Raw genomic sequence first — 257,897 nt, 5'->3', positions numbered from 1 at the left:
ATCTTTTTTGTTTTAAATAGGAGTCTACAGTTGGCTAGCAGCTCTGTGAAGCTTTGTGTAAAGACAAAGCAGTATTTCTAACTACAATCTAACGGCAGCATGCGAACATGAGGCTGGTGAGAATGTCATTAGTTTTGCAGGTCTTTGGTCATAAACCAAAGTATTAGTCAAACTGAATGTTTTACACGATGATGGCGCTAGAGGAATAGTCAAAGTACCACCAAAGTTATTCATCATGAGAGTGACGTGAATGTCTGAACCAAATTTCATGGCAACCCATCCAATAGTTGTTGAGGCGTTTCTGACCGAAGTTGGAAACCGACCATCCGACACAGTCGTCCATAGAGAAATGCAGCTTTATTAATCTAATTATCTTTCAGCAGTTAAGTATTATGCGCTGATACAAACAAGGTGACAAACTGACAAGGCGTCAACATTAATATTCGTGTTTCACACCTAACAACCACACCTCCATTCATAAGGTTGATCTGCGCTCAATCCACCTGCCTTCTCAGCGCTGCCTGGTGTGTGTGATAATAATGGCGCAAGATATGGATGACAGGATCTGTCCCATTCTGGCTTAGTGTATCGAAAGCTTTCTTTGTATTGACCTGGGCTTTATTACACGGCGAGGGACAACAGATAACGCTTGAAACACTGGTTGGTATTTTAGCTAATCAATTCTTTTAATGCTGAGTGAGATCATCATCAGCAGGGAAAGGTCAGCAGCAGCCGATGAGGTGGAGTTTTTTGTGAAATGAGCACAGGTCATTTGAATATTACAAAGAAACAGGTCTGATCAGCATCAATTATAAAAGCTTCAACTCACTTTTATCTCTATGGCCATGTTGGTCTGTCTGCAGGCCACCACTTTGGGCTGCACTAAACCTATCTATCAAAGTGAACTTTCACATGGGTTGCTAACAGCTAGCCTAATTTATTTTATGACTTATCATCTGCAAAAACTATTTTACATTCCCATCAGCCTCAGCTGTACTTTGTGTTTAGTGCTGATCAGCAAACTTTAAACTAAGATGATGATAATGCAAAAAATACACCTACGTAGATTCAGAGTGTTAGCATTACAGTGTGAACATGTTAGCATCATGGAGGGGGTTAGCCTGCTGACGTCAGCATCTAGCTCAGAGCACCACTGTGTGTCTAAGTCATACCTGTCAACATTGGAATTTCAAAATAAGGGAAATCTTTTGGTGGACTCCGCCCATATTTTAACAGCTCTCAGCCACCCAGCCCCCATATAATGTAAATGTAAACAGATAAAGGATGGGTATATACATTCAGGAAATACATGTTTATTTAAAGTATGTATTACTTGTACAGACATGTTTATAAAATGTATGTATTTTATTTATTAGTTAATATCATCAATGTATTTGATGATGGATGAGTTGTGTGGCTTTTGTTTTCCCCGACGAGGACTTCCTTGCGATGGTAGAGTCGGGAAACATGTCTGCGTCACTGCGACTGAAATCAACACAGAAGCTGAAGGCGACATTATTTTTGGCCCAAAGCATCGACATCTTTCCCTCAGCTTTGGTCACTTGGTCTGCCTCCGACACAGTTCTTGTCACAAATGAAGTCATTGACAATGTATGTTTTTGTGCCTCTTGGGCGTGCTTGTGCTTGGACGTTTATTCCATCGTGTGCGATGCTAACATCTGAATGGCACACTTTACAAAAAGCACGAGTTTGCCCGACTCTACTTTTTATTAAATAAGGGCAGGTCCCCTCCCATTTGTCAGGTGCTTACACAAAGTTTTAACTTTTTTGGCAGGTACAACTGCGTCTCCATCTATATCCCGTTCACTGTGACTCTCATCCATCTCTTTTTGTCTTCTTCTTCTGTGTTATTCTGTCTGTTTTCCTGTGTGTTTACTGGTGGATAACATTTTTCAGCTCATGTTAAACATAATACTGTCACCTGCTCTACCGGAGGCCATTTTACACTTTTTTTAATTAAGCCTTTTTTTTTTTAAGGTTAAAAATACAGGATAATCCCGGGAAAAACGGGAGGGTTGACAGGTATGGTCTAAGTACAGATTCACAGAGATGAGTAGAGATGGGGAGCCAGCGTTAGCCGGCTGCTGATGGCGGCTGACGCTGGCTCCCCATCTCTACTCATCCTCCTGGATCTGACTGCAGTGTTCAACACGGTCGACCGTCAGATCCTCCTTCAGCGCCTCCACTACACCATCAGACTCTCTGACTCCGCCCTGATCTGGTTCCAGTCCGACCTCTCGGTAAGAACAGAATATGTATCCTTGGGAGGTTCCAAGTTTCCAGATACACCCAGTAACCTGTGGTGTCCCTCAAGGGTCGGTTCTCGGCCCCACTCTGTTCACCCTCTACACTCTGCCCCTTGGCCGTGTCATCAGCCAGCATGGAATACCATTCCATTGCTACGCTGATGACACACAGCTATACATAAAAACCGACCCGATGCCCCACTGTCGACATCTTCATCATCATCAACATCATTAAACACCTGCCTTGAGGAGATAAAGGCTTGGATGAAAGAACATTTCCTTCAACTAAATAGCTCAAAAACAGAGGCAATTTTTTGTTGGCACACCACACCAGGTCCAGTCTTCCCTCATAACCCACATCACAGACATACCCCTATCACCATCAGTCACCAACCTGGGTGTAAGATTTGACCCTCATCTGACCTTTGACACACACATCAAACATCTGTGCAAGACCTCCTTCTACCACCTCAGGAACTTTGCAAAACTCCGCCTCACACTTTCTCTGTCAGATGCTGAACAACTCGTCCACGCCTTTGTCTCCTCGAGGTTGGACTACTGCAACGCTCTCCTCATCGGGATTCCAAGCGGGAGCCTTCAGAAGCTCCAATATATCCAGAACAGCGCCGCTAGGATCCTGATGAGAGAGTGAAAATATAATCACATCACACTCATTCTCCACTCCCTCCTCTGGCTTCCTGTCGCATTCAGGATTGAATACAAAATCTCCCTACTCACCCATCAGTGCATACATGGAAATGCTCCTCCGTACCTCAAGGAACTCCTCCCTCAACAAACCTCCACACGCAGCCTCCGCTCCTCTAAAAAAACTTTGCTCCACTTATTATTATTATTATTATTATTATTATTATTATTATTATTATTTTCTGCCATAAACTTTCTCTGTTGCAGTTTCATTGGAATATTGTGATTATGTTTGTTTTTTAGTATCATTGAGAGCATGCATGATATACTTCTTTTTGGCTGGCACACTTACTTTGAGACTTCCCGTGAACATAACCTCCATCTCACCTGCGGGGATTGTCTGATCTTATTTCAGGATGTTCACTGAACAACATCATACGGCATCCTCCTTTTTGTTATCTGCTGGGATTTCAGGTTCACAGAAGAGTTGCTTGACATTGACTTGTCTCCCCTGGGGGCCAATAAAAGAAATCAGGAGTAGTGAATGTTATCTTTCTGTGGTGCCTGCAGTATATGTGCATCATGTAGGGCGCAAAGTTGACAAGACAAGCAAAGAGTCAGACAAGTGAAGAGACAAGACTACAAGTATTGGAGGGATTATGAAATCTGGAATCTATATGGAATTTGGGTTACTGCTCTGATAACATAAACACAACACTGTGTTTGTGCGCTCTCGCTCTCCTCTTAACTCTTGCTAAATTTAGCCACAGAACAAGATACATCTCAAACTCTCTGTATGTGACAGCAGCAAAATGAGTAATCAAAGCTTGCCAGATGATGTCCTGTCTGCCAGGAAGCACACACACTGGGAAAAGAACCGATTCAGTAGCTATGCCCGTTTATCCTTGAGGGTCACAAGGGTGCTGGAGCCACTCCCATGTGATATTGGTAAAGCAGGAAGCTGGGAAGGCAGCGAGAGAGCGGGAGAAAGTCGGCTTCTGACTAACTCTGCGTTAGTGCTCAGCGCTCATGAGGCCTCTTAATACTCAGAGATAAGCACATTCGGTTGCTTTGGGAGAGTCAATTCATTTGCATGATGGACTTTTGAGGATATGGGAGTGACTGCAACTGAATAGGCTATGACCTGAGAAAAATAGGGCCACTCACAAAAGTGTTGATTGAAAATCTTCAAAGTCTTCCCCTAAACCAACTAAAAGTATCTTGGAAATGAAACCACTTCAGAGAGTATGGTTCTGCTTTGAAAGATTAAATGAAGCTCAGCACAGGTTCAATCAGGAAGTCTACCTTTATGCTTCATGTATTCTCCGTTCTCTCCCTCACTCCTCCAGCCGCTTCTAATCTGCTCGTTACGGGCGTCCACCAACTAGATTTTGCCACGATCCCCAACAGCCAATTGTGGCGCTGCTGTCAAACCCCGTCCACTTCCAGTCATTATTTCCAGTTCCCAGGTTGAGCTCATCAGAAGTTCACTCCTCATCCCATCACCTTCACCACCCCAAGGGGGGGGGGGGGGTTCCTATTCTACTTACGTCTTCACCTTCCCCCTAAAATATATGATGTCACGGTGGGGTCTAATTGCCAGAGACTATTCACATTTCTCATCATCTTGTGCACGTGTTAATACATTTTTCGTTCACTCAGAAATAAGTCTCTCCTGATTTAATTAGTTATGGCTCAAGTAAATTGTGTTTTGGTGAGTTTGTGAAAAAAGAAGAAAGTATATTTTTATTCTAGTTTATAGTGGATGTGGTCTAACTTGTTTTCAGATACTTTCACCAACAGCCTCCTTGTGCTCTGATTTCTAATTGTTAACTAATGAGCACCCCACACCTCCTGCATATAGCAGCTCTCAGATCTCTCACATAAAATCCTCTTTATTTTATACTGTCTTTTTATATTGCCTTCTCAATGCCTTTCTCTCTCTTATGTAAAGCACCTTGACTTGCCTTGTTGATAAAAGATGCTATACAAATAAACTTGCTTTGTTTTGCTTTGCATGAGGGGCCTTACATTCATAGTTAATCAATGTAGCTATGTGTGGTATCCTTCTCTTCAGGAGCTTTTGATGGAAACCATGTGACATTTACGAGCTATGAGCCATGTGACATTTACGAGCTATGCGTCTCAGCTTCTTCCAAAAAAAACCCATCGTGTTTGAAAAAGTCCCCCCTGTCTACGTGTGTATCGCTAATGAGAGTCAATTAAATATTTCAGAGATCCAAGAGTCGTCAGGCTATCATTAGGCATTTGAGAAAGATCAGCGTCAAGGGTTCTTATGAAAGAAAGATAAGGGATGACTGAGCTGCTCAGGGCAGAGAGTGCCGTGTGAAAGAAAACTTTGTATTCTCTTTTCCATCTCTGGCTGCTGTCTAGGGATAAAGGACCTCACATAAATGCTAAACAGTTTTTCTCGACATGGCACTTGTTCATTATCATTTTATGAGCTTTGCATGCTGAGTATTCATTGCAGGCCATTTGGCAGTTGGCCAGAGGGCCTGTCAGTTGTTATTGAAACAAGGCTAACCCTGAGGCTAACTGTATTCTGTGGCTCGCCCAGCAGGGTTTACAGGATTCACATGCTGAAACTACAAATCACAGTTGTGAAGGTATGAGTAATTGCAAAAGCGATCCTCCACAGCTGAGAGTGAAAACAATTCACCAAGAGTATAAATATAAACCCCCTGTTTGATCACGGAGTAGCAGCAATGATTTTAGTTCTCCCCTCTCCTTTCCTCCACTCTGTCTCCGACTGTAGGTGTGTGTCGGCACACTTCGTGAAGTACAGAAGAGGAGGGAATGTGAATGGCAAAGAAAAAAAAAAAACTTTAATTTTTTTAATTAATTAATTTAATTGCTTTATCTACAAACTATTTTGCGACCCCCCCCCCTGCAGTACCTCCGCGGACCCCCTGGGGGTCGTGAACCCCCTGTTGAAGACCTATAATATATAACATTCCCAGTAAGCGCTGTTATTTTAGAATCCATGTCCTGCATAAGGAAGGCCCCTGGGATTCAGAGTAAACGGTGTTATGAGAATAACATGAGTTGTGTACCAGCTTACCTTTAAACGTAGCACACACAACAGAATACCAATGGAATATTCATGTTGATTATATTTTCCCTACAGCCCCAGAAACCAAATATTCCATTATCATTTCTAACCAAATAAATATCACCCCGAGTACACTTTCACTCAGGAGGTCTGATTGAAAGTAAAAATCTAATTCTCAGAGGGGACTGAGAAAAAAACAATTCCCTATATCTGACAGCTGTTCTTGATCACAGCACTTTTCTCAGCGTCTTTTTTTGATAGATTATTTGTGCCGGTGCAATTCTGATGTTTTTAGTGATTGAAGAAATGCTGTGCAAACACAGCATGAGAAAATATGATCTCATTCCTAAAAGAAACAGAGGAGCAGGTCTCTGTTTATCAATGGTCACCATTCGTTTATTTAAACTCTGCTGCCTCATTCATCTCCACATGCATATGATCTAAATTGTAAATTGCAAAAGTATCAAGTGTAGAGCTTTTACTTCATCGAAACATTCAAATGAAACAAATGTTTTATAAAAAGGATCATGATTTTGTATGTGCTCCTTCAACAACCGGAGAGGTTAGTGTTAACATCAATAAACTGTCCAGGAATAAATGCTTCATTTGTATATATGGCCTGATTTAAATATGCTGCAAAGATACACAAATCTGAATATATAATGTAAGTTCTAAATTATTAATAATGTTGTTCAATGTTACTCATCAACAGCAAAGAGAAAACTGCACCAATTTATTTTTCATGTGTGTTTGTGATAAATAATAAGCATAAATATGTGTGTGTGTATAATACAGTATATGTGCTCAGCTCATGCGTGAGTAGTGTAAGATATGTTGCAAAGGAGTATGAATGTAATTTTAATCACCTCAACAACGACAAGATTTATTTTAAACTCGCTTTAGTGAACACTTTGAAGTATTGTGTCATATTGTCTTACCTTAAAAAAGAAGGAAAGTTTTCATTGTCAAGTATATAACATTAGGTTTTTCAATGACTTGACTTTTTCAATGAATTCCTGAACGCACTGGGAATTCCCCTCATTACTCATATTCCATTCATGTTTCTTTCTGGGGTTTTTTAAAACATCTTGGCCAGGATTTACTTCGGTTTTCTCCAAGAAAATCCTCAATTCACAGTCAGAGTGTTTGATCAGTTAGTTATTCTCATGTGCTGTGAGACCGATGCTGAGGCAAATCTTAATTGAGGTTGAGCTCAACTCAGACAAGTGAGTGCTGCAACAATCTACAGGGCTCAATCTCATATATCATTAATACTATAATTAGTAATGAACAAATACTATACTATGCAGTCAAGCAACCTCATTTGCTTCAGCATTGTCTCTAAAACTGCACGTGCAACAATATTTAAATATCACTAATAGACACGTAAAAAAAAATGTTTTATTGTGGGGTGCACGTTTTGCTGATTGACATCTATACACACAATACACAATTACTAGAGAGCAGCACACATATTGTCTGTCAGAGAGAGAGAGAGAGAGAAGAGAAAGAGAAAGAGAGAGAGAGAGAGAGGAGAGAGAGAGAGAGAGAGAGAGAGAGAGAGAGAGAGAGAGAGAGAGAGAGAGAGAGAGAGAGAGAGAGAGAGAGAGAGAGCGAGAGAGAGAGAGAGAGAGAGAGAGAGAGAGAGAGAGAGAGAACAAGTACAAGTATTTTCTGAGTGAATCTTGAAACACACAGTAAAAGTGGGGCACATCCTATACAGGCAGCTTTCACTTATTTACTTTGTGAGTTCGTCTTTCACTCTTTAAACTCCTCTGACACAGAAAGCCTTTCATCCAAGTCAGACATCCATTTGGACCAGCACCAGAACAGTCGGCGCCTCGGCTACTTTGGCTTTGCGACGCAGCAGATGAGTCAGGCTCCTGAAGGACGGCCTGGCATGGAGGAGAAGTCCCTTGAGACCTGCTCGAAACTCTTTGCGAATCAAGCAGTAGAGCACAGGGTTGAGGCAGCTGTTGGTGTGTGCCAAACACACAGTCAGAGGGAAGGCGTAGGCCTGCACATTGTAGAAGGCCTTGCTGAAGGGCACAAGGTCAAACTTTATGAGCACTCCCCACAGAGTCAGCGCCTGATTGGGAAGCCAGCACAGAAAGAAGGACAGAACCACGATGACGATGGATTTGGTCACTTTGGAGCGACGCCTTTGCCGGCCCTGCTCAATCTCTGGGTTCCCTGTACCTGCCATGCGTCGGCTGAGGATGAAGCGCACTAGCAGCAGGTAGCAGACAGTGATTATGATCAGAGGAATAAGGAAGCCCAGCAGAACCTTTTGCAGCTGGTAGAGACCCAAAAGAAGCTGTGGATCCCAGCTGCCTGAGTCTGGGAAGCGCACCAGGCAGAGCTCCTCATCAGACACCTTGAAGCTGGTGGAGTAGATGGCATGAGGCAAAGTGGCCAGCAGAGAGACTGTCCAGATGCCCAGGCTCGTCCACTTTGCTCTAGTAGTTGCCGCCCGCCGGCTGTGCATCTTCATCGCGGAGGAAATAGAGTAATAACGTGCCACGCTCATAGCTGTGAGGAAGTATACACTGGCGTACATGTTCATGGTGGTGACAGAGCTGATGATTTTGCACATCACACGGCCAAATGGCCAGCGGAAATCTAGAGCTGTGTCCACTGCCCAGAAAGGTAAAGTCAGAACAAACTGCAGGTCTGTGATAGCCAGTCCCATCACAAAGCAATTGATGGATGATTGCTTCTGCTTGTAACGGGAGTGCAGCAGAAACAGAGACAGTGAGTTTCCTACCAGCCCGAGTGCACAGACTATGGAGTAGACACAAGCTATCATCATACGCACCACAAGACTGGAGTTGTCCACTTGAAATTCCAGGATAGATTCCTTGGTGAGGAGCTGCAGCCAGCAGTGCAGTGACAGGTTGCTGGTGGAACCTCCGCTACAGTTTCCAGTGATGTCCTCCTGTAGTATCTGCGTCTCACATGGCTCTGGAGCCAGTGTTTGAACTCCAGTCTCATTCAGCTGCATGGCTGGACTCTCCTGCTCACATGCCACCTTGAACATCAAAGTTACAGACAGCTGTGTGTTTCAAAAGAGAGATTAAAAAAAAGTTTGTGATGATGGCATTTTGAGCATTCCTGTGTCAGGTTATCTTCCACTGCGCTAAAAATGATATTCTCTCTCACGATTATCCTCTTCTTCTCTCTCCAGACTACTCACAGCTCTGCGCGCCACGTCCGTTTATAGGTTCCACGTGAACGCGCAGAGCTCAGTCGCGCGGTCGACGCTCATCTCCTCACCAGCCAGATTATTGGACCAGAGCAAATTCACACCCTGATAGAAGGAAGCCACATCAAAGTCTCCTACGCATCCGCCGGAGGAGAGATCCAAATGCATATTGACACCGGCACCTTCCACATAATCATGTCTGTGCTGCGCCGCTTTCACGTATAAGGAGTTTGAGAGACGTGGAAACAATGGTGGGCGTAAAATATGCAAATATATGAGATAATTACGGTTGTACTTAAACACAGACATGATGAGGAGGTGCAGGAGAAGGCTTAAAGTTAGAACATGACGCCAAAGGGAACCTTACTGTACGCTTTTGAAAAAGAGCCTCTCTGTATGAGCATGCATATAGATTACATGATAAAGCTGTTTTGCTCATTCCTTGTATTATGTATGCGCTTTCCACAAATCTCCCGGCTCTTGCAACCTCTAAAAGGAGAAAGGAAACGAGGCCAGGAGCGTCTTTTATTGTAATAATAATAAATAAACCTCGTTTCTTAAAAACGAACTGAAAATAAAGATGCTATTGCCAATACAACAACAACAACAACAACAACAACAACAACAACAACAGCTACTACTACCACTACTACTACTACTACTACTACTACTACTACTAATAATAATAATAATAATAATAATAATAATAATAATAATAACGTACAATCTTGCACTTTTTGAAACATTACAATCTCATCTAAACATATGTTAAAATGTTCATTTCTTCAGCTTTGCAATAGTTCAATTGAGGAATTGTATTTTTTTTTATCAATTCAGAAAAGTGAATAGTGTTTTGAAGAATTACCCAGCACAAATCACTATAATAACAATAATTAAAAAAAAGAAATACTGTTTTCTGCCTCAGAATTGATTTTCTCTGCATCCTGCTTGTTAGAATAACTATCTGTGTTTTTTCTCTCTCTCTCCAAATTGTAATATTATGTTTGCTTTACCACATGATGTGCTGCCAAAGTTACTTAATATCAAAGTTGTAATCAATTGAACTTTTCCTCACTTCCTGTTGAAGCTGATGTCATATTTCCAAACAGCAAACTCCAGTTAGACTTCAGAATAAGGATAGAAACAAGATGGTGTTGTCCAAAGATTACAACTAATATTACTGGTGCACCTGTAACACCTTGTCTGTAAATTAACTTTTCAGCAAATTAAAAAGACATAACTGGATGAATTTTTAATCTGCACTGTTTTAATCCGCTCTGACCCAGTTCTTGACATTTTGACAACCCTTAAACCTCCACATGCACGCGCACTGACAGTATGTCAGGTTTAATATTCTAAGCTAATCTGTGATGTGATGAATTCTGTTGAATAAATCTGCACGGGCTGCTTACTAAGCACCTAACAGTCCAGGTTGCATACCAAACCATTTTCCAAGTTATCATGCAGCTGTGAAGGACACCTCACATTAACTTTGTGATCGAAATGTAGATAAAGCCACCAGTAACGCCAGGGGTTGATGTAGTGTAGCCTACTTAGCATATCAGAAAATAAATGTTGGTTCATTTGAGTAACGTTTGTTCTTTGTATTCCTAGTTTATTACCCCAGGCAGAGCCCTTTATCAGGCTCTGTAGGCTTGCCAAGCTACTTCTGCAGATTCTGCACATTGAATTATGAATGAACTGGTTTGGCTAATCAGAATGAACCGTCCATATCCCCCCGTTTACATAAACCCGGCACACGCAAGGTCGGCAACTTGAGGAATGGCACCATCTGTGCTTATATGATATGAGGTGTGACGTGAGGCGAAGCATTATGAGTTAGCAAATGAGGGGGGATTGACCAGCAATGTGAGAAATTGTAGGGTGAAACTACATGCAAAGGATCGGAAATAAGTTGTGTATAAATGTCTGTGGAGGAGAAGATCATGACTGGAGTTTTTGGTTTCTGTCTTGCCTCAAAGATGACATTAAAACAAAATGAAGCACTGCTTAGCACAAAGAGTTGTGTCTCCTTTGGAGGCACAGACAACAATGGCAGAACATTTAATCTTAAAGGGAGGGAACATGAAGTCTGAAACGAGTGGACCAGGAAAAAGCACTTTTTAGAAACAAAGCAAGTGCAATTAAACAAGGATGAGCAGAAAGTGTCAAAATAAGCATAGGACGCATTGTAGACCATAATGCCACCGCACTGATGTCTTCCAGCAAAGAGAGCTGTTTAAGCAACAAGTCGGCATCGCTGACAAACATGAAGTCGTGAATCAACAGAAGTATTCTCTTGTCGGGACAGTCTGGTGCTTAAGACAAGTCTGGAGGGATAGAGTCACTTCTAAAGAGAAGACAAGGACCACAGTTAAATGTCTCCTTTATTCGCTGAAAGGAAGTGAATGTGAAGTGAGTGTACAGACGGTTCAGTGGAGGGAAGTTGTTGAGGCTGTCTGTGAGAGAGAATGATTAGAACTATATGTTTTGATGTCTATTTGCCTGGAGTGCTGAATGTCTCTTCTGAATTATAAGTGTAATATCTTGTTCCAGTGTGTGTGTGTGTGGGGGTGGGAGGGTAAAGAGATAACACATTTTGATGACATGAAAATCAAATGTTGGTACGTGTGGTTTCCATCCTTCATTCAGAACATGTAAAGGTAAGATTACTTGTATGATTCTGCTGCGATTACATCTCTCTGCACAGATTGCAATACTATTACTACTTTCAGCATTTGTAAACACTGATGTGAAAAGTGTGTGACACAAATAATTTATGGAGCTTTTTAGTTTGAATGCCAAGTAGAAGCACCAGCAGTGAGACAGGTGCCTAGTTTATGAAACATTAGTTTGTTTGCACTGTGTGTGTGTGTGTGTGTGTGTGTGTGTGTGTTGACTCACCCTCACCACCACCACCCACTACAACTCCATGCAAGTTCACCTTTGTCAAGCTGAATCTGAGCTGACTGGCCTGAGGTCTGCTTTGTTTGTAATGATTCATTTGCCCACAGGAAAGATACAAATCTGGATGGTCTACTACTTAACAGATCATCGCTAAATGGGGATGATCTAAAAAAATCCCACAGAAGTTGTTGTCTAGGACATATAAGTTAAGTACCTTATGGAATTAGAATATTACAACTATAGCAAGAAGTAAACTAAACTAAATTAGAATTGTATTTGCATGTCATTAACCTGTCCAAATCCCAGAAGCAATAGGATCTGGTTGGTTAAAGTTGCAAATATACTTTATATACTTTTGACATGTTGATGTGAGTTAGACTTTCAGGAACAAAACTTTATTGAATTACCTCCTTAAGTCTGGAGTGTAGTATTCGTCTTAACTGCCAAACATCTTCATAAGGTGACTGGATCCAAAGCTGATTTAAAATGCTTCCTATTGGAGGTGTTTTTACAGCCCTGACTTCACTCCTGACACACTCTGATTAGAGGCAACGATTAGAAGTACTGTAACTGAAGTGACTTCCAGACATCTTCAGGTTGCCCGTGCCTATCTTTTAGATTTCTCCATCCGAGCCAATCACAGCAGCTGTGTGTCTTCTTGTTGGCTACAGTCCAACAGCTGGTGTCAGGAGTAAAACATTATTTTTCAATAAAACATTGGCAACCAAACAGCCTCACCAACTGTTTGTCGAGAAATGATAAAGAAAAGCTTAGAATATTTCTGGCACAATCGCTGTTGTGACTTTTTTACATTTCTGTGGGTAATGATTTGTATTTCGTTCATCCCTGGATGCTTGTCCTTACTGTTAGCTTATTTGTCAGACTGAAAAACGGCTTTAACAGCTGTTAAAACTGAGAGTCCAAAGTCAGTCTGTTAAGCTCACAAAATTACAGTCAATTAAAGAGACACGCAAGAGAGAAATAGGATCTGTGCGCCGGCTGTTTCATAGTGAAGAACTCAATCATGCAGAAATGTTTAACTCACTTATCCGGCTATTTATTTTAATAAGGCTGCAAAGATTCACGTGCACATAAATCAGCACAAATTAAGTTCAAAGATTAATAAATAAAATCCAGATCCCCATCCCATTCATTTACTTGAATGAGCACAAAGCAATTAACTGGTGCGCAGTGCTTTTGATTTGAATTATTGTTCAGCAGCCAAATGATTTTAGATGAGTCAACACATTGCCTGGAGCAGTTTGCCACGGTCACTACCTGGCTCGTAGGGCCATGGCAAAGTGGGAGACACACCATTTTAACAAAAGTCGAATGAAGTAAATGATTAAACAGATTTAGATTAATTAAATGCACAACAAAGGCACAACAAGCTCATGGGGAGAGGAGGTCAGCGGAATCAGCAGTGAGTGTGGAGATAGTGTGAGAGGGTTGTGAATGTAATGAAGAGACGAAAGAACCGAAGAAGAAGTAAAGTTGCAACGTGACCTGATGAGCCTGCAGGGAAGGAGAGAGAAGCTGTTCGTGGCTTTAGGCTTGTAACACGTGTACGATCCAGCTGGCTAATCATCCCTGCCAGCAGGACTGTGTTCCAATAGTCAAAAGAAAAATACGTCCTTTGTCATTTCCCAACCACTTTTTCTTGACCTCGATGGAAAACGTTATGATGTCAAGGACAGACTTAAGACTCCGACTGCGCTTACACAACAGTAGATGGATGTTTTATTTATTTAGCAACTTCATTTTTATAACACATATAAAATGGGTAGGCTACAGTTACACAGTAAATGCTGTTTAATTCAAATTAGATTTCCTGTCCAAGACAGAATTACACCTCCTGAGAAGGATGTTTTTAATTTACCCATACAGTAGTGTACAATTAAACGGTGCGTCACTTTAAGTGCTGCTGCCGGCATTATCTCATATCCTATCGTAAAGAATGGTCAAGTGTATCCTAGGAGATAAGAAAGGAAGCATTGAAGCGCCTTTCCTTAGCATTTAAAGAAGCTTTTATCGTGACACTTGGATATTTCTGGGTCATTCAACTAAGTTAGGAACCTTCCTAAGCAAAAGGGGCAATTCCTCCAGAGCTCAGGTATCTGAAAAACAACCAGACAACTGACAGCGTGTCGGAGAAGGGCAGAGGTCGTCACACCACACACTGCAAGATGGATAGCAATCAAAGGCCCTGTACACCCACACAGGTGTTTTCAGTTCTGATTAGACCTCTTCTCAGGACTGTGTGGACATGTGTAGACTAAGTCAGTGACTTCTTCCTGAATCTCCTGTTAGGGTGGGACATATTACACCTTCAATCTTCTTATTGGTAGATGAAGATTTAGTGCATTCCTGTTTTTATTTGATTGGTATTGTATTACATTATTGAATTAGAACAAGCCAAAGTGTGAGTGTGAACCATAAATTTAAGCTAAACTAATGTAAATTTACACTGAATCTAACAAGTGACTGATCTGTTTCAAAGCTTTGAAACTGCATGTATGGCTTCTTTAATACCACCATTTAATTCATACTTTAATTAAAATAAATTCTAGTTCACACAATTAATCAATGCCAAAACATAATGTGCAAATATATTAAGTCCTTATCACAATTGAGTGGTGACAAAGTACTCGAAAGCCTCATTTCCTTTTCCATGAAGAAATGTCTGATGCGTGCGTATTTCATAATCTCGTGCAAGAACTCATTACATCACTTATATTATGTCATACACCTTTACTATAAACTGTTGTAAACAGATTACGTTCACTGTTTGAATGAATTACATGCAGCTCCTCATTTCTGGGTATAAAGTAAATGATATTCACAGAGATTTATTTCCAGACAGTTAATCTATGTCGGGGCAATGTCACTGATCATTTCCTGAGCTGACGTGTGACTTGGGTCGAGTGTCCACGGCTAATATTTGAACAGATTACGGTGTGTAGTAAAAATGGAAATGAGTGGCATTAAGAGACTTCAGAAAAATGAGTAGCTGTTAATACCAGCTTTAAAGTAATACTATAAACTTTAAACGCGTGTAAAATACAATATTCCTTATCCTGCGGGTGTAATGACAACCAGTGTACACAACACTTTATAATAACCATCATTAATACATGGTACATTCATAGTTAATTACATTTTAGTTACTAGTTATTTTTCTGTTAATTACATAATAATGAATAATGTTATTAGTAATTTTATTTTGTGTAAAATAAAATTATTTTATTTATTAGTTTATAAATTATATTGTGTCATAGCGATAAGAGACAATTACATTCTAACTGCATTAGTTGATTATTTATTAATAATACAATTATATTATATAAAAATAATATTAAGAGATTAATGATTATTTGTACTTAAGAAATCATCTATCATCTATAAACATTACATAATAATTATCTAACTAAACAATGATTATATATATTTACAAAGCATTTAATGCAAATTTGACACGGTATTGTCAATTGTTGTAAGCTGTTCAGACAACTTAATCATTAATATTAAAACATATTATATCAAATGTTATAATGTGTGCAACAATAAACTGTTAAAGTAACGTGTTTAGCAAACGTTATTAATTAAAATTGCATTGTTTGTGCTGCAATTCTTGTATGAAAGGTGCTATACAAATAAAGCTTATTGTTATTATTATTATTATTATTATTATTATTATTATTATTATTATTATTATTAACTGTTGCTACCCAAGTGTTACCCAGATGGACGCTGCATTAGCACATCGCACCACAAACACATAAGACAGGTATGTATGAGGTTATCAATTCCCTCCTTCTTCATTTAAAGTTGTATAAAATTGTTAATAAGAACGTTTTGGAGGTTAGGGTTAGAAGGTTACAAGGTTTAGAAATCTCATTGACACCCTTAAAGTGCATCTGGATCAGCATCACACCTTGAAAGAGAAAGCCTATTTTGTGGATTGAAAAAGAAGATGAGGACACTTCCCATCATTCCCTCATGGCTATCGCACTGAGTGGGAGCCAATCTATGTGAGAGGCCTCACTGCTGCGTATAGATTTGGAGAATCAAAGGGAGGTGCTGATTAGAGACAACGGTGGTCAAGAGACTTTCACCCTGATTGGAGAAAACAAAACAAAAACAAAAACAGAATCATGTAAAAAAAGAAAAGGGAGGTCAGAGATAGAGACGACGAGTCAATGAGCTCACACATCATCAGTCCAGGCCGACACAGAGTTGTGTGACATGTGTTTCTTACTTTCATATAACATAACTAATAATATAAATTTAACACTGTGATTTAAATTAACACAGTTATTGTCAGTTTTACTTTGGTAGTTTTATAGAATACACAATCTTCTGCAGATAGTTGATACTTATTAGTATGCAAATCTAAATCCTGACACAAGCCCAGAGCAAAGTCAGCCGATAATAAACTGAATGGTGACAATTAATTGCTTTTGCAGTAATTGGAGGAATGAAACCCTCTGGTCACATAGAATAATCCTTCATTAATCTCACCTAAACACCTAAGAAACATGAGAATTCAATGTCCAGAACGTCCACAAAAGATAAAGTATTAAGAGTCGCTACTTGTTTGAGTCTCCTTAAGACTGAGGTGAAGTATGCACAAAAAAACTAGTTTGTAGACGTTACAAATATGTAAAAAGGGACCTCGAGAGAGAACTCAAAACATGGCTGTAGACTCTTAGCATGTGTCCTAAATCCCTCCCCTGAATTACTAATCTATATACAATGATTAGTTAGGCTATTAGTGAGCACTAATAGCCTAACACTTGGGAATTATTGTGATTGTGCGTCTACACATCTCTCTTTTGGCTCCATGTATCACCTCCATGGAGAGAGTTACTGAAAAGCTAATAAAGTGTTGTTAAATTCCCTTTCATGTAATGCCCATCATGAAAGTTTTGATACATTAAAGACAGATCTATTCTTAAAAACCTTTCCATTATTTAAGTTTCCGTTGTTTGAGGTGTTTAAAAAAGAATTTGAGCCTTTATGACTTTTTTTTTTAGCCAATGTCAACGTTTTCTGTGCCTTCAAGGAACGAGAATAAATCAAATAAGAATATTATTCTGTTCAGTCAAAAAGTGAGCGGTCAGCTTCTACAGTGGCTCATTTAATCTCCGTTGCTCCCTTGAAGCGAAGTCTGGCTGACCACAGAAAATGTCAACCTGAGCATGTCAGACCTTTAGATCTGGCCCAAGTGGCAGCGAGGACACGAACACTTTCCTGCCATCAATGTGTCGTCTGACAAGCAAGACACGGACAGGGCTGTGGACATGAGCCTGTCTTTAAGTAAATATATCGACATGTTGATTATCCAGTATAAGTCTGAGTCATGAGATTAAAGGGTCATCTGATCCACCTTTGGCCCAGTTATCCGCTGTCTCCTTCTCCGTCTCGATTGACATCAAACCTACTGTACTCGCCCTTTTGAGAGACGGCTCGTCTAGACATTGGATCATATCATTTCAGGCATTGTTCGGTGAAATATAATTACTTTTATCACAAGTATTAGAGCTCTAAAAACTTGAGAGAACCAACTAATCTCATTTTGACATGTTTTATTTGAGGAGAGTTTTATCCTGGAATTAATCCAAACAGTTCTAATTAATTCTTCAATAAAATCCTTCAACATTTTACAAATTATCCATCAAGATCCAAACGTTACACAACTTCACAGCTCTGTCAGTTTTTTTGATAAACACTTATATTTATACTGGCATTTTATCAAAGCCGAAGGATACAAAGTTCATTTTGACATGCAATTTCATTGTAAGATTCAAATCTATTTACTAATATAAAACTGTATCACAAATAACTAAAAGACAGACTGAATATATATATTAAAGACAAAACAGGGATGATTAAAACCTAATTTCCCTGTCTGTGTAAACAGCAGCTGATAATTCCCTGCTCTACTATTAGGAAGAGGATTTAGGGAATTCATGTAGGGATCATTTATTCATTTCTTTTACATGTCATCAGCGTGTGGTCGCAGCCGGGCAGAGCGGTGGGGATCCAAGGTCAAAGTAGCTATGTGACCAGTAATGGGGTCTACATGGAAATGACCCGTTCTTTCTTCCTGACTGCTGTTTTGAGACATGGCTTCCAAATTGGACTGGTCTTGGTTCACGTCCAGCTTTCCCATCATGGCAGTAATATCTTCCAAACCCCGGTCTTCTGTGGGATGCCGTTGCAGAGGCTCTGACTGATCCTCAGCAGAGAATGGGGATTCAACGACATGCAGCACACGGGAAGCCTGTATGTTCTGCAGGGACCGTGACTGGACTGTGAGAATAAGACACAGAGAGGGGGAAAAACAAGATCAAGCCTCTAGACTTGCAGCTCTGCTTATTATTATTAGTTTTCCATTCTGGCTCCCGAGTAAAGCAAGTGTGTGCAGGACTTTGTAGGCCACTTCAAATTCAAACCTAAAGACCTTAAAGACTCTAAAAACATAGAACTTAGCCTTCAGCATTTAGGGAAAGTGCAGCATCAACTGTTTTGCCAAGCTGTCAAACTGCTTATGAAAACAAATGACACCTTGTTGCTCGGCAAATCCTGACCTTGCCTCATGATTAAAAATCGACAATTTTGGAATTTTGTGCCAACAAATCTAATCATGTAATGACGAATAGCAATTCATCAGAAGCTGTGGACAGAGCCATACCTTCATAACCGTAATGATAATACATGGCCTTGGTGCATTGGCTCTAATCTTTCAATTTTAAGTCGAAAGCAAAGCCTCAGACAGGCGGAGCCCGCTGTGACAGTCTGCAGGTGAGAACCTTCCAGCACCGAGTGAGACTGCAGATCTAACAGGCTCCACAGATGCGACGGAGAGATACTGGATTAGTTGGTAGGCAGGCGAACAAAGCTATTTGGTGATGAATGTTACTCACTTCTGACTGGACTGAAGTCTTCTTGGCTGACCTTTGTATCAGAGAAGGGCTTCAGGTTGGGGAACAGGATTAGTGAGAAGGACAGCAGAAGCACCTAAGAATGTGATATAAATGCAAAGGATGGGTAAAAAAAAAAGATAGACACAGGATGACAGAAAAGTTGTACTTTAAACTCTTTGTGTTCTACATTGGCGAGGGATTTGGATACTCCCTCTGTGAATATTACAAAGAATTCTGGGACTGGGAACTGAGACTCATTCATATTTATAGATTCAAAGTCACAAAATGATTGCCTCAGGTCTTGCACTTTATTCTATTGGAGTGATCAAATGCAATAAATGGCTTCTATTCAGACAGGGGGGATAGGGGACTGTCCCTTTCTATGTCTTTTGTGCCGTTTTGCACAGTGTGTATTGTGCCTTTCTCAATCAATCCAGCAATAACGGTTGTTGCTTTTTGACTCGCTACGAGAAAACATTTTTACCAATCTATTATTTTTTTTTTACCAAAACACATGTCCCCGTCTGGGCTGGCTTGTTAGATGAATTCATGACCATAGCCTGCAGCCTGCGCAACTGTTCCATCAGTGTCCTGCAGAGAGGATTGCACAAAGGGAATCCAAAGAGAAAAGAGAAGTGGGGGGGAAAAAAGGAAAATACAGAGAAAAATAATTGGATCAACAAGGGTTTGAGGGAACAAGAGGGTTAAATGCTAAAGGAAGTTTCTGAGTGATAGAAATGTGTCACGACCTCGGACACAGGGAAGGAAGGCTCAAACGCACGATGCCAGAAACAAATGTAAAGTGTAAAAAAAAACAAGACTTCACTTCAAAAATCAGATCATCAAACTCAAAACCCTCATTAGGAGGATCTACAAAATAACACTTCTTGATACACTGGTTCATTGCACATGATATAACGAGACGAACTGGCACAAGACGAGGGGAGACAGGACTGTTTGTACAAGAGGTGAGTGGGAACAGGTGGAAACAATCAGGGGCGGGGCAGACGCTGACGATGGCGGGAAACCACACAAAGACAGGAAGTAAAGGGATCTGGATTGAGAAACAAGAGGTAGGTACAAAATCAAACAGGAAGTGACATGACAGACAGTGACTGACAAGACAACAGGAACAAACTCGACAAACTCGACGAGACATGACAAAATGTCATAACAAACATTATCTGGATATGGACATTTTTTTAAATCGCTCACATGTTGCATTTCTGCAGCTGGGACACCTTCCTCTGCAGCTCCTGGTTGTGTGCATTACAGGCAGCCATCCTAGAGAAGATGATACAGGGGGGAGCAAGACATGGTGAAGAGTTTTAAAAGCGGCCCCTCTCATTCACAAAGTGATTTAAACGAGCGTACAGGTGGTTTCACACATTCTAGTCCAATATTTACAAATTGCATCCACTTTGCATTACCGCCACATACTTTCCAATAAATTAGATTGGTACCTGCACTCCAGCCCATCGATGTACTCCTTCTTCTTCTTCCTGCTCTCCTGAGCAGACTGCTTGTTGCGAATCTTCCTGCGTATTTTCTTCAGTATCCTTTCTTCGTACTAGATTGACAGAGGAATGAACATTTTAATTTTGAACCTCTACAAGATTAACTCTGGGAGAATATAATTGTTTTCATTGTCGAGGTGTTGATAGCAGTTTACCTTTGTGAGAGGGAGTTGGTTGGGTAGAGTCACCCCCTCCTTTGCCAAAAGCTTCTTCTCATCTTCATTGAGAATCAACTCTTGAATGGACTGTTGGGATGGGTGTGGGGCCTGGTGGGCAGATATGAATACTAATATTTAAAACTTAATCTCTGCTGTGTGATTACATTTTTCTCTCTTCACGCACACCTCCTTCACCCGACTCACTTTCACCTCCAATCTTACAAGAAGTAGTTAAATGAGTGCAGAGTAGGCCACTTTTATCACTCTTATTTCATGGCTACCTCAAAGCAATTACAGTGTGAGAACCGTTGTTGCATTCTGCCTCTTTCTCTATCTTATCAAACTGCTCTGCGAAGATGTGATCAATACCCAGAGTGGACTGAATTACACATGACTGCACACCCTCAAGTTTGAGAAGCACAAACACAGTAATACCTCCACCCAAGAATGTTTGTGGTTCAGTTTGTTTGTCTGTTTGTCAGAAGAATTACAGAAAAACTTTGTAAAAGGGTGTGTCAGCCAAGAGAGAACCTCGATGCAGATCTGCAGTATTTCTCCCTCAAGGAAAGGCCTTGGTGGAGGTTTGTGCTCTTTGAGTACACAGTAATGTTCTCTTTGGGTAATAGCATGGTTGGGACAAATGTTATTTAATATGGGGCACGATGGGGCAGCACAGTGGTGCAGTGGTTAGCACAGAGAAAAAAAAGGTTCTGGGTGAATAAGTGTCGAAGCTAATGGATAGTACAGTTAGGGTAGGGTTAAAGTAAAGTAAAGGAGGTCATATCTACATATATATTAAAGGAACTCACAAAGTATGGAGAAGTTTAAGAAAAATATCACCTTCAACCAAATACCAGCTAACGTTCCTCTGCGTAATCCTCCTCTATGTATCAGCATACAAACCTGCTGCTGAGAAGATTCTTCTTGCTCAGCAAACCTTCCTAGAAATAAACGTTTTAAAATAGGAATATCATTTGTAATTCCAAAGGCCTCATCCTCTGGTGAATCCATAATTTCAGCGAGTGTCGTCATCCACATGCACACACACACACACACACACACACATGCACACTGACTCAAAGGTAAACAACAGGTGCTGTGTGTGAGTCAAGCAGCCACAGAAAGATTCACAAACACCCGTTAGACACTCTCTCTCCAAACCTACCACTACTGTGCCATCCCTACCGAGAAACTCCCACCACAACGAGGAAACACTCTCTCACTTACGGGCTCTGGTGTACCCGACAGCAGCAGATCTTTGACAGTTAGCGGGAAACCAGAGGACAGCTGCGACCTGTGTACATCAGAAGGATATTGTGTAATCCTCGTCCTGCCCGTTGGGAATCCAGGCTCGCAGCCATCTGCATCCACACAGACACAAGGATACACATAAAGCATGTGCCAACAAAGAGAAAGAGGACATACTACTGTCCTTTGGATTCTGTGATAAGCATTTAAAACATTAGAAATTACATTTGGAGCCTAAATGTTACACAAATACAAATTATTCAGTTTGGTTCCCAACATGTGTGATTTTCATCACCAATAACATTTCAATACTAATGATGTGTGTGATCCCGTCTGCGGAACAGGAGATCACTATTTAATATATAAATATTTATATATATATATAATAATAAATAATTAATATAAACTGATATATATATATCAGAATAAAATGATGATGTTATTAGTCGATTCACAGAAAATTAATTGTAAATCTACTAAACAAGAAAATAACCTCAAGGGGGAAAATATAAGTGAGTTTTTATATTATTTATCAAAAGAAAATTGCGTAGTTTAGCATAAATGTGTGTGATTTGGTTAAAGAGACAGTTCAGAGATACAGTCGTTTTCAGGAATTTTATATTTTTCCTACTTTCCCGGAGTCAGAAACTTTTTTAATGTATTTAACTTAACCTTGGCTCAAATGTTGAGTGTCTATAGGATCAAATAATATAATTATGATCCCATAAGCATCCTAGAATTCAGTGAAACTAAGCGAGTAAACTAAAGCTTTGTCTCAGACTTTGAAAACCCTGCTCTAGATTAATTGATAATGAACGTAATCATGAGTTGCAGCCGTAGACTTATAATCTGTCGCATTATAAATGTCTTTCGTTTGGATAGTTGAGACTCACTCAGATCAATCGTGACAATGGCTTCAAGGTCTGCCTTGGTTTGTGGCCTCGTAACAAAATACTGAGCGTCCCCAGGGGGGCTCTCGGGGCGCTGAGGGCTGTCCATCTGGTCTGAGGGGGGGTCCTCACTGATCCCACTGTCGCTGGGTGAAGGGGACCAGAGAGGCGAGTCTGACACAGAATCCTTTCCACTCAGGAGGGCATTGATGAAGTCATCATCTGCCTGTTCAGCAGGCTGCAGCATCTGCTGGGTGAAAAGTGCGTTCATTAGTCTGCCTGGCGAGAGATGGGACCAGACAAAGACCCTGCAGAGCACGTCAAGGAGGGTCCACACAAGGCAAACAGCTATATGTAGCATGCGTCAGTGACATTAGAGATCCCACAGTCTCACGTACATCTGCGTCCTGGACTGGCCAGGTGTGATGATTGCCATGGCGTCCCGTTTCCACATGACGGAGAATTCCATCTTTTTGGTCAAACAGCCAATCGAGCAGTTCAATGCCATCACAATTCTGAAATGAGATGAAGACGTTTAATCACAACACAAAGTACTTTGTCCTCCATGCTTTAATAAGCAAAGAGAACGACACTATAAAGGTTTCATATGCTGCCACAGCTGGGGACCTTCCAACCGTTCACCATGATCATCCCTGAACACACTGTGCTGTGTAATATGTTTTCCCAACCTGCCTATATATGTGTCGGCCTCTGTGACAGTTTGTAATAGTTGTCCGATCTAAAGCCGACATTTCTCCGCAGATTACAGATTTTGATGTACGCTACGTAATTTACTCTTAAATCTGAACTTTGCTCTTAGGGCTTCCCCCAGTAACTCATAAATGGAAAACTACAATGTAATAAAAAGGGTAAAATGAGGTTATTTACCTGATCTGGGTAGTGCTCCATAGTTCCCTTGCTTGGTTGGAATGTCAAAGAAGCCCCCAAGAAAACAGAGGCCTAGTCAAAACATATAATCTACTGTGTTGCGGAGAAGTTTCGTCTCCGCAACGAGCCTCCACTGTATCTCTCGGCTCTTCTTCTCTGGTCCAAAGTTTAAACTCCAACCCAACACACCCAGTCAACCAGCTTGCTGTGTCCCCATTGGCTACGAAGAGATATAATCTGATTGGAAACCAAAGAGTACACAACTAAGGAAATTCACAAGTTGGTCTATCTGGAGACGGAGGACATGAAGTCTCCACTAAAATGCAAAACACCACGAGGGTCAAAGTCTGTTGTTTCTTTTCCTCTTATTTTTTGGATAGCTTATTGACATAAGGATAGCTCTGACCTTTGGCATACAATCACACTGGACATACAAACAGCTGTTTATTAGATTGTTACACACACACTCATGTAAGTGTCGACAAATCATATTGTTTAATTGAAGACGCATATTAGTGTGTTATGGTAGTCCTTGAGGAAACTGTTCATGGGACTAAAACAAAGTCACCGATCAGCCTCTAAGGTGGCTTAAAAACATCAATGTACTGCAAAGGAGGAAAACATAAGAATCTATATTATAGAATCTAATTACTTTTTTCACAAAGGCTTCAAAACCCAGAGTGTACCTCAACAAGTATACAAACAAAACAATTCATCACAGAGGAATTGGAAAACTGGAGAAAACAGGCTCTGTTCAAAGATAACACAATCGGTCAAATGTAAAAGTATGAAACTCTCTCTTTCAGCGTGACCCTTACAAATGACCTGTGAGAAATGATCTTGCCGGAGTACAATCACCACTTCTTGCCATTTCCACCAACATGTCACCCTTCACATCCTCTCTGAGCTCACTGCCATGCACAAAGGTAGAATGAAGTCAACGCCTGTAACCATCATTTTATCAGACTTCCTGATGTACTGCATTGCAGTTGGAGATGGCGACACGTTTATTTGACTGTTGGATCTGCTGTTGGGAAGGCTCCCTGCTGCAGCGGTACAGCATAACGTATGATAAATAATGTGGAGGGAGCATTGCATACACTTGTCCAATCTTAGCAAAACAACCTCAGCAGGAAGGATAACACAGAGCCAGAGGAGGCGGAGGCTGTGATAGGGGAGACGTTTGTAAAGCAGCAGCAGCAAAGCAGTGTCAGTGAATACGAGCGCTGAGATTTGATTGGTATGATAAGGTAGCTGTCAGCTGACACAGCACTGAGTTACAGCGTCTTGCTGGGATTAGTTTATTGGGTTTTCATAAAAGAAGCATTACGTAATCGTTATTGCTTCATTATCTGATGCAGGAAGGTTCCAAAGGGCAAAGGCTCTTTAATTACTCCACAGCTCTTTCAGAAGACATGCTCAATACAAACACAGAGGGACTTTCATGCTCCCAACTGCATATTGGTTAATTAACAGCATTGTCAGATAGAGACAATTGTGTTTCTTGTGACACCAGTGTGTATAGTTCTTCCCACTTTTCTCTCACTGTGTGTGTGTGTGTGTGTGTGTGTGTGTGTGTGTGTGTGTGTGTGTGTGTGTGTGTGTGTGTGTGTGTCTTCACTCTAGGAATGTCACTCATCAGTCAAAGGGAGTTCTTGCTTTTATTTTTAATTGACCAGCAGCAGAAAAGCAGCAGTAATTGCTCAGTAGTGTGAGCAAAGACAAATATTATGTAAACCTTAAGGTGTGTTAGGAGATACTGCATTAAATGTGGAAACAAGTGAAGCTAGCTCTGCTAGTGACGTGTCCTCCAGGAACCTCCTTTGGTCAGAGAGAAATATCTTAACAACTATTGGACAAATTGTTCTGACATTTTATACAGAGTTCATGCTTCCCCCGGGGATAAACCCTACCTGACTTGTTCTGTAGCTCCATCTTTTTCTAAACCTTAACCAAGTAGTTGTGTTGCCTGAACAGATCCTGCACTGCAGGGGCTTCCACAGCAGCACCTGAAGTGATCGCCCGCGTGGCTCGACTCGCTCGAAGGAAAACGCACGACAAATGACAAATCAACTTTTCTTAAGATATCATACGAACCTTAATATTTACATACATATTTAATGTTAGAATGTTATTACGATAAACTAAGAGGTTGAACATGGTAAACCTCACCTGTTATCAGCACCTTCGCATTGTCATTGTGAGCATGTTAGCATTTAGCTCAAAGCACCGCTGTCCTTAACTCTTTGTCTTATCTATTGTTATATGTTAAGTTAGATAAAGTCATGTTGAATAAGAAGTCATAAGACAATATTCATTAGAGGTTATAATACATAATGTCGCAGTAAAATTTAATTTCCATCTGCCCCTACACAGATATTACAAAAACTCCACAGACAAGACATGGGATCTTGTAAAAATTTTAAAAGAGTTTGAACTAAATTATTTATTCCTGGCTGAATCTTTGCTTGTTGGAACTGCACGCTCCGGATCAATCCATCTGTAAGGCAAAAAACAAACAAACTCAAACAATGACAAGTGACCTCCCTCCAAAAGCATATTTTATTGTATTGAATAATTAGCAACCCGACAGAATACACTCACATTTTCCTGCTAAATCTGTCGCCTGTGGGTGTGAAGTGGTTGTTTAGCAGGGATGCATAAATACCAAGAGCATACTGTATTGCCATGAACATGTCTTCCCCTGTGCCTCAGGAGACACTGCCTTCAAACTTTAAGGTCAGCAGTCTGACAGCACTGTGAAATATTCATTTGGAGGCGTCTGCATGGATCCAGTTAGGCTCTTGACTTACTGTTACTACACCTGCTTTTTTTTATTAATCGACTGTATGTCAGACAATTTCAATTCCAATTCCTGAAGGGCATTTTTATTAAAGTCCTTGATGTCCTTAAAGTACTGTTATTTTCCCTGCAGGGGAAATAACAGCTAAACATGCATAATGAATGAATGAATTCATGCCTGTTGATATGACATTTGAACGCTATTAATTCCCCATTTGAACGCTACTCTCCACTGTGTTTTATATTCGAGAAATCTGAAATGAGGGTCAGATGACATATTCCTAATAGAGACTTGTGGGGGTAGAAATATGGTAATGAGCCTCTGAAAACAACAACGTACTGAGATATACAGATGCTGTCAACCAAATGCCAATCGTTACAGTAAATGCCAGTCTGACAAGAGCTGTGAGGCTGCAGGACCCCACAAGTGTTGTGCATAATTTAAAATAGAAATCCCACAAAACACTCATTTCCATTGGTATGTTTCAGTCATAGATTGGTACACGTTTGATGAAGTGTGCTGTGTTGCTGCATCAACACTGATTGTATCTCTGTTTACAACCATTAGAATAGTTCGTCATATCATTTCTTCATACAATATATTACAAAATGTTTTCAGACAGCAGAGCTCATCTTGCTTCTACTCTTGACTGTTCTAAAAATGATCTTGATAAAGCATTTTGATTTTGCATATCACCACGCTGCCAAATAAAGGAGAACAATTAAGTTGCACAATACATCACATAGGCAGCTAATACTGCAGCTACCAGACATACAGGGTTAGGGTTAGAGGCGATTAGCATATCAGATCAGCGATGTGACAAGAGGCTCATTTGCATCAACTCCTTTAAGGTCTCCATCAAGGTTGTATCTGAGGTCTGTGTGATGTCATTGTCAGAGGCTTTTATACTCTCAGAGAAATGATTCTTATTTTGCAAGGACAAAACAGCTGCAAGTATTACTGAAAATAAGCTCTACTTGCCAGTAGCACTAAAATGATTAGTAAACTATTAGATCAACAGATAAATAATGAAACACAGTTGTGACAATCGTTTATAGTCATTGTTAAAAGCATTTATCAAGTGAAGGTCGCAAAACTTTGCTGGTTTAAACTTTTGAAATGTTTATATTTGCTTACTTCTCTTTGTTTATTATTATTATTATCACCATTTATATGACTTTCCTTTGCAGTGATGATCACATCTGGTTATTTCTGATGGACATTTATGAAAATATATGGACTGCATCATTCTTAAATGATAAAAGTTTGCTACAAAAGCACGGTCAAGAAATGTCTTGAGAAATAAAAGCTAGTGACCCAGAATCTCAACCATGAAATTGCATCAGCTCTCTGATGCATTTCTTCTGAATAAAGAGTTTGTCTTCCACAAACAATAATCCGCAGCCTTGTGTTTGTCTGCCACCACACATTCACTGTGATGTGATTAATGCAAACACACTTTCATGGCACTGGCTTTAATAAACAGTATCAGCATACACAATGAACACGGTATCAGCAAAGTTAGCGATTGTGTAATCCCTGCACCGGCCATATAAACAGCTGATATCACACAAGTATCGCAGTTTATAGCAGGATATCACTAAAGTTTCAGTTCACCATTGAAATGCATCACATTTAAAACAGAGGACTGTTTCATGGTGAAATTATACAAACATAGACGATGATTGTTACATGTTAGTTGTTAATAGCGTGTTGTTAGAGTTGAGTTTACAACCCACGCGTAGCAGCCTGAAGAACATCCTTCTTCAGGTGACCCTGAAGCACTATTTGTACTTCTTTGGTCATAGATGTGAGGTTACCTGGGAAACACGGACCTCTGCCACCTCTGGCACTCCTTCAGGGCTGTTAGTGTCGCTACGCACGAGTTGTTAAAACAGCTCTGTTTATGATGCATTGTCTATGTTTATATATTTCACCATATAATAGCCATCTGATTGGAGGCTATTAAAAAAAACTTTTTGGAAGAAGAGTTCATTGCACCTTTCTTTTCTTTTCTTTTTACTCTGAAAGACCGCAAACAATTTGAACTTCCAGGCACTCAGATCCTTTTCCTTTCTGAAGAAATCACATTTACTTGAGTACAAACGACTCCAGCTCAGTAATCTGATGGGAACACATCAGTTTAACAACAAGGAGACGTCCATTCTGCACCTTAAAATAGCTTTAAAGTAAATCTGTTAAATAGCTTTAATAGAAGAATTAACTTGGATTTAATTCATCCAGGATATGAAGATAAGGACACACAAAGTTACTGTAACTCAGGCGATGTTTTCTTTTACCCATGTCTGCATTTCCTCTGGCTGCTCTTGTCTCCTCTCACAGTCAAAAGAGATGCAAGTCAGGTGAATGTGAAATGCTAAATCTCACTTGGTTGTGTTTGTTGCTCTGTGTGGCCAGCGTGTGCCCTGGGATAGGGTTAAGAAAACAATAGATAAATGGAGAAGTCTGTATAAACCTTCAACATTAACTCTGCCCTGCAGACTTTTTTGCATTCTGCAGACACTCACTTGAGCTTTTCTCTTTACTCGCCGCAAGCAGCACTGCAACCCAAAGCAGCTGATCTTCTCAAAGAAAAAGCTGAGCACCATGTGTGGTATGTTTGAAAATGAAAATGTAGGCTAGTTTCTGCTGAGGTTGCCAATTGTGGTTTCAGCCGCTAATTTGTTTTTGCAGGTTGTGATAACATTTAATTCCTTCAAAGCCAAAGAACCTGAGTTTCTCAGAGCCTTAGCCTTGTCAATAAACCTATTTCAGCTCTTTTATTGTGGCTCACTGGTCTGTTTGCACTCGGTCGAGTGAAAATTGGATTAGCTAGAGCCAAAGTAGGCAGGGGACTGGTGAAGAGAGCCGTCTAGAAAGCTACAATGCCCAAAGGAGAATCAAAGCTAAAAGGGGAGTAAATTATTGCACATCAGGTATGAGAAACACGCATCCAATGTGTTGTTGTTGTTGCTTTTTGTCCGCTGAATGTTAAGGCAATGTTTTGCTAATATGTTAGTTATGAGAACACAAGATTTGGTTGTATCAGAGCTATAACTTATCCGACAAACAAGTATTTGACCCAGAGCAAGTGTCACAAATAACATGAATGAGTTCACCTGTGCACTGTTTCGTGTAAGTAGTACATGCACAATAGTGAGGCCTTGGAAATACAACAATGACGCTTCAAAATATTGTGTTTTGCCAAAGGTCTATGTATTTTCTTCTATGTCCTCCTTCTGTGTGTGTCTCTGTTTACCCAAAGACATGCTGTGAATCACAGGTCTTTCCATGGATGCATCTCATCGCAGGTCGTTTTGTTGAATTGATTTTTGGGCGCATCACCATGTGCACTCACGCTCTATTGGCGTTCAAAACAAAGAGTTCTGTGACTTGTTATGTTTTAACATAATGAGGCTGCTTCACAATAGTTTCTACTTAAAAGGTTGTTAAAACTCAAACAGAGTCTGTCAGGTTCTTCTGTTCATACACCAACGTTAGCCAGCCACTGTTGCCCAGCAACCTCAACCATGTGCAAGTGTTTGCGTTTGATGACTAGAAATAATTTGCATTAATCATTTATTATTATCATTTACAGATGAATACACATCTGTGTGCTTTTGTATTATTTAATATTTCTTGAGACTTCAGATGCTTTGAAGATCAAGTTCTCTCCAGCTTCACACGTGTCTTCTGACAGGACAGAGTCTCTGCCTGCGGAGAGGAGTCCCAGCTTCAGGCGGCTCCTCAAACATGCTGCAAGGACTTCTCCCACCTGAGTGAGAGCACCTGGGAGCCTGAGGTGCTCTGGGCTGCTCTCTTGTCACGAGTGGCTTGTGTGCCAATACAATGGATGAATTGTTGATTTTTGTTTGTTTTGCATTTCCTTAATCTAGTTAATTACATGCTTTGCGATTAATTAATCTAAATGAATCGCATATATCAATATTTGCTGTGAAAATTCAAATGGAGTTTGGAAGATGAGCGAATCAATGAGTAGCATTATAAACTGTCAACATGTCTTTTATTTTAATACTATTTCTCCAATATCTTGTTTGTCACAATTATCTTAGACAACAGTTTGAGATAAAGTGCCATTTAAAATCTGGCCTAACATCTTTCATTGCACAATAAACAATATGTTTAAAAGTTGTGTCATTTCAATCATCTGTAAAGCCTCCGCTAGCCCCCTGTCCTCCACCACCTGCAGTACATTGCAATACATTTCGTGATGGAGTTGTTAATGCGTCTCAAGGTAGACCGACTCATGCTGCGTCCTGAACGCCTGATCGAGAGATGACGAGACGGGTCGCTCACTTTAGCATCAGCGGCGGTGCTAGTTAGCTCGGTGCTAGTTAGCTCGGTGCTAGTTAGCTCGGAGCTAGGAGCTAGTTAGCTCGGAGCTAGCTGCTAAGTGCTTTGCATTGAGGTGATACTTCAGCTTGAAGTTCTCCGATGGTTCGAACATTCTTTGCTGCAGGAATAGCACAGAACGGAGCATCAACAGTTACATCTGGGAGTTTATTAATGTGAACTTTCCATTCTGCGTTAATCTTTTTGTCGCGTTATTTTTTCTGTGATTAAGTAATCGAAGTTAACGCACTAATTTGACAGCCCTAATTAATATTGCTGTCTTTATTCAAGTCATAGACTGTAGAATGTTTAAATATTAAGGCCTGGTCGTAGTGGAAGACACTGAACACGCTGTGCTAAATTAGATGATCAAGTACGTTGTATTTAGAGTTTTGTTGCAACCCTGTGTTACGCTACTTTCCCATCTGCTTCACGTTGCTGTGAGTCGTCTGAGCTACAATGAAATCCATCCCTCGCTTGAAGAGTTGAAAGAAAATAAAGGATGCACAAAGTTTCAAACCACAAGTTGGCCTCAAACGTGGCACATCCATGTATGTCACCTGCCTGCAGCTGCTTCATAGTAACTCCTTCTACTCTTCCTGTCCGGAATCTTACTTAGATATATAGATATGTTGTCCTGCTCATTTAAATTGCGATGGACATAATGTAGGTACACCTTTTCAAATGATGCACTTAAATACAACACCACCATTAAAAACAAACTTAAAATCACCATAGAGATGAATTATTACGTCTGAGAAACTGCACATGAATCCAAAAGATACACATTATGCTTTAATTCAATCTTGCAGGTCAATTATCAAAGTAATTAAGAATAAATTCAGAATATTACTGGCCTAAAAATATGGCTACAAGCAAAAAAACAACTTCTTTGATAGTGTGAACTGAATAAAATTGTGAAGCGATATAAACAATAATTATCATTGAAGGGAACACGCCACCTCATGCTGTGGTACATCGTTGGAAAGTGTGTGTGAGTCACCAGAGACGGCTGCCAAACAAAGTGCAAATCAGAACTTCCAATTTAAATCAAAAGAGAAGAAAGGTCCAAGGCACTCTTGCGAATAGTAAACAACCTTTAATCAGAGGATTATTTTCATTTTTATGTTCACTTGTTTGTGAGTCAATAATCTCGTCCCATTGTAGAGAAAACAACATCTCTCAATACTCTGGGGAGTGGCATGTTGTGTTTATTTTCTGTGTACTGTTATGCTTTCTAGATCCTGACTTTTATTCACTTTTTTAATGTGTTTATTTATTTTTGCTTTTTTCCAAGTTTGTTGCACCTCAAGGCAAAGCCACTGTAATCATATGTATCATATCATGCAGGTATAACAGTAGTCACCAATACAATTTCCTCAGTGACCCACAGATTGTACAGAAATAATGAGTGTTACCTTTCCTCAATGACTCCTTGAGGCCAAAACTATGCAAAATAGAGGCCTTCCTATACGTGCACTTTTAAGTTTCCCATTGATTTTTATTAACATGCATACACTGTGCCAAAGCAGAGAGATAACAAGCCAAATATCTAAAGCTGTGTACTAAACCCTGCTCGTCTGGCTGGCAGTTTCTGCATGAGAAGGATTTCTGTTGATATGGATTATTATCCACAAATGTGATATTTAAGACACAGCTTTAGGGGAACTGGCAAGCATATACAACCGTTTAGTCACTATTTACACAGTGTATTTACATGAGTGGTAGAATTGGAGAGGAAACCACAGTGGCACAGCTTCCATCTGGTGGTTAGAACATGTAAGTACAAATTAAAGCTTTGATCGACAGTCACTGGTTTCTTCTTATGTACTGATGTGCTGTAGTGGCGGGAACATAGCAGGTCCCAGATGATCCAGATAATCAAGGAAACCCCTTTCTTTGCATGTATTTTTTTAACGGTGTAGATTATAATATATGTATTGTTGTTTTCATTGTGCGCTTTCCACTATTTTGGTACTGATTTGCTTTCACTATTACAAAAAATCTAGAAATATAAAGCCGATTTTGCAGCAGGGAACATTGTGTTTGATGTTTTAAACACCTGAAACATCACATCTCTATTCTGCATCTTCTGTTCAGCCATAAATCGTTTGCATGATATGAAAGACAAATGCACACATTTGAGCCAGGGATGCAGGAAGGGACCCGGGAGTTTGAACATCACGTACTCTGTCGCTATCATATAAATACCAAAACAGCAGCAGTCCAGACATTCCTGAAATTGAGGTAGTTGTAGAGGCAACTCAGATCACAGCGGTGACTTAGATTTGAAGAGAGAAAAGATTGCTCTGCAGCCAGACCACTTCTCTCTCTCTCTCATACAACAGACGATGATCAAATTAATCTTCAATTTGTCAAAATTGGCACATTATTTCCAATCATTCCTGCCCTCCTCTAATCCTGCAATCCATGTGCTGCACAGCAAGAGAGCCAATACAGGAGGAAGGTGTCTGCTGCACGGCCCTCCATGCACCCAGAACATCCTGGATGTGGGTACAAGCTCCAGCCAAATCAACGTAGTGGAAGAATTACTTTACTTAAGTAAAAGTAACAAAACCTCAGGGAATACATACTCTCAGTAAAAGTCCTGCTTTCAAAATGACTTGCTTATAAATATACATGAAGTACCAAAGTACACATTATGCAGAATAACCCATTTTAGGTTTTATATAATTATAATTATTGATTAAGCATCACTTTTATGATAATTAAAATTATTTTGCATACTGCTTGTTAGATTGTGAATTTCCCCTGGGGTTCAATAAAGTTTTATGTTATCTTAACCTATAATAACACATCATAATGAATGTGTTGTTTATAGTTTGTATAGTAAGTAACTAGTAACTAAAATGATCAAATACATGTAGAAGAGTAAAAAGTACAATAAGTAGATATAAAGTAGCATAAACTAGAATTACTACAGTATTTGAGTAAATGTACTGAGTTAGTGTTTGCTAGTGCAAATCAGCCATCTGCCGTAAACCTAAACATATCTAAAGTAGGCTTTAATAACTTGAGAAATGTTTTTAATTACATTTTAATCCGTAACACTGAGAGATTATTGGATATATTTAGGTACATGTTAAGAAAGCTGTTTTTTTGTATTCCTCTGGTGCAGTTCAAGTCCAAGATTTCCATACAGCATAAATGATTTAGTCTATAGTTGAAACAAGGTCAGTGTAATCCAGCTCATGATTATTAAGACAGCTAGTTGCAGTGAACTGAAACGCAAGAACCAGCTATCTTCCCTTTCTCGCCTAATTAAAAACATTAGATTAGGGTGCTCAAATGCTTAAATAGCTAATGTGCTTTTAAATTCACATCTGTGTGCTGATTATTTACACTCCACAAAAAGTGAATTCATACACATATTACACGTATATATTCTTGATTGCAAAAGGAAAACAGCAGGAAGGAAATGCTGAATGGAGGGAAATGGCTCTGATGGATAATGAAGAGACCCGGGGCCGAAGGCCTGAAGAGAAAGGTGCGACACAATTACTCCACAGTTCAGCCGGCTCTTATCACATCTCATCCGCCTGTTAGGTCGTTGGTCCATAAAACTGTCTCCAGTGTGATGCGGCATCATCACATCACACCCTAATTTTCTTGAACAACACCTTACAGTCGAACGAGCATGCTTTGCAATGCATAACCAGAGAGCGATGGTGAATCAGGCACCAGGGGACACCTCTGACTCTTATCGCTTATTAAACCTCAACTACACTTTCAGAACTTCAGCGTGTCAGCCCAAGCAGAGAAGAAGCTTCCCCTTAACAGCAAAGCGTTGCACATATTGTTTTGTTGAGTTCCTCATTCACTGACTGACTTCAACTCCTAACTAGATGGCATATGGCAAGTTAAATTGTGTTTGCTCGTATTCACTGTCTGCTATTTCTGCATATGTGCATTGCTGTGTTTGCACAATATGCAAGTGAGTTACTGGATGAGGGGAATAATGTTGAATTTTAGTAATTAGGAAGTGTGTGTGTGTGTGCGTGTGTGTGAGCGTGTCTGCCGGCCTGTCTTGACTGTATGTCTACAAGTGCACACAGAATGCAAATTGACTCCCTTAGCTGCCTTCGTCTCCCTCTGGGCCTTCCAGACTTCCCAAGCTGAACAGATCAAGCCAGGCTGCCTCCCTCTCAGGGTTCAGACTGGTTAACAAGCAGCAGAGTAAACGGCAGCCAGTTAAATTGTATGTAACTTTTTAGTTTCCACTAATAGTGTGACCTTTATTGATTTCTTGTCTCTGCCTTCAGCTTGGCGAAACACTAATGGCGTTGGTCAATAAAAAAACCATGAGGTGGAAGTTCTCAATACCCCTCGCCCCGTGTTGACCACATCCCTAAAAATAGCCACTCAACCTCCCTCAGTGTCCGGGCGAGCCAGTGCCATGACAGCTCAGTGCTCTCGTTCAATAACATCTGCACTGCATCCATGTTTTATTCCTCTAGACAGACTAAAGAGGGCTAACACGCTGAGCCATCCGCCAAACACATGTACTTTGACCCATTCAGATGGCCGGCCACATTCAGCGAGCACCCTGCCTATTTGAATCAATACATTTATAACACGATGAGCAGAGCATAAAGTTACGCTGCGACTTGGGCGCGCAAATCGAAAACAAACAGCAGTTTCAGCAACTCTATCTCGCACGGCACTCTGGGACCTACAGCTTCAAAGACATTCAAAAACAAGTTTACAATAAAAAAAAATAGAAAATTCTCCGTGTCTACCACCCACTGTTTTATTGACTGACAATGTCAATGTGTACCCCTGCCTGCTGATGTCTTTCCCTCTACTCTTGGCACTTATTGAGTTTTGCAGGAAGAAATATTATGAGCATGAGTTCAATGGAGCTGAAATTATCCCCACTTCTCTCGCAATGAAAACAACCATCTACTCCGGAAAGCCAATGTCTTTCTCCAAACTTCTCAACACTGAACTTTGTTGACAATCTGTTTCTACTGCACACCGAGGCTCTTTGGATGTGAGGCTTTTTGTTTGCTTTACAGGTATTCTGTTGAATGTAACAGGGGCAGCTGAAGGCGATTCTGTCACACAGCGATGCAGCCATTCGTAAGTCAAATTCTGTGAGGGGACCCCTGTGGTGCTGCTCCACCACAGTAAGAGAAGCAGCAGCAGCCAGCAGCTCGTATTGATTCACCTTGCAGCCTTTAGCCGGCTGTCACAGACAGTAAATATCACTTTATTTAATCCACTGTTAAATGGGCTTTAATTCGAAATGTGTCCAGCGGATGTGTTTTAGTTAAAGGCTGGTTTGCGGCTAAGTTGCAAGTCAAACTGTTCTGCCTGTTGTGTATCAGTTTGTCATTGTTGTTCTCCTTGCAGTAGCAGTTAAATGATCGTTTTATTTTAATGATGGATTTGGATCTGAGTGCGATTGAGTGTCTGCAAAGAGAGGGCACATGATACAAATAAACGCTCTCTGGGGGGATTAGTCCGCTCGCTATTTGAAAAGTACTTACAGTAAGTCTGCTAATTGTGGTTAATAGTTGCTGCTCCCTTGACTCAATCTAATGAAAGATAGCAATGCAACTCACTTAGAAATAGTGCACGTATTACTTGTAGCAGCATTTACTGTACACAGTAAAATCTGTTAACTACTGTATGTGTGCTGTTAAACCAGCACACATACAGTACACTTTATTGTTGTTGTTGTGCTCTTTAAAACTTTGAAATGCATGCTCACCTGTTAAAAAACAACAACTAATAAACAGCTGTTGAATTCCATAAGGAGATTTCTAATTCACATACTTAGAGTAAAGCGTGAACCTATAAAGTTACGTGTCATTTGTAAACACAAGCTTCTTGGTAGACATGTAGTTGAGCAGTTGCCTCATTTCTGTGAGACTAATCTTCTATATTTCATACATTTATAGTTGGATTTTGACATCTATATGGCAGAGTTTCTATCATTAAAACCTGCTGATGGATTAGGACTTGCAGACTTGCAGACTTGCAGACCTGCACAGTCGAGGTACTTTTACCTTTGAGAGACTTTTTCTCCACCACATTTCAGACGGCACTATTTTACTTCATTTATCTACAAAGTTTCAATTGAGTTTTATCCAACCACTGCAATCACTTTGTAGAACTTTACTTTACAATACGTCAGCATTTTTTACTTTACTTGGCTACACTGTCAGACTCAGCACGACCCATACAACTTACATTGAAATACTGCTGTCACATTAACACATCAATTACTCTGAAAGTGCGTCGTATTACTTATGTTCACGTGACTGCCAACACTTTAATTTATTTCTGGTACAATTTTAAATGAAGGGCTTTTACTTATGCCTTTTCATGGAATACATTTGACAATGCACAGGTGTAAACATTAAGCTTAATGATGGCTGTCATGACACTTAAATAGAAAGGAGCCATTGTTAATGTTATTGCTAACATCTGTGCTTTCCCTGCTATGACAAGTCAAAATGTCTGCTGTGGAATGAGCCCAATGAATATTTTCCATTGTGCCACATTAACTAAAGTACATGATTTGCAGTAGGACTTCTTCTCTCACTATGTACAACTGAAAAGTGTTTTACAAACATGCTCAGTCATGTCCAAAAAAAACCTGGTCAACAATACTTGCTACCTTTCCTAAGATGAAGTACCTCACAGCTGCCGCTGGGTGTCGCTCCAGAGCGTCTAATATCGCTCCTGTGCGCCTATTCCGCCACTCTCACCCCCTCTGCCTGCCTTGTACTGTGTGTGCGTGTGTGTTTTGTGTCGGATAGAAAGTCAGCCTGCTTTCCAGCTGAGTGCTTGCTCTCTCACAGTGTGTGTATGTGTGTGTGTGTGTTGTCATTATTATCCACTCTGCTCCCAGCTCAGAATGGCCAGATTCACTCAGACTGAAACAAGAAGGCAGCACCATCCACAGCAGCCCCAGCCCGCTCACTCCAGCCTGGTTTTCACCGGACCGGGGGCACCACCGACCCAACAACCACTACTACTTATCCCACATCAGCACCAGTACCCTCAGATCACATTTCCGAAACCCATGAACGGGACAGAACCCATTTCAATTCATCCGGAGAGCGGCAACATGAAAGACCAAGATGCCATTAAGCTGTTTATCGGGCAGATACCGCGGAACTTGGAAGAAAAAGACCTGAAACCCCTGTTTGAACAGTTTGGGAAAATCCACGAACTGACAGTTCTCAAGGACCGATACACCGGCATGCACAAAGGTAACGTGTCGCCGCTTAAATGGCTGCGAGGCCCATATAAAGCTGTGTAATTGTTTATTATTTCCTGCACATTTTGAACTCATTTGTGTTGAAACAATAACGCAAAAAAAAAAAAAATACGGTTATTTGTCACTTTTATTCATTTAATCTTAACCTAGATATCAGTCTACTATTCTAAACAATTCATCATGTGCATCATTGCTTGCATGCTTTCATCTAACATTCATGAGGTTTGTTATTTTGTCTCAGATATGATTGCTTATAAAGTTATTTTTATCTAATATTTTAGAGCATTTCTATTTCCATTTAGATAATTCCACATTTTTGATTACACGGATATGGGAGATTTACAAATATTAGGAGCGCTTGCAGTATCACTAAGGATAGGGTGACAAACTGTTCTTGCCCATGTTCTGAATTTCATCCAAATATTCCTAACATGGTCTTAAGTGGGGCAGAGGCGCTTGGAAAGGATGCATTTTTAAAGAGCCCTCCCTTGCCAGTCCCGTCTTTTTGCGGAGGGGCGGCATCATTTATTCATCCCGTACGCTTTCTTTAACATCTCTCCCCATGTGCGAATGGGGCTGGGTGCAAACACGACACCCAGCGAAATCAGTTGAATACCACAATGTCTCCAAAGGGCGCAAGAACTGTCGCAAGATGACGGACGTCGCCACGGAGAGTGGGCAGTGATGCTGCGCTGCTTGTGGAAGGCTGAGGGAGGCGGAGGGTGTACATCCGCTCACACAGGGACAACTTCCACCTTCCATAATGAAGTTGGTATTAAAGATATGCGTGTAGATCTCTTCCTGGGTGGGGGAAAAAAAAACATTTCTCAATATGTGTCGTCGTCGTCGTCGTCGTCCCACCTCACAGTCGATCCACGCAGTGTAGACGTCATCATCACCATCATCATCACCACCATCATCATCATCATCATCATCATCGTCACCACTTTCAACCAACTTTTATTTTGTTCAATACGTTTTTATTTGCACTCATCTATGTTGGACGTGAAACATAACCTCTCTATGTGATAATTATTATTTTCATTATAGTCATAATTTGAACACATAGGTCTACAACACCATATTCATGAATCAAAGACAGAGAAACCAACACTGTCCAAACACCACACGCTTTATTCTTTTTGCATAACGTCACTGGGTTATTATGTGCGTTCATGTCTGTGTTTCTAAATACAATGTAACCTGACCAAAAGCACGACTATCGTTTTGACACAGTATTTCTAAATTGAATTCCCCTTCCTTTGGATTCCCCATCTTGCTCTCCTGCACAGCAGATGTTGATATGTGAGGGATGTTAGTACAGGAGATAAGCCTTTTATTGCAGTGACATTTAGAAAAGACAAATGACAATCTGTGACAGTAATGTAAATGCCATTTGCAAACAATGTCTTCTATGATATATAGAATCACTAACTAAATATATTACATTTGCCACCATTACAATGGTTGTCCACAACTGTGTCAAAAGCCTTGTATTGAGGCCGTTGCAAAAACAGACAGATATTAGTTTTTTGCCATATATATTAATTCTTAGATTATGATAAGTGACGTTAAAGTAACAGAAACAAAGGAAATGAATTTAAAATTAGCAACTAGCAGGAGATCTCAAAAATCTCCTCGAATCTGTGTGATCACGTTTGGATAAAAAACAAATGGTGTCTTTAGGTTTATGAAGGTTTCATACTGGATGCATCACAATATGTTGCTTCCATTAGCAACATATTGTATGAAGCAACATGCTGGGTGGCTAACGCTACAGTTGATATTCTTAGTGTGTAGAAAGGAAGACATCTCTTCAGTGTGGCACTCATTTGGCATTCATTGGTATGTGTGTGCACGTGTGTGCGTGCATATTCTAAAATGTCATTGCCCTGTGTTGCATAATGATTGCAGTATATAGCTCCTGAGTGATTGTCACCCGATGATGGTGTCAGGAAAAGACATTATTTCACAAATGTTAGCTTGTTTATTACGCAGCTAGATGAGGTCAACTCTCTGCTCTGCGTAAACTATTAGAACAACTTAATCCAAAATGTTATTCTTGAAACAACAAATTAATTAGAATTTTAAACAAGTGCTGTTCAATCAAATTAAATGTCTCAGAATGTAATGAATCCAGGCGACACAATTCACAATACATAATCAAATCGCTAATGTGTCAATGATCTCTGATGAAGTTATTTTATAGTTAATCATGAGAAGGATTATGAGTATGGACCCTGGTGGAAACACTGGAACAGCAGCCTCAAACAGGCACATTCAGACTGACACATAATGGACTGTGTGCACACACGCACACACACACACACGCACACACACACACACACACTCATCATTCTAAGGGTTGTGCATTTGTAATCACTGCACTTATTCAGTCATTTTGATTTTAATTTCATCCGCTTTGTGTGTTTATTATTTCTTTCCCTTCTTATGCAACTATTTTTTCTCCTTGGCAAACCATGAGGGAAAACATGGAATTAGTTTGTAAAGCGTGATAATAATGCTTGGCCATAATAACTTGACTCAAGAGGATTAGCAAATGTGCATTGTCTGAAGCAGCAGTCTCTGGGGTGATCAGCTGGTTGCTTCCCTAAACAGTGGCTGCCTCTGCCAATTAAAAATTCAGTCTAGTCTGCCTCTTCAAATGATTAATTCTGCCCACGCTGTCGATGGCCTGCCAATTATTGTCGCCCAATTGGTATTAATAGGTAGAGGATTTCCTGATGTTGAATTTATCACAGACTGTGAAAACTTCTCACTTTGGCTCTAATTAGCTTCCACTTATAGCACATGCAAAACACACACGCTTATGCACATGCATATATGCAAAACCAAGGCTTCAGTCTTATCATCAGCTCCGCCAAAGAGGTTATCTTTTCAGTTTTGGTTTGTTTCTTTGTCTGTTTGTCTGCAGGATTATGGAAAAACTACCGGCCCAAATTTCCAGAAACTTTGTTGAAAGGCTTATTTTCTGGATTTTCTTTTGTTCATTTTTTGTGTTCGAATTGACAAAGTGGACGTATATGCAAAGCACTTACACCAATGCTTCATCTGTTTCAGTGTAGATTTTTGTTGAATTGCTCTATTTGTCTGGTTGAGACTCACTCACTAATCTTCCATCGTGCAGTAAAGTAATACGAGCTCAAAGAGAAGGAAGAAAGAAATGTTTCTCTGCAGGTGTGATTCAGCACAGCAGACAGACAACACATCCCTACACTGCTTCAATCTGCCCGCCAACTCAGCCCGGGTATCAATATTAAACTAGTCTCGGGTGTCAATGTGTTAATGCATTTATAAATGGACCAAAGATATTGCCGTAGACCCCAGCCAAGCAGAAGCACATTAAATCACAGAATAATCTAATGAAATATTTATTCAAGTTTATGTTTTTTCTCTCCCTCTGAGCTAGTCTGATGGATAGCGTTCCTCTGTGGGTTGCCCTCCCAATAAAAAAGAGAAAATGAAGGAAACAGGAATAGTTGGAACATAGAATATGCATCAAACCAAAATATGATATGATATTACTATGAGACGGCAGTTTTCATATATGAAGTGATGCCTGAAGTGCAGGAGCATTAATGAAACTAAGCACTGGTTTGTTAAAGCCTCTCTCTCATCTTCGACGTGATGGAAGTGAGAGCGCATCTACACGTCTCCGTATTGTGTGCGCCTTATGGAAAGTGTCAAAGATCACGGCTCTGCTGTAGGACAGCGTCCCCCCTGGGGAAACAGATGGGATAAATTCACTTACAGACTCTAAACAGAGCTGTAGAAGTGATATGGACGGTACATACACAACACTCTGGGATGATATTACTGATTTACTGTAACAGACAGCAGTGGTTTCAGGATGAGGAGCGCTGCCTCCGTCGCTCTGTTCCTCTTTTCTGTTGGTTTTCCAAGGAGATTGCCAATCTCAGATGCGGACAAGGCCGCACTCTGCCTGGAGGTTAGTGTCCGCTCACCAAACTCACCTGGCTCTTAGTCTGTCTCCGCTTCGTTCTCCTTAATTCCTGCCCAAGAGAGCCTTTTCAAATGGATTGATTTCCTGCGCAAATGCAACATTCATTATGGCTTGCAGTATATCATGCTTTCAGTATGTCGGAAGTGCCGTTATTCCTTGACCTTTCTGGAATATGTTTGCTCTTAATAGGTGCCTGGAGCAGGGACTGATATGGGAAGATGTTGTTTGAGGTCTAAGGGAAAACATGGAGCTTTTTCATCGCAGTTTATGAAACTATACACTACATCTGCATTTCATTAAATGGACTAAATGAAGCTCTGTGGTGGTTTGTTTTAGAGCGTGGACAGCGTCATGTTTGCAGGCATGCTTATAATGGCAAAGGGTGTTAAGGGTTAAAGACACTTTAAAAGGTTTTTCATCCCATGGCTACCTGGAAGTAAACCCATTAGTTTTTCTGTCATGGTGTTTGCTTACGCGTCCCAGAGTTTGTTGATACAAATCTTTTAATGATATGATTGTTGTTGGGATATAATAAAGTCATAAATTATGTTTCAAAAAGAAAAGCTTTCTATTATACATTTATTCGAGAAATAATACTAATTCATTTGCTACAACAAGAAAAGAGGTACATTTTCAGAGTAGACTTTTGAAATTTAGTTTGAATTATTTTATATTGGTTTTGTGTTGTAGGTCACATTTCTCTTCTGAGAGTCTTTAGAGACGTACAGCCTTCTTGTTCATGCACAAAGGTCACAACAGCTATTTCCTTAGTCTTAATAGAGGGACAGAAGCATATCTATTTTGTATGGGTAGCTTAGCAGAGAGTGCCATTGCCTACAGAGCAGAGTGTGCTCTTATGGGAGGGGGGTATAAAGGCACAGAGGGGGAAAAAAAGAGGGAGCGAGGGAGGTGGGGGTTGGCGGTTTCTGTTAGAATAGCTCTTTAATGTTGTGTTTGAGCCTGGCTGGGCAGAGATTCATTTTAGATGGAAAATGAAATAACAAGGGAGAGGAGAGAGAGGAGATTTTAATGCAATGTTTTGTGATAATCCCTCTCCATTTTGGAATGGTTCAGGAGAACTCAAGCGATAAAGCCTTGTACAAGCCTGGAAAATAATAAGTTATTTGTCTTGCCTTATAGTACTGTGCCCTTGGAGGGCTCGCTAACCCCCATGTTTTGGCCAAAAAACAATCACAGATTAGTCAAGCTGTCACATCTCTCTGAATGCCAAATGGTTGAGCCCTTGATGCTGGTGTAAATGAACAATGCATTAATGTTGTACATGTATCTGCCTGGGAGTGCACGCAGACACAAAGCTGTGTGGTTATGACTTAGCTCTGTCACTCGAGCGAATTGGACAGGGAGGATGGCACATGCATGCAGCGCGGCCCACAAGGCAAATGGCAGACAGACACATGAGCACAGAACAATGGATGAATGGACAGATGGATAAGTGGAGGGGAAAAGATGAAGTGTTTGTCAGAGATGCAGAAACAAATAGTTGCTTTCATCTCAAGGCAGTGGGAGAGTAGAGTGATGGCTCAGCTTGGGACGTGGAGGAAACCCTCTGACAGGTTGAGAGCCGCTTGGACACCGGAGGGCGGGGCGGATGGAGGCTGGAGGGTGGAGGAGCAGGAGCAGAGGCCAAGTTTGGCGGATGTATAAAATAATCACTTGAAATCTGTTAACATGAGAAAATCTCTCTTGTAACACGAGTAATACTTATTCTAATGTTACTGCTGCTGCTGCTAGTGCAACTACGACGACTTTTACAACTGGTCTTAGAGGCGATTTATGATTTTATGGCTGTTAATGTTCCTAAATGACCAATGTAAGCAAAAATAAAAATGCTTATATTCGCTGTAACAACAATTAAAATGAATAACAGACATAACACCTCCCTAAATGGTAATTATGACATCACTATAAGCATCAACACCTTTTTTTCCTGCAGATCCCCAATTTGTGACGAAGACACATTTTAGAAAATGGAAAATGTCTATGACTGCTCAGGTCCGTGAGGGATGTGTGAAGATACATGCTGCTCAGCACAGTTATAAATAGAAATTCTGTGGTATTTCCGAAAATAGGTTAAGCTGCCATCGCTGCACTGCTGGCATGACATCACTGATTGCCTGCCAGCCTCCCCCAAAAGACTGCTCCCATACTGTGCTCAAAAGGAGGGAGCGAACGAGGCAGAGACAGAGGCAGCATCTGTGGGCGACTGGAGGGCCGTGTCCCCATCATTTCCATCGCTGGCCCCCCTACTCTCCTCACACCCCATCCCTTACATCACACAGCCATCTCTTCCCTCACCGCTTCCATCTATCTTTCCCGCTGAAGCGGCGACGCTGTAGCTAACAGTCTCTGTGCTTTATCGCCAGAGACACAAACTGGTCAGGAGCTTTGTGCTGGAGATGTGTTTTTTGTTTGTTAGCGTGATGCAAGCAAATTATGTGCCAAATAGTGCAGAAGACACAGATGAGAGATTGAATTTGTGTTTGCTTTTTGATGATCAAATGTTGACGTGGTTGAGTGAGCAGCGTATGCAGACTTTATATGGGTTTCCAACATGGCATCCGCTCTGTGCTTCACTATTCAACGGAGGATCTGGCTTAATTAAAAAAGACTACTTAAATTAATTAATGGCTGATGGGCTCTCATATCTGTTTCGTCTGCTCTTCGGGTTCACTTCAGAGCTCTTTCTTTGCCATTCTTCTGATGTATAGCTGGAAGGAAAGATAGATTCATTAGCAGAACTCTATTTTATATTTACATTTATAGGAAATATACGTCAATGCAGTTAACACCCTCGTGCATGCTTGTTAGTCAGACCATTAGTGTCAATTTTCACTCTTCTCCAGCTCAGTGGTGACATGAGATAAAAAAAGAAAGAAAGAAAGAATTCAGTACATGCATTGAATGGAAATAACAAATATAAGATGCAGAGTACTCATTACATGCTTGTTTAAAAAGACAAGCAATCTTTCTTCTCAAGGTGGCCTCGCAGTAAAACAAAGAAGAATGCGTGTGTGTGTGTGCGTGTGCGTGTGTGTGCGTGTGTGTGTGCGTGTGTGTGTGTGTGTGTGTGTGTGTGTGTGTGTGTGTGGTTTTTCTGCCCCTCACATGTCTTTCTTCCTCATTCCTCTTTCAATCTCTCCATCTGAGAAAACTCTGGGCCTTTGAAGCGTTGTCTTTAAAGGTATCTTTCAATTTGTAAAATCAAAGTGACTGAGAACCTGATCCGTCTCTTAGTCCACAGCCAGTCAGTTTGCAGCTGCCAGTCATCTGTGATTGCGGCTTAATCCTATGATCAATTGATCTGTCTCAAAGGTTTAAATGCCTTTCACTTTTCAAAAGAGGACAAGCATTGTTAGAAATATTGCATCAAATATGTCAATTAGGTTCATTAAGTGGAAGCATATTGTGCACTGTGGCAGCAGGCAATGGGCGTGAGCCAAGTGAAAGTGATTTTATTATTTCCTCTTGCCTGGTCCTGTTTGTTTTTCCTAGAGTTTGTTATGGTACATGAAAAGAAGGAAATGCACTTTTCTGACTTTGAATGGGGGGGGGCTCAGAGAAACTTCTATTGATTTCTGTGTAAATCCCTTTGCCGGAGCAGACTTGGCTGGGGGAGGGAGGCAGAAACGAAGGGTTGGAGCGACAGGACTTGGCAGGTAAACTCGTGTTGCCCTCCCAGAAGTAACACGGCAGGAGGCAGTAAGTGTGAACCTACACATTATTTACAGCTCTGTGAAACTCCATCCATTAACAGTGTCAATTAGCTAGCTCATCAGGGATGCAGGCCACTAGATGTATTTATAGATCGTGCCCAGAAGAGGGATGAAGTACACAGATAGTCTACAAAATCCAAGGCTTACTTTAAAGACCTCAGTGCGGCGGTGGCCAAAGTGTCATATCCTAAGTGTTATTCAGAACCGCACATTGAAATAGTTCTGGCCAACTTGGGAATGGGTGGCCAGTTGCAATCTATCACATCACCCCTTGGAACGGCACACACCACCAAAGAGCATTATCTCAGGAACTTTATCAGGAACTAGTTGGAACTGTATTACTGTTTTCAGCCCTGCTAATGCTGCTACGCCTACACGATATAGCCCTGTGTCAGCTTCTGATAGAAATACTTTACAGTCTGATTATATATGAAGAACCACTTGTGCCCTGAGAGAACTATTTAACCTCAGTCGATTGTGAGCGTGAAAGTGTCTCTCTCTCTCTTCATTGTTATGACGGCTTCTTTATTCCCAGTAATGAACCTGAGACATACACACAGCCTTTCAGAAGCAATTAATCGTCACACTCATTCGACAATGCACGCCATGAGACGTGCATGTATGTGTTTTGTAAATTCACACTTTCACACGCGTACACACACACACACAGGCAGTCCTTCAGGATGTGCTGCCTATAGATCTGTTTGACTGCAGAGTGGAGGCTTTAGTGTAGTCTATGTGAGCCAGTAGCAACAAATCAATTGCTGAGGTCTCCTACTCAGGGGTCAGAGAGGATACGAGGGAGGGTCCGGGGACTATTTCTTGCCCTCATGATGGACATCGATGCTCCTCTGCGCTCTGCGACGCTCATCCTCCCCCAGCCATTTCTCAAGGTGAAGGGATGATGGGAGGGGTAGTGAAAGGAGAAATGGAAGAGCATTTGGAGCTGGATGTAGCAGAGATGGAGGGATGGAATGATTGATGAAGGAGTGATGGAAGAGTGTAGTCAGCTTCAGGATCATGAGATGGTGACTGAGCACAGGCGCTGGCTCCCTTTAAGGTGGCTGTCTGACTTAATTAAGGTTTACAGGTTACGCTAGGCTACTGCTTATATTACAGTGCTCATTACAAGCCCATTAGGCCTGAGCAGAGAAAATATTGTTGTCAGAACAATGAATGAGAGCATTTTGGAAAGCCCCTGCCAACTCTATGCTCCAGCTCTTCTTTATTATACCTCTCTGTCTGTCCCCCCTCAATCTGCCCGCCCTGAACATTGGCATGATGGTTTGAGTGTGTGAACAGACCGAGGGTCTTTTTTTCAAAGGTGAGGGAGTGATTATATGAGTTAAAAGCTTCTCCGAGACCAGACTGATTACCCCCCTCACGGTCAATCTGCGCCACTGAGCCTCCTGCCTCCCTGGCTGGCAATGATTCAGGTCATAATCACATTGTATCAGTGCTGATGATGTGTGTTTCAGCTTCCGACCCCTCTGAAAGGCTATCAGTTCCCCGGGAGCCCCACATGGCAGTAAATGAAGTAAGCAAGTAATCTCCCCACAGTGATAGCATTTTCCAAAGAGTGCAAATGATGTGTGAGGGAGCAGGCGAGACTGGTGCCAGAACTGGCTTGGTTTCTGCTACCTTCACACTTTCTGGCCAAGAAAATGCCACATTGAGGGCAAGTTCACACTTTTTCATATCACTGAGGCTGTTTAGCTCCTTTGGGGCAAGGAGATGGAGGAAAGGGAGCAAAGAGGCTGAGTGAAAAGAGAGACGTGGTTAAAACCAACTCAGTCCCGATGGAATTGCATTCCTATTTGGCGGTTCTGCAGTACACGATTTATGCCCAGTGCCAATGTAGGAGTAGGATTTTATATTGAGCTCCTCCTGTCGATGTCAAAGCTTCTAGCTGTAAGTTGCTACAGTGGCACAAATGAATCTCTTCATGGTCCTACCAGCAATATCATTGAACCTACGATGGTCTTGTGGTACATTTCTGCCAATAGATCCCCCTAAATCCTACACACTGTTCCTTTACCGGCCAAGGTAGATAGTTTTTTGTAAAATTTCATCAAAGGAAATGTCAACACACAGAAAGAAAAGCACAAATACAATCAAACTTAAATTGATATGGATAGGGAAAACAAAACAAAAGGACCATTATTTAAAGTTAGGAGCCCATGGCTTTGAAGTAACTAATTTTAATATAATAATAATATTCTTTAGGCATAATAATTAAAGAAAGTCTTGCTATAAACACATTTCTCTATGTCTTGTTGTTGTTATCTTGTAAATATCTACTTTGTTTTCGAGTGTAAAAAGTAATTATTCAGCAATTTCAAAGATGCTCTATGTAACATGTAATTTAGCTTTCTTGCCAATAAAGCTAATTTGAATTAGTCAATCACATGACACCTGCCTGCGAACGTCGCGAGCGCTTTGCGCTTTGCGTCAGAAATTAATGCCGTTGTGTAGCGACGAACTGTAGCCGAACGATATGAAAGTAACGTAAATGTTGATAAAAATAGTTCGTTTTCAATGAAAATATGCGGATCTGTTCACCAAAATACGTCGTCGTGTGAAAGCTTGTCGAAGTTGGTGGGTCATGACGAGGTCGGTATCCTAAATTAATTGTACGCCATTAGGGGGCAATGCTAAAGTGTCTGGCTAGGAAAGTGAGCAGTGCAGTTAGCTAGCTTCAAGGTAGTGAATGCTATGCTAATTTTCATTATGCTATATAACTGCTGTGTGTGCAATTACTCAGGTATGGTTAGTTGGTAAACATGTTTGCCATAGTATGGTGATTAGAAAAGATAAAAGTCAAATACTGTTTTATCATCAACGTATGTGTATTAATTCAGTTTGTAGATTGTAGTGTATTTTGAAAGCTAATTATATTAAGGGTGTTTGTATTGATATATTGTTTTTTAAAGGGAATTAATCTTATGCTTATATTCCGGTAATTTATGAATGATATTAAATTCTGGCTTTGATTTATGTAAGACAGGTTTGATTGATGTTTATAATGAGCCTGCCCCTGCTTTCCCTTACCACTGTGACGGGACATCCCAGCAGTTATACACTGGATTATTATTTATGGTATTGAATGAGAGACTGGAATGTGTATACATTGGTGGACACAATATATGTAGTTTTAAACAGTTTTTTTGTACCGTGCATTGTGCAAAAGTTGAATAACAGTCATGAGCCCATGATTCCCAATAACAATAACAACATGGTAAACATGGTTTGTCTAAAAAGCACTATTCCCCTTTGTCATTACAAGTACAAATATAATTAGTCGAGGAAAAGTAAGTGTTGGCTGTATTTTACTGTAACTGATAATGATTTTTCTGTAAGAGCTGAGTTTCATTTTCATAGCCGTGACCATGTCTTAACAATATTTGCAGGGCATATTTGTAAGATTTTTTGCAGAGTTGTCCAATATTGATCTGTTTGGTGAATAGCTTTCTTAAACAGAGGTGATTGAGGCATGTTTTTCATCAGCGGTTGGGTCTTTGTGTGTGTGTGTGTGTGTGTGTGAGCGCAGTGAAACCTAATAGGTGGAGTAATATCTGTTCATATTTGTTGTTGTATGCATGTTCATTTGTATACAAAGATCTCATGTTTATATGTATCTGGTCATGTGACAGCTGGGTAGGTAGGTAAAAGCTGGGTGCCAATTCTAATCTTTATTAAATTGCCATTTTAAACAGGTTTTGATTATGTAGTGGATGACAAAATGTCAGTTTGCATTCAAAATCAACTTGAGTTTTGACTGCAGTGTTTATGAATGATATTGTCATCGCTACAGAAAAACTAATGATGGATGGGCATTTTGTAAAATTTGGTATTAAATCTTTGTAGAAACATTTTACTCTCACTTATAATTTAAATAGTTAGTCTTAGTACAAAACAGTATATGAGGATTTGTTGTAAACTCACAACCCAAATGATAAATTCTATAGAATACACACTGTCTAGTCTTTTATTTATTATATATATATATATATATATATATATATATATATATATATTTTTTTTTTTTACATATATATATATATATATATATATATATATATATATATATATATACATTATATATATATATAGATATATATATATATATATATATATATATATATATATATATATATCTACATATATATATATATATATATATATATATATATTTGTGAATTAATTGAATAAGTGTGCCTGAAACCAATGCTTCCACACGGTTAGAGGATCAGCTGTGTGTTTAAGTATGCATGCATTTGATCAACAGGACATACAGCTGTACAGTACCCTCCGCTACTAGCTACTAACTCTCTCTGGTGTTGTCTCTCTGTCTCACCCACTCACTCGCTCTTCTCCATGTAAGACTCTTTAATTACTCGGAATTCAACACCGTGGAGATGGAGAGACTCAGCCCTATTACCCAGTACACACCGCGCACACAGAAATGTATCATTAAGAAATAGGATACCAGACTAGTGCAGTTGGCGTTGACAAAGCGCAGGGAAAGGGAGCAAAGAGGAGGAATTTCTGTTCTTTGGAGCTAAAATCAATGTGTGAGATAAGGCTGTTTTAGGTTCCTATCAGATGATGCAAAGGATCATCGCCTCACAATGGGAAGGCTTCCCCCATTGCTGTGTCAGCAGGCTCTGATTACAGCGGATTTTTGTTGCGTTTCAAACTATTTCATCATGCCCCCCCCCCCCCCCCACACACACACTTTTGCACTTGGTATGCAATGCAGCACTGGCAATTTGTACGTGTTTGGATTCCAATTATGGAGTTGTTAAAGCTTTTTCGCCTGTGGCCTGCAAATTCTTATTAAGCCATACATTAAAGAGCACAGAGTTACATTTAAATGGAGTTCATGTTTCTCTTTTGTTTGCTAGTCTTGTGGTTGTTATTAATTTATTCTCAATGCCCTATGCATTACACATTAACAAATAAATGGTGTTTGTGATTGTAATGCAAAGTACTTGTTTCTTATTCAGAGATAAGGCCAGCGTTTGTCAAGTAAACCAACAACAACAACAAGCCCAGAGAGAGCGAAAAAAAAAAAAGAGAGAAAAACAACCACCAAAAATGGAGCCATTCCCTCCTATTACCCTCAACCATGTGAGAAACAAACAAACCTAAAACAACAATGACATTTTCAGAGAAGAGACACGCAGAAGAGAGAAAGGGAATTATACAGCAGTGTGCGTGATTGAATGATTTGCTCGGTGGCCATTGGAAATCATTAGGTTAGGGTTGCTGGGACTAGGGAGTCTAAGGGGAGGGCTGTACCGTGACACCAGTGTTACAGTCAGCCACCTCAAAGGTCACAACCCTGGACGGACTCCGTCACTATCTGTCTTTCTCATACTGAAAAGCATGGCAGGGTGCAGACTGACTGTCCCAAACAAAAGGAGGAGCTTTATAACATGGAACAGAAATAATTGAATGGGATTTAGATAAGAGTGGTCAAACGCTGTCTGTATAAAGGCAGGTGTGTGTGCAGGGACACACACACACACACACACACATGTGCTGACACCTTAGAGCAGCAAGGCAAAACAGGTTACAGGTCGATCAATGGATCAATCACTGACATAGCGTTTTAACCCTCCTACTGATGCAGTCCTGTGGAGGTTACAGTGGAGACGTCACCAAAGCACAACAGCATGAGCACACGACAGAAATGGATGGTGAATGTTTAGATGGGTAAAAGTGATCTCATATTACGCAACAAGACTACAGATTGGAATATTGTCCGTGTAAAGACGCTTAATACATCACCACCCACTGAATACATTTGGCTGTTGAAATGAGATCCAAAATAAATAATAAACCATGGTCAGAGTGGCAGAAATATGATGCATGGTAACCCATATGAACCTCATTAATAGAACACAAGCAAATCTATTTATTCAGACAGTCAAGGGGAAAATGATTGCCTCAATACTCCATCTGGTTTCTCTCCGTCTCGTCCTCCCTGCCTTTTCTCTTTTCTTTTCTCCTCTTCTCTTCTTTATGCATTCAGTGATTTTGACAGATGTTGTGTGTGTGTGCACGCATGGCAGAATTCACCCTGGAGAGTTTTAACACCACATCCTGTCCTCTCATCTTCTCTGTCAGTATCTCCCTCCTTCCTCCATCCCAACACTGATCCCGTCCCTTCTTCTTCTCCTCTTCTAACCCCCAATACTCTCCTGCAGTCCTATTTCTTTTGTCTCCGCTGCTGTCACAACCATTCAGAGTGGGGACGCTGGCCAGGCTGCTAGGAGCTTTTGACAGGACATGGCACAAGGGATGGGGAGGCTGGACAGGCCTGGCAATTCTTAAAAAGAATTCTCAGCTCATCTCTAAACTTTTTATTTTATTGCGGTTTTGTTTATTCTCCTTTCGCCTTTGCCACCTGTGAAAAAGTGTACACATGTAGCTTAGTGTATTGCACGGCTGCCTGTTTTCATTAACTTGCTCTGTTTATTCCAAGAAATGTTTACAAGGAGTTTTGTCTTTCCACTAACTCATTAGACCCCCGACACAGATTTGGTTTCTTAATTGCTCAGTATCTGGTCATAAGAACTCATTATATTCAAACAAGCCAAACATCTTTATTTCCTAATTTTCCAAATGCTTTGTGATTTCATCACTGCCCTAATATTCTTTGTTGATATTTCTTTTATTAACCTGCTGCATCGTTTTAAAATGTGTAATTCTAATTACATTAATATGTGGTCTCCTCTGTTGCAGGTTGTGCATTCCTCACCTATTGCGCCCGAGAGTCTGCCATCAAAGCCCAGAACGCCCTCCATGAACAGAAAACACTGCCCGGGGTAAGTGTCTGTCTCTCTATCTTTTTCTCCCCCCCTCCTTTTTCTCACTCCCTCTCTTTTCTCTCTCTATGGTGGTCAACCATGCCATCTGCACCCGGCTGCACACCAGCCGGCATTCTCCTCGTGTAGTCCCAGAGATGAAAAACACTTTGGAAAGCAATTCAATCAATAGCTCAGCCTTTTAAAGGCCTGGTTTCAACTTTTCCATGTGTCTATTCTCTCGGGGATATTGCCAGCATTGATCAGACCCACTCTGACTCACACACTTTGAAGCAACAGCGCAGAATGACAGTTTTTGGGGGACAAAGCTCTGCATTTCTCCAAATTTGCTATCAACAGAAAGCGGTTCAGTGTTTCCAACAGAATTAGATTCTAGTTATGGGTGGTGTCAGCCAACCTCGGGATGGGGGGAAGGGGGGTTCTCGGGACAACAACTGCCAGCTCTGGATGGGAATGAACCTTGTGTGTGCCTAATGTGTCACTAGAAACCTGTCAGACCGAGGAATTACACAGCTCGCAGCACACTGTACGTTACAGTGTGAACATCATGTGCGGTGCTGCAGCATGTCAGGCCGTAGTCCCGCGTCAGGTCCAGCCTCGCCAGCTAAAGGCAGCGGTGCCCGAAGCTGCATCCTGCCGCCACTCGGTGATCGGTTGCGGATGGCATCCCTCTTTCAGACGGATAACATTTTTTAATAAAATAAAAAGCTAAAATAGGTCGCCAAATATACTTGGGCGGCAGTTAATCTACCTGGGCGGCCCCCCAAATGAAGTCTACGTGCGGGAAGCACTGCAGACAAACAGAGCTTAGATTAATGATATTGAAATAATGAATTTGATAAACAGAAAATCACTCTACTACATGTTCAATTGGGCTTATGGTATTTGTATTTACTTGCAGTTATCTTTCGCTCATTGTTTTGGTGATTATGCATTTGGTATCTGTGAGAAAAAGAATGTCAGTAAGAGACGGGAGGACGGAGCGGTGGGTAGAAGTGGCTCCCCACAGAGGCAGCGTGGCTTAACATGGTCAGATCAAGCGTGCACCAGGGAGAAACATCCGCACATCCCTCCCCTTCCCCCAAAACACCCCGTTTGATAGAAGACAAAGAGGCAGAGAAACCCGGCCTAAAGGCACATGTTCCAGGTAAACATTGCAATGCAAATACCACAAACTTTGAACATTTTTCTGGTGGCTTTCTGGAAAAACACGTTGTTTCATTTATCCTGCAAATTAGCCAAGCGCGAGGCTGGAGGGCGTTATTCTCCTCCTTTTACCTCTGCATTTAAATAATAAGACCGAAAGAGGGAAAAAGTTATTTCACATAATGCCAGAGGATGTGTTCATGAGAGGTTATAACTGTGTTCAGCAATGTGCTCTCTGATTACTTATGTTTTTGTCCAGAGTTTCTCCCTCTCGTCTCAGTCATTAATAACAGCCCCCCTTGCCAGCTTGGCAGGGCGTCCGTAAGGGTTGACCTACCACTGGCATTGAATGGTTGATGTGGCTGAATGTATAAATGAGGGCCATGAGGGCGCTGACATGGACACTAACAAGTCTGATGCTCTTCCCTGAACTGCCTCCTTTTTTCTTTGTGTGTTCGGAGAGAAGAGAAGATCTCCAAAACCATCTGGGCTCTGAATAGAGAGCTGTAAACAACGTTTCTATAAACGGCATCACTTAATGTTAACGCAAAAAAAAAAAAAATACATTTAATGATTGTACAGCCATGGCACAGTGAGAGTGTACAGAATTAGCAAATCAGCCTTGCAAGCTGCATTTTCTACACACAAGTTCTAAAAGCTTTTCTGCACACACACGCTTGAAAAATAAAACCCTTTTCTTGAACCTTTTAGTCGTACTTTAGCCCTCCCGTTGACTTCCCCTTTACCCCACCCAATCCTGTCCACCCCACATCCTCCTGTCTCCCCTCTCTCCCTTTGCTGATCGGCCGCTGCTCTTCCTGAGACAAAGCGTGTCATAGAAATGTAACAGGGAGACGTTGATGGGTGTCAGGCCTCACAGGCGAGTCTGCTCTGCTGTTCCCTTCCCTTCAGCTTCACTCACACACACAAACACCAGCGGTCCAAGGAAACAGAGTGTGTGCTGTAAAACTGCATCCACACATAGCCCTACCGATGAACCAGCAGCTGAGCAGAGATGCACTCATTATTTTAATTTTAATTTAAAGACCAATAATTATCTATATAATATAAATAACATAGGGCTGTACCTAAATAGTTATAATAATAATATTCATTCTGTTTAAACCCGGTGTTTCTGCAAAGTTGCAAAAGATTAGCCTAATATTATTAGTATATTATTCTAATCGTATAATTAGATTCCAGTGGTGGCCGCATGGGATGTTGCCGACTCGTATGATGCAATAACTTCCAATAACTCCAGAGCGTTGTAGTCCAAAAGTCCCAACATATTTTCTTCAGTCCTTATTTCTTTGCCGTTTAGCCTTTAAAAAACATCATTACGACTGCTCTCATGCTTGCCGACACAAAGGGAGGCACACACCTGTATCACCAGCAATCTAACATCACCATAGATTACATTTATACAACCACAATAACGAAACATCTATTTAAAAAAAAAATGTTGTAGGGCGATGACGTCCTGAAATATGATGACAGACATTTGAAGCTTCATTCGAAAAACCTCAATAGAAGCTTTGAACGTCAAAAAAATGACATTCGCTGCAGCTCTACTACAAGATAACAAGAAAACATCATACAGCACATTTGACAATAAATGCCATGCTGCTCTGGGTTGTCTGTGTTTCTGTATGTGCATTTGACTGCCTCCCATCGCCTCGCTTGTCCTTCTCTCTTGAGCCTCCCTGTTTCTAAATCTTTTGCGATATGACCCCTGTTGCTTCACTGCTTGATGGTAAGTAGACATGCCAGTTGTTTGTTTGCAAAATCCTGCTTGATATGCAGTTTGCCAGGGGCTACGCTGTAATTAATGTAAACTAGGAATACTCCAGAGATGAGTTATCTGTTATTATACATCTGCGTTTTGTCATTAACTCCTGAATTGCCGCTATCTCGCAGGGGGGGCTTGGACCCGTGCGGTTACCTATTTATGTTATTTTAAATATTCTGACTTAATTTCAAATCACCATCCTGCTGGACTAATGCTAATGAGTGGAACCATGGATGAACATTGCACCATCTAATAAGATATTCTGAATCTCATGCAGGGCCCTTTTACTTGAACAGCGAGTCCACCCGCGTACACACACACACACACACACACACACATACACATGCACATGGACACCAGCGTGCAGACACTTTCAGTTTCATGAGATGAAGTGTTAGAAGTCTTTAGATGGAAGGCCTGGGTTCACACCCTGTGTCCTTGGGCAAAACATTAATTCCCTGTCTTCTGCAAGAGAACATATTTCATATACTTGGTGATAGTATAGTGATGGTTATAACCCTTAAGATTTTGGTCATGGTCATGTATTCTGCATTACTTCTGGTACATACTTGCATTGTTTTCTTTGATGTGTGTATGTACTTTACTCTGCAGGAAACCTAAACTGCTATATAGAGAAGCCATGTACATGGACACATTGGATTTATACTGCTATAAATTGTACCGAAAATCTTTTCTTACAAGTTTTATTACATTTTTAAATGAACAAATAAAAACTTTTAGGATTGTATTTGAAGTTCTAAGTTAAGTATCAATCGATCGTAATACAATGCCGTCCGTTTGCGCACTCTCAGATGCTAACATTGAGGCACTAGTTGCCTTATACACAAACACACACAACCCAGTGTCCTCTTATTATCAGAAAGAGTGCTTGTGTTCTTGGATGTTATTATCCATGTTCCCCTGTTACACATTAGCTGCTGAAAGGAACAGTATGGCCTAATGGAAGTGTACTGGACTGGAATATAGATTCCTGCGGTGAAGTGTGATGGGAACCTTGGGGACACGAGTGCCTGACATCAGTTTGGCCACCGAAATAGGAGAAGCTCTGACAGTGTACCAGGTGTGTGTGTGTGTGTGTTGCTCTATTAGCTGTGTATGTTTGTTCATGTGTGTGTGGTAAGCTGGCTTTGCATTGCAGCCAGCCCTATGTAGATACAGATATCAGTGTATAAAGGTGGGAAGAAAAACATGTGTACGTGGCAGCTTGCCGTGATCACGCACCGCCCACGACACTGAGGCTCGAATATATAATTTGTGTGCTGTTTCGTGCTTATTTACTGCTGGCCAAAGATGCGATACCTTATATATTACATAACCATACGAGTGGAATCTGTTTTCTAGCTTTCCAAGTAAAATCGAGCATCCCCTGATGACCTGAACACTGATTATTCCTTTATGGCATAATTTGTTCTTTAAAAACATAGAAACACTTTGCCAGTTAAAGCCTCGTGCTTGTTTCTACAGCAGTTGGTGTTGGCGTGTGTGTGTTTGTGAGTGTCTCAGCTACACAAGTCCGCAGGAGATTTACTCCATCCAGCTCGGCATCATGGCGAAATCCTGCATCCTTCACACTATCCACCAACCTATCCCCCTCCCTCAATCCCCCCCCTCCCTCCTCAAACTCTGTCCTCACACTGCCACTCCTCAAATCCAGCCGATCCAAGAAATAATCCCAGCCGCTGCAGCAAGTCTATTTGCTGTAGCGCAGAACAACATGCCACCCTCCCCTTCTTGTCATGCTAGCATTGTGTACAACAGTGATTGTCTTGGAGAGGCAACGGTGGAAATGTGTTTGCGGCATGCATTTACTCTGAGTATTAGTACAGCTCGACCTGGGGAAAGTGTAAGAGGCTGGCAGTGATTCAGGAGGCAGGTTTATGGAAATCGCACTCGCATTAAAAACCCAATGAGAGCAGGGAGAAGATTATGCTTCGGCACACACATGTGGGCTCCTGCAATGTCAACACTCTAAGTAGATCCCCTCCCTCTCAATTGCCTCCGTCTCCCTCTGTCTCCATTTCTGTCTCTCTCTTACTCTTGCGCTGTGCAGCACACATACCTGTTAATCTGCTGTGTGAGTGCACGTCGTGGACTCCTGTATGTCTGTATACATGTGCATGCATCAATTTATGCGTGTTTGTATGTGCTATTGTGTAAATGTGCCAGTGCTCACCTTAGTCATTATAGAATGCATGAGAAGCGAGGAGCGGAGCAGGGCTCTGTTGCGGAGAGTAGCCAACCATGTGCCGGGGAAATGAGGCTGCCGTGTGATGGAGCCGTTCCTCGACATGCTGCAAACCTTCTAGCCTTCCATTGGGCTTTGCACGCATCACACAAACACAACATACAACCAAACTTTTGAACTATAGCCAAGCTCACTCGTGTGTCGGCCTAGCTGTCGCAAAGGCTGAATCATTCAATGCTACTCTCTGTGAAGGTTGTAGAATATGAGTGTAGTATATTGTATGACTGTATGTGTGTGTGTACTGTATGTGTCTGTGTAGAGTGGGCAGGGGTTGGGTGGGTGGGTGGGTGGGCGGGAGTGGAGCTGACTGGTCAGCATGAAGCCAATCGGTGCTGGCAGGTTTGGAGGCCTTGTATTCAGGGAGTGGGGACTCATTAGAATTAAGCCTTTGGGTAACAGGTGTGTGTGTGTGTGTGTGTGTGTTTGTTCTCAGGAAGAAGATCATAGTAGACTGGAAGTTAAAACGGGCATGGTGTAGGTCTTTTCTTTTCCAAAATATATATTTTTCTACTTTATAGAATAAACAGATATGTGTTGTTTTAATTTAACATTTGAATTTAAAGCATCTTTACTGTCCAGCAGATGCTTTTCCTTTTTTTAAGTTAGCTAAAGGCATCTCTGACTGAACTTAAATGTTTTATTTGGGTTTGACTCTTGTAAGGTATCGGTGCCTCCTGTAATTAACAAACACATAAGCAGCGATCCAGATGTTTGTTAAAACATTTGAACACTCATAAAGAAATGTACCACCAGCTTAACTCAGCACTACAATAAACTGGATGACTGCAGCTGATCTCAGAGGCTACAGGAGTCTGCTTTCATAACCTTTATTGATGCATTGACATGGAAATAAACAGGGCTTTGTACATACTGCTACTCTAATGGTTTTATGTCTTTGACCTGGCTTGTCTCTGAACGTATTACCCGAGCCAAATTACCCTGATGAATAGAAAGAGCAGGTGGTGTCATAACAAGTCTGAAGGTCTGTAGTAGACTTTTATTTTTTATTTCTTTAACTGTAACGGATACTTATTATAGGTTGCACAGTGGTGCACCCGCATGCAACAATAATACTGCCGTGGCAGTAGCAGTATGTGAGCACAACAACTTGATTTCTGTGAGTGTGCGAATTTTAATGTGCGTCTTCTGTAACAGCATATTGGTGTAATGTACACACAGTAAAGAGCTGCTGTACCAGAGTGCTCCTCAGGGACTTGAATCTCCACACTCTTAGAACATGCACTTATATATATATATATATATATATATATATATATGCATACATACATACATACATACATACATACATACATACATACATACATACATACATACATACATACATACATACATACATACACACACAAACACACACCCTCTCCTTTGTTCGACGCGCTTTTCTGTGTGGTAGATTAGCCACATATTTAGAGAAGCCTTCTTCTCCCCGGGGGATTGGCTTCCAAGGGTATTTGGAAAAAAGAGCAGGATCTGCACTCTGCACCTGCCTTTGGAGAATAAACAACACCCACTGAAAATGTGTTTCATCATGAAATTTAATTTCATACAGTATGTATTGTACTCGTATGCAATGGTCTCATTTTAGTAGCTACACTTGAGTGCTGTTGGAAAACTGTAACAATCAAATATTAGTTGCATTAAACAAATTATTTGTGTGAAAATAATGCAAAACAGTATTGAGATATATTGGTAGACTTTTTTTTCTTTTTTTATATTAATTTATTACAGCCAAACATGACAGTATATAATAGCCGATGTCATCATATACGAGTAAAAGTCGTCCATTAAAATCTTCAAGAATTTTATTGGAGTTACAGATGACCGTATTTTCACCCCGTCTGACATTAGCACTGATGACATTACAATGCTCGTTCCCCTCCCACTGCTCAGGGCACATCTCGCTAACCGACTCTTGGGGAGGAGACGTTGCTTTAAAATACCCAAATAATCCACAGCACACCCTGCTTATTAAGCCACTTCACAGTGAGAAGTGTGCTATTTTTTCTGAAGCACAGGTTTGCAAAAAAAGCTGAATTATTAATGTTTTGGATATTTTTAGTCTGTTTAACCTATTTCTGGTTGTGGCTGGAGACTTCTCGCCCGCCTGTCTGTGAGATTCAATCATGTGATACGGCTGTGATCTGGGTTATAGAGCTGTTTTTTTGTGTGAAATGGGGAAAACTGTATGTCGAGGTAGGTTTGTTTTTTACTCTGAATGTCACTGGCTGTACGACATACTGACGTGCTGGTCTGGCTCATGTTGATGCTGCGCTTTTCAAACGATCTAATGTCAATTTGGCACTGTGACGCATCACCTGTACCAGCGGGGCCGAACCAGATGAGTCTGGTTGTATTTCAGGCCGGTGGGCATGGCAGTGCAGACCTGTGCAAGAGGCCCAGATACTGACTGACAATCCATCTGTGGGTCCCTGTACAGGCTTGTACAGGTGTGCCACTGCCCGCAGACATAAAGGGAAAGAGTGGGAGTAAGTGGAGGGGTGCTCACTTGGATGATAAACTATGGCCCTGAATAGAGGGGTGTGTGTGTGTGTGTGTGTCTGTGTGTGTCCTTGAGCGTATGTTGATACAGAGACGAGAAAAGGTTAGCTTACAAAAACTGGATATCCAAATAGACAAGACGGCAGGCTGGTGTAGCTCAGAACATTTCACTTAACTTAATAATGAAGGACACACTTAAAACGCATCACCCAATGTGGCTAATCAGAGCTGACATCTCACTGGCTGGACCTTGTGCCTTCGGGATGCATGGAATGAGTAAGGAGTGTGTGAGAGATTAGAGGGAGATGAAGAGGGAGAATATTTGAGAGAAGAGGAAGATTGAAGTCGTACCTTCAGTTCTTCATTCTCTTGTCTGTGTGCATTTTCAGGTGTGTATCCTACTGTCCATAGACACACAGCATGTGCTGTATGTCTTGGGTCAATTGAAATGGCACACTTGTGTCGCGGAACCAGAGGGAGCTCATTTGTAAGGCAGATCTAGCCGTGCTTTGGTGTAGTGTCCATAGAGAGGGTAAGGGGGCTGCACAGCACGACAGCCAGCATTTGTCAGCAAAAATCAGGACTAATGAAATACAGTACACTTGGCTGGAGGGCAAAGGGAGGAATGTGAGTGACAGGAGGCATGAGTGGAAACAGCCTGTGGCAGCCCTCCTTCATGGCTACCAACGCATCGGCCAGCCTCGGCCCCCTTCTCATCCCAGATAAGGGGAGCAGCATGAGGCATTGGGTAGAGCAGAGGAGAGGAACTGTGTGTGTGTGTGTCCCTGGGGGTAATGACATGGAATACAAGTGTATGGGGAATGCTAGTGATGGGCCTGCTCATGTGGAAGTGGGTATTTGACTTGCAGAGGAGGGCTGTCAGTGGAGCACGCTAAGGGAGCCGGTGTCGGGGGTGATAGCTGGCGGTGAAGGCTTCTGTCGTCTGCCCTGCAGAACACCAGGACACTGGATGTAGCTGAGCTAGCACCAGCACGATCAAACACGTCGACGCGTCCAACACTTCTTTGTTTGATTCTGTACGTGTTTTTGTAGCAGTTTCTTTTACTTTTTAAAAAGAATCTTACCTGACACTTCATTTAAGTAGTTATGTTTTCGTCCATCATGGCGGCCTTAAAGCGTTTGTGTTGAAAATAACAATAAGCTGGATGGCTGCAGAAAAGCCAGGAATATAAATTATAAAGTTATATGCCAACAGCTATAGTCTGTGGCCTCTAAACTATTTCAGTCCCAGCTGCAATAAGAGGCAGCTTTTAATAATTCAGAGTAAAACAGTACACTGGATGTCTTCCAGGCAGCAAGCTCACATTTAGGTGAAACACTAAATTCCCCTCTACCCCTCACTCCCACCACAACTCCAAAACCATAGCCGGGCTGTATCCGATACCCCGTGAAGGGCTTGTAGGGACACACACATCACTGAGTTGTGGTGTTGTTTGCAGAGTTTTGTTGGCACTGTGCAGAGCTTTGCATTTATGTGTGTGTATGAGTGTGTGCGTGACAGTGAGGCTGCAGAGCACAGATACTGTGTGGTCTTTCACTTTTGTCGGCCCTTTTCGGCTCCTTGCACAGCTGTGGCACACGTACGTACATACGGCACATTTTGGACGATGCAATTTAGAGTCACGCTGGTCTGCATCCTTTTTTAAATGTGCTTTCTGCAAGTTCTCAGACAGGAGGTGGCTCTATGAAGTCAGCTTTTAGGTAGAAGAAAGAAAATGGAAGAGGAAGAGAAAAATTAAGATGTGTAGATTAGAGAGTGAGAGGAGAGCAGGAATAGGGACGGGTCAAAAAGTAAGCGGAAAGATATTTGAATCACTAAGTTGTGAAGATTAAGACATGGAGGGAGTGAGAGAGTGAAAGGGAAAGTAGGAAATGTGACTATTAATGGATCACTTCCTGATCGGGACTATTCTAACCTGTACTGAATGAATGGGGGAGTAAAAGCAGCACAGTTAAGGCCCTTCTTTTGTTGAATCCCACGATGTCCAAAGGTGGCAACCATTAGGTTGACAGTGTGGAGCTCACCAGTTGAACATTCTCTGCCTTTCAGGTTTTCATATTAGAATATATGGACTGGTTTAAAGAACAAAGGAGCACAGAAAAAAAGCTAACAGGCAGGAGAATCAAAATGCAACAAAAGACTTAAGAACCAGAGCAATTATGTAGCTTTGATCCCTGCACACCCCCTGATAATTCACGTTTTTCATATGGAGCCAGCGTCCATTGTTTCCTTTGTTTTGTCAATATATTAATATATGATATTGACGCGGCCCATAAAACCTCTTCCAGCAATTCTCTGGATAAAACACTGACCCCAAGCATAGCATATGTTTCATGCAACTGTTTTTTCCCCTTATGTGCTAAGATTTGACTATTTACTCACCAAATATCTGTTCACTTGTGTAGCTGTCACTGGTGTATAACATAGTATAACAGGTGTATACTGTAGGCCATTGTACTGCTGGTAAACTAGAGTATAATAGCTGTAGAGATAGTGTTATGTATTACATGTACATATTCAGTGCATCTCATCTCATGCACTTGCTGCTGACCGAGAGTAGTGTGTGAGAAAATGTTGATTTGGTTTGGATTCGGACAGAAATGTGCAATTTCAAACTTTTCCATTTCACACAGATGGGCTGTACTGTGGTCCACAAGCAGATTGATATCCACCCACGGAAAAATTAAAAATCGTGAGAAGAATATTAGTTAGTTGTGCTACTTTTTGTACTTAAAAAAAGAAATGCAGACATGTAGGAAAATAGATGAAATATGAGGAAACGGTTACTTAATTTCATGATTTATTTTTGCTTTAATAGGGAGCGCCAGGCTTGCTTTATCACTTACTGGTAGTGAGCCTTTGAACACCTTGAAAGTTTGCTTGTTTGATTGTGTGCAGCTGCAGGTGATGAATCTCCGTCTGAATATAAACGACAATACTACATCAGTGTAAATGTTTCACCTGGAATTTGTTTCACGGCGAATGGTCTTTAACTTGCCTTGTCGTTATTTTACTTCAAACTAATTTTATGAAAAATTGCAATTCTTTAATGACATGCAGTATGTAACTCGTCTTTCTTAATCTACTTGTATATTAGATTATAGAATATGGCACATGAATGTGAGTGCATGGAATAAGCTCATAAGCATAATCATGCACATGTGTCTGTGAGTGTCTCTCGCCCTCATCAACACTACATCAGTAATGGAGATCAGGTACATGATTGCCATGGCAGGGTGGGACACCACACCGCCTAAACGAGTATAAATATATAGAAACGCACTCGCACATAAATATAAACCCAAGCAAGGATGTGCACAGGCACAATCCATTAGGCACAGGGGCAGAGGACGAGACAGCACATTTATTTACTGGGTTTATTTTACCTGTTTTTCTTGATTCAGTATTTATGAATCTATCAATCTGTATGACACTGCGGCAGCATATATAGTTTGGCTGTCTGCTTCTATGCGTCTGTCTGCCTATCTGGCCTGACGAGGCCTCTTCTTTGTCTATCAAAAATATGTCTGCTATGCAAACTCTCTCCCCATTTTTCTCACTTTCTTACTCTTTTTTTTCTTTCTTCTTTTTCCTGCCTCTCATTGTACATCTTTGTCATCAGACTAGTTCCTTTTTATTCTTTGATCTTTTATTCCGTCTCTAAAACATTTTAAATTATGATGATGACTTGCAAATTTATCTCAGATTAATTTGATGGGTTCAGCTTGTACCCACTCGCCTCATGGGTGTGCTTTTACTGCCGTGTTATTAATATATTCCTGAAAGACTTCTCTCCAGTGCCCCTCTTTCAAAAGTGGGGAAAGGGCAGAGCCTGTTGTCCAACCCACTTCTTATCTTCTCCTCTCCATCTCGGAACTTCTTTCTCCACAGTTTCTCATTCCTAGTCTTTTCTCATCCTACCGGTTGACTGACCTTAAAGTATTTCATTAGCTTTTGACCACTAGTGGCTCTGTAAAGCGACGGTTTGACGAGCGGTTTCTGTCTTGTTTGTATCCGCATCATGTGCATAAAGACACACATCCATGCTACGTGTATTCGGGGTGTCATTGTACACATTTCTGCGGCCATGGAGGGCGCTAAAAGATGATGTTGGTAATGTGCTCAAAAGAGGAGAAGAAGAAAACGGTGATATAAATATAAAAGGCTTTGCACATGTTTCATGATGTAGAAACTGAAGTTTGGTGGGTTCTTTAGCCGCTGAAAATCTGTTTTTAGTGAAAAACTGTTAACTAACTTTACACAGGAGGAAATAGAAATCGTCAGTAGAGCAGTGAAAGTCTGTCATGTCCTCTGACACATCTAAAAGCACTTAAGCTGTGTCTGCTGAATGACCAGGATCTTATGTCAGATTTATTTTAGTGTCCGTTCACAGCAAGAGCCCTGTGGGTACAGGCTGGCCAGCTATAGTTACACTGCCTGAGTATATTTCAGGTTGTGGCAAAGAAGAGAAAATAAAAGCAGTTTCTTTTTTGCTCTCTCTCTCTCTCTCTCTCTCTCTCTCTCTCTCTCTCTCTCTCTCTCTCTCTCTCTCTCTCTCTCTCTCTCTCTCAGCTTCTCTTTCTCTCTTTTGCACTTTCTTTCTCTGTCATCACCGCTATCTTTTGCAACCTAGCCCCCCCTTTATTGAAGATGCTTGATAGTGGGCTGGCTATAGCTTACAGAAATAGGACATAGAGTAATAAAAGCAGAAGAGGTGGCAGGTTATCTAGGATCAGTATGGAGCGCAGCTGAAGGAAAATAAGAAATTACAAATATCAAAGAAATGTCGGCTAACCTCAGCCCTTCCCTATCAAAACACAGGATCACTGAGCTGTAAATCCAGGCTTATTTTTTTTTCCGTCGCTGCAAACCAAATGGGCAGAAAGAGCTATTCCCTCTTGCAATAAACGAGAACAATGACATATTGCCTGGGTTACATGTGAACGGAGCTATGGCGGCAAAGTGTGTGTTTGATAGCTTGACATGGGTCTGTCGGTCAGACGCAGTGATATCTTGCCGTGTCAGATATGGCTTTATAGCCGCAGCGTATACCGACGACATCGGATTGAAATTAGTGGATAAGATAGCTGTTACAAAGATAGAGTCAAAAATCTTCTGACAAATGACTTCTGCAGAACAACACACCTAGTAACATCTTTTTTTTTTTTTTTTTTTTTTTTTTTTTTTTCCAAATTGTTTTTTCTCCTAGAGTGGCAGCACACAGAGCTTGTAAGACAAATCCTTTCTAATAGGAAGCCTCTAGGGCTGCAGAAGAGCATGGTCGATATATAGAGACACAGAGGGCTTTGAAGATGGCCAATCTCTCTGCCTCCATCCAAATGAAAAGGCACGAGAGAGGCCCACCGGGACAGAGCCGGGCTAAGTTTCTATAAACACTATCTACATACCACCTAAGATGTCTCTGTGTTTGATGTGACAGCGTCCAGATTAACTCACATTAGGGAGAACAACAAAGCCCTGGGTGCTGCATCCTCTCTTATTGCCTGGAAGACGGGAATAGACAGAAGGCTTTTCAGAACGACTCGAGGACATTCAAAAACACCAATTAAAAATAGAAACATATTTATCTTTTTCATGCTTTGCACTTGTTGTCAACACATGTTTGTGGTCACAGATGTAAAGTCCCTGAAATATATATATTTATTACTTTTTTTCTTGAATAAAGTATCTTGCATTGAGATTCAGTCTTAGTTACACAATGCCATAGTAAATAATGTATACAATAATCATCACCATAGGCTTAATCTGTTCCTGAAATGTAAAACAACACAAACATTTAAATATTCTCCTCGGGTGATTTCAAATTGTGCGTTCTCCTACATCAGGCAGACATTACTCAGCAGTCACCATTTGGAGCTATCACACTGTTGTGAAACAAATGATGTGCTACCTGTGTGTTTGACATTCTAAGTGTCAGTGTTTGGTTTGACTAATGGATTTCTTCTGACAGAGAGAGGTGGATGGGCTTTCTGAGAGTCACTATGTGAATTGCAAACACAATGAAAAAAAAAAAAAAATGGATGTCCTTGTGCTTTTTTTTTTTTTTTTTGTGTGTGTGTGTTATTCTGTTGCTGGCATCAGTAATGGGTGGCCAGAGGTTAATAGAAGGTTTTGTGCGTGTCGTGGGGACGTCTTGTTCCGACATATTGGGGATGAAGATCGTTCAAATCTTTCAAATATGCTCTGACTATGAATAAACATTTACTTTAAAGCGTCCCCTGACATTGAAGTGATGACATTTTTGGTTATATTAATGCAGACTTGAATGAAACATGTAAACATTTTACAGATACTGTATGGGTTGGAATTAATCATAAAGGTATCACTGTCTGTTTATATTAAACTAGCATTACTTGCTTGCGAGTCATACATGTTAGTAATTAGGGAAGAACGTCAAATCAATATTATACTATACTTTTCGTATCTGATCATCTTAGCTATCCCAAATTAAGATTCCAATCAAATTGCAATTAAATTAACACAATATGCAATGTTTTTCTTTTTGCATTTGTAAAGCATTTGGTCTCATGTATTGCATATTAAAGATATATTGTATATAGATATCATTTCAATAACATTCTTATCATAGTGCTGATTAAAACTACATCACTCAGCTCTGCAAGTCACTAGAAACCTGCATCCTTTGGAGGGTTCCTGCATTAAAGTTATACATCGTATACTGATTCTGGCACTCTATAATTCAATTATTCCTTTTAATGTGTCTACTATTGATTAGTCTGCTTTTTATTTTCTTGATTAATCAATTAGTAGTTTAATCTATAAAAATATCAGAAAATAGTCAGAAATTGCTCCTATAATTTGTCAGTCAAACTTGTGCGTCTCTGAACCCGGAGCGTTAAACCTGAAGGCCTTTCGACTTGGGAATCATTAGGTCAGAGTTAATCAAATTAACATCACTGCCTCCAAATGAAATGTCTTTGTTTGACTGTTGATCACAGCGGTTGGGTGATTTAGGATTGCCATGGGTTACAGGATGAAGGCAGTTTTACTCTCCCGTTGAGAAACTATGGAAATGGTTTCTCCCCTTGAGCCAAAATGGGCTCTAATGCCTTTCCTCTTCCCTTTGATGTTGACTATAAATATGAATGGACTGGGGGGCTGTGGTTATTATTGTATAGAAATCTTTTTTTGGAGATGTTGGCGAATGTTTACGGAGAGGAACACTGACGGCAGGGGAACACGGAGTATCCAGAGATTTAAGTACATAGAATCAATGTACTCTGCTTTTACATAGCTACTAAAAAAATAATGAAAACATTTACGGCATCGGCTATTTCTCCTTGTTCCCCTTGAAATATCGTGAGGGGGAAATGGATCCTACCAAACTAGGCTACGTGCTGTGGGAAAGTGAATATTGGAAGGAGTAAGGCAGAAATTATAGCTGTCGTAACATTGTAGAGCTGTGTTGAAGTTAAAGCATTGCATCTTGAGCTTTCACCAGCCCACACGCTCCCACGTCAAGCCCATATATTTAGCAGGGGGAAAAGCTTTTTTTTCTTCTCCATGCGCTGTGGTGCGAGAGGTGCACGGGGGTTCTGAAATGTTTGTCTTTGTTCTCCTGGCAGAGTTTTCTGTGTGTGGGCGTTCACAGTTTCTAGGAGCACCTCGGGAATGCATTTCAACAGATGGAGGTTTTAACTCGAGTGTTGGCTTCCAAAATCAGGGCTATATGCTTTTGTAGCCTGCTATTTTAATTTGTTTGCTTGTTTGCTTGTTTGTTTATTTGCTTATGTGTGTTTTTTTTTTTTTTTTTTTCTCTCTCTCCCGGCAGGATAATCACAGGGTGTGCCGACGAAAGTGGAGTCGCAATTATGTTGTCATGTAGCTATATGTTTAAGCCGCAAATCAAATATGTGTGACACGTGTATCTAACACAGTATGTTGTGGTCTGCGCTGTTTTCATGTCACAACCGATTAGGGATAGTATATTTAATATCTTAAACTAAAACACAAACAGTGAAACCTTTGTACCACAATGGATTCACTGAAATAAAATCTGATCTCTGCTGGCTGTGGTGCTGTCCATGGTGCTGAAATGAACAGTAGCCTCAGCACCATTTCTTCTTGATTTGTCTTTTCCTCTTTACTATGAATTATGCATTTGTCCAATTCTCTACTCTGAACTTAATTTGTTCTTCTCCATCTGGTCTTTAGCAGCTAGTAATAATGCAAGAGACAATGAGTAGTAGCAGTGGAGTGGCCCACAATTCAAGACATGAGTGTGTGATGCATTGTGAGAAATGCACGATAAAGACATTTTATTTTGCCATGCAAAACATTTCTTACCACCTCGGGGCAAAACTGCAGCATGTTATGACACCATCGAGTCGACTGCTTTACGTCTTTTGTCTAAAACACATTTCTTATTCGATTTGACAACCTCAGAAAAGAGTAATTGCTTTTCTGACCTGTAATTTTAGCTCAGCCTTTTGTATAAACCAAAATGCATACCTTTTGATTTATGTCTTTTGTCATGCCGCCAAACTCCTTTTGAATTACCTGGACCCATGTGGGCCCGGCTGTAACTGTATTTTATTTTTTAGCTCTCCCTGAGTTGTTGACAAGTTAAAAATCTTTGGTCCACATTGTGTTTTTTTTTTTGTGTTTTGAGTGCTACAGTGATGATGCATTATACCACGCTTTTGAGTACCGTAAGTCACACGGGATGTGCGATTCTTTATGTCTGTATGTTTAGGATGGAAATATGTTAAGGGTGTGTCTGAAAGCACGTTCTTGTCTTCTGTACATTATCCTTCTTCTCTGTCTCTCACTTTCTCCTCCAACGCTCTGTGCCTTCCTCTCTTCCTACCTCTTTTCTATATATTTCCAACTCCATTTTTCTTCTCTCAGCGGTGCTGGCACTCCTTGCGGGACTGTGGGTGCTAGAGCGCCGCAGGCTTCCCTGGAGCCAGAGCGTAGCCTACAAACACTCTGTCAAAGACCAGACAGAACTCCTTTATATTAGTCCTGCTTAAAAACAGGACAGTGATCCAATATCTGGATTCTGTATCAATGGGCGGCCGACAAAGAATCTGTTCCACAATATAGGCCAAGGTAGCAGTCTATAGTGTAGCAATTTGTTAATATTGTTTCAAACCAGTCGATGTAAAGCTCAACTTAACTGACACGCACCTCGTAATGCATTGTCTAATTTATTCTCCCATAGTATGTACTATATAAAATGTGTAGCCCAGACCGAAACCAAAGAAATAGGTCACTGTTATAGGAATGCTCTATAAATAGGTGTGTGTGTGCGTGTGTGTGTGCGTGTGTGTGTGCGTGTGTGTGTGTGTGTGTGTGTGTATGTGTGTGTGTGTGTGCGTGTGTGTGTCAGGGATGTTCTGTCTAATTTTAGGATCTCGGGAGAAGAGAGCAGTGAGGAGATCAGGAGAGTGAAGGAGGAGTGAGCCCCCGCTCCACAAGCTAATGCTTTAGTGTTTTTAATAACTTGCTTGGGAAGCATCTCTCGCTGTAATATATCTCCTCACGAGCAGATCGCTCTTCCATACATTACCAGGCTGTGAGAGAATTATAAACAGCTGAATACAGCGTTGGCTTTCCAATAAACCGATATTATTAAAACGTCTACGTCTAATAAATAAAAAGGGATTTAATCTGCCCCACCTTCCTGTTTAGATCGTATTCCAAGCTGGAATGAAGGCATATAATCAGCAGGGTAAAGTAGTTCCTGACAAAAATGAATACAGACAGGAAGGGTAATTTATTAATGCACTTCTCCTAACCTATTCTCCGTCAGACTTGCTTTCTCTCTGTGCATAATTTTTTTAACAGAGGCTCATTAAAATCTAGATCTGCATAAATAGAGCAGATAGAAAAAAAAAAAATAGATATAAATGCATTCACTGGATTACGGATAGGAAATAGCCGTTTTGGTGTCCAATTAAGCTTATGCTTTATAATTAGCCAAAAGGGTTCCATCCTTTAATTTTAATCCAGCTTCTTCTCATTTGCCCCCTGAACCCTTTTCTCTTTTTTTTCAACTTTTACTTTTCAGTCCACCACATTGCATGATAAATTAAATCACTTTGCACCAACTCATTCACATGGAAAGCCCCTTATTCTAGTACATTTAGTTTTAATGTAGAGAGACAGCTCTGTCCTTTATAGTCATGCCCTGTTCCTGACAAACAGACCTCGAGCTCCACACAGCCAGTCGCTCCGTGCACATGCTTTGTGGTCAAAACTGTCACTACCTTTAGTGTGTTCAGATTCTTTAAATGCTTTGTACTTTAATACCACTAAAAATTGACTCTGAGTGGATATTGAATCTGACTGAGAGGGGGAATGCATAATCGAACATATTGCTGACACTGGTGATATACTGTATGATGATTCAATGCACAGTAACACAAAATCTAAGAATCCAATTGATTTTATTACTTATCTTATTAATATTCTGCATTGTCAGCATCACATACCGCTTTACTTGAGCGTTTTGATACTTGCTAAGCATTACTCTAAGCTTCATCATCTTATATTGTGTCAGTGCTCGTTTATGCCTCCATGCTGCGCAGTCACATTTCAACAGTGGGTCCTGCTCATGCAGAGTACAGCTGAGACTGTGAGCACGCGCTTTGCTCTCGCTGTAGAAAGCCATCCCTCTTATGACGCAGCAGAGACAAACAGCGCACACAGTGGTCATTTTTTACTCTCCTTTGATATACCTGCTCAGTTTCCTTGAGAAGAAAGAGCAGATTGTTTGTTTTGCTAAGGCCTCTTCCATTTCGCACGGGAGAAAGAAACCATTAATATTGTCTTGCCATACGTCTTATACACTGATAATGCAGGCATTGCTTGAAGATGAAAAGATAAAATGCATTGCTATCACCATGGCAGATGACACATGGAGCACTCACTGGGTACCCGCTTTGAATAGCCTTGATGCTATAAGGGTAGCAGAGGCATGGAGGAAGGCATGTGGGAAGAGTGAAGGCTGTGTGGTAAGAGAGGAAGAGGAGGGCAATGTAGGAAGGAAAGGAAACAACATGGCACAAAACAAAGGCCACAAAGGAGTTGCAGGAAATCACAATATTTCTTATGTCCCGTAAAGATGATGCAGAGACTGTCTATAAATCTATAAGATAGTTTTTTGCTCAAGTCTCAAATCTGGGATTCTGGTTAAAAGCAATACAGTGTTCATATATATATATATATATATATATATATATATATATATATATATATATATATATATATATTAGTTCTCAAAAGTAAATGCAATATGTCATATTAAACTAAAACTCATTTGCAAGTTTAGAGTTTCAAAAGAAGTACGAGTGCTTTTTATGAATGGAAAAATGCAATTATGATCCAAACATTTGCAGCTTTTAAGCATTGAATTACATCAGTTTGTTTGTGCAACAGACTTCAGAAAGAGATTTGACTCAAAAGGATAGAGCATCACAATCCTTCCACTTCATATAGAAATCTTTCTAACGCTGTTTAATTAAATAAATATCGTATATTATTATAATGCATCTGGCTAAGTGTTAGAATTTACGGAATTTGAGGCTGTAGTTTGCATCCACGCTTCCTCTTTTCTTTCATTGCATTCATACTTTATTAATCTGTAATGTTCCATTGCATAATTTATATCATTAAATAAAACATGGACAGTTCAAATGTATTCAAATTTCATCGCTTAACTTTTGTAATAAAAATATATGTATTAGTGCTTAATATATACCTCAAGAAGATAAATTGTTATTTTAATTTTATTTACCTTCAGTGTTTCTGTTTTTGTCTGTTCATAATATGCCTATATTCATATATTTGCTTTGTGTCAGTGAATAAAATTCCCGGTGAAGTTCTGTCACATTCAGACTTTGATATTGAATCAAAAAAGCTTTTTTATTATTAAAGTTTTAATGGTGCGCTGCACAGAACATAAATAAGTAGCTTTGAGTGGAAAACATGCAGTACATTAATGACTAGGTTGCCAGATAAAAATTCTGTTTGATATGTACCATACTGTATGCTAATATAAGAGAAACAACATTGTACCTCCTACAGAACCATCTTGCTTAATACAGGCAGAAATTCACACGTCTGTGCGTGGGTACTTCATGCTAGACCCGGAGTAAGTATATTTCTGAAGTATCTCCCTGTCTCTGTCTCTCTCTGTCTCTCTCTCTGTCTCTCTCTCTCTCCTCTCTCTCTCTCTCTCTCTCTGTCTCTCTCTGTCTCTCTCTCTCTCTCTCTCTCTCTCTCTCTCTCTCTCTCTCTCTCTCTCTCTCTCTCTCTCTGTGTCTCTCTGTCTGTCTCTCTGTCTCTCTGTCTCTCTCTCTCTCTCTCTCTCTGATTTCATACTCCAGCTGTCTCTCTCTCTCTTGCGCTCTCTGTGTGTCTCTCTGTGTCTCTCTCTGTCGCTCTCCCTCTCTCTCTCTCTCTCTTTCTCTGTCTCTGTCTCCCTCTCTCTCGCTCTGATTTCATACTCCAGCTGTCTCTCTCTCGCTCTCTCTGGGCATGTGACCTAGCAGCAGACTTGTGGGAACTGTAGTGATGCTGTCAAGCTGAAAGCCTCCCCAGAGCCTCAGAGGAAACAACAGAAGCAAACATTAGAACAACCCCAAAATGTCGACACAAACCCGTATATTTGTCAGGCTGACCTGGATTTGCTCAAAACAGCACTCAGTCTTCCCATACAAAACTGTCACCACACAACATATTGCTTTTTGAGAGATAGAAAAGCAGATGGGTTTGACAATGTTAAGTGTAGTTCCCCTCTTCAGATGCGGCTGCGCCTGCTCGCATATCTGCTGGGAGACCCTTGTCAAGGCTAGACATTATTAAAATCAAGAGTAACTTGCAACAATAGACGAGACTTCACTGTTTAAATTAAAAGCAGCACCTCAACTTGCATTGAAAGTGAATAGGAGGCAGTCTCTATCATGCACACAGACTGTTGTTGCTCATATGCACTCAATCAACTTTCCATTTTTCGGTAATTTTTGAATGGAAAACACAAAGAAAAACCAAATCTCAAATCCCCCTGTCCAGTCCTCTACCATTTCACTTTTCACCCTCTTTCACCCTCTTTCACCTTACACCCACAACACTCCCATTCCCAACTGACATTCCCACTTCTGCCTCAGTGGCAAACCAAGGTTTATTTCCCTGGTGGAAATATTGGCCTGTCAGTCAGATCAATTGCCAGTGTCCAGGGCACTTCATGGTTCCTCTAATTATAATCCTGTGCAGCTGGCGCGGGCCCACGTAGCTGTGGGGCAGCCATTGTAATAGAGGCATCACTGGGCTATAGATGGATAGAGCGAAGCGTCGGCCAAAGCCTTGCAGTCATCGCTCGCGTCGGTGGAGAAGCTTTACTCCAGCAGTCAGAGCAGGGGCCAGGGTGTCTTATCTGACTCCTCCATGCAGCTCGCTGTATGCTGGGGGAGTGCATTACCAATTCTCTACCTCTCTCTCTCTCTCTCTCTCTCTCTCTCTCTCTCTCTCTCTCTCTCTCTCTCTCTCTCTCTCTCTCTCCTCTTACTCCCCCTGTGCCGCTCCTCACATCCTTATGAGACGTCGAAGCACTTTGTCTCTACCTCTGCCAGAGCTGCACCCTGGATGGAACCAAATTATTGAAATTTTGGATTTCAGGAGTCAAACTAGTTTGTACGTGACTCAAACTAAAATACTTTCATGAGTAACGATACGATTCTCAGACATAAATCTACGGACTAATTTTTTGTTTTCAGAACAAAACTACATGCATATTTCCTTTTTCTGTGAAAGTGAACATGAAACTGCTTCATTCAGTGGGTTCGCGTGGTTCGCTTGTTTTGGAGAGCAGGAGATCTCTGTTGATGATTCGGCTCAAGTAAAAACGTCCTGAACGATGAACATTGAATGAATCTTAACTGAAAGGAGCTCGAGAGATATTCACCTGCGGCCGCCATGTCTTTGCACCAGATACAGCTAGTGACGCAATGTGACGTACGACGTCGAACAAGCAAAGTCAAAATTAATGGCGGCCTCTGCTGTTTAAAAAGAATATTGCAATTAATTTTTCACTGCACGGATTTCAATCGCCGTATTATTGCATCGCAAATTAACCGTCTCGTGAAGTATCGTCACATTCCTTCCCTATAAATTATTAAAATAAGTTACCGGCGTTATGTGTTTACACAGAGAAACTTTCAGTCGAGCGTCTGTGACAAATACTGCCACATATTTTCTCCCTCCAAACATTGCAGCGCTCTCTCGCGTCCTCTCAAGAGGAAGTGTGAATACTATGTAGAAATGGCACTCCTCCGCACCACTCTCCTCGCTGGCATTGTGCGATTTCCATCTCAACATGCTGTAAGAGAGTGTGAGAAAGGAGAGGATGTGAGAAAGGGAGGGGTGAAAAGACCGAAAGGTAAGAAAAGGAGTGGAGCAAGAGTGGAGATGAACAAGAGAGAATGAAAATGAGTGCAGACAGCAAATGGATGGGGGCGGATAGCGAGGGAGCAAGGCTAAGAGATGTGGTGGAGAGAAACAGACAATTGTAATACAAAAAGACATTAAAATGAGAGAGTGCAGAAGGGAACAGGTGGGGGAGAATGTGGAGTGTATGGCCGGTAGGAACAACTACGACAGGGAGATATGAGACGAACAACAACAGAAGAAAGAAATGAGGGATACCAGGAGCAAACCATCCGAAATACACAAACTGAGTTATATAAGCAGATGCTGCTGCTAGGGAACTGTGGGCTTCTGCTGGAGATGAGGAAGGCTCTCTGTCACCAAGAAGGGGAAACGGGGACAGAGAGAGACAGACAAGAAATTTAGAAAACAGACTGGTATATTGAGAGAGGAATCAAGAAAACGAAGAGGGTGAGTGTCAAGGGTGGGATGTGGTCTGAAGAACACGGTCTAGAAGCTCCTGTATGGCTGACGAGATAGCCAAGACCAGAGAGAGAGAGAGAGAGAGAGTAGAGATGAGTGAAAGGGGGGATGCATTTGAGAAAAGCAAAAACAAGAAGGATAAGAAGTGTGTATCGCTCATCTGAAAAAAAGTAAAGAGGATGTTCAGTATATGTGCAACCGAGAGTCCCAGATAGTGAGTGGGTCGATGAGGGATTAAATGGCTTAGAAGGAAAACTAGGAATGTGTGTCCTCACTGGAATGATGTGTGTGTGTGTGTGTGTGTGTGTGTGTGTGTGTGTGTGTGTGTGTGTGTGTGTGTGTGTGTGTGTGTGTGTGTGTGTGTGTGTGTGTGTGTGTGTGTGTGTGTGTGTTATAAGTATAACCTTGTGTGAAAGCTTGTTCCAAACCACTCAGGACATGCTAAGCGTAACTCCTGTTTTATTAATAATTTAGACATCTTGTAATACTCTGAAGCATTAAATGTCCACGTCTGTAGTCATTTATGTGCACATCATGTGCATGTGTGTGTGTGTTTACATGCGTGACACTGTATCTACTCCGTGTGAGTGTGTTGGTCTATGTATGGGTGCTTTGGCCTCAAACCTGAATTTGCACTGCTGTTGGGGAGGGGAGGAGGGATGGAGGCTGCATGGTCTGGCAAACCAAATAGACCATGAAAGGGAAAAAATAACAAAATCTGAACCCCCCCCCCCCTCCATTCCCCACTCCCCAATTCCCAGTGGATCACAGACTGCCGCTCGAGCCCACTCTTCACTCCATTCCTTTGTGTTTCAAACCACTGGCTTCTTTTGCCTCCCTTTATCTTATATTTTGTTTCATACATTTTTTTGGGAGCCATGGTAATGTTTTCCTTCACTGCACTACCTTTCTCTCTCCTCTTCTGTCCTCTCCTCATCCTTCTCTGTCCTCTCACCCTCTCCATCTTGACTCCTGGTCTGTCAGAGGTGTGACAGGTGTGTCACGGCTCTCTACGTCACTCTCTCAACTTGTTGACCTTTGTCTTAGAGATTACTCCGCTCACAGCTCTGTCCTTGCCAGCCAGGATAGACAAGATTGCCATGGCAACAAAAGCTCCGGTTGATGCGCTGTGACTATGCCACCCTGTCGGCTTCCAGTCAGCTGCCCCTATCTCTCAACCCACCGCTGACTTGAGATTGGGGCTGCGTGTGTGTGGGCGAGTTCATATTCATGTGTTGATGTGTGGACCCATAACCTTTTTAGACTTCTCTGTATTCATCGTCTATCCCTAAGAATGTGACAGAGAGGCAGGGAGGGGATGAAAGTGACAAAACTGAAGAGGACCAAAAAAAATAGAAATATATAGGCATTGTTAAAGAAAATAACATAAGATGATAAAGCAAACTAGAAAATGTGGGAAAAGAGAGGAGATGAGTGTGAAAGAGAGGGAGGGAGTGTGTGTCAGGAAAGATGCCTATAGAACTCTCAACCATTGTTTCTCCCAGTGTGCGCGGTGTATAATCACTCAGCCTTACCACAGTAATGACACCATCTGGGCCCAGGGAAGACGGCAGCTTCTCTCCAGCTGAAAAATGGATCGCATAGATCCAAGGCGATTAGAGCATCAGCTGTACACGACCTACCTTCAGAATGAATTCAGGGAACTAATAACTACAGTCGGTGCTGGCGGGGAGTCTCTACCTTCACGTACTAACGCAACTTGGGGTGGTAATGTTGTTAAGTGAAAGTCTTGACGGCGTTAAATGTGCCATTGGTTTTAGTTGTGTAAACTGTGTGTACGTGGTGGATGAGTGTGTTAACATATGGTGTAGCCGCCCATGTCTGAGGCATGATTACTAGAATGCAGAAACCTGCAGGCGAGGCCTCTTCAGTGTGATTGGACATTGTTTACCCTAATCCAGGGGTGTCAAACTCGTTTTAGTTCAGGGGCCACATACAGCACAAGTGGGCCGGAAATCACAGCAACAAAATAACGACAACTCCACATTTTTCCCTTTGTTTTAGTGCACAAACGTACAAGTACATTCTGACAATGTTCAAACCTAATCTTTTTACAAAACATTATGAACAACGTGAAAAGGTGCAATTTCAACATTATTATTAGTTTATCATTTACATATGTGTGTTACAACTTACTGATCACAGTGTTTCTACAAAGGCTTTTACTTTATGATCAAAACAACTCATTTTTACATCCCGCGGGCCGGATTGGACCCTCTGACGGGCTGGTTTTGGCCCGCGGACCGCATGTTTGACACCCCTGCCCTAATCCATCCACCTTTTAATTTACAAACAGCAATCGCAGCTCAAGGCTGGGACCCATTGTTACAAGAAGGTTGGCTTCAAACATACTAAAAATAAAGGTGTGCCATGTCACTTCAGGCCCCAAGGCTCGTGCGTTCGTTGCATCCGCATCGTAGCATCCATTTTAGTTTTTGAAACGGCACCTCTCTCGTTTATGTTTTTGTTTTTTTACATTATTTATTTTGAAGATGGTGCTGAAAAATGGAGGAAAACAAACATGACAATGATGGTTTTCAATGACCTGTTGCCATGGCAACACTTCTCTATTGATCTAGCCAGCCCTCATCTCCTTTTTACATTCGCCTTCACTCTCACTTCACTCTCACTTTCTCCCCATCTATCAGTCTGTCTTTACTTACTCTCTCCATCCCGGGCCTCACTTGCTTTCCATCTGTCTGTCGTGTTCTGTCATGGAGATTGATGCCTTGTGGAGCTATGCTAACCCTCACCTGGTTCAAGCATACATTCTGCTCTTCTGTTCCAATCTGTCAGATTAGATCCACCCGCTACCTGCCTCATCCATAAACACATTTCAGAATGTAAATCCTAACCCCAGGCGATGATTCAGTAAATACTTTGAAGTGCAACTGCATAACGTGATTGCATTATTAAATGTTCTTATGCCCAAATATAGACAAACTGCAGGCTAGGAACAAAAATGTACTTCATGCTCATTTCAGCTCATTTTAATTCATTCTGTAATCTATGATGCATTTGCCCCCTGACACTCGGTTGATAAAATGCCATGCACAACAGCTCTTGCATCAACTTGGGCGCTATTTCGCTTGGAAAACTATGAAATGAAAGAGTTGTTTAAGGTCTTCCAAGTAGGCAGCACCATGACATATACGTGTCACAATGAAGGTAAAATAAGAGTAACTTTACAGCACATAGCATTTGCATTTAAAGATGAGTTGTCTTTTGTACTATATTATGACATGATACACCTGTATATTAATCCTTCATGTTAAATTAATTCAGAAGGTGATAATATGATGGAGACAGAAATCAATTTATTTTGTAATTAAACCATGCACGCACACGGCAACTTTTCATTTGCAATCAGCCAAACTCAGATCAGGATGACGGGGGATTCACCCAAGACTGCTGAACATGTTCACTTATATTACTGCACATCTGAGAGCACGCAGGTTTTTTCAAGGCCAGTGTAATTGTGTTTTGTATTTATTTCGCACAAATTAACCTTAAAACTCAAACCTATCTCTCTGCCCTGAGGGCTTCTCCTTAATTTGAGAATTTATCAATGTGTATTTATTTAATTTTCCTATTCAAATGGATTCCCCCCCCCCCCCCCCCTGCTTTCACTCTCAAATGCATTATTCAACCAACAGAATTCCTTGATCTGTGTGGCGAGTAAAGTCTCAATATGACACTTCATATGCACATTTTAGTCATCGCAAACATACACAGTCGGGCGGTACATGCGGCATTTACATTGCCACCCTATGCGGCGTCCTCGTCTCTCTCTTTCTGACGGGACCATGACTAATGCTGGGAAAATGGCAGGAGCATGGAGGAGACGATTTTTCATGGTCCTAGGAAGAATACATTTTAAAATGGAAACTGCACAGGCAGCTTTCAGACCTCCTACACAATAGCACATTAGTAAAGCATGTGTGTATGTGTGTGCACGTGTGTTGTGTGGGTGCTGTGGTATGTGCTGCTCGAGGCCCCTGGTAGGTGGCTGATGCATCATATTGTGCCTGTTAATGGACGACAGGCGTCATTGTGATTTAATGCAGCTGATCTTCTGACTCAAATAAAGATTACTGTACTATAATGTAAGACTTTAGGGGAGTTTCTGGTTTCATACAACGAGGGTGACATTGGTAGTACCGGCAATCTATTCTCCAAGTAATTTGCTGAGCACAGCGACATAAAAACACAAGCAATCGACTTTTCGGTTCAACTTCGGCCTACTGTACTTGCCGTAATTATGTTTGCTGTAGGCACATTCACAAATATAGATTACATTCTTATGTCGGCCTTTATTAGGTTAGTGTATCATTCCATTTGTGAGTCCTTCTTGACATGTTGCTGTTAGGAAGCTGTTGTTCAGAGAACATACCCGACATCATGCTGTCTATAATCCCCTGTCTTTGTTTCTGCCGGCATCTCCTCTCCCAGAGCTAGCTGTCTCCCTCCCTCGTCCCCTTCCTGCTCATCTTTCTTTATTTCCTACCTGCATGACTCTCTACTCCTCTCACAGCCTGTCTGCCCGTTTTCTCTCTCTCCCCTGCCCGCCTGCACTCCTACCTTACTCTGTGGCTGCCTTCACAGTATGACAGCCCACTAATGAAAGCAAGATAAGCATGCCAAGCTAACTGTTCATTTCAAATTAGAAAAAAAAATCCCTCACACGTAAAAAAAGAAAGAAAATACAAGCCCCCACCCCCCCTGCTTATCATTGCTATATTCCACCCTCCTCTGCCTGTCCCTAGCTAGCCGGAGCAAATTTGATTGGGTCCGGATAGGGAGAGAATGGCAGCAGATAAGGCACCCGAAACTGTCGCCAAACGAGTCCTGATGCAGCCGAGGATAAGGGCCGAAACGCAATTATGCTGGCAGAATTCTTATATTAAACCCCAAACACCAGTATGACACGGCTGCCACCTCCATTGCCATTCCTCCATCCCTCGATCCTTCCATCCCTACCTTTCTGTGAATGATGAGTGCCTAATCTCTGTGGGTACATATCTCTCTCAGGTCTTAACATGGCTGTAATCACAACCCTTACCTCCTCACTCCCCCACCCTCCCTCCCTCCCTCTTTCCTTCCCTACCCTCCCCAGTCAGATGGACTGTGGCTGATAACAGCATCGCTGAAGAAACATTTATTTTTCTCCCCCTCTGTGGAATAGGCCAGCGCCTCCTGTCAGCTTAAAGATAGTTACAGCTGTTTTCCTCTTTCTTCCTTAATGCGTTTCACACTTACTCTGAGCATCTCTGAGGATGTAATGGGGGAATACATGTCACAGTTAACAGCGGCATGCATGATTTTGAGTCTTCCATTTCCTCGCCCACCAACAGTCAAGAGTGCGGTGCCATATTGCATTTTCTTCTCCTTCATTCATCCTTTATTCAGACGATGCTTAAGGAATACTATGGAAATACTGGACAGTTGTTCCCTCTGCCACTTAGTCACAACCCTTTCAGGAGGCAGTTACTAGGGCCGGAACATTTTCTGCTAATGACAGAGGGACATCCCCTTTCCCAAAGCTCTCTGTCACGGAAAATGGACTCTAATTATAATAATGGTGACTCGCACTGACAGTCAAAAGAAAGGCCTGCCATTATCCCAAACATGGCAGTATCAATGTCTGCGAACAAATCTGTTTTATTTAGTTTGCTTTGTATAATGTCAAGCAGTTTTTTTTAAAAGCTTCTCTGAGGGCAAAGTCTGTGAAGTAAAGTCCCGATCCCAAATTGTTAATTAATAATACAATAAAATGGAAACAGGCTGTTCCCAAAATCAATCAAAGCTGGACTTGTCGTCAGATGGCATTGATGACATTATTATGCAGGAAGAAGATGTCTTTAGTTGCACTGAATAGGGGTGATGATGGGGTATTTAGGGGAGGGGATAGTGAAGATATTGGGGTTGTAGTTTAGAAGAGGCGTGGGGTGGCAGTGGGGGCGGTTGGGCTGGCGAACATGCAGTATTCTGCTTTTTCCTGTTCTCCCGCTGTGAGGGCCGCGGCTGCCACACCACTATTAGGGGGTCCGGGTCACCGCCTGCCGAGTGCTCCATTGTCAGCCGCCCGCTTAACAGACAGAGAGGGGAGAGAGAGGTCCAACCTCTATTGTGGCACCGTTGCAAAACAGCAGAGGAGACGAAAAAAACATCTGATGACTGTATAATTACACAGTGAATGCAGTCCCTCCCCCACCAACATTTTCCCTTTTTTTTCTCTATTCATTCCCTTTCTTCCCCCCTGTCTCTTTCTTTTTTTCCGGTAGAGTGTCTGCTAATTAAGTGCTTCCATTAGGCAGCCTGTAATTGGTTTGAAAAGTAATGACAAGCAAGTTTATTTACAAGGTAATTAGAATAAAGGCAGGCTTTGTGCTGATAATAATCATTTACAACTGCAGTAAAGGAGAGAAATTTGACGGACAGGCGGTTCAGCGCACTACATGTCGTTATTAATGTTTTATCCTATCAGTAAACACACTGCACTCTACACATGGGCAGCACTGTTTCTTTTTCATCTTACTGCTGTTTTGTTCAGTTTGCAAATACAGGCCTTTCTTTGATAAATGGATGAGATTGAGCTACATCAAAGAAGACATGCTGGGCAGTTTTCTTCATCTCTTCCCTCCCTGCCTTCATGCCATCATTATGCTAAATGCACAGAACTGGTCTGTCAGCTGAAAGCTGGAGCCTTTTCTTAGTTGGTGTGATGGCTTGAAGGGACGAGTTAGACATTGTATTATTACAATAATGTACAATTTTCCTCTCACAGTGGATCGGTAGGTGGATGCAACAGATATTGCCGGCTTTGAGAGGAAGGGTTGACAGAGAACGAGAGAGAGAGAGAGAGATACATGTAGATCAAGGGAGGAGGGGTAATGCCCATGCACTTGGACATCTCTGCCCTTCACTTTCCAGGCAACAGATGGAAACAGTGTATTAAGGCACCCAGGGGCAACCCTGGGCACCCTGGCATAGCCAAGGCATGGCCAGGTTCAGGGGGAGCAGGTGGGCATCTGTTCCATGCCCTTAATCGCTTCCCGCACCCGCCATCCCTGTGGTGAGCTTGGCTTTTTGTGTAAATGTGTGTGTGTATTTATATCTGTGTACAGTATGGGTATCTTGGTGTGTCACCTCTCTGCTGCCTTCTGTCAGAGGTAAGGGGGATTTACTCTCTGGTGGCAGGCTGGTTTCACAGACAGAGGCTTAGGAGCGGCAGTACAGGAGCTTAGTCATTGGTTACCCCCTTTTGTTCAAACCAATGCAACTACATGTAAGTGGAAAACTTCACCCTAACCAGAGGAAGATGTAAGTCTTGTGGTCCACAAAATCAGCAAGCCTGCTTATAGTTAACTGTATCAATGAAGATATGCACACATATATATTTTCACATCTGCGAACATTCTCATGGGGATGGGTAAGTCAATGTTCTTGCGCTTCACTATTGTACACAGAACAATGTTGTTGATGACGCTGCTGGTATAAATGGCCTCGGTGGGAATAGGTCCAGACTATGGATCAAATTAAATCTGATGCAAACTTGTTGTTGGTACATTAGATAAGACATGACATTGCATGATAAGTGAAACAGCCTTAGACGTGTCTGTGGACTTAATGTGGCCTTATATCTTGTTGCTATTCCTTCGACTTTAATGGCTGCAGACAGCCGCTGTTGTGTTAAAGCAGCAGTGAAGATTTTGTTCTTTCTGTTGTCGGCTTGGACAAGTTTCTCTGCCTAGCTTTTAAATATTGAGTCGGGCTCTATAGCAAACATAAACAGCCTTCAGTAAATACAATTGGCAGTCATGTTTCAAAGCCAGGCTAATTCCATTAAGCTATTGATCTCGCTCTGCCTCAGCTTTGGCTGTGTACCGGCTATGAATACCTGTTTACTTTGCCCTGGCCCTGGGCTCTAGCTCAGTTTCATGCTGCCCGTCCGTCTGCCCGTCGATTCCCCGTTCTTACAGCAGGAGTATAACTTTGTCAGACATCTCTCAACATGGTGCTCCGAGTGCATAGTGGATAAACAAAGAGGAGCTTGTTACGGCAAGAGGTAGCTGTATTTCTGACACAACTGGAATACATGGCCTTTTCTCAGAATGTGAATGATGGTTGTTTATAGGCTGTAGTAGAGAGTACTAAATCAAATGCTCATATTTATAACGTTGTACTAATACTGTCTTAAAATATTTCTGTCTTTGTCTTTTCTCGGTAGTTTGTGACTCATTCCTTGTCATCGTTTTGTACACTATATTCATCTTCTGCCTTCTGGCTATATCTCAGTCCAAAATGATCTGTATGAAAAAAAGTGTATTACTAGCTCCCTGCCTGAGCAGCACACTTTATTGCTGTCAAACCAAGCTTGAGATTTGGTGGGAATCGGGAGCAAAGGGGGGATGAGGGAGGGAGATGAGAGGTGAGGGGGGAGAGAGAGATGATGGCTCAGGCTCGACTGGAGAGTTAGCTGTTGTTCCACTTGAGTTTTACTTTACTGAGCAAATCATTTGGTTGACTGGCATGGTGTGATTCTTCTTCCCTCCACCCTCCTCTTTCTCATCTCATGTCCCGCTCTGCCCTCCGTCGCTCTCCTGCAGATTGGGGAGAAGTGGGTGTGTGTGTGTGTGTGTGTGTGTGTGTGTGTGGGTGTGGGTGGGTGGGGGGGGGGTGTGTTAGTGGCTGCTTCCCCCATGTCCTGCTGGTCATGAGCAGGGGTATAAGCAATGATAACTCACCACAACTCCCAGATCACTGAGCTGTGTTGGTACAGATGGGGCAAATTTGTGGCCCCACTCCAGCAGCATCGTCCAAATTGAGTGTGTCTGTGAGTGTTGCTGTGTGTGTGTATGTGTGTGTGGAAATTGGCCTACTTTACAGTCAACGAGGAGCTTATTAAATTTTAAATTTTAAAGTCCCAGTAACTTTTCGTCTGCTTTTTGCACGCAGACCCCACACACACACACACACACACACACACACACACACACACACACGTGGCGCTCTATGAGTTAACAGTATAGTTTATCGTCTTTGCCCCTTAGGTGTGCTACTTCACAGCACTGTTTGGCACATTATGGACTGAGCAATGAAGTGCTACTTAGGAAAGCAAGACCACATCCCGATCTCAGATCTCCCTCCGCACACATAAGCGCACTTAACTACACACACGCTGACAAAAGACACACATATAAACACGGGAACACACACGCGCACTGTAGCTGAGCTCTGAGGAGTAACGAAGCAAACAATGAGTTTCCCCAGTGTATTGTGGCTCGGCTGCCCTGCTTTAAATGTGAGCCGAGTCATCAGCACTTAAACGCTTGATTGATGGCACAGAAGTGAGGATGATTGTGGGATATGCCAGCTCCAAATGACAAGCAATTACTCATTTTGTGTAATGAAAACCTTAACACCAATCATTGAAGCTTTACACCGTGCTAACGCTTTATGTAATATTATAGGTTCCCTTCATCCACCCCGACTCCCACCCCCGCTGCCATCCCTCGGGTGTCGCAGCAGACATTTACTAAATAACATAATTTGTAATGGCTGAAGTGATGGCACAACAAGCCTGCTAAGTGAGTGAGCAGAGGCAAGTGTTTTATGGCTGAGGGTTGTTTTTTTATTTATTTATTATTAAAGCAGATCTACGGCAACGAGCTGAGAGTCCTGGCACGTCTACTTACAGCAGCCCAGCAGACATCAGTGCCATTAGGTCTTCTGATTACCATTCTAAATGTTTTGTGCCGCTTTAGCCTAACGCTATCATCCGTCCAGCAAGGTGTTGCTATGACAACCGAGGCTTAATTATGGTTTTTATTTGTTATCTGTTTGTATGCCTGCGTGTGTGTGTTTGCATGGCCCTCAGCTTTAGCCCTTATTATATCTGTGTGTGTATGTGTGTATGAATGCGCACGTGCACACAAGCGTGTTCGTCAACAGCTCTGTGGCGTGAGATAGTGAAAGTGCTGTCCTCCTTTTCTCTCCTCTCTCTTTGCTCTGCCAAGACTACAATTACCCCTGCACTCCTCTCCTCCACAAAATCACTGTAATTATCTGTAGCCTGCATGGGCACACTGGCTGGCAACAGGTGCCATGTGAATGCTAATCACCTCCCCCTTGGCCACATGCTATTCTTCTGCCTGGCCCCTGACAAACCAACTGTCACTGGCAGAAGGAAAGACACTCCAAAGCTGCACACTCCTTCAAAGCCGCATGCGTGTGGACAATAATTAGGCTGCCCAGAGATGTTAAGTTGGTGGATGTCAAGTGTAGTTAAAATGTAAAGCTTTTGTTAAGTGTGTGTGTGTGTGTGTGTGTGTGTGTGTGTGTGTGTGCGCATATGTGGGAATTATGGTATGGCAGCATTTCCTCCTCATTGTAATGTGAGTTCATGAACTTAGTCTGCATCCACAGAAACACAAGTGCAGACACATTCTGTCACACACACACACACACATGCGCGCACACGGAGAGATTTGACATCAATCCATGGCATTAAATGAAGTGTGAAAAACAGGTCAGAGAGGACTTCCTGTCTTTATAAACAGCCTAAACGCTATCCAGATGTTCCATGCCTGTCCTGTCCCTACGAAATCTGCTCACGTAAGCGCTAAATGGCAAAATATAGCCCCTTTAAAGTGATATACACTAACTGAGGCAAGGACATCAGTACGTGCTACCTCAGATGCTGCACTTTGTCTAGAGTCTGAAGTAAAAATGTCAGCCCCCTCTACCTGTATTTATAGTGCATTTCACCGTCTTTGCTTGACTGCCATCCCAATGAAAATGAGCAATATCTCTTTATTTCTACTTTTGCCCGGCCGTCTGAACCCGGAGATCAGCTGTTCTTTTTATAGACCTCACCCGACATAGCCGGGATACACTGGAGGATACACACCGGCCCACTCGCTGTCATGTAAATATGGATCGAAGAAGGTGAGAACAAGGTAGTACTAGCTTTTGAGGAAAGAGTAGGCTTTCTCTAAACCGCAAGTGCAGTATGCATGCAGAACATGCTGCATTTTAAGAGCACATGGACAAGACAGTAGAAGTACACCGTGCAGTGACCGTGGAGGAGCAGGCGTCCTTGTTTCCATGTGGTTGAGCGTTTGAGTTGGCTCCTCCCGTTGTTCATGAAACTTCTGCAAATGCACGAGAAGGCCGGGACGAGACGAATGCACAACATTTAGTTGGCTTTTATTTTGAATGCAGTAAGACAATAAGAGGAACAACACAACTAGTGGGGACAGACCAAATCAATGAATAAATGATGATGGCTCTTACCTTTTAGGAACCTGCGAACAATCCTGCACACACACACACACACACACACACACACACACTCTGGTACCCCTCAGTGATCCCTGGCCTCCTCTCTGATGGTCGTTAGGCACACTGGCGTGACCTTTCCATTCCTACAAAGAAACAGAAATATAATGGACGACTGATTGTCTCTTTTCCTTCCGCCCCCTCTTCCCTGTGAACTCCCCCATTATTCCGGGCACAATCCTTTTTGACATGGGAGCCACGCTCAATGTTTAATGCTGTTTGTTTTATATTCCTGCCTCATTTCCTTATATAAAAATGTATGATGACATTCTCTACCTTCCATAAAATATTCATAAATGTCATTACTAATAACTTTCATAGATCATCTAAATTGATCCTTCTGTCTGCTTTTATCTACGCTGGCCACCATTAATCCATTAGTTGGGTTACGTATGTACAGGAAAAGAAGAGATGTGCTTGTCCGGTGTGTGTGTGTGTTCTGCATGAATGCTAGCACAGATGTATCTGTTGATCAGGGAGGTTTCATCGCCCAGGCGTCAATCTCCTCATTTCGGCAGCGTTTCGGCTCTGCTTAGTGTTTGAGACACTGATCAGCGATATTTCCTTCACAGCACGGACAAATCTGTTCATTTCCTTCAACCAAGGCGAGGGACTGTCCTGGTCCAGGTGGGGTTTCCATTCCTGCGGCAATTGAATTCACTATTTTTGAACGTGGCTCCGCAGGGGAAATTACTCGTTTTGAACATTTTGTGAAATTAATGATGAGCATTTAAAGCTAATTCTCTGTAAATGAATGTGTACCGTGTGCAGTAATAGCGATAGATCCTGGAGTGAATCCTCATCTCCTGGTCTCCCCTGATCTTTAATATATAATATATTCCTCTCTCTCGATGCCTTTTTGGTTCCTATGAAAATGTCAAATGTTCCATTAATTATTCATACGCTAATTTCTCTGACATGACGTATGCATTACGTTACATGCAAAATGTATATATGACTCGTTTTGCCAAAAGATAACAGAAGTCATGAAGTCCTCATTGTTTCCTTTACCCATCACTCTCCCCTCCTTTCCTTTATCTTCACTCACTCATTTCACTCTTTCTTTGCTCTCTTCCTTATCTTCTCGTTAATATATGGAGCGCTAGTGAATTATTACATTGCATTTCTTTTTATTGTCATCATCATACTCTAATTTTGAAATCAGAGGCTTTGACTTGATAGATAACAGCATGGTTTCTTTTCTTTTTCTCACTGATGTTTTATCTCCAGTCTACCTGTGTAGACTGCAGTTATTGACTTGATATACTCCAATTATTCTATGTTGTTTGTATTTATTATATTGTGATATCAAGCTCTGTAGTCTTACTAACGCACTAATAGCTTTCTCTATTTGAAAACAAGCCTTTATATTCACGTAGAAAAGAGGCAAAAGAAATGTTGCCATGAACGTTCATGCTCGGGAGGGCGTGAGTGAGGCTTATTGGAACGACAACGATTTGTTGTATTGTTCTCCTTGTCTGTTCCTCTGGATTTGCTGGTTGTCTGTTTTAATGATAGGCCTGAGCCTCAGAGTGTCCTTCTGTCTCCTGTCCGCCACCCTGACACAGAGATGAAAGATGAAATGGAGATTGTGACTGATGCAATTACGGTGCTGCTGATTGAAGGAGAGGCCAAATTATCACCGCCCTGATTGGGCTTTGTCTGAACTGAGAGCATGCCACGCTCTGATTAAAGTGTCACAGAAATGTGTGTGTGTGTGAGTGTGTCTATGCGTGAGTGTGTATGTGTGTTTTGGACAGTAGAAAGGAAAAAAGACAGTTTGTCATTTCTGACCTTCCCGCATGAGTCCTTCTTAACAAGAACCGAATCTATGCACAATCTACTGAATCATATTTTATGTTTCATTCTTATCCCTTTTGGGCCTCTTTTTTAAGAACGCTCTAGAATATTAATGCTTCTCTTTCAGGAGTCCTACACACTGAAACTTACCTATTTGGCACAAAATGTCTTCATTCATTAAAAACAAAAAACAAATCTCTTTTCAAATTGGCTGCATGTTGAATTTCTGCTGCAACATCCGCCCTGTACCACTGGAGGCCTCCTTTCTGTCTTTCTCCATCTATTTTCTTGTCTTGCAATATAACCTCATGCTGTTTCCATATATTTGTCTCACTGTGTCTGTGCATGTTTTTCTCATGGATCCTTTTTCTGTCCTCCCCCAACCCCCCATCCTCTTCCTCTTTTTTGGCCTCTCTCTCATATCCTGCTCCACTCTTGCATCAGTCCTTTTTCAAACAGCTTGTGTTCAGCTGAGCCCCAACTTCAAACATACATTTTAAAAGAACCGAAACTATCTCATGTAAGAAAAAAAAAAGAAAAAGCCCCTGAGTCTTATTTGCCCAGCACTGCCACACTGTCTCCCTCCCTCCCTTCTCCTCTCCATCCAGCCCTCCATCCGTCCCTCCCCATCCAAAATGTTGTTTGTTTATCATCATTGGAGCATTGTAGCTCCAGGTTGTTGCATCAGAATTAGCAGCCTGACGAGGGCCAACATATATGTGCGTGCGCATGCGTAAGCAATGGTGCTGTTGGTTCATTTCTGATTTCACAGGGAGTTGGTTCATCCCTGTGGCTGATCCCGGGAGCCAGCTGTTAGCTGTAGACTATTGCAACCTCACAGCATGGCAACATGGAGGTAACCCACATCATGTAACTCACCCCCACCCTTTTTTCTGCATAGGACCGACTTGGAAGGCTTTACTCTCTCTCAGCGGGAGCCTGATCCCTCCCTCTATCCCTCCATCCAACCATCCTTTCTTCTATCTTTCCCTCCATCTCTATGATCACTGCTGTTGTAGACTGTAATACAAGGCCTTTAAATAATTACACACAGAAGTCCTCCGGAGAAGCCGTATGGGAAGCTAGGGCTCAGGGAAATTTAACCCCTTCGCCGCGCATCACTTTTATGCCTTCTTAATAACGCAGGCTACCGAAAGGCAAAGCTGTGATCATCTTGTATGTGTGTGTTGCGGTGCCTGTTTGCCTGAGTGTTTTAAAAACCAAGGCTGATGTAATCTGTGGGAAAAACGGCTTTCTAGTGACACGGTATCTGGCTGGAGATCCCCAGGCTTTATCTGTAAAGGGAATCTGTCAGCTGAGAGAGCTCTGAGTGACAGGTTCTGAAAAAAAGAGGATGATCCTTACTTAAAAGTTTAGGCAGATCAGAGGTTGGGTCTCTCCATGGCTGGGCATTGCGTGAAAAATTGCATAATTTCTAATTTTACGCCTTTTTTTTTTTTTTTTGTCGAAGGGAAACTTTTTCCCACAGGTCTTCAACTACTTCCCTACACATTTACTAAAGCAACTTTTAGGATGCCCGTACATTGAGATTGACTGTTACACTGGATCCAGTCATTTCGGTCAAAGATGTAGTGTGAGAATAGTCCTGGAGCTTGTTCCTGCTATGTTGCACGAATACACTGCTGTGTACTCAGTGCGAGGTGAAGCGGGGTGAGAACCAGCACACAGGAACTGACAGAAACATATTTAAAACTGTACATAATAAGTGTTCTCCATATTTTTTATACTGCCAACAAGCAGCAAAGTGCACAAACATAACCAAACACTACATTCTTCAAGCTACAGCTTTGTGTGGAGGTATTTAAAAGTAACACTCGCCCACTAAACACTCCAAACTAAATCATGTGGAACAGCTATATATGGCAGAGGGTTACTGTACCATCAATAGTCAAGCTGTGATTTTCACTATCTCACCTGCCAAGTGTAGGTTGCTTTGGATTTAGGGATTTGCTTTGCTCAGGCTCCCACTGATGTATATATGTACGAAGAAGGTTGGTGGATGGAGCCTAGCTCACAGCTTGAGTCCTGTTAATGCAGATGGCTGCTTCTGCTGGCGTATGGATAGTGGTTATGTGCAATGCCAATGAATATTTATGTGTTTAAAGCACATTTGTGGTGGGAGGCTCCTGTGGATATGAGAACAAGACTTTGACTCAGATCCTTAGTGAGTGTCAGTGGGCTGTACGGGGCATTGGAGTGTGGCTTAGGGGGGATGAGGATTCCTATTCAGCCCGCTTTGTGGCTTAAAATGCCTTTGTCTTTATCACTGGGACTGGATGCATATAACTTATGAAGGAAGTAGAAGAAAGGGGAGTAAATATGAAATGGGATGCATAATGCACAATTAATACACATCTAAAACACACACATCCACACATAGCATAAGTAGATTAAGAATATTAGCTATGCATGTTAAGAATCATAATAAAGTTATTCAGTTATTCAGCCACGAAGTCACAGTTGCAACACACACCAACATGTAAATAAGCAAGATGTTGTAATACTTAAACTACAAATCTGTCTTTTGGGGTTTTGACTCATGTTGTGGTGTTGCTCTTCACTAAGAGAGCGTGAAACAGTCAAATTCTCTTTAGGATCTTTTATATAAAAGTGTCTGATTGCACTCATGGCAGTTTTTTATCACTTAATGCCAAAACCACAGAGGAAATGTGAAATTGATTCTCGGAGAGGAGTTTGCCGACTTTGATTGCAATAGTGTAATAATGGAGTATACCCGTACTTCCCTATTGAGCATGTACTGTATACCTTACAAGGCCACCACTAATCAAATTCTCTCTTTCTCTCCCCCATGCCAACGCCTCTGGTGCATCTCCAACATCAGGTAAGAAATTGTTCTATCATTCCACCAATCAATAGCAATATGGCCTGTAGCGAGCTGCACACCGACACGTTCCACACTCAAAGATTTAGATGTGTGCAAATGGCAGCGGTGATATTTTACTCCCAACACCAACATTATTATCAGAGCCCAGGTGGAGCAGCACAGGAAATCCACCTTTCTTCCCTTTGTTTGGATCTTTTATCAAGACTGATACTTCCCACGTAATGAAAGCAATTTGGCAAGAGCTGTCGCTGTGCGGTGTCCTGGGAGGCAGCTAAAGATGCTCTGGCTCCCAGTGAAAACAGCTCATTGCTGGGCTCAGGCAGCTGCACTGCTGCTGCTGCGGTGTGGTGCGTTTCCTCAGCCCGCCTGTGACAGCCCCCCCCCCCCCCAGTTTATGACAAATGGCAGGGCACGGAGAGGGCTAACAAGGAGGTAATGCTCCTTGCTCTGGGGGGTGATGGGCACACATGCTCTACTCTTACATATGCACAAACAACATGTATATATTTTTCATCCATTCATGTTTTGGTAGCCCTTTTTTATTTAATGATCAAGTCACAAATATTTCTCAGATAAGCCCCGGCCTCTGACCGTTGACCTTGGCCTAAAGGGCTGGGATGAAGTGTCTCTGGTGATTAGCTGGCATTAGAGAGTTGATCCCATCTTTAATGCCATCAATTTGAAATAAGAAATGTCTTTTATTGGCAGTTGGGAACATCCGAACACCCCTTATAGCTCATCCTGGCAATCAATAGGCAGGCTCAGCTCGATCTCTCTGTACCATCCCGTCCTTCAGTTGCAGGCCCCCCCCCCCCCCCCCCCAGCCCAAAGTCTTTCTTTTTTATCTCTTAGTCAGTCACACTCTCTCTCTCCATCCTAACTAAGGGCTCTCAGAGGGCCACAGCCCAAACTGCTGGCCCTGTCTGTCTATTAATAAATGGCATTAACCACCTGGCCCTTCAGGGACTATTCATTTTAAAGATGAACTACCTTAAAGTACAACACAATGCCGTCTCATTTTTACTGCTTCCTCATTACTGCTCAGGGCGGCTCAAGACTCATCACCGACCCTCCTCCTCCGCCCCCGTATCCCACCATCCCTCTATCTTTTCATCCTGCCTCAACCACTCCCTTCCCTCGCTGTCCTTTGGAGCAAAAAGCGACCAGAGCATTCGCAGCTAAATCAATAGCAGAACAAGAAAAAATGATTATGATCACAATGGAAAGAAGGTTGCCTTTTCTCTAGATGGATTTCTAATTTTGCTAAACTCCCATCAACTCAATGGTTTGGCCTTTTGAATAGTCCCAATTCCCAGCTCTGTAAATGCACTTATAGCAATCGTGATGATAAATCCAGGCCGTCATGCTAAAGTGTTTTATACTTATATAATTACCATAATAATCAAGTTTATCGTGGAGTGGCGTGCTATGCCGTACCATGGGTGTTTCATTCATAGCAATTACTGTTATGAACGTGCTACAGTGACTGTGTATCTGCACAACAAGCTGCCCAGGCCAATTTACTGTGATCCATGACAATGTGGTACACCGCTGGCCTGCTAAATCGTTTACAACATAACATATAGAGCCCGTTCTTGGCTTTAATTACTCTCACTCTAAACACGCTCCAGTATTATGCTTACTAATTCCACAGTGGACAGCTAATATCAGGATCAAAGACTTCACTACAGTTAAAAAAAAGGGGGGAAAAGAAAAGCACATCAGCATTTGATTGGGCTCTCTTTCTCATTTACTCTATAGTTAAAGGGTTTTTCCTGCCTGTTACTTTTTCTTTTCTTTTTTTTTTTTTTTGCAGAAGATGTGTGGGAATGCTTCGAATCGTTGCACACGTCTTCCCTTGTGTCTGAATGTCAAAATATTTGTCGCAGGTTTGTTTTAGAAGCCTGGCAAATGGGTAAAGGGAAGGTTTGAAGTTGTAAAGGAACAGCCTCATTATACTCACCAAGCCGCACAGTTATTCTGTATGAAGTGGAGATAAAAGCTGAGAGCAAGAAGAAATAAAGAACATGGAGGGGGGAAAAAAAATATGGAAAAGGAAGATGAAGCTTGAAGGAAGAGAAATGTGGAAAGAAAAGGGGGCTGGATCAAAAGGATAAGGGGGAGGAAGGAAGGAAGGGAAGCACCATGTGTTTCTAAAAAAAGAAGCAAAATACAAAGTGAAAGAGATCAAAATTATAGCAAGAGATAGTGACTCCACCGGTATTACTGGTTTATCAGCTGAGCTTAATGGTTCAACGTCTCTGTCTCTCACTTTTTCTCTCTGAAGTCCTAAAGACAATTTCAAATTACTCCATGCTGATATGGCTAATGTTAATTAAAAGCTGAATGCTTTAGCCCTTATTGTGTGCTTATGTTTGAAGCATCAGACCCTTTCCTTCTTTATTCCTTTCATTCTCATTCAATATGGCCCCCTATATGCATTTACATAATGTGTGTGTATGTATATATATATATATATATATATATATATATATATATATATATATATATATATACAATATATTCAAACAGCAAAGGACACACAGATTTAGGTTTTTTTTTTGCAAGTGTTCATGTGTTTGGAGATGGGATTTCAGTGCAGACAAAGTTTGTTTTGTGAATCGCAGCCTTTGGCCTGTGAGCAATGGGTTCAATTCTAGCTGTGACAGCAGTGTCCACACCAGATTCTGTGTAGCAGATATTTTAATCCATCATGCGTACGTGCCCCACTAACATCTGACTTTTGACTTTTGACTTTTATTCCTTTCTCTAGAGAAAAGTGCATCTTGTAAACATGAAATGCTGTGAAATCATGCGACTGTCGACCCTCGCAACACAATGCAAATGATGTTGCTGCACACTCTCACGTTATAACAAGACACATTATTCCAAAGAACATGTTTTTCAAGGCAGTATTTTTTTAATGGTACAGAACATCTTATGTATACATGACCTAACATCAGTGCAGCTGACCTCCTCAGCTCATACATGGCCTGACTAGAGAACTTCACCAACTATTCAGTGGGAATGCATTCATTAAGAGTTAACATGCATGTGACTCGCATGTTCTCATCTTAATGTGTTAACTTTATGTATCTGTGTATGTGTGTGAGTTGTTGGTAAAGGACCGCTGTTTGCCCACCTCTGGGTTACAGTCATGGCCCAGTGTGCAGCACAATGAAAGCAGCTGCTAGGCGTTCCTTTGAAGACTAGTTCAGAGGCGGCAGCGCACATTTACTTCTTGCTCACTAATGTAAATTCCTCTACCTGACACTACACAAACATTGTGCCAACACCCACACACACTGACAGGAGTCATGCAAAGCATGCATAAAGACAGCTTGTATACAGACACTAATTCACACACACACACACACACACACACACACACACACACACACACACACACACACACACACACACACACACACACACACAGGCTTTCCCCAGGTAGCTGGTTTCAATCTAGACACAGTCCTGACATTCTTCAAAGACTAGGCTCCACTGCCTCTGTTTCTGTCTTGTCTTGTCTGTCTGTTCCAGGAGACAGATGTACTGTATAGTTCTGTTGAACTACTGAGTCGAAGAAATTCACTCTGTTTTTGTACTTGAGATGCGTCAATCACAATCGCTCAATGAGCCATCTGGCATCTTCTTGGCAGTGGCTAGTATTCACGGATGTCATAATTATATTAAGATTGTATGACTGATTATTTGGCAAGAACATAAGCATACTTATTATGTTTCACCTCCTGTGGTTTCCTACTTGTCTAAAGCCATTACAACGAGCCACACAACCTGCAGCCAAACAGGGAAATCAACGCAGTAAACGTGGCGCCTTTAAGACAGCACCGAAATTGGTATTACAATGTTGTGATGGTATGTTTTCACAAATGTCACCATGAACGTGTGGCCACATGAGAACTGTATGTAAGCCAAAGATAAGACGGGATAATTTGACACCTCCCAAAAGCTATTCAGACACCAGGCTAACTGTAGCTACGATAGCTGGCCTGGCTTGACATTCTATCATGTTTGTATCCTCCTATAATGAGTATGCAATCAAATCGCTCCCCTTGCAGATGAAATGGCATCCAGTTGACTTCTCATATCCTCCACATGCATGATGCGAAGGCTCCCTTATAGTGAGTGTGTACGTGTGAGGAGGGGGGTTGTACCAACCCCTGGGATCTGGTCTGTGATGAAACATTCAAGAGGAGTTGCCAGAGGAGTGTATTCAACACCAGGCTGTAAAATGAAGCTCTGGAAAAGCAATTTCCACTTACAGAGACCTATTGCTTTCATTACCAGAGAAGCTCCGTGCATCAGAGGCTGTATTTTACTAAGACAAACGTTATGTCGGGATTCTTCAACGGTGGGAGGATCCCAATGTGCCATTTGCATACCGTAAACACGAATGTTGTGTACACAAAGAATCTTTTTATTTCATCCCAAACCGATCAAACATTATAAAGCATGGCGCTTGTACAGTATGCTCATCCCACACATTAAATGAAGATAAATAGATTGCATTAATTGTACAGTATCTGTGCTAAATTGATTAATGTTACTGTGTTCTGATTCAGACCCTGTGATGATTTATGAGCACTTTTTCCAGCTGATCGTTTCCAGCCTGCACATTGTTCATTTTTAAGCGCTACGTGTGGAAATATGATCGTGAGTGTACATGCGCGTGCACAGTCTGCATACACAGGCAGTAAACAGAGGAAGTTCCCTGTGTGTTTGTCGAGGTGAGTAAGGGAGCAGTCAGCGTTTGTTTAGCTAATCAGGCAAATGAGTGTCATAAAGCAACCCAGAGGCAGGAAGTGATCAGAGTACAGCACAAGAGGAAAACCCACCGAGGACAGAGTCTCCCCCTCTGGGAATAGACCACATCACACACACATAACATTTCTGCAATTAAACATTGACTGATGCCCTGACTGATCAAGGTCACCTGGCCAAGGTGAGACCCAATGAACAGTGTCACATTGCTTTATGCTTCCTGTTCCATAGGTCTCCCTCTGCATGAACCCTACGACGCACGAATGCACTATGTAGCCTACATCTGAAACTGTCCTAACCAAAAAAAAACATCAACATTGGTTCTGCTTTAAGCTGCCTGGGCTTATGTTTTCCTGACGAGCCTGATGACCTCTTGTGGTCATGGAGACACTATGGACTCGAGACCGCTCGCATAAAATGGAAGCCAACGGGAGGCGAATGTTAATCGTGTGGCTGTGCCCTTACGCTGTTGAACACAAAGGAAACACAATCTTTAGCTTAAAGGAATTATTTTTCAGATTTTTTTTGTTTTTTATACATTTTGGATCAGTCCAGCAGTTATTTCCCAAGAGCTTCATTTAAAACTGCAACAACAAATTGTTTTGAATTTGCTACCACTCTGACGTGCACCTCCTGACTTCTTCACAGCAGCTGCGGCTCACGAGTGTTTTAGTATTTAGAGCCATCCACCAAAAAAAAAGCAAGACTTTTCAAAAACAAAGTTTAAATAATTAAAACTGCTGGCCATACTATAAACCTTTGCCTACCTATCCAGTATGTTATTTAAAGACAAATGGGTATTCAGAGTGGGGAAAAACACTCCTCCCCACTTTGCAAAGTAAAAGGTTAAGGACGGTATATGCTCGGCAAGAATAGTGACACATCGTATAAACACTGTAGGTGTTGGTACATCTCTGAGAATACGATGAGCAGAAACACGTCTGTCCGCCTGTTCTGGAGAATGTCTGTCTTTGTGTTCTGTCTTCTGCCAGGCACACAGACCAGATCCCAGAGGAGAGATACAGGTTAATCAGACATGTTGCTCTGAATTAGAGCTTCACAACCTGTCACCGCCACCACAGTCACTGATTTCCTCAGCCTGCCGTGCTCCATTCTGTGCCTTTTTTTTCGAGACCAAGTTGCTCAGCAGTAATGGAGATAACTGCCGTGTAATAGACTTTTTTTGTCGTATTCACTGGTGTCAAAGCAGCATGGGTTCCCCGTGACATGGCTATTGATTCCTGATTGGGCCTGCTTACTAGAAAGGTTAGAGAGATAGGCACAGAGATGGAAGGCCAGCCCCAGGGCTAATGGGCCAAAGAGGTAAGGTTGAAAGGCCAGACCCGGGTAGAGCGCTGCAATAACAGTCCCTTGGAGCTACACTGTCCTTTAGGTAAATTACTTATTTCATTATAATGATTGACTGGAAACCCTTTCCTCTGTCCGCCTGTCATTGCCTGACGTTTTTAGCAGTCTATTGCTCTATCTTATGCTGTTTTATTTTCTCTTCTCCCCCCTCCCACCCTTCTTTCAACCTTCTCTCCATCTTTCTCACCGCTAGCCTATCAGAGAGCGAGTCATAACTCAGGTCAGGTCTATAAAAGCGTCATGATGACAGTATGCATGGACCTTGCGTTAAAGGGTCAGCCTGGATTTCCTTACCACAATTAGACTGAGGGGCTGGTGGCCGGCTTAAGGGGTGATTGCTCAACCCCATTTGCTACCGTGTATTTCTTTTACAACCCAATAATATTGCAAACCTCAAAATGCTGCAAGCTTCCATTAGACAGCCTGTTCTGAAACACTCTGTTAGTGCCGCCATGTTCACTGCCAAAAACTAGCACCAAAGAATGATTGCAGTAGAGCACATGAGAGCCAAATTGATATGTAGCAGAATGTTGCGGCCGGAAAAAGAGAAACGAGTTGCAAATTACAGTCGGCACGTTTTTTTTTGGGAGAATTTGGGTTGGCAAAAGTTTCAGAGACAATAGCCTCAACTAAATAAATAAATAAACAAAGCTAAGCCTAATCTAATATGTGAAAGCCTGTCAGAGGAACGGGGGGCTCAGGGGGGAATATTGTGCATGTGAAAGGCAATTGGAGGATTAGAGTGAAAGGCCAGACAGGGAGAGAGAGAGAGAGAGAGAGCAACATAATAAAGGCAGAGCAGCTGTTCAAAAGAGGACAAGAGTGGAGGAGAAAAGAGAAGGAAAGAGTGGGAGAGGGAGTCTGAGAAATTGAGAGAGAGAGAGAAAGAGGGTGAGAGGGAGAGCTTGCGGGAAGACTAGAGACTGTATTTTTAGGAATTAAAGATTTATTGAGTGGCGAAAGCACAGAAGCAAAGAGAGAAAGAGAGAAAGAGAGTGGATTGGAGAGAAGAAAGAACACGGTTGATCATTTCAAAAGGCCGGGGTGGAAGCATTTTTGTCCTTGTCATTTTAATCTGGGGTTGGACCGCATGTCTCAATCGAGGCGATCGAGGGAGAATGAGCAGGCAAACACCACACACACACACACACACACACACACACACACACACACACACACACACGGAGGCAGACATTTCAGTGGGGTTTCTCATAACTGTTCTGAGGCCTGTAAATGAGTAGCCGGAGTCAAAGATTGACCTCCGTGCTGTTAGGATCCTTCATTAATTCATGGAGCAGTGGACCCGGGTGCTTTCAGTGCACCAGGTGTGGCCTTGAACGATGCCTGTTAAAAAAAGACCTCATTTCCATTCTGGGGACTTTAAGCACTTAGGCTTGTTATGCCCAGGAGGGCAGTATGGTGCGGTATGGAGTAGAGCAAGCAAATCGGTGTGTAAACCAAGGCACTATGACTCACATCTCACACTGCTTAAAATTGAGCAGGAGCAAGGGTACTATGGCCTCCCTGGTCCATCTGACTTGCTTTGGTCTTTATTACTGACTTTTAGCACTGGCTGGGTAACTGATTTGTTGGCTTCAGCTGGCCAGTCGGGCACAAAGCCCCCTACCGATCCCCCTTCCTCTAAAACGGTAGCATTAATATGCACCCCCAGTATTTCCCCTTTCCTCTTTAGCACCTAATCAAACTTTATTCAGATTTGCACAGCTGTAGTTCATGTATTATGCAGCATTAATTGCTACTTCAATAGTCATTAATAAAGAGTTGGCCGGCCTCTGAATAAGCGATGATGCAGGAGGATGATGAGGTGTGTGTGAAAGATGGAGGGCATGGAAACGTCGCCTGTCATCTCCTACAATCTATGTCCTTCAAATGGTTATTTATTTCCTTATTGTGAGTCATATTATAATGTCAACGAGGACGTTTGCGGCAAATGTAGTTATAGCAGCGGCGGTTTTGGTGAGCTGACTTTCAGTCAAGAAAGTTTTGAGGTTTGCAAGGGGCCCCCCCCGTATGCCCTCTGTTGAAAATTCTATTGAAATATTTGTTTGCACGGCTCAGTGGCATTTAATCTCCTGTTGTTTATCAGTTTCCGCTTGATTTATTTCTTCACCTTCGCCTATTTATTGAATTTAATTACACCTCAAATCCCAATGCAAACCTGCTGCTGTTAAGGGCTGCGAGAGGTGGGGATGGAAGGAGGAAAGGGGAGGAGGATGGGGAGCGGTGTAGGGTATAAACCATGACTCAGACAAATGGCCTACACATACAGTCTGTGCCCTCTTTTATTTAAGCAAGCTTGCATGTAGACAAACAAATGCACGCACACATAGACACACACAAATTAGCTGTGGAGGTCTGTAAATCAGCCCGAGAGCGGCCCAGTAAGACACATTCTCTAAAATCCTGGCAAATTATCTGCAGTCTGTCTGCGGCCTCACTGACCACATAAAATATCGGCCAGTTAATTAGGCGGTAATTGCGCAATGTGCTCTCCTTTTTATGTGCCATGCATTGGGCCATAAAAAGGCCAGTGTGTGAGGCTTGCTGGGAGAGAGGGACACTGAGGTGCATGCTAGAGCATCAACCCATTTCAGGTGTACAAAATGGCCAGAGGTCACATATATTTCTTTTTTTGAAGGGGAGTGGAAGAGGCCCAACCCCCCTGCTGTATTTCTCTGAAAGAGGCAGTCACCTTAACTGGGTGGGTGCCTTTCACTCTCACGGTTGTATCAATATAATATAATAAGTCATATTTTACGGTGTTACACTGACAATGTCTCATTCAAGGTTCCTCTTTCAAGGTTTGAACTTGCATGTCAGTAGAGAAGCCTAAAATTCAGACTCAATTTTGAAGAGTTAGACTTTTCGATAAAGAAAAGAGAAAGCCCAAAGAGATACCAGTGTAGAGAGTTGAAGATTGAGGCATCATGTCAAACAGGTCGTGTTCACCTCTAAACCTTCACTCTGTTTGACTTTGTGCTTGTAGAAGCACAAAACTTCCAGACGAGATTCTTTGTGCATATTTGCTGAATACAGCAGAGAGCTGTAGCGACACAGACGAGACTACGGAGCAGGCTGCTGGATTAATTGTGCTCTCTCCACTCGTGATTGAATAAGTGTGGACAAGGTCATCAGGTTCACACATTAGAGAGGGGACATGCTTTATGCTTTCCATGGCAGGAATGTAAAGGGACTGTTTTGATGATGATTTGTGTGTGTGTGTGTGTGTGTGTGCGTTCGTGCATGTGCGTGTGTGTGTGCGCGTGCATTTGTGTGAGTCAGTTCTGTGTGCTGCCGTGCTGCAGGGCCAGCAGCACACAGCAGCGAGGAGATGTGACAGTGATGGCTCCTTAGCCCCGGGCCACAGCTGGGAGGCCTGAGACACACCCACACGACTGACCTTCACTGTCACACACACACACACACACACACACACACACACACACACACACACACACACACACACACACACACACACACACACACACACACACACAGACGACTCACATGGGTCCATGTTCGTGCATCCATGGCAGTGAGTATATGTATGTATGTAGCTGATATGTGGTGGACACATGGGCGGGCGCACACACATGCACATTCTGCTCGTTTTCCACCTTACACGCTCTACTTTTTCCTCCTCTGTTCTCCCATCCTCTCAGTGAGTCAGAGCTTATCAGGCAGGGTGCAATGATTCACCACCAGTGTGAGTAAGCTGCTTTCTGCATCCAGCTCTGTCTCTCAGACCAGCTCCATATACTTATACTTCATTATCCCACCCCAACCGTTTCATCTCACATCCTCAGACTCTTTTGCTTTAAGTGTGGCTTTCTCCCTCCTCAATTGTATCCTTAGCCTCTTTTGCAGTCATCACACTTTTGAGGAGACTTTTATTTATCTTTTCATTCTTCTTTCTACATTGTGTACTATACAACATGACACCTGCAGCAGAAACTATTATCCAAGATGATGAACAACACGATTTCTGACTCGAGGGTACTGCACTCGGGTCTCCACAAGGTTGGAATGACTCTCCTTGGCCTCCTGGCTTCTCTATAAATATTTATGAGTAGGGTGGTGAGCCTACAGGTCATCACGATATGTGCTCGGTTCTTCTGTCAAATCACTTGTCAGACTGAAGCATGATGTGCATAAGTATGCATCAGGCAGAGGGGCTGAATTATAAATGTAACTTGGTGAGCTCTTCTGAACCGACGAGCTTTCAAGTCTTCTTTGTCTCTAACCTTTTGTCATTATTGTTATTAATGACACCCATCCGTATATATATATATATGTGTATGTATATATATAAATATATGTATATATATTAAAAAAATAAATAATATATATATATATATATATATATATATATATATATATATATATATATATATATATATATATATATAAACACTGTGTGAACCAACGCAGCTGGAACAGACCAGTGGACATTTAATTCACACTGTGAAACCTTAATATGATCTTAGTTCATGTAAAATGTATCATATCTCGATTTAATATATTAAAAAAATCAGTCCGTATACTCAGTTCTGCATTAAACCACAACTCACTCAATAGTTCAGCTTTTCTGGGCACATTCCATAATCCACTTCAAAATCCTGCACAAACCCTTACACTGGCTGCATATAGGAGTTCCAGTACATAATGCCAAGATGTTGTTAGCCCACCCTCCAGAGCCGTGAATCCCTCGTTGCTTCACCGTCACACTTTGTTGTTGGTGTATTGTGGTAGCCGTGTCACAGTATACTAAGAAGTATGCTAACAAGTGTTTTTTTTTATGGTTATTTAGTCTATTACGGACTGCAGGGAAATATCTTTGATGGTACACAGAAGAACACAGGAGGATCAGTGGTAATGGGGCACAGGAGAGGAGAACAGGTTTTAATGGAGCAGCAAAGAGGAGAAATATTTATGCATCTTAACCACAACGGTGCCAGCTGTGACTCCCTCGCTTTCCTTGACTCGCCATAACGAAACTAAAAACGCAAACACGACAAATATGTTTTTTCTCTTTTTTTTTCTTTTTTTTAAATGCTCATGTGCTTGCAGATGCTTTGTCGTGAGCATACTTATGGGACGTAAACAATAATTTCAGTCCTCTGCTGTTCCTCGCATCTTATTCTACTTGACGAAGTAAAAATGTTGTATCCAGCTCGTATCCAGGTTATTTTTTAATCGTGATTGCACTGACCTTCCCTTTTTACATGCTACTGCTAAGTATCACAAGAGGATCCTTGATGCAGGTGAAACTGCAGTGAAAATACAAATTAATTGCCTCAGTTTAGTTGAGGATTTGTCTCGTTCTATGGAAATTAAGCTGTAAAGGATTATTACTGGCAGACTTGAGATAAATAACTTTGCAATGTATCCGTGTTTCTGCTAAAGTAGAGCTGTAGGAATGACTGAACATATTTCATATTTAGGCAAAGGAGATTGTTCACACATGCTGTGTCAACCTGTGTTTGCGTGTGTTCATAGCTTCTTGTGTCACACATTCAGTTCAGCAAAGGGGGCATATGCCTATTGTACTGCTGAGTAAGGCAACATTTAAGCTTCACGTTATGTACTTCATTGGCTTATACATGCTGGCTGTGCTCGTGTGTGTCTGTCTTACGTATGTCGGCGTGTACTGTGTGTGCACAGTACATGCAACTGTCAGCACACCACAGCACTGTATATCAAGTCCATGTAGCACCATTAGATCTTTCTATGACATCTGATTTACACAGGCTGTCAGGAGGCCCATGTGAGGTTCCCTTCTCTTCCTGGAATAACCTGCACCTCCTCTGCAAAAAGCATTGAAACAAAGACTTAAGGGTGGAGATGCTTTATGTGTGAGTGTGTGCGCCTGCGTGTGTGTATGTGTGCGTGTTTGCATGGCGGAGGTAGAGCCTGGGGCCAGACACTTCCTGCAACACACATGATTTACACACTCACCAAGCCAAAGGAGGAATTAGATAATTAGCTACTGAAGATATCTGTGTGTGTGCGCCCAAGAAAAGAGCTACGTATTGCACGTGTTCGTGCATACGTGTGTGTATACGTGCAGTGAGGGGCGTGGTGTACACGAGACTTAAGATTGAGTGCGTGTGTATTGTACCACTTCAGTGGTGGCAGTGAGCTGAAAAGGTGAGCCCTCTGCCTTACTGGTGGATTAGGGGCATGCTGTGTTTGGCGTAAAGCTTCAGCCATTCACAGAGCGCTGAGCAGTGAGCTTTTTGTTTGTGTATCCTTGCTGTAAGGATAATGATGAGATGAATGGAGAGAGGGAGAGAGTGGGAGATTTCAAGGCTAATGCCTGGGGGGATGTCAGAAAAAACCTGTGTATGTGTAATAACCACGGAGGTTAAAATGCTACACTGGCACTAGAGATGGCTGCCAAATATTTTGACATCCACTCTACCTCCTCCGCACAGCTGCTGCTGAGGTTGAGGAAGAGAGGGATGATTTACAGCGGAGAGAGAGAGAGAGAGAGAAATTGATTAATGTGAGTGAGAGGAGGGAGAGACTAGAATGTGAACGAGTGTGGGCAACAGAGGTGTTGATGTACAGTCAGTTAGAGAGATAGAGAGAGAAAGAAAGAGAAAGCTGCCTGCAATGCCCGCCTGTCTGTCTCCCTTGATTTCTTTCTCCCAGCACTCTGTGCCCGAGGATGCGTCCATAGTGCTATTTGTTTCAAGGTTGTTCTAAATGTGACTGATGTGTACAGCCAACGTGCTGTTTGCTTTGCTTTCCTTCACCACAGCTGCATGCAAAGAAAACTGTCATAGCGTATTAAATGTGGCAGGAAAACACGCAGCACAAATGAAGCAGAGGGACTTTTCAAACAGGGTTAGGCTAACCTCATACAAGGGTGAGTGTTTAATGGCGTATTCAGATTTCCTCATCCTTGTAAGCTCTTTAATGCTGCTACAAAACTCAGTGATGGGCCGCGAGATAGGTCACTTCATGCACAATGTTTATTACAAATTGAAATAGGGGGGAAATTACTTTGCAGCAGATAGGATGCTTTGTTTGTTTCTGTATGTATCTGTGTGTGCCTGTATGTGTGCGATGCCTCCATAACCCCCCCCCGGAGCTGTATATATAGATTGTGTCTCTCATCTTCTTTTTATTCTGGTGTGTATGGATAAATAACTCTTGTTCCCTTTAGATTAGCCGTGACCTTTCCACCCCCTCTCTATGCACCTAGCAGGCCCTTACAGCCCCTATCCCATGATTGCATTGTGAATCCTTCACAGTAACAAATGTCAACTTCATTGATTGGCCATCTTCGCCCCAAAATAACAGACATCTGAAATGAGGGGGGCTGGCGTGCTGCGGCCGCAGGGTCCCCGGGCTGTGCTGAAAACGTATGTCGTGAGAGATTGCAGAGAAAATAGAAAACCTTACTCATTAACTTCAAGTCCACAGCCCCAAGATTTCATGGATTAATCAATGCTAACCTACTTTATCAAAGACACTTATCTTCCACATACAGAAATCTATGCATGTCCCTGGACAAGAGGTCGATAGCAGGAAATATTTCACATTGCCCACCCTTTTTTCATTACTAATTCTCCTTCTCTCGCTCTCCTCTCTCTCATTCTCTCTCTCTCCTTCTCTCTCCTTCTCTGTCCTCCTCAGTCGCTGCATCTGTGTCTCTTCGTTTGCCTAAATGTCCTTGGGATTGGAATGTGCGTGGAGAGGGGAGACCCATATCAGATAACTTATTGGTTCATTTTGCCCATCTCTTTCCAATAATGTGTAACATTACCAGTGTTATTAGATAGGAGATTAATGGTGCTTGGCCCTGCTCCTCCCTCTTCAGGATGGGACATAGAGGAGAACAGATAAAGGAGAGAGAGAAGAGGGAGGGTGTGAGGTGAACAGAGAGAAAGAGAGAGAGAGAGAGACAGACAGGGAGAATGAGAATGAGTGAATCCTCTTTGACTCTGGAGGCCTTAATGTCTGACTTAGCCCTGTAGTTAGAGGGTCATTTTGTGGAGTTGACTGACAGACAGCAGGGCCCTGAACTTCTCTATCTGTTTCCCCTTTACCCCTCCTTCGCCTCCACTCTCCTCCCTCCCTCCCTCCCTCCCTCCCTCTCTATCTCTCCATCTTCCTGAGTACTACTGTTCAGCAGCCTTTGATCCTCCCGCTTCATCAATCAATGCAGACAGCAGAGAGAAGAGAGAGTAGAAGGATGACTCGTCCTCCAATGCTTCAGGTGCTGTCTCTGCCATGTCAGGCAGAGTTCTGATGCTCTGTTTATTTATGCTCTTATTTATGTATTTATTAGGCGGCGCTGCTCCCCTTCTGTGCTCCCGTTTCCCCCTCCGCTCCCTCCGAGGCCCGAATAAGCAGTAGGCAGTGGCCTGTCAAGTTATTTGATTTTTACCAGGGTCATAATGCCGTAAACACTGCTGATGTTAACAACCAAACTAAATAGGGACGCCTTCTTATCTCTACTGCCTTTTAAATCCGAGTGGATTTTCTGTCTCTCTGTATTTCAGCTGTCTTTATATTTTCTCACTCTATCCCTTTATTCTTTCCTCCCTCCTCCCTCCTACTCTCGTGTCCCCCTGCTCCCCTCTCTGCTCCCTCTCTCTGTTGTATGGAGTAATAACTTGCTCATTATTGGATGTAAGAAATATCTACTAAGAGATTATGCCAGATATAAAAAGCTCACAGGTGACAGGAGTCAGAACCTCTCTGCATCTTAATGAGGTCTGGGGATTGCAAAGCACGCTCCGCAGAGCCTGAGCATCCTCCACTAGCCCTGCACTGAGGCCTAACTCAGCTTAGGGAGAGACAACTCGGCCCAGCTCAGCTCAACCCGGCTCGGCTCAGTTCAGCTCTGCTTGGCCTTGGTTTGTGTAATTAATGTATTTACTGCAAGCTCATCTGCTGTCAGTCAGTAGGGCTTGGGAGTTTTGTTGCGCAGCTGCGTTGCTGTTTGCCCCCTGGTCTCCCCTCATCTGCTTAGTTGTGGGGAATGAGCTACTTACCTCTCTGGAGCTCTGGAGCCCTGTCAACTGTACCCAGTACTTTTTTTTCCTTCTCATTTATAGTCCATCATCGTGCCTGCCAAGATCTGAGAAAGGACCGCCAATGATATCCAAATGCATCTCTCTGTTCCAGACTTTAGGTTCAAGATGTAGGTTATTATTATTTCTGGTTAATTTTGCGACGGCCTTGCATTACGTGTGTCGCCTGTCAGTAGTCGCTAAAAGTTGTATCGCCAAATTTATATTGTATCCAGCATTTATTAGGCTACTGTTCACATGGAGAGCAGGCTGTTTGCTGTCTGGAGTCTTCCCTGGAAGTACTTTCTTTGTGAATCGATAAAGAATCGTATCGATAATGTAATCGGTATCAACAGAATCTTATCAATTCCCATCCCTAAAAGCTAAGGAAACAAAGCATAAAGGTGAATATGTAGCAAACAACATGGGACAGTAGTGAACTGCTCAGCATGTAGGGTTGGTTATCGTTTGGATTGTAATGATTCCATTTCCGCTTATCGATTCTGATTCTTAGAGATTCCTGATTCGGATTCTTGTGTGGGGTCAAAACAGTTCACACAGTAATAGTTCACACAGAGATGTATTTATATATATTTTACGGGTGTCTCGTACTTGGCATTTTGGATTAGGCTCTAATTTGGAAGCAGCCAGTGTGCCGCTGGTATGAGAAAGTGTGTTCCACAGAGTGTGAGCAGGAGAGGAGACACGGAAAATCTTTGCCCACCACAGGAACAGCGAAGGGCAAATGTTTGAATCATTTAAAACTCCAGAGACGGGGATCTGTTACAGTGGCCAATGGCAACAGGGTCTGTCTGTTGGAGCGCATGGCACGCCTTGAGCCATCACTCCTCTTTCCTATCCCTCCGTCTCTCAACCTCTCCACTGCTTACACTTAATTGCCATGGAGGAGGAAGAGGACGGGTAGCAGTAAAGAAGTGTTGGGGTCCACAATAAAAAAAGAAAAGGGGGTAGTAAAAGAGAAAGTAGATTAAAAACGAGAAAGGGATGACACGAGTGGAATTTCAAATTATCATCTGAATGGTGGTGAATTTGTGTGTTAAAAAGGAACACACCTACTCACTGATTCACTCAAGTACACAGAGAGAGCATTTTCTTTTCTTTTTTGGCAATCTTTCAGCCTTTATTTGGTGTTTGTTACCCTCTTTGACCTGCGGGGACTATTAAATGTCACTCTCCTTTAAGTGAAGCGAAAAGAAAACTTCACCTAACTTAAGGTCAGGCATCGCTGTGGAGACAACTACCGCTATCGACAAACACACACATACACACACTCTGCAGAAACAAACCAAACATGCAGGTATAAAGTAAGTAACATTTAGCTGTCCCTCCTCTACGTGCATGTGTGCATATCTTTTCATCTGTAGAATTCTTCTTTTTTCTCTCATGTGAGATCGGCTGAAGGTTTGCCGATAGGTGGGCGTGTTTTTCCTTAAAGGTGTCACTTGGGATATCACATATTGATTGTGATGTTTTTATTAAGGAGCATGTTTTGTGAGAGAGAAGCAGCTCTTGAACAGGAGGCATTCTCAGGACACACCGTCACATCCACTCTTGCTCCCAGGCTGATGAGAATTAATGCACTGTCTAATATTCAATGAGTGTGTGTGTGTGTGTGTGTGCACGCTAATAGATGAGCATTTTATGTATGACAACTGTGTGTCTACAGTATGTGTTTCCTACATTTGTGTGTGGTGGAAGAACACCTACTTTTCAGTCACAGCACAGCAATTTATTAGAATTTGTTTGCCCGGCCCTGAAGTCTTCATTAGGCAGTCGCGAAAGCACACAGAGACGAGGCTGCAAGGTCGCCATCCGGCAGGCCAAATGAAGATGCGGCCCTCAATTTAGCAACTCCTTGGGGAAACGCCACTTCCACGTATCCACCCTCCAATACATGCACGGACATATATGGACAGATATTGTGCTGCTTTCCTCCTAATTCTACTTGCAGTCGCCGTCAGCTCTCAGTTTCCACGCACACATAGAACAGCTGTGAGATAGCAGTCGAGCACAAAACTAAATCAGCAACACTTACATCTTTTGTCAACTGCCTTTTTACAATAGATAAGTGATGAACAATTAGTTTTCCAGTCTCTGCACGCTGCTCCAGTGGCAAAATGATGCTTTAATTAGGTGAAAATGAATCTGATTTCATATTCATCCTTATAGCTATTCATGCTAAGGATACCATTGCAGAGTGTATTTGATCACTTCACTACAAACAGTCCTCCCAGACAGCTTTGTTGTATCTTTCTTTGCCCATTAAGCTGTTCATTAAAGAACGGCCTTGTACAGACGTGTGTGTGTGTGTGTGCGTGTGCGCGTGTGTGGGTATAAGTGGAATTGTGTACATTGGTATGCGTGTGTGCAAGGCCTTGTGTAGATACATGAGGGAGTGTGTGTGTGCATGTTCTGTGTGTTTGCATACTCGCCCCATTATCCACGCTTTGGGGTACTGTGATTGGGGATGCAGATTTGTTTCTGTCAAGGTTAATAAATGAAGAACTCAAGGTGAGTGTGTCTCAATCCAGACACAAAGACACCGGGAGGGGGGATCAGACACCCAGCTGGTACCCCTGAAATTTTAATTAGGCCCTCTCTTTATTTCCCCTCCACAGCTAGACATTGTGGTTGAGTGTTCAGGCAATCAGTGGAACTCTTTTCTGCCTCAATATTACCTTAGCCAGTGATGGGATACTGGGGAGCTGTGGGTTTGAGTTTAAAGGCAGGCCAACACCACACACACACACACACACACATGCACGCACACAGCTTCTTTCCTCTCATCTCCCCCTCACTCGGTCCCTATCCTCTTTAAAAAAAACCTCATTGTTTATTGTGTTAATAGTTCCTCTGTGTGGTGTCGTTGTGGAGTATGTGGAGTGTGCAGAGTACCGAACCGTGTACTGTATTCAGTTTTTATGGAAACATGCACGTTCATACACAGAAGCGTGCATTCGTCTGCGTGTATGTTCCCGTACGGCAATAAACCAGCAAACGTAAAAGATAATCACTGGAAACAATATCAGCATCACCTTGTAAGTGAAAAGTTTTAATGGGGGATGCTGATGTGAGATATTAATATGATAATTAACACTTTACATGTTCCACATGCTACACACTTCAGCTGCCTTCCGGCTTCAAGAGAATTTTCCCACATTCATTTGTCCTTGAACTGGGGAATATAAAATGTCTTGAGAACAGACTGTTTTCCCATTTCACCCTCGTGTTGGTGGGCGCGTGAGGCACTCATTCATACTTGGATTGTTAACCATTTGACCGTAACTCAACATTCGAGTTCCAGTTGTCCAATTTTTTGAAAGATTATTTAATGTCACTTTGCTTGATAAGAGTGGCACTTAAAATATGAAGGTCAGTTTCAGTTTGTTGAGCGCACATTTTTATTTTTTTAATGTAATTAAGCTGCTTTTCAACGTCTTGGATGCTTTTTCAAGCACAGTCGACCGTCCACAGTCCAATTTAAGAACAACTGCTGTACGACAATTCACTCACTAGTGTGTGTGTGTGTGTGTGTGTGTGTGTGTGTGTGTGTGTGTGTGTGTGTGTGTGTGTTTCAGTTTTAGTTAATATCACCATGGACCACGGCAGTATGTGTTTTGTTCATGTGAAAATGGGCACAAAACTGCACATTTTAAATGAAAACAAGTTGTTTATATATGTGTTTGTGTGTCCAAACAAATCATATTTATTAGCCACTGTTCCAGTGTGCTGTGATTTTATTGCCTTGGCAGTTGGGATAGAATTGGAGAGCAGAGTGAATATAATAGAGTGGAAACTGTGTGTGTGTGTGTGTGTGTGTGTGTGTGTGTGTGTGTGCGTGTGTCCATAATGCTCTCTGAGGTATTTTCATGAGCGACAGAATGGCACTTTATGTGTTGGCTCACTACTGTGCGAAACATGGTACCTCCTCCCAATAGTAACCCTGCAAACTATTTTAGTCCTTATTGATCACTTCACACACACACACACACACACACACACACACACACACACACACACACACACACACACACACACACACACACACACACACACACACACACACACACACAGGCTTACAACCTAGATCTGGCACAGTTAGATAGGGTTTTTGAAAAACCCCTCTTTGAATCGTCTTCTTTGGGATTATCATCACACTTTGAACAGATCTTGCGCCAGACTGGGACACGTTCAGATCGCTCACTCAAAAAGGAAACGGAAGAAAAAAGTTTTTGAAAGGTATTTAATTTTCACAACAGAGACGACTCTCCTCTGTATCTTTGCAATCTCTCTCTCTCTCTCTCTGTCTCTCTCTCTGTCTCTCTCTCTCTCTCTCTCTCTCTCTCTTTATATTTATATTTATATTTATATATATATATATATATATATATATATATATATATATATATATATATATATAGCAGATGGAACTATTTCAACACATTAATTATTTACTCAACTTTAATCCAAAACAGTTCAGCCCAGAGAACCAAATTAGATCTTCCCACATATTTCAGCTTCCAACACTAGATGTAGATAAAAGACACACTCCTAGATGAAAGATAACTTAAAGATTTTGATAATGAAATCAATGCATCATCAAAGGCATCTAATCCATGAATTAGTTATGGCAAATAAACATGACTCACGCGCTTTGCAAAAATATAAAAGCGGTGCAGCAATATACATAAAAGTTCACTTTAACGTGTCCAGGACTGTCAATTAGAGAGCTAATGAGTAATCCTTGAGGTTTGTGGGGGAGATCACTATGCATGATGAGACGCTCTTAAAGGAAACTCGGCTCCTGTTTTTACATATAGACAAAAATAGCAATAGTGCCAACCCTTTCTTTCAGATGAAAAAGTTATGCCCCATTCAAAACATACTGCGTCATTGCATCATAGTGTAGCAATGACTGCTGGCAGATAAATGAATACGTCTCTGTATTTGGAAATAGATTTCCCTCTGTCAATGCAAAGACATGAGCCTGGAAGAATCCTTTTGTGCTTTTATTCTGAGGGACTGACACCAAAAACCTGCAGATACCCATTGATGTTTTAGATAGCGTCTCTGCCATTGAACAGCATCGTAGCTGCACTGAAGAAGAATCTCAGCACGATGTTACACTGTCAACATTTGGCCAATTATCCTTAAGAATAATAAGAAAAATCCACCACCGAACAATGAAACGGAGGAGAATTGTAAACTTTTACCTGATCAAACTGATTTAAGTAGATTCCTAAGTTTGCCCTTTGTATCTCAGCCGCTCCAAATGAACCCTAAAATGATGACTTACTTTGTTTACTTGGTGAGGAACGGGTGCAAAGTGCGTGTGTCCTCCTGCTGGTGTTATCCTTTTTGCGGTCAAGAAGATTGCATTGAAATTGCCTCAGGAGATAATACACTGCCAGTAGCTGTTTATAGCATTGTTAATTTAGGGCGGAGTGTTCCTTTAACTTTAATAAAAAAAAAGATTTAAGATTTACCTGCCAAGTGTTTTCAGCTGCTCCCTGTATATTAATCTCATTAGGAGAGTTCTGTAGGAAGTGGGCAAGGCACACTCCATTATTTATGGAAGTGTAATTATCTATGGTGTCACAAGCAGGCAGGAATTTACAGGACCCCGGTTCTGCATCAGCACAATGGCTAGTTAGGTAATGAAGCGAACACACCTCCAGGCCCTACGATACACTATCTGATCTGCTCCACTGTGTTCACCGTTTGCTTTTTGCTACACTACTCTACACTTCTGCAGTATTTCTCAGGAAAGGCACAAGACCAGCCACAACTAACACGGTCAATACTATTCAATTATAATAATGCGCATGTCAAATTAATGTTAAAAACGCTGATTAGAGGAAAAAGATAAAACATGATTTGAATTGCAAGATTTTGGCTCTCTTAGAGTTAGTTGATCAATCAGCTGATTGACATACAATGAATGGCTTTGATAATTTAATAATTGTTGAGCACACATGTCTGTTTGTATTATTATTATTATACTATGTTTGGGTTTTGGATGATGTCACCTTGGGCTCTGTTAAATTACATTTTAACAAAAAAGGATTAATAAAAAAACAATTCATACAAATGAATCCATATTAAAATTATTATTATAAATACATATTAGTCAATGCCCCACACCTCTTGTGCTGACAGCAGAAAAGACAATTCACAAAATAAATTGCTCTTCATATTGTCAGAGTATTTCCACCTCATAAAACGCAGGAGATATTGGAAAAGTTGGTTTTTCATGACTGTTTCGCATTTTTGTGCCATAAAAACTCCACACATTTCCTTTGATCAAATGTTTTTGAGCATGTGCTTGTAACCTATGAGCATTTTATAAAACAGTCGTCACCTGCACCGCTGCATCACTGTTGGATATACGTTCCCCTTTTACAATGTGTGCTCTCACTGCACCTCGGTGTGGACTGGCTGCATACCAAGTCAAAAGTTAATTAACATTGCGAAAGACGGATAGTTGTGACGTAGTAACGTGTAGATTGTTGTGATATTGTAATATGCAGAGAGGCAGTGAAACAAAAGATTGAGCGGCAGGGAAAAGGCAACACAGAGTTAAAGGACGGCAGAAGCCGAGACAGGAGTCAGCCAGGCTGGTTGTCTTTCTCTCTCAGGCCCAGCATTTCACTGTGTGTACAGACTTAGCAGCTTCCACAGCAGCTGCTGCAGCAACGATGGGGTCATTTACATATAAATGAAAGTTGCCGATCACACGCTGCTGACCCCATTTATTTCAGCGGACAGACAGACAGACAGACAGGCAGGCAAGGCAAGCGCCAGCGAGTTGCCGAATTACTCCAAATTACCGCATTTCCATCTCCACATCAGGCCTGTCAGGCCTGCAACCATCGTCCCGGCAGTTTTTCCACTTCCCCTCCTCCACCACGCACCCACCACCAGGTCTGGAGTGACTCTAATTGGCAGTGGTGAATTTAAAGGACCTGTCAGCGGCTGAGGCTGTCACCACCAAGGAAAGCACAGCAAAGAAACAACGTAGCCAGCTTATCACAGCGCAGCACAGCATTGCGCCGCACAGCACAGCGTAGCACAGAAACAACACAGTCAGGTTAGCACAGCACACAAACGGCAGCGTAAACTTTGCACATCACAGTGCGGGAATAACAGCTCAGCACAGCAGAGTATAGGCAGCAACCCAGCTCACCAGCCGGCATACATTTATGTTGGATGCAACATATTGTGCCACCCTGGGGTGTTTATCATTCACCACAGTATCAACTTTGTCTTTGTTTTTTTTCTATTCCATCTCCATCTATTTAAACCACAATTTTCCATCCTCTCACATTCCCGTCGTCTTCCCGTGCTACATCCTCACACTATGGGTTTTCTTGAGCATCTGGATTCAAATCCTGAGCCATATGCCCTACTAGCATCTTCATATCACTCTTTCCATGGACATGCAATCACAAACTTGTTCTCACACACACACACACACACACACACACACACACACACACACACACACACACACACACACACACACACACACTATAGTATTACAGTACTTTAGGTCTCAAGGTTTTACAAGACAGATTAATGCTACAGGCCAGCATGATCTTAATGTGACAGCTGTGTCCTTTTCCAGGCGACAACACACACACACACACACACACACCCACCCACATACACACACACACACACACACTGGGTATCTCCACACAAAAGACAGTATTATTTTCTTCTATTCTAAGAAAGAGAGCGATGAACCCTCCTAGAGAAAGGCAGCAGAGCTGGTGCTTGTGGGGGCTTTATGTAGCTGGTAAAGCAGCCTCTCTTCCTACTTATTTGTCTCTTTCCTGTCTCATTCTTGGTCAGCCAAGCACGCGCCCTTATTAGTTCATTAAAAGGAGTCTGCCGCTGCTGCCTTACTTTGGTACAAGCAAAGGAAAAGAGGGAAAGAAAAGGGGAGAGAGTCAAAACACCACTCTCTAATTACTCAAGATTGATGCATCCAGTGAACATCCTGGTAATCAGTGTTGTTTTTATTTGTTTAATGGTAGGACAGGGATCGCAGGCAGGCTGACCCTCTGTGATCATTAACAGAATTAATGCAGGCAGAAGCACACACATCTCCTCTCTGCTTGCCTAGTCTGGAAGTGTCAAGAGTGTTGGGGTGTGTGTACATATTGGTTAACTAAATGTGTTAACTTTGGGACTGTCCATACACATCTGGATTTGATTGTGGTGCTACTTATATCTGTCCTGGTTATTGGTACAAAAGTATTCATTATTTCCACTGTATGAATTGACAGGCGCACAACTAAATGTGCACATGCCTCCAGGTATTCATGATACAGTAACAAAGTCTTTGTAAGTTTAATTTGTGATGTGGGGAAAGTGTGCACCAGAGTTGGACCCATACATTGTCAGTGGCAAGTGGCCCGCCCCCCCCCTAAAAAAGCTCCGGTAGCTGTTGCTGCCTATAACCTTTTAGCTGCTCTGTTTCAACAATGCTAGGCTGAAACAACGTGGTGTTCTGTGCCCGCTAACCCAAAAGCAGTCAACCCAGGGGAGACTGTAAGGCTATGGCAGATGTATCAGTAGAGCATATGGGTTGGCAAATATGCACAAAAGATTTTGTGTTACTTATTTGCAGATACTCACCCTAACATTGTTTATTATGTATTAAGCCAATATTAGTACTGTCGATCAATACTGGACCTGCAAAATTATCGGGGCTCTATATTCTCAAGTATTGGTATCGCTGCATCGTGTACCACGCTGTTGTGTATATATATATATATGTATATATATGTTCCTGCTTAGCTATGTCTGTGTGCATCTGCTGAGATGTCTTTATTGTCCATCTGTCGTTGTCCTGAGGGTGACCGTGCACATTCATTCTTGTTGTACGAAGATACTGTAACGGGCATATGGGTGTGGAAAGAAATGGAGGGCAGAGAGTAATGAAGGCAGCCACTCGAAAGGATGGTACTCTAATTTCATCGTAATTAGTTAACGTACAGTAGCTGTTTGCAGGGGATCACCACGCTTCCCCCCCCCCAAGGGGCTGACGTGCTATGTAACTGGCAAATGTCATGACTCCCACTGACAGGAGGAAGGAGGGAAGGCTTAGATGGGTCAATGGGTAATTGATGTTGATCGAGAAAATGGACTGAGTGTTAAATGTTGATGCAATTTGGCTTTCGTACGTGTCAGAATTGCCTGTTTCGCTTTAAGCCAGGACCCAATATGGATCCTCAGATGACAGCACATGTGAGACTGAGCTTCAGGCCCAGCACAAAGTTTCTGAAACTTGTGTCTCCACCTGCAAAACTTTAGTGTGGGTGTTGAAGAAAACATCCAGTAAAAGAAGTGCTGCAGAAAAGTATGCCGTGTAGAAGTGACACACGCAGTAGAGCACCGAGAGAGTGAAAGTGGGAGTAAAATATGCAAAGGTCTAAATCCTCTCTTCATCTTCATCAGGAGCTCTTAAGACTCTCTGAGACATGTTTCCTCTGGTGACCAAGATTTCCCCTACACTCATCGCTCACTCATATATCTGTGTGTAGTTGCGTGTGTATAGGTGTTTATAGTGGCTTAACAGCCTCTGCAGCCGGTATTCAAGTGGAACATATGAAATGATTTGTGCTATAACTCATGGGTTTCACTGCTGTACACTGCAACAGGATGTCTGGGATGTTAATGAAGGCCTAAAATTGCCACTGTGTCTTTGAACCGAGAGGAAGAAGAAGATAATTTATAAAACGAAAAAGTAGAGAAGGCAAGAAGCCTGGATTCAGTTTAAGAGAGATGCAGGGAAGGGAGGGCAAGTAAAGGAAAGATGCATCGACTGCTTTTACGTTTTACGCAGCATCATACAACTCATTTGTAAATTGTGACTAATATCCTGGAACAACATCCTCACAACCTTTTCACTACATTTTTCTTCTTCTTTTGAAGTCGTTTTGTACGTGTCCTGAACACTCTTGTGCACACATTTACATACATGACAAAATAATGTTAAACACGGAGACATTTTAAACCGGGGCTGTCCTACTATCCTACCTCAGGCTAACCTCCAGCAGCCCTGGTGATGTAGTGTCAGCAATGACATTGGGATTCTATTAGCAGGTTGTGCGAGGCTCTGGCCCCCTGCCCTGTGGTGAGACCTACCATTGATCTGTCATGGGAGATGGCTGCTCCCTGCTCTTCGCTCCCATAGGGCTCAATTTGAACCTTTCCAAAAACCAGGACCGAACCCTCTGCTTGAAATCTACCTGGGGAGCAGAGAGAGAGAGAGAGAGGGAGAGCGCAGAGCGCAGAACTCAGAACTCAAGGTCAGGCGTGACACCGGTGCGCAGATAAAGACGACAGGGTATGGTCGACACAGACTATAATGGTCAGTGAAAAGTCAGGTTATTTGTTATTGATTCCCAATGAGGGAAATCACCGGGTCTATATAGTTCTGTGTGTGTGTGTGTGTGTGTGTGTGTGCAGGGGTGTGTGTGTGTGTGGTGTGTGTGTGTGCAGGGGTGTGTGTGTGTGCCAGACGGTCGATGTGAGGCAGAGAATCCTCTGAAGGACAGAAAAGAAATTAAATGAAAGTCTTTCTCTCGCTCCCTGGCTCTCTCTCTCTCCTTCTATTTTGAATGAGTGCATAGTGATCTGTTTTCCCAGCCAGCCTCATTTGTATTTTTACTGAATTACCCCGGATGCGCAACCTGAACCCACTTAAGCATGTCACTTAGCGTTTGTTGAAGTTAGCAGAGACAGGACCCTCATCAGGTTTCAATGAGGGAGGCTATGGCTAAGTGGCCACTTGTCATGTTTATTTATTTCATTTTTCCCCCCCCGATTCCCACATGATGCCCATGTTGGCTGTCCAAGTTGTTTAGAAAGAAATGCAAGACCAGAGGGAAAGACGAGGGCTTATGATGGATACATAAGTACTGCGTATCATCTGCTGGCTGTTGTGTTTCGTAAACTTGTGAGTGTTTAACTTTTCTAATTTGAAGATGGCTGTTGTTTTTAGGGTGTTAGAATGAAGCATGTTAATGAACGAGGTTAAACGCGCGGAGACCGTCTCCTGGCGTTGTGGAATTATTAGAATAATCTTGAATATAATGTGTTTACACATCGTCACGGAGCCTTTTAATCCTTTTTGACTTACACAATGTGAAGCAATGCTAAGGAACACAGGGGCATATGTGAATTAACAGTAGGGAAGTACAAACAGAACAGAATATTGAAATAACCCCCCACGGGCGATTCACGGCTATGCTGTGGCAGCGAGACACTTCCTGGTTTCGCTCCATTTTATATGTATGAAAATCTCTCACGGATCCATGATATACATTATAGATGAGGGCTCCCGTTCTGCACTCCAGTCACTGGAGCAGAATCTTTCCATGATATGCACCCCCAACACCTCCCCCCACCCCCACCGCTGCCCACTCTTCTCCTCTCTTTCTCTCATCCCTCTCTCCATTCATTTCTCCTTCCATATGCCCTCCCATTCCAGCATTGTTTCACCCCTCACCCATTCCCTTTTATCCCTCTCCAGCCCTTTGGTCTCCTATCATTTCATCCTTCCATAAGTCAAACCTTACATCTTTTCTTCCTCCCACCCTTCCTTCTTTCACTTATTTTTGCCCTTCCCCCATACCATGGAGCGAGCGAGCGAGGAACATGTGACCAGCGAGGTTGGAGCCTACTGGGCCTCCCCCTGCAGTGCCACCATACGTTGATTTGTCTCCTCCGGTTCCATATTGATTTTGTTTTAAACAAGGGAAAAATACAAGAAGAATGAGGTGCCGGAGGTGACATGGAATAAAAAAAAAAAAGGAGGTGGAAAGGGAAGGGAAGTGAAGGGGGAGAAAAGAGGAAAAGTGCTTCTATGTATTGGGTCCAGGGTGGTTGAGGGTATTATCAGGAGGTTACTGCTGTACAGAGGGTGAACTCAAAGAGAAGGGGTCAGAAGGGATGGAAGAGAGATGGAGCGGAGATGAAGAGGGAGAGAGTATGTGATATCTTTTATTTAAAAACCTCTTTTTTATTCCCACCCTTTACTTTGTGCTTGCTAAATGAGTTCTGGGGTTGGCTATGTGGCAAATGCATCTCATTCTATGTCATGGTACAGTTCCTGCCTTAAAATGATTCTCTGCTTAGTTCAATTTAAGTTGTGTGCAGAATAATCGATCCCCCCCATTAATTCTACTTAGCTGAGCTTCACAGTACAAGCCTGGGCTTGCCTGGTCCACCAAGGCCAGCGCTGCTGAATGGCTGACCTTTACACGGCTCGGACTGCCATTGATTTTCAGCAGGACTTATTTCATGAACTGGGGTTTGGGACAGGGCACCCAGATGAAGATGAACTATGAGGCGAAATCTGTTTCTTTAGGCCTTTTCATTTTCTCTGCACTCGTCTCTCTTTTTTTTTTCCTCTGTCCTCTTTACTTTGGAATCAGTACTGTACACTGTATCGGCTGAGCACCGTGGGTGGCATCGTCTGAGAGCAAATAAAGCGCCCCCTGTGTGACCCCCCCCCCCCTCCTCGAGCTAAGAGCCCCCCATGTCCTGTCAGTGGAGTGTTGGACTGTGTGTGCTTTAGTGTGTACGTATGCGTGTTTCTGTCCATGCTTGAGTGTATGTAGGTTACATTGTTAAGTGCTTTAGGAAGGCTCTCTCTGTGACATGGCCCCTTGGTATTTGCAGTTAGGAAATAATGCAAAGCAGAAAGTGTGAACAAGCCATTAGAGCTCCCAGGACTGCCCTCCGAGCCACACAATTGAGGAAAACAATCCTGACCTCTTGAAACGACAGACACAACATCTACCTCACGCCTGCTAGAGGTGAAGAGGAGAGAAAAGAAAGAGAGAATCCATTTCAAATCCCAAATGTAATTCTGGTAGGATTTAAGGTCCTATATTGCACGGTGTTAAACCTTTAAGTCCTAATTGTTGGACGAATGTGCTAAGATGAACATCATTAAAATGAATAAATTAATAAATAATAAAAGCTAAGACAAGGAGGGGAGGAAGTGTAGGAGGCTTCTGAGTGTGATTCAGCTCGAGTTCATACAGAGTGCACAGTGTCTCCCTTTCCCCCCCACCCCCTCTGTCTCTGTCTCTCTCTTCTTTGCCTGGAAATAGCTGTACATTGGTGAATGTTGACTGTAACAAAAACAAAACAATCTTTATATTTAATACCCGCTCATGAATACATGCATGCATACAAATGTCCGGGGATGGTGTGAAGCGTGAGGGGCAGGTGAGGTGATGCGCTGTGCTGCTGTTAGATGGAGAAGGATATTGTATGAGGATAGTGGTGAGGATGACAAGGCTGACAGGTGGCTAGCATTTCTATTGCACATCAAGTTGGGGCATCATAATTTGATGATATGGCCCATCTCTCACTAGAGGTCTTGACAGGTCCCAACCCGGGACCCTGAATATAATATACAGTGTATATAGTTCTCCTCTTGTCCTGTAAGACCCGCATCCTTTCCATACTGTCCCAAACCATAGATCTCAGCATCTAAATCTCCATATCTTGAAACGAGGTGCATCTGCCCCTTTCATATACCACATACAGTACATGGCACCACTTCTTCTATTCCCTCCACGCTTAGAATTTCACACGCAAACATACACGCATACAAAACGCTGCCCCAAACCACATCCACCCACTCCAAACCCCACCAATGAAATCAACCAACCCAAGGCCTCGGGAGGTAGTGAGGAGTGGGAGTTGGCAGAGACACTTCCAATGTGTTTTCCGCTCCAATGCTTCTTGTTCTCACTTCGTCAGAGTGTGTTTGCTGCAGATTGGGAGAAATGGCGAGAGGTCAGGCCGGTGTGCTTCTTGTCTGGCCCTCAGGTTCTGTGCAGTTCAAGGTTGAATTAGACACAGTGAGACGGGGCTTTTGTGTTTATTTAGCAAAACCCTTTGACTGTGTTGCAGCGTCAGACTTGAGTGGAGGAGGAGGAGACGACGACGAGAGACGGGGCTAGAAGACGGGCATGTCCCTTTTTGTTTGGTACTGAATGCGCTTATAGACGAGCAGGGATTTTCTCTAAGTGTCAGGATGAAACATAAGCATGCTTTACAGCCAAGAGCTGGAGTGGTGGGAGAGTGATGGAAGCAGCAGAAGTCGCAGGTGACAGAATGCTGTGTGTGTGTGTGTGTGTGTGTGTGTGTGTGTGTGTGTGTGTGTGTGTGTGTGTGTGTGTGTGTGTGTGTGTGTGTGTGTGTGTGTGTGTGTGTGTGTGTGTGTGTGTGTGTGTGTGTGTGCGTGTGAGACGTGGGGTATTGATATGCTGGGAATGAAGCTCCAAGCAGATGGACAGAGCAGGCTGGCCCTGTGTCGATCCTATGAGCTCTGGCTCCTTCTTGCAATCCCCCTTTGATGGACACAGACACACACACACACACACACACACAAACACACGCAAACATGTACCAGGCATCGAGTCCAGATTTCACCAACTTGATAATGGTCCTATAGGATAACAAATGGTCGAAGCTCCTATCATTAATAACAACTATGTCATACTGATTTGTAGCTATGGCAGATGTGGCTGCTTAATGAGACCGAATGGAGGAGTCCTCCAGTGACGTGTCAGAGTAGACAGCAGGATTATGGGAAGTGGGTGTGTAGACTGGAAGCATATAGAGAAAGGGAGAGTTAAAGGAGACACCCCGTTAGCATTTTGGAAATAATGCGATTAATTGAGGTAAAATATTGTTTTACTATCTACTTTTCTGACATAAGTTTTTGTCTCTTCCTGTCGCCATTTGTGTCTCTCTCCCGCTGGCACCGCTCAGACTCCTCTCCAATTCAAAGCCAACATGCTTGGCTGCACTGCTATCTCTCCCTCCTTCCATCTATCTCTATCCTCCTCTGGCTTCTTCTTTTGGTCCTCTCCCCTTCTAGGAGGGGTGGCATAGGGAGTGGAGGGGAAAAAAGTGCAAGTGTTGTTGAATTACTAATAGGCAATCATAATGTTCAGGACAAGGATGCCTACTGGAGGTCTAGGGACCATTAAAGAAACGTCAACTCGGCATAGGTATGCCAAGAATTATGAGTCAGTGGGCAGGCAACAATTCTTGGCTCCTATTGGTCAGGGCAGCAGGCCGTAATCTGTCACAATCCTGGAGTTGCTGTGACAGCAGCAGGAGCATTCTGGGCTCAACACAGAGGGTAAAGGAAGCGGGCAGCTAGGGTTGTGTGTGTTTGTGTGGTTCCATGTGTAAGCCTGTGTGGTTGAGTGCATGTATGGCTGCGCAATAAGCGGAAAATGGGAACAAACTGACTTTATAACTTTATCTCTCCCAATTTAATTTAATCATGTTGGTATTTTGGGTAAATTGATTGTGTAAGTCACTTGTAGTGTACCCCTTAAATGCACCTGGAAGTACAACAAAGCATTATATCTAATCCTAAATACAAACAACTAATCACTGTTTCTGTGGGTTTAATCCATACTGGGGAAGTTAAATTGGCATTGTTCCACCAATTGTTCCAGGCAATTAAATGTTTTATTTTTTATTTGTGTGACTAGTCGAACTGGGGCGACTCAAAGAAAGCGACTCAAATGTTAGAGAAACTGCAGCTTTGGTAGTACAAAAAAAGCTGCCGTATGATTTGTGTGGGCACACGTTGGCTTCAGTAGACGCCATGCACAACAAATCAAAGCTAAATGTGAGCACTGTCGGAAAATAGTTGTAGAGAGGAAACCTGAACCACAAGCAAGTCATACAATATGCTGATGTGTCACTCCATGCCCAAAACATATATATTTTATTCATATGCATTTTTTATATATTATTTCTTGTTTTGATATTGATTCTGTGTTAGCAATAGAATTTAAAGCTGTCATACTTCATGAATTTCTGTTCATTGTCTAGTAGAGATATTGTAAATGCACATGCAATGGTATGCTTGGGTGCGCACACGCTGTACATGATGTTGTACATCATTACCGTGGTTGTAACTCACTGACGGTCAGCCAGGACATAATCTTCAAAGCAAATATCAAGGCAGTAGCCAGATAGGGAACACGGTGTCAGTGCATAAGGGCACCTTTAAGCATTAAAGCCTCACACAAGTCTAGCTCTGTAATTCTGTCACGGAACATATCCTCTGCCGTTTCGCTACTTCCTGCTCGCTCCGGACCCTCGCTGTGGCACGAGCTAGGATTGGCGTGATGATGTCCTTCTGAAGCCGTCTGTCTGTCGTCATGATCTTATCTTTCTAAGGACAGTTCCTCAAAATGAACTGAAGAGCGTAAACCACATTAGAGAGGGAGAGAGAGGGAGAGAGAGGGAGAGAGAGAGAGAGAGAGAGAGAGAGAGAGAGAGAGAGAGAGAGAGAGAGAGAGAGAGAGAGAGAGAGAATGTGTGTGGGAGAGTTGTGAGCCCACCAAAAGCTTAAGCCTCCAGTGTGCTGTGCAGATAAGATTCATTAGATAGGTCGGTAAATGCAAGAGGCAACGCGAGGCAGACACGGACAGAGAGAGAGAGAGAGAGGTAGGGGGAGAGGTAGGGAGAGAGAGAGAGGGGGAGAGAGAGAGAGATGCTGCTGCTCCAGCATTTGTTGACACAGATTTACAATGAGTCTCCCACTGCTTCACGCATTACAGTAACACGCCATGTCAATAGCTCTCTGGGCTTGAAAAGCAGCCGTGCCAAAGATGTCTGGGAGTGATGCCCTTCCCCTGATAACCAAAGTGTGGCTCATAAGGAGGAGAAGAGAAGGAGGGGGCAGGAGAGGGGGAGAGAAAAAATAAATATTTTTTGTTTTTCCTTTTCTCTTATTAATAAATCCCCACCCACTCTTCTCTTCCAATCTCTACATCTTCTCAAGCATATTTTCATTAGTTTTGCTGTTTCTGTCAGTTCTCTACGATCCTCTTCCTCCCCCCTTCTCTATCTCTCTCAGTCTCTTACCCCTCTCTCCCTCTGTTTCTCTTTATCTCTTGGACGCCCCGCTACAGGCTCAGTAGGACAGGATTTAGGCATTAGCTCAATCCCCCTATCTACTCCCCCTCATGATTGCACACTGTTTCTGTCACCCACATACCCTAGTCCACTGCACAAGTCTTGTAGGACTCAGAATATCTTATACAAGTAGTGGTGGAGAGCTTATACTCCACAAAACAGGAAGACATAATCAAGCAGACGGACAAGCATGGCGTGAGAGCCATTGACTGTGTGTGTGAAGGGTTGGGTCAGTGATAAGCAAACTCAAAGGTGGAGGGGTGAGGCTTTTACGTGGGAGAAGTAAATCCAACTCTTTGCAGAAGTAATAAAGATTTTAATGCGAACCAACATGCAGCTACGTCTGCTGAGTCATGGTGAGCCACAAATGAGGAGGTTTTGATGTGCGACATTCACCTTCATGAAATCTTGATGAGAGCTGAGTTCTGCTGTCTGTGTAATGAGGGCTGGAGCAGTCAGACAGCTGGCCAACCACTTCAGCTAGTAAAGCAATGATAATAGAGGGGGTTGGAACGCCTTTTGGAAAGCATTCGGTAGATGAACTTCAGGCTGTTCCTGGGAGGCAGTTAGTGTTTTGGGGGGAAGAGATAAAACTGGAACTTGGATGGCACCAGACAACAGAAGGTCTAATGGTCTTAATCAGAGATGTAGTAGTGGTGCTAGTAGTAATGGTACTACAGATAGCACATGTTTGCGAGTTAGCAGTGGCCTCATTGCTAATGTGTGTATTTAAAGGAACAATTCAATGTAACAGATGGATACCAACAGTTTGGTTCCAAAAAGGAGCCGTTCAGCCTTTGAAAAAGTAACGCTAACTCGTGCAAAAATAACTACAAAGCAAAAACAAATTGCACTTTCTAAGCAAGAGTGCACATTTATGTCTTTGAATGACAAAACTTACCTTTTACAGAATGCAAGTTCCCGTTTTGTTTTTATTCCTGGCCAAAATGGTTATAGCGTTACGGAGCAGAACTACAAATGTGATAGCGACTAGCTGAGGTCAGCATATGTCTGTCAGTCCATGTCAGCGCCTCCAGCTGTAAATCCTGTTGGTCCTGATAGGAATCCCAAAGCTTATAGCGGCTGCCATCTCCTTAGCACTGACTGATGCTTCTTATCGGGACCACCACACCGCTGCCGCCAGCACATTTTCACATATGGGTAAATTATAACTCCCTTGCACAAACATTTCCCCACATGCCTTGAAGAACATATATGAACATGCTCACAGAGATTCAGTATATCCACACAGGGCAGTGCAGCTACAGCATGAATACTGCAGGCAGACATGCACATACTCACTCACACTTACGTCTATAAGCATGTATTTAACCAGAGCTTTGATCTCAGAGAAATGTGAATGGACTCCACTTGAGATGTGGTGCACATACTATTTGTTTTTTTGTGTACATACAACACATACAACAGGGAATTTGCTTTCTTTCTCAGTTTTAAATATTAAGTATTAAATACCTTTTTTAGGTTTCGCAATCAATTTAAAAAACATGGCCTCACGCTCTGGCAATTTGTGATGACGTAAAATGACGTGTAAAGATTGTACGTTTCTACTGCGCCGGGGAACTAGTGGCGTGTAAATGATGTCGTGTGTAGTTGACTCCATAGTGATGAATAAAGAACCCAGAGCACTCGTTTATTACAAAGACTCTTAACATTGTCTGTGTTTTATGAGCATTGTTGTGTTGGAAAATAATGCATCAATCCGGCTCTGAGAAGCACTACACTATTACTGCCGTCACATTTTCATGTAAAAGTGGTGAAAATGTCTTTTCATGTCCACTTAATTCTCAATATTAAGAAATTGTTCATTACCCAGCTCGACTAAGCCTATTAAAATGTGATCTTAATTTGTGATTTTCTTTTAATTGTTAACGAACAATTGTGATTGCAATGAAGCACTTCATAACTATGAATCATTACACCACAGCTCTCTCTCTCTCTACACTACTCGCTGTCTCTCTATATATACACCTGTACACGGTACAGATTTATTATCTGAAGCCGAGGCCCCCGGACAGCCACCACTCGGCACTCCTTTAGATCAATAATTGGAAATATTAATTATATCAGCAGAGACGGCCCCAGTCAGAAGCGGGCTGTTTATGCTCCTGTTACTGAGCAGTGCAGCAACATGAGCTTTGATGGCCCACTAATACGTATTAATGATCCCAGGACAAACACTACTCTATATTAAACCTGAGTGAAAGCCAGAAGACATCGCACACATTGTTTAGCTATTAGAGTTATTTCATTGCGAGCGCTGTACAGTAACTGCTGTAAAAAGACGAGATGCACGACAATTTCCTTTCTATTAAATACATTCTCCTGTACTGGAGGATCCTCATTTTGGATAATCAAAAAGTTAAAAACTAGCAAAGTTTTGGGGCTTGGAATCGCACCAGGTCTTTGAAACTCTTTCCAAAGCAATAGCATTGTCTCGCTGCTGGACCTCTCTGTGGTTTCAGCAGTGTGAAGTCTGGGACTCTGTACTGCTCCATCCAGCTAAACTCTACTAGTCATGAACTCATTACTGTCGTAGATAGTGCCAACAGTAGACTCTAAACCCTCCACACTACTCGCAGGCCTGACTACAGTTCCTTGACTTGCTCTGTGTAATTTTAAATCAGACAGTGGAATGTCTTTTGTGGCCGGAGCCCAGGGCCGTGCTCTTTTTTTGTGTGGCTAATAATAGTTTCAGTAAAACAAGACGTTTGATGCCTAGCCAGGCCAAACTTTGCAGGAATACTGATGTAAGATAAAAGTCAAAGAAAGCTTCGATCTGTGTTTAGATCAGGGGTGTCAAACTCATTTTAGTTCAGAGGCCACATACAGTACAATTTGATCTCAAGTGGGCCGGACCAGTAAAGTCACAGCATAATAACATATAAAAAATGACGACTCACAACTTTCCCTTCGTTTTAGTGCAAAAAAGTACATTCGGAAAATGTTCAAATGTAATCTTTTTACAAAACATTATGAACAACCTGAAATTTCTTAAGAAAAGAAGGAGCAATTTCAACAATATTAAGCCTCAGTTTATCATTTACACATGTGCATTACATCTTACAGGTCACAGTGTATCTACAAAGACACAACACATTTCCTCACACGCATCTGGAACAGTATTTTACTTTATGATCAAAACAACTCATTTTTACACTTTGCAAAGTCATCCCGCGGACCGGATTGGACCCTCTGGCGGGCCGGTTTTGGCCCACGGGCCGCATGTTTGACACCCCTGGTTTAGATCATATGTTGGTCTAAGACGGGTCACATGTAGGCGTATCACTGTAGCTAGTTGACTAACTAACCAAAAACAAAGACAAACCAACAATGTGTGTATATTCCCATTGCACACTACATTATGTTGTCTGGAGGCCCGGGGCGTTTCTGTGTCACCCTCCATATAAAACAGAAAACTAGCGCTAAGAGCTACAGACTACAGGCTTTACTTGGCAAATGAGACGGCTTAATAAAAGCATATGGAACTATAGATTTGTCAAAGCCTTCAGAGCAGCACAGCCTTGTGAAGCGAGAAAGACCAGAGCTTGTAAAAGGAAAACAAAAACTGTATTTTCTACTAGAGTAGGAAGATAAAGAAAAAGTAACTACTTTAAAGTTTGTGCAGCCACTCGCACTTGTTGTGAGCTATCAGAGGAGCTTGTTTATTCAGATGAGTCAAAAGCGTTCAGCTCACATTCGCTTTAACCCGACCTTTGAGATACAAAAGAGCCTAATGGAAAGCACAGTATTTGTAGAAATGTCACTTACGTCCTCAGAAAGGTGCCCCGCTGCGTCCATGTTTGTTGTTTCTTCAACATTGTATTTACATTATTCACAGCCTCTCACCAACACGTATGCACCTTAAGTCAGCACAGACTTGTCAAATGAGTCTTTCGACTGTATGACCACACATTGTTCTCCGTATTTGACTTTATTAATATTCCTTTTTTTAGGCTTGCAGATCTCATGTGTCTGCACCGTTGTTAAATAGATGAATTAAAGACACACACACACACACACACACACACACACAACATAGCATTTCTAATCTTCTTGACAGTGATGAACATTATGTGATGTGTACGGGCTGAAACATGCAACACACATTCTTTTAACAAAGTGATTTTCAGACGACTGCAGCGACGTCTTACTCGGGGGGTCGTCAAATGCAAATAGTACTGAACAAATTCAGAAAGAACAAATATCTGCAGGAGACATATTATTTGTGCTTCGCTGAATATCACATCTGGATTGAGAATATATTAAGCATTTCTATTTTATTGCCTGCCTGGCTTGTTCAACCTTGTTGAATAAATCAACTTAAGATACTTAGTTCACTTAAACATCCTCAGGTAGATAAGCACGGCAATGAAATATAATATCAGCAAAATGAAAGTTTCTCACATTTTCATCATTTCGCCATTCGGTCAATTTATGATTGAAGCGGTACGCTTTGAGCTGAACTGTCTGTACGGAGGCAGGTGGTTGAGTTGTTAAAGTTGTGCTGGATAAGAACGGAGAAGGCAACGAGAATAAACTACATTTTTAAAAAGATCCAACCGAAATACCCAACTCTTCCAATGAAAGTCTGGAAGCGCTCGCTCCAAAAGTCGCAGAATCTGGCGAGAAAGTCGCCAAGTTTGCATCACCCACGCAGATCTTCCTCCAAAGCCACTGCCCCAAAATGATCATTCCGAACGTAAACGACGAAGATGGCTATTGTTAGTACTCACAGCTGTCAAGCTAGCCGCTTGTGGAAGACTCCAGGGACGCACAATGAGTGCGCGGGCAGAGTGCGCGCAGGCAGGCAGCCGATTAGGTAGACGGTAGGTAGCGAGGCAGGTAGTTTGACAGGCAGGTCGGGCCGACTTATTACAGTCCTGCGACATATACAGATAGCAAATATTTTACCTTTAAACAAAACATTCTAAAACACACCACCCGCCCTAGCTTTAATATACAGTGTTAGTTGTGTGTGTGTGTGTGTGTGTGTGTGTGTGTGCGTGTGCGTGTGTGTGAGAGAGAGAGAGAGAGAGAGAGAGAGAGAAAGAGAGAAAGTGAAAGGCAGGAGGGTGAACAGTAGAAACGCTCCAAAACAAAGCAATCTTATCTAAGAGTTGCAGGCAGCTTTCTTTCTCTCTTTGTATGAACTCTATCTCTCTGTCCCTTCTCTCCATCTCTTGTTGTCTTCTCCCACAATCTCTCTCCTTCTCTTCTTCTGCTTCCATTGTGTTATTGCTCCTGCCTCACCTAACCACTGCCACACCGCTAAGTCAATGAATGTTACAATTAAAACGTGTCGCTTTTTAGTACAGGGAGCAGCAGTGGCGGTTTCACTCTGTTCATTGTGGGTGTGTCGAGAAGCTCCAAAGTGAAAACATGACCCACAGTATCTGGAGTTAATGAATGGTCTCCTTGGCAACAGCAGCACTCAATACATTGTACTTATAGTCACCATGTCGATGCAACGTGTGAGCATGCATATAGTAAAAGAGCGATTTGCAACACGCACTTCATTTCGGCTGGAATTACACCATTTTCTCTCGGAACAAACTGAGAGGCAGCAGTAGTGACTGTTCAAGACCATAATGCATTGCTCTCGGGCAAATAAATAGACCATTAAGCTGGCATGTTGGAGGCTGAGCAGTAACTAGCTTTAGAGAGAGCTGCCTCCCACACACGGGCACCCTGTAGAGACGGCTGAGATCATAGCATGGTAGAAGAGTCACAGCCGCAGATTTAGCCTCCTCCATCATGCATTTGAACAGAAATCAACTGGCAGGATGGAAGCCGCTTTTGTCCGTTTGACATGTCAAAGGCAAATTCAAAGATTTCCTGTGTTGTAAAGTTATCTGTGAATTTGTCTCGCGGATGTTTCTTTCCCCAATTCGGAGGTGTTTCTGTCTCAGACGGTTGCTTTGAACACGTGAACGATAGCGCCGCGGTTGATTCTGTAATCTATCCGTACACGCTGTGGAGCAGTGCGCCCTGTGGCTTGGCATTAGCATACTGTAGGGATACTTTGCTCGTGTTGTACAAGGAAACAGAAAGCATCTGTAGACGGGGAGGCAGGAGGACGCGGTGCGAGCCAAGAAACAAGGAGCTAAAGCGTCAACCTTCACAAGCATCCTTTCTGTTTTCCTACAAAGACTTAGCCAGTGCTAGTTATTATTTACGATGGGTAAATTTATGGAATAATTTCAACGAGGGAAGGTTACTCAGTTCCTCAAGGTGAGAATGGATACGTTTAGCACTTAATGAACGGGGCCTGGGCCTCTCCCCCATATATCAGCATGTTATTAAGACATTTTAAAATCCCATTATGGTGTTTCTCCTTGAGCTTGTCACGCTTTTATTGGACTGCCCTGTCTTTAAATCTGACCTTTTCAGTCCGGCCCTGGTATCGAACTGAGAAAATGATACACGAAATATATACATATGTAGGTTTTCAGGGATCTGACTGGGACGCCCGGTAATGCCAAATAGTGTCCAGCAATAAAAAAAAAAGAGGGTTAAATAGCAGCTACAAATTGTTAAATGTGTGGTAAGAGGTTGCTTTTATGTTGCAGTAAACGTTTGGCCCCACCTTTATTAGGATATGTGTTTTTCTTTAACTATTAAATGTATTTGTTTAGGACTGAATCATAGAAGAAGGAGCACTGGCATCACATCAGTGCACATAAATCACATCAATTATATTGCAAGCTTTATGCTCTGCTACCTATATACTTGTGTGTGTGTGTGTGTGTGTGTGTGTGTGTGTGTGTGGTGGGTGTATATACAGTATGTGTGCTAAATATGTGACTAGGAGGCATGTGTTCAATTAAAAACAAACGGTACCGTAACAAACATATTGTACATCACGGCTCGATCTTTCAAACTTTTCCTGTCGGGTGAAATTGTTCAGCTTGAACAACAATAATGAAAAAAGAAGGAGGTAAAATTGGGGAAGGAGGAGAGCGTGACACAAAGACTGTGATGACAGAGGCATCTAATCCAGGCAATGCCATTCTTATCAGGGTCCAGTGGATTAGAGTGAGCCTCCTAACCAGAGAATCCTTCCCAGCCAGACACTCTGCACAGCCCAGGGGCCTGGATCAATAGGCCTGCATTGATCTCTCTCCTCCTGTTGCTGGATTCACTTTTAGTAGGACTGCCTCGGCCTCTTTCGCTTAGACACACATCTGCAGCCTTTCTACTTCTCCGTGCACCTGCCATGAAATACTACAAATACGAATGGACACACACACACACACACACACACACACACACACACACACACACACACACTTCTTATTTTATGTGTGAAAGAGAGTTGTTTTGTTTACACTGAATAACAGGTAGCAGAAACACTATAGTGTCAAGTCAACTTACCTGCATGATGGTGCTTGGGTTTCCTCTCCAGCCAAGGCACTTTGATCCGTCTCACAGAACCGCTATTAGTATGGGAGAGAGGGCCTTGACACCTCTGTTTTGTGGCCTCTTGTTGTAGCGACGACAGCCCGAGTCGCCCGAGCTAACCTCTCTCTTCTCTCTCCTGCAGATGACTCGCCCCATCCAGGTGAAACCGGCTGACAGCGAGAGCCGTGGAGGTAGTTGTCTTCTTTTCTCCATCATTTATTCATGTCCCCCTTTTCAAGAGCCCTATCTAGGCTAATTCTTTCATTCTTTCCCTCTGATCTCAACTGTTACACTGCTCTCAATGCAATATGTCTTCACCCAATTCCTTCTCATGTTGCTGTGTTTCCACACATCATGGTAAGAACTCTATCAAAGTACCAAGTCTCCCAACCACACGGTGTCTGAACAAGAGATTTGATGTCATCCTGGTCTCTCAGCTTGTGGCAGTTTGTAGAAATGTCTGTAATCTCACCTCATACATATTGTAGCGTGTTTTTTTTTTTTATTATTTGTTTCAGCTTGAAATCCTTTTGGGTTTGTGGATTAATCTCACATAGTCTCATCCTGCGAGTGCTGGATGTAATTGAATTAAGAGTCTGTGTTATTTAAGTACGTAGGGCTGTGATGGGCTTCCCTGCTGATCTTTTCTTGTTCCCTATGCCAAGTAGACATTATCATTGCACTGTAAATTAGATAGTGATTAGGGTCAACACTGGAACCATAGTCACGCAAAGGCCCGGTTAAAACCCCACACTGCTTGATGTGTGTTCATTTGAAACATGAGAGTAAATGGTATAGAGGGAGGGGGGGAAATGGAGCAGGAGCACATACAGATTGCCAAACAATCAATACATTTGCAGGGTTCTTGCCAAGATCCTCATTACTTGGCCTTAATTCTGTCGTCTTTGATCTCTCCGGTTTTTTGGAGGCTTTCATTTACTCTCTGCCGATCTGCATATATGTTAATGCTATGAGGAGACATCCTTTAAGTCGGTGTCAGAAACAATGAACCTAGCTGTAATTTTTTCGGTGTGCATCTAATGTGTCAACCCCGTAACGAAGCAATTCCCTTTTTGTTGTTGTTGTTGTTGTTGTTGAAAGGATGAGCGATGTTTTTTTCAGTCTATCTCATCCTTGTGGAAGAAGAGAGAATTTGGAAGTGAAAAACAGGCGGGGAGAGAAAATGCAAGCAGGATGCCAACTGCATACAGCTGCCGTGCTGCACTTCTGAGGCTTTACCTAAAAAACCTCTGCCTGTTTTGGGTGAATTGGGATGGCTGGCCACTTGGCTGCCTGTCAAATGCACACAATCTTCAAAGGACAGCATAACCCCTTGAGATGGATGGAGGAAAGGCCAATAAAGATCACTGTCAGCCCTCCATGTTCTTTCTTTCTTTCCTTCTCTCTTTCCTTCTTCCCCCCTCATCTTCCCTCCTTCTCTCAGCCATTCATTCAGAGCCTTAGAGGAGTGGTGAGACAAGCAAAAGGGTCTTGTGCTGTTAAGATTGATGTCCCCTATAGCTCCATTGATTTTGCCATTGTGGTGCTGTGTGTCCACATTAACAATGACACTCAGCTGTCTCTTTACTTGGTTGTGAGTGGCCGGGTTTAAAGCTCCCAGGGCACTTTGGTCAGTATGGGGTCCTCTTACTGGCCAGCCGTGGGGACCCCACCGAGGAACAAATGAGTGCTGGAACAGACCTGAGGGTTGCACATCATCTTAAATGAACAGGTCAGAGTGGCGCCGCAGGGGCAATCAACCACAAGTGTGACTTTAACGGGTGAGAAGGTGGAAACAAAAGGGGGAGACGGAGATTGTACGAAGTGGAATGGATCTGATTTTCATTTGAATCTTGTATTCTCACCCCTAATTTCTGTCTTGAATTATTTCTGTGATTATCCTTGGCAATTATCATATTTGGTTGTTCTCCATATCTGGTTCTGTCTTTTTAGCTGCTCTTGCTACTGTTAGCTGATGGACTGTGCTGCTGATGTGCCTCCATGGCCTACTTTTTTACAAGCCTTAGCTTCTTACTGTAAAAGATTAAAGAGAATTTCATTGGGCTGTCTGAAATCTCAGGGTCCTGTAATTATTGCTCTGCGTGTTTCACATCGTGAAGAATTGCCAAGATTACATTTTTGTAATTTTGATCGTTATTTGCCTGCTGTCGCCGGAACCCAGATCAATATCTTCAGGAATAAAAAAACTCAGCATGGTGTACAGGAGCTGGAAGAGGGGATGCCGAAAATATTAATTAGCCTCTCAGTGCAGTCGAGGGAGGGACACCAGGGACAGACCCGGTCTGGCCTGCTCTCTCAGGGGCCACGCGGCTAGTCCGATAGGGGGCACATATTCCTCAGTGCACACAGTCACACTCCAGCACACAGTCATACTAATTAGTCCCTTAATCTCATTATGAGGAGGACTGTTCAGATCACCTCGCTAGGTTGGCCGTCCATTAGGGACTGACCTGTTACTTTGCCTGCTGGACCTTCACTCCTCCAGGAGCAACTCTCTGCTGTTATTAAGACCAGAACAGTGTTACGCCCCCTGCTTACTGTTTCACTACAAATGTAAACTGCCAGCCCACAGTCATCGGACAGGAAGACAGACTTTCACCTCATGGGATGGAACAAACCGGTAAAAATGACAGCACATCGGGCCACTAGGTAGCTTCACTGAGGATATACGAGTCAACCACCTTGCCTATGGAAATTAAAGGGAAATATATGGTAGAGTAAATCCATCCAAACACTCTGTCATCTCCTGCTGCCGCCTAACAAAGACACACTGTGAAATGAATATTAATGGCCAATCACCTACCTAATCTAGCAGAACAGCAGCCGTTACACATTGAGCCACAAGCACCGTGAATGTCTCCGTCACCGATGACGCAGAGCATTCTGGGATGTTTCTGTTGGGGAGACGTTTAAAGAGGTGCGGCGAGGAGGCAGCGAGGAGGCAGCGAGGAGGCAGCAGGGACCTGTCTCTCTCGTTTTCTCCTCACAGGTCTCTGATATGAAATAGATTGATTTTCCATCACACATGGCACTGATGACTGGCACTGACTGCTGCTGATATTTCATTTTTGAAGGGCTGTTCAGTGCCTCCTTAGACGGCTTGGCGTCCTTACACGGGATACATAAGCTTGAACCACTTTGATTTCATCCTAAACCCTTTACCAACGGTACCCCCTTGGTATTCCACCATTACGATCTTCCCCTTCTTGTTTTTTTTTTTGTTTTTTTTGCAGGGCTGACATTTCACTTAATTTTCCTTTTTTATAAACGTGTCTTCGTAATTTACACATCTTAAAAGAGTGAGTTGTCCTGCTTTCGTTTCCTGTACCAGCTTAACCCATTGTTAAAGTTTTGAGCTCAGAAATTGTCCAGAGAGCAAAGAGAGGAGCAGGCTTGCTGTCAGCTGGGACTCTGTTGGTGCTGCAGCAGGCCTGCCTGGCACAGCTTGATCTACAGCCCACTGAGGAGGCCTGGATTAGAAATAGGCTCTGGCATTATCAAGGCAGGCCTGCAGCCCACGCACACACCCACACAGAGAGGACAAACAGGCAAACACATACATACCCATACGACTCTGACACTCTCTCTCCCTCGGTCTCATACAAACACACGCATGCACGCAGTGGGAAGTTGGATGTACATGATGATAGGAACATGTGTGCTCACACAGGGACATGTCCAGTATGTGTTACATATTTACAGAGAGACACATACACAGTGTACACAACATACGCTGCATGGAACAGGTCAATTTTCTTTTCACGAGGTGTGTTTCATGTTGCTTTGTGTTTGTGTGTTTACGCCAACTGAAGGACAATGAAAAGGTTTGCTCCAGTTCACTGAGATGTGACGGAACAAAGAGAGAGAGAGAGAGAGAGAGAGAGAGAGAGAGAGAGAACCAGAGCGAGAGGCAATAAGTTAAATGGAGAGTGAGGACGACAAAAAAAAAAAAAGAAAGAAAGATTGGGAATCTAGATTGAAAGAATAGGTTGACATGCTTTGTTGCTGTTCTGCGCTCAGTTTTTGATGATGAATTTATCTGGCGTGAAAGACAACAGAGTGGTCCATGTATTAAACATCAGTAGTGTTCTCCTTTCCTCACTCGAGAGACGAGCTCACCATGTCAGAGCAGCGCCGTAATGAACCAAGCAGGAAGGCCTCTAAGCTCCACTGATCCCCTTTAGAAAAGAGAGGAGGAATGAAGGAGAGAGGGTAGTTAGAGGGAGACGAATGAGGGGTGAAAAGACTGATGGGGAGAGTAGAGTGGTGAAAGAAGGGAATTTGTACTGAGAGACTGAAAGTGGGTGAGAGAGAGAGAGAGAAAGAGAGAGAGAGAGAGAGAGAGGGGGAAGGAGTGCAAAATAAACAAGAGGTGTGGATAAAGCAGGCGAGAGGGAGGGGCAGCAGGGGCAAAGCAAAAAGTAGAACCATATATCTTCTCCCTCTTTTGGAGAGAAGAACACTAAAGATTACTGGTCACAATGTGCTTGGCTGGGCATAAATGGAGAGATCTTGAAATAGTAGGGAGCATGTTCAAAGGTTGTGGGGGTCAGGGTGAGCTAATCCTATGGTAAGGCCAGCTGCGGGTCACACATTCAGAGCTCACACTGCTCGTCCAAATCCCCTCTGGTGCTCGTACACAAACAATACTGGTAGTTTAGTCTGCTAACTTCGCCAAGCTGGCCTGGGATGTTCAGGTCACTCTGCCTGTAAGCTCTTACATTTACCCTCACATCAGCACAAAGTGTTTTGTTTTGAAGGGGAGCGGTGGGAGGTGAATTAGGTTTACGGAAGACAGACAAGGGGGAGAGAAAGCGGCAGAAAAACAGAGAAACGGAGCGAGAGGAAGAGATGATGAAATCATTTCTATAGGGAAGCGCTTTGCTCCGGAGGATCAGATTGTGCTGAGGCTGTAGGAGTAATGCAGAGTCAGTCAGTCAGTAGCAGAAGTAGATCACAACAATTTGCTAATAAACTGGGTAGGTGGAGATCAATTAGCCTTATCTAACACACTACTAATGATAATACCAATGCAAAACTTGCTGACACGGCAAAGAACAGCGATGATGTAGTGATGCGGTACGTCTGCAAACACAGTGTCTCATACAAAACAGACTATTACTGCAACTTCTGTGGTACACTCAGTCAGCACATACGCGGGTGTAAGCAGCGGCGTCTCACAGCGTGTCGACTAAATACCAGAAACCTTACAGCGCTGCGTGTTCTGTATGTATGAGCGGACTACAAACGTTGGACATTGGGAGCGTCACAAAGGTTTATTGCAGAGCTGTCGTGTTTAATTGCACGATATTGTACAAGTGTTGTGGTTATTGCGCTCACCGCCAGCGCTCGCCTTTCACATATGCATACATACATAAATTCAGGTACACACACACACACACACACATTGATCCTCACTTCCCTTCTTTAAAAAAACACACACAGGCCCTTCCACTCCATCCCTTGTTCTTTGCGACGGTCTCGTACCGTGGGCGGATCAGCAAAGGTTACTGTTGAACACAGAAAGGAAAGGTCAGAAATCATGTTTAGTTTTCCTGGGGCGGGGAGGTAATTCCAGCCAGCAGATTGTGTTCAGACGAGCAAGCAGGCAGGGCAGGCCAGTGGTGGAGATGCTCATGCAGAAGGAAGCGAGGCGGGGATGGGGACAAGGTTATCCAGTCAGCCACTGCCTCTCAGCCCCTCCGCTGTCACCCTTAATAACACCCTCTCCCTTATCACCGCAACAATCACCTTGAGAAAGAAACTTGTCTTCTTTCAGAGAGGGATGGAGATGGGGAAGAGACGGCCTCCGTATGCATCTGGTCCGCCGTTCTCATTACAGCATCTCAGCGTCTTTGGGGACGGACAGACCGCCGATCAATTTAGTGCTCAATTCTCTGCACTTTATAATTCGTTCTCCCTCTCTTCCTCTCTTTGCGCCGCTCTTCTTCTCTGTGCCCTTTTTGAATTAGGGCCGGGCGATACATTTATGATAAATGATCGTCTTTCAATGGAATCATATCGGGATGAAATCATGTATCGGGATACAGAATTACGTCTATTAAATTGATAATAACGAACGCGTTGCTAACTTATGTTTTTCAGATCTGATGAATTATATTTCAGTATATCTGAATTTTGAATTTTGAATATTTGAAGATCGCGGTTTTGTTTTTACGAAATGCGATCGTGTTTTCCAACAGCAGTATGTATGAATTAAATTAATTACTTAATTAATTAATTCGGCTTTATTGTTCAACTCCTGCGCGCACACACCCAATAATTCTGCTCATAGGAATACCCCACTGTAGTTCAATCAAACTATTTTCTTCATATGATTACTCTGCATTGGTGTTTGTAAACATAGTCACTAATATATATATATATATAAAATATCATTTCACTTAAAACTGTTTTGCACTAAAGATCTTCATTAAGTAAGAAAATATTAAGCACTTTTTATTTGTGTTTAAGTATTTAATTCTCACAAGCTGTATACCATAATAGGTTTTTACCATGTGTTTAGAAAACATGCTTTATTGTGATTTATATCTTTACGGAGGATTCCTGCTGGTTTTGAATTAAGTTACAAGTGTTCAGAAATTCAACAGGTGATTGTTTATGCACTTAGTCCTAAAAATGTGTGCAGTTCATTATAATCGAGAAAAATCTTTACACTACATTAGAAGTTGACCGCAACAAGCCGATGTCAAATCTTCCGGCGTATAAACCCACAGTAGAGGCAGTTCATGGCAATGACAAGCCCATACCTGAGGCTGATAAACTAGTGGGTGGGTGTGTGTGTGTGTCTGTGTGTGTCTGTGTGTGTCTGTGTGTGTCTGTCCTCTGTTGACTTGGTGCTCTGTGATTGCGGTGGAGCTGGAGGAGGCCAAGCGAGGGTTCTGATTGGAGGACAGAGTCTGGGCAACCTCTGCCAAATCACTGCAATCACCCGTTTGCTCCTTCTCTCTGCTTTAATGACACCACTTCATAAGGAACCAGGCTCATCAAGCAGCCCACACACACACACACACACACACACACACACACACACACACACACACACACACACACACACACAGAAACACACATTAGCACAGTGAGGTCAGGCTCGGCAGATCGGGTGGGGCACGGCAGGCCTCCGAACAGGGAGAGGAGGTCCACCAGCAGATGGAAGAAGATTAAAACAGACTGGAGACACACACACACACACACACACACACACACACACACACACACACACACACACACACACACACGCCCACACACTCACACTCACGCATACATATATAAATATAACACTCATACATCAGAGATACGAGCTCCACTCTTCACTTCGGGTTGAGTTAGACGGAGTTAGACAACTGTCATGATGTGCAGTATTAGGTTTCTGAAGTCTGCATTTACAGCGTACATGTTGGGGTAAAGATTAATCATTTATCAGGTACTAGAAGGTTATTAAGATATTTTTCAGGCGGTTTGATCATTTTTCACGCCAACACTAGGTTTTAGATTTTGTTCCCCTTCAGTGCCTGGCACGGCTCAGCTCAGCGATGCATTCTCTGCCCTAACTGTGTGAGACCTTTGCTCCCTACTCTTCATGTGGAACGAAAATGTTCTGTTTGTTCGCCGAGAAAGGCCAAAAGGTATTTGGGGATTTTGTGTATACAAAAACAGACAAGAGAGGGACAAAGATGAGTGTAGCTCACACACTGGGCCATTTGAATACACACAAACACTAAGAAATCCATACGGCTGTTTCTGGTTGAAAGCTAATAAGGGATTGTGACTCTTTTTAAAAGCTTTACTCTATTTATGAGGACAGTGTTCATATTGTCTATTTTTGTGTAGATTGTTTATCAATGATTGTTCTCATTGTATGAAAATGATCTTGGATCTCTCATGACTGGGTACATGAAGAGTGACAAATAGTAAAATGAGAGACAGAGCAACCACTGGTGAAAGAACAGCAGCGCAAATAAGTGCTGACAAAGAAGGAGAGAAATAAAACAAGCGCCTGTTCAACCTCAGGATATGGACACAAAGAGTAAAGGAGAACTCAAAATAAATGGGATGCAATGGACTCTTTTATTTATTTTTGTCTACGCAACACACTCATTTCACTCTCATAATGCTTTTGGAGCACTTAAAAAATGCATACATTTACACTTGCATTACAAAATAAATATTGAATATGCAACCTCAAGATAAATTAAAACTCATATATTGGAATAAAAGATATCAAATTAAAATGTTACACATTAGGTGCATGCATGAGGACAATATCAGGCTTTGGCGTGCATTTTAAACTCTGCAGGAGAAGGTTATAGAAACAAAGTTCTAGAGAAAACAATCAGCTGTAACATCAGATCTGTATTCAGATTCGGTACCTGTAACTCTGCTCGCTCTTCATGTCTGTCCTTCCAATCTAACCTCTTCTTTCCTTTCTTTCTCCATCTCAGTATATTAACTCCATTAGCCTCTCATATCACCCTCTGTCTCTCTCACTGTCAGTCCACTAAATCACTGCATCATGCTACCGTTGGACTGGAAAGGACACCTGCTTCAACCAAATGACTCAAGCAGCAGAGATATGGGAGCAGAGGATTAAACACACATTGGTACTACAGGCCACAGAAATGTGGTATTTAGTGGAGTATTTCATCTGTATGAAATTCTGCTATTGCCTATATTTTCTGTGACTTAGGCTGTGACAGCTATTAAAGCAATGACAAGGACATGTGGCATAGGGATGGCGAGGACTAGCATGGGATGACGTGCCTGTGATGCGCCATTAGGGAACGCCAACGTTGGTTCAGTGGGCACCGTAAAGAGGCTTTTAAATAAGGCCCAGCCACGTCTCACCTGCCTTTCACATCTCATCTGCTGAGACGACAAATAGTGCCTCGAGCACGCACACACACACACACGCACTGGGACACACAGTCCCATGATTGCCCCCCCCCCCCCCCCAACTGCCCACTCTCCATCCACCTTCTTTCCACCCATCTGCCAGTCAAACGAGTGCAGAGGTAATGGAGAGAGAAGCAGTCATTCTGGGGCTGTAAAACTGCAGCAGCCAAAAAGATGATTGGGGTAACCTTTGCTTTGGTGCATGAAGGAAGAAGGAGTGTTTTAACATTATTCATAAAGTATTCGTGTGTATGTGTGTATTCCTGACTGAGTCATTATTGCAGCACCACCGCCTGAAGTACGACTGTTGATGCGGTCATGCTCTGACTGCCCTGGCCTTGCCATGGTTCACGGTAACTCGTAATGTGAGTTTGTATTCTTTCCTTTTGTAAACGTACCTTTCCTCTCACTCAACTCCGTCGATATATCTGATATTTGAACCAGGTTTACCTTGAATGAATGTGTGTTTGGATTTTCATTTCTTTATTCTTTTTTCCTGTTTTTTATTATTATTCTACCCCCCCCCCCCCCCCCCCCCCCTTGGCTCCCTCTCATCGGTGAGTGTATAAGGCGAACTGGCATAGTCAAGGATGATTGGCAATTGGGTCTCTGTGCAAAGAAATTAATAAGCGTATCCCCAGACACTTCAGTTCTTTGGGGCCAGGTCCAAACACAGGCCATCTTGATTGCTTCTTTGCAATAAACATGAAGAGGGCCTCTGCTAAAGAATACAAAGACAGCTGAGGTTTCATTGGGGAATAACTAGAAAGAAGAATGAGGCTTCAAATGACTGCCGTACCTTTGGCTGCAGGAACTCTGACCTGACACTTTCTATAAACCAATTTTATAGAAGGTGAACTTCAAAGAGCACTTTGATAGTGGAGGGAGTCATTGGGTGAGATCTGAGGGGCCGAACTGTCTTTTCATTCTAGATTAGCCACTGAGCTGGACTTAGACTAATGACAGAGGTGGAGCAGTGTCTTGATAAGGAAGAGATCCCCATCTGGAACAGATGTTATTTGCCGTAGAATGACAACAGCTGATATAGATCCACAGACAAATGGTTTTTTTTTCATTATTGTATTGCAAATCCTTCTCCTCAGTGTCCCCTACAGCAATGAAGTTGTCACAAAACCCAAAACATGACACATCATCGCTTGAAATATAAATAAGCCCATTCATTACCTATTGATTTTCCTACCATTAGGGAAGCGAACGGCTCGGTTGTTGTTGATGTGGAAGATATTGTGGGTCAATATTATGTTGCTCTTAAAAGCCACGGGAGATTTTCAGGAAATTCGGCAAGGGGCAAAGAAAAGAGGCCAGTCTACAACTCTAACGTTAAGAACATGTCTGGACTAGTTCAGGGACATCTGCCTGGCATTAATGTTATCGGGGAATCGGGGAGCAGTGCAGGCACAATGTGCTTTAGGGAATGGTACAGCCCTCAACAGCTGTCTGCATGGACTGCTGGCACACATCAACCTAATACGCTGGATTGGAAGCGGGGATTGATTCCTGAATGTTAAAGTGAAACCTTGAAGCACTGCTGAGACCTTCTTACTCCCGACTGCTGGAGAGAGGGGTGCTTTTGCGAGGAGATTTGCCATCCTAATCTGATCGGGTCTCTTAATCTATGGCAGCTCAGTTTAACAAAACCAATCTGACAGCGGGGGCAGCAGCCAGTGACAGGAGGAACATGTTAAATCTGGGCGTATCAGCCGTACGACAGGAGGACGCCGTCTTCCGGCCGCATTGTGGGTGTAAAGATAGCTGGTACAGCAGTGGTTTCAAGAGAAGCTACCAATCCCAAGAATGGAGGTTGGGATGCTGAGGAATCACAAAGTCCCCGGCTCGCTGGCTGTCAGCCCCCTCCGATGGTTGTCGTCCTATTCCCCCACCCTTCCTCCATTCCTCTCCATCCTCCTGTTATTTTAGGAATCTATTCTTGGCCTCCCAGCATGTACAATCTGAATTATTCATCTGGAGAAATGGGATCCCTGCACGACAGTGAAACAGGATTTTATTTGTACCACTTGATTCAATTAAAAATAAACAAAGTGCAGACCCTGTCATGATAATCTCACCACACCCCCACCTCGGGCTGGGCACTAATGCGAGATCATCATTTATTTAGTGTCATCGGAATCATATCTTGATTTTGATTATTTATTTTATTTTAATTTTGACATACATTTAACATATAATAAAATCAATATCAGAAATGACGGTGAATAATATTGTGATGATTAGATCCACCAGATCGCCCAGCCCCACCCTCGCATTTGACAGTGTGTGTGTGTGTGTGTGTGTGTGTGTGTGTGTGTATTTGAGGAAATGATACCTCCTTACATGGGATTCCACTAGAACCCACTATTAATGTCCTTTCTGTCTTTATTGCACATGATGAGGGCAAAGTGCCTCCTTCACTTCTTATCACCTGAGGCCACAAACACAACATAAAAAGCTGAAAACCTTCTACAGAAAGCTTCGACAACTGCAGAGAAGTCGTGTACAGCAACAACGCAGAGGAAACAGGATTGTGTCTGAATCCTGTGCTATGCCACCAGTGTGTCCTCTCTGCTCTCATGTGTGCACGTCATGCTGCCTTGCAAATGAACGAAAGGTGAAAGAGAGAACAATGAAAGATCACAATATTGTACCCTTGATGCGGATGCATGTTCGTACGCTGCCGGCAGCAGAGATCTTCTCGCCGCCCGCCTCAGCTCTGATCTGACATTAGGATTCAACGCTACATTTCTCTCTCCAGATCCCTCGTCTCGCTTTCCCTCTGTGCCCCCGCACTCCCCCCACCTGCCTCTGTCCACTCAACCTGCTCTCCTGACTGCAGCTAAAGGTTAAATGTAGCTCAGGGGAAGTATGCTACCTCCACCGCAAGGTCCCCGGGTCCACCACGTGACCTGAACCTCCCAACATCTCGCTCTTATCCTCCTCCTCTTTGCCTTTTCTCCACAACACATGTCTTTACCTCTATCCACCTGATGGAACGATCTTCTTAGGAGCGAACGGTTTTGCAAAAAATAACAGTGTTGACAATGCAGAGCGCCAGTGGCCCTCTTCCGTACACAACAACTCATTTGAGAGAGAGCTCGAAGTTCAAATGATTTCAACTTTGACCCTTCAAAGTGCAACCAATGAGATAACAGCTGTGTGAAGCGGCACAGGCATGCAGTGGAGGTAACCATAGAAACAAAAGTAACTAGCTGCCTTCACCTGCGCTCTACCGCAGAGAACGTTTCCTCTCATGTGAAGGCAGCTTAGTACTAGGATGGATTAAATGCAGAGTCTAAATTTCACTGCTGTGCACATGTGTGTTATTATTAAAAGAGGATTCACAATCCTCTATTTCCATTATTTCTGTAATTCCTCACTTCGGATGGGCTTCATGTTTGATATACTTGCCTGGCTTGTTAGAGTATAAATAGGCTTTACGGCTCAACTGAACAGGTTAGTTTGCTGTGTGTGGACAGCAGAAGGTGTTCCTTTGAATATTTTTCTGTTAGGGCTTGTGTGTGTGTGTGTGTGTGTGTGTGTGTGTGTGTGTGTGCGTGAGTCCGTGTGTGTCTGTGTGTGTCTCGCTGTGTGAGGCTGAATGGCACCTTTCAGAGTGAGGGTGAGACCATGTGGTCTGCACTGACTGCTTTGGAGGGAGGCAGAGGGCCCAGCTGGTTCAGGGAGAAGAGCTCTCCGACTAGCCAAGGCAGCCTGACAGCCTGCCAACCAACCTGACACACACAGACACACAGACACACACACATGCAATCACATAGTTGCATAGTTGAGGAAGATTGTACACGGAGCAAATGCTGAGAATCGCCCACTACTCTCCATGCAATTAAAAAGATTTATTTCCCCACCAATGTGGTTTGGCTATGACTTCTGCAAGGTGCAGTTTGTCAGTGTGTCCCAGCTGAGCTTGTGCATGGATACAAACATAACACGCAAAGAAGTGTGAAGAACACATTCAGGCCTCCTGTTTACACGAGGACAGTGCTGTGTGCACCCACAGAGCTTACAGAGATCCAATCATTTCGGCTGACCTGCAGCCAGAATTTGGTGAAAATAGCTGCCTACCTCCCAACAAAATTGTCCAATATCCTTGAATGCAACGCACAGGAGAAAAAAATCTTTATTTGTTGGCAGCCAGGTGCTGGCCCTGCAAATTATACATGACCACAGGTCCTATTGATTCCTTCTTGTTTTTCTCTGTCTCATAACACATTGTTAGAGGAAAGTTGGTTCAGTGGACTCTCACAAATTGTTTTGTAAACACAGAGGGAAAAAGAACAGTCCAGAAGCTGTCACATGTAACAAAATGAATTTCTCAGCCTGTAATTCCATATTTGTCTTTGATTCAATATGTTGCGATCTGTTTTTCTTTTTTAAAATGCCACGCAGAAGCCGAGGTATTTCTTTAACATTAAATGAAAGGAGCTCATTAAATGTGCCTTTCTTTCATGATTTTGTGCCACAGCAAATCTCTTCACATTTGACTGTATTTACCCACAGCTGCTACAATTCATTTGCAATAACTGTAATACGGATTGCTTCTTCAGCAGCTTTGACGGAGAGAACAGTGGTTGTCGAAACAATACATATTTTAAATATATTTCTCCTGGGCTGTAGGAGCTCTATTTATTCTGACCTCCATCTCGCCATACTGGTTCTCTAGTGAAATCTGAAGTGTATCTCTAAATGGTGCGCAAGTGTTGCAAGACTTGCGCACATTAGCTGTGTTAAAGTATATGTATGCCGCCGATGGAGGGAAGGCTCACTGGAGGCACTGTGCTGCTTATCTGAACAGTAGGAACGTGGACAGAATGATTAGGTAGTCCAACCATAGGCCCAAACCCCACACCCCTGTAGCCTGGCCATTTTCTCTACTTTTCTATATAACAGTTTCTCTCTCTCTCTGAAAACAGTGTAAAGGGTAAGCCTAACCAGGGGCTATGTGCGAGTGGATGGAAGACGGAGAGAAACAAGAGCTCTAAGAGGAATTTGTCATTTTAAACAAATTGGTTTGGAGAAAATCAAACCGAGCGTTTCTCACCATTTAGTCCTAACTGTCAGAATGGACCGGGGGAAAAAGTTGGGAGTGTTACTGCTTACCTGTAAAACCTGTAAACCTGTGAGAGGACCTAACACTGTGTGGTCCCCAGTTTCTCCATTAAAGAGCCAGCTTGGCATTCGGAGGGAGTAATTGGCTGGATAGGGTTTCAGCAGGCTTAGCCACCCCGCTGGCACAACAAGCCTGTCTGTCCCCATCCTTGAGTTGCTGCTCTGCTAGGCAGGATTGTAGCCAGCTCAACTGCTGCCACGTCCCCTTCAAAGCATGCGAAGAAGCTGGGGATGGCAGCAGCTGTTGTCCCAGGGGAGCCGGAGGGAATTCAGGACCCCTGGTCATTAGTGGGAACCAGTGTGCTGGGACGAGCCTGGGTCTTAGACAGCTGGGAGACCTCTATCACCCCTCATCCCTTCATTCCTCCGTCCATCCATTCCCACATCCCTGCCAAGGACGATTCTGTATTCTCAACCTCCATGCCTCTCACGCAAGACTAAGAAAGACTCAGTCCCATGAGGCAGGTGTGGAGGGACTGAGAGAAGACAGTTTGGGTGCTGGTTTTGAAGAAATATGTAGTTTTCTTGTAGGTTTCTTTTTTTGTAGGACTCTGTAGAAGAGTGTTACATAGTTTTCACCCAATTAATAATGAAAGTGCACAGTCTAACTTGTTGCATTTAAAAAGATTTACAAACATATGTTGTTTCAGAGGGATGTTATAGCTCATCTGCATTGCCAGCTATTACAAAGGGCAATGATGTGGAAAGGAAACGGTGACATTTTCCCCACACAACAGTTCCACTGGTGTTTGTGTTTGTTTCCAGTTGCACAGGGTTGCCCTTGGGAAAGCAGGTTTGTGAAGACTTTGCCAAGTTCTGCCAGCAAAACCTATCCACCCTGTGGATTACGATGTGTCGCTCCATTTTCCTTTCTTTTGTACATTTGAATCTGATGGAATTTATTCTCAGAGCAAGTGTGACCTTGGTGCAGGCAAAGGCAAAATCATACAAATGTTCCATATACGCAGCATAATTCATGTATTTTCAGCTGGACTATTTGCCTGAATGGATTATTTGTAAGAGAACAAATATTGGTAGAAATATGAATTCATATCTTGGGTGCAAGATAAATTGACAGAGGCTTGTGAAAATTGTATATGTCTTATTCTAAATAGAAATGCTATGCATATGTGAACATGGACGCTGATGTTTGCTTTATTCTTGCAGCTTCTCTGGGGACACTGTTTAGGGTTGTGTATGTGTGTGTGTGTGTGTGTGTGTGTGCACAATTCTGAGCATGATGCGATACCATCTGACCTAAGAGTCACTGACATTTGATGTGTGCTGAGAGTCGTAAGTCTCTGCTGAGTGGAGTGGAGAGAGCGTGCCCGTGTCTGTATGATACAGTGTGTGAACATCTGGAGGGGCCCGGGCACCGCGTAGGTCTGGACCACTCATCATGATATGTTGTCCCTGCCTTTTTTATTATATCTCTATGTCTATCTGGGAAATACATACATAATGCATATTCTTCATTGTTTATGTATTAGGTGGAGGTGAGGCTGCATGGGGAATGCTCAGCTGTTGCAAGGGGTGAAATAAGTACCAAGGGCATTGGATTTAAGATAACTGAATCACACTGCAGACGGCTGCTACGTGGCACAAAGCAGTGGATTAGCTTCAAAATCCTAATTTCTTTTAAAGTACATAAGATAGGAGACAAGAAAATAAGGAGGACAGATAGTCTCACAAGTTTGAAAATGAAAGTGACAAAGGGAAGAATGACATTGTGAGTTTGGTACAAACCACGGTGGCCGAGGTCGGCTCGGCTTCATGTCAGACACAGATATTTTTTCCCCCACTGTGAGTCATTACAGCCTATTTTACATCAGCCTTTGCGCCGGCCCAGACTAACCTCTCTCTACACTAGTTTTGACACCAGGATTGAGGGTTGGTACTGTCTAAAGAAATGAAGGAACAACACTGACATTTATGGCTGATGTTTAATGTATGTCATTTAACAGACAGGACATTAGTGTAATGTTTCTGCTGCAGTCACTTCACGAAGCCTTATACGAGCAACTGCTCCAGGCAACTCTGCGCACATGCCCAAGAGAGAACATTTACTTATTTTTCACTCCCTGCTTTTTCCTCTGTTGGCTTTGCATACATTGTTAAAAAGGGACTGATGGAAGCACCCTGGCCATTACTCACTGCATTGCCTGGCTAATTTCTGTGCTCTTACAAGTACAAAGATGTCAAGCAGGAGCAGCAGGCTTACCTTGGCTTCCCCTGAGACCATTAATCCTTTGGCTGGTGTCGTCCCTGCCTGCACTAGCTCACCTGGTTCGGAGCGCTGCCAGCAGAACGCTGTTCCCGGAGCCTTTTCCCGTTCTATCTATTTGTTTTGGTTCCGAGTCAGCTCCCATCACCAACAAAATCTGATTGCACTGGAAGGGCTGAATATCTATTTAGGCATACAGACTCCCTTCTTAGAGGGAGAATTGCAGAATCTGTGGAAATGTTTTGTTGTGTGTGTGTGTGTGTGTGTGTGCTTCAGAGAGAGAGAGAGAGAGAGGAAAGTTTGGGAAAGATAAAAGCTGGTAAACTAGTGAAGGCAAACGAGAATGAAAATCTTGCAGAGACGTCACTATGACCAGTTCTGTTTTTTTGAATGACGTGCAAACCTTAAGAAACAGCAGCACTGAAGCTCTTTGCCCTAACTTCATTACCACACACTGGTTTGAGAAAATACATGTTTTTTTCCCCCTCCACCTTGTAACAGATTCCAATTATATTATGCATATGATATTGGACAGATTGTTAACTATAATAAGGGCAAATGTCTCCCACAGCCAGATTTCAAAGAACCAAAGAATTAGGTCTTTGATCAAGAGTCAGGCATGGCTCACTCAGTGGATATTGATAGTGTACACCCACATATCATTAATACATACATTGGGAGGCATTCGGTTGGTTTGCAACCAAAGAAATGCTCCTCATTAGTCTTCCGGTACCACAGTTTGCACAGACTTTCAGTCAGAATGTTCACATTTGCTCAAAAGCATCATACAAGTTGTTCAACTTTGTACGTGTGGGCTTTGGGCGCATGCACAAAGTTTACCTGTTGTCTATTTTATTTACACGTTCAATAGATGGAAAGACTGAGAGACAAAAACAAGTCAATTCCTGGCAACTTGGAAAGAAATCAATCAGCTCCCTGAAATCCACAAGTATCGTATCTCAACTTAGAAGGTTGTTGTTTTTCGAATTTCATTCTTAGTGCCCCAAAAAAACATTTGACCAATACATGTGGTATTTTCATCTTTCTGTAAAAGCTGATCTTACTGTGGATAATGTTCTGCGTATGTACCAAGTAAAGGTTTATGCATTGGCTTGATTTACCAACGCTATACAGTGGGACCTGTATATGAACTAAGTCATTCAAGAACACATGCAGTCAATAGCTGTACTTAACAGCTCCTCCTGGAGCCCTTTGTTTCTTATGCGTTATCATCAGAGCCAGACTTTGTTACTTTTGAGCAACACAAATTCTGTGCCTGTAGTTGTGCCGTTGTTTCTTAAAGTCTCTATTCGGAATTCAGAGCATATCTAGGATTGAGGGACTTCCTCCACTCGGCTCTCAACATGGTGACGGTTGAGCCGGCGGCTAGCAGCTAACGGTGCAAACAACGGCGACAGAGTTGACAGAACAGCGTTAATCTGAAGGGGAACAGGAGAGTGGGCGTTACGCTTCACTATCCCGTCGGTCAGGACGGCGTTATCAGCGGAAACCACCGTATGAGCGCAGTGCAGAGCAGCGGCTCTTAGCTAGCCAGTGGAGCACAAACACAGCGACTCACTTGCACTAACTTGCATGTGCGGCCAGACTCTCTATGTAAACAAAGCAGAGAGAAACTCTGATTACAAAGTACACAGGGGGAGTGTGACTTCATTCTCTTCGCGGTCCGACCAGTCTTGTAATGCCACTTGTTCCTCTAGAGGCGATAGTGAGTCACTGTAGCTCCAGTCTGCCCTCAGGACGGAGGGAGAAGAAGCACAGCTGCCTGACTCGCTTGTAAATAGTACAGCCTTGTTCCGTGTCTGTTTTATAGTTTGTTTATTGGATTACATTCAAAGTGGCAGAAACGAGAAAACTGACCGGGGCACCGTCTGACGGAGGCGAGTGCCGGCTCGGCCGACCTCTCTCCTCCCCCGGCCGGCTGCTCTCCTGGCTGCACCGCCACCGGGAAGATGACTCGAATATGCAGGTCGTCCAATAAACAAACTAATGTAACGTTACACGGACTACAGCCCCGGTTAACATTAGTGTTAGCAGTGTTTTTTACCGGCTGTCAGAGTTTCAGCAGTTTGGTCGAATTTTGGTTTTCTTGTCCACTAACTGACTGACAGGCAATGCACATGGAGCAAATGCAATACACAATATAAAGAATACAATTGATATGCCAAACTACTCCAAGTAAGATCTAAACATTAGAGATAGCATGGACCCAGTTTAGAGGTGAAATCCTGCCTCCTTTTTCTTTGGAGCAGGTTACACATTAAACCTTTAAGTGTTACTAATGCCGCTTTGTACATACACTAATTGTGCTACATTTTATAAATCAAAGTAAATTCATGCAAATGACCCAACATCCAGATCGATGGGTCGATTGTTAAAGGCCATGACCATCAATTTAACAGCTGCATTAAATTCAAATCTTTCCCAGCTGTCGCTTGGTATCCAAAACATTTGGACATCAAACAAGTCTGCATTCTTCTGAAAATCATCAATTGATCTTCCTGAGCACCAACTACACAACCACTCACTTTATAGCTTTTGGCCTTTCCAAAACAAAATGGCTTTCTGTGCAGGAAGTCTGCTTTAAAAGGAGCCATTACAGTAACGTATTTGCCATAATGGTAAACTATGATGAGAATGTTTCAGACTAATGTGTCATAATCACACACAAACGGGTTTAATAACCCACACTGGTATAGTTTTTAACTTGATGATACTGAGCATTGCAATGTTAACTCTAAACTTGGAGAGATACACGAAGAAGAATTAATTCCAGAGTCATTGCTCGGTTGATTTCATATCGTGCAGAAGTTATAGAAAAAAACATTTCAAGTACAAATCTGACATTCAATTTAAGATTTACTCAGCTCAGCTCGGCTGTAGCGTTTCAAATATTTTGCCATCCTTCCACTTTCTCTGAATTGTCTCCACTTCTCTAACTCCCCGTATCTTTTTCTTAACAATTTCTCCTGCTATGTCGGGATGGAAGAACACATCTTCATCCAGCAGTAGTTCGAGGGAAGCGAGGGGTGGGGGGGGGGGGGTGGGGTGGAGGTGTTGGGGGTAGAAGGGGAACGAGGGAGGTGGACTTTAGATTACCTTTGCAATTTCAAGAGAGAATGCATCTTATAATGATCCGGGATGTTCCCGGGAAAGGTCAGCTGAAATTGCAACAAGCGTAATTAGTAGCTTATCAATAATGCATCCAAGGGTTCAGTGGGTGTGCAGCCTCAGTCTGCATGTGTGTACGTGTGTATGTGAGATAGCATGCACGCATGGGTGGGCAGTTGTGTGAGTGTGTGTGTGTGTGTGTGTGTGTGTGTGTGTGTAGCTGCAGGGATGACCAACGAGATCTCTTCTCCTGGCATTCATTAACATAAAAACACCTGTGTGCCACTCGGGGGAGCTGCTATAAGCATTAGCATGCAGATCCCTACTAACAAACCGAACACTAACCCCCCCCCCCCAATAGTGTGGACACAACTGATGGCAGTACAGGCTGACGGGAAACTTCCAGAGACACATTGATCACTAAGTCAATTACTATTGATCACGGTGTCAGAATTAGGGGCCATAAGATGGGAAAGAATATGAGATAAGGGTATATTTTTTGCATGAAGCATGCAGAAAATATTGGAGTATTATACAGAGTTGGTATCAGCTCTCACGCAATCACTGGCTAATTATCTAGTAGTGGAGTACATTCCCTCAAGCACAGCCTAGGTCCAGGCCCATTCCTGTATCATTGGCTGCTGCTGAATGTCAAGTCGTCTCTTACAGGAACTACATTACACTTTTTCATAGCTATAAAACTTCCACGAGATGTATAGAAGGCAGCTCTGGTACTTATAGCTGAAGAGGAGACCTGATGGGACCATTTACTATGTGAAACATATGGGACTTACCATAGGGTTGTACTTACATTTCTTATAGTTTTGTTTTTATTTCACAAGTGATATGTGTTTACACGGGGACGTCCTCATCGAATCCCAACGGTGCAAGATGACACAAGTGTAGGTTATAGTAAAGCTCACTCAACCTCCATCTTCTCTGATTTAATTTCGTAGCATTGCATCAGAGACATGATCTAAAAGATGCCCTTGTTTAACTTCATTCTTGACTAACACGATTTCCATTTTCTTCCATCATGTTGCACACGAGGGCTGATCTTTGAATCATTTCAGTCGGAGCCTATATCTGAAATATTAAACGAGAAAAAGGAAACCTAAGTATCTTGCATAATTGAGTCAGACCGTGCGGCTCGCTGATAGGAAGATCAAGATTTAGGTAGACGTTACCTCGCCTACCCTTTTCTTACCTCCTCCTCCAGCAGGTGAAGTATGTGATCTCTCAAGATCACCGGTGTGTTTGAAGGAAGAGAGAAACCTGAGGTGCATGTTAGCGGTGTGGAACGTAGGGGGGGAGATGGCGGGGGTCGAGTGGACCTCAGGGAATGTGTTTGTGCACACGTGTGTGTGTGTGTGTGTGTTTGCAGAATGTTTGGTGTGTGTGATGTAATGATCCCAGGTTCTTTGGCCCCTGCCTGTTGATAAGTTGCTGCAGAACACATGAACAGGGGAAACGGGAAGCAAGCGAGATGAATGTGATTGGATTGCCGGCCGAGTGCAGCCTCTCCCATCTGTCTCGGAGTCTGCCATCCCATCTCACGGGCGGCAGGAGGTAATTGGGTTCATTGTTCTCACCACAGGATCCCCCGGATTGAAAGCTTCATTATCTGGATAACCATGAATGTAAATGAACCACACGTATGCAGTGGGGTAATGGGAAAAAAAATAGATCATTGCTTGCCACAACCACAACACACAGCACATCCCTAAACACATACAGTGTTCATGCCTTCTTTTTTGTGCAATCACATGCAAAAATGCCTACACATGTGCAAAAGTGTTTTTTAGCATTTCTTTATTCCCTGTCTCTTTCTGATACATGCACACACACACACACACACACACACACACACACACACACACACACACACACACACGCGCGCGCACATTTGTTTTTGTGAGAACATATTTTGGCATTAGATCTGCAGTTTTAGGTCGTCTTGCTAAAAGCCTTTTTGTGTTCCTCTGTGTGTGTGTGTCTGCGAAAAAAGAGTCGTCTCGGTCTTCAGACAGAACGAGAGAACTGTGCTGACGTATTCGGCCTCTGCGGGCGGGTAACCATGATGTAAACTTTCATTACTGCAGCGAACAGAAGTGTATGTGACAATGCTGTGATGAGCTGCTAACCACACTTTCTCTGTAAGCATATTTGCATGAGTGGATGGCAGGCACCTCAACACTCACTGGAGCTTCTACCATGAATGGCAAGAGAGAGCCTGAAGAACTACAGTAAGCATTATGTGCTTTGAATTATTCATGCAAAGCAAATGTATAACAAAAAAACCCAGGCACATCTTTCTCTATAATTAGGCAGAGTTTGTGGGTGAATGTTAGGCAAAGCATTGGGACGGTTATCTTGCAGTTGATGACATTATGCTGCGGGCTCCAAGATGCACTGGCCTCGAGTTGCTGGCAGCAGCCAGACAAGGGTTAAAGCATCTGCCTTCTGAAAATAAACAGGAGCTCACAGTGGAGCCCGACCACTTTCAGATCCTCTGGCAAATCCATCAATTAGCTGCAGATGTGATCTGCATTCGAGATTACTGCAATTTAAGCATGTCGGGAAAACAGCCTAATCTGGTCTCTGATGGACACGCCAGTTTTCAATTTGCTTTCCAGGAGGGACCTGAGATCTGGGACCTGAGAGGGAAGTCTGCAGAGAAAACTGCACTAATACCCTTACATGAATGATCACCCCAATCCCTCTGGATTCATGTATGCCGTTTGTTTATTTCAGCGAAGTGTGAGCGTGACTATGAACGTCAATTAGGTCTACACAGCAGTGAAGCAAAGAAATAATCCAACTAAAGAGTCGGCAACGAGACCGGAGGTGTTGTGGTTCACCTGTACGGATTGGAGGCTGGAAGGGGAAGCAGGAGAGGGAAGCGGAGTGGAGCAAAGTGCCATTCTTACTGACTGTGCCATGCTGTGCCTTTGCGTCTGTTGTAGGGCCCTGTCGGATTGTGTTTACTTTCCTGAAGGACGTTTCACCTCTGGAAGCCTGGGAATGAATGGAGAACTCATTTCTCCAACAGAGACTAGTCAATCACTCCACATTTATTCTCCTCCCTCGCGGTGACCTCTCCCCGGCCAGGCGAACAATGGCACCCTAGTAAACTGCAGATGAGTTTGACTCAAAGCAAGGCCTTATATACCGGGGACGTCAATACTGCAACAAAAGCTCAGTGAAATCAAAGGGAAACATTACATTCTGCTGAGGCCTGGGTGGGACATTGCATTTTTCTTGGTATATAGTATACAATATGATAGTTTAAAGCATGTTCCACAGCGTGCTGCATCGCCACGGTGTATTTTTTGATGGTATTGAAAGTATTCAGTGCTTGTGCCATGTCGTGGCTTTCTGTGAGGCATGCATTTGTTGTTGCACCAGCACTTGACACAAAGTGGATGAGGGTTGCTTCATCTAAAAGAGGTTTGAAGCTTAGCATGGCTGCATAGTTAATGTCATGACTAGGGTCTGGCAGATGGCAGGAACAGTTAGGGATCTCATTAGATCAACCAAGCGTCTACGCATGTGGCAAAAACCTTTTTATCAAAGTTCCATTGCTGCAATACTATCTCACAATATTGGTCAAAGTCAAGAGAGGGTAGAGCAAAGTGTTCAAATTCTACATCTGTGTAACGCTGAGGGATTAAAACGATGCATGTGTCTAATCGGGAGAGATACAAAACGCTGTGCATGTGTGCGGCGTTAACTGCAGTCTTTATATCTTTGTGTTTCCATTTATCTGTGCGTGCTGGTGTTTGTGTGGGTGTGATGAGTGATGCATCCTTGCTGAGCATAGCAAACAGGATTGTAATGGTCACAGAGCACATTTTGTATCATTTGCCTTGTAATTAACTAGAATTTGTTCGGCACAAATGCACTGCAAGCGTGGGAAACTTAAAAAAAAAAAAAAAATCTTCTAGTGCAAATTATCGACAGTTGGTGAGGGGAGGCTGACATTTCTTTTTCTGGGGAAGGATTCAAAGTGCCTTCATGTTAACACTCATTTTATTTGTATTATCTTTAATGACACAGAGGCTAAATGGACCATAGAGGGAACTGATTAGCAGCCCCCTGCAGCTTGGCAGCCTCAAGTCAATATGGATGTTTTATGGGTTTTTAAAGGACATTTAAAATGAATTTTCATATATGGCTTAAGGCATTGGGCTAATCACAGCAAGCAGTCTGCTTATGAATGATGCTCTGCACTCCGAGGCATCAGAATTGCTGGCTGGCAGCAGTCATTACAAAAAAAGAAGGGCATCACTATAGATAGGATGATTTTAGACAAAGCAATAGACACAGCCGACTGAAACGACTTTAAAACGACCCTATAAAGGCACATTCTCACTACCATGTGACGCCGCCGTTATTTGTAATGTTGATTGATGCTATTTAAAAGAGATATGAGTTTCTGACATTCGATTCAAGGCCTATTTGCTTCAACGATTATATTCAAGTGAAGTCAGTTGCTGAGCAAAAATTATTTTTTTACCAGCATTTAATCTACATTTTAACCAGAGAGGGACATGAAGTCACATCACAACTCAATTACTACCTTTTCTTTGATAGATATTGCAATATATATATATATATACATATATATATATATATATATATATAGTTAGATATATATATATATATAGTTATATATATATATATAATTAGATTTCAGTGTTGCAAATACCCATTGATTGGCCAGAGTTTGAGGTTGCCAAATAATCTGCAATTATTTTGATTAGCGATTAATGTTTAACATCATATTTTGTGCAAAAATGTCAGTAAAAGTCTCTAAACTCTCTATTTTATACTATATTAAATTGATTGTCTTTGGGTGTTAAACTGACTGACGAAACAAGACATTTAAAGACATCACCTTGGACTTTGAGAAACTAAAATGGACATTTTTCTCCATTTTCTGATATTTTATAGACCAAACGACTCATTTATTAATCGAGAATAAAAAGAATCGTTACTTGCAGCCCACGTATTAAATCTTAAACACTATCTAGTTAAACACTAGCAAATGATGAACACTAAAACTAAATAAAGTGAATAAAATAATGACGTTTCTGTTGGTAATTGACAACAGTATAACAGCATACATTGGTAAAATGTTGTTATGTTATATATATATTGTTGCTGGGTTCTAATAATAACAACATTGTTGCACAGCATGTCCCTGTTACTGTCCTCACAAGTTGAACATTGGATAAAAGACACTCCGAAACTTCACGCACATCACAGGGTGGCATCATCAAACGCAAGACGAGAAGTTTGATCTTTCAAAGGCGAGAAGCGAAACACACTCTGGATGCCTTTTGCCCTCGCAGGCTTGGATTGAGTTTAGTTGTTGTGAGCATTACTGATCAACACCTTAGGAAAGCAATCGGCAGAACTATTATGCACAGTGATTTTTCCCCCCCCCCCCCTGTTACCTCTGGTGATAGGAGGCCATGCAGGCCCATGCCCACAGCCCTCTGGTAGACGGTGCTTTGCTGGGATCTGTGGAACAGAAAACCAAGCTATTTACAGGGAACACAGCAGCCTCAGAAGTAGCTACTCGCCTCAGGGTGCAAAATACTTGAAAATAAGCTCCTGGTCTCTTTGATGTGTGTGTGCACCAAATCTAAAGGCATTTCAAGTAGTGCTGCCTTTGAGCCAAGGACGAGTCTAAATTGTCTCTTAGAGCTGAAGATGGGTGAGGTGAGGATGAGGGTTAAGTAAAAATCAAGAAATATAATATTTTTTCTGATGGTTGCATTACCATAATGTACTCTTCACATGGCTGCTGACAGGAGTAATCCCAGTGGTGTGTTTCTTTTTTTTTTTTAAGACGGCTATCAAAGATATCTGGAGCACCAGAGGTTTATTGTTCATCCACTGATGAGAGATGACAACAGTCTTAGGAGGCTCCTCTGATGAGAATATGAGTTTTCATATAAGGGAGACATAACATCTCTTTGCAACTCTCAACCCTGTTTAACAGCTCTAATATGATGGAGGAAAAGTGTTCTGGAGCAAATTAAGTGACTGCTTTATAACAGCTGCCTCTTCACAGCTATTCCATTTTGTATTGCTGCTGCATTAAAGGCCATGTTCTGCATGGCAATCTGCTGCTGCTGTTGTTGCTGCTGCTGCTGCTGCTCAACATTTGTCACAGTAGATAAGGCATGTGAGCAGCCCAAACAGTGATTGCACGTCTCCGAGCTCGGAAATCACCGACCAAAGCAACTTAACTTGTTTAACTACAGAATATAGGATAGAAAAATGCACGTGTGAGAGAGAAAATTGCCACACATGGAGGAATAATGTTGAATATTAATGCACAGCTAAAGGTATGTATATGAAAGAGAGTAAGAGGAGGATGGTGGGATGCAGGATGCAGGTCAGACGTCAAGCAGCACTTAGATGGCCTCTCTGCACGGTGCCGGGTTAAGCTATGGCTGGTATAGAAGGGACGTTTTCACCCAGGCCGTAGACATGGCAGCACTCACACAGTGCACTGCACAGAATCACGGGAGGTCTGTATGGCTCACAACATCTGAAAAGACCTCAATTTAGAAAATAGGATGGTTACTAAACTACTGTAACCATGGCTTTGCAGGTTTCCTTGTGCCTCAAAAAAATAAAATAAAAAAGAGGATGAAAAAATAACATTTCACAATCTCAAGACTTGAAAGCTTTCTTTTGCTTCGAGAGGGAAAAAGGAAAATAAATGTTTCAGACTTTCACGCTTCAACAGTTATTTGTCCTCTTTTTCTTTCTTCCGGTTCTGCGGCCAGTGAGTCACCTTCCTCCATTTTCTTCTCAGACACATTTCTCGAAGCAAAGGTCCCTCTGTCTGTTGCGCAGACAAGTGTAAGTTGAAAGGCCCGTTTGAAGATAAGTTTAGAGGAACTATACTTTATATTTTGACAAGAATGTAAGAGCCCTCCGGCACAAGAACCTTGATAGATTCCCACGGTCGGGTCAGAGTTCATACATACCGCTACGGGGGGGGGGGGGGGGGGCATTTTCTCTCATCTTGAAAACTATATATTTTTTCTGTTATATTTTTTGCTCCAGGGTGTTTTGACACTTTCCACTATTCATTATGCATGAGCTGTGGCCTTCATTGTGACTGAGGTCTATTGAAATTTGTGTCAAATACATTGTGTCTATACGCTGCTGCTCCTGTTTGTATCTACTCTATAAAGCTCTGTGTGTTTCCTCTGATGTTCCCGTGTTGATTGTACACTCGTATCTTCATTAAATCCTACTTCTAGCTCCGTCGTGCTAAACGGCTCCTCCAATGGTTCAGTATAGTTAGTTTAGTATCAGACCGATAAAGATTAGGACAAGGAATCCCGACTATTAGTCCTTATGGGTCAAAGCTTTTACCGTGATGCCACTTCATCGCTTCTTTCATTACATCTCGTAAGTAGAACATAAGTAAACTCACCTTTTTTGTTTAAACTGGGTTAAATAAAACCCAGTTTGTCCGACTGACCATTTACATGAAGAAGTGAAAGTGAGCCGGCTTGTTATCTGTTCATTCACTTGCAGAGACGTACTGTAAAAACTATAAGAAGGCTTTTTGTGAAACTAAAATGTACGATGGGTTAACCAGACTCGACGACGACATTAATATCTGTCACTCTTAATTTACAAGATTGCACTCTGAATAAACCGACGCTTTGTGAGCAATTCAGTTAGTCCTCTTGGCGTTGTGTTCTTTAATTCTCCACGAGCTGGAGAGCAGTGTTGCTGAAGCTCTGTCGTTGAAGAGAGCAGATGTGACGCTCTAATGGTCTCAGAGGGCAGGGCCTCCATCACCGGCTGCCATGGAGACAGTACTTATTCTCTCCCTCTCGTTTCCCTATTATCCCCACATCTTTGAGGTCTATAGAGAGAAGTTGTGGCTATAATTCTGGGCTGGATTTCTTGTCTAAGCCTCCTGTGTTCAGTAGAAGCACCTGCATTAATCCCAGGTAACACCTTTTGATCAAGGATTTAATTTAGCCCCGGAAAAGGGGTGTTCACGCCACGAATCCTACCGGCCAGATTGTTGTGTTGACAACGCCGGTGATGGATGTGTTTCGCTGTCGGCACAAAGAAAGGCAGAGATCTCTCACTCTGCTGCTTTTTCTTGGTACGGGCACAGCAGCACAAACACAAGAGGTGACAGGAAACACATTGAAATTTCATCATTGAGTATTGTGTGCTAATTCCCTCCACTGGTTTCACATGTGCACCGCACTAAACACAATGCACAGGGCAGAAGTGCAGGGTAAACACTTTGATATACTAATGCCACTTGTCTAAGGCAAACTTTAAGGAGAGTGTGTGTGTGTGTGTGTGTGTGTGTGTGTGTGTGTCAGTGCCTACTCCTGCAGACAGCAGAACCGCCAGTGTTTTACTCCTGAGTGATTTATTTCTTCTCTGAGTGATCTTCCAAAACAAAGACGGTGTTTGGTTATGCTGAGGGATAAAGGAGGCTATTGCCATCCCTCAATTCAGAATGTTTTACTCCCGGCTGCATTGATTTCTCTTGTTACTGCAGGTCAGCAGGAGGAAATTGAATTGGAAATTGTAGAAACACTCTATTATTTCATTTTCTGGCATTTGTGTTTTTCTTCCCCTCACCACCTCCTTCTGTATTTTTTAGAAGACAGCGCTGAAACTAATGTTGAAGAGCAGTTACTGTCAGGACTGTTAGATGACTGCTCGGACTTTGGCTCCTCTAATAACACTGTCCTCCGATGAAAAGGTTACTTTCACCCCTGTGGTTTTTAGACCACATCGGTTTGCGTTTACGGAAGCACTTTTCCTCTTCTTTCCCGTCTGCCCTCCCTCCGTGCACACGGGGTTAGCGCTGCTTTTACATGGAGAACATTGCAATCCAACATTTAGTTGGATTGCTTCGGTGAGTGTGGGTAGTTTTGGGGCGTCTGGTTGGAAAGAGGCACACACACACACACACACACAGGTCGACGTGACACACTATATTCAACGCTCTGTTAATCCCACACTAGATTAGACTTCCACCTGGGCTTTACCGCTCATCTGTGTGTATCTTTGCTCTGAAACTGCATATGTGTCTTCAGCCGCAGTGAAAGCAACATATGTAGCTAGATCCATTTCCTTTAAATGGCCCCCCTCACTTAACACTCTCTGAAAATCAAACACAGATTTGTATTAAAATACAAAAGGAAAAAAACAACATTTGACGTGAAATTCTCAGGAGCAGATTTGACTTCTTGTACATTGTTGGTGATTAAAAAAAAATTAAAAAAGATATTCAGGCCTGAAGCCCCCGGTATGAGATAGGAGGTGTTGAGGTGCATTGCTTATTACCAACTAGGGGGTCTTTAGGGGGAAGAAAGCAGACAAAGCGTTAGTAAATGAGGAGTAGGAATACCATAGCCCCAATAGGATTAAATAGGTATCTTTCTTTTATTCTTAACACCTTATCAGGGACTGGTTTCCAGCGAGGGTGAAAGGTGGACGTAATTAACTTTATGGAAGGATACGGTACGAGCCGGTAGGATTATAAACTAGCAGTAATATGAGTCCCCAGGAAGAGGACTAACAACCTCTGGTGAATGCAATATCAGTGGTGACAAAATATATTCTGAAGCATGTTTCTGTATTGTAAAGCAGCGGGGGGGGGGGGCATGAACCTTCCTAAATGAACACTTTTGAGAGAATTGATTCGTTGATGAAGCCTTGCTTCTCCTAAACATTTTGAACGTGCTCGTATCATAATATTTGTCCTACAGTGTATCCGTGATATTATTGGCACGTTGCCTCCAACACTTCCCCGTAGGTTGCTGGATTAACCAGAAAAGCACTTTAAGATTTAATTATGGGAACAGAAATGCTTGTTCAGTGCTGAATAAACACAAAATAAAAGATGTGTTTATCTTCTATAGTTTTTGGGCTGAGTTATTTACCTCCATGGTGGAGTTTAAATATTATTATAATATATTGTTGTCTATAAATCAATCAAGAAACGTCACTTTTCGTCCTAAGTTTTATTCAACATTTTAAAAAAAACCAACGAGCTTCTGCTGCAGAAAGTGTTTGACTTCTAACAAGCGATGTTCTGTGCATATCTATTCACCGGCTCTGTCACTGTCTGCTTTTTACATTTGGCCATGTATAGCATGGTGAGCTGAATCCAGTATCGTAGCAACAGTAACTATGGGAATAGAAACCTGTGGAGAGGTCAATGCGATGGCCCCCACTTGGCCTCTTTCTATAAAGGTTCGCACACTGATTTTTTTTCAAATTCTCACCATCACTATAACCCCACAACACCCGACTCTGCACATGACCAGGATCATATTTAATCATTTGTAAGGACATTTCGTACTAATTGCAGCTGCGCACAAACTTTGATTTCACACAGATTTTATTCTGGAACATGTTAGGACAGCGAGGTCGATCCTGGATGTAGGTCCTTCTGTATTTTCTCTTTGCCACAGACGCCTCTCTGCTGCTACTCGTCTCCTCTCCCTTTCGTTTCCTCCGTGTGTGCATTTGATGTCGGCTTTCAGTCCTCGAGGGACAAATTCTCCTGGGTCCTTTAATTGACAAGTGTGTACAATAACTAATCAGCGGCAAAGCAACTGCCCTTTAAGATGATGAATTAACTAAACTAATTTCAGATAATCCTTCACCATACTGGGCCCCGCTGACAGCGACAATTGATATTTGAAATGCAGACACCCCTCCTCTCTGACTTCTGCCAGTCATTTCACTCTCCCCCCCCCCCCCCCCTCATAAAGGTGGCGTGGTTGATAAACTGCTGATGGAGCTCTGAGAAGATTAAAATAATTTCTGAGCTCGATGTGACAAACACACCCCGTCATACACACACACATACACATGCAGTTATTAGCATGCATATATGCAAAAAGCCATAATAAATTAATTTGAAAGGGCAGGGTTAAGTCTAGTGGTCATTTGCTCATAAAAGTTGATGCCTTATAAGAGGTTTACCAATTTAAATTCCAGTTCTGTGTTGATGCACGACCTCTCGCCCCCTAAAGCTCCGTAATGTGTTCTGTCAACGCGGTCGTCTCCCGCAGATTAACATTGTCAGACAGTTGTAGAGTGAAAAGGACGACATGCTGTTTTCATAGCAATAGAAGGAACCCTTGACAGATCGACCTGACACCAGCCATCAGTGTGTGCTGCAAAAAAAACAAGCCCGAAATATGTGTCGTAGAACAAAAAGGGACATGTGTCGTCGTGCATCTGCACATTCTGCCGCGAGTGAAATATGTAGCAGGAATCGTAGTGGACAAGAAGGTTCAGGTTCTTCAAATTGATTGAGTTGTTCCGCAGGTGTCTAATTGCCAGCGTTTCTCTGTCATTACATCACTTCTATCGTGTGATTAGGGAGTCTTGTGAAGGTTGCCGGGGAGAACGGAGTAGAATACGGCTTCTTTGATTAAAACTATCACCGGACTGGGAATTGACAGCCAGCAGGTTTTCTCCATCAACTGATCTGAGAAGATGTTGCCACTTTCTGAGCATTAGTTGCATGTTGTTTTGTGTTGCTTCACTCTATAGCTTGTGGCGGCGTGAGGTGTTTTATATTTTATATTTAGTTTCAGATAGAATTCAAATGTAATTTTGTCCCCCCCCCCAAAAAATTAAATCATCAAGCGCACACTTTTGTGAGTAAAGCAGGCAGCTAGGTACTTAATAGCATTTCTAAAATACATCTGCAGTGTTTGGACAGTTTAGTCCACGAGTCCTAACTTCACATGGTGGGGGGGGGGGGCCATGTTTTCTGTTTCACCAGTGACCTCTGACCAACACGTGTCTCTAGAGATCTATATGTAATCTTGCATGATGGGGGCGAAGTAAAGCAAGTTACAAAAAAAAAAGCTCATGATCTATAACTATTATACTCTGTATCTGTTGTGTGTTTAGAAGTGTGTGTGTGTGTGTGGTCAGTCAGGGAAGCAGCGTTGTCAGCAGAGGCAACAGGATAAAGAGGAGGAGAGTCTCCCCTGCATGCATTTTTAATCACACGCTCCCCTTTTTTTTTACACTATTTAGCTTTTCCCTCCCCTCTAAACTTCTATGTGCTGCGTGCTGACATCGCGTTTCTCAGCCTTGCACACAAAGCCCTCTGGTGCTCAGTGTCTTGGAGTTGGAGCATGTCCATTTGTGTGCCATGTGCCCATACATGTGACTATTGGGGATGTGATTCTCCCCTGTCTCCCCCCCCCCCCCCCCCCCCCCCCCCCCCCCCCCTCACACACTCGCAGTATGTGATCCCACAGTCCCAGAGGCAAGAGAGAAAGAGAGTGAGAGAGAGCTGGTACGGAAAGTCTATTTAGTCAGTTGGCAGCACTCAAACTACAGCATAGTCTCCCTGCATAGAAAGGATCATCTTAAATTATTCTGAGCTGAGATTCAAATTTCATTTTGTTTTGGCCCTAAGCAACGGGCAAAATTGCCTGGGTGAGATCAGTAAAGGTCAGGGGGAATTAAAATGCTTACTGTAAGGTTTGTCAGTGATGGAGAAGGAGCTGGGAAAAGATAGAGAGCCAGAGGAAAAGGCCACCTGCCTCATAGTTTAGTCTAAGTTGGTGAGAGAAATAAGTCAGCCTTTTTTTCCCGTGGTCTAACACTATTAGGTATTAGCTTGACAGGTCCAAATTTCTCCATTCCTTCATATCTATCATATTCCAAGATACAGATTGCATTTATACGTTCTGCATGCAAAATTGAGCCTCACGGTTCAACAGTTTCATCAACAGACTGTGTGTGTGTGTGTGTGTGTGTGTGTGTGTGTGTGTGTGTGTGTGTGGCTCTACAATACATTTGTATGCATGCTGAGATGATTTGCTATCCAATAAATCTGATGCACGAAGTAAAACAGCAATGCGAAAAATGTAACTGACATCCGATGAAGAATTCCGCTCTCCCCTCGTGATGATTTGTTCAATATATATAGATATTTATTTCATTAGATATCAAGCAAAATATCATTGAAATGAAAACAAATGGGCTGTCAAGAAGATTGGGGCGGAGGAGAGAGACAAAGAGAGACGGAGCAGTGTGTGTGTGTGTGTGTGTGAGAACATTATGCGGGTCATCTTTGCCACAACGCACTCACACATGCACATGTCTGTATCTGTTCTCAAACGTCTCCCTCTTTCTTACAAACTCTGTCGCCTCTGCAGAGGGATGATAGCACCTGAGTCTGTTTTCAGGTGCTTGCTTGATTTCAATGAGATCTCGTTATCATCACAGTAAATTGTTGTGTTAAGGATGAAGCAATATGGAAATTCCTCTACCAATGATATTGCATCTGCATATGTAAATATCTATGGACAGTGTCAGGAACCTGAGCGTCAATAACATATTGTTAATGCAGTGACGGTGGAAGATGTCCTCAGTATATCATGCACGTGTCTTTTCTCACAGATGTAATATAGAGGATATGTTGTGGAAACCTTTGTAGCATTTCATTAGTTGAGCCGTGCAGGGCTCTGTCAAAACATGTGATATAACTAGTTGTGATCCCGCAGACAAGTAGGGATGAAAAGTGGGTAAAGGAGTCCCGTACGCAAGTCTGCCTTAGGCCCCCCAAACACTACACCTGTCCTGTTTTATGAAATGCTTTCAGTAGAATCACATTCTCTCTCTTAAAAAAAGTGCTGATTGACCTTCCTAATTAAAGTGCACCATCGCCAACAGAGAGCAGATAAGACAGCTTGGCTGTCAGTGTGACTGACAGGGTTAGGTTCTCCCCCTGCAGTCACATCAGCACTACAGAAGCCATGCACACACAAAGCACACGACTGCACACAGAGGAGAAAAGTTTTGAGTTTAGCATCTCGTCCGCTATCATGAATCTGCTCAAACTGTTAATATGGAAATGGTAGAGTGTAAAAGTACACCAGTGACATGCTTTAGGGCTTATGTATTTATTTATGTATTTGCAACTTTACCTCATACAGCATTTCCCCATCTCATAACTGTTAACACTGCAGTTTCTTCAGAGATCTGCACTGAACTGGAGTATATGCAAAATGAAGCTGCTGGCTGATGTCACATGTATAGAACAAATCTGAATCCACTTTCACCAAGGTCTCTGTAGGTCATGGCAGGTGAGTGCTCGAGCGCACCCTATATTCCCCTACAGCTCGCACACTGCTGGCCGGGGAAAGCTGACATGCAGGGTGGCCTGTAAGCCTCTTTTGTCCATGTGCAGCAAAGTCATCTGCCAGCTCAGTTGCTCTCGCAGACAAAGCTTCAGAGAGATAGCCCATATTCTGGTACATCCTCCCTCTCTCTTGAGCTGGAGTTGGGCATGGCCCCTCGCTCTCTATCTCCTAAGCCTTCTCCCTTTCATTTCTCTCTCGCTCGTGCTTGTCCACCCTTTTCACATTTTCTCATCATCCTTTTTTTTTTTTGCATTTCTCTTTACTTTTATTACTTTTGTTTGCCGGTCTTGAGCGTTAATACTGTAACCTTTTTAGGTATTATCTTAGTCTTTCAGTCTGTCAACATTTCCATTGTCTTTTCTCAGACAGAGGTGTTTGTTCCAGCACGGGTTTATATTTTATGATATTGCTGTGATATGATATGCTTGTTGTGTAGAGGTGAGAAGGTGACAGGATATTGGTATCCTACTCTATATTTAACACAATAAGATCCGGGCGAGCAGGATATCACATGGAGCTCAGTTTAGCTCGGTGTATAATGAAGTTTGTTGTCTTTTGATGTAGTCAATTTTGTCCTTCCAAATGAATAAAAAAAAAGGTAATTACTTGAGAGCAACCATGAAGGCTAATGAGTTACCTTCATGGTAACTCATTAGCCATCCAAGATAATCTCAAGGTGAGATGAGAGAATGAAGAGAGATGGCGACAGTAAAGCAGAAGGAGAGGGACGGAAACGGGACAAAGAGGGCAAAAATATGTCAGAGAGATGATACAAGAATGAGCGAAGAGCAACTCTACTGTAAGGAAGAGGAAGGAAAGAGAGGGAAACTGCGCGCGGAGGAGAAGGGAGGTGGGGGTTGGTATGAGGGGGCTGGCCGAGGGGGTGTGTCCAACATTACCCTCATGAATCAGTGTCAGTGGAGCGATGAGAAAATAATTAAGAAACAGGCTAGCGCTGTGTTAAATACTGCCAAAGGTAAAAGGCCCATTCCACTGTACAGAAACACAATCTGGACGGGAAGGAAGAATGGCAATAAATGGGATGGAGGAAAATGGGGGAGAAAAAAAAATCCATATCATAACGGATGCCAAAGTGCCCTTCAGATGGCATTATGAAGGGAGACAATATAAATAGCACTGCCATATTGTAAATGTTTATATACAGTAGCTACACGTTGCACAGCAGTTTCAGGATTTATGACCGCGGCAGTAATACACTGAATTCGACACAAGGCTGTGAGTAATATTTCACATTTGTTATCATATTGAATGTAAATTTGCTGAGACGTATATGGTGGAGATAAATATATTAGGCAATTTCTCCTTCTATTCTTCTCATTTCAGTTGTTCTGCTCTGAGGTTGGAAGGGGGGGGTACAGAAAGAGAGAGAGAGAGGAGAAAACAAAACACACACACAAGCCAACAGTTACACTTACACACCGCAGAGGTTTTACATGGAGCATTTACAGAAGGGGGGGGACCAAGTCAGAAGACTGTAGTTATATGTTCAAGGCTTCCAACGTGGAGGGGCCAAGATGCAGCTGAAATCCCCCCAGCAAGCAGCGGAGAACAAAGCAGCCATTAGATCGCACTGATGCAAAAGAAATCAAATCTGTGGAGGCTCTTTGGAGTGACTTACAGGAGGTCCTGCGTGTGCTGTATGTGCATCTTGTGTCTTTACACGTGTACGTATGAACACGTGGGTGTGCCTGTACAGATATGTCGGTGAGTCTTTAAGGTGTCATCTACAATATCCATCATCCTTCCTGCCAGCGGCACAGACAGAATTCATGATCACTGGTCTCCAAATCCCCTCTGAGATGGAATGGACTCTGTCGGTGTGCACGGAGGAAACGTGTACTGTTGGAACGCAGGAGCTATCTTCCCGTGAGGCTGCTGTTTGGTAACACATTATAGTTTGATCTCGAGCTCTTTGGCCTGACTAATACGCTATAGGGACTGTGATGCAACAGCTACCAAGAGCAACCTCCCACTGCAGTGATGTTTGTTTGTAGAAAGCGCTTTAGATGCCTCTTGATGCCGTATATGTGTATAAATACGGCACATTATGTTCCGTATACATGTTCGTGTGTGTGCCTGTTGACATAGCTGCTTTTTATTCTCCTGACAGCCTGTATTTGAGTGCACATATATCATTTTATGGTTACTTTATGTGTTGCCCGCATGTTTACAGTGTTTATGCATATTTGAGCGACCTTGTGTTGGTGTGCTTATGTGTACTAACATGTATGTGAAAGCAGTGAAGCCTAATCCATCCCAGAGGGGTGCTTAGTGAAGGATGCGCTGTTTCTGCAGCATGGCTATCAAGGCCCTGCACGCTGCGCTCGATGGCATTTTTACTGATGGCTTTTATGGGTCGCAGCCAAGCTTCCAATGAGCAGCCTTGACACCAAAATGATGAAACTATGACATGAAATCAAGCCGGTGTCACCGTAGGTGCTGCTGGAGTTAAAAGAAGCAGGTCTCCCCCTGTAGCTGCTGTTAAAGGGAACGTGTCTAATTGAATTATAGGCTGAATGTATGCAGAGCATGGCTGCTGACTTTATGTGCAACCTTGGCAGGCGTCACAATGAAATATAATATGTTTAACATTCATATATCATAACGCGTCTGTTCGGTCTCCTGTAATTCTCTTTGCATTCTTTATGCAGTCGTATTTGTCGCACTATAAGTCCATATCGCGTTGCTTTGGTGTTGAAATGGCTGATGGCCTTTTGGTGAGAACAAGCATTGTTTTCTTTGCACTGTTGTTTCCAAGCAACATCTCCGGAGTTGTGAGGAAACGGCACTAATAAGGTACCTCATTAGGGCCGGTGCATGGTAGGCCTTACAGTGTGCGCTGTCAACTCTGTGGGTAAGCATGCAAACTTCAAAAGACAGCTGCAAATACAACGCATGCACACAGGAGTGCTAATTTACTTTGGAAATTGGTAAACAAACGATTCCATCAACCCACATTTCTTTGTCGGTTGAAGGTGTGCCGCTGGAACCTACTAACTGGCTTCTGTCTGAAGTAGCTCCAGCGTTATGACACAATGCATGGCCGTCCTCTCTCAAGTGACACATTATCGCCTCATTATTCAGGAGTTAATTTGGCAGGGTTTTATCACCCTGAGGCTGTGCCAAACCTCAGACTCCCTCCCTCGTTGGTCTCTCCCACTTCTGCCACGGATCCCTTACTGTACACAGACGGGGAAGGATGCCCTTCGCACACCTACACACACAAGAGGGCAAACATACACTACTGTATGTACACACACACATCCATTCACCATCTCATTAATGCAAACACGGCCCTGGTTAGATCCCTATATGTAACAAATTGGATTAAATTCCACTGGCTAAGCACTGTGATCTCTTAGGGTTAATTAATTTCATTCCATTCTGTCTGTGTTTTTTTATGCTTGAACACATGCTGACACTGTTATTGTGTGGCATCCTGCTCATTGGAGAAGTATAATAGGCTCATGAAGGAGGGAGAGGAAGCCACAATGTTTGGTATTCCGGCTACAAAGTGATTTCGATTCTCTCTTTCTTCCTTTTGACAAGGAAGTACGCTACAGTAGCTAGCTCTAATACGGTGGATCCTTCCCCTCCTCGCAAGCCTCTCTCCAGCTCTTATCTTCCCTTCCAAATGAGAAAACCTGGATGGCTTTTCAGGGCCCCTGTTTCTGCCTGGATGCTATCTCATTTGGTTTTAATATATTTATCCATTCATTATTGTTCCTTTTTTTTATCAGCCGGCTAATATTGTTCATAATTTGTCCTTATCTCAAAGCCTGACAGACAAATTTACACTCCGGCTCAGCAGACAGATGGAGAAATGACCCTTCTCCAACCCCCCCTTCCCCCTCCCTTCCCTCGCTCCTCTCCTCCCTTCACTCCTCTCCTCCTCTCCCAACTACAATGAAACATGACTGACAGCCCGCTGTATAAGAAGTTGTCATAGCAACCTTCTATCCTTCTGACAAGTGCTTTTTCTCTTCCTGCACACTCTCTCCCTCTGTCATAATATCTCCCTCCCTCCCTCCCTCCCTCCCTCCCCACTACCTTGCTGTTGCAACGATTGAGAAAGAGACAGACAGAGACGGGAAATTTGAAAACCAGAGAGCACCTAAGGCAGTTGGTATGCTTTCCTTCCCTGCATCAGCCCCCATTCCCATCCCTCTCCCTCCCCCTCCTCCCACCCTTCCCTTACCTCATCTTTCCCAACCCTGACAATGATTTACCAACTCCAATGCTACACCTCTTTCATCCTTCCTGGCTTATCAAGGACTGCAGGACTGTATGCACAACATTTTACAGCTCTCAGTCTTCTACACATTCCCTCTCTCCCTCTCTCCTCCTCTCTCTTATTCTTCCTCGACATCTCTGCTTCCCCCATCTCTCTCCTTTTCTTTCATTCTCTTGTTGCTCCAAAAGAACTCCCTCTCTGCCCCATTGATATTCAATAGGTCTCATTTCACTGTCAAAATCCTCGGCCGTCTGAATTGTAATCATGGAGCATACAGTAATAAGTCTCCTGTGCTGCAGAAGGTATGTGCCGCGTGCCACGTGGACACGACATCCTTCAAACTTCCAGCGGATTTAAACATTATGTAAGAGAGGAAGGTATTGTGCAGAGATTTGGAGCACACTTACAGGGAAGGAATTAGAGTGGTATTGTTTGTTGCGTGCGTGTTATAATAGTCGGACTACAACAAGAAGAAGAATTAAGATATGAAATATAAGTTGCTTTTGCGCAGTGGACTCACAGGCTTCACACAAGGACCTATGCGCTTCTACTGAAAAGCTCATATTGATTAGAAAGCGTCCACATGGACCCGGTAATCCTCAGTATGTATAACCAGGCAGCACACTGCCATTTCATTATTCCGGAGTTTAATTTCCAATGCATTTATTCAAAACAAGCATCTGTTTAGTAACTCGGAGTAAATTAAACATGATGGGGGGTGAATTCGAGGATAGCTGTGCAGTGTCACGATGAAGTTGCATACAGTACTCTGCCACAGTGAGCTGTAAATGCATATTAATGCCAGCGTGCTGCACAGTTTTCACAGTTAAGTTGCTGCTGGTTATTAGACCCCTGAATTGTTTAGGTGATGACGGTTCACTGTAAACACTACAGCGCTGTAATTTAGGAGGCTATTTATGCTCACTTAGGGTCGGTTATGATGTGAGCAAGAAAGAAACATCATTTCTTGTCTTATTTTATATTCATCTACACAGTAGAAGACATTCACCACAGGTGAGTAGGTGGAGCAGAAAGATGACTCAGCTGTTTTCTGAGGCTGCAATAGAGAAAAGAGCTTTTGCTGCTAATCATGTTTTAACTTCTCAGCTTCGCAGAATGCTTCAGGGTTGTGTGTGTGTGTGTGTGTGTGTGTGTGTGTGTGTGTGTGTGTGTGTGTGTGTGTGTGTGTGTGTGTGTGTGTGTGTGTGTGTGTGTGTGTGACTGACAGTTCAATTCATCGAGCTAAAAACACAATTCAATCACAAACATTCTTTTCACGACTTCCTATTAATCATGTAAAACACAGTTGACTTTGGCTTAATGGTCCAGTTTAAAGGAGCGTCCCTGTCCAATGAGTAAATCAACTTATATTACACAGTGGACACGAGGCAGTGAGGAGAAACTGTAATGAAGTCCATTTGTTTGTGTGTCACCTGCATATAATACAGGATTACATATGTAGCTGTAGTCTTCACCTAGTTAAGGGCTCAGTTCCCAAACATATTGTTGCATGTACCGTACTGCATCGATAATGGATAGACGTGAATGTTTAGATGTGAGATTGAATTGCAGATTGAGGATAAATGCTCTGCAGACACAGTCACCGTAGTTCCACGCTAAAAATGGCACGAGCAAAGTGTGTCCACATCTGCAGACAGACGACTGAAAATGCTGCCAGCAGCAGCACGTAAATCAGATAAGATGGTTACAGCTGAGATGGTGAGAAATGTGTGTAGCAGAGGCCGATGGATGGAAGTTAGCAACGATAGCAGTTAGCAGCCGTCATGCTGGTGACGGTGGTAGCTTTTGGATGTTTCGCCGAGATCTGTTTGCATTATAGAGAAAAACACAAATTAGACAGCGGGCAGTCTAAAGAATAGCTTCCCTGAAGAAAAAAATCAATTAGTTAACAAACGTGATAGCTAACAGTGAGACTTGCATCCCGTTGTGTGTGCACCATGCGTGTGGTCATGCTGGGGGATCTGTAATCCTCTGTGTCAGGATGTTTGAGGGTTTCCTGGTTTGTGCATGTAATTCTTTTTCTCTCCCTCTTTTGCTCCTTTTTTTTTCCTTCCCCCTTCAGATATGTGTAAATGACTGTAGGTGTTTTGCACTCTCTCTGTGTCTGTTTGCACACTGCCTGTGCTGCAGTGTTGTAGATAAATGAGATAATGTTTCTACTGGCGATGAGCACAACACCTGGATTCCCAAGGTAGCGTTTTAGTTCAGAGCAGCCACAGCAGAATCCTAGACGGTGGAACAGATCTCTCCTAGATGATCTGTTTTCATGCGTTGTTAGCTTGTTTTCAAAGCAGTCACTTTGCAGAACATGCACTCCATCTCTCTCTTTCAGCCGCAGATGAGGAGCACCTACTAAATGCTTCTGTTGCAAATATAGAATTCATATAAAGTCGCAGCGTTCTTACGTTGCCGTTAATTCCTGCATACTATGTTCAGATTAGAACCTCTCTCAGAAGCCGGCACACTGAGCATGACTCCACTGTGTGGGGCTTTTGTGTAGCTCACTGTGGACCAATATTACTCAGGAATGTGATATATGGTGGCCAATGATCCCGCTATACTTGGAGTCTTATAAATATTATTCCATTCAGCTGGAGGTGACGTGCCAGTTAGCAATCTCTCAGCTGAAGGATGGATGCTGTGGCATATTTTAAGACGTGCCACATATGAGCTGTTGTTAGTATGATCGTCAGAGTGCAGCTCATAAGACATTGATGGGGTCATGCATTAAAGAACTTGTCACATCCCCATCATCTACTTGAAGAAAGGAGTTACAGCCAAAGTAGGAGCAGGAGGAACCAGAAGGTCGACTGCGGTTGTTTGGGTGGTTCTGTAAGGAGGGTATATAACATGAGGTCTGACGGCATTCAGAGAAATGTGTGCAGTCCAGCCCCTCCCCCCTTCCTCGACTCATCTCCCGACATCCAACCTCTGAATTTATATTCTCCCTCCAGCAAAAGGAAGGACCATCTTGGCCTTTCATTTTCAGGGCTTTCCTTTCCTTTGTTTTTTTGCAGATAAATGCTCGCCAATCCACCCTGACAGATGTCACATTGCATCACTTCCGTTTTGATACATAGCCTCTGATCCTGCCACTTGCAATAAGGAGCCAGCACCAGGGATGCCCCTCCCTAGACAACGCTCTGACACGGGTGATTATTTTAAAGGTGCATCATTGGTGCTGCTGAGTGCTGAAACCCTGGCTGGGCTCCGTGTCCGCATGCGCTCACCGCTGTGCCCATTGCAGGAGCGTGGGTATCGGCTTGTGTCTGGGTCGGGGAACGATAACAACACGACACAGTCAGTAGTCGTCACATGTCACCCTGACACTGTGCAATACCTGGCAGCGATTTTTTGCCGCTCTCAACCTCCTCACAGCAGCCGCTAGTCCTGTCTCTCACTCCGTCTCTACACTGTGACTTCACAGGTCAGAGTTGGAGAAACAATCTGTATAAAGGGAAGGTTTTAGTGCCTCTGCTTTCAGCAGACTCGCTGCACTGTAGCATTAATCATACAAGGCCAGAGTACATCAGTAAACACAGTGTGTCAGGTCAAGGAAAAGATCAGATCCCACAGCATTTAACAGGAGTCGATAGCATACAGGCTATCTATTGAAAATTCAGCGTTATTCATGGCATGTCTCCCAGCCTTCATTGCTCGCAGGAGAGACACGCCATTGTTCACTGAAGAGCATACTGAAATATTTCTCTGGCTACACAAAAAGCACTGGATCAGCAGCAATTAGTAGAGTAAGAGAGTGATAAAGAGAGGAAGGGAGGGAGGCAGTTGAAAAAGAATGAGGTTGAAAAATGTAGAATCAGCGAGAGAAAAAGAAAAAGGGAGAGAGAGATGAATAGAGAGGAAAGAGAGAGAGAGCGGCTAAAAGAGAGAGAGAGAGAAAGAGAGCGTCAGTTTCCAGCCAGTACACTGTGTGTGTGTGTGTGTGTGTGTGTGTGTGTGGGAGTGGGAGGTTGGAGCTGCCTGGAGCCACTGGTGCTTTTAAAGGACCAAAGACTTGCTCATTGTCTTGGGTCTTTGTGTGTGTGTGTGTGTGTGTGTGTGTGTGTATAAAATCTCTTCATTAGTCTTCCCATTGCTCCCCCCAGCCCCTGACCACTCACTTACCCCCAGCAGCTACAGTATACTATGTGCCCATATGGGAATAAAGCCAGTTATACTGGAGATTAAAACGATCAGCCTTGAGAAGGAGATGATACAATGTGACTCGAGCTGTGTTTGCTTCCGTGGAAGAAGAGATTAATAAATTATTCTCAATTAAACGTTGTTCAAACCAACGATGATGAGGTTTCACTACTGTATGTCCTCAAATTGATGTAGTAATTGAGGTCAAAGTTATAATTTAACCTTTTGTCTCGTTGTTTGTTCTAGAAGACAGGAAGTTGTTTGTCGGGATGCTGAACAAACAGCAGACCGAGGAGGACGTTTACCGCCTCTTCGAACCCTACGGAGTCATCGAAGAGTGCACGGTCCTAAGAGGTCCCGACGGAAACAGCAAAGGTAGGAGCCATGATACGGTCGTCGGCATTATTTAGGTCACCGACAGAGAAGTGACAGTGCGTGTGAGTGTCTACGTCAGCGGGGGTATGTAAAGTGCATGTGACATATGCAGCAGATATAGGTCAAATAATATCTTTACACTGCGCTGTTTGATGTGCTCGTCGGCTGCAGGCAGGGACAAAAACGTAAAGCCTGATGTGTCAGATACGTTTTGATTGATGTCTGACTTCCATAATTAGGCCTTCAGATATAAGTGGATCATTTCTTTGACTTTCTCCCTTTTGATCAGTTTGTAGAGAATGTCGTCTTTATGGCAGCCGACCCTCAATAATTGAAATACTTTAAAATCTTCCCATATTTTTTCTTTGTTTGAAGACTGACAGCGCCGTTGTGTATATATAGATAATATAAATATTTGATATTTGGATAATATGTGATAAAAATCCAAAAGGCCAGATGCAAAACCAAGACGCTCCAGTCACATGGTAACCACCAGCAAAAACAGATCAGCCCATTTTATGAATAATTGTAATCCCGTCAAATGCAGCAAAGAAAATGCTGACCTTTCCATCACACACACTCTTCCTCAGCATCTATTTCCTGAAAGAACCTCGTCTCCATTACAAAGCCAGGATTTCTATTCTGTCACTGTCACTTTTTTGTTGCAAAAATATTAATGTGAAGCATTTTGTCCTATGGATGCACTGCAGGTCCTTACTGTAGCGGTGCTACTGTAGTGCAGATATCTTGAAGGCCTCTTTTAAAACAGCCAAAAAACTTTTGGAGACATCAATCCCCCTGACAAGCAGCAAAGAGCCTATTCCCCAGCCAGCGCTTAAGGAAATTGTTGTGGAATTATATCTGAGGGGGTTTGAAGCCAGAGCGTTCTGACTCTGCAGTGGTTTGTAGGAGAAGGAAAGATGGATGTCAAAACGATTCAAGTGTCCCCGCTGTGAGGAGAGGGGGCAGCCAAGGGAAGATGCCAGGGGTGGAAAGTACATTTATTCAAATACTGTAAGTTATTGTAAGTACAATTTTGAAGTCATAATTTACTTATGTTATGCTACTTTATACTTCAACTCCACTACATTTGAGAGTTACTTCATATTATTTATACAAAATATAATCCAAATAAATCCTGATGCATCATCTTAGAAGCTCTACAAAGTCATCAGAGTGACACATGAACCGGTCACATACAGTATACCGTGTTATTCTGAGACGGGTAATTCTGCATGATGAGTACTCAAAGAATATTTTGATGCTAATACTTCTGTACTTTTACTCAAGTAATGTCGGACTTTCCACATGACCAGAGTACTGCTTCTCTTTTCTTAAAGTAAAGCTTCCACCCCTGGACGTTACGTTCCTCCCCGTGGCTCGACAACATTTGCGCTCTATCGAACTTCAAAACGTCAAACTCCAAATATAAATCATATTCATCTGTGTCTGCTGATGGCTGTGTGTTAGTTGCTCCAATAAAAAGCTGAGCAGAAACGGAAACAGATCCGTTTTGAACTTTGCCATCACAAAATCCTAATTGTGCAGAATTATGTGCAACAATATAATTACTGTAAAAGTTTCATATCAGAATAGTTTATGCTCCCGAGCTAATGCTCAGTCTTAATTACAAACAAACACTCCTGTTTGGTTTCTACAAATAAAATAAAAAGCAGAGGCAATGCATACTGCGGTTTGTAGAATACATTATAATAAATTCATAATTATATTGGCATAGTTTTTACTACTCCTCGCTGTGAAGGAAATTCCTAACGAGCGGAGTACTGGAAACCGAAGGAGCTGATGGAGACGTCTTACGCTGAAGCTTTATTAGATCGTGATCAAGGAGAATAGATAATGAACAGTACGAGTGAATCCAGAGTCACATTGTCTGCCACGAGTCATTCCATAAATTGTTTACGTAAATATAGATCCCCTAGCTGTCTCCTTAAATCCTAGTCAACACATCTGGGCTCATCTTAACTCGTAATCTTGCAGCTGTGGTTTGTTGGGTCCAGGGAGTCAACCAGGGTGAGCTATAGAGAGACGGTCTCAATCTCCAAATATGTACAGAGAGTCAGCTTTGACCATATCCACACATGCATACTAAGAGTAGTTATGTAACCTGGTCCAGATATAGCACTAGGTCTAAAATTCCCTAACGGTAGCAAAGTCCTTGTACAGGTCATGCAGATCTCGAGCTCTTTTCCATCCGTATCTCAACAGGAGGTAGTGTTTTGACAGCTGAATGCGCATCTTGATTGGCTGGTGTCCACAGGGGTTAGCCCATTAAGAGGGGGAGAATGGCAGGTCGGCTGGGTCAAGCAGTATAGATGATAAGAAGAATAAAGTATGAGAGATAAAGCGAGAATAGAGAGGAAACTTAAAATGAAATTAGGTGAAATAGGGTGTAATTATAAGTGGGGATGGCGGCTCAGGAGTTACTTCTGCTGCCTCACTGCAACAGACCCGGCGTAAGTCTTCACACGCTTCTGTGTGGGTAGTTTAGCTGTGTTCATTTTGGTTTCCCCTGCCCTCTAAAACTTCCTGCAAAGACATGCAAGAGGCACTGCATAATCTGCACATGTGTCATTGAGAGTCTGTAGTAACTTGTCAGCTGTAATAGACTGAACACGTGTAGCAGTAGTGCCTTCAATCCAACGCGTCCAGAAGAAACACCGGGATAAAGACAGTGAATGAAGTTTAATTCATATATTAACATAAACTAACATCGATTTTATTCTGTTGTTCAATCATTACTTAGGGTTGTGTTCATAGGGGAACTACGCTAGTCTTGAACATGGATTTCAATGTGTTAGGAGTTTGTTTTCAAGAAGTATTAAGCGAGAGTGACAAGTGTGCAGCTTTAAATCAGGTTCCATTTAATCTTTCAATAATTAATGTGCAACAGCTCACTTTGTGAACCCGCAAAAAATCCATCTTCAACATGTTCTAACGGTATCTACTACTCACAGTATTGCTTAAGGACATTAGAGCTAAGCGTGTAGGTTCTGTGGTCGCTGGCCTTTGGACAGACTTCGTCTTATTCACAAATATTGATCAGAACATCCGGTTGTGGGAACAATAAAGTTTTACTGAGTTCTCCCAAGGAGTGGTTTTCTATTTAAAAACATTAGCCAGTTTAGCTAGTATTTAAAATGCACAGACAGGCTTGTGGTGCTAAATAGCATGCTTTTCTGCTTCATCAGTGCAATCTTTAGCCTGCAGCTTCTGCCTGCTTGTCTGCCTGCCTAATGCCCGGAGTGGGGCAGCCTGCTGTGCAATGAGAGCCTCTCGCTGCACAGTGATTTCCATGGTGTCAAATACAATTCAATATCCTTTATTAATATACCGAAGGCTTTTAAACTCACTCGATTGAATACATTTACTGTATATAAACTGTGTGTGTGGTTGTGTGTGCGTGTGTGTGTGTGCGCGCCTGTGTGTGTGCCTGTACGTGTGTGGTGTGCATCTGTTCTCTCTTCCAGGTTGTGCCTTTGTCAAGTTCTCCACACATACTGAGGCTCAGTCTGCAATCAGTGCCCTCCACGGTAGCCAGACCATGCCAGTGAGTACAGCTCTCTCTCTTACATATGAAAACAGAGTAACCTATACACACACACACACACACACACACACACACACACACACACACACACACACGAAACATCTATCCAGCACAACGCGTACACACACACGGACCACCAATAACAATGTGCACCTCTATTTATTAAGAGCTTAGTTTGGAACTTACCCCCAACTTCAAAGTTGAATCAATGTATATAAAAGTGCAACTATCCTCCTTAATGTCCCAGCTTTGAAAACAGATACAGCTAGAAATAGCCTTCTGTCTCTTTAATTAACATAAAAAAAAAGAAAATCTAAATGTAATTTCCAGATAAAACTGTTTAGAGTGATAATTGAATTTTGGGTGAGTCATCAATCAGTAGTTCTGCTTGCATAATCAGTGAATATAACTCCAGTGTGAGATTACATTTGCTCGTTATGTAAGCACACGGTGTCCTCTGAATTCTCTCTGTATTGGATTTACTATGAGCTCAGAAGCTGTACTGCTCATTTGTATGTGTCTCATGTTTAGGCATGCTCCCTGTATACCTGCTGTATACTTGCTGGTGTCAAAATAAAAGCTACTTATTCTGCACTCCCAACCCGAACAGAGTTATTCTCTGTGACATCCGGCGAGCGGACAGAGTCACGTCCCGTGTTATACAGTCTCTTGAAGTATCCTCTGGTTTCATCCTCATTTTTGTTTGGGGGTAACTCTCGCCTCAGAGAAGCAGGAACCCTGAACTCTCTCCCTCCCCATCACAGATGTTGTGTTTCACTGTGTGATTTTATTATCAATGGTTGCCAACGTGTGGCTCAAGAGAGGAAAGAAGGACTAGAAGCCGGCTGTGCCATTTTTGGCGTAACCTCTGAGTCAATTTAAGTGCAAATGACTGCAGGTCATGAGCAAAGACTCTGGATGTCCATTCTCCATAGATACCCTCCTGCTTTGTTGCTCCACTCCCCTATCTCTGCTAGCTCTCTGCCCTCACTCGCCTCTCTTTGGCAGCCTCTCAGGATATTAGGCAATAGACTTGTTTACTCCACCTTTCACCACATTGGCTGCTGAATTATTCATCTAACTATAAGCAGGGGGCAGAAGGGAAGGGAGAAAGAGTTTGGGAGAGAGTGAGAGGTGTGTGGGGGGTGGGGGAGGGGGCGGAGGGAGAATGAGTGAATGGACAGGATTTATATCTCCTGCTCTGGTAAATTGATTATAGAAATCTGATCAGCATCTCATATCCTGTGGCTGCTGGAGGAGAGGGCACAGTGTGCCTGCCTCGCTCAGATTAGCAGACCACCGGTGGGCCATTACGCCTCAGTAGGACGGGGGCCATTCAGAGGAAAATGTCCATCAATGTAGCAAAGATCCTGGCAAAACCTTGGACCATACATCCTGTATCCATTTGAGTCCATGTTGATTGCAGTTGAGTCCCAGCTGCAAAAAAGAAGTCACGTACAAGTAATTGATGGAATGAATAAATAAATGTTTTTTATTTACACTGTTGGATGCATTCATAAATGAATACATGAAGAACTGAAACAAAAGAAAAATCGACAGCTACTATACAGGAAACATCATGAACTGAACTTACAAAGGGCAACCGTTGCCTGCAACCGTTTTAGTCTCATTTTCACTTCTCTAGGGCGTATAGAAATTATTAATTGTTCTAATGAACTAAGATGAACTGTGTGTGTGTGTCTGTGTCTGTGTCTGTGTGTGAGTGTGTGTGTGTGTGTGTGTGTGTGTGTGTCTGTGTGTACTGCCCCACCAAGGCCGTGGCTGTTGAGCAGAGATGACCATGAATAAAGCCCAGCCAATAGCATCGCTAGCTGAGGTGTTGAAGTGCACTGAATATTAACACTGCGACTAACTACGGCAGTTTGATAGATCTACTGCCAATCCCCCCAAGCATGAGCACTGGCTTCTTAGAGTTTATGAGTGTGCACACACACGCACACGTGAATGCATGTGTGTGTGCATACATAAACATGTACAAACAGAAGCACTTTGTGGCTAGTACATTTGCATGAGCACAAACACACACACACATACTCTACTCTTTCTATATTGCTTCTCTCTGTGTTTTCACTGTCACATGCTCGTACAGCCACAGGCTAGGGTCAAAGGCTCCCTGACTGATCTTATTTTCCAGCTCGCAGGACTTGAGCTGAATATATTTGTGTTATTCATGTAGAGGGGGAGTGGGCATTTTGTATGTGCGAGTCGGGAAGGAAAGAGAAAATCCACATGGAGTGTGTCCACGTTTATGGAAAGTCAGTGCGTGCAAAAATATACTTTACATATGCATACATGTGAGCGTTTATACTTCCCTATGCTCATCCAAATGAAAAATGATGTGCCAATAGCTAACTACGACATAATGTCAGTGTATGAAGGATGATAGCGAGATAGTGTAAGTGTATGAATTATAGCAGTGCATCGGCAGGTCACATATAAGACCTTGGCTGGATCTCCATCACACCCTAACCTGTCATATTTCGAGCATGCCTACCTCCGCCTCCCATACACACCACCACTATTTCTCAGCCTAGTTCAGCTTTCACACACACACACACACACACACGCACACACTGCCACTGCTCAGGATATGAGTGGCTCAATTAAACATTTAAACGCTAGAGCTGTAAAGCAAATTGCCGGGATTCAGCGGGGTCGTGTAGGAAGTAAGTCCCGGGACAGAATTACACCGAGACGAGGGGGGTGGGGGGGGGGGGGTGTGTGTGTGGGTCAGGTCCGTAGAGCCGTGGTGATTTTTTTTTTTCAATCCGTATCCGCGTCAGCTCAGCCGGGGTTTGAGACCGTTTCAGCTGACACAGGGACTGACACAGAAATACTGGAGCAGGATGATGGAAGGATAAGAGCAGAACAAAGGAAAGCAAATGAGGTAAAGTTTGCATAGAAGAGAGAGCTGGATGATTGAGAGTGAAGAGAAGAGCAAAGAGGGTATAACAAAAAAAAATAAGCCTCCAAATGTGATTCCCCAGCTGCTGGATCTTCTCTATTACTTCAGTCAGAGAAGACACACATGCAAGTGCCATGAGTGCCAGGATTTAACACTCAGCAAGACGCATTGTTTCAATGTTCAGATCAATATGTCACTGCCTCAAATAATGATAATAAAAGACGGTGGAAAGGCAGCAAAACAAAGCTTTGGATACTTCGGTATGAAGTCAGAAAACAGTAATGATCTCATTTTGTATTCAATGAGATGCAGCGTTTTAATGTCACTATTTCACAAGGATGATAGATCTTTGTGCTGCTACTCATTAAACAACGTTCTGCCTTTTTATATTTTTACGTTAATATTTATTGTTTAAGATCTGTCATCTCCCCCACAAGTATTTCTACCCAGGCAATTTACATTCTAATAACCTAATAGATTACAGTCATCCATTATTTTGCTGGCCAAGCTCAAAGCAGATGTGTATTTATGATTCCTTGGGTGGTAATGCGTTATTAGTACAAATAAGCATGGAATAGTGTCACGCAAAGGCCTTAAATGATATGCTGTATTCTGTAGCACTATACTGTGTATGCAGCATTTATGTAGTATTCATTGAAGGCAAAATAGATCAATCATTTTCATATTCTGAAAGTGACTGCAGGAGTTTTGTTACATATAAAGATATCTGAAACCCACCACAATGTCAAAACAAACATGTCAGCTGAGCACCACATGCGATGCACTCACACTCTTGAGGGCAGCACTCTGGTCAAATACATTTTTAATATTAAGTTGAAACTTCCAGAATACACATTGGTTTTTTTTAAATATATGATAAGCAATGCGGACGCAATATGATGCCATTTGTTGTGGAGGAATGGGAATAGTGGCAATACATTCTCACTAAAGAGGCGGTCTTTATTTGTGCAGGCAGTGATGGAAAGAATATCTGCGGTAAGGATTTTGATGTCGATTAGAAAGGCGGGATGTATTTCTTGATTTTAGTTTTTGTGCTCGCACATGTGACACTTGAAACCAATACAGAATCCGTTTTCCTCCTGGCTTCACCGTGCACTAATGCAAGCCGCCATATGTTTAGAAGTGAAAGAAGTACGGGATCTATAGCTGGGCGTGCGGCTTAGACAGACACCAAGCTTCCTTGGCATTGGGAAGGAACTGTAAAGAGGTAGACTTTCCTTTTGGTTCTGGATCTCTGTAGTGACTTTTTTATCCTCCCCTGTTTAACTCCCCTTCCTTCAGTGGCTCTCTAAGGCAGCTGGGAGCCGCCTGGCAGGGGGATTCTGCTCACACTTGGCAGCTTAAAAATTTAATGAGACTTTTACTTCACACTTCATCCTGCTCTCTTTTATAGCAATGGCGATTCTACTCGCTGATATCCTGACAGGCCTAACTGGGAATACCTGGGAGATAAACAATTGTGGCATCGGATGCTTAGCCGAAGAGCCATATGATGCAAGTGTCCTAAGGAGAACCAGTGGGAGGGCAAAGTCGGTGTTTACACTTCCTGGGGGGGGAAAAAAAGCTTTGCAGAGAGTGGGACATACATGCACGAGTATGAAAGAGAATGGCAAAAGGCTCTCATACAACATGTTACTCACACAATACGCCATGTTGCTATCATTCACGAAGGCACACTCCAATCTCCTTCTTATTAATACCCCCAGCCTTCCCCAATAAATTAGAGAAGCAGAGCAGGAACACGCAGCTCTCATTCCCAAAGAAGGTAGACCTTTAATAGCTTTTTCTTTTTTTTTTACTGTGAGTAGGAGTTAAACTATTCATTATGTACTCGCACATCTCTTCTGTATTCTGGTCCTGCGCCGCCTTGTCCTGGACTCTCCCAAAGTTAAAGCTCATAATAAAGTTAATGATGCAGATAGTAAAAAGCTGGACAGACACAACAGACAAACCCTAAACCTGTAACTGTGCCAAAGTTAACCTTGAAGTGACGGAGCACAGTCTTAATACACGAGATGTTGCTTAAGAGGAAGATTATAGATAGATCCTGTTTATTGTAGAATCGTACTCGGCTCTTAATGATCGGGGAAAGAGTTGTTCCAGTGTGACCGGGATGGGATGGCACTCACCGTGAGAAGCAAAACAATGAGTCACTCAGCTGGCTTGAGTACAGATGTCAGGCGGCTTGACACTTTAACAAATACTGTAGTCTGTCAGTCAGTTCGCAAAACATCTAGCCAACAAGCCTGCCAGTTAGTCAATCACTCTACTAACTAGACAATCTGCTATTTAGTCAGGCAGCCAACCAGCTGGCGTCTCACCTACAATCCTTCAAACCTGTGATTCAACCAGCGAGCACGCCAGGGGCTTGGGGGGGGGAGTATTGAGAAAAGTGGGGAGAAAGAAAGAGGATATAATCTATACGCTACAGTCGAAAGGTCCAGGGCCTGTCTTTGAGCATCTCTGTAGATGTCTTTATTAGCTGATACCTCATTCAGGGGAGTAAGCAAACAAAGCAAAATAAAACCCCAAGAAATACCCCTGTAGCCCTTTAAAAGCCCCAACCCCCCCAACCTTCAATCCAGGCACTTCACCAGCCACCACTGTTATTGACAATCTTGCACCAATTTCAGGGGGCCTCTTATCATGACTGACACACAACCTTTCTACACTGTCAGATCAGAGTAATATTTCGGCCTTTTATGTGGATCGATTGGCCAGTTTGGGGGCACAGAGGGGAGGAAAGGCGGAGCACACAAAAGGTCAACTGTAGTGCTAAATCATTTGAAGATTCTTAATGAAGGGTGTGTGGCTGACACACCTGCTGTTTCATTATTGGGCTGCAGAAAGAGGTAATAGTGTTGATAAGGGGATGGATAGCCAGAGCCACATAAAGGAAGCGGGAGGCTAAACGGAGGGCAGAATCAGGGAAATTGCCCTAAAAAGACACATTTCCTTTGAAGAACACTTTCACCAAGGTCAATAGAAATCACTGCCAATCGTAGCTCTTATTTCAAATCATTGTATATTGCAGATCTTTTAACCTAATCTCCGGGGAGGTGCACCAAGGTTACATATATGTACTGTACCGGAGGGGGAAAGCTGGAGGAAAATATAAAGTATTTATGTCATGCACAGCGAGGCTGCTCTGCCCCGAGTGACTTTGTACATGTTAAACACTGATTGAAAGAACGGAAGGTTTGTGTCTGCACATCTGCCTACAGAGCTGTTCACTCAATAAGTAGAATATTTTTATTCTTCACATATCTCAGGTTCATGTTTATGTATGCCAGCCACAAATAAGGAGACACGATTCTCTGCATTAATACCGATGTGCGATGATGTTTCATCCAGAATGCCAAAAAAGAGAAAAGCTCTGACATGCAATTAGAGGAGCTCACTAGATATGGATGTTAACACCGGTTGTTGATGCTAATGAACACGGCATACTAAGAATGTAGATATAATAACCAATAGCTTTCTTCACGCTCTTGTGTCGGACCTTTTTAAGCCTTTTGTTAGCGGCTGTTTCTAAATACTCGGTCAATCCTCACAGTCACGTATGCAAATGATTTCCTGAAGTGGCTGAAAGCCTTTCGGGGGATAAAGGATGAGACGAGGAAGACTGTGATCCTACTGCCGACTGACTGAGTGCTCGCAGTAAACCCGGGTTAAGTGTCAACGCTGTTCTTCCTCTCTGATCTTCTGTTCTCTCTACCCCCTCAGGGTGCTTCCTCCAGCTTGGTGGTCAAGTTTGCCGACACAGACAAGGAGCGCACCATCAGACGTATGCAGCAGATGGTTGGGCAGTTTGGCATCTTCAACCCAGCCATCGCTCTACCCTTCAGCACCTACAGCTCTTACGCACATGCGGTGAGTTGGAAAAAACGCACGGAGCAAACAAATTGGAAACGCATTCAATTCTAACACGTACACATACTGATTACATATACTATGCTGTAGACGCATGTAGGAATTCAATTGCAATACAGTCGATGAAAGAAACCATCTCGAGGATTTAGCTTACTTTCTTCTATAAAGTTGCTATAATCATGATCAAATTATATATTTTTTAATTTAAACAATGGATTATATGACTACGCGTATGCGAAAGGTGTCGCTAATAGTGATGAACCCACAAAGAGTTATCACTGGACTCCCCTCAGCTCTATGGAGCATTTTAGTGTCTTTCAGCTCATTGTTTTGGTTTTATGGCCCGAAACTTCACAGTTTTGGTTCATTATCACTGCTCTCATTTTAAGCCACAGCAGGCAGCTGCTTTTGTCACAATGCTATAAAAACTTACCGTCTGCTACCTGGTGCAGCACCGAATGGCAGACGAATTTCAGTGACTTACTGGTGAACATAGTGGAGCATTTAGCAGCTACAGAGCCGGACGGTTCCCATTCTCCTCAGGAGTTGGTGGAAAGGAAAACAAGAGTGAATATTGGGCTTTTTACTCATCAGTTTTTACAGCATGTTCCTGATCTCATGTCTTTAGCTACAAGTGATGGAGCCAATATGCTTAAAGCCATAACGTTGGACCGAAAAGCAACACATAGGCTGCGCTACCCTGCTCTAACCTTCACCAGGATAGGTTTCCTTTATCTACACAAAATATAGTTACAAAACTCTGAGTTATTTAAGATAACATGTTGGCTTTTACCAAGTATTTTTGATTTAGTTGTGACTGCAGCATGTGATGCTGTCCCCATGTTTGCAGATTAGTGCTGCACACATTTTTATTTGACCTATAATCTCCTTTGGCTACTCAGTGTATTGCTGAAGTGGAGCAATGTCTTAGAACACTTGACACATGGGACACAGTTTAACCCCGACGTGTGGCCTTTAGCTCGGCTGTTATGTGATCCAATTAAACATCAGGTATTGTAACGCTGCATATCTGCCAGTGAAACCTGTCATTTCTAACTTCTCTAGTCATGTCAGTTCACAGATGGACTTTTTATTTGCATGTGTTGATCCCTACTCGGTCGACACTGCTGGAAGTGAACATGAGCTTATCGTCACTTCCATCAGCACCGCTTCTTCCTCGTCCTCTCCTGCTCTTCAGCAGCGCTGCTATGCCATTACATTCAGGCTTTCACTACCCACAGCACGTCGGCACACACACACACACACACACACACACACACACACACATTTAGTTAGCTAGGACCCTCCAACCCCTTCATCAGCTTCCCTCTGCCCTCCTACCCCCACCCACCATACCCCCCCTCAGGGCATGGCACCATACACACACACAGCAGACCCCCGGCTCTTTGATGAGTTCAGACAGCCTATGCAGCCCTCTCACCACGCGCCCCCTCCACCTTCTATCACACTGCTTCGCTACCCTTCCCCTCTCCCTCCCCCTCTCCCTCCCCCTCTCCCTCCCCCTGTCCCTCCCTCTGGGCCCATGAGATGCTTCAGGGGCCACAGTTGACTCAGAATATTCCATGGGCAACTTATCTGCACACAAGCTTTCTTCTTTCCCGTTGAGGCAGAGCACTCACACATGCAACCTCTCGTGCACGCGCATGCACACGCGCACAGCCGACTTGAAGCGGGCTAAAATGAATTTAAGAAAAGCTTTCCATCCAGCGCTGAGATAAAAACCAGGGCCTCTGTCACAACAGACTGCATAAATACACATAAACATCAGCCGGGTATTTATTCACAGAGGAGGAGGAACACAAATTCATTTTCCCCCTCTACTTATTAGGATGTTAAAGGTATATATATTTTTCGCTGTTTCTAAATGCCAGGATTAATTGTTTAAAATAGCCAGGTCTTGGGGAGCTTTTCCATTTCCCCCATTTTCACATCACAGCCATGGGACCAAGTGTGAAATGTGCAAATTGACCATCCCAGAGTAATTGCGAGGCCATCTCTTGTGCTCTCCCCAGTAAAACTCCCAACTTCATTACCATTCATGAAATGCAGCCCTTTCCCAGGAAATGTGGAGAAATGCAAATGTTTAAGGGTTGGTGGAGGCAGTGGCGTTCTGCGGGGAGACCATTGTGCCCCGCTCAGGTTGGCCATGACTCTTATTTACTGTGGCAGAGACCCGTGTCGACTCAGACAGAAGCACACAAGAGTGTACACTCACGCACTGCGCAGCAAATGTTTTTCTTCTCTCTCTCTCTCTCTCTCTCTCTCTCTTCATCTCTCTCGCTCATACACAAATATAATATGGCAAAGAGCAGGATGATGCTAGGAAATTGAGTTCCGAGTGAAAGTAACAAGGGCACGGGGGATACTTCAGCATTGGAGAGAATCAATTACCATTAAATCTAAAGTAGAAATTGCACGTATGTGGTTTCTCGACACAAAGATTATACAGCATGAATGATGTTAGTGAAGGTGAGATTCTCCTTGTATTAGTATTATGAATCACAGAGACTGTGGGTGCCATGTAGCTTGCGCACATAATGAATTTAGCGAAAAATAAGGCAAGTCGGTGGAGAAACTCTAAGGCAAGGCAACCTTGGAGATACACTCACCCCAACTTTTGATAAAGTAATGAGTGCACCAGAGGCAGTAATGGATTATCAGCAAGGCTCTTGTTTTCATATCTCGCTAAAGACTTATTTAATGAGTATAAACACCGGTTCGGACTACAAGGTAAGCAATAATGTAGAATAAAGGGAACTGTTAGTTATCTATGCAGCAGTTACGATTACATTCCATCAGCTGCATGTATATGGTGCGCAGCCTTGATTCCCCTGTGGCCACTGGGAATGTGCTGAAGTGATACCACGAATGTTTCTTTAGCGTAAGATAAACTACATATATTCCCCCAAGACGAAAAAACCTGCAGTGACACAAGAAAGGACTTTATCTCCAAAGACACACTAGATGTTCGCCCACTCTGCATATACACTGGCCAAGAGAGGAGGAGGTGGCACAGTATAGAATACAGACGTGGGGAGAGATGGTATATATAGCTATAACCAGGGAGTACAGTAAATGGTAAATTCAAAGAGCTACCTCTCCAATACAGGAGTAGATAGGATTATAGAGTTGAGCTGACAGCCAGTAAATTGGATTTTAGTCAAACCAGGAGAAGGAGGGGGCTCTGAACACAAATTGAAGGGGTACAACACTGACAACATATGCCAAAAATGAGAAATGTGCCATTTCTACGATAGACACTGACACTGGTGTGCTCTGACAGGAGACATCCTATTTGCAAAAATGTGATTTCATAAAACACACGCGGAAGGAGAGCGAGCGAGCGAGATTCCTTGTTTCATTACAGTGTTAGTAGTGAGTGATAATAGTTCTCCCATGAATCACTGAATGCAAGTAATAAACCCGGCTTTTATTACCTTTTGTATTTCCCCTTCAAGACACAAACATCATATTTGAACATGATTAGATTCAAGTCACTTTTCCATGTCTCTCGGTGAAGACAGCCATTTTAGCTTCCCTCGGTCTCTTTAGGTGGAGGACTACATGCTGTGTCGGAGGACAGGAGAGAAGTTTTAGATTTAAGGGCCTCCAGCACTGTGTCCCCTTTTGCCTCCCTAAAAGATGCATTGGGCTGAGTGTGAGATGGATAAATGAGAAGAGAGAAAATGGTTTAACTTGGCGCTAATAGTGACAATGTGTGGGCGGATGAGAGGGGAGGATGATGACTGTAAACTCACATTAGGAAACATCTCCCCCTGTTGGAGGGACTCACATTCAAACGGCAACACAGCACACATGAGAAATGATGGGAACAGATTACTGCATCATTTAGCTGCCTCCACGCAGACACACACAAGCATGTGTGTGTGACCTGGTTTAGCTGTATAACACTTGTGAGGACGAGCTCAGATGAAAACAACCTATTCAAATCTTTCCGTGGAAATACAGCCTGCCAGCATGGGGGGGGGGGTTAACAAATGAGGCCCTTGAGCTTCAGTCTTCCTGTCTTCAGTCTTTTAGTTCACCTCATTGACCTACTCTCTCCCTCTCTCTCTCTCATTTTTTCAACCTTTCTCACCCTCTCACTCTCCCTCTTCGCCTCTCTTTGTCTCTCTCTCTCTCTCTCTCTCTCTCCATCCCCGGCTGGTTGGGCTATAAGGGGTCACATGTGACAGAGCTGAGAGTCAGCGAGTCACAGAGCAGCTCTATAGAGATAATTGCCATGTGATAAAGAGGTGATTGCCTGCTGGCACCAGGGGAGAGTAATGCCATCAGGTTGCAATAAAAAAGCAGATGTCTGACACTAAATGAATGCTGCGGGAGCCCGGGCAACTTTCTTTGCTCCCTTTCATCTCACACGCTTCTCTTTTGTCTGCCTTGTTTCTCTTTGCCTTTTCTTCCCTCTTCCTTTCTTTTCAAGACGAAGCAGGAAAGGTTGCGTCTGTGGGTGATGAAGACTCAGTTCTGCTCGTTCTCCACCAGAGACATTTGCTATCTGCTGGGTAGTGCATAAATAAAGAAACGGGAATGGCTTTTGAATGTAATGCCTTTGAAATTTTTGAAAAAGCATATACATATGAAAAGTAAAATGGATAGACTTTGAATATCTCTGTCAACACTAACCACTCTGCTTTCTGCTCTTTATTTATTTTATTTATCGGAGCCGGGTTGTATTAACCGCTGCATTCCACTGTAATTATATGCTTGGGTTTCCAATTTACAGCATTTGAATTTGGAACGAAGCATCAATGAATGCCAGAGTTGTTATCCATGACAATCTGACGGAAGGCATTAAGGATTGCATTATCTAAAACATGCATTGGGAGGGAGGCTTGTATTCACTCCCACTCCATTATTACTTCATCCAGGCCTGTAGCTTATAGGCCACACGACCCCCAACGAATAGGCTGCAAGCTTATTAGAATCAGCCCTAAGTCCCCAGTCCTCGCTGATATCAGCGAGCGGAGCCAGAGAAAAGACAAAAAAAACAGTGAGTGGTGTGACAGTGTGTTTATTCTGTAATACCAGCCCAGTCAGACCCTTCATCCTGAAGTCCAACCCTGTTCACATCCTAATAGAGGGGCAGTCACAGCATTGCCAAAGGGAGGGAGCCCCACATCCTCTCGACCTCTTTGTTTGTTTCTGTGTCATTGCCTTTGTTTAGCTTCTTGTTCCTTTGCTGTCTTTTGTCTCTATGCCCCCTTAAAGGCTCAATTCATCTTATTTGGAAAGGAATGGATGATTCCCATTTGTCACAATGAAATTATGCAAATGACAAAAGGCGTTAATAGATAGCCGTGGCAAGGCATGTGGCTAATGGATGAGATGCCAGCGTTGGGCATTCTGCAGCGGGACAGCCGCTTTCAGGTTACCTGACAGGGGCACTGAGGGAAAATAATTGGCTTTTTCCGTTGCAGGGTCCCCCATGCAAATACAAGCAGAGTGGCATTCTATACCTCCAGTGTCTCACAGTATCGTCATTAGCATTAGTGCCAGTGGCAGAAGAGTTTGATTTCTGCTTATACGAGTCATTCTCAGGCCACAGCCATCAGCAGCTCCCCTGACACGTGGCGGCTAAGCAGTATTAAACAGATGCAGAGACGGGGGTAAGAGGTTTGTCCAGCCGTGTTTGTATTCCTATACCACACGGGTCTGCATGGCGACATAGCCAGCGAAAGATTGTTGATTCCCTAGATAAACCCACTGGTTCACAAGCTGCAGAAGCAATTGTACAATGATGGGTTTTCTTCTGAATTAGTCATTCAGCATAAGGTTTGCACGGGCAGAATTTAAACTGAGTGCCGAAACTCAAATAGAAAACTCTGTCGCTCTTCGTGTGTGTGTGTGCGTGTGCATGTGTGTGTGCGTGTGTGAGAGCACAGTACAGGGCAGCGGTGCATGTGAGCATGAATAAACACTCTGTGGGCTGCATTTGATGGAAAATAGTTTTGGCTCTCACTTCTCACTTCATGCTAAGTGGAAATGCAGAGTGAATGAAAGGCTATTGATTTTATCTCTTTGTGGGGTTTTCCAATGGGCGAAAATTGACTACCATTTCAATTTTCTGACTAACACACTATATTAATAACATGGTCTGGTATCTGAGTTGCATGCTACGCCTATTATATTATTTCAATGACTCAGTGATTCAGTAACACCTCAAAACAGACGAACCAAAAAACATTTAATATTTAATAAAGAGGTAACTCCAAATGTACCTCTAATTTTGGCAAAACTAGTCCAGAGACAGGCCTAGTGGTTTATGACTGAATTATAAAAACGTTCATTTCAAACTCATGTCAGGCTACAAGCAGCGATGATTACGAATACATCAGAAACATGAGAGCTGAGGCCAGGGGAAAATAAGAGACGATTCAGACATCTGTGTCATTTCTTTACAGCCAAACAGAGTTTTGTGAAGTTTGACAATTGTAAGGAAAAAGCAGTGCTTCTGCAAACTTTGCCTGTTCCCCGAGCACATAGATAATGTCCACATGTCAATGCCTTGATTTGTATGAGCCCAACAGACAGCTATTAAATCCTTTCTGCAGCTGGTGACAGGCTTCCTGCTGGGAGGATAGACAGATTCACTAAACATAGGTTGACAGGCTTCTTTTTTCTCCCCTTTCTTTTATTCCGCTCTACTTTCTCTGTACTTCCCATGCACTATCCATCCATCAACCTCAACGTACATCCCTCCCTCTGTTCTACCCTCGCTATGTTTCTCTCTCCTCTCTTGCTCCCCTTCTCCCGTCTTTGTCTGACTCTCTCCCAACTTACTATATTTCTTATTACCATCTGTCCTCCCCTTATCTCTCTTGCACCCCGTTCTCCCTCCTGCTCTCTCTCTCACACACCCCATCCACACCTCCTCTCCTCCACCCATCTCTCCGTGTCCCTCTTCTTCAGCTCATGCAGCAGCAGGCCGCCATCATGGCAGCAAGCCACGGAGGTTACCTCACGCCTAGTGTGGCTTTTCCCGCCACACAGATCCACCAGATGGGGGCGCTCAACATCAACGGCCTCCCACCCACCTCCATGACCCCGATGTCGAGTGAGTTCCATCAAGCCCTCGGTGAGCAGTTCCATTCCCTTTCCTTTTGTGAGTATGTGTGTGTCTCTTTGTGCTTTTGTACGTGTCTGTGGGTTTTTGTGGATTGCGGGTGGGTTAGTGATGCTACGAGCAGGGTTTCTTGTATGCTTGTATTAATGTCCTACTGTTAGTATATGTAAGTTTTGCGTGGGTGTATGTATTTTTACATGCCAGCAAAGTTCTTGTAGGTCAACTTGTGTTTTTGATAATGTCTGTAGGAAAATTTGCATATGTGTGTGTGTGTGTGTGTGTGTGTGCAGTGTGAGAATAAAACTAGAGCAGCAGCAAGGCCAAAAGGAAGGATGCCTGCTTGCTGGTATTCAAAAATGATTCCACTTGAGAGAAAAAGAGACCCAGATGAAAAACAGTCAATTGGATTTGCATGTTTATGTTGTGGCTGAATGCAGGAAATATTTTGGGAATGTAGCAGCAGAAAAAGGAATATCAATAAGTACGTTTCCAGATAAGGCGCTAATTTCCCCATAGTATTTTGACCTTGTGCTTTGAAGCACTTGTGCATGATCTGCATGCAGTTGGTTTTGTTTTCCATAACAAACACCTCCTATGCAGATACATTACAGAGGAAAGGGAAGGACTTTGAAATACCTACCCACTGCATAACATTTGCTTATTCAGCAGTGCTTGATTTTTCTTGAGACAGAAGAAACTTCAAGATTCTCCACTCAACAAAAGCATGAGCCGAAATAAATAATACAGTAACCAAGTCTTTGTTGTGCTCCGCTCACCTACTTTGTCAACACTGCAGTATTGAGTTTGTAAGGTAATGACTTTGGTAACTTTAAACCAATCAGTGAGAGAGAGAGACACACACACACAGACAGACAGACTGAGACAAAGAGACAGACTGAGAGAGACAGACAGACAGACAGACAGAGAGTGTGAGAGACAGAGAGACAGAGACAGAGAGTGTGAGAGACAGAGAGACAGAGACAGACAGAGAGACAGAGACAAAGAGACAGACTGAGAGAGACAGACAGAGAGAGAGACAAAGAGACAGACTGAGACACAGACAGACAGACGGAGAGACAGAGAGCGAGAGACAGACAGACAGAGAGTGTGAGAGAGACAGAGAGCGAGAGACAGACAGACAGAGTGTGAGGAGACAGGGAGAGAGAGAGACAGCTAGAGACAGAGAGACAGGCAGACAGAGAGCGAGACAAAGAGACTGACTGACTGACAGAGAGACAGAGAGACAAACAGACTGACAGAGAGAGACAGACTGACAGACAGAGAGAGAGAGAGAGAGAGAGAGAGAGAGAGAGAGAGACACAAACAGACTGACAGAGAGAGAGAGACAGACAGACAGACAGAGAGATAAAGAGACAGACTGACAGAGAGACAGAGACACAAACAGACTGACAGAGAGAGACAGACAGACAGACAGAGAGAGAGATAAAGAGACAGACTGACAAAGAGACAGAGACACAAACAGACTGACAGAGAGACAGAGAGAGACAGACAGACAGACAGAGACAGAGAGAGAGATAAAGAGACAGACTGACAAAGAGACAGAGACACAAACAGACTGACAGAGAGAGACAGACAGACAGACAGACAGAGAGAGAGATAAAGAGACAGACTGACAGAGAGACAGAGACACAAACAGACTGACAGAGAGACAGAGAGAGACAGACAGACAGACAGAGACAGAGAGAGAGATAAAGAGACAGACTGACAAAGAGACAGAGACACAAACAGACTGACAGAGAGAGACAGACAGACAGAGACAGAGAGAGAGATAAAGAGACAGACTGACAGAGAGACAGAGAGACAGAGACACAAACAGACTGACAGAGAGACAGAGAGAGACAGACAGACAGAGACAGAGAGAGACAGACAGACAGAGACAGAGAGAGACAGACAGACAGAGACATAGAGAGAGATAAAGAGACAGACTGACAGAGAGACAGAGACACAAACAGACTGACAGAGAGACAGAGAGAGACAGACAGACAGACAGAGACAGAGAGAGAGATAAAGAGACAGACTGACAAAGAGACAGAGACACAAACAGACTGACAGAGAGAGACAGACAGACAGAGACAGAGAGAGAGATAAAGAGACAGACTGACAGAGAGACAGAGAGACAGAGACACAAACAGACTGACAGAGAGAGACAGACAGACAGAGACAGAGAGAGAGATAAAGAGACAGACTGACAGAGAGACAGAGAGGAACAAAGAGCAACAAGGCTTATTTTAGATTATCTTTATAGCCATCATAGGAATCTTTACTACAAACTTGCTGCAATATATCAAATTCTCTGTGCACTGTGTTCCTGCAGGGAGGGAACATATTCACTGAAGTCTGTATTCTGTTCACTTCTTCATTCACAGACACAAAGAAAGGACCGTTTTATTGTACAAGTCCTGCTTTACTTACTTCCCAACAGTCAGTTGGATTACAATAAACAGGACAGACAGCAGAGCAGGTGTGGAAATGCTACAGGACCCAAATTAACCTTTTAATCACTCATGTGTCCACCTCAAGCCAAATGAACACATGTAGATAAAGTGAAGTGACGGAACATTCTGTGTGTGTGTGCGTGCAGTACATCTGCAATAATGTTCAACATCGGGCAATATATCTAGAGAGGAGATCCATTTGTCAAATATTCACGGTGATGTTTTCAGTGCAAAGTGTGCACTTTTGGGCGGGCGTAATCAATCAGAGACAGTGATTAAAAGTGGAGCTCAGTCTTGCTGAGAAGCCTCTTATTTTGATGGGTAAAGCACTGACAGTATGACAATTCAGATCTTTGTGTTCTGCATGCATACCTATATTTTGCAACACAATAGTGCTGATGAAAGATTGTGCAACTGTATTGCAAGGAACTCTCTGTCTCGTGTGTGTGTGTGTGTGTGTGTGTGTGTGTGTGTGTGTGTGTGTGTGTGTTGGAGGCTTTGTCCTCCAGCCTGATTGTATTGTTTGTGCTGTCTTTGTATCTCTTTTGAACTGTAGCCTCTCGAAAGCCAAAATCATTGCCTTACTCTGTAAGGAAATATTGCTGAATATTGTTAGATACTCTGTACAAGCCAAACACAACCACATATGTATATGAACATTAGTTGGCAATGCCAGGAGCTAGACACTTGACTTAAAGGTACAGAGACAGGAGGAAGAGAAGTGAGTGGCTGTAAGTCTGTGAATCTGATGTGTGAAGTGGTGCCATTTATCTGCTTTTGGACATGCTTCTATGTTACGCTACAGTCGGCTGATTACCTTTTATTATTGAATGTAATATATTATTAATCCTTGGGAGAAAGCGTGGCTTTTGTGAATTCTCAAGGACCGTCATAAATATGAAATATTTTATTTCCCCTTTCTTCATTCATTAATTTGAGTGTGGCTGCCTGCAGCGGCAGGAGTTAGTGTAGCTCGCTGCTTCGGTTTACACACAGCTATTGTCTCTCTCCCTTTTCACACTAGTGGCTATGACTTATTTAGAGTTCATTGAAGGAATACATAACATTACTGGCAAGGCTGTCTGTATAAGTAGGCCAAGAGACTAACACTGTTGAGAGACTGTAGAATGTCAGTGGGATAATTCATTGTAATATCAGAATAATGTTTTTAAGGTCTGGGAGCCGAGTGCTCCTGTGCTTCGACAGAGGGGTAATTAATGCATTAAGTTGCCTCACCAACCAAATGAAAGCTCAAAACAAATCTATAAATTCTTACATTTAGCAGCTGTGACAAATGTACAAAAACATAACGGGTAGAAAGGTTAATGTCCCCTTTCCCTCTAAAATGAGAGCAATTTCTGATCGCCTTCCTGAATTACCTACCTGCATTAACATGAAGCTCCAATAGTAGCTTAACAGATGAGTAGGCCTGATCTTGTGTTAAATGATCAGTATAACCTCTTGCAACATAAAAAGAAATCTTGTTTGTGACAGCAAGCCGAAGTACAAAGAGGCTCAGAGGTTAAGGGTGTTACTCTGAAAACAATGAGACATCCATTTGATCAACAGATGCAAAGCATTTAAGCTTGATGGTGCATACGCCGTTTGCCAGATGGTTCAGCTGATTAGAGCATGTATCCTTACAATGATGCATGATGATGCTTTTTGAAAATAATGTTCACCAGGTGCCGCTCCCTGAGCGCCAGCAGAAGAAATAAAAGTTAAACAAAACAAGGGAGAGAGAGGCAGAGCTGGAGTAACAGGAAGAGAGAGAGAGAGAGAGAGATAAAGAGGACGAGGGAGGGAAGGGAGAAATGGAGAGAGATGCGGATCCTGCTGGGTATGTGAAGAATACACCGTGTCAAGGACGCTTTGTTAGGATGTGAGAAGTGTGCCATCTGAGTCACTCTAATGTTCTGTTGCATGTGATGCTGCTCTACACTGAAGACGTACATGCACAAGTACACATTACACACAATATAGTGCAGATGCTCCACAGCTAGAGACAAGCTCTCACAGGCAGCCACAACATCCCTGCTGGATCATAGCACTGTGACACAGAACACGTCCATGCACCGGTCCTCAACGACGCATCATACATGTTATACATACATTATGTGTTTAATGTCTAATTCAAACAAATGCAACGGGCAGATAATAAGATATTGAGAGCTGATGAGAAGGAGAATTGCAGAGATGTACTGCTATGAGTGACGCTTCACATCCAAGCTATTTGGAAGCCGTTCAGAGGCAGAGGACACGGCAGCGGAGATGAACACCTGTGTGTCTTAATTCAGCTTCCAGATCATCTCAAACTGTAATAATGCTTTCACTGTATTTGCCTTTTCAAGTACTTCTCCCAGGATTACTTTTATAATCATTCTATCGTTTAAGGGCAAAGATGACAATGTAGAAACCTGTCCAGTTGCTCAAAGGGCTCCATGTGTCTCTCCAATACAAATGTACCTGTTTCAGTTTAAATCAGGCCTATTGCATCAGAAATATAACGGATCCCAGGAGCTCAGGAACTCAAGTCAACAGTTTTCTGGGAGAGCAAAAAGGTATCCCTGTTCCGTGTGTGTGTGTGTGTGTGTGTGTGTGTGTGTGTGTGTGTGTGTGTGTGTGTGTGTGTGTGTGTGTGTGTGTGTGTGTGTGTGTGTGTGTGTGTGTGTGTGTGTGTGTGTGTGTGTGTGTGTGTGTGTGTGTGTGAGTACTTTAAAGGAGCGCACAGCCACACTTCTCAGCTGGACCAAATCGGATGTGTGTAAGCCAAACTGAGCTTTGCAAGAACCGCAGAGCTTCACAAGCTTCCCAGCTGGAGGTGTTGTTGTGATTGGAAGGCAGAGAGTGGTTGCCGTGGATAGGCGATTGCTGCCTATGGCGGAGGGACACAGTTTGGCGGTCGAGTGGTTGGTGCGGATCTCGTACGTGACCTTGAAAGCAGGGAAAATAGGTCGTGGCTACTCCATTGCTTCTTATGGTTTCCTTCTATTGTCAAGCAAGCAAAGGGGTTACTGTAAGTGAGGAACACTCCGCAGACCTGTTCTTCACAGATACGCGGCTCCACTCTTCACGCTCGATTTAGTTCAAAGCTCCCATCTTCAAACTGTACGGATGGAGATGATGTAAAGGTGTTTAGAACTTGACAATGTGTTATTCATCGTATAACAAGCAGAAAGCCTTCTGTAGACTCATCAGAACATCACAGACTTTGTATTTTATTAGATTAAAGATGTTTTTATTTGCTTCCCCAGCTATTTATTTATTCATTTGTTGAGGCTAGCTTCCACTTCAGCCCTCAACCAAAGATGTCACACGGCTCTCTGGAGAGTTACGTCATCAGCATTACAAGCTTCGTTCTCCCAAAACAAGGTCATCAGTGGAGATGAGAAACAGGAGGAAGATTTTATAAATTAATTAAGGTAGCGATCCGACTTTACCCAAACTCACAGCTCACTACAGTTCCCTCGCAGAGTACAGATGGAGTGCACAGCATCGCTCTTTGTTGTGGTAGCAACAAGTGTTTAATTAAAACTTAAAGTCCCTGAAAACTAAATCTTTAATACTTCTCCACTACATTGAATATTCATAGCTAAAGAAAAAAAAAAGCAATACATTCATCATATAATGTGTGTCATCAGGGCTGTGTGGGTGATTGACGGTAACCCACCAAATAAATAGAGATTTCTCATGTGGGAGCTCATCACTTATAGTACAAAGTAAAGTTAAGTGGAAACACTCTCTACATCAGTCAGGACATTATAGGTAAGAATCACCCATCTTCTCTCTCTCTCACGCCTCAATTCAAAATGGTATTTAAACACGTATTAGACAATGACATGCATTAATTTGAAAGTGCATTCACATCTTATCTGCCTCACAAATATGCATCAGTAATCTAAAGGACAGTATTCAAAGTCACATAGTTTGTTCTTGGTATACCGACTGAGATACCCCCCCTTTATTCAGACGTATTAGTCACACTTTAAAGGACCATTCAGAAATGTTCTCTTTCAGTCTAAATGAATCACATTTTAAATCAGTTAGATGAAAGCATCTGTTTTGAATGCTTATTACTTGCTCCAGCAATAGGCGGTCCTTGTGCTAGTAATGACTGCACTCTCCCGTATGGGTATAGCGTCGCTCGTTGATTTGAATGTATAATTAGCATAACAAATGCTTCTGTCTCATGTGAAGACCTCTCTGGCGAAGCAGTCGTACCAAAGAGAAAATCAACAGTTGTCCCCCCTCTTAAGAAGCAGTGTGCAAGAATATGAATGTAATTCTGCTTCCCATAACGTTGATATATTTGACATACACACATATACATACTGTTTTGCCGTGCAGACCTCTTTCTTGCAGTAATAATAATAATGGAGAAGTGATATTTAAGAGCTAGCTGGGTAGAATATGTAATCTGCTGTCAGCTTCACCCATGCTAGAGTGGGGAACAACATGTCATTATTACAGGCCAATACACGCAGCACACACTGACATCCGCACTGTTGTGTGTGTGTGTGTGTGTGTGTGTGTATTATAAACAAGCTATGAATACAATTCCCCACAATGCAAGAACTATATGTCCACTGAGGTATAAAATGAAAATGTCTTGTTATTTTCTAGTTCAGGATAGTAGGAAATGCTTCCCCATTTCCACTGAGGAGAACATTCTCCGGGTCTGCTCACGCTGGATATTGGGTCATTGTGACAGTGAGGATAAAGATGATGACTCGGCTACATAAATGGCTTTCACATGTAATCATTGTTTTATTGGCCATGGTGTTGCTTATTGTCTTTTCCTTATATCATAACCCCATTTTGTGATCCAACACATGTATAACGCAGCTACTCTTGTATTTGTTACCATTCAGTTTAGTATTTTTGTGGATACTTGTTTTACAGCTTTGCCTCACGACAATATAAATGCTGTTTTTATTACTCTTGTGAGTTTTATGCTTATTCCCTGCTGTGACATTTCCAGCATAATAACCTGACTGCACTCGGTGGCCTCAATCTGTTACTTTTATCAAGTGTTCTCCTTTACCACAGATGTCACGTCCAACTGCTGACCCTAGAACTTATGTAATTGCATGTAAGGGATCCACACTACCACTTACTACTACCGCTGCTACTCCTAATATCGCTGCAACTCTTGCACACACATAGAAGCGCGCTCCCACAGCACTGCTAAGCCTTGGAAAATGAATTTGCCTGATGATGGAGAGGGTGCATTATCTGGCGGTACAGTAGAGTGCGTGTGGCCCGAGCAGACTAGCTGTCTCTAGCCCTCAGAATAGGAGCGGCGGTCTCCTGGGTCCTGATAGGAGAATGGGCTGAAGCTGCAGTCTAATTCATCACAGCTCCGCAGGAAACAAGCAATCGTGGGGAGGCTTAAAAAAAAAAAAAAAAGGAAACCAGTGCAAAAGACACAACAGCTCTCGCTGGACCCGAGCAATTCCCCCAGTCACTGCACTGACTGTCAGCCTCCTCATGACTTAAATGCTGAGGTAGGGAGAGCAGAGGAGAGGCAAGATAGTAGGTAAAGAAGAAGAAAAAGCAATTCCATATGGATATGTAGATGACACCATTGAGTGGTGGGAGGTTTCAGCGTGTGATGTACAGCATATTCACCGCCGCATTAGCATAAATCTCAGTGTATGTTATGTGTATACGGGATGTGATTGTTTACCCTATCTGGACCACTTCTCAAAGGGGGTTCTTTACTCAGCCACCAGATTGTGGGAATATGGCCCGCTGGAGGGTTTCCGTGACAACCTGGGCTTTCTGTCCAATCAGGGCGAAGGTTTCCAGATTGAGAGGTGGTCCTCAGGGGAGCTGTACTTCAACGAGCTTGGATGCTTTGCCACGGAGCAGCCCTTTTAGAGAGACCATCACACAGTGAGATTCTGCTCAAAATGGGTACTTTGATGTTCCTGGCATAATTGGAAACACTTTCCAAAGGAGGGTCCTTTTAAAATTCATTGAATGAGAGAGGACAGGGAGCATCCAATTTCAATTCCTCTCATGAACCATCCTGCAGCTGCCTTTTCAGGCGTGCACCATATATGTTATGACCCACCCATTTGTCAAACTGCCAACTGTTGTTATTTTGTCTTTTTTTTTTTTATGATGTATAAAAGTAAGAGGCATCTTTGTATTTTTGTTTTGCTACCTGTTCATTCAAGCAAATCTCCCCCTGTAATCTCCTTCTATTTAGTCCAGATCTTTTCCTTTTTTTTCCTCTCTCTCTCTCTCTCTCTCTCTCTCTCTCTCTCTCTCTCTCTCTCTCTCTCTCTCTCTCTCTCTCTCTCTCAGAAGTTGCATAGTGGTTTCATCATCTCGAGCAGTAGGAGCCAGCATGGTATCACAAACACTACGGGCAGGCTCATTTTTCACAGGTTGACTTCGCAGCTATCCTGCAGGATGTGTCACGGCAAACGGCTGATATGTGACAGACTTGCGTCGCATCCGTGTCCTTGCATTAGAGAGGAGATGTAGTGTGTGTGTGTGTGTGTGTGTGTGGTTATACTTGTCCTGGGGTGTGTTTACTCTCTGTACACAATAGGAAAACCTGTCTCTGTGCACACTTATCTACATCTTAATGCACAACAACTGTTTTGTAATATCATGTAGAGCTACGTAGATTGAGCCAGTAACCTTAAACCTTTTTTTTTCCCAGCAGGCCTCAGTTCTCCACCAGCCAACATCACCACCTCCGCCGTGCCAAGCCTCGTCACACCCATCGTCAACGGATTCACCGGCATCCCTCATCAGCCCAACGGACACCCCGCTGTGGAGGCTATGTACACCAACGGCCTGCCGCCCTACTCCACCCAGAGCCCCACCGCTGCTGACACCCTCCAGCAAGCCTTCACTGGAGTACAACAATACACAGGTGGGAGACGGCTTTGTTTACTACGCTGTATTTCTGGGATTTTACAATCTGTCGTAAATGCTAAATGTGCAACAGCTACGAGACAATTACCGCAGGGTAAGTACTGTATGAGCGAGGCTATATGTATTCAGACGGGGTAGGACAGCGACTTAGAACATAACATCAGAGAGCCTTTGATTGCACATGTTAGCCTGTGTGATCGACCTTAAGCATCCTTGACGTCGTTCTCTGTGGGATCCCTGTTTTTACACTCCTCTCTCTCTCTCTCTCTTCTGTGCTCTTTCTTCCTCCTTCCTCTTCCTCCTTCCTCTTCCTCTCTCTGCAGCAATCTACCCAACCACCACGCTGACTCCCATTGGCCAGACACTGCCCCAACCACCCCAGGTCATCCAGCAGCAGCAGCAGAGAGAAGGTGAGGGTGAGAGAACATTATTACTTTTTACACATCTCATCCAGTATAATAGACACATAAAGAAGATGAGCACGAGAAACCAATATTACTTTAGCGCTGTACACACCTCATCCCGTGTAGCGCACACGTATAAAGACTGCGCGGGCGACAGAAGATTATTACTTTAACGTCGTACACATCTCATTCTCTGTAATAGATAAATATAGTTGAACAGCTGAGAAAACAACGTTAGTGAAGGCAGTTCACATTTTAGGATGAGGGTGATGGGACAAAAGTAATCCGACTATATTACTGCGTCTTGAGGTTACATATATAATCGACATAAAGTAATAATTAAAGCTTGTATAATAAAATCGCAGCGCGGTTTCCACGGTAATGAGTACATTAGGTTGCGTAGACGTCGTTTCATTGTTTAATTTGTAACTTCAGTTATTTTGGTATTGGCTATGTTTGTGTCAGAGGTGCGAATGTATGATTGAAGGCCTCGTATGAAGCAATCAAGCTCTCAGTTTTACATGTCATTTACATGACAGGTTTTAGTTATTTATAAAAATAAAAACAACTCTTTCTTTTGATTGATTAGATTCTATTTCTTTTGCGGCACATTGATCACACTGCAGATAGTTTTTAAAAATGTGATTTATCATCTGGATTTATACTCTTGATGTTCATATTTAATCAGAAAAGTCAAAGAAATGTAAATAGAAATGTAAAATTCATTCTCATCCATTCAGTATCAGCCAATCAATGCAAGAACGTTTCCATTTATCTTTGTGTGTTTAAGAGCAGTTAGGTTTTCATCACTGATAATGTCACAGACGTTCCTCAAAATCTATTTCCACTTATCTTAATTCAGTTGACACGAGAGAGCGCATGGATCAAAATGACAAATTCACAGCTGCCCGTCTCTCTCCCTCACACACACCGACACGCTCTCTGTCTGTGTTCAGGTCCCGAGGGCTGTAACCTGTTCATCTACCACCTGCCACAGGAGTTTGGAGACAATGAACTCATGCAGATGTTTATGCCCTTCGGCTCCGTCATCTCCTCTAAGGTCTTCATGGACCGGGCGACCAACCAGAGCAAGTGCTTCGGTGAGTTACTCTCTGCCACTCACACGCGGCTATCATAGGGAGATGGGACTTTTGGCTTTTTCTCTACATTTGTGCTGGCTTCTTCTTAGATGAGGTACGATTATATGTGTTTGTAGTTGCCAAGCATTGACATAAAGATGCAGTAATGGCAGGTCTGGGTGCACAGGCTTTTCCCATGATTTCTAATATGTAAAGAGGGGGAAATTGCCTATTTGCATAAATACACTCAAGGGAAATGTCTAATGTCTGTATTCAGGAGACGGACACGCAGCAATGTGCTCTTCTACAAAACTAAAATGTTGTTTCGCAGTCTGACATGTTATAGTTCAGACTTCAGTGGGTGTTGTGTATAAACTCACTGCTCAGGCGTGAAGCTTCATCGTCTAAGTACAATTTGGGGAGTTTTTATTTCCATTCTGCACACCAAACAATTTCTTAAGCAAATATTTTTTTTAGGCGGCGTTAGATTGTGATGATGTTTGACAGCACCCAGACGTAGAGGATTGAAGGATCTTACCTCTGGCTGACTGACTGACCTGAATTTGCATCTTGATGACTGCTGTGCTTTTGGCATCAGTGCTGCAGAAAATGTGCTGAATTACATTGTAGCCAAACTAGCCATGATGCAGTCGATCAGAGCCCATGTCCTTGTTTCTGTTTGCCAGCTGTGTGACCTGAAAACCTTGAGGTGCTGTATCAGCATCCGCATCACCGTTCTGTAACCCCAATATCTGTCAATACCCTCACACACCTCCACGCCTCCCGTCCCATTTAGCTCTGTCAGTCAACACACTCCAACAAGCCCCAGGGTTTATAACAACTTTGAGGAGACAGGTAGGCACAGGTGGGTGGGGGGGGGGAGGCAGGCAAAGGACGATTATGGATCAGCATTTGTTTTCACTTCAGGGAACAGCAGAACCCTGGGCAAAATTGATCGCCGGTCCTGTCTCCCTGGGGGGACTTAATAACATATAAATTCATGAAAGAAGAGCTATTTGCAGTATTGACTTATACACTATGCTTTTACAACATAATGTTCGGCCTGGGGAAACAGGGAGCACACTGGTGTAATTAATCTGGAGGGGAGAAAGAGGGGATAAACTTAGATTGATGGCGTGCAAAAGACAAGGAAACATAGAGTAAGAGAGAAAGCACACTTGTAATGTGTGACAGGACTGAGCGGAGGGCTTACAGCTCTAAGCCTGCATCTCCTCTCCATCTCATCTCCGCTCCCCGCCCGAATGTGTTAACCTGATGGTAGGTTAGGAGGTCACCTCCTTTCCCTTGCCTCTATACTTTCTTCAGACTTGCATTCAGCCGTGCTCCACGCCGCCCAGCCTTCGCCCTAATGGGCCAATCCAGAGCCAAGCAGACAAGTCTCCCAGGTGGCTGTGGACATGGAGAGGCTCCTGCTGTTTTTCATGGGTCATCGGCTGCTCCTAATGACACCACAGACACAGGGGAGCGCATCAAGCGTAGACACACTCCACTGCAGTTTCTGGTCACTGAATTCTCAAGGCTTTATTTTTACACATGATGAAAACAGGATGTTCAGCATAGGTTTGAGGAGGGGTGCATCTTGGGGGAAATGCAGACTTGTCTCCTCATGATGAACTATGTTTGCTCTTGTTTTGGTCGAACTGCTTTGCCGAGGGACGTGTGCTCGTTCATTTTTGTAGTTTGGGCTTTCGAGGGATGTCAGAAAGCTATGTCGAGAAATATATTGAGTTACAAACGGGATGGTGTGGCTAAATGACTTCTTTATATTTGTATTTCTTATCTCATGTACTCCATGTTTCAGTCGCGTGGGTGAACATGTTGTTTGTTGTATATGTGGGGGAAAGAATATTAGTCTAAGTGCATGTTCTCTGTACTCCAAATAAAAACATTTAAGGGAAAAGAAAGAATTTCTAAGGAAGACCTGGTTAACATACTGATTACAAAAGTAACTGTTTGCATGTCATACGAGACGACGTGTCTTTCCCCTCACAGAAACACACTTGTTGCATCTGGAGTCCAACAATGGTCGGTTGTTTAAGCCGTTGTTAAATCTGATGAGAAGTTGTGCAACAAAACGCAGCTGGCCGGTGTTCACTGTGGACGTAATAAACTCTCGGGGGAGGAAAAAAACAATCCTGTTAAATCTGTTTTTAGTTTTAAAACAACTTTACAGCACACGATCACAAGCGCTGAGCGTGTGCTGCAGCCCGAAGGTGCTCGCTGCCTCAACAACGCCATCTAGACTCCTTGAGGAGGCAGACACGCCGGGATGATCAAGCTGAGATATTTATTTATATCTCTCGCGCTTTTCTCCAGCACGTTTCTCTTCGTTTGACTTTTTTCCGCATCAGATATCATCTCTAAATATTGACTTGCATTACGTTAGAGTTTGATTAGGCACTTGTAATGACCTTAATTCTCAACGGGGCTAATGAACGTGTCCTTTTCTGCCGCAGGTTTCGTGAGCTTCGACAACCCTGCAAGTGCACAGGCAGCTATTCAATCCATGAATGGCTTTCAGATTGGGATGAAGAGGTTGAAAGTCCAGCTAAAGAGACCGAAGGATGCCAGCCGCCCTTACTGACACAGCCTACCTTCAGTATTCATTGCAGCAGCACAGGTGAGCCAGCAAAGTGTCAGAGCCCCGTCACCGCTTCAACATTTAGATCCTCGACATTATTTAGGCTGAAGACTTAACTCTGTAAGAGTGGCAGTTGACATCCGGCCAAACGGCGTCGTCCTCTTCTTCTTCGGATAGCCTGAATATATACGACCTTGTAGTTTCCTTATCCAAACGACACGTAGGTTTTTAAGTATACTATGTGTTCAGTGTCTGCCGAAATGTAGAAACTATAAGGGGGGGGGGGGGGGATTTCATACGCCTCATAGCAGGCGTATTAATTATGGGAAAATCTGTCATCACGGTGATTGACAAAGATTGATTGGTGTGCCAGTGTGGGTTAGCTCTCTCCAGACCATTTCACTGATATAATGGAGCCGTGTTGAACTACCCAAAGTTTAAAGAAGGGGCTCTTTGGAATGACAGCTTAATGAGCAGTGAGATCTGAAATTGCCTTTTTTCTCCTCTCTTTTTTTCTCCCCTTCCTTCCAGGTTTTAGAGGACACGTGAAGATATCTCGGAGGAGTTAAACTTTTTTTCTTTGAAAGCAAAAAATATGTTTTAAAAAAATCAACACATAAGGAATCTTTGAAGACATATCAGCATTTACTTATGAAGATATAGGTTACGGCAGAAAAAGAAGATGCGAGAGAGGAGGAGGAGGCGCTTCACCGGGGGACTTAACAGTAACAGATGGCGCAGTGCAAGAAAGACGAGAAGGAAAAAAAAAAAACTGGAAAAAGATGTGACGAGACTGAACAACAGAACTTTTTCTTGTTGAGACTTGAATTGTTAATTAAGCAACAAACTAACAAACAAAAAAGCAGCAACAACAAATAGATTTCTATATACATATTATATACACATATATATAAGGAAAGAGGCGCTTGTGGCTTTTACTGTACTGGACAAATGAGGGTTAAAACTTGAAGATCAAGACAAACAGTGGAAAAAAAGAAGCTATTCTATTGGTCCACTGACAGACTTTCTTTCTCTTTCCCTCTTTCTCTTATTCTCTCACCGTCTCTCAACAAGCGCAGAACTATGACTCTTGGAGGTCACTGAGGTTTCCATTAGCAACAGTAGAACTGCAAATCTTTCACCCCGAAGGGACCAAAGGACCAAACATTTGTATTGTTCTGAACAGTAATATATAGTATTAATGATACTAATACTACAAACTACTACTAATACTATTACAAGTTAAACTTAAAGAAGAAATACTAGCTTCAGGTTTGAAAAAAAAAAAAAAAAAGAGGAAATGGGTTTTGGTTTATTTTTCCTTTTACATTTATAGCTACTGGGTTTAAGGAATATTAAAACAAAACAGAAAAAAAATGTATAAAGCTATACTATTTTAGTGGCGTAGAATATGTGGGTTAGACATTGTTTCGGGCATGTTCAGATAAGTTCTTTTGCCACTCATTGCTTCATCTGCATCCCAGCATTTCATCTCGGAGGTGTGATCTGTCGCTGTTATTGTGTCGGTAGAAGAAGAAAACAATCCCGTAGTGCCAAAAGTGACACAATAACAGCCTCTAAAACCAAACATTACTGTGTGTCGAGCCATGTATCGCCGTCCTCACTTCCGTAATTGAAGCGAGAGTAATTCCATGTCATCATTAAAGCCTTGATATTACAGATAATCTGACCATAAAGCACTGTGGTAAAAGTGCCACCCGGTTGAGCTGGATACGCAGCAGTAAAGCAGCACAGCATCTGTAACTGCTTAATAAAATATACAAATGAGCCTGACAGCAGTTGTAAAAAAAAAAAAAAAAAAGATTCCATCGGCGTGTCACAGTGGTCCCTGCCGGGTCGTGCCCTCTCCCGCTGCCAAGCTCCTCCAGCTGCTCTCAGCAGGCGAGAGCAGACTCCCCTCCTCTTCCTCCTCACCTCCAAGTGCCAGCAGATCTCTCTCTTAATAGGGACCATCGGTTCACGGGGGCCGAGAGCTAACCCACAGCATAATTAGGATAATGATAATATTGATCAGATGGGGAGCAGCACCGCAGGGCAAGAGATGAGCAATCAATTACGCATTGGCATTTTGAATGAGTTGACTGAGTGACAGAGTCCATTTTTCTCTCAGTACTTGGATGAGAGTCTCCCCTCCCCCCCCCTCTATCAACAGAGGGGACCCCAAACCTGACAGAGGCAGCATGTCCTGTGGGACACGTGGAAGGCACTTAAATCTACGTCCACGTCGCTAAAAGATAAAAGGTTGAGAGGTTTTCACGGCTGCCACAGGATCTGTATATAGTTTAGAGTAGATTGTACGAGTTCTTCAGTGAAGAGCAGCTGTATATTTTTTTTTTCCCAAAGGGTATAATAGCACAGTAAGAGCTTGTACACGGTGAGGAACAGCCTGGCATTACCAGCCTTAGGAGGTCAAATTAAGAGCAAAATGATCCATCAATTAGACAGCAGCAGGCCTGTAAGTGTAGCTGCTACAGCTGCTGCTGCTTCCACAAGACAACAGCTCACCATTAGCGCCGGTCACAAATGGCTCCTATACAAGCGTGGTCACGACGCATCACGCCATATTAGATATCGTTCGTTTACTAAACCAGTGGCGACGAGAGACACACGTGTACGGTACATCCGAGATGAAATCTTTTATGCTTTTGTTTTAACTTCCATTTCACTCTCAGATCTTTTCAAACTAACATCCACTCGGTCGTCACTTCATTGACTTGGTTTGCACTGAAGCAGCCTGCCCCTCAGGACTCTGTGAGACCTCAGCGCTCCGATCATTCCTCTAAACTTCAGACACATCAGTGCTACAGTCATCAAATCACAACGCCCCCCCCCCCCCCCCCCCCCCCCCGTCCACACATGTAGAGAAAACGTGACTACTAATGCCTCTGTACTCTGAAACAACAACACATGTCACCACGATAACTCCCAAGGTCCTGATGACTGTATCTTTTAGTTTTTTATTCTCTTTATTTGTATGATTACTGGTTCACAGGATCAGTATTATAAGAAAGGGGACGTTTCATTTTCAGGAGACCATTAACAAATGTTACTACCCTCATTCACTGTATATTGTTCTCTTGCAGGCAAAGTCTTTAAAAAAAACTAAAATGCCTTTTCTCATCATGAATTGCCAAATTATGCAAGCATATCCACTGCATTTCCTCATCAGTCTTGTGCCAGATTCCTTGAAAGATTTCCTTTTATAAATGTGTTAATTTTGAGGAAATAGAAGAAATATTTGATTTTGTGATATAGCATAACATTGTAGGAGGGAAGGTTCAAGGCTGTAATGATATACAATAGAGTTTTCCAGTTGAAAAGGTTACATTTCATATATTTTTCCCCCGCTGGTGAGTTACTGTTAGTTTCCTCTGTCCTGTCAGGCCCAGCAGCTTTAGGAAGCGGTGATATATGCCCTCCTTTCCCCGGGCCATACAGGGCCTTATAAACCCACTCAAAAAATCTTTTCTTATGGGATTTCCACTGGAGAGTTTTTTAAATTATTAAAATCAAATTAAATTTGGCCTTCACAACAGCTTGGGTAATGCAAATTAAAGATGCCAGCTGTGGCTGAAATTTAATGAGTTTGAAAAGATGTTGAGTTAATTTCATTCTGCCAAGAGAAAGAATGAAATTTGATTGAACGAAATTAAAACAGCGAAGGTTTGTGGATGGGGAAAGACCGTTTGTGTGTGTGTGTGTGTGTGTGTGTGGCGTATGAGCCTAAATATACATATCCACAATGAAATTCAGAGGAGGGGAAAGTAATGAAATGAAAAATGACTAAAAATCCAAGAAACTAATTAATTGAAACATTTTTGAAATAGCAGAAGTGACTGAAAGTCCACTAAAGAACAAAAGGAGACGCTGAGTCCAATCTCCTGATGATTCAGCTGCATGTGGTCAAACTGAAGTTTATTTTCTACGTCGTCTTCACTCCATTTTTATCTTTTATTTTTATATATTTGTCATTTCATCATGCCCTTTCAATCTCTGAGCATGCTCAAATAGGGGGCTGGGAGGGTTAAAGATTATGGTACTACTAGTATTAACAATATGATTCTTTAACTATGGTTTGAATGCTAAGGATAGTAGCTTATTATGAATATGAAATCTGTATATTATGGAAAATCAGCACAGGACCTTTCTTTGGATACATATAGATTAGGGTTTGAAATGGGGGAGGGGTCGGGGAGGGCGGGGGGGGAGGGTAGCTTTATAAAGATGTTAACTTCCTGGTTTCTCAGCACAAAGCATACAAAAACATATAAACAGCAGGATGGAGTCTGTGAAGAAGACTTTACTGACATACAGGGCGCAAAAAGAGGAATCTCAGAAGTATTCTTTAAACCTGGAGGAGAACATGTAGTTTACAGGTTGTATTCTTTTTTCTTTCTTTGTTTTTAATAAAGGAAAGCGCCACCTGTTTCTGTGGCAGCGTCAGTACAGCATGGATTAACTGACGGGGGAAGCAGTATCTTTTTATAAAAAAAACATATTAAAAAAACTATGTGTTCTGTATTAGCCTGAGAAACCAAACATTTTTCCCCTGTTGAAATTTCTTAATACTTGCTGCTTAGATTACTTCATATTAATGATTGATGATTAAATAATTTTATAATTATCGGGTCAAGTATGTAACTTGATGTTTATTTATTTATTTATTTTATTTATTTATTCAGCCACTTTTCTTTTACGGTTATGGTAAGATAAAGATATGTATCAAAAGGAAATGCTTATTGGGGCTTTTCTCTCTTTCTCTCCTTTTTTTCCAATTTTACAATAAAAATTCAAACAGGATGTTTTGTTTCTCACACGTGTATGATGTTGAATGGCGTGCTGATCCACGCGGCGAAGAGAGGGGGAGTAGTTGCACAAGGATTTACTCTCAAGGACCTTCAAAGTTTGCAGATGTTTGCAACCTCTCACAGCTCGCCACCCCAGAGTGTGTTACTTCTGCCTCATCCCTGTTAAATGATGAAACTGTGATGATGGTGTCATTGCCCTTTAAAGGTTATTACTGCACATTCACAGCTTGAAGTTTTGTAAACATTTTTATTTTTCACATGAGCCCATTTCTGCTGCTCTCACGCCGGGCAGGAGTCTACTTTGGTTATTCATCATAAAAAGCTGGAAGCTTCGGGAGGAGGAAATGGATCCCATTTCATACTCGGTACGGAAACCCAGCGGTGCAGGATGTATGATTTGGATCATCTGTTATCGTAAGAAACTGAAGGCTTTACCAGTTAGCAGGTCACCTAATGCTGCTCTGCTGCAGGGAGACGCACTGCAACTGAAAATGTGTGCCAGGACAAATATGACGCGCGAGCAGAATTCATAAATACAACCATGGAAAATAAAACACAAGACAGTTGGGGGGATAGTGGATCATGGAGTGGCTGTAAGAGAAAGAAGGGTGGGAACAAATAATAACATTTTGACGAGCAGGAGGCAGTACATCCATATAAAGAAGGCAGGGTTTACATCACAAGCTACAGCATTGCCCAAAAAATCTGATGCAACATCTGTTGACTTGCCTCCACATGCACTTTGTAATCCTCCTCTTGCACTTAGAAGTCACCGTAGTATCAGAAGCAGTACAGCTGAGACATTCACACACAGAGCAGCGATAGGTATGAAAAAAAAAAAAAAGGGAGTGGGAGGGGCAAAAAAGTAGAGCCACTGGCTCATGAAATAAATTGTCCCAATTACAATAAAGTGTGGCTCTTGGTCAGTGTGCACGGCAGGCAGTTCATCTTTATTACAATCAGTTAATGAAAATCAATCCCCCTCCTGATAAACTCTTATCTCCACGGCCTTTGCGCGCCCCTCGTGCGGGGAGATAATAAATTAGGGTAATATTGCCTTTGATGAGGGAGTGAATTGCAAATTATTGTAACTTTCCAAGATTTATGATGCAGATGCTTAATTTCCGAGCTGGGTTTTTCGGGGCGTCAGGGTGCCGGGGGGCCATTTGTTAAAAGTTTGGTGACACAGGCTCGTTAATAAAAATACACATTCAGACAACCAGGTGTTCTCTACTGTTACAGTAGCACAGAGACGCTGCAGAGGTGGCAGGAAGTCCCAGCTTCTAGGTTTTTGCATGCTGTTTCTATTTCACCTATAAAAAGCAGATGCACATGAAGAGAAACCCAGGGGATGCAACATGTTTGCTAAAGTAAGACTGCCAATCATACAGTGTTATCCCCCCCCCCCCCCCTCCTCCCCAAATCTCCATCACACAACACAAGCCACGAGCGTATGATTTGATATGTAGGTCAATACCCATTCTGGAGTGAGCCAGTGTGTGAGATATGTCTAGTTGCTCGCTGTCACTCCGATTATTGAGGAGACATAGAAAGATTGAGTTGGTCAGGTATGAGAGAGCTTGCAGCATGAGATAGCTGTATAATCGCTGCGACTAGAGCAGTCAAACCCCCCCCCCCCACACACACACACACACACACACACACACACATACACTGAGAAATGAGTAGCTTCTCGCTCTTTGTTCTGCAGCAGTGACCCACGTAACAGGGTGCAATGTATGTGTATGTTGAACGTCTTTTACTCGGTGCAACAATCTTAATCTGAGTGCATCATTAAGCAAAATGCTTCAGCGAGAGGAGGTTAAGGGGGTCTTACGAGTCAGCGGGAGCTGCAGGAATGATGCAAGGTGATCTTCTAAGGAGAAGGCAAACACAATCTCACAAGAGCAGCCGAGTGAGTTCACAGCCACAGCTGATCAACATCACATGCATGGTTCAGCATCAACACATCTAAGTAAGGTGTTTCACTATTCACTAAGGTGCTAGATTCACTATTCCTCATCTACATGATCTATTATTATTATTATTATTATTATCGCATAATATTTATCTGAGGGCTCCAGTTTCCTCCCTAACTGGAGTTATGGCACCTTAAATATCAATATCCCAGTAATGTGAAGCCCCTTAATGCTCTGAACACTTGATCATCTTGTGATACAAAAGTGTGTCCTCATCAAGGCCACCTCATTTAGGTCTAAGGAACATCTTGCATTAAGACAGCCATCAATCTATCCATTATCAATCAAGGAGAGGACTCACACACCACTATCTATTTATCTTGCCAAGTGCTCTATTAATATCAAATTAATTTCCCCATTGAGAGTATCAATCACTCAAGCAGTTTTTTCTTAACTCATTAGCTCGGTAATTGTCCTTGTTTACACGGGAAAGTCAAGATAAGATGGCTCAAAGAGGCTGGACGAGCAATCTGTGCACGCTTCAGCAGCCTCCTGCAAACCTGTGCTGCGTCGACCACGCCGATGGAGAAGATTTAACACATTCTACATTTTTAGTATTAAGAAAAAATTCAATCTCCACTTAAAACAAATGAGCTTCCATGTTCAGTAGTTGTGTCACCTTCTTTGAGCAGACTGAGAGGACGCTCTCATGGGGCCGTTATGTAAGGCTGGTGCTGCCTGGCAGTGCTGTCAGATGGCTGCATCTCAACAGATGACATCAATAAGAACCAGGCTGGAAGCTTTTTACTTTTGTTTTCAAATTAAAAAAAATAAAGTTGAAGGACAAACAGCTTACAATGCCGTCAGCTAAAGTTGCAACTCAACATTTAGAGCAATAAACATTTAGATAAAAGATGGTGAGGTGGGAGAAGTATTCAAATCATTAACTAAACGATATGATAACATTTGTATGTAGATTAATACTTTTTTTTAAATGATACACCAACGCTTTTAATAACCAGAATACAAAGTATTGCTTTCCTAAAATAAAACGTGTGTGAGATATCTGACGTGTGGTCGCCGCCAGTGCCGTTGCTAACGAGGCTTGTGAGCCAATCGTGAAACGACGTTGGCATCACGTGGTATCTCTGTGTCGTCAGCGAGTCTTTGTAGTTTCCAGTTAGCGACCTTCTCTCCTCGACCGCTAAGCTAAAGCTAAGGTTAGCTAGTTAGCTAACCGGGAGTTCACACCTACACTGAAATATCCAGGTTGTGCATTGAATTGGCAACCAAGTGTTTCGACGTGAAGTCAATGGAAGGAGGGGAAGTGCTCCATCTAGTGGCTGACTGTCATCAGTTGCACCTTTAAAGCTGCATTATGTAAATATTTGACCTTAAATAAATGGCCTGGAGCGTTGACGGTGTCGTGCCAGAACCGGAGCTACGGAACCAGGTGGGTAACTGAATATTAGCCGGCTCGCTGTGTCTTGTTTCGTCGCACTTGCGTGATGGTTGTCCGTGTTAGCAAGTTACAGCTGTCCGTATTCAAGCAAGCGGTGTGTAAGTCTGTTGCACTCTGAAACTGTAGGGCCGCTAAATCACAAGAATAATTCCTGCTTTCTAATCCTTACATAAGTTAAAGTACAGACGTATTATCAGCAGTCACATGTCCCCTGTGACGGCATGACATTAGATTGTTAGTAGTCGACTAATACAACAATGTGTAAAGCAGCATTTTAAGTTGTAACTGCTCAAAGTGAAGCTAAGTTTTCACCACTTTATATACAGTTTAGTCCAGTGTTACCCAACCTAGGAGTCCGGCCCCTTCGAGGGCTCACGAGATGAATGTGAGGGGTCGTTAGATGATTCACGTGAGAGATGTTGGATCAGACGTGTTTGGGTCTTGAACATGACAGGTTTCATATATATGAACAAGAAGGGTCACATAGTTAGGAAAGTTATTGTGTTTTAGAAGATTATCATAACTCAGTGTGGAATAATGACGCAAAGAAGAACTTCCTGTACGACATGAAAGTGCGGAACATATAATGGGTGAACATAGTGACCTTCCATTGGCCAGCTCCTTCTCAAGCACGCAGCTCGCTGTGCTGTTGTCTTACTTTGAAGAAATGGGACATGGAGAGATTAAGTATGATTGCATGTGTGGCAAAACATTCTGTCACTCAGATTAATAAAAGGACCAAGACACTTTTAACTTAATTCAAGATATAAATTAAATCTACATCTACTAATTATAGCACATTAATTCCTAATGTCTTCATAAGGAGTGTGCAGGAGCTTTCTTAATTGCATTTTTGATGGCGATAAAAACCGATCACATCCTTCTTCCTAATCATAGCGCTCATTGTTCGTGTTGCGCAAATATCAGCAGCGTGCGTGTGTGTTGACTCTAACCTGGTGTTAAACCACAGACTAAATCCTATTTGGAACCATGCAGCGCTCTGGCAGACAAAAGCAAAGCCAGCAGCCAGCTCAGCACTCAGAGGTAACATTTACACAGGGGACTGAGAACATACTGTGGATCCCTACAGCTACACAACCAGCTTGTCAAAAGTGTCTGTGTACTACGAGCTGTCAGGCCTTATGGACTGAGGACCCCACCAGGACACAAGTGGTACTAAAGTGGTATGCTGCCACTGTAAAACACTATTGTTTTTGAAACCTTCATAACCCGCTTGGTTTAAAAAGGGACAATGAAAGCAACATCTGCACACAACAAGTTACCATGATGTGATGCGGGGCTGCACAATGCATCGCTAAGTTTTGCATCATGGTGATGTCAACTTGTGCAATAAACACATTGTGAAAGACTGCGATAAAGCACTCAGGGATTTAGAGTTAGTTTATAAATAGTAGAGTAGAAAACTTAACATTTGAACAGATTCTTGTTTTATTGGAGCCTTTGGTGTTCAGCTTATTTCCTTTGTATTTTAGCAGCATACTGAAAGCAGAACCGAGTACACAATACTGTGTATTTATCGCAAGTAATACTGTTTTGCAATATTAACCGATATCGCAAATTTTCCTCCTAATAATGTGCAGCCCTGATATGATGTGATGGATCTCTGTCGAACATATAAGAGTGAGAAAAAGGAAGAGCAGCCCTTGGGTTCGGAGTGTCCAACACTTTAATACAGAAAATTACAAACACATTAGTTTACTTTTCTTACAAAGTCTCAAAACAACCTACTAAAAACACAACACATGTAAAACATATTACAGTTAAAACATCTATACACAGGCAAATGTACACAATATAAAACACATATATACACTCTTTTAATATATTATTATTTAAAGATTTGTGTTTTGTTTTTTTTAACCTTTTTGTTTGTTTTTTTAAACTGGAAGTCCAACAGCTTGAAGAGGGAGCGGAGTGTTTCACAGAAGAACTGTTGAATATCAAACAGACATCATATATTATGGATAGGTAGTTTTTACATACAGTTGTTGGATCCTGTGTATTTAAAATGCCAATTTTCTGAAATAACGCTTGAAATGGACCAAAAAAAACAACAACATTTGAATAAAAACAAAAGTTAAAACCGTAAGTGCTGCTGATATGACTGGATTATACAGGAAGCTCTGCAGAGAAACTGTTTACACACAGGGTGGAGTTACATGTGCAGCTTCATACGTGGAGTGTTTGAAGGTTGTGCACTATGATGACTTTTCTATTTACACGCAAACTCAATGCTGTTGAGCAGCTGTGACATCGGCACACAATTATGAGTTTTTAAAGATGGTTGCATATGGAAACAACTTGTCGTACTGGACCCCAAATCACACTAGTTCATGTCTGTCTGTCTGCTCTTCAGCTGATGTGACTCGTGTGTGAATCCACAGACAATGTGACGAAACACCATCTTTTATGAGTGTGAAATCCTTCAAATGATAAAAACAGAAAAAGATCACAAAATTCACAAATTGCCCCGCCCCCCGCCCACAAAAAAAATGAAAGAATACAAATGTATATGTCTGAGCTTTAGTCACTCGTTCCTCAAGCTGGTACTGCTTCCACGTTGTGTTCGTCTCCATGTTTCTCTCTTTTTTTTTTTACAAAAGCAGCAGAATGAGGAGTAGGAGTGAGAGCAGGGAGCCGTTACCTACTGCAGCCGCCTGTGTGCGACGCCCCTCGGTTGTAAAGACGAGGAGTCCTCGGGGGATTCTGCCTCAGTTTACTCGGCGGCAGCGCCTTTAAATCCTCCAGAGCGCCGTAGGCTGCCATAGAGAACTCAGGGTCTCCTGTGGTCAGCAAGTCAAACACACAGGACTGAAAGTACACGTCCTCCACCTGCAGAGTCTCTCTACACTTGGCCGTTGCCCGCTCTACGGTGTAGACCTGGTGAGGAGGCCGCAGAGAACCCAGCTCTGTGTTGGTGCCCTGCAGGCGGGGCTGCAGGCTCTGACGGCCCAGCGTGTGTTCCTTGATGAGCTCGTTGCGTGGGCAGCCGTGCAGGCAGAGCTGCAGACCGCCATTGCCCTCCGAAAAGTCCAGGGTGTCCTCTGGCATGCGGATGGCAAAGGTCAGGTAGCTGCCCACACGTCGGACGATGATGGAAGTGCCGATGTAACGGGCCTGTATCTTCACCTGCCGGACCACTCCGGAGCCGCCGCGCTCTACGACGGTCAGACTGCCGCTCTCGCCGCCACTGCGAGTCCCGTCCTGAAAGGCCAACGGCAGATCGTCCGTGGTGGCCTGGTACACCTTCTGATCTGTGCAGCCCTGGAAGAACTTGAAGATCACAGTGATCTGAAATAAGAGGAACAAACAATATGAGCATTAAGCAACAGATTCCAACACATCACAATTCTTAATGTACGATGCATCTTAAATATTTATCTCTGCTTACATTCAAAGATAAGCGCTACAAAAGATATGCACTAATTCATTTGACTCAATAAGAGCAGTACCAATTCAAACCACATGGTGGCAGCAGGAAACCAAACATTGTGACCGCTGTGGAAGGTGTTGATGGCACACACACACACACACACTGGCCCTTTTTAAAGAGTGATGGTGATTGCTGTCAGTGGTCCACAGGATTCTTACCACCCAAAGAGAACTGCTCAAATAAACCACAACTACAATCATTGTGTGGTCTTCTTACCTAGAACAAATGACTAACACGAAAGGCAATAACTCCACTGAATGTTGGCTCAAACAACACAGCCTCAAATCCTCATGCATCTTCCAACACTTCCACGCTGGCACTCAGTGACTGACTGTGATTTGTATTCCAGCTGAGCTTTGAAAAATTGGGCCCTAACCTCTGTTTCTTCAAAGTATCTTGACAAAGCGGTGGCTGTGGTTGCGTTTACACTTACGGGGATACCGTATTTGATGGATGATTTCCTGTCTTAAGTCTGACAGTTGCAAACAACTCCAAAAGCATGATGGGGGCATGCGGGTGCTGGCACAGACATACCCACGCTACAGGTTTGCATTAGGCTGCACAACCAAGGACACGCTGCAAATGCCTTTTGAGAGAGTGCGTTCTGAAATCCCTGGTGCAATATTATAGTTTATTGTTTCATATCATTTGTTTTAAAATTGGTAAATGTAGAGAGGGAATGACATTACAGTGGAGAAACAATATTTACTATAAGCATGCAGTTCACATAAAAGCAGCGTGAACCTTTTTTTAATGGACACTATCTGTGCACGGTGAGCCTTATTTACCAATGTGACTTTCAGGACCAAGGCTTCAACAATTCAAACACATGTAGGGCATGAAAAACAGCCTATTTCATTAAAGGATCAAAAAGCCTCACTGCTGTCCAATTATTCCTTTATTTTTCCACATTATTCCATATTTACGCAAAAAAAGCACCCAGTTAATTATTTGACCAGAGGGGTGAAAAAACATTCCGGTTCGTGGCGGTGGAGGAAAATGTTTGAGTGAGCGTTAATCACTACCATATGACCACCCATGTGTTAAAGGTAGAGCGCTCAAGCATGTCTGTGATTCAGCACCGCTCAAGGACTCCCCTCCTCTCTTTTCCCCTCATAGATCTGAAGGAACTCCAAGACGAGAGCAATGCTGGAGGCTCCAGAGGCACCGTGGAATGACTATTAACTTCACATGTTGATACTTTATGGCAATACTTGAGCGAGCACGCCAGTACTCAAAGACAGCCTGCTCATATTCGCCATTAGTTTCAAACTTTCTTTAAAATATTCAAATCGGTTTGTTTCCAATACTGTTGAAGGTGGTTGTCGTGGGAAAAGCACAACCTCACCAAGAGTCCCGACACAAATCTGAGGAGCTGGGATTTCTTTAATCTTTGATTTTTCTTGTGAAATCTTAGATCGATCTATTCAGACCTCTAGAATGTGTTCAAATGAACCAATATAAAAACTCAAAACACATAGAAGCTGCTTGGTTTTAAAGTGTCCCACACGCCAAGAGAGTTGAGAACCGCTGCGCTACACTAGTGCTGCAGCTAAACATGAGTTTGAATACTCTACATCCATCCTCACCTTGCTGGTTGCTGTGGCGCTGGAGCCGAGGACAACAGGCACGTTGGTCACCTGCACCGACAGGAAGCGGTTGTCAATCAGAGGCCACGCCCCTTCCACCTTGCAGGTCTGAAACTCGTCGCGGAAAGTCCGTAGGTGCGGGTCTCCGAATAATCCACAGTGGGCATATTTCTTCTGCTGACCGGCCGAGCCCGACATCAGGACCCGATTCTCGTAGTCGCACAGCTCCGACACGACTGGACGAGATGTACTGGGGACCTTGGCGGAGGAGGTGGGCCCATCGCTGGAGCAGTTATGCTGAGAGAATAACTCCTTAATGCGGAAGACGGCCGAGTGGTAGACCAGGTCACCCCTGCAGCTCCTTGCCTGCCGCCGGGTGCACAGAGCATAGGCCCTCAAGGCGATGCAGTAGTCCACATCCAGAGACATGTCCTCCTGCAGACCACTAGAGGGTGAGGTAGAAGCCACATACTCTGTGTTGCAGCGCTGGATTCGACACTGCTGGCAGTGAGCTGGAAAACAAAAACGATGAGAGTCAACATTTTGTGTCACAATTTCTGTGTGAATGTGAATCTCTCTCTCTCTCTCTCTCTCTCTCTCTCTCTCTCTCTCTCTCTCTCTCTCTCTCTCTCTCTCTCTCTCTCTCTCTCTCTCTCTCTCTCTCTCTCTCTCTCTCTCTCTCCTCTCTCTCTCTCTCTCTCTCTCTCTCTCTCTCTCTCTCTCTCTCTCTCTCTCTCTCTCTCTCTCTCTCTCAAAATGTCTACTAATACGTTTCTTAAAACAACGGGTGACATTTACGGATGCATTACCTCAACACACGATGCAGCAGTCAAAAGCTTTCCACTATCAAGTTTACCTCAAACAGGAGAGCTATTAAAACCCAAATGAGTGAGCTCACGAGGCCATGATCCCACACTGTGCTCCGGAGTCAGTCAAATCTTATTTCCCTCAACTAGCCCTCACAGAAATAGCACGTAGCCTCACTGTAGGAAGGAAAACCAACCTGTGTTAGTTTGCCTGAGGGTGTTGAATGTGGTTTGGCTGTTGCTGAAGTAATTGAAGTCCATTAAGCTACACTACATGGCACGGCAGGGCAGAGTATGGGGGCAGATAACTTCCAGGGGATCACAAGAGAAACATCACAAAGAGTCACACTTGTTCAGCAACTCGGGGTCCAAACTGGAAGCTAGAGGGAGGAGGTGGGGGCAGCAGAGCACAGCATGTGATATTTGGGTGGTATCGCCTAAATTTGGGGCTTCCTGTTAATATGACTCACAAGTGGGATATTCATTACTAAGAAGAAAAAAAACAAAGAACTACAACTATTCCTGAGGGAGGTAAACATGTGGATATTCATCAGGCTTATGTCAGTGTGTGGGATGTCTCATATGCTGACTGGGATATTAACTCCTTTTGTGGATATATTTTCCATTACAGCTCAACACCATCCAGCACGTACAACACATACACCACTTCTACTGCAGAAACCCAGATCAGTTGCAGCAGACTGCTCTTATATTAAACATAATAATCTTCTGTTTACTCCAACACTCCGTCTAATCTCCCAACAGTGTGGACAAAGACAACAGGATAAGCATGGAGATTTCACACCAGGATACATAAATATCTTTACACCGTTTCTTCCCTTTCACATATGTCTGATGCATTGAAGGGGGGCATGAGAGATGATTAATGCAACTCAGTCGCTGCACTTTAACACAAGCTCTGATAAAAAACTAAGATGGAGTGCGAGAGGTCAAGTTAGAGACATTCTGCATCCCTCCTCTAAATTCCAAAAGGCCTTCGCCGTCTCGCTGCGAGGTCACCCAAGTCTGCTGTGATTGACACTTTCGGACAATCACTGCCTGCACAGCCATCAACAACCGTGCACCTCCCCAAAGGGTCTTTATGCTCTGGCACTTGGTAGGCTAGCAACAAGTGTGAGGACCATGTGGGACATACAGGAACAAGCAAAACGACCACACAAACAGCACTAGTATATTACAGGGTAGTAGATTTGAGTAAGAGCTGGAGATAAAGACACCATTTTTGCATATTGTAACCATAACACATAAACGTTTAGGTGCTACATCCAGTTACAACAAACTATTACAGTTTACATCTAGGGGTCTTTAGATATAATCAACATTGTTTTTATCACTTTTATGTTTTATCAGGATTTAATTCTTATAACAAGATATTAAGGTTTGCAGTTTGTGTCAAATTAAATAATGCATTTTTAATAAAATGATACATATCAATATATTGCCAGTTGCTGTCAGGTGACTTTTGTATTTTTACCAAAATAAAAGTATATAAACTGCAATGTTTTAAGATTTATTTTACTGAATGTTCAAACTTTATGTAATATCACAAACAGTTGAAAACAAAACTCCGTGAAAGTCTTATCAAAGAAGTCAGAAGTGTGTCACAAACATTAAGAACTGGCAACATAAATGTCCAGAACCCAAACAAAACATCAGTTTGGTGCGGTGGTCTCCGGTCACGCTCAGAGGCCAAAGAGTTGGACCCCCATGCATGGTAGCTAACAAAGTTAATAAATGAAGAACATACCATGGTCCACTTAGCTTTGCGAAGACTCAATCAGTTAAAAACTAAGTGTTAAAGTGACCCGCGTGACTGGAATAGTAATGGTGACCGTTTGGTGTCCGATTAGCAGCATTTTCTGGTAAAATAAATAAATAAAACAAGCTCCGTAGTTTGCTTTTCAGTTGCTAGCGAGCTATGCTAACTGGAAGCTAAGCCGTAACTTCACACAACTTGATAAAACCATAGCAACTGCGGCGCTCGTGTGTCGTAAAACGTGATGACCGTTTTAGCGGTTGGTGACAACTTGTCTCGTGCGTTTTGGAATTAAAGTTCAAAAAGACGTCCGTTAACTCGTGCGGCTCGGCTAGCAGAGATGCACAAGTGTTGGGCTGGAGGCTGGGATACAAACAGGACATTACTTTGTCCCCGGAGCGGACGGGATACTTTCAAACAACCGCGATGTATCTCCTTCTTTTTATTAAAAACACCCAAAACACTCAAGTTAGTATGTTGGAGGTATGTTAGGGGGGGGGGGGGGGGGGAGGTTGAGTCCAGCCACACAACGCGAGGAAAAAAAGTTAACTTTTTCCACCTCCATTGCGGGGAGAGCGGGACACAGCTTCGCGGCGCATGCAAGGAGAGGAGTGGAGGAGCACGGATTGAAAAAGGCTAAACACTTACCTGGTCGAAACAGCAGCGAAAGTAAAACCATCGTCAACGTTACACAGTCCAAAAGCTGCCGCTTAGCCGTGATTTGTGATCCGCTTCTCCCCATACCAATCCATTCAGTTAGAATGGAGTTCCTCGACTGCTTCTCATCGACGCTGCCGCTGCGGGAAATCAGACAAAAAAATTCGTCTTCCTTCCCAAACGCTGTCATTCAAAAGGGGCCCCTGTCTTCAGGGCGGCTCTACGAGGGAGGGGTCTAAAGCGTAGACGGGGCCCCCAGAGGTGATTGCTGGCCAATGAAACACTAATTATTCACTAACTACTTGATATTTACATGTAGTGGCAATTACTGGGTGTAAAGATAGTGGAAAAGTGCATTCAACAACAGAGGGAGAGGGAGGGTTATAAAAGTGTTACAACCGCCTATTATCTATACATATACAATATATACATGTTAAAGTTCAGTAATCAGAAGTAATGCAGCTTTTCTCATGCAGAGCTGAAGACAGATTAGTAGACATTGCACTTCAAAGCACCAGGAGACAACTGTTCTGTTGGACCCCCCCTCCTCCTGAGGACAAATGTTTGGTGTTTTCAGCATTATGCAGGATTCTCCCACCTGTTGTTTTCTCACTCCATATTTAGTGCTTTAATAATAGAGTTTGTTTGCACAATTGTGTGTGTGTGTGTGTGTGTGTGTGTGTGTGTGTGTGTGTGTGTGTGTGTGTGTGTGTGTGTGTGTGTGTGTGTGTGTGCAAACCCTTGCTTAGTTTAAGTAGTGCATTGTTTTGAAGGTAGAATTGATAATATCTAAGTTTCTAAGGCTGAGGAAAATATATTGGTAACCTATAACATGGGATTTCCACCATTACTCTGATTATAAGTCAATAAATGGCGTCTTTTGTCATGTTTTTGGTTACAACGCGGTGTTTTACTTAAACACATGGGCATTGTCTGTTCTTGTCACTTCACAGAACTGTGTCACAATTATTTTCTCTCAGCAAATCAGTGCGCTATTCATTTTTCCATTACATTTTCAGTAAGCAACTTGCATGTTACTCTTTTCCTTTTGTGGCCAACTTTCCATCTCTCTCACCTCCTTCAACGACACTCCGTCTTTCATTTGCACAGCTGCTGTGAGGCCGGAACATCTGCAAGGCACATACACTCACCAGCTTTCAGCCTTTTTCCTGAGACACTCTGTGGTGTTTTGTGCCATGCAAATAAAGAAATCGAATGCACTAAAGCAATCACTGAATAAAATATTGGGTATTAAAAAGATCAACAGTCACAGTTTGCGTAACGTGCTGAATTAGAATAGAAGTTAAAGCTTTGTTTTGGTGCAGCTGGAACGTTTTGGCTTGTAGCTGTAGGTCTCCCTCTGCGCCTCCCTCCTGACTTTATGAGAGAGAAGTGAACCCAGACAGTTAGTGGATCACTGGTTTTTCTATACATATGCAGGCTCCTTTGGCCACACAATTGTGTGATTCAGGTGGCATGTCAGTCTTGTGAAAGGTCTTCACAGGCCCATGTTGATGTGGGGCTGATATATATATATATATATATATATATATATATATATATATATATATATATATATATATATATATATATATATATAAACGAAGACAGCTCAACCAAAGTGGAACGTTTGGATTGTTCTGAGCTGCCAGAAGGGCCTCTGTCACACTGGATCCAGTGTGCCACGTTTACCCCCCCAGAGGGCTCTACCTTACTCTGTTTGTTCAGCTAATTTTGGAGGCTTGGTTGGTTGATCTGCTTTATGGCTGCACTTTATGGTCACATTTTAAATCCCATTAAAAAGGTTACACTTCGTCCTATGACAACTTGGACAGTGAGGCAGTGTAGGAGGGAGATGTAGTGATGGTATGGACGTAAATAATATGAAGGTCTCACCTGTTACAGTGTTTCTCTTCACGAGCATTGGATGACATTTTCTGCAGAAGAAAACAAATTGTTTACTTCAAATGTATCCCAAGCTGAAGATGAGAACATGCTCAAGTTTAGTAATAGTGATAGGAATAATACATATGCATGCCTAATGTGTGTTACATAAAGACAAAAGACAACACAATCAAAGCCATAGTTTGTGCTCAATAAGCTGCCGTCTGCTAAATGGACCGAGGTTCCACACTGCGGGACTGATGACCACTGAAGCAAACAGTTAATTGATCCAGGTGGACGGTAAGGATGAATTCAGCACATGAAAGAAACTCAAGGACCGCCTGTCAGGCTTGGGCGGAGAAAGACTTCTTTCTTCCCATGTTTCCTTATGAGCGTATTGCATTGCATGACCCGGCAATATGTATATACCACCAACTCTAAAACAAGTCGGAGGAGAAGGAGAGGGTGGGTGCACTACAAGGGTGTGTATCAGGTAAAAACAAGGCCGCTGTATTTCCCCTGCTGACAGTGGGTCACTTGTTCTGGCACAATAGAGGAAGAAAAAAGGGTTTAAGAGGCCGTTGCTATGGAGCTCAGATAGAAAACCAAAGTGTATATAATATCTGACAGAGACAAGAACAGAGGACCTTAAAGCAGCGCTACATGATAAAAACTTAGAAAATGTAGAGTGGGAAAGAAAGAATGGGAGAAAAGGGGGGAAGGGAGAAGGAAGGGGGGGGGGGGGGAATGAGGGAGTGAGGGATTGGGTTTCCTCTGACTGTGTGTCTGGGCAGCTCCACATGTTCCTCATTAAGGTCCTCACACTGTGGGACCAGCTCCACACCGGGATGCTTGTTTTTGTTATTAGGCCCAACGTGCTGTGGTCTGGTGGAAGCCTGAAAAACAGGCCCATTCCAGGACTATCTCTTCAGCTCGCTGTCCTTAAACCGAGGAAAAACTAACTGCAGTGACCTCACATATCTAAACCGCAACATGGTCCACATGCAGTACCCCTTGAAAACCTGCTGGTAATACGTATTCAAATCTAATCAGATAAATGATGCTCCTAGATTGCACTTTCTTTAAACACGTAAATGTTTAAAAGGCTGCTTTATTGCACAACCCTGAACCGTCTGTTCTCGTTGCCTATCAGCAGGGGCTGTAAACCTTAAACTATTTAGTTTTCCCGGAAATGCAATGTTTATAAAATAATAAAAAAAAGTACAGTTGCAGGAAGTCGTTGATGTGTAATGCTTCTGGTTTTTGTTCAATTTCATGCCCATCTAGAGTCGTCAACTGAGAGTTGGAGACATGTATCATGTTTCTTCTGGCGTCTGATAACATCAGAGATTGGGATCAGAAGCAGCACGCGCCCTCTGAAGCCTCCGCTAGCACCACACGGTTGCAATATAAGAGACAAGCTTATTGAATTTTAAACAGGAACCAGAGCAAATTGACTGTTTTTTTTTCTTCTGAGGGCCCCTGTTTGAAATGAAGTGGCCTATAGCACAGCTGAGACAGAGAGTGAGCGGGAGATGGAGAGAGATGCAGAAAGCAAGTGTGTCTGGTTCAGGCCTCTCGCTGTTAGAGGGGATGTGTTATCTCAGCAGAGATAAGGGAAACTGTGGTGTGAGTGTATACGGGGCAGCGCTGATAGCATCTCCACTCAAGGATCCCACTTACGGCACCCTGATTGATAGCCGGCAGCACACACAGGGGGGATTTTGGAGTGTTTTTGTAGGTACCCCCTTTAATAGGAATCCATGCAGGCATCTGTTTACTGAGTTCCTTTGGATCTTTGTCTCTGAGTAAACAGGAATTATCACACTTGCATGTCATCTGAGTAGAAAGTCTGCTAATCTCGGCTCTGTTCTGCCAGAAATATGAATTTATGAGCGTGATAACAAACTCAGGATAGATTTTTATTAATATAAAATAAATGATTTATTTCTATCTCACTCGGACATTTCTGTTTGTTGCTCTGGTCTTCCTCCACACCGAACCAAACACCTCTCTTCTTCCTCCCTCCTTTCTCACAGAACAAATGTTGACAAAGCGTCAAGCCCTGCGCTCATGAATAGACAGTCAACTGACAGGTAACCCTAGCTCCAGGGTCGCGGGGTCATCCTGGCCTGATGAGGGATGATGGGTAAAATAAATGGAGAGCAGCACATAGAGGGACCTCTGATGTTCTCAGCCTAAAGGGAGAGAGTTCAGGGCCATTTGACCTCTGACCCCAACCCTGCATATGTGTTCGTTAGTGTGTGTTTTGAGCGTTAAACCTCTCCCTCTTCCTTTTTACCTGGCCTAATTCTCTTTAAACTATTAAAGTGAGTAGCAAAAGCAGTTCAATGCTTCAATGAGGAGCCTGTGAAGCTTATTCCAATGCATAACTGTGTTTGAACATGCCTCGTCTTTCTCTTTTCATGACGACACTCCCACGCTTCCAGTCACCCGAGCCATGATGTTTTATGGAAACAGGCAACAAATTGCTTTGTAATGACCTCTGACAATCTTTGCTCCCAGAAACTGAAATGTTAGTAAAACGTCTGTGCACCACAAACTCAATATTTTCATCTCATCCTTTTTAAACTTTCAATTAGTGCATAGGTGTAAACATATTGTTGTGCAACGCAGAACTTTCAATTTCACTTTATTCTATTTTTGATTGTATTTTGTGATTTAAATGGGGGGGGTTTTATTCACCAAGAAATCGCTGTAAAAGACGTCAAACGCTAATAAAAATGCTAAAATTCAAAGTGGGATGTTTTATTATTATTATTATTATTATTATGTAACACCCGATGATCCCAGGAATCCATCACTAGTTTCTTTTTACTTCATCTTTTCTGAATAAATGTATTTTAAGCAGATGGTAAATAGTTCATGGAAAGGGTTTCTCTCTCTTTCCTTTCAATAGATTTGAACAGATCTTTATGACATGCAAGGAATCATGGCAATAATGTATAGTTTGGGTTTTTTAAATCCCTTCTCAAATTTGTAACCCGATGAGTGGCGTCTTAAAAGCTGTTATAAGTTTTTTTCCGCTGTGCGCTCTCAACCGTTTGCCCTTAACACCTGACGGCTCGAGGCTTAATCTGCAAATGCATTCGTGATAAAGCGTGTCCTTGAGTTTGTCTGCAACAGTCGGTATTGTTTCTAGCATGGCCCACCCAGACAACTGCCCTGAACCAGGAATAGATGGATAGACAATAACTCATGAGTGTATAAATTTAGCCATTCTGATCTAGCAAATTTTAGCCAAGAAGGTATTTGGAGAATGTTCCCTGCTGCTTGAGTTGATTTAAGGCACTGAAACATGGCAACGCTGTACACTTCTACCAATCACGTTTGATTGACTCACTGCTATTTACTGGGCGCAGATCTGTGAGGTGGAGAAACGTCCACATGAAGTACTGGGAAATTGATATGGCTGATTTTTCCCTTAGCTTTTCAGCAGATGTTTCTCACATTCACATTTACTTTAAAGAAAAAGCCACTCCTTATATGGTTATACGGGATCATGCATGTCACACTCTATACATTAAAACAACCCATCACCTGCTGTAATTGCCGCTCCAGGATGTTAGTGAATTACCATATTAGAATATAAGACAATCTTTTTAAGTGATGTTTTACAAAGTAAAAGTCACATTATAAAAACCAGTACAACAGTGTTTCTATCAACATTATTTCAGCTTTGTGAACTCTTGATTAGCATCTTCAGGCATGTCTGAATCTGAAGGTGTTATGAGTAATGCCAGAGAGGAGAAAAAAGAAACTTACCTTGGATCAGTGTGTTTGTGCTGTATTGTGAATGGAAGCACTGCTCTAGATGGAGTTTGAATTAGCAGACGCCGTTAACCCTCGTTCCCTCTACAACTTCAGCTGGCCGACTAAGAACTTGGGCAGCCACGGGGACAGATAGACATTGGAATCGAGGCACATGACAACAGCTGTCTGTTTCAAGAATCGGCACTTTGATTAGAGTAGGATGGTAGTGAGCGATGTGGCCTAATTCCCACATATCTGGGTAGGGCACTTCTGAGAAGAGAGAGAGAGAGAGAGAGAGAGAGAGAGAGAGGGAGAGAGAGAGAGAGAGAGAGAGAGAGGGAGAGAGAGAGAGAGAAAAGTAAAGCACTGAATGGAAAAAAGATTGAAGAGCAATCACATGCATGCACATATTCAGAAACAGTCACACTTGCAAACACACCCACATTCATACTACACTTATGCTACTTATATTGACAGATATTCATAGGCTTGAAACCATTTGTCACACTTGGAAAGCTTTCCATATTCTCTAAAAGTCCATCAAACGCACAGACAGAAGGATATGAGTGCAGCCAACCATTGGCTGCACTCAGTGTAAGCTGAGCATGTGTGCAACGTGAATGAGACCTCTGTCTGTTATTATGGTCGATCTTCATTCACTGCTCCCCCAGCCCCACCCTTATGGTATCTGTCTCTCTCCTTTTAAAGCAATTCTTTATATGTTTTGGCTTTATTTCTGTTGTCCAAACACCCGAGACACCGCTGTTTATGCTTGGTAACAATCACCAAAACACTGTGGACTCTCAGCTTCACCAAATCCAGCTCTTTCATGTGGCGTCACTGTTAAAGCATGATATGAGCAGAATTCACCAACAAGAGGGATCATGCCCTGTAATGTGTGTTTGGTTATCAGTTGGCTGCTGCAAACAGGCCGAGGAGATGTGAATGTCATTAACCTTGCCAGACTGACTCAGCGCAATCGCTCGGGGATATAAGCATGCGTTCCTGGTGATTTATAGATGTGGAGTCGTCAGCCACAAGGCCTCAGGCTGAGTGAGAGAGAGAGCAAAACAACAGTACTTAATTCAAGTCTGACAAATATTCTGCAGGAAATCCATACAGACTGCTCCATCAAATCTTTTTCAGACCCCCTGGTTCTTCCGCAGTTGTAAATTGCAACTTGTAAACTCAAAGGTTCCACATTAACAAAGCTGAAAGAAGAAAAAAACATTGTCTGCCTTAGTTTACTTTATGCAGTAATACACCATACTGTTTCTGTCTTGCCCAGACAGCATAGAAAATGCATCTTTGCAAGCTCCCTGGGAAATGCGCCTGGAACAGATGTGCATTTCCAATAAAAGTGAATCTTAATCCTGCATGCATTTTTTAAAATTGTGAAATTACAAAATACCTCATAGACTGAATATGAATCATCCCACATTGTTCTCTCCTCCCTCCCAGAGTTTGTTCTGTCTGTTTAGGCAAGCAGCTGTTCACGCAGACAGCTGCATCGGCCATTCATCGCAGCCGAGAGGCAATTAAAAAATCAAGTCAATGTTGTGTTTCAGTTGATCCATTGCTATTTCTACATATAATCCCCTCTCTCATTCCTCCCCTCTCTTTTACGTACACACACACGCACACACACCAGCCCTTTTCACACACATGCTCATGCACAGTCAAAGAGCGATGATGGTGGGATGGTATGAAGATTCACTGTTTTTCTAAAGACAAAAGCCCCAATTTGCAGCGAGATGGCACCGTTGGATTTGAGGCATTATTTAGGCCAGAGCTAAGAGGAGCCATGTAATCTCCAACACTTACTGGTCCACAGATTTTTTCCATATCTTGGATATCACGGTGGTATGCGGCCACACAAAGTCTGACTGGCGTCACAATGGCATTCAGTAGGGAGTTAAATCGGGCCATGCCTTGTGCCACAAGCACTAATGCATTCTTATAGGACCGTGCACACGTAAACACACACATTCATACAAGAGCTTGCATGCCCAGTTGTGCTCTCTTCCAAACACACACACACACACACACACACACACACACACACACACACACACACACACACACTCACACACATTGTCCAGGCCTCCAGTTGTTCCCTCCTCTCACGGCACACAGCAGGTGTGAGGCGGGTGGGGGTGACTGGATGATCTGCAGTCTTAAGAACAGCTTTTCTATTGTTTCTAATACGTGTGTGCTGTTTTGGAATCGATTTGGAAAATGTAATGGGATTAAGCCATTGGCCATGCACTTTGGCTTCCAACACAGCACAAGCTCAGACTCATTTATGATACATGACATAATTAGATTCGCCATATGTGAAAAGATTCATATTCCTATGGGTGTGGGTTATCATTTTAACGTTTGGGTGCATTTTGGAGTATAGTAAACAGAGTAAACCCTCTCCTCTCCACATCGTAGTCATCACCCAACATGGTGCCAAACTGGCTTGAGTATCAAAGCCCCTCGGTCAGCTGCACTCACAAAGAGAGTGATGGCCTTGGGTGAAAGGACAAGCTCTTTCAGTAGGAGATTCAACAAATCAAATGCATTCTCAAGCTGCCACAGTGCACTGTAGGTGAAGCAGAGGATGGGGGATGAGAGGACACGTCAGAAATACTAATAATCCAATATTATTCTATGTCATTATATTTTATTATATTATATTTACTACTTAAGTCCACCCCCAGCTGGTTTAAGGAAATAAATACATTGTTCTCTGGCTTCCTATAGTGCAGGGGTGTCAAACATACGGCCCGGGGGCCAAAACCGGCCCTCCAGAGGGTCCAATCCGGCCCGCGGGATGACTTTGCAAAGTGTAAAAATGAGTTGTTTTGATCATAAAGTAAAATACTGTTCCAGATACCTGTGACGAAATGTGTTATGTCTTTGTAGATACACTGTGACCTGTACGCTGTAATGCACATGTGTAAATGATCAACTGAGGCACCATATTGTTGAAATTGCAACTTTCTTCTTAAGAAATGTCAGGTTGTTCATAATGTTTTGTAAAAAGATCAAATTTGAACATTTTCAGAATGTATTTGTACTTTTTTGCACTAAAACGAAGGGAACATTTGGAGTTGTTGTTATTTACAGGTTATCATGCTGTGATGTTACTGGTCCGGCCCACTTGAGATCAAATTGTGCTGCATGTGGCCTCTGAACTAAAATGAGTTTGACACCCCAGAGGGATGAAAAAAAGCGAATAAACCCCCGAAGTAGAAGAGGAATAGGTCTCTGAGAACAAAGATTCATTCTTATGGTACAACCCGAAAGTCCAGAATGGACCATCCACTCATACAATTGTCATGCGTAATCGTGAAAATGCTACAGAAATGTTTGGCTTTTAGTGGAATATCTTTAAATTCTCTTATGAAGTCCTTAGTTTCTAGGGGCATAGACACAGGAAACAAAAGACTGACAGGAGAGGGACAGTCTCAGGCATACTGTATATAGTTGTTGTGCTCTGCTACCTCTGACAGCAACTTCCAAACTAAATTACAATCCATAACGACAACACAATGCAATGCAGCACTTAAAAAATAATACAAAAATATCAAATAGTGTCAGATAAAAGATTATGCAAATAAAGGGCATACATTACACCGTGTGCATTTCAAAACATTATTGTACATTATCCACATTGTGCTGGCATGGTACACTGACGCACTTGTTTGTAGAGATATCAAACGTCGTCTGTATCACGTGTGAAAATGGCCTTTGTGCCACCAATAATTGTACATAGTATTACAGCCCTGACCTTCCTGATGGACTCGATGGACCCTGGAACTTTATTAGATCATGTCTTGAGAAATCTTGAACAGATTCTGTGTTATTGTATCTCTCTGACTCTCTCCCCCCCCCCCCCTTTTCATTTTTGCTTTGTCGTATCAGGGATTAGCCAAGTTATTGTTGGGTTTTAAAATGCTGGATTTACAAACTGATCCAAGGCAAACAAAGACGATATTCCGTTTAATAACTTTCCAATACCTCCCAAGGTTTACTCAGAAAAGAGAAGTTTTTATTTACAACATGAAATGCTGAACAAGCATTTATTTTCCCTCTCTCTAGTCAAGTCAACATCTCCGGTGCTGCCAGCTCTTATTGCTGCAAATTCTCTGTTCTGGAAGCAGAATGAGATCAGATTCAACTTCAAGTGAAATGTGCCAAGAGTATCAGCCAACCATATGGTTCAGAACGTATTTTAGTTTCCAGGAGAACTATCAGACTTTTTTTTTTTGTAATGATAGCATGAACTAATGATGTTACAATAAAGTACCCTTCAACCGGTGATATATGGTATATTAAAGGTAACAACAACAAGTAACCAGTAACAACTCACTGCCTTCTTTTCACTTTACTGAAATGGTATTTTAATATACTGTTGTTGATTGCTCTTCTGTTGCTTTATCTTGTCTCTGTGCATTGTTCCTGATGACATCATTTCGTCAGTGCAGAGCATTGAGATGATCCACCTGATTGATTTGTAATGGCTGGTGCACAGACACACCATTATCTACATTTAATGGCAGGCTTTAACCAGCTGTGGACTCACTGTTTCCACACAATACTTAATATGTTCTCTATATCCTGGGAAGACGGGAAGTATGGATCATATGGAGTGGTGATTTCTGACTTCCTCTGGAGTCTTGTCTAATGATTGCTTGGGATAAAGGGGGCCATCATCTTTCCTGCTCTCCCCCCATGCGCTCGCACTTCCTGTCTGCCACATGTGCGCCGCAGCATCCAGACGTATGCTTTCTTCTCTCAGTCCAGGGCGAGCGGTTGAGTGAGAGACCTAGCGTCACCGCATTGCAGGCTGGGATGAACTCATTTTTGAATATTTAGAAATGTACGGACCTACTCTGTAAAATGGAGCCTCATAGTATGTGATCTTGTATCAAGCCATTCCTACTTCTCCTTTTCCTTCTCCTCTTCGTCCTTCTCCTCCTCCTCTTCCTCCTGCTCCAGACAGGAGCATTACAGAGTAATAGCAGTCGGCTAGGAGCGCTTTCGTAAATGCCTGGGCTCATGTGCTGTGGAAAGCCAGGGCAGGGGCCAGCGGCATCAAAGCCTGACTGATCATTCCTCAGCCTCCCTCCACTGTAAGGGGGGGGGGGGGGACAGAGGAAAAGGAGGGGGGAAGAAACACAAATACAGATGGACAAACAAACCAGGGGAAGTCAAAACTGAAGCAGATGTGGTGATAGCAGTAGATGGACAGATAGACCGACGGACGAGAACTGGAGAACCTTAACGTATTCGCTTCCCCTCCCACACCTGTTAATATTTAACAAACAATGGGGGTTGAACTGGATGAAGAAAAAGTAGGGAAGAAAAACAAAAAAGTGATGTTAAGGTGACATCATGGATTATTAAGGTGGGGGTGGGTCTAATAAGGGCCTGGCTTGGCCTGGTCGGTAAAGAGGGCAGGAAACTGAGGCAGAAGCAATTTGAGAAGCTGAGGCCTCAGTCTGCAGCTGTGCACTCACTTCTTCTCTCCCAGCTACACAGCTGCAGGATTGACAATGTTGCAAGTATTTAACCATGACCTCTCCTCTACTTCAGAATCCAATGCATGTTTATTTGACACATATGTTACAAAAGAATATACATAGGAATCTCTCGTCAAGCTTTGAGTTGAGACACAAAAATACGTCAAATATAATACGTCTAAAAGCCTTTCCGACGCTATGCTTGGCATCTTTTTTCCAGAGCAGTTTGAGTCAGCGGAGCAGCTTACTTCTTATTCATGTCATGTGTTTTTCCATGGAGACATTATAACACGAGCAGCACTAACATGGAAAACACGCAGTCATCCCAGCAGATGTTGTCCAGAGCACACAGATTAGTAAAGACTACAGTAAAACAATGAGGTGAGGATTTATAAGAGGCTGTTGAATGATGCTGCTGCACCACACACTGTGATCAGAGTCACACACAGACAAAGAGATCCCTGCAGATTGTGATGCTCTACTTTTGAACTACTAATCATGTGTGTGTGTGTGTGTGTGTGTGTGTGTGTGTGTGTGTGTGTGTGTGTGTGTGTGAATTTATCTCTGGGATCTTTTTATTGGCTGTGTTTAAAGTTGCCAGATTGTGAGCAGCTTTCTCCTTTGAAAATATGTGCTGCTTGCAGTGTCACAGTGCTGCATTCATCTTTGCAGACGCCTCAATTACAACCCACTGATGCCCTTAAAATCGGAGAGGAGCTCAGGAATGCTCTGGTGGGATAACTGCCAAGCATCACTACAAACACCCTCAGCTCCTAGCGCCTCGCAGAGAGTAAGAGAGAGAGAGAGAGAGAGAGAGGAAAGGGGGAGAGAGAGAGAGAGAGAGAGAGAGAGAGAGAGAGAGAGAGAGGGGTATGAACATCAGTGTGTTTGCGGACCGAGACCAGAGAGAGGAGGAGGGGATAATATGTGGAACTACTCTGAGAGCTGAGCCCTCCGCCACGGCACTTTTGTTGCCAGATCACAACCAGATGTGCCAAGTGTGTCCAAACAGGAATGACTGTGTGAAGGCAATTTTCAGCAATTTGTCAGAATTTAGAGTTGCCCCCTTCTCCGCCCCATGCCTCCTGAAAGACAAATACAAACGTTAGAGGAGCACAACAGTCATTTCAAACAGGCTGCCACGAACGCTCGCTCCACTCTTTTGCCTCCAGCGCAGTCATGTGATGAGAGATATACAGTATTACTTCTGAGCACAGAGGGGCAAGACAAGGCCTGTAGTATTGACAAATAACCACCCACCTAACTTTAATGCATCAGCATTACTGAATCTACCAAGCCAAGTGTGCAGCACATTTATTTACTCTTTGCTTGTAGAGTCAAAATCCCTGACAACATTCACACACCCTTAATCTACCATCCTAACCCACTGTGGACAACACAAAACAAAGGGAGCGATAAACAGAAAAAAGGTTGTTAATCTTTCTCTTGACACCTCATACATTTCAGCTTCACTCTCAAGGTTATGCAAGCAGTTTAGACCAACTTTTCTTACTGCTCACCCATCACCATTTTCTACATACATTATAAAGAAATATATGAGCACTAAAAGAGGATCGAGTTGCATTGTGGGTAACGTAGGCGGCAGGTTTTGACAAGGAAGAAGAAAGCGCGATTAAAAAAACAAGATATCTTTGGTTCTGCCTCATCAATTTAAATACTTTTTTAAAAAAAGCCTTAGTTATATTATGCTACATTGATAGATTATTAAGTCTCACAATATTAATCACATTTTCCCAGACACTGGGACAGACAGTGTGCTTAGTTGCTTCCTTATTTAGGCCTCTTTCATAAGAAATTGAGGGCAGTGTCTCGTCTTTATAGCAGCCGTGAAATGTTTCAGCTCAAGGGATTGGAGAATGGGAGGGTTAGAGATGGGTGATGGGTGGTGGAGGGCTAGGTGCGATGATGCACCCCCCCCTCCACTCTATTTGAAAAACCTGCACAAACAACACAGACTCCGGCCCTCAACTGAGAAGAGGATCATATGAACCCAGCTGGCCATTGCATGCAAGTAGGCAACACAGACAGAGGTGAGGAGGTCGGGTCTGATGAGACTCACAACTGCATTTTTGACTAAGGGTGGTGTTCACGGAGGCCTCGTTGCAAACACACAATCAAATCCGGAGCATCAGACAGGAGCTGATTCAGTTTAGTGCACTGTGAGAGGACACATGACACTCTTAGATGCAATTAAGCAAGCACGTGGAGGTGATTGGAAGCTCCTACAGCTTAATCTTTGTTGATACTCTGTATTAAAACATCCGTTTACACACTTACAAATCGTGCAGTGTAATCCAAGTCTCGTTTATCTTTTGATAAAGTTTTGCTTTTGTTAAACGCGGCCCCAAATTACTCCGATTCATCAAGACGTTTCTCCATCTTTTGATTCTTTGTTCACCGTGGAGGCGAAAGTATTCCTTTATGTTTACTTGCTTAAGGATTTAAGGGTGAATCCCACCCACCAAGACCTAATTCTCTCCCGTTCCTTGAGTCACACTTTTTGGACAGCAACAAGTCTGAATCCTGGGACCAATGAAAGGAACAATTGTGGGAGGGTTTGCATAACGTTGCTGTCAGTCATGTGTCTTATTACTGAGTGAGAGAGAGCTCAAATTCACCACTAACACCTATTTTAATTTGTTGCCTCATTGCTCTGCAATCCAGGATAAATTTTTCATCTGGGTAGTCTCGCTAGGAAAGTTAGTGAGTGTTTGCAATATTTATTAGTTTGTTGTTCTGGCTTACGTAACACAGGGAATTTTGCTTATGCTTCAGGAAAAAGGAATGTCAGACAGACTGCAGAACCACTCCATATTTCAACATAATTACATTTGCAAAACACTATACGTACCGTACTAACCAATTGGAAATATAACGCCGTATAATTAAATCGGGTTTGTTTTGGTATTATACCAATGAAAAGTGAAGTAAAACGCTGTGTATGTGGGCTCGACTTTTGATTAAAACTGAAGCTTGCAGATAGAAAGACGTGTCGGCTGTTGCGGTGTAAACTGTCATAACCCAGAAATCGAGTCAATTCCAGCCAGTAAATCTGTAAAGTTGCGGGTTTTCCCTCCTTGGGGTGAGTGTCTAGCGTTACAGCTGAAAGATGGACAGCAGCATTGGAGTCTACTTACAGGAATCTGTGTGGGTGTGAGAAGAGCTGCACATGAGCACACTGTACATTTTTTTTTTAGAAGAGGTAGTCTTTTTTTCCTTTTCTTTTTCATGTTTGTGTGTCTGCGTGTGTGCATATGTGTGTGTGTGTGTGTGTGTGTGTGTGTGTGTGTGTGTGTGTGTGTGTGTGTGTGTGTGTGTGTGTGTGTGTGAGTGCGATGCTTGTGTTTGATCTGACTCATGTGTGGTGTTTGCATATGTTTTTGCGTGTTTATATCACTGTGTCATGAGGGAATATTTTCTTTCTCTTTGGTTTTGAGCGACAGGCAGACTTTGTGCTGGTGTGTGTGCAGACCAGATGCGGGTAGAATATTTGAAACAATAGCCTGGTGTAAGAGTATGTGTGTACAGTATGCATCATTTGGCTCAGCGGTGGATTATGTTTGGGGAGAGAATATCTGTGTGTGTGTGTGTGTGTGTGTGTGTGTGTGTGTGTGTGTGTGTGTGTGTGTGTGTGTGTGTGTGTGTGTGTGTGTGTCTGTTTGAGTGTGTCTGTTTGAGTGTGTCTGTCAGTATGTGTGGATGAATCTTTATCTTACAGTATGGGCCCTATATATATGTGTGCATGTTGTGCCATGCTCTTGCATACTTGTGGTTCTATCTATGTGTCTTCCTTTGACACAATTATGTTGGCATGCACTTATATACATACGGTTTGATGGCATGTGTGCGACACACAGTATGTTCAGAGAATGTGCATTAATGCAGGCTTTATGCAGACCTATAGCAGCTGCTGGACACCACCTGTGGTCAAATCCTCCCTCAGGCCTGTTGTGCTCCAAATAGTCCCTCTGGGCTCACAGGGACTCTGGCTTTGGATGTCAGAGATGGCCATGCACAGCCCTCCCAGGCTGGATGGATTGTACTGCTATGTCTGTCTAACAAGCCGTTACTTCTTTGTTCTCTAATGCAAAAGAAATTCACTGCTAAGTAATCAGAATACTGTTTATTCTCTGTTTTTCCTCTTTCTGTATTTCCCTCTCTTTTTGCTAGCACTGCAGGTTTGTTTCTTCTTTGGCTGGCTGGCTGACAGATGTCCATCAGCTCCATCGTTTACACCCCCCCCCCCCCGAGAAACACAGCTCCAGGCTGACAAGAAAACCCGGCAATAACTCCATGAAACACAGCCCTATAAATGGACACCCAGTATTCTGGCTGTCAAGATGTTGATGAAGTTCTAACAGACAATTTCTAGCATATTTGTGACTATAATTGTGACGATCTGAATAATAAACATATAAACTATAATCCTTCTATCAGCAGTTGGAAAATTGTTTATTTTCACAGTTTGTTTCACTTGATTTATATTTACTCTCCCCTCCTTAAATTGTGTTTAGTTCTCCAAACTATACAATGTGAACAGAAACTTTCTCAACATGAATGCATGTCATTATGACACAGAGCAATTTTCCGGCCCTGATTGTGAAAAGTCCAAAGGCTCAGTTTTCATTCATTATCTCCTCAATTTCCGGGACTGAGCGGCAGATAGTTACAGCACATAACATTTAGGTGAGAGAAGAAGAGAAGAGAAGAGAAGAGCTGAGAAGAGATGAGATGAGATGAGATGAGAAGAGAATAGATGAGAAGAGAAGAGCTGAGCTGAGAAGCGAAGAGATGAGCTGAGATGAGAAGAGAAGAGAAGAGCTGAGAAGAGATGAGATGAGATGAGATGAGAAGAGAATAGATGAGAAGAGAAGAGCTGAGAAGAGCTGAGCTGAGAAGCGAAGAGATGAGCTGAGATGAGAAGAGAAGAGAAGAGAAGAGAAGAGAAAAGAAGAGAAGAGCTGAGAAGAGCTCAGAAGAGAAGAGCTAAGAAGAGAAGAGATGAGAAGAGAAGAGCTGAGCTGAGAAGAGCTGAGAAGAGATGAGATGAGAAGAGAATAGATGAGAAGAGAAGAGATGAGAAGAGAATAGATGAGAAGAGAAGAGCTGAGAAGAGCTGAGAAGAGCTGAGAAGAGATGAGATGAGAAGAGAATAGATGAGAAGAGAAGAGCTGAGAAGAGCTGAGATGAGAAGCGAAGAGATGAGCTGAGATGAGAAGAGAAGAGAAGAGAAAAGAAGAGAAGAGCTGAGAAGAGAAAAGAAGAGAAGAGAAGAGAAAAGAAGAGAGAGCTGAGAAGAGCTGAGAAGAGAAGAGCTGAGATGAGAAGAGCTGAGACGAGATGAGAAGAGAAAAGAAGAGATGAGAAGAGCTCAGAAGAGAAGAGATAAGAAGAGAAGAGATGAGAAGAGAAGAGCTGAGAAGAGCTGAAAAGAGAAGAGATGAGAAGAGAAGAGCTGAGAAGAGAAGAGATAAGAAGATAAGAGATGAAAAGAGAAGAGCTGAGAAGAGCTGAGAAGACAAGAGATGAGAAGAGAAGAGCTGAGAAGAGAAGAGCTTAGAAGAGAGGAGAAGAGCTCAGAAGAGAAGAGAAGAGAAGAGCTGAGAAGAGAAGAGCTTAGAAGAGAAGAGAAGAGCTTAGAAGAGAAGAGCTCAGAAGAGAAGAGCTCAGAAGAGAAGAGCTCGGAAGAGAAGAGCTCAGAAGAGAAGAGAAGAGATGAGCTAAGCTGAGAAGAGAAGAGAAGAAAAGAGAAGAGAAGAGATGGAGAAATGAGACAAATTTATGAAATCCTCCAGCTGCATGCAGGAATGTTAAACTGAATTACAAACATTTGCCTTTCCAAAAGAACAATCTTGTTTGTCTGCCTTATCTTTGTTTTGTGACTGCAACAATAGCTTGTACTGTCTCCATTTGGTAAACAGATAAGACGTGTTTTCTAGAAGTAAAGCCAGGACATTGTGATAAATAGTTGTTAAATACCCCACATTTGAATTGTGTGTTAGTAAGTCATCAACTAGTGAGGTCATCATGGGTTATCTTTGGAGAGAAATAAGAGGAAAAACAGGTGATGTCTTTTTAACAATGAGAATTACATCCCACAAAACTAAAGAAAGTAATTGTTCTCCATTACTCAGTGCGTGGGTCTACATGTGTCTTCCTCACTAGTATTATGACATTACACATTCCCAACATTCATCAACATTTGACATTTTTTCAATGCTGAAATGGCACACAGGTTTGAGAATGTATGTGTTAGTAATTTGGAAACTTAGTTGTGGGGGTTACTGGTGTCATATCCCACAATGCACCGCTGAATTCCTTTAACATGTGGTGAGTCAGGAAAGGGGTGGTTGACCTATGCCTTCCCATGAGCCCCTTGGGAGCAGCTGTGCTCGGCAGCTCAAGAAATCTAGGATCACTGCACAAGCTGCTGCGCTAGTTGTGACTGGAATTGTAATCATCTTATTCTCCTTCTTCCTCTCCAAACTGAACTCTCACCGCTCCTTCTAATTTATTTTCTCCTTCCCTTCTTTCAACACTGAACAATTCCTTATTCGTGCTTCTTTCTTCTTTCTTGTGTCTGTTTTAGTCTTTTTAGTATTCGACACAACACCAACTCCGCACATGTAATCCATTACGCTCAGTAGAAGAGGGAGAAAGTACAGGAAGCTGAAGGTGAAATGTGTTGCTCTACTTTCCTCTGTTTCCTGTATGAACACGTGCCTTCCCAAAGGCTAATATCATTGCCATGTTGTTCCGTGGTTAGTGTAGAGATGTTCTCAAACACATTCCTTTTTTAGTGCGACCATAACTATAGGAACACAAGGTAAATATATAATTTAGTTTACACTTCTATTCAGTACTTTCCATAACAAATTAGTCAGGAATCCAGAAGTCACAAGGGCAATTTAACAGTGTTAGAATGTAACTCAGTACATTTACACTAGTACTTTATTAAGCATAGATACGTAGGGTACTTTTACTCAAGCATTTCTATTGTCTTGTACTCCTCTTAAACCCTTATCTGGGGAAAAACATACCCAAAATGAATCAGGAACACTCAACCATAAAGCTTATATGCACATGTCTGGCTTCCTTTCAAAGGTAAGAAGCTGAGGAATATGAATCTATTGTAGGTACATATTTATATTACCATTACAGACTAAATAGAGATACAATAAAATAAAATAAAACACGTTTTTTTATCCTCACCTTGTATGTAATCTACATTTCTAAGGCAATATCACCAAGGTCCCAAGCATAATGACGCAACTGGATGTATGGTCCTGCTCTTTATTACAACTGGAACTGAACATATGATGAGAAATATACTAAAACACACCATTACAACTTATAAAGACATACTTTATTATTAAAGCACTTTTTAATAAGACATAGTTCAGGCAATCAGAAATCCTTTATTAGTCCCACAATGGGGAAATGTACCTTGTTACAGCAAAAGAAAAAGAAAGTAAAGTGGCGAGTACACAATTAAATAGAATAAAATACAGTAAAAGCAGTATAAGTAAATAAGAGTATATATACACTATAATAATAGGTAATGGCTACAAATGTATATCATGATTCTGGCCTTTATAAAATAAATAAATAAACATAGCATCACATGACAGGTGCATTAATGAAGGCAAGTGGATCCTAATTAGTGGAGCAACTTTTATTAAAGAGAACTATTTACAAGTAAGGACACTAGAGAGGGGCTCTGGGTCAGGGTCATGAGAGGCATGTGTCCCGATGGCTTTATTGTGGCAGTGAAAGGAGCTGTGTTTTGGGGACGAGGAAGGGCTCAGCTCTGGTGCGATGGTGGTTGTGGTGGGGGAACCGTTGGAGGGGACACAACTAGTAGGGGAGCAGAGATGAGAGAATGGGAAGTAGACAGCTGCGCAGGGGTGAATAGGAGGTCCCTTTGTGTCCTGCCAACAAAAATCTGTGACCAATTATCTGTGTCTGTCTCTAAAGGGGGAATTCTTGAACACTTTGGGTGGGTGTATTGGGAGGATGCATTAGGGGCAGTTGTGGGAGAGAGAGAGAGAGAGAGAGAGAGAGAGAGAGAGAGAGAGAGAGAGAGCTAGGGTGCACTGGTGGTGGTGGGTGGTTAGAGAGCTGGGTGCTGGATATGTTAGTTTCAGATCTTGTCTTTTTCTTTGGTCTGGAACTTTTCGGAGGGATTGCAGAGAACACATAGCTAACCTCGTTGTGTTTTAGGTTGCTCAAGAACACACGAAGCACAAAAATAGTCGGGAAAATGTTTTGCATTGAATTCAGTGCATGCAGCCAAAGTTAGAAGCAGTTTTATTTAGAATCTCCTGTGTGTCTATTTAAAGCACAGGAAAAAAACAATTTGTCCCACAATTGCTGAATTACGCCTGCCTGCGCCTCCCCCCCCCCCCCACCCCCACCCCACTGAGAGGGCTTCCTATTTGTGTGGTTAGAGTTCCAGCTATGTGAAAAGTGTGTCCTACAGAGAGAAGGAGAAAGTGGTTGAGAGAAGGGAAGTTGGGCCCATGGATGGCTTGTAAGCCATGTGTTAGACATTAAAGGGCTAATTACAGTTTTAAAAGCCCCGTGTTTACCACTGAGAAAAGCCTTGTTAGGTATATTTTACTGTCTCCCCTGAAATTATTCATCCTTGACAAGCTCAATTGACATTATCATAATTACAAATGTGATTGCCGCTTTAATCGCTCCAATCGCCGTTTCACCGTTTTAAGTGTCTGCAGCGGAAGTCAATTGCTCCTCTCTGACCATTCATCAGAAAACAGGATGCAGGATACAAGATAGTTGTCTTCCTGTAATGGCACACTTGAAAGAAAAAACTAACACAGTAGTTAACACAGTTACTTGCGTTGATGCCATTCATCATTTTTGTTGACAAGAGAGAGGAATTATCATGAGAGTGAATAAATGGTGCTTCTCTCTTGAATTGTATGTGAAATAGTGCTACAGTGTGTTTGCAGGAAGAGGATAAAGGCATGTTGTGAACTCTGCCCTAGCCGGGTGTGTTATTGCATAGGTATAGAATAACTGCGCTGCCGCTGACCCCGCCGCCACCTCTCCCCTCCGATCCCACATGGTTGCCAATAGCGATGACTCCAGTTGATCTTCACCTGTCAAAGCAAAGCTCTGACTAAAGACTTGCAGCTTGCGGAGCGGAAAGCAAAACAAGAGGAGAAGAACAAACAAGCCAACAAGCAGCTTTGTGTGTGACTCAGATGGGATTTATTTCTGACATTGAAAGAGTTTGAAAATAGTATTTACATTTGCTCAGGCTTAAAGCAACTACAAGGAACTCCCATTTTGTGTTGACTTCAGCGCCCCCTGTGGACACAAGTGGTAGTGTTTCCACAAGCACCAGCGTCTCGTGAGTGAAAGAAAGATGCAACTTATTTTTAATACCATTTTTCTCTTTTTAACTAAGCTGTATAAGACGCATAGCGATGACATAATGTGTCTTGGACTATTTGTGGCAATGTTAAGGTTAATATGACAATGGTGAAACAAAGTACACTTTGTCATATATTGATGTAAAACCACATTTAGCTTTTTATGAATCCTTTTTATGTTTTAACCCGTGCTCTGTCACTTACAGCCTTTGTTTTGTTGTCAATTATTTTTTCCCCTCCTTGCTGATCCAGCCCCAATATCATCCATAACCCCAAAATATAACATTAATAACAACATTAACTTCAACTCTGTTATTGTAATAATCTTTAATATTTCATTTCTGGTTACAAAGGTAACAGCAAGTGCGGTTAAATATTACAGCTGAGCTGCTATTGGTCTTAAATACAACAGAGGAGCGGCTGTATATCTGTTTACAGTGTACTCAGACAAACTCACATTGGTTTAATAAAGCAGTCTATCAATAACAGCACTCTGATTTCATGCTGAACACGGCATGAAATCAGATTGCAGAGGGGAACAGGGGCAAATCAGATTACCTTGCTGACAAGTTGGAGGTGTGCAGTCTGTCGCCTGCAACTCTTCATTCTAACAGCTCACTGTGGCTGCTCCTTACACTCTTGCAAAAAATGGAAATGATTGACTTACGCATTTTTGATGAAACACCATTGTTAGCGCTGGATTACACACATGCATTTTCTTTTCCTGTAAATGCCTTATGCGTGTAAAGGCAATTTGAGTCCAGCCCAGGTATGGCGGAGTCCTCCACTAACAATCAAAGTTACTATATAGAGAGGTAATTCATTTTGGTGCATTGAATTGATAAAATGCAGACAATAAATAATATCAAAAATGGGGGTTGATTGATCATTTATAACTTTAAACTGTTATGTCTTTATGCGAATGAACCCAGAGGTCTAAACTTACTCTTTCAATGCCTTCAGCTATTTGAAAGGAAGAGAAATGCGACAAGTCCTAATCAATCAATCGGCAGGCGGCAGGAGGTTGGGATTGTTTTGCATTTCTTCAGTTTGTTTCTTCCTGGGATTTTTCCTCTCTTGACAGGAGGTGCCGCGAGCATACCAACAGTTGAAAGAGGAGCCACATTCTTTCAGCACAGATTCCTCCATCCCACCTTTGTTCAAAGTTTGTGTTTGTTAGAGGGGCTTTCCTCACCTCGAACCCCTTTTTGTAGTAGCGTAGATTTAACCGACCACAGACAGGGTGACTTATTTGCCTCTCTGGCGCAAAAAAAATGTAACACTTTGATTAGATTTTTATTATCAGAGAAAGTCTCACTGTCACAGATGAGTGGCAGGAGTCACTCGTTCACGGCATGTGGTCGCATTCTGTTGCCATAATGTCAGGCCAGTATTAGCATGTGGGCTAGTCTATTGGCTTTTCACAATTGCCCCTGTCATGTGGTTTCTGTCGGAGAGAAAGAACAATGAAAACTTTCCGTGTTTATAGGAAGAAGAAAAATCAGGAAACTTGATTGAAGTTGTCTGATTTAAAGAGAGAAGCCTCCTTGTAAAAAGCCACTAAGTCCTCTGTTCTGCTTGACTTGCGTCCCCCCCCCCCCCCCCCTAGCTCTTGGAAAGATGGGAGTCAAACATTCCAGCGTATCCCCCTCCTTCAATCTTTTTTAGATTTAAAAGACAAATTTGGCCCCGGATCCTTTCCCTGGGAGTTCTACTTGTCTTGTATCAGGGTTAAGAAAATAACCTCATGTCTTTACCTCAGCGTTGGTCATGGTTCAAAGGAGGGTGGGGGCTGGGGCGGGAGGCCGTGCATTCATTCACAGGTCATTGTTACTGTAGAAAGCAGCATGGTGACACTCACAATGGAGCTGTGGGATGAACAGACTCTCTTCTTCTCCTCTGTGGGCTTGTTCACAGTCAGAGATCTGCTGAATTTTCCTACAATGCTGTGGGGGTGAATGTGGAAATTGAGGCTACCTGTTGCATGAAACAGCTCAGGCATTATGCATGCTGCCGGCCTGCCACCCTCAGGGGAAGGAGAGTGCAGGCTGCTGATGGAGACTTGGCTGTGGAGCCTAAAAGCACATCTGGTACACGTTGTGTGGACTTTTACTTTTTTTCCCCTTAAAAGTGCAGATGGTCTTGAATTGCTTTCAAAAAATTCTCTCCACTCTACAAAAAATAATACTAAAAAATAGAACCTAGGGGAATTTTGACTTTTCCCTTCGGGGATTTATTCTTGCTGGTTCAGTTCCTAAGCTTTACATGGACACAGAGAATGTGCATGAACGTGAACAGAGGTACAGCTGCAAAGCTCCTAATGTCTGCAGAATAAAAACCGCTTGAAGTAACAGAACCACATTCAACCAGTTGCTCTGTGAGGTTATGTAATGAGACCCAAACGGGTGATGTATGCGTGGGCAGGAGCACCGAGCTGTGGCCTGGCTCCTGTTGACGTTGGCCATGTTCTTCAGGATCCGTCCACAGGAACGTATCTGAGTCTGTCGGAACTTCTTCAGCCTTTCACATTCTCTTTAGTCACTCCACAATTGGCCGCTGCGTTGTGCTCTTCCTACCCACATGTCAAATATAACAGGCTTGAAATAAACAAACACATTATTAACTAATTGTGAAAGAAATTCAGTAGCAAGAAGCAGAGCATAGAGGTTAGAACAAACAACCTGACTTACTATGCTCTGCATTAGCCCACAACACATGGACCTTTTCTGGCAGTGAGTCTGTTGACTCATCGAGGTGTACCTTGCCAGCTATTCATTCCTTCCTCCCACTCTCATTTTATTTCTCCAGCAAATCAGTCAGTTAGCCAGAAATTCAAGACTAAAACAAAAGCTTTGACTTGTACTATGTGCTGTTTATTCTCCTTCGTCTGTGAAAGCACTATGTATGTGGTGATTGGCTGAGCCTGCATTCAAACCCGTTGTAAAAATACTTATCACTACTACTCATCCCTAAATCACTGCGGCATTTAGCCACCTATTGTGATAAGTGGGAGGAAGAGACTGACAGGATCGAGGACAAAGGAGACATGCTGAAATTAGTGTGAGATAAAGAAAAGTCAGGAAATGAAGCCGGGACCATTCGCTGTTTTCAGCCTGATCATCCGCCAGGACGAGGACGGTCAGGAGTGCGCTACCCGTGCACGGAAAAACACAAAGATGCTGACGAACGTCACAAGAAGAGCCCACGGGGAATTCATGTTTGAGCAGTCAGGGAATCCACTGTGTCCTGTCGCTTCTTTGGAGAAATAACGTTACCTGTTGTTGCTTCCGCCCAATCCATCAGCCTTTTATCTCCATCCAAAGTGAACAATGTAGCTGTAGCTAATAATGTAACTGTGTCATTGATCATATTATCACAGGTAGTAACCATTCATAACTTTGTACATAGAAATTGAGCACACCCCAAATGTCAAATATTCTGAGTGCACAGAAGGATTGTGTGCGTACTACACCCAAGTATGGTGAATAACTTTACTGTCGGCCTCTGCGTTCTCTTAAATACTGTAAATAGTATACCTCTAACCCTACCCTGTATGTAGTCAAGCACTAAACATTATCTCCTGCCACATATCACAAACGAGAGCTGAGGTCTCCGTGGAAGGAATCACAGTGAAGTCCAACATTTTCTCTGAATTGTTATTATTTCCTATAAAAAAAACTAAGTCTCTTTCAGTCAGGACCATTAAAAGAGAATGTCGCATACTTAAATATATTCACATTCTACAAAAGTGATTTGGTTCAAAATTCAAAAACATAAATACTGCCAAATACACAAAAGCAAACATCAAACACTAAACACTCTTTGTTTGTGACCCAACACTGAGCCCATCTCTGCACACAGCTCATGGGAAATAAAAGTGCTGTCCTGTTCCAGAGTGGACAGACGTCTGTTCCAGTGGTGAAGGCCACGGTGATGATGATGATGATGATGATGATGATGATGATAGTCATGCGGACGAGGGGTTTGTTCATCCATTCCCCTGGAGAACCATCAAGGAGCAAAGATGGGTTCTCCCCCACTACTGCGGCCCCAGACTGAAGCCCCTGTCTGGAATGCAATCTGCCTGCCATCTGTGGGCCTCCACGGCTCTGTTTGATATTCAAACAAACACCTGTCAAAAGTCCATGTCTCATCTCACATAGCTCTTGGAAATTGGCAAATATCTCCACTACTTCCTCGCACCAAAAGCGGAGGGGAAGAGGGGCAAATGTGGGTTTTATTCCAACCATCTGTGCATGTGTTAAAAATAGATTTTTATGGAAGGCTCAAAGGACTAGTTCTACTTTCCACTAAAATGTCAAAGAATAATAGGCCAGTCAAGGTGTTGCATTCAGTGAGGTGTTTGCACAATAAATAATTTCAAATTCAATTTGTTTTTCTCTTCATCATCAGCTGGCACTGCTGATTGCTCTGTGGGCGTACAGTCGCGATGCACTGATGCCAAGAGCTTTGGAGGATGTTCTCAGATGGAGGAATAGTCATGGAGCCTTTGTACAAAATCTATCCATGTCCCCCTTTTCCTCCTCCTACTCCCTGCTGTTTTCCACATCTCTCTCTTTCTCCCTCACTCATATTGAGATGAAGGGTCTGCTATAGGATGACGAGGCGCTGCTTGGCAGCCATCCAGGCCCCACATCTGCCCGACTGCTGTTCCTCTCTTTCTTTCCCCCCAAACAGCCACCAACAGAATTGGTTCAGTTGTCAGCCCATTTCAGGGTCTGTCTCAAGGTCTGCAGATGTGTTTCTCAGAGCAGCAATGATGGACTCTTGCAGAGATCTCTAGTGTGAGTGACTAATGGCGCGGAGACATCTCTGAAGCCATTGAGGAATGGATTTATCCAATGTCATTTATCACACTGCCTGTCAGTGCCAATATAAATGTCTGATGGAAAGCATACGCTCACCTTTGAAACTGACTCAGATGCTCCACAAAACTAGGGGAGAATATCTGCAGGGAATGACGAGAGAGAACATTTGAGAGGAAAACCATTTGTATTTATTTTAATTTCAGGAACAGATTAAAGCATGGAGAGCACATGTTCCTCCTAAAACTTGAGAGGCAAACATACGTTCAAGATGACTATAATAAACACTTATTTCGGTCAAAGAGAAAAACACATTTAAACAAGAATACGACAGCTTCAAGGCCACCTGGTTTTCCCATGTCAGTGACTATGGCCCATTCAGACCATCTGTGGAGGCTGTATAACTTTAGTTCTCCTCATCTTTTCTCTGAGAAGGGTTTTATGGCGTGCTTCTTGCGTCAGTGAGGTTGAGAAAGCACTACTCTCCAACGTGTCATCTCAGCAGACATCCTTCTAAGAGGATAACCTTGAATTAGTCGCTTACACATTTAAATGTATCATAAAAAGCAATGGAACGTAAAACAGCATCCATTATTCATCCACACTGAGTCAAGAATGAGGGCTTTTCAACTCTTTGAATGTACCTGTGTCTGTCAGTTAGAAGAACAATTTGATGGTGCGTTGACAGACAGGCGCTGCCTATTCTTGTCACTCGATCGCAGAAGACTGAGATCAGAGTCACTGTATGTTTGAATCTGTGAGAGGGAACCAGATGCAAGAGGAGACTTTTTTTTTTTTTTTGTGAGAGGAATTATAAAATGTTTTTCAAAACTGATCCAAAGAATAATGAAGCAGAAAAAAAAAGCACAGCCGTTTTTGGGACAATAAAGCAAGCGTCGAGTTTTATGTAAAGATGTTCTAACTGGTGAGGGGGTGAAAGAGAGACAGAGCGAGGGAGAGAAAGGTAAAAAGGAACAAGGAACTGACAATTAGGGACAACTAATCACCAAGTGTGTAACCATGCGCATCCCCCCACGCTGGTGCCAGCGCTTGCACTGTGCTTGAACCTGTGCTGAATGCCAACGGCAGATAATTATAAACCCGCAGGGCAGGCCTCCTCTGTGCAGAGCCTCAGCCATGCCTGAACTCCTGACCTTCTTCACACACCAAGCGTCTGTTGTGGGCTTCGGGAGGTGCAAGATGGGTCACAGCAAGCCGTGAGGCAACTGGGACAGAACGAGAGAGAGGGGAGAAGGGTGATAGAGGGCTAGGAGGGGGAGCGGGTAGGTTAGGGGGGGATGGGTGAGGGACACAGAGCAGGGAGGGTGAGGTGGGGGATGGAGGGAGGAGGTGCTCACTGGAGGGTCACTTTTTTTGTTGCCATTCTTTGGAGAGCGCTCCCGACCAATCAGAGGGGAGAAGAAACCACTTGACAAATCCAAGTGAAACCCTCAGTGGGAGAAATCCCTTTTGTTATGCCTGTTTGGTTATCTCCTCTCACTCTATCAGCATTCATTAGGTGGGGAAATGCAATTCCTTTGTATACAAAGAGAAGCCTTTGTTTGAGCCAGTTCATCTTTAAAGTTTTCTTAACCAATCATTACATTGTCAAACATTATCAACAGTTAATTATTTAAATCCTTGATTCTTAATGGCTTTAAAGTCCTGATCCATCTTATTATTGCCCCATTAAACAATTAAGGGATCAAGTTTACAGATTAATAGCAGAATATTTTAGTTGCAGTAATGTGAAAGTTACTTAAAGACAAGTACGCATTACTAGTTGAAAAAAGTAATTACATTCTGTGACAAATATAGCAAAAATTAATGTGTTATAATACTTTATATTTCATATAATACTACATCTTTCAGGACGTCCTGTATTTTTTCATTAATTTGACAAATATTGTTAAGTATCCCAGGTTATTTCTCTTAATAGCAAATAACTATTGACAATGCATTTAAAAAACAAAAAGGGATGACTGAATGTGTTTTAGCGTTAGCACTAAACCCTCCGACTGTGCACTAAAACTCAACATTTGGTGCTGGCTAAACGCGCCCCTCACCTAGCTAGCATGTTACTGCCAGATTAGTCTTTAAATCTACTTTGTATTTACTTTATTCACACTTTGTATTGCAACTGCTCGACAGCAATTTCCCTCAGGATAAATACAAATATGTCTTATCCTAAGCGAAGACCAAACTGTCAACCCTCCATCAAACTAGCGGAAAGACGGCAAACGTCGACCCCCAAATAGTCAAAGTAGAAATTAGTAACAGTAATGTTATTGCTTAATTTCAACTTGTAATTCCCTTACTCTTCACATTACTACAAAGTAATGCATTAGTGTAATAAGAAAAGAGCTGGTTGATTGTTTGTAATGTGGTGCATGCATTTATTCATGTGACAACATGAATCAAACAACCCTATTGCACTTTTTATATATATAAATATTGTGCTTCATATATCTTTTTGATTTGTCAGGTTTTATCCACTTCTACCTATTTATTTGTGTGTTTTTTTATTTCCTCTGCAATTTTACGAATGTTTGAAATCCTTTTATTATGTTCTTGCCATTTATCCCCGGTCCAAATATAAAAAATTCTGAAATAAAATGAAATAGTAGTTAAATCAAAGTCACTGTGACCAACCAAAACAAAAAGATATAGAGAGAAAATACTCTGAAGAAAAAAGTCTTCTCTGTGAAGTCAGAAACTCATCTGGCCTCCTGCTCTCATCATGAAGATCTCTCTCGCTTTGCACTTTGCCAATTTCCCATGATTGAATGTAATTGGGACCAGATAACCCTCTCTCTCTCTCTCCTCAGCAGTCTTTGATCACTTCTGACCTGGCTCCAGTTCAACTCTGACACACTGGCAACCATTTCTTGGGTGGTTTGTGATTGCTCACAGACAGACTGCGAGATATATTGAGTATTGATGTGTGAGCCTCAAAATCCAACGTGCTGCAGTGAGATTGTTAAGAGATTATGCAACAAGACATCTCACAGGCATACATGTGCGCAGTAGAACAATGTGAGTTTTATTGTGCGTGTGTGTGTGTGTGTGTGTGCGTGCATTTCAAGAGTGATTGTCTTGAGGGAATAGAACAAGATGTGCACAAAGATTCCTAAATTCGATTCAGGAGATTTGTAAATCCTGTGCAAATTACTGTTGCCTCTTTCTTTTCTCCCCCCGCCGTACTCCTCTTTGAAAGTCGTCTTCTGAGGCAATCACTCCCAGATGGAGAATATTAGATGTAATCACTTCCATTTGCCGGCTCTTTTACTCTCACTGCGAGGTGACATGCCGTCTCCCTCTGACATCTCCTCACAATGGACAATTACCGAGCACTCATCGATCACTTTCAGCGAAGAACTTTGACACCCAAAGTCTGGGAGAAATCATCTCATTTGATGGCCTAGAGAACTCTACAAATCTGCTTATGTATATGATGGGTTCGTATTATCTCCATTGTGTGTTAGTGCCCCCGATCAGTGCTATTCTGTGCAGCATTTCAAACTGCCAAGTGCACTTAATATAACTTTCATAAGCCCTTTACTTACAGTATAGAGCACATACATACGGCAAGAGTTGCTTTTGATCTGCCGTTTGATACAAATACTATGTCAAAGATATTGGCTCAGCTTTAAAGATAGACATGTGCTAACAGCCATATTCTGAGCGCTAACTGTCTCTCAGTCTACCATATGGAAGAGGTGAAAATCACAGATAAGGGAGACTGACGTGTGGAATTAGTGTGGTCCACTTCTATATATTCAGACTTTATAATTTTTCATTTTCCTTCGTGTTCTTCTCCAACCACCAACCTCCCTCCACCTCTCTCCCTCTCTTCTCTCTATCCTCCGTTCTCTGAGACAGACAATAAAGCAAGCTTTTCCATGGCTGACCCGCAATTCACCTCTACCTCCAGACCATCCCAAACCACAGACAGAGGGTGAGTTACAGCCTGAGATCCAATGTGGTGCAGAGCGGTCCTGGATCTTGAGCCACATCTGGGTCCCACAGGGCTTTCGGCCCCCGTAGCCGGTGTACTCTGTTCTGCTCAGTGCTGATGGGGTCACACAGACTCCAGACATGCACACACCACTCACATCACGGTCCCATCGAAGGAAATTCCTATGGGTTCGGGATGAATAAAGGATGCAAGATTGAGGGGAAAAGAGAAGAATGTTGAAATGAAGGAAAGAGGAAATCCTGTTTCATAGAGAGAGAGAGAGACCTGCAATTGCACTTAGGCCAAAGTGACTTCTCACATCCAATCTTTAGGAAGAAGTAGAACGAATTTTGACATTCATCTAATTTTAGGCACGTGCTCCCTTCAGCTTTTCTCACGACCCTCATTTGACACAGCCACATCACTGACCTCTGGATCTGTCATTTGGCAAGCAGGAATTATAGTTCATGTGAATCAGATGTTACAGAGAGGAGACTGAGTGCTCCTTCACTGCCTGGCAGCTCAGCTCGGAGGAGCACCTGTTTCCAAATAAATCTTCGTATAAAAAAAGATATACTGTCGCTCGATCATATGTCTGGAAATGTGGAAATCGGATTCCTTGCGCATACATGCTTTTTTTTTACTCCCACGTGAAGCCCCAAGCTATAAGTTACCATTTTGCACTCCTCTTATCTTAAATAAATCCCAGAATTCAGGATTTAAAGCAGAGGCTAGAGTCACATGCCTCGGCAGCCGACTTCATCCCAGAGAGGCTTTTGACCCCAGGGTCCCAGGGTTGAAGTAGAGGCCCAGCCAGCCCTTACTGGTGGAACCATGAACCGTGTCAGGTCAAGTCAGCTCTCTGCTCAGCTCCCTTTACTTTAATGTAGATAAGTCTGGCTTGGTTCCACACCACCAGTACGACTCAAACTCTTGTGTAGGGCCAACAGATGACATCCTAAAACTTCAAAGCTCTTGTGCTCATCTTCTGGAAAATAATAAAGTAGGGTACTTCATATTCTTAGAGCAAAACTTTATTATTTATTATTAAAATTATAATGTTGTGACCATTTTAAATGCAAAAATCTATGCTGATAACAAAATGTATAACAGTAGCACAAATTGAGTAAAGGGATGCAAGTGCAAGTGAATCAGTAAAGTCAGTTAAAGAGCAATATTTAGATTAGGGTTGCTAACATTAGCCACCATAAGCTAATGGCCATACCAGACCAAGGCTGTAGCAGCTAAACCCCTGAGTGTATGACTAGTTTGTTTTATTGTTTGTTAATACAACTTTTCATTTGTAAGAGGAGTGATGTGTTATGTCTTTTTTCAAACGTTACATACTCTTGCTTTCACGTAAAAAAGTAGGTTTGCTTTTACATACCAATTAAAAGAGTACTATTTAGTATTTATATTATCACATATTTATGTTACACATATATGTTATGATAAATAATTTCTATAACATTGCCTCACTCATGATGGACAGTTAGGTAACGTACCCAAAATGCAGCTCGACTGCCAACGTTTGAGTCAGAGATTTGGCTGTGTTATGCTAGTAGCAGCTAATGTAGCCTCGAGCTGCTATCCTCAAGCACAGATGAGGAGCGAGTTGCAGAGTTGACTCAAGTGACATCACTTGAGTCAAATTTCTTACAGCCACAAAATACTTTGATGCAACTTTTCTTTTACAAACTATATGGTGATCTAGCAGGATCCATTAGGCCTTTTTTTTTTACATAAGCAAAATCCATTTCATGGTTTGTTCCTTCCCTAAAGAATAACCCATTTCAACTGGGCAGCTCATCCCAAAGTAAAGACAGAGTGGAGAGACCTGGTCCCAGGAGGTCATAAATTATCGAGGTAGACCCAGTTTGGGCAGGGAATTGAGTGCAGGCAGAAGCTCCCTTAAAGAGCCTAGTGGTCTCTGTTTAACCCGCTCACCTCTTCTCATTGGTCGCTCTTTCATTCAGTAGGCTGATTTATTGGAGTTCACAAGGGAGAAATACAGGCATAGCACAGCCATCAGCCATGCCTGTGATAAATGAGCCGCTGCTATCTTCATCTCAAGTGGGACCTACAGATCCAATGGGTGAGAAAGGGTGTGTGTGTGTGTGTTTACTTGTGAGTCATGTTTACATTATTTTTTTGCATATAATGTGCTGATAAAAGAGGGAGAAATAACAAAACAAAGCCTAAAGGGAGAGCGTGTGATGTGAATGATGCTGGTGCTTGTGAAAGAGGAAAGAAAAGTAAGATCAACACATGATATAAATATTTTGATACAAATCTTTCTTTAACTACTAATTTATAGTTGTCTCTCATTCTCCCCCCCCCCCCCTCCCCCTCCATCCCTGGTCCTGCCCCTGGCACAATGCAACACAGCCCCTCTTCTCCCCAAATGAAATTCTTTGGAAAGTCATTTTATATCACCCTTTGACTGTGCATTGAACTGTAAAACCACCCCATTGGAAACAAAATAAAAGGATAGGAGAGGGAGAGAAGGGGGGATGGGGCAAGGAGGAGAATTATAATTCTTTGCAGGCCTTTGGTATTAACCCAAACACCAGAGCTGTCAGCAGTTCAGAGAGGGAGGTGCGAGGGGCAAACATTCAGTGTTAATTGGCACTTTGTAAGCTCTGAGCCTTCCTTTTGTGAGGGAAGTGGAAGAGAGAGTGAGGGAGCAAGAGGGGGGAGGAGGAGGGTGGAGGAGTGGTCAGCAGAGGGGGGTGAGGGAGAGAGAGAGACAGAGAGAGCGAGAGGGGGGAAAGAGAGATAGACAGAGAGAGAGGGGGGAGAGAGAGGGAGATAGTGACAGAGAGAGAGACAGAGAGAGAGAGAGAGAGAGAGAGAGAGAGAGAGGGGGATAGAGGGAGAGAGAGAGTGAGAGAGAGAGACGAGAGACAGATAAGTAGAGCTATAGTTGGGAAATAGAGATAGACAAAGAGAGTAGAGGGGAGATAGGGAGAGGGAGAAGGAGATATGACAAGAGAGAGACAGAGAATCATAGACAGAGACAGAGAGAGACAAGAGAGAGAGAGAGAAGAGAGAGAGAGAGAGTAGAGAGAGAGAGAGAGAGAGAGAGATAGGAGAGAGACAGAGACGAGAAGAGAAGAGAGAGGAGAGAGACAGAGAGAAGACAGAGGAGAGAATATTAGAAGAGAGACAGATATTTTTTAGAGATATATGATATTGTTTCATAGATATATGGTTTTTGCTTTTCTAGTCCTCTTCTCCTATCTATATATATCTCTGCTCTATCTATATCTCTATCGTTCTATATATTTTTTTCCTACTCTACTTCTTTTTTATTATGTAGAGTGTGACTCCCAGAGTTCTCCCAGCCCGGGGCTCAGGTAGACTTCAGGAAAGGGGTCCGCTGGGTCTGGATCAGCCTCTCCCTGGCTGTATGTGGTTAGGAGGGTCCTCTCTTCTCCAGTGAGCCTCTGGCTCCAGAGCTGCAGGATTCTTTGAGCCACCCAGACAGAGTTCAGACCCAGCAGAGAGCCCAGGGCCCGGGCATCATTCAGCGCCGGCCCCACTCCACCAGCTGCTGCAGGAACAGGGTCTTGGACCTGCACAGAGCCACCATCAGGCCGGGTGTGACGCTGCTGCTGACGTCCAGCCTGGCTCCGTGGATCAGTGGCTCCTTCAACAACCAGTACAGAGAGTCAGAATTTGGGCTCCTTTTATGGTTAAAAAGGGCCCAACACTTAAAAACACCCTGATAAAACGGAGGCAGCCCACTCAACTTATTTATTTATATAATTTAGAATCAGTTAAAAACAGAGCAGTATCCAACCCCAGGTTACTCACGCGTCTGAGGATACAGCTGGCCACGTCTCTCCAAACCAAATCAGCCGGACCTGTGAGATATTTTTGTAAAAACTGGAGTCTAAAAGTGGCTGTTCGGCTGGACAGGTGGACTAGGCTCTTACCCCCCTCCTCTCTGGATAAAAACATCACCCCTTGTGGCACCCAGTGTAGACCATCCCAAAATAAATCCACCATTTGTTTCTGTATTTTGGCTAACAGGCCTGAGGGAGGGTCTACACAGGTCAGACGGTGCCACAGTTGGGATGCCACAAGGTTGTTTAAAACCAAAACCCTACCTTTAAAAGACATCTGAGGGAGCAGCCATAACCCTAACCCTTACTTACCTACAGCGAGGGCCTCACTTTTCTTCTAATTCACCCTCGCTGCCGATGCTACACTAAAACTACTCACAATATTGATTAAAATATCTGCATCCCTCTGGCTTCTAACAATAACAATAATGTCATCTACATAAGCTGATAAAACAATGTTGCCATTAAAACCAGGTAAAAACAGACCTTGTAAATTGGAGCGAGGAGAGGTTCAAGGGAGAGCGCATAGAGCATTCCTGAAAGAGCACAGCCCTGCTGGACCCCTCTACACACTATAAAAGGAGCACACAGACTACCATTCAACTTCAGCACACTCTCAACTTCACTGTAGAACAGCTTGATCTTAGCTATGAAACCAGGGCTGAAACCAAACTTCTCCATCACTTTCCAGAGGAACTTGTGCTCAACCCGGTCGAAAGCTTTTTCCTGATCTAGAGAAATCAGACCAGTATTAATGCCCAATGAGCTGGAGACCATGGACCTGCCAGGTACACAGTAGGTCTGGTCCCGGTAGATGACCTGCTCCATAGCCCTCCCCAGCCTGATGGCCAGCGCCTTGGACAGAAGCTTGTAATCCACACACAGCAAAAACACAGGGCGCCAGTTACCGATGTCCTGCAGGTTTCCTCTCTTAGGCAGAAGTGTTATTACTGCCCTACGGCAGGACATCGGCATGGAACCAGAGGCCAGACTCTCGTTAAAAACATCTATGACATCTGTTCCTACGATGTCCCAGAATTCTTTAAAAAACTCAACTGTGAGGCCGTCGATACCGGGAGCTCTTCTGTCCGTTCTTTTTCTCCAGGCCGAAGAAGAAGCTAGAGGGAGCATCCATCTCGGTGGCGTTTTGAAACCCGGACCGGACCAGTGCACCCTGTACTTTAACGTCTAGCAGGTCGGCTAGAGCCATTTTCTTAATTTTGAGGATTTCAATATATCCTCGATCTCCACTATAGTTCCACTATATCACCCTCCAGGTCTTTCATAGATCTGGTGATGTCTTGTGTGACATTGAGGGTGTGCTGTTGACAGAGCATTTTTATTTCAGTCTTACCATGGTCCCACCACTGCCTAAGACTGCTAAAGTCACCCTTCCTCTATCTAAAAACACTCCAGAAATACATAAGGACCTGTCTAAAAAATGATGTTTAAAATAATAAATACAATCCAACCTGGCTAAGGAAATCCTATCATCTCGGTGGTGAGACCATGTATATTGTCAATCATCTGCGTGCATTCTTCTCCATACATCCACCAGGCCATTGGAGAGGACCAGCTGCCTCAGATCATTCTGGGACGCTGGATGCGTAATTTCAATCTAAAGATGCATTTTCTGTGCAGTTAAAATCCCCTCCCAAGAATAAAAAATCCTCCGAGGCACAGCCATATAAAACATCATTAACCTTTTGTAAAAACAGCTTCCTCTCTGCACCGATTGTTGGAGCGTACACATTTATAAAAACGCTGTAAAAAAGTCAAACCTTGCTTTGACTAAAGCAACCTCCCCTCAATAAAATGCTCGACCTCCAGTGAGACTAGAGTAAAAGACTTGGAGAAGAGGAAGCCCACTCCTCCACTAAGAGAAGTGTTGTGGCTTAAAATGACTTCCCCTTCCCACTCTCTCCTCCAGTCTATCTCATTAAAACTGTCGCTGTGCGTCTCTTGTAAAAAAAAACATCAATGTGTTTCATTTCATCAGTTTCAAATATTTGAGCTCTTTTTTTAAAAACTCTGGCTCCATTCACATTTAAAACCACTAAAGGTATCCATAGCAAGTGAGATGTTAAAAGCAAAAATAAAAACAAATAAATAAATTAAGAGAGACATCTTCAACGTTTGTTTGTTTTTTCACTTTAGCACAAGCTTCTTTAATAATCTAAAAACCTCCTGGTTAGTGAGGCCAGACTCCTCTCTTTGGCTCATATGGAGTCTGGCTGAGGTATTAAAAACGGCCAAATCTGTATTCCTCCACTTTTACCCCATGTTGATTTTTCGTTTGTTGGAGGACATTTTTTAAACATTCATCCGTATACATTTTTTTTCTTGGCTGCTATTTAAAACCTCTTAGCGTGCACAGGCCCGCCGGTGGGCCCAGCAGGAGTTTTATTGTGCCATGTACTAATTCTGAAAAATATTTTTTTCTTTTATATTTTTGGAAAGAGACAGAGTAAGAGAGGGAGAGAGAAGGATCCAGAGAGAGAAGGAGAGAGACAGAGAGAGAGACAGAGAGAGAGAGGGAGAGAGAGAGAGAGAAAGCTCTTGTTCTTGTAGGTTTGTTGGGCCTTGTTGAGGGTGTTTACGGTTTACTTCTTATCCTTTGTTAATTGGGCTTTCTCTCCCCCAATGAAAAAAGAAAAGTAGAATCCATGTAACCCCCAGCCTGCCACCCATGCTCCCTGTGACTCTCCCCACCAGCATGATCAGCAAGAGAGAGATAAATGATAAGGACAGAACAAAAGGATTGCCCCACGAATGTCATTAAACTCGTACACACACACTCAAATCTCTGAATGTGACTCTTTATTTAATCATTTGAAATGAAACTTTGTATGTTGTGTTAGCTCGTTCTTAACACTTTGTATTTGCAAAAACTGAAGCACATATTCTTAAATCAAAAGAGAAACCTTTTTTTGGGAGATAAAAGTATATTTCTGCCAACAGACGTGGGCATTGAAATGTTAACCCCCTTCCCCCCAACCCAACCCAGTCTGATACCCTCTGTATTAATTCTAATACAGAGGAGCAGGAGTGATCCTGGACCATGTCCAGGATGTAAAAACACCCTGTCTGTCCTCTTTGTGGATGCTCTCCTTCCGCCAATGTGTTTGGAGTTATCTGAAATAATTAAAGAGGAAGAGATTGGCAGACAGAGAGACAGAGAGAGAGGAAGGCACCTGTCTTTGAAGGAGAGAGGGTAAGAGGGGGTGCTGTTGGCATGAGGCTGGTGCACTCTGCTTCACAGCACCTCTGGCCTCTTTCTGTCTTCCCCTCTCTCTCCCACTGACTGATGTAAATAATAATAGTTCCAGTACTGAAAGGACACAGGTGTCAACCATTGTGCTGCTCTGAATGGACCTGGGGGAAGGAGGTCAGGGGTCACAGGGCCACCTCAGCCACCTCTCACACCCACAGTTTGTATTCACACTGACGCTCCCTTTCATAGGTTTTCCTCTCGCCTCCCCCTCCTCCTCTGTCTCTCTCGCTCACTCTCTCCTTTTGTTATCATAGCTCAATGTTTTGTGAAAACTTTTCAGAGGTCATGCACAAGCAGCATTCAAGAAGATTAACATTCTTTTTTAAATTAATCGGCTCACACCACTACGCAGATCAATGGCTGGTTTCAGCTTCAACTGATGTTAGATAACATTTACACCACAGACAATATTTGCTAAATACTTATGGGATTCTTCTATCACTAGCCTACAAGTCTTGCATACTAAGACTATCCTACTTGCTTTATACAATACAAAATACTATTTATTGTGAAAGCATTTAAAAGAAAATTTGACATTTTGAGAAATCCACTTC

At 42.7% G+C, this 257,897-nt stretch overlaps 4 protein-coding genes across 13 annotated transcripts; 1 reads left to right on the top strand and 3 right to left on the bottom strand.

The window, feature by feature from the left end:
* Positions 1–7,368: 7,368 nt before the first annotated feature.
* On the bottom strand, positions 7,369–9,130 carry rxfp3.2b (relaxin family peptide receptor 3.2b). Its single transcript, XM_029429942.1, has one exon. It carries the CDS (start codon positions 9,023–9,025, stop codon positions 7,787–7,789), a length of 1,239 nt encoding a protein of 412 aa, XP_029285802.1. The 5' UTR covers positions 9,026–9,130; the 3' UTR covers positions 7,369–7,786.
* An 8,540-nt stretch (positions 9,131–17,670) lies between these two features.
* On the bottom strand, positions 17,671–23,748 carry creb3l3a (cAMP responsive element binding protein 3-like 3a). The gene is made up of 10 exons (XM_029430046.1): positions 23,728–23,748; positions 23,238–23,354; positions 22,843–23,086; positions 21,929–22,062; positions 20,699–20,809; positions 20,490–20,596; positions 20,242–20,310; positions 19,533–19,617; positions 19,027–19,120; positions 17,671–18,412 (listed from the first exon to the last, which is right to left on the bottom strand). Exons 1-10 carry the CDS (start codon positions 23,746–23,748, stop codon positions 18,096–18,098), a joined length of 1,299 nt encoding a protein of 432 aa, XP_029285906.1. The 3' UTR covers positions 17,671–18,095.
* Positions 23,749–37,744: 13,996 nt separating this feature from the next.
* Positions 37,745–206,180, top strand: celf5a (cugbp, Elav-like family member 5a). Of its 9 annotated transcripts, none has more exons than XM_029429027.1 (12): positions 37,745–38,130; positions 52,611–52,693; positions 131,133–131,181; positions 173,286–173,414; positions 176,903–176,982; positions 183,656–183,802; positions 190,763–190,946; positions 200,046–200,258; positions 200,584–200,676; positions 201,621–201,764; positions 204,221–204,384; positions 204,877–206,180. In XM_029429027.1, the coding sequence occupies exons 1-11, from the start codon at positions 37,773–37,775 to the stop codon at positions 204,346–204,348; spliced, it is 1,608 nt and encodes a 535-aa protein (XP_029284887.1). In that variant the 5' UTR covers positions 37,745–37,772; the 3' UTR covers positions 204,349–204,384; positions 204,877–206,180. The 9 variants fall into 9 exon arrangements, with proteins under 9 accessions (XP_029284887.1, XP_029284889.1, XP_029284891.1 ...); XM_029429029.1 differs by having other exon boundaries at positions 190,754–190,919; XM_029429031.1 differs by having other exon boundaries at positions 190,754–190,919; positions 200,043–200,258; positions 200,584–200,670.
* Positions 206,181–214,224: 8,044 nt separating this feature from the next.
* On the bottom strand, positions 214,225–221,028 carry rgmd (RGM domain family, member D). 2 transcript variants are annotated; one of them, XM_029430492.1, is made up of 3 exons: positions 220,830–221,028; positions 217,599–218,110; positions 214,225–215,867 (listed from the first exon to the last, which is right to left on the bottom strand). In XM_029430492.1, the coding sequence occupies exons 1-3, from the start codon at positions 221,026–221,028 to the stop codon at positions 215,217–215,219; spliced, it is 1,362 nt and encodes a 453-aa protein (XP_029286352.1). In that variant the 3' UTR covers positions 214,225–215,216. The 2 variants fall into 2 exon arrangements, with proteins under 2 accessions (XP_029286352.1, XP_029286353.1); XM_029430493.1 differs by lacking the exon at positions 220,830–221,028 and adding an exon at positions 220,173–220,570.
* Positions 221,029–257,897: the final 36,869 nt, after the last annotated feature.

Source organism: Cottoperca gobio, chromosome 4 (assembly GCF_900634415.1).
Source record: "Cottoperca gobio chromosome 4, fCotGob3.1, whole genome shotgun sequence".
In the NCBI taxonomy this organism is placed as follows: Eukaryota; Metazoa; Chordata; class Actinopteri; order Perciformes; family Bovichtidae; genus Cottoperca; species Cottoperca gobio.
The sequence above is the reverse complement of the archived record's forward strand: the minus strand, read 5'-3'. Positions and strand labels throughout refer to the sequence as shown.

Excerpts from the sequence above, each read along its gene's own strand:
- rxfp3.2b (XM_029429942.1), bottom strand. The coding sequence starts at position 9,025 with ATGTTCAAGGTGGCATGTGAGCAGGAGAGTCCAGCCATGCAGCTGAAT.
- creb3l3a (XM_029430046.1), bottom strand. The coding sequence starts at position 23,748 with ATGGAGCACTACCCAGATCAG. Across the intron at positions 22,063-22,842 it reads CATTGTCACGATTGATCTGA|ATGGCTGCGAGCCTGGATTC; the intron begins GTGAGTCTCAAC and ends GTGTGGATGCAG. Across the intron at positions 20,311-20,489 it reads ATCGATGGGCTGGAGTGCAG|GATGGCTGCCTGTAATGCAC; the intron begins GTACCAATCTAA and ends CATCTTCTCTAG.
- celf5a (XM_029429025.1), top strand. The coding sequence starts at position 37,773 with ATGGCCAGATTCACTCAGACTGAAACAAGAAGGCAGCACCATCCACAG. Across the intron at positions 38,131-52,610 it reads ATACACCGGCATGCACAAAG|GTTGTGCATTCCTCACCTAT; the intron begins GTAACGTGTCGC and ends CCTCTGTTGCAG. Across the intron at positions 200,259-200,583 it reads TGGAGTACAACAATACACAG|CAATCTACCCAACCACCACG; the intron begins GTGGGAGACGGC and ends CTCTCTCTGCAG.
- rgmd (XM_029430492.1), bottom strand. The coding sequence starts at position 221,028 with ATGACAGCGTTTGGGAAGGAAGACGAATTTTTTTGTCTGATTTCCCGC. Across the intron at positions 218,111-220,829 it reads TTCGCTGCTGTTTCGACCAG|CTCACTGCCAGCAGTGTCGA; the intron begins GTAAGTGTTTAG and ends TTTGTTTTCCAG. Across the intron at positions 215,868-217,598 it reads GCGCCACAGCAACCAGCAAG|ATCACTGTGATCTTCAAGTT; the intron begins GTGAGGATGGAT and ends CTCTTATTTCAG.